Below are 287,259 nucleotides of genomic sequence, written 5' to 3' on the forward strand. Positions count from 1 at the left end.
CCAAGTTCCGGGCGCGGGTGGCGCGTCCTCCGCCCGAGGGCTCCGCGCCCCGGGCCGCGCCCAGGCCCGCTTCCTCGGGGTCCCCAGACCCGAGTCTGCCCGCAGGCCCCAGGTTTTCAGGAATTCCAGGAGGACTTGCGTTGTGCACTTCAGCCACAGCCTGACCTGGCAAGGTCCCGCCCGTTTCCCCGGATCCTTTGCCTGCAAAGCTGGGGTCCCCCCGGCTGTGTTCTCTTGCGAAACCCCAGTGGACAGGACTCTCCCGAGGCTGGTCCGGAGGCCGAGATCGGAGGCTCACTGCCTGTTCAGCCCGAAAAGACCTCGAGGCGCTCAGGCCCAATTAAACAGGAAGAATCCCAAGCGGAGCTGCGGCTCCAGAGGCAGAGGGTAGTCTTGAACAACAACAAAGAATGTGAAACCTTGCGTTCAAGCCCCAGTACTAGTACAAAAGAAGGAAAAAATAAAACATGGATGAGGGGCCAGGAGTTTGGCCTAGTGGTTAAAGTGCTTGCCTAGCATGCACAAAGACCCGGGTTCGATTCCTTGGTACCACATATATAGAAAAAGCTGGAAGTGGTGCTGAGGCTCAAGTGGTAGAGCTCTAGCCTTGAGAAAGTCCAAGGACAGGGCTCAGGCCCTGAGCTCAAGCCCAGGACTGGCAAAAAAAAAAAACAAAAAAAAACAAACAAAAAAAACACATGGGTGAGTCCACTTGCAGGCTCATTCAATTCGTTGACAAAATTTGACTCTTGTCCTAAGGCTGGGTTCCTGGGACTTTAAAAAAAATTTACACTTGCAGTTTCTAGAGACCATCAGAGTTCTTAATGTGGAAACCCCTTCATGAAACTCATAAGGGAAATCTCTAGGCCCAGGCTGCTAAAACACAGGTCTTTTGTGTTTGCATTTTTGTTTGGTGGTGCTAAGGATCAAAAGCAGAATCTTGTGTGCTAGGCAAGCATGTTTCCACTGAGCTTGCCCTCAGTCCTAACAGAACTTTATATAACTTACCATGTGTGAGACAGAAACGGCACCTTAGCTCTATTTTATTTTGTTTAATTGTGCTAGTACCAGGGCTTGAATCCAGAGCCTTTTCTTGTTCTTTTTGTTTCAGGCTGGCACTCTCCAACTGTACCACATCTTCATTTATGCCTTGTTGCTAGCTAATTGAAATAAAAGTCTTATGGACATTTCCTTTTGGGCTGTCTTTGAACCACAATCCTCAGATCTCAGACCCCTGATCCTAGCTACTCAGGAGGCTGAGATCTGAGGATCAAGGTTCAAAGCCAGCCCAGGCACAAAAGGAACTAAGACTTTTCAATTAAACTCTAGAAAACGGGAAGTGGAGCTTGGCTCCAGGTTAGGGTGGTAGCCTGGAGCTGAAGAGCTCAGGAACAGCACCCAGTCTGAGTTCAAGCCCCATGACCAACAACAACAACAACAACAAAAAAAAAAAAAACTTGAGAAAATGTGAGAAACCTGAGCAATCCCATTTTATTTGAGACTTCTTTCTGAAACTAAATCCCTGACCCACTGCAGTGTTTGAAGTATGTCAGTCCCTTGATTTAAAGATTTGCTACAAGACGCTATGATGTATGCAAAGTCCCTGCATTCCTCAAAGAAGTGCATGAAACGTGCCATAACCCTGGGCTCCAGCGTCACCGGTTCAGCCGTGTACGGAGATCGAGTTTGAGCTTGCAATAAAGACTCCTTTGCTTTTACATTGGTTCCGTCTCTGGTGGTCTTGGGTAAGGATTCTGAACTCGAGCATAACAAATGTATAGGAAAAGAGAAAGCTAGGGACTAGTTTTGAAGAGACTAGGGTAGGAAGTAAAACACAAAGAGGAAGCCAACAGTGAAGCAAGCATCACTAAATGCTACACTACTAGCTGCCTAGCTCGAGGCTCTGGATTTGATGAGCCACACCTTAGAGTCAACCTCGTGGTGAGCTCCCTCCCTTTTGCTCCTCAGCTGGAAAATAGTTATGAGACTGGTTAAAAAAAAGGGAGGGGCAAGGAGCATGGCCTAGTGGTAGAGTGCGCACTTAGCATGCACAAAGCCCTCCATACCACATACTCAGAAAAACAATCAGAAGTAGAGCTGTGGCTCAAGTGGTAGAGTGCTAGGCTTGAGAAAAAATGTCCAAGGACAGTGCCCAGGCCCTGAGTTCAAGCCCTATAACTGGCAAATTATCCTCCTACTTAATCTTCAGTTTCTCTCTTGTCTCCCAATGTCCATTTGGTTTTTTTTTTTTGCCAGTCCTGGGCTTGAGCTCAGGGCCTGAGCACTGTCCTTGGACTTTCTCAAGGCTAGAGCTCTATCACTTGAGCCTCAGCACCATTTCCGGCTTTTTTCTATGTATGTGGTACCGAGGAATCGAACCCGGGTCTTCATGCATGCTAGGCAAGCATACTACCACTAGGACAAACTCCCGGCCCCCAATGTCCATTTGTATCTGTCCTCACCTCTTCCTTTCATAGATCTGGGGTTGACACAGAGCACTAGTCGAGCACAGACAGCCCCAGTACTGCTAGCCCCAGTACTGCAAAGAACAAAATGAAAGCTTCCTTCTGCCCATGTCCTCCATGTGGCTCTCTCAACCTGTCCTCCCCTCCTTTCCCTTGAGACTGTTAACATATGCTCAATTCTGTCCATGGGAAAGCAAACTAGAGCCAGGTACTGGTGGCTCACACCTGTAATCCTAGCTACTCTGGAGGTTGAGATCTGAGGGTGAGGGTCTGTGAGACTCTTATCTCCAATGCAGCACCAGAAGATGGCAAGTGTTGCTGTGCCTCAAAGTGACAGAGTTCTAGTCTTGAATGAAAAGAGCTCAGACCCAGTGCCTAGGCCCTCAGTTCAAGCCACAGGACTGACAGGAAGAAAAGAAGAACAGTCCGGGCATGGTAACTCACACCTATAATCCTAGCTACCCCGGAGGCCGAGGATTGCAGTTCAAAGCCAGTCTGGACACTGAAGACTGAGAGACTCTAATCTCCAATTAACCTCTATTAATAGGCTTGTCTCTAGAGTAGAGTGGTAGCTGCAGAGTTCAGGGACAACACCCAGGCCTAGGGTTAGGGCAGTAGCCTTGAACTGAAGAGCTCAGGGACAGCACCCAGGTGGAGATCAAGTCCCATGATCCACAAAAAGAAGATGATGAAGAAGAAGAAGGAGGAGGAGGAGTGAGGGGGAGAGGGAGAGGGAGAAGAAACAGCAGCAGCACCTACTACTTTCTTGTCACTTATGATGTTTTTTTTTTGTGTGTGTGTGGGGGGGGAGGTCACTGGGCTTGAACTCTGGGCCTGGATGCTGTCCCTGAGCTCTTCAGCTCAAGGCTACCACCCTACCCCTGAGCCAAGCCCCACTTTCTGTTTTCTAGAGGTTAATTGGAGATAAGAGTCTCAGGTCCTTTTGTGCCTGAGCTGGCTTTGAACCACAATCCTCAGATCTCAGCCTCCTGAGTACTGAGTACCTAGGATTACAGGCGTGAACCACCACACCGCGCCCGGCTTGTAAAGAATTTTTAACCCAGACAAAAAGTTATTACCTAAGTAACTGGAAGGGTATGGAATTACAGAGGTAGCAACAGCAGGAAGAAATGACTAAACTTTGCAACAAAGAACAAAAAAGGGTCTAGAATTATTTTGACTTAGGAGGTCCGAGCCAGAGCCTATCTGAGGAAGTAGTGCCTAGCTGGCTGATGTCTGTGTCTTTGAGGTGGGGCGTGATAATAAGGAAATACTACAGGCAGAATGAAAGGCCATTCATTGCTCCCTTTCACTGTCACTGGAATAGGAAGGACTACGATGTGAAATCTACCTTCCCTTTCTGAAGTCTCCCTCTAGCGCCCCCTATTGGCTTAACCAGCTATAGGTCCAGGGGCTAAGCAGAACACAATTCAAAAAGTCCCTGTGTCAGAAAGTATGGGTTAGAGATGAAAGATACTACCACAGAACCAGACATGGAGCCAGGCCTGGTGGGTCACGTCTGTAATCCTAGCTACTCAGGAGGCTGAGATCTGAGGATCCCTTTCAAAGCCAGCCTGGAGAATCTTATCTCCAATTAATCACTAGAAAACTGGAAGTTTCTTGAGCTGTGGCTCAAGGGGTAGAGGGCAAGCCTTGAGCTGAAGAGGTCAGGGACAGGGCCCAGGCACAAAGTTCAAGTCCCATCACTCCCCCCGCAAAAAAAGAACCAGACATAGTCCACCTCTTGAGCTACGCTTCTTCCCTATGCATTTGTGTCCACAGGAACTTTTGTTCCTGTTTTGTCCACTTTTTTTTTTTTTTGCCAGCCCTGGGGCTTGAACTCAGGGCCTGCGCACTGTCTTTCAACACTTTTTGCTCAAGGTTAGCGCTCTGCCACTTGAACCACAGCACCACTTCTGGCTTTTTCTGAGTATATGGTACTGAGGAATTGAACGCAGGGCTTTATACATGCTAGGTGAGCACTCTACCACTAGGCTACGCTCCCAGCCTTTTTTCCACTTTAAAAAGTGTAACGGGGGCTGGGAGTTTGGCCTAGTGGTTATAGTGTTTGCCTAGCATGCACGAAGACCCGGGTTCGATTCCTTGGTACCACATATATAGAAAAAGCCAGAAGTGGTGCTGAGGCTCAAGTGGTAGAGTTCTAGCCTTGAGAAAGTCCAAGGACAGTGCTCAGGCCCTGAGCTCAAGCCCCAGGACTAGCAAAAAAAGAAAAAAGAATTTAAAAAAAGTGTAACGGGGGGGGGGGTTGGGAGTCTGGCCTAGTGGTAGACTGCTTGCCTAGCATGCACGAAGACCCAGGTTTGATTCCTCGGTACCACATACATAGGGGGAAAAAAAAACAGAAGTGGTGCTGTGGCTCAAGTGGTAGAGCTCTAGCCTTGAGGAAGCCCAAGGACAGTGTTCAGGCCCTGAGTTCAAGACCCAGGACTGGCAAAAATAAAACAAAAAACAAAAAAGTGTAGCTTGGGGATGGGAGTTTGATCTAGTGGTAGAGTGCTTGCCTAGCATTCACGAGGACCCAGGTTCGATTCCTTAGTACCACATACATAGAAAAAAGCCGGAAATGGTGCTGTGGCTCAAATGGTAGAGCTCTAGCTTTGAGAAAGCCCAAGGACAGTGCTTAAGCCCCAAGTTCAAGCCCCAGGACTACCAAAAAAAGTGTAATTGTCAGCTGGGTGCAGTTGCTCATGCCTGTAATCCTAGCTACTCAAGAGGCTGAGATCTGAAGATCAAGGTTCAAAGCCAGCCCAGGCACTAAAGGCCAGAAACTCTTATCTCCAATTATTCACTAGAAAAGGGGAAGTGGTGCTGTGGCTCAAGGAATAGGGTGGTAGCCTTAAGCTGAACTGCTCCTCAGGGACAGTGCCCAGGCCCAGGGTCCAAGCCCAACAACCAAAAAAAAAAAAAAGTGTAACTGCTGGGCGCCTAGTACTCATACCTGTAATCCTAGCTATTCAGGAGGCTGAGATCTGAGGATCATGGTTCAAAACCAGCCTGGGCACAAAAGTCTGTGAGACTTTTTTTGGGGGGGGTCATGGGGCTTGAACTCAGCCTGGGTACTGTCCCTGAGCTCTTCAGCTCAAGGCTACCACCCTACCCCTGGAGCCAAGCCCCACTTCCTGGTTTCTAGAGGTTAATTGGAGATAAGAGTCTCCGGTCCGGGGCTGGGAGTTTGGCCTAGTGGTTAAAGTGCTTGCCTAGCATGCATGAAGACCCGGGTTCGATTCCTCGGTACCACATACATAGAAAAAAGCTGGAAGTGGCGCTGAGGCTCAAGTGGTAGAGCTCTAGCCTTGAGAAAGTCCAAGGACAGTGCTCAGGCCCTGAACTCAAGCCCAGGACTGGCAAAAAAAAAAAAAAAAAAAGAGTCTCCGGTCCTTTTATGCCCCGGCTTGCTTAGAACCTTGATCCTCATATCTCAGCTTCCTGACTAGCTAGGATTACAGGCAGGAACCTGGCCTAACTCTGTGAGACTCTTTTCTCTAACCACCAGAAAACTGGAAGTGGCGCTGTGACTCAAGTGATAGAGCACTAGCTTTGAGCCCAAGCATTCAGTACCTATGCCCAGAGTTCAGCACACACAGACAAAAAGTGTAACTTTCTTTTAGAAATACTTGTTTCATCTACATCCCAAAATAAGATGTACAGTCCTAATAGTTATTGATTTCTCTCTGGGATATGTTAATAATTCATCAAAACCAGAGCTTAGAGTTGGCTCAAATGCTAGGGCAAGGCTGAGAATTCAAAACTTAAGTAGCCAAAAAAAAAAAATTGTTAAAACCAGTCACACTCATATCTGAAAAGTTTATTAATTAAAAACGGAACTGTAAACTTTGAAGGGAAATTGAATTCAATAATAGAAAGGAAAAGAGCAAATCACAAAGTCACACACATACTTGTTATCCTGGGAATTGAACACAGGGCCTTGCACCTGCTAGGCAACTACTACTTGAGCTTACCCTAGGCCTTATTATTTACATAGTTGCATAATGATTCTGTTCTCATTTCTGTAACTGATCACAAAGTGGTAGACGCTCTTCAGAGCTTCATTTTCCTACTGGTCATTCCATCTTCCCTTGGTTCCCAGCTGTGTATAGATTTCTTGCCCAGGTAGGATGATCCGACTGCTTTTCACTGAAGGATTTGCCTCTTGAAAGCAGCATGCCACTGTCTCTCCAGATCATTGCTGATGGGGACATCTTCTCCTGCGGGGTCAGCATGTGGGGCAGAGCCATCTAGAACCAGGCTGCAGACATAAGGCATTCCCCACAGAGTAGTACATCAGAAGTGGGGGCCAAAGAAAATTACCTGCTCAGGTAACCTACTCATTCTCATCCTCTCCCCTCCATGGTTGAGCTCCTTGCTGATTTTTCATATACTCTACCATTTGAGCCAGACCGCAAGCCTCTTGTCTTACTGTGTTAATGAGGCAGGTCAGACTAATCTCAAAGTCCACCTGTAGCTCCGGTCTTTCTGCCTCTGCCCATCAAGTATGGAGATTATAAGCAGGTGCTTCTATTTTTGGCTGAGTCTCTTCTTCTTCCACTTCCTCTCCTCTTCTCCTCCCTTTTTTTTTTTTTTTTTTTTGGTGGGTTATGGGGTTTGAACTCTGGGCTGGGCACTGAGCTCTTCTGCTCAGGGCTACCACCATACCCCTTGAGTCACAGCCCCACTTCCCATTTTCTAGTGGTTAATTGGAGTTAAGAGTCTCACAGTCTTGAGTGTGTGGGCTGGCTTTGAACCACGATCCTCAGATCTCAGCCTCCTGAGTAACTACGATTACAAGCATGAACCACCACCCAGCCTCCTCCTCTCTACCTCTTCCTCTTCTTCTTCTTCTTCTTCATTGCCAGTCCTGGGTCCAGAACTCAGGGCCTGGGCACTTCCTTGGACTTTCTTAAGGCTAGTGCTCTACCACTTAATCCACAGCATCACTTCCAGCTTTTCTATGTATGTGGTACTGAGGAATCGAACCTGGGTCTTCTTGCATGCTAGGCAAGCACTCTACCACTAGGTCAAACTCCTGGCCCAATTCCTCTTCTCCTTCTTGTGCCAGATTTTGAATTCAGGACCTCACAGTTGGCTTACTTGCTCACTTACACAATACTCTTTTTTTTTTTTTGCCAGTCCTGGAGCTTGATCTCAGGGCCTGAGCACTGTCCATGGGCTTTCTCAAGCGTAGAGTCCTACTTCCAGCTTTTTTCTATGTATGTGGTACCAAGAAATCAAACCTGGGTCTTCATGCATGCTAGGCAAGCACTCTACCACTAGGCCAAACTCCTGGCACAACACTATATTATTTGAGTCATGCCTCCAGCCCAGCTTTTTACTAATTATTTTTAGAAAAAAAGTCCTGTGAACATTTCTCCTTAGGCTGGCTTTGATCCTTGATCCTTCAGATCTCAGCCTGAGTACGAGTACAGGAGTGAGCTACAGCAGCCTCATATACACCACTTTCACCTAAAGAGATTGCTGCATGGCTTGGTGGTCAAGATGCTACCTGACTCATGTTGAGAAGCTCAGGTCATATGGTTACTTCATATCCTGTGGTTAGGCTTTCAACGTCTTCCCCCCCCCCCACTCCTGAGCTTGAGTTTAGGGCCTGAGCATTGTCCTTGGGCTTTTTCAAGGCTAGAGCTCTTAGATCTCTACCCCTTTAGCCACAGTACCACTTCCGGCTTTTTCTGTGTATTGGGTATTGAGGAATAGAACCCGGGTCTTTGTGAATGCTAGGCAAGCACTCTACCACTAGGCCACACTTTTGGCCCCCCTTTTTTAAAAAAAAAAAATCTGTAAGCAGTATTGGGGCTTGAATTTAGTGCAAGCTTGCTAGGCAGGCTTTCACCAGGGATCAAAAGCAAGAAGAAAGGATTTACTCAAAATCCTAGAGACCTGTGCTGTGATTTACCTGTGCGTGTTGGCGTCTGTAGAAGCTGTGTGGCACAAACACTCGGAATAGCCTTCAGTGAGCTGACTGACTCCAAGTGGAGAACACCTGAGTACAGCCAGCACATTCAGGGCTTTGCACATTCACATGCATTCTCATGGGGTTTCTTCCCACTCTTAATTGGGCATGTTTCCTCATGGCATCTAAAATACTTTCCATTTCTGGTTTGCAAGAGATCATTAGCATAAAAACAATCAATCTACCAGCCAACCAACCAACTAGCCAACCAACCCATCAATCAGCCAACAACCAACCTACCAGCCAATTATCCAACCAGCCCACCAACCCACCAACCAACCAACAGGCAACCAACCAACCAATCAACCAACCATCCAACCTGCCACGCAACCAGTCAACCAGCCAGCCAACCAACCAACCAACTAAATAACAAATCAACCAACAAACCAGCCAACTAATCAAATAATAAATAAACAAATCACATGGGGGAAAGCAGTAACATACCAAGTAAACAGCTGATCATGAAACACCACCATCACTACTACAATCAGAAGTCAAAATTGGAGTCATTATTTGATTAAATTTATTTTTTTAATAACTTTTTTTTTCCAGTCCTGGGTTTGAGCTCAGGGCCTGTGCATGTCCCTGGACTTTCTCAAGGCTAGAGCTCTACCATTTGAGCCTCAGCACCACTTCTGATTTTTTTTTCTATGTATGTGGTACCAAGGAATTGAACCCGGGTCTTCATGCATGCTAGGCAAGCACTCTACCACTAGGCCAAACTCCCTGCCACTTGATTAAATTTATTATAATCCACTCTCAACTTTCTCCAAGATCCAGTTGCCTTATCTACAGAAAGAACCCATGGCTTAAATAGGAATGTGAAGCCAGGCAGGTGGCTCACACCTGTAATCCTAGCTACTCAGGAGGCTGAGATCTGAGGATCACGGTTCAAAGCCAGCCCAGGCACTAAACTGTGAGAGACTCTTATCTCCAATTAACCACCAGAAAACAGGACGTGGTGGCACTGGTCCTCAAGGGGGAGGATGGTAGCCTTGAGCTGAAGAGCTCGGGGTACAGCACCCAGGCCCAGAGTTCATACACAGAAAAAGCTGGAAGTGATGCTGTGGCTCAAGTGGTAGAGTGCTAGCCTTGAAGAAAGCTCAAGGCCAGTGCTCAGGCCCAGAGTTCAAGCCCCACTACTGGCCAAAAACAAAACAAACAAAAACCACAGCAGAGACTAGGGAAACAAAAGATAGGGCTTGTAATTACTAAAACTAGGAAACCCAAACAGGCCTTGCAGAACTCACACTCAGTCCCTAAGTTTGAGTATCTTTAAGCTTGCAAGAGAAACGTAGACTTCTAAGAGAGACCAGATGGTTTCTGGTCTCTCTGAGGTAGGCATTGTGACCAATTTTGCAATTAATGGGGAAAAAAAGAAAAGGACAAAAAAAAAAAAATTCCTGGTGGCAGCTCAGAAAGAACCTACCTAGTCAGGGTAAAGCCTTGCTACTAGGTGCCCTCACAGGAAGCCAGCTGGAGGAGCAAGTACCTTCTGCTTCCTCTGGCCTCACTATCGCCCTCTTCTGGCCCATATTGGCAGAGCCAAACTCAGTTACATTTCTACAGGCATTTGGATGTGCTGCTGGTGCTCCCACTGGTAGAAGCCATAAGGATGAACCTTGGGGACATGCTAAGTGCAATGAACCAATCAGTAAGCACAGATACTGCATGAGGCCCCTTGGATGTGTACCTAGTCACATTCATGGAGACAAAGCAGCAGGATGGTTGCCAGAGGTCAGAGCAAGCAGGGGGTAGAAGTCATTGTTGAAAGCACATGGAGTTTCAGTTTGGAAAGTCGAAAAGTTTGGGGACAGATAGTGCTGATGGTCGCACAACTTTAATACTACAAAAACTACATTTAAGGGCCGGGAGTTTGGCCTAGTGGTTAAAGTGCTTGCCTAGCATGCATGAAGACCCGGGTTCGATTCCTTGGTACCACATACATAGAAAAAAAAAAAGCTAGAAGTGGTGCTGAGGCTCAAGTGGTAGAGCTCTAGCCTTGAGAAAGTCCAAGGACAGTGCTCAGGCCCTGAGCTCAAGCCCAGGACTGGCAAAAAAAAAAAAAACTACATTTAAAATCAGTCAGTGGGGGGTAGGGGATGGTAGTTTGGCCTAGTGGTAAAGTGCTTGCCTAGCATGCACGAAGGGCCGGGTTCAATTCCTCAGTACCACATACACAGGAAAAACCAAAAGTGGTGCTGAGGCTCAAGTGGTAGAGCTCTAACCTTGAGAAAGTCCATGGACAGTGCTCAGGCCCTGAGCTCAAGCCCAGGACTGGCAAAAAAAGAAAAAATGAATTCAGTCAGCGGGGCAGGGAGTGTGGCCTAGTAGTACAGTGCTTGCCTAGCATCCACAAAGACCTCAGTTCAATTCCTTGGTATCACATTCAGTAGTGGTGCTGTGACTCAAGTGGTAGAACTCTAGCCTTGAGAAAACCCAAGGACAGTGCTCAGGCTCTGAGCTCAAACCCAGCACTGCTTTCTGATTTCTTTTTTTGCCGGTCCTAGGGCTTGAACTTGGCCCCAGCACTGTCCTTGGGTTTTCTCAAGGCTAGAGCTCTACCACTTGAGCCATAGTACCACTTCCTGCTTTTTTCTATGTACATGGTACCGAGGAATCGAACCCGGGTCTTCATGCATGCTAGACAAGCACTCCACCACTAGGCCAAATTCTCAGCCTCCACTTTCTGGCTTTTTTGTTGTTAAGAGACTCAGGGACTTTCCTGCTAGGCTGGGTTTGAACCATGATCCTCAGATCTCAGTCACCTAGGTATTTCAGATTACAGGCTTGAGCCACCAGTGCTGCTGCTGCTTCTCCTTCTTCTTTCCTTCTCTCCTTCTTCTTCCTCTTCCTCCTCCTCTTCTTCTTTTCTTCTTTTTTGCCATTCCTAGGGCTTGAACTCAGAACCTGAGCACTGTCCTTGGGCTTTCTCAAGGATAGTACTCTACCACTTGAGCCACAGCACCACTTCCAGCTTTTCCTTTTTTCTTTTTTTTGGTCGGTTGTAGGGCTGGTCACTGTACCTGAGCTCTTCAGCTCAAGCTACCACCCTATCCCTTGAGCCACTTCTGCTTTTCTAGTGGTTAATTGGAGATAAGAGTCTCATGGACTTTGTGCCTGAGCTGGCTTTGAACTGCAGTCCTCAGATCTTAGCCTCCTGAGTAGGTAGGATTACAGTCAAGCACCACTGTGCTGGGATCTTTTTCTATAATTTTCATACCAATATATATTAGGTGTGTTTGTAAAATGCAAATAATTTTTTAAGTACATAAATCACCACAAAGAACTATTTCTGGCCAGGCACCATTGGCTCATGCCTATAATCCTAGCTGCTAAGGAGGCTGAGATTTGAGGATCTCTGAAGCCAGCCTGGGAAGGTAAGGTCCAGTAGCTTCTGATCTCCAATTAAATTACCAAAAATCCAGAAGTAGAGTAGTGGTTCAGATGGTAGTGCACTTGCCTTGAGCACAAAAAAAAAAAAAAAAAAATCAACCGTGCCTGAGACCTGAGTTCAAACCCCATAACTGGCACCAAAAAAATTCCCAAACCTATTTCTGAAGTTGGTTGAGACACTGAGCTGAATGCAACAACTAAATGAGATTTGAGGTATTTTCCTCTGGGAAAGAAAAATACATATTTGGTTCAGATAAGCAGACAGTGACGTACAATTATCTATGATCTTTTGTTTTCCTGCACCATGGCCAAGCTTCCTTTCCCTTCCAGTGGGGTTGCCAGATTTAAGAAATAAAAATACAGGATGCTTAGTTACATCTGAATTCCAGATAAGCTACAAATAACTTCTTAGCATAAGTACATCCTGTGAAATATTTGCAGTATAGTTAACACTGAAAAATAATTTTGCCATAACTCTATTTTCCCCTCTCTTGCAGTAGAGGTGGCCACTGGATTGCATTCTGAGCCAGAGGAGGGTAAGGAAAGTATAGTAGTATGAGTCTCCAACCTCCAGGTGGTCCCTTATGCCCTTTGGAAGCAGAGGATACGGAGGAGCTGAAGAGGGCTAGTCACAAAGTGGACAGGAGGCTACAGGATAGGCAATTATCCCCAAACCTGCATAGACTATAATAGAAACAAGAAGGGACCTTTTGTGATTAACCCACTGAGTTTAGGAAGTGCTGTTACAGTTGTCAGCTTATTATATCCCTAAATTCAACCTCTTCTCCCTCCTCCTTCTCTATTTTCCTCTTCCTCTTACAGCTTGGCAGTAAAGCACCAGCAAGTCTAGAATTCCAACGGGGGATGGGGTGGGGAGTGGGGGGAGGAGGGTTTAGAGGGGAGGGGCGTAAACAGGAAGCTCACCAGTTAGTTCAGGGATAGTTTGGGCTACGTAGTGACATGGTGTCCGACAAATCCTTTTGTTGGTGCTGGGTCCAGCTGGTTGCATCCACAGATGTGGACGCATAGACAGGGAGGGCTGAAAGCATTGTCAACTAGGGCGCAGAAGAGTAAAGTGAGCTTTAGAAATTCAGTATCTGCTTCAAGTTTACCAAGGAAATCTGGGCTTGGGCCAGTTTTAAAAGCTAGATCTCAACAACTCCACTCAAATGGAGCTCTCCTTTTCTGTTCTATTTCCTGTCATCTACACACCTCTACCTTTAGTTTTCAAATCCCACCCATTTACTTTTTTTGTTGTTAGCCCTTGGCCTGGACGCTGTCCTTGGGCTTTCTCAAGGCTAGTGCTCCACCAGTTGGGTCACAGCACCACTTCTGGCTTTTTCTGTGTATGTGGTACCGAAGAATTGAACCAGGGTCTTCATGCATGCTAGGCAAGCACTCTACCACCAAAGCCACACTCCCAGTTCATCTATACTTTTCTAAATATTCAATTAAAACTGCAATTTGTCCTTATCACAGGAGCTTAAAATGTTATTTACCAGTCCTGAGGTTTGAACTCAGTGAGTGAGCTAGTCCTGGGACTTGAACTCAGGGCTTGGGCACTGTCCTTGGATTTTATTTTGCTCAAGGATAGCACTCTGCTACTTGAGCCACAGCACCACTTCTGGCTTTTTCTATGTATGTGGTACTGGGAATTGAGCTCAGAGCTTTATGCATGCTAGGCGAGCACTCTCCTCACTAGGCCAAACTCCCGGCCTCTCCGTGAGCTTTTGCTTAAGGCCTGTATTCTACCCTTGAGCCACAGCTGCACTTCTGAGTTCTTTTGTAGTTTAGGAGCTAAGACTCTCACCCTTTCTTGCCTGGGCTTGCTTTGAACCGTGATCCTCAGATCTCAGCCTCCTGAGCAGCTTGGGATATAGGTGTAAGCCACTGGCTAAGAGTTCCTTTATTCCCCAGAATTTATACTTTATATCTTAATGCTTCTCTGTATCTGCTAGGAACTTGAGGAGACATAGCTGAGTACTTAGTTCTCTAAAATAGATAATAAACTATTGCCAGAAGGACCCAAGGATTTACAATCTCTTCAGCCCGCACATTACATTTTTAGATGGAGAGGGTCTGCCTGTTAATAAGTGGCTCCCCCCAACCACCACAGGGGCCTGGTAAAGACATGTCAGACCCTCCCTCTCCTCCCACCTTCATTAAAGAACAAAGAGCCATGTACTTCTAGGTACAAGAAGTGTCTGGTTTCTGTTTTAGCAGGGTCTCAGAAGGAAATGACTTTTCTCTGAAATCGTAGCCGCCCAACCCAGCTGCGGCATTGTTAGACCTCGGGGTAAACAGGAAGCTTCCTGTCTTCATGTCCCTCTCCCAGACTATTAAAGACTGTTAATAGGATGATAAAAGGACAGCTGCTGGCCATAAAGTAGGCCCACTCCTTAGATCCTTAGAGAACAGAAACTAGACCTCCTTCCAAGGTCAGAGAAAAACTGGTCCTTCTCCAGGTCACACTAGGTGTGTCCACCTACCTGAGTCCTCAGGTGTAGGGTTTCTGGGGGAGAAGGGAGGACGAGTAGAGAGATCTCAAATAACAACTAGGCTGAGACGACCAGAGCAGTGGAATCACACTGAAGCTGAGATGAGTCATCTCTTCTAATAGGGGAACAGCCAGTCCTGATCACTCCGAAAAGGAGGCAAAGAGAAGCGGAGAAAAAAGAACCTACAGCTCCTAGTTTGGCAATAGAGAACTAAGTAGGAAGGGACCCCAGCTCCTCCCACTCAGGCTGGGAGTCCCTGGATGTGCAGCTGTTGGCGGAGAGAGGACATAGTTTCTGCCAGCTGGAGGGACCCAGGGAAGGATGATCATCTTTTGCCAAGAAGGGCACGCAGTGTCTTGGCAGAAGGCAGAGGGCTGCCCCAATCTGTGTGTACATTTTCAGAAGCATTTGACTCTGGACCAAATGCTTGGCTGTGTTAGGGCTGTGGCGGCGGCAGTGGGTTGGAGTATTCATTGGCCAGGCTGGCCGGAGGCTCCCACAGACAGCACTGGGTCTGTGCCAGGAGCTTTCCTTCAGCTGGCAAGTTGAGCTTTCTGTCACGGTTGGAGGGAATGTGTCCAAAATTCCAACTCTCAGGCTCTCCAGAAGCTGCTGCCGATTACCCATCTGTTTTGAAGAGTATCCTTACTGGAATGTTTGGCTCAAATGGGGACTAAGATCCGAAGCCAAACTCCTACCTGGCTCAGTGATCCTATCACCATTCTTGGTAGGCTTGCTACCAACTGTGGGGGCCAGGAAGCAGGATGGTGAGCATTCAGCTTGCATTCCAGGTTGCTATGTCACCTCCCTCTGACCTTATTCTCCGGGTGGTCACTGCTTCCCCTCACCAGTTACTTCCTCAGAGTTGCACCCAGGGTGTAAGGGTTACTTCTAATTGCTAAAAGGAGAAATAAGGGATACTGTCCTCTGAAATCATGTTTGCGCTTCCACATAAGTGTTTTATTTTTTCCCAGTCCTGGGACTTGAACTCAAGGGCTGAGAACTGTCCTTGGGCCTTTTCAAGGCTAGAGCCTTGTCACCTGAGCCACAGCCCCACTTCCAGCTTTTTCTATGTATGTGGTACCAAGGAATCGAACCCAGGTCTCCGTGCATGTGAGGCAAGCACTCTATGACTAAACTCCCAGCCCCACTGGGATATTTAGATGGGGATAATTCTATGTGTAGGGCAGCTGTCAAGATCTTGAATCTACAACAACCTGCCAGGAATAACAGCACTTCCCTAGTTTCACAGGATGCAACTATGGCTTTGAGATCGACCAAGCTGATTACAGGTAAATTCAGTTTTACTGAGAGGATCTGAATGTAGGCCTCCTGCTACATTTTTAGCTTAACTTTTTTTCAAGTTACTTTTATGGCTATCAGATTTTTTTTTTTTAAATGTGTGTGCTGATCCTGAGGCTTGAACTCAGGGCCTAGGTACTGTCCCTGAGGTTTCTTTTTGCTCAAGGCTAGTGTTGTACCACTTGCACCACAGCTCCACTTGCAGCTTAAAAAAAAAAAAAAAAAATTGGAGATAATTTCCAACGGATCTTCCTATCAGGACAGGCTTCTGAGTAGCTTACAGATCTGAGCTACCAACTATTATCAAGTTTTTTCATGCTGGAGATAAATGCCCAGAACTTTACACTCTCTCCCACTAGACTTTATCATTCCTTTCTATTACTTGTAAACTATAATTCAATGCAAATGTAACTAAGAATTGTCTAATTTGTTGAAAAAAACAAAACAACCCCCCTCCAAAACCTCAGAAACAATGTCCCATTTAGAGAAGACAGCCGTATTTTTCCTACTGCCACCACACAGCCCAGGCCTGCACCATCCTGTAAGGACTATCACCAGCCTTTCAGACAGAGCCTTTGATGCAGCCAACTTTAAACTAATTTGGGTCACTGGTAGGTTTGGCTGTCTGCTCTGTGGTCAGCTAGACCAATATTTGAGAGGTGGAATAAGATTCACTTACAGTGAAAATAGTTACTATTCTGTAGCTTGCCCTAGCCAGACCAGAAGGGGTTCTGTAGGGGCTCAGGCTTCTTTTATTCTTAAAGAACCTACACAGAGAAAGAGAGAGAAACAGACAGACAAGACAGACAGACAGACACAAAGAAACAGAGAGATTAAAAGAATAGGCAGAGACAACAGATACTGACTCTAAAAGACAAAACAAAGACCCTAAGGGTACAGGTAGTCCCAGTGTGTCTTAACTTGTAAACCCTGAGTTAACTCAGCTTCCAGCTTGTCCCTTGGGATTCCAGGTCATGTCCAAGGCAGGAAGTTGCAGTGGAGGAGCAGTCCCAGGAGCCAGTAAGTCAGGAAGTATTGTAAAATGTATCGTGTAACTGCAGAACAGGTTTTCCAGTTGCAAAAGAGTACCATGATAGAATTTCTAGGGACTCTTTGTCCTGGTGGGCAGTCTTCGGAACTGGGCTTTGCAGGCGCTGTCTCTAGGGATCTCAATAGTGGCTCTTTATCCTGAAGTAAGTGAGCTGCGAACCAGTACACAACAGGAGTGGAGGAGCCCAAAAACCTGGTGAGAACCTGGAAATCATAAGAAGGAAAAGCCCACATGTTTATTGGAAGGTCGAACTGGAGAAGCCTGTGAGCCTCTTTGAAGCTGGTTGCTCTATGGCCCCATGAATAGAAATGTTCTGCCAGAAAAATAATTTAGCAGAGCAAAGGAACTGTCTTTTAACGATGTGTGTGACAATAACCAAGTCTGCCACTTGAGCCACTTCACCACTTCCAGCTTTTTTCTATGTATGTGGTACCGAGGAATTGAACCTGGGTCTTTGTGAATGCTAGGCAAGCACTCTACCATTACATCAAACTCCCGGCCTGGCCCTGAGACTCTTATCTCCAATTAACCTCTAGAAAAGGGGAAGTGGGGTTTGGCTCAAGGGTAGGGTAGCCTTGAGCTGCAGAGCTGAGGGACAGCGCCCAGGCCGAGTTCAAGCACCATGACCCACAAAAAAATAAAAATAAAATCAACAACAAACAATGCGAAGTCAAACTCCTAATTCTTTTGACTGTCATTATTCAACCCTTCTCCCCACAGTACTAGATAAGGAGCTCCTCTGAAAATACCACCTGTCTAGCTCAGAGTACTTCTAGATGCTAACCTGGGTAGACCTGTGTGTCCGGGAAGGTCTCCAGGTGTCCTCAGTGCTGCTGCCCTGCAGTCCAGCAGAGGCTGTCAGTCCCTTTCCTCATGTCTCTGCATGTGCCCACACGCATGCACTACCTAGAACGTTCCTTTTTTCTGGTTTTGAGAGGTGGTGGTACTGGGGTATCTTCTCAGGCCCTCATGATTGCTAGACAGGTGCTGAGTGTGTGTGCTGGTACCAAGTCTTGAACTCCTAGACTCATGCTAGGCCTTCTTCGCTCACAGCTGGTGCTCTACTACTTGGACCATGCCACCAGTTTGGCTTTTTTGTGTGTGTTTTTGGTGCCAGTCCTGGGGCTTGTGAGCCAGACCCTAGTATTCTACCTAGTATTCTTCCATTTCTAGCTTTTTTGGTAGTTCACTGAAGGTAACTCTCGTGGACATTCCTGGCAAGACTGATTTTCACTTAGATCTTCAGGTCTCAGCACCCTGCTTATTTAAAATTATAGGCATCAGCCACTGGCAGTCCACATCTTTTTTTTTTTTTGCCAGTCCTGGGCTTGAGCTCAGGGCCTGAGCACTGTCCTTGGACTTTCTCAAGGCTGGTGCTCTACCACTTGAGCCTCAGCACGACTTACGGCTTTTTTCTATGTATGTGGTACCGAGGAATCGAACCCGGGTCTTCGTACATGCTAGGCAAGCACTCTACCACTAGGCCAAACTCCCGCCCCCCCCCTTTTTTTAATAATCTCAAATCAGCTAGCCTTCTATCCACTGTATCATAATTATATTTGTTCAATGTATATTTCCCCACTTACACCTCAAAGCACACCAAGGCAATAATTTTATTACCAGTGCTTCATTCTCAGAGTTCTGACTCAGGGTCTGAAAGTAAGTCCAGATCTCTGTCCTGGGACTTTTATCTGTGTTCCCAACCTTATCCCAAGTAGGAGCCCACCTTACCTGAACGTGCATGCACAGTCCTCCAAAGAGCAGCAGCACTGCAGCATGGACCAGGTACACAAACACCTGTGGACTGAGGAAGCCAGGATGGGGCGTCTTGTCCCTGCTCCTCTGTAGCCCAAGTGTAAGGCAGAGCCAAGGATGGGTAGTCACGTATGTCCAGATTGCCGAGGCCACCAGTATAGCCATAGGTGCAGCCAGTAAAAAATTAGGCACCTGTTTGAGCTCAAAGTATCTCAGAAAGCCGACATTCCAGTAGACATCCTGGATGTAGCTGTATATGAGAGGAAGGTCCCAGGAGCACCACGGCGGCAGATTTCCCTCTGTGGTCCGGTAGCCCTTGTCTACAGCTAATTGCACCAAGGGCTCAGGAATGGAGCGAGGGGAGCCTGGTAGACAGAACTGGGTGTAGGCATAATACTGAAAGAGGGCAAAGGGAAGGCTAAGTGCAAGCACTGACAGGCACACAGAGGCCATCAGCTTAACCAACTGTCTCGTGGGGCTCAGCACCATGAAAGAAGAAAAAAAGCCTCGGCACTGAGAATGCAGAAGAAAGCCGACATTGACAAGCCCATTGGCGCGCACCCCAGAAGCAAGAGTAAAGAGGAGTCCGCTAGCCCAGCCTCGGCCCCTCTCCAGCTGCCCCATGGCGCAGAAGGTCAGGAGAGCAAACAAAGCTTCTGAATAGCCGGCTGCTAGAAACACATTGGCGGGGGTAAGGCAGAAGAGCAGTGCCGAGTAAAAAGCTTGGCGGGGACAGTGCAAAACCAGACAGCCCAGGTCGTAAAGGGTGACGGCAGCCAGCACAGAGAATAGGGAGTTAAGCAATGCTACTGCAATCAGCAGGCAACTCCGCTGGCTCAGGAGGCCCCTCAAGGGTCTCAACAGTTCAGATCCCACCAGAAGGGCCACAGGGAAGCCAGGGAAGAAGGCAAAGTTGTGCTCATAGAGGTAGCCATGCTCAGCAATGAACAGGAAGTGTTCTGCATCCCAGCGAGAGAGGCCACCCAGAAGCCCTTCCACAAGTTTGTCCACGGAACCGGAGGGTGCCAGCCGGGGAGGAGAGAAGGCCTCTGCTTGGTGATCTGGGATGACGACATTGAAGAGGGCCTGTGGAGGCAAGGAAAAGCAGGGTTTTAGTTGAGTAACCAAAGGAAAAGTATTGCCACATAATAAAAGAACAGATCTGGTGTGGTAGCTCACAGCTATAATCCTAGCTGCTCAGGAGGCTTAGATAGGAGGATCACTGTTCAAAGTCAACCTGGGTGTGAAAATCCGTGAGACTTTTTTTTTTTTTTTTTTGCCAGTCTTGGGGCTTGAACTCAGGGCCTGAGCACTGTCCTTGGCTTTTTCCTAAAGACTAGCAATCTGCCACTTTAGCTACAGCACCACTTTCAGCTTTTCTATGTAAGTAGTACCCGGGTCTTCCTGCATGCCAGGCAAACACCCTACCACTAGGCCAAACTCCCTGGTTCTGTGAGACTCTTATCTCCAATTAACCATCAGAAAACTGCAAGTGGCCTTGTGGCTCAACGTGGTAAAGCACTAGCTTTGAGCTAGATCACTAGCCCTATGCAGAAAAGCTCAGGGACAGCTCCAGGCCAGAGTTCAAGCCCCATGAATAAAAGAAGAAGAAGAAGAAGAAGAAGAAGAAGAAGAAGAAGAAGAAGAAGAAGAAGAAGAAGAAGAAGAAGAAGAAGAAGAAGAAGAAGAAGAAGGAGGAGGAGGAGGAAGAGGGGGAGGAGGAGGAGGAGGAAGAGGAGCAGGAGGGGGGATGAGGAGCAATAACAACAACAACAACAGATGTGTTAGGGTAGTATCTGAAGCTCACTTTTTGATGCTCTAGTGTCAGATGAGGGACAGTGAAGTGGATGCAATCAAGCAATTACAAATCCAGGTATGCAAAGCATGGGAAGAGAGATCTGGCTGGAGAGTGATCTAGAGATGGAAGGGCGAGTAAAAGGGAAGGGCAGGCAGAGGAACAAGACCTCAGGAAGGAGCCCTGGATAGGCAAAAGGAGGCGAGTAAAGATAACGAAGGTGGAAACCCATAAGAGCATAGTGTCTTAGAACCAGATGAAGAATGAGAGCGAACAACTCTGTTAAATGCTACTGACCAATGTGATTCAATGTGAGCAACTGATTCAATGTGAAGGTCACTGGTGATTTTGACTCGACTTATTTCACTGTAAAGAAGATTAACCTCTCAGACTGGGTTCAATAGAGAGTAAGAAAAGGAAAATGGAAGATAGTAGACATATATGATCTTATAGATGCTCAATGCTGGGGGTCAAACCTAAGGCTTTCAGCGTATTAGGTGATGTATTCTAAATCCTCAAACACGGATTTTGAATTCCACCACAAAGGGGAGCAGAGAAGCAGGGTAGAATGTCTACAGTAATGTGGGATGAGAATTTTTACTTTTTGGTCAGTTGTGAGTCTTCAATGCAGGACCCGGAAGCTGAGCCTGAGCTTTTCTGCATAGGGCTAGTGATCTACCTCTTTGTACCATGGTTCTACTTCTGGTGGTTAGTTGGGGGTAAGAATCTCATAGACTTTCCTGACCAGGGTGGCTTTGAACCCTGCTTCTTAGATCTCAGCTCATGAGTAGCTAGGATTATAGGTATGAGCCACCAGCATCCAGCAAGAATGTTTCATTTCTTTGTACCAATGTTGGGATTTGAACTTAGGGCTTTGTGCTCTTGCTTGTCATTTTTGTTTATGACTGATGCTCTCACTTTAAGCCAAACTTCCAGTTCAATTTTTGCTGGTTAACTGGAGACAAGTTTTGCAGACTTTTCTGCCCTACGAGGCTTCAAACTATGATTCTTCTTGAGTAATTAGTTAGGATTACAGTCGTGAGCCACCACTGCTTGTTGACACAATTTATTTGAGGTGGGCAATGAATGTGTGTATGCTTCTTGGAATAATCTAGTGAAAAGGAAAGAAAAGAATGGCTAGGCAGGCAGAGGACCTGGACCTAGCCTCAGAGGATAGTTCATCCACATCCAGTCATGCAGGGTTATAGATGACAGTATAATGCAGATGATGCATGTGGCAGTGGCTACTTGAAGAGCTAGGTTTACAGATATGAGTCCCCAAACCTGGCCTTTGGGTTTACACTTATTTATTTTGTGCCAGATCTGTAGCTTGGCCTCAGGGCCTGGGAGCTATCGCTGAGCTTCTTTTGTTCAAGGCTAGAGCTCTATCACTGAGCCCCATCTCCACTTCCAGCTTTTTGGGGGCCAGTTTTATTTATTTTGGAGACAGGCCTCATGCACACTAAGCACATATACTACTGCTGGGTACATTTTCAGCCCTGAATTTTTTGTTGTGCAGAATTTTATTTTACTTATTTTATTATTATTATTATTATTTTTTTTTTTTTTTTGCCACTCCTGCGGCTTGAATTCAGGGGGCCTGAGAACTGTCCTTGGGCTTTTTCCTCAAGGCTTGCGCTCTGCCACTTGAGCCACAGTACCACTTCTGTTTTTTCTATGTATGTGGTACCAAGGAATAGAACCCCAGTCTTCCTGCATGTTAGGCAAGCACTGTACCACTAGGCCACACTCCTGGCCCCTGTGCAGAAACTTCTGAGAGAATGGGAGAGTGCACAGGAGAGTGCACAGGCTAGGGAAATGCACCAAAATTTCCAGATAGCACTAGTGACTCACAGCACGTTAGTTAGTAGTGTTGATCATTTTTTCTGGGTAACTGAAGTATGGGTGAGGCAGAGAGCTGGATTTAACCAATGTTGGGCTTTTGTCTAGGGAATAAAATAGGTAGTGAGAAAGCGGTGCATGTGTACACCTGGGATTTTGATTATTACCATAATCTAAATAGATGATGGAATCTTGGCTGGGTAAGAAAGGCTGTGGAAATCATAAGGCAAATGAGCAACAGTGAAACTGATGGGATCCATGGACTCCAAATCCTGAGCAGAACCAGGTGCCAAGAAACCCTAGCTTCTCAGGAGGCTGAGATCTGACGACTGTGGTTCCAAGCCAGCCTGGGCAGGAAGGCTGTGAGACTCTAATCTCTAGTTAACCGCAAAATGCTGGAAATGGAGCTGTGGCTCAAGAGGGAAAGCACTAGTCTTCAGCAAAAGAACTCAGGGACAGAACCCAGGCCCAGAGTTCAAGATTCATTACTGACACCAATCAAAACAAAAACCTGAGTAGATGAAGAATTGTCAGAGCTGGGGTAATTCAGGTTTCCTACAAAGATAGGAACTACTGAGCAGAGAATAGAATGTTTAAAATTTCGATGACTGGGTGGGAGTTGGAGGTAATGAGAATGATCATAAATTATTAGAGAAGGAAGTAGATCAGACTATAGATGTAACTTTTTTGTTGTTTTTATTTTTTTTTTTTGTGCTGATCCTGAGGCTTGAACCCAGGATCTGGGTGCTGTCCCTTAGCTTTATCACTCAAGCCTGGTGCTCTACCACTTGAGCCACAGCTCCATTTCTAGCTTTTTAGTGGTTAATTGGAAATAAGAGTCTCATGGACTTTCCTGCTCAATGCTGGCTTCCAACCAAGACTCTCAGATCTTAGCCTCCTCAATATATAGGATTACAGCCCAGCTGTGTATTAATATTGAAACTACAAAGACGTCATCACAAGTAGTGCTGAAAGAGCCTACCAGGGAAACTTCAAGGAATAACTGTCACTGATGGAGATGATGGAGATGAAGCATGATGTGGATAAAACCTGATGACATAAGCTGGAAGGCTGGGAGTAGTGGGGAGGAAAGATAATGAGACAGCATTTATTGATCCATGTTAAACGTTTTAGTGCCCCATTAGATTGACAGCCACTTAAAAATGTGGGGAATGCTGGGAATGTGGCTTAGTGGTAGAGTGATTACCTAGCACGCATGAAGCCCTGAGTTTCACTCGTCAGTACCACAAACAGAAAAAGCTGGTAGTGGTACTATAGCTCAAGTGGTAGCCTGCTAGCCTTGAGCAAAAGAAGCTCAGGGACAGTGCCCAAGTCCTGAGTTCAAGTCCCCAGACAAGCCGAAAAACAAACAAACAAAAACAACCAAAGCCGCCTGGCTCCAGGGTGGACGGTAGCCTGGAACCAAGAGCTCCTGGACAACACCCAGGTCCAGGGGTAGGGTGGTAGCCTCGAGCTGAAGAGCTCAGGGACAGTGCCCAGGCGGAGTTCAAGCCCCATGACCCACAAAAAACAACCAACCAACCAACCAAAACATGCCCTATCTAAAGCAGTTCTTGGAACCGAAACTTAGAACACTTCTGGTGGATGAATGAACTTCAGAAACTTGAGGAAATATACTATTTCCAAATTCACTCACTGACTTAGAACCTAGCTCGCCTGGCTCCCTATCGCAGACACATCTGCAGCAGTGCTCCTTTGTCCACCAGTAACTCCACTGATGTTGGTTCAGAGCCGTTGCTCATCAACATGGGCAGTCACTTCTGGTTTTTGTGTTTTGTTTTGTTTTGTTGTTTTGGCGGTCCTGGGATTTGAACTCATACTTGTGAGGTATTCTACCATTTGAGCTATACCCCTAGCTTGTTTTTCCATTAGTTATTTTTCAAGTAGGGTCTCTCAAGTTTTGGCCTGGAACTGGCCAGTATTCCTATGTATAACCATTTAGGTAGCTAGGACCACAGGTCTATACCACTATGCCTAACTTATTTGTTGAGATGGAGTCTTTTAACTGTTGTTGGTACTGACTGGCTTCTAACCATGATCCTGTTGATCTTTATGTCCCCAGATTACAGGTGTGCCACTGTACCAGGGCAGCTCAGCCCCATACTAAAAGCTCTCTGGTTACTTTTCTCAGGCCGCTTCCAACAGTAAAAAGGAATGAGACAGGGGTGACAGTCACAGATAACAATCCAGGCCTCCAAGTTGAAGACACTTTAATATTGAAACCCACAGAGCCTGATATGCTTTGAATGGTGGGGGAAAAGAGGAAAAATGGCTTCCACCTCAGATAATATGATGTTAGTGATAAAAAGGCACACATAATTTTTTTAAAGCCAATTCTGGGACTTGAACTCAGGGCCTAGGCACTGTTCCTGAGCTTCATTTGCTCAAGGCTAGACTCTTAACACTTGAGCCATAGTGCCACTTGTTTATGTGTGCTTTCTTGTTCATGTAGTACCCAAGGCTTCATGCATGCTAGGCAACTACTCAACCACTAACCCATATTCCCAATCTAATATACATCTTTAGATGTTGAAATATATTCTAAAACACTCACTCATTTATAATGAGAACTTACTAAGCAACTAGGTCCTGTGCTAGGCACTGAGATATGTGTGTATGTGCAGGAAATTTGATTAAGATATGTATCAAGCCAGGTGCTGGTGGTCATGCCTGTAATCCTAGCTACTCAGGAGGCTGAGATCTGAGGATTGTGGTTTGAACCAGCCCAGTAAGAAAATCTGTGAGACTCTTTTTTTTAGGTTAGTCGGGGTTGGACTCTGGGCCTGGACACTGTTCCTGAGCTCTTCAGCTCAAAGCTACTGTAGTATCCTTGGAGCCATAGCACTACTTCCTGTTTTCTAATAGTTAATTGGAAATAAGAGTCTCTCAAACTTTAGTGCCTGGGTTGGCTTCCTCTTTCTTTTCTTGCCAGTCTGGGGCTTGAACTCAGGGCCTGAGTGCTGTCCTTGGGCTTTCTCAAGGCTAGAGCTCTACCACTTGGGCCACAGCACCATTTCTGGCCTTTTTTTCTGTATATGGTACTGAGGAATCGAACCTGGGTCTTTGTGCATGCTAGGCAAGCACTCTACCACTAGGCCAAACTCCTGGCTCCCAGGGTTGGCTTTGAACCACAATCCTTGGATCTCAGCCTCCTGAGTAATTAGAATTACAACATGAGCCACCACACTCTGCTTGTGAGACACTTATCTCCAATAAATCACCAGAAAAATCACAAGTGGAGTTGTAGCTTAAAATGGTAGAACGCTAGCCCCAGAGCAAAAAGAGCTCAGGGAAAGTGCTCAGACCTTTAGTTCAAGCCCCATGACTGAAAAAAAATTTTTTTTTTTTTTTATCAAGCCTTAGGGGAAAGGGAGTTGCAAAGGGTAGGGCAGAGAGAGTGGGGAGGCAGCAAGCAGAGAGGGCTGGGACAAAGAAAGACGCTATTACTGATGAATGAAAGCACCGGCCAGCCTCAGGACTTACATATTCTCTCTCACTCAACTAACAGTGATCAATCTCCTGCCGAGGGGGCCCAGGCTATCATCCCTGAAAGCATCTGTGTACTAGAAATACCAGCAGACAATTCTAACTACTAGCTTATAAAGTAGGAAAACAGGGATCTAATTCTGACCCTTCTTTGTTTTGTTTTTTGTTTTTTGCCAATCCTGAGGCTTGAACTCAGGGCCTGAGCACTAACCTTGGGCTTTCCTCAAGGTTAGAGTTTCTATCACTTGAGCCATTTCTGTTTTTTCTATATACGTGGTACCAAGGAATGCATGCTAGGCAAGCACTCTACCACTAGGCCAAACTCCCGGCTTCTCTGGCCCTTCTTTAACTTGCTATTTAGCTTTGGGGAAACCCATTTAACCTTTCTGGCTTCTGCTGCATCATGTGTAAAACAAGGGAATAATACTAAGATTCCTGCCCATGAGTTAGCTATAAAATTTATGCCCCTAAGGTTCTAATCACATAGCACGGCATGTCTGATAGGTGGAAAGAGATAGTCTTCCTGCCTTGCTCAGGGAGGTAATAACTGCATGTTCACAACAAAAGATGAGCCACTGACCTGCAGCACCAGAGTCAGAACACGACAGCTGACTGCAAACTTCAGAATGACTTTCCGGGATGGGTCTGAGAGCCAACGGGAACCAAGTATGTGGCTACCAGAACAGGGCTTCCTCAGGCTTCTAGGTCTAAAATACAACGCAGAACATGTCAGACATGGATCAAAAGTAGGTTATTGCAAACTTTCTTCATAGGAAACCCCACCCGTTCAGCATTACTACAGCGAAGGTAACCCCTACTTTACAACAGAAAGGTTTTGACATGTGGGACCGCTAGGTTGTCACTCTGAAGCATTCTTGTAGACAAGTTTCAAATAGCCAAGCATGAAGGAAAGCTAATCTCACTGAAAACTTTTAACAGCACACCAAGCACTCCTCTTACGTAGGAACTGAAGGCGTGGGTTCAAGGCCTGACTGAATGACAAGCTCCTATACAAATGGGACCAATCTCTTTTGCCTATCTTACAAACTTGTCACGATGGTGAAACAGAATAACGTGTGAAGTATTACAGATGTCTACATTGTGGTTGCTTTTATTTGGTGTGTGCCCTTTCCCTCTTGCCCAGAATAATAAACTAGCTCCCAAACCAGAGTCCCAAAAGTGGGGCACAGCACCATACTAGAAGCCCATAATGACTCCACAGGCCAGCTGAGCTCTCTGATGTGTGTCCAGCCCGCCTGTTAAATTAAGTGGCGAAGGAAAAGAAAACCGCCACTCAGCACAACTTCCGCCAGCTCCCCATGCTAAAATAAATGTAGGGGGAAGGCAGAGTCTATTACAAGGGATAGAGAAAACTTATTTCTTATGTGTTTGTCTGAGTGGCAGCAAAATATGAAAAATCAAAAGCCATTCAGAGGTAAAGAATGTACTTTAAAGTATTATTGTACTTTTTTTTTCTTGGTGCCGGTCCTGGGGCTTCAACTCAGGGCCTGGTTGCTGTCTCTGAGCTTTTTTTGGTTCAGGATTAGTGCTCTTACTACTTGAACCCCAACTCCATTTCGGCCTCTCCGTTGATAACAGTCCCATGGCCTTTCTTGCATGTGATGGTTTCGAACATGAATCCTCAGGTCTCAGTCTCCTGAATAGCTAGGGTTAAGTGTGTAGACACCAGCACCTGGCTATTTTACAATTTTTTTCTTTCTTTTTTTAAATTTAGGGCCAGCACTCTACCCTTTGAGCCACAGTATCATTACCAGCATTTTGTGATTAATTGGAGGTAAGAGTCTCACAGATTTTCCTGCCTGGGCTGACTGTGAACTGCAGTCCTCAGATATCAGCCTCCCGAGTAGCTACGATTGCAGGTATATGCCATTGGTGCCTAGCTTTTTGTATTGTTATTATTATTGTTGTTGTTGGTTATGGGCTTGGACTCTGGGCCTGGGCACTGTCCCTGAGCTCTTCAGCTCAAGGCTATCGCCCTACACTTTGAGGTACAGCTCCACTTCCCCTTTTCTAGTGATTAGAGATAAGAGTCTCATGGTCTTTAGTGCCTGGGCTAGCTTTGAACCATGATCCTTAGATCTCAGCCTCCTGAGAAGCTAGGATTATAGGCATGAGCTACCATGCCTGGCTTCTGGCATTTTATTTTGACAATTCCTTTTTTTTTTTTTTTTTTGCCAGTCCTGGGCCTTGAACTCAGGGCCTGGGCACTGTCCTCAGGCTTTCTCAAGGCTAGAGCTCTACCACTTGAACCTCAGCACCACTTCTGGCTTTTTTTAATGTATATGGTACTGAGGAATTGAACTCAAAGCTTCATGCATGATAAGCAAGCACTCTGCACTAGGCCACACTCTTGGCCCCTATTTTGACAATTCTTAAGGTTAAAAGTTAGCAGTTGTGGGGTCGGGAATTTGACCTAGTGGTAGAGTTCCTACCTAGCAAACATGAAGACCCAGGTTTGATTCCTTGGTAGGAAAAGGAATAGAAAAAGCCAAAAATGGTGCTTCGGCTCAAGAGGTAGAGCTCTAGCCTTGAGAAAGCCCAAGGACAGTGCTTAGACCCTGGGCTCAAGTCCCAGAACTGGCAAAAAAACAAAAAAGCTGAGTGTAGTGGCTCACACCATGAATCCTAGCTACTCAGGAGCCTGAGACCTGAGGATTAATATTTGGGGTTTAAGTGGTAAGAGCACTAATCCTAAACAACAACAACAAAAAGCTCAGAGGTCGCAACCAGGCCCTGAGTTGAAGCCTCAGGACCAGAAAAAAAAAAAGAAAGAAAAAAGAGCCAAGTGCTGGTAGCTCACACCCTTAATCCTAGCTTCTCATGAGCCTGAGACCTAAGGATCTCCATTCAAAGCCAGCCCTGGCACTAAAGTCAGTGAGACTCATCTCCAATTAAGCACTAGAAAACCTGAAGTGACGCTGTGGCTCCAGGGGTAAGGCAGTAGCCTTGAGCGGACGAGCTCAGGGACAGCACCCAGGCCGAGTTCAAGCCAAAAAAATAAAAATAAAAAATTAGCATTTGTACCTGGGAAATCAAAAAGGGAAAGGTAAGAGCATTAGAAGTGGCTCACTGTTTTGGGTGGACTATGCCTGATAGAAAAATAGAATTTAGGCTGTGACCCCTATTTAAGAAGAGCTAAAAAATTTTTAAATGAAAATTTTTATAACCTATCAAGGTGCTAGTAGCTTGTTACTGGAACTCTTGATTTTTCACTAGACTGTGTGCTATGTCAATACTTTGCTGTCTTCATCGCTTTTGCTTTAGGTTGCTTTTAAGAAAAGGGACTTTATGTAACACTTAGCATATTAAGCAGGCACCTTACAGGACTCATCTGTGTCCTAAATTACCGGGAATGGTAGGGGTAGGAAACAGCATTACTAGCTTGCTGAGCCCAGATACACAATCTTCGCTCCAAGAATCCTGCCTCCATCCTAAAAGCATGATTACAAATCACAGAAGCCATAGGGTGGGGGAGCAGAATGGGAACCAGGTCGACTAAGTGACAGTACTGTGTTCTTGGCACAAGGGGGCGCCCGCTGCTAATCCCATCATTAGGAAGCCAGGCGGAAGGGAGGGGCCCTCAACTCCCACGTGGGCTTGCTCTTGACAATTCAGTTTAAAGGCAAGCGACAGGGGGAAAAAAAGAAAGCCTGAAAGCTGTGAGACTTTATGAATCTACCCATTATATCCAACATCTGACTCGGTAAATCGAGAAACGTCAAAAAAAGAAAAACCAAACCACGCACACCCGGCTCCATTCTGGGGTGAATGTACTGTTTTTCCTTTCCTGGACTTCCCTTCCCACATGCAGAAAAGAAGCATGGAACCCACCTCTGCAAATCCAACAGCCTTGCATTCTTCTATCTAGAGTCAAGCTCTGGCCTCGGCCTCACCGACTGGTGGCCCACACTTGTTTATAGGGAAACCAAGGCAAATCAAAAGAAGAAAGCCAGACAAGTTCTCCATCTACGTGCCAACCTCACTTCTCAACAAGCCCCCCCGCCAAATCGCAGACTCTCAACTGCTAAGAGGCTCGTGGAACCCGACTCATGTCACTCCTGCTTCCCGTGAGCTACACAGGCTCCGGAGATCTCATCAGACACCGTGAGGCCAGTATAATTACCATCGCCATTTTATGGCGGTGAGAACGGAGGCTCACTGAGGCCGAGTGACACACCCAAGACTACTTAGAGACTCGACGCCTCTGAAACCTCATCACCAGGCAGGATGATCGCTAGGTCTCCGAGGCCTGGCCCAGTACTTCCTCCCCACGGTGCCAGCGCGCTCTTCTGCCTAGGCCTAGGGTAACGGGGCCTTGAGCACCGGGGAACGCCCGCGTCGGAGTAACATCTCCGACCGGGAGGCAGTCGCTCTGACCCAGAGTCCCGAGGGCCCGAGGCCGCGGGGGCCACCCCGACCCTGGGCGGCCCCCAATCGGCCCCACCGTGCCCCGGACCGCGTGCAGGGCCGTTCGTTTCAGACTCAGTCCCTACCGAGGCCAGGGCATCGTCGACCCTCAAGCCGAGGGCGCCACGGCCCCGAGGACGGTCCCGAGGGAGCCGGCGGGGCCGAGACCGGCAACAGGGCCGGAAGAGGGAGAGGGCGGGAGGCCGTAAAGGAAGAGGCGGCGCCGGAGGCCGCCATGGCGGAGGGGCGGGGCTCCGGCGTCTTCGCAGCCCCCACCTCATTTCCCTCGACCTCCGTCTCACAGCTTTCCTCTAGACCCACAACGCCAAGGCTTCCGAGTTTGGGGAGGGGGCTGTCCTCCGATCTCCCCTTACAGGGTCCGAACTTCGGCGCCTCCATCCGGGACCCGAGTGCTCTACGCCTGCGCACTGGTTCCTCCGACGGCGGCTCCGCCCCTCTCCTGCCCGACTCGGAGCCGGGAGCCCCGCCTCCCCGCGCGGCGGCCATGTTGACTCCGGGCGAGTGGGGGGCGGGGATGACGGCCCGGCGCGCCGTGCGCTCCGTGTCGCGCCTTCCCGCCTCGGTGACACCTGAGGAGTCCGAATCCTCCGGGGTGACACCTGAGGAGTCCGCCCGGCGGGCGCACGTCGCCCCCCTCCCAGGCGCCTCCCGGAGGCGCCGCCGGTGAGGAGGCCGGGCTGCCTCCGACGCGGAGCGGACTCGGGGCTCCGGCCCCAGTTCCGTGCAGTCCCCCGGGAAGGCCGAGGCTCGTCGTTCGGGGTCGGGGTGGGGGGCCCTTCGGCGAACCCAGAGCCCCGCTTTTCCTGCAGCCAGGCAACCACACCGGCCCGGCACGGGGCTGGGCGCCCGCTGGGCATCCCGGGAATGACGGACGGGGCGTCCGCGGCCGGCGGCGCCGCCCCGACGGCCCCCGCCCTGGCCCCCGGGGGCTGCCCGGGCCGGGGAGGCCTCAGCCCGCCCGCACCCGCACCCCCCTCCTGAGCCACTCAGCAGTGTCTGGTGGGGGAAGTGGAGCAGAAGCAACAACAAAAAAGGAAGTTAACTTAGCACAACGGCCGGGAGGGAGGCGCGGCCGCGGCTCCCCTGCAACGGAAACGGTTCGAACGGCCTCGACGCTCCTCCTCCGGGGAAGCCGATAACGAGGGGCGCCGGGGCGCGGTCGGGTCTCGGGCTCCCCGGCCTGCGGCGGCGTCGTTTACCGGCCGTCCCAGGGCAGCCGGGTCTGGCCGGCCGCCGGTTATCGGCTCGCGACAGTCTCTCAAGTGGGTGGACACAAAGACATGGTTGCTATCTTGGCCAAGCAAAGAAAACTAGCCCGCCCGGGTTGGTGGAGTCGAGGGGAGGTGTGCGGCGGGGCTGGGGGGAGAAACCGGCGTCCTGCCGATTGTTCGTGACTCGATGCAGGCCCTGAGACCTGCACTGCCTCTCCATCTCGGTGGTGTGTAAGGTAGATAAAGTACCAGGCACAGTCAGTGGTTCTGTGGTGAAGGGGGGCTGGTCCCCCTGGTGCCTCTCCATCTCGGTGGTGTGTAAGGTAGATAAAGTACCAGGCACAGTCAGTGGTTCTGTGGTGAAGGGGGGCTGGTCCCCCTGGTTGGTTTTTTGTGTGTTTTTTTTTTCAGCTCCAGAAACCTGTGAGAGATAGGGCAAAGATCAGGCCACACTTGTGACTGGGCCCAAGTCTGTGACTTGAATCTCTGGAAGCATACGAAGCTCCAAGCAAAGACAAAACAGAAAACCAACTGTCCTTGCTCTGTGAATTCACAAGAGGTGGGGGTTGGGGGGAGATGGATGTTCTCAGAGTTCTGTCTGTCCTTACGGAATTCTCTCAAGAATCTTTGTTAAAAAGGCCGGGAGGTAGAACTTTGTCCAGATCTTAAACTCCGCTTTCCTGAAATTTCCCCTTCCTTTCCTTCCCTGCTACCCAACCCCCCTCCTCTTCTGCTGTTTCCTGTTTCATTTTCTGGCTCCAGCTCCAACAGGAAAACCGGGAAGCTGAATCTTAGGTTCTCAAAGTCCTCACACCCTGCCTCTTCAGACTGGAGGGTGGCAGGAGGGCATGGTGGGTTTCTAGGGCTACAAGGCTGAGTGAGTGGTGAGAGAGACAGCTCTCCACACATGCAGTAGGTAGAGTCTGCAGCTAAAATGGTGCCTGCATCAACACAGGGAACTAGGCTGAGCTACTAGAACCGTGGAAAGCAAGGGAACCAGCCGGAATCCCAGCCTTGGATCCAGAGAGACTACACTTCCCAGTTGCTTCTGCTAAAAGCAAATAAATATATCACACCACTGTTTAACAGTACAAATCACTAATCTGAAAAATAGAAAGCAGTTCCTTACGATTTCTAAAATCTTAAAATTCAAGAGAATTACAGTATTTCTGTTCCTGGAATTTGCCTGGCTGTACTCTATTTCCTCTACCTGAAACACTATGATCACATTATCTTTTGGCCAGTCTCAGTATGGATTTCTTTTTTTTTTTTGGTTGGTTGTGGGGTTTGAACTCTGGGCCTGAGCTCATCAGCTCAAAGCTAGCTAGCACTTTACCACTATGAGCCACAGTGCCACTTCTGTGTTTCTGGTTAATTAGAGGTAAGAGTCTCTCAGACTTTAATGCCCAAGCTGGCTTTGAACCACAATCCAGAGCTCAACCTTCTCAGTAGCTAGGAGTAGCTAGGATTACAGATGTAAGCCACCAGGGCCCTTCTAGGGATGTTATTTTCACAGAAAGGTTTTCCTATCTGGGGGACAGGAGTTTGGCCTAGCAGAGTGCTTGCCTAGCATGTACGAAGACCCGGGTTCGATTCCTCGGTACCACATACATAGAAAAAAGCCAGAAATGGTGCTGAGGCTCAAGTGATAGAGTGCTAGCCTTGAGAAAACCCAAGGGCAGTGCTCAATCCCTGAGCCCAAGCCCAGGACTGGGGGAAAAAAAAAAAGAGGGCCGGGAGTTTGGCCTAGTGGTAGAGTGCTTGCCTAGCATGCACGAAGACCTGGGTTCAATTCCTCGGTCTCATATACACAGAAAAAAGCCAGAAATGGTGCTGAGGCTCAAGTGGTAGAGCTCTAGCCTTGAGAAAGTCCAAGGACAGTGCTCAGGCCCTGAGCTCAAGCCCAGGACTGGCAAAAAAAAAAAAAAAAAAAAAAAAAAGGTTTTCCTATCTGATTATCCAGACTACTCTGCCATAACTTCCACCTGGTACTTTCCCATTTCCCTAGTGTTTTTTTTGCCAGTCCTGGTACTTGAAGTCAGGGCCTGATCACTGTCCTTGGGCTTTCCTCAAGGCTAGTGCTTGACCATTTGAGCTAAGCACTACTTCTAGCTTTTTCTGTGTATGTGGTACTGAGGAATCGAACCCAGGGCTTCATGCATACTAGGCAAGCACTCTACCACTAGGCCACACTCCTGGCCCCGATTTCCCTAGTTTTCTTCACCAGAGTATTCTCAACTAGAAATAGTGCCTTAGGAAGGGGGTGTGACTCTGATAGAGCCCAGGGGTTGATCCTAGCTCCACAAAACAAATAACCCACTGTTTTTCACATTGCGTCTCTTCAAAAGAGATCAGGCAAGGGTCTGATATGTAGCCTAGTGCTAGAGTGTGTGCCTTGCCTGCACAAAGCCCTGGACTCGATTCTTCGGTACCATATACAAAGAAAATCTGGAAGTGGTGCTGTGGTTCAAGTAGCAGGGTGCTAGAGCAAAAAGTGTCCAAGGACAGTGCCCAGGCCATGAGTTCAAGTTCCACGACTGGTGGAAAAAAAAAAAAAAGTCAAAGTCAATTTAGGCCTGATCCTTCTATATTATAGGCTCACAAAGGGGAAGTGACTGGCCTGAAGTCAAGATGGTGGTGAGACTTGCTGTCAAGTTTTCAGCCTGCCTTCGCGGTTGCTTCTATAACTACATGCTTTTTTTTTTTTTTTCTTTTTTGTGGGCCATGGGCTTGAACTCAGCCTGGGCCCTGTCCCTGAGCTCTTCAGCTCAAGGCTGCTGCCCTACCCCTGGGCCTGGGCATTGTCCTAAGCTCTACAGCTCAAGGCTACCACCCTACCCTTGAGCAAGCCCCACTTCTTGTTTTCTTAGAAGTTAATTGGAGATAATCTCAGGTCTTTTTGTGCCCGGGCTGGCTTTGAACCTTGATCTCAGCCTACTGAGTAGCTAGGATTAAAGGCATGAGCCACCTCACCTGACTAACTACATGCTGTTTTTAACAATTCCCAGGCATACTCTTTTCCTTCTCTTCTTTTTTCGCCCCTCTACCTAACCAAGAGTCTTTTCAGGCTAAGAATATTTGGGGTATACCAGATTGTAACAGCTCTTACCTAACCTTCTCTCCATCAGATTCCAATCTTGTTTGACTTATTCAACAATATAAGAATGCCTACTAGGGGCCGGGAGTTTGGCCTAGTGGTAGAGTGCTTGCCTAGCATGCATGAAGACCTGGGTTCGATTCCTCGGTACCACTTACATAGCAAAAAGCCAGAAGTGGTGCTGAGGCTCAAGTGGTAGAGCTCTAGCCTTGAGAAAACCCAAGGACAGTGCTCAAGCACTGAGCCCAAGCCCGACTGGCAAAAAAAAAAAAAAAAAAAGAATGCCTACTATATGACAGAAAATATGGATGGAAGCTGGGCGCGGTGGCTCATGCCTGTAATCCTAGCTACTCAGGAGGCTGAGATCTGAAGATTGTGGTTCAAAACCAGCCGGCACTGAAGACTGAGACTCTTATCTCCAATAACTATTAGAAAACCAGAAGTAGCACTGTGGCTTAAGGTAGGGCGGTAGCCTTGAGCCAAAGAGCTCAGGGACAGTGCCCATGCCCAGAGTTCAAGCCCCATCATAGACAAAAAAAAATTAAAAGAAAAAGAAAATATGGACGTACTTCTGAGCAAGATAGTCTTCGCCCTCAAGATTTTGGTCCTTGGCATAAAGACTCAATAAAGATGTGCTGTTTTGCTGGGAACTCTGGGCCTGGGCACCATCTCTGAGCTTCTTTTGCATTCTACCACTTGAGTCACCGTGTTACTTCTGGCTTTTTCTTTTTCTTTTTTTTTTTTGCCAGTCCTAGGCTTGAGCTCAGGGCCTGAGCACTGTCCTTGGACTTTCTCAAGGCTAGAGCTCTACCACTTGAGCCTCAGCACCACTTCCAGCTTTTTTCTTTTTTTTTTTTTTTTTGCCAGTCCTGGGCTTGAGCTCAGGGCATGAGCACTGTCCTTGGACTTTCTCAAGGCTAGAGCTCTACCACTTGAGCCTCAGCACCATTTCTGGCTTTTTTCTATGTATGTGGTACCGAGGAATTGAACCTGGGTCTTCGTGCATGCTAGGCAAGCACTCTACCACTAGGCCAAACTCCTGGCCCTTCAGCTTTTTTCTATGTATGTGGTACCGGGGAATTGAACCTGGGTCTTCATGCATGCTAGGCAAGGACTCTACCACTAGGCCAAACTCCTGGCCCTGGTTTTTTCTTTTTATGTGGTACTGAGGAATTGAACCCAGAGGGCTTCATGCATGGTAGGCAAGCACTCTACCACTAGGCCACATTCCCAGTCCGAAGCCATGCTCTTGTGAGCCAAAAGTAATCACAATAGTTTATGATTGTATCTATTAGCAGGCTAGACTTACACCAAGATGGTGGGCAGCTGTGCTTTACCAATGCTTTATGTTACCTCTTTTCACTGCAGATGAAAATAAGTAATTCTCAGAGACACTAGGTAACATATCCTTTCCTGATACCTAGAGCAACACCAATTTTAGGTCTTCAACATTTAGCAAAAAAGCATCCATGCTTGATCTGTGCAGGATCCTAGATGTTATCTGCCCCAGGTTAAATGCTGTTCCCTGTTACCAAGAGCAAGAATCAATCACTGGTGATTCAAAGGCTATGGACACTCCTCACCCATCTTCTAGTATTTTCCTTCCAGTAGTTAGAAGTCCTTCGGCTCCATCGACAGGCCTGGTGGGGAGGTCTGAGCTACTCAGGGGTGGCAGTGGCTGTAAGTAAAAGAGCCAATGAGGGTGAATGTATTGTTTAGGCTAGACTTGGCTGCAGTCCAGCTAGGAAAGAAAGTTAAGGTCATTTGTGGGTTGGAGAGGGAGGAGCCTGGGAAAAGAACTACTGGACACACCCCTGGGTTCTCTACTGGCAAGGTTCTATTTACTTCTCAAAGGCAAATTACTCACAGCTCAGTGGTTAGCAGTTCTTTTGCCCTTGGTAACTCCAGTTAGAAACTGGAGACTAGGCTTAGACTCCTCTGAATTGCAAGGGAGCAGATGAAAGGAACCAAGGAAACCAAACTCCTAGGTAATGCTTCACACACAGCCCAGAAATGCACTTTCTAGATTAGAAAATGGGAGCTCAAGAGGCCCACAGCAAAATTACCAGTCAGTAATATTGCTTACCAAAATGTATATAAGAGAGGTTTCCCATTTGATCTTTTTCTAGAAAAGGCCTAGGAAGTCATATTGGATGACAAAGGGCTTCCCCTCTTAGTAGAGAAATACTAATTATTCATTCCAGTACCTGACCAAAATGTTAACAGCCATGTGTAGTTTGATGAGCCACATGGTTGAAATTCTTTACCTTGGATGCTGAGTACCAAAAAATAAAATCTTTCCATCTAGTCAGGACAAGTAGTATGCTGTATTGGGGAAAGCATGGAATTTGCTTGGCATAAAAATTTAAGACAAACCTATGGGGCCAGGAATTTGGCCTAGTGGTTAAAGTGCTTGCCTAGCATGCATGAAGACCAGGGTTCGATTCCTCGGTACCACATATGTAGAAAAAAAAAGCTGGAAGTGGTGCTGAGGCTCAAGTGGTAGAGCTCTAGCCTTGAGAAAGTCCAAGGACAGTGCTCAGGCCCTGAGCTCAAGCCCAGGACTGGCAAAAAAAAAAAAAAAAAAAAAATTAAGACAAACCTATTACGTCCCTCAGCTTATTCCATTATAAACTGACCTCACACAGGGTTGTTACAGGATTGCTTTGTCCTGCAGGATATAAGTACTCAACAGAAAAACATCTCAGTCAGGTACTATAGTTCGAAAGCAGCCCAGGCAAAGAAAATCCTCATTAGACTCCCCTTCCCCTGTCATGGAACTTGAACTTTGGGCCTAGGGCATTATCCCTGAGCTCTTCAGCTCAAAGCTACCACCCTACCAGTTGAGCCACAGCCAAACTTCCAGTTTTTAAGTGGTTAATTGGAGATGAGTCTCATGGACTTTCGTGCCCAGGCTGGCTTTGAGCCAACCGTGATCCTCAAATCTCAGCCTCCTGAGTAGCTAGGATTACAGGCCTGAGCTACCGAACCTGGCTCCCTTTAGACACTTATCTTCAATTAATCACTCAAAAACTGGAAGTGGGAGCTGGGAGTGCTTGCCTAGCATGCACAAAGCCTTGGGTTCAATTCCTTGGTACCACATACAACCGGAAGTGGTGCTGTGGCTCATGTGGTAGTGTGCTAGCTTTGAAAAAGCCCAAGGCCACTTCCCAGGCAAACAAGTTCAAACCCTAGGACCACCCTAAACAAACAAAAATCCCTGGAAGTGGGTCAAAGTAGTAGAGTGCTAGCTAGCCTTGTGAAAAGAGCTCAAGGTCAATGCACAGGCCCTAGCTTAGCTTCAAGCCCCACAACCAACAAAAAAGGAAAACAAACAAAAATTTCAGAGGCCGGGGCTGTGAGTTTGGCCTAGTGGTAGAGGGCTTGCCTAGCATGCATGAAGACCCGGATTTAATCCCTTGGTACCACATACATAGAAAAAAGCCAGAAGTGGTGCTGTGGCTCAAATGGTAGAGCTCTAGCCTTGAGAAAGCCCAAGGACAGTGCTCAGGCCCTGAGCTCAAGCCCAGGACTGGCCAAAAAAAAAAAAAAAGAAAGTCTCAGAAGTACTTCACTGTAATTCTAGCTACTCAGGAGGCTGGGATCTGAGGATCAAGGTACAAAGCCAGAAAGGCAGAAAAGTACATGTCTTCTACTTCCAGTTAATCAGTAAAAGGCCACAAGTTGAATGGTAAAGTGCCAGTCTTGAGCAAAAAAGCCAAGCTAGAGCACAAGCTCTTGTACTGACACCAGAACAAAAAACAGTGTTCACAATCACATTTTATATTGCTGATTTTTCTTGAGAAACCTGAGTTTAAATTTTCTATTATTTCCTTATGACCGGGCACGAACAGGGCTGGGGTAATTAATTGCTCAATGGTAGAATGCTTGTATACAGGAACCCTAGAACCCTCAGAACTGCAAGAAAATTTAAAAGTGTATGCATGTGTGTCCCTATATATTATGCTATTAACCTAAAAATAACTGCATTTGGGAACATCTGGTCTACTCTACTTATTAAGTAGGTACTTAGTGATAAGATGATGCATTAGGACAAGCCTATAGACAGTTCCCCCTTCACCCTTCTATATTCATAGTTCCAGTGGAAAATGACAGGTAAGTATAAAACACAAAAATCCAGAAGCTAACTCTAAGGTAGAAAGCAGATTGCTATGCCCTTTATCTTTGCCTTGAACTCAAAGGCCTGGGCACTGTCCCTGAGCTTTTGCTTAAGGCTACCCTTCTACTACTTGAGTCACAGCACCATTTCTGGCTTTTTTCTGTTTATGTGGTACTGAGGAATCAAATCCATTTTCAAAGGAAACCTGAAACCTGCAGATACAGGACTTGAGCACTTCAGAGGCCGGGGCTGTGAGTTTGGCCTAGTGGTTAAAGTGCTTGCCTAGCATGCACGAAGACCCGGGTTCAATTCCTCGGTACCACATACATAGAAAAAAGCCAGAAGTGGTGCTGAGGCTCAAGTGGTAGAGCTCTAGCCTTGAGAAAGTCCAAGGACAGTGCTCAGGCCCTGAGCTCAAGCCCAGGACTGGCAAAAAACAAACCAAACAAAAAAGAGTATTCCACGTAGAGGGAACTGTAAGTAAAAAGACACAAGGTAGAAACAGCTCTTGTATAGTAGAGAAAGCAATGGGGGGGAGGGGGGAACGGTGCTAGGAGGGTAGCAGCCAGTTAACTGAGGGCCTAGTATACCTTTTTGTTGTTGTTGGTTGTGGAACTTTAACTCTGGGCCTGGGTGTTGTCTCTGAGGTCTTCAGCACAAGGTTTCCTCCCTACGCCTTGAGCCACAGCTCCACTTCAGGTTTTCTGGTGGTTAACTGGAGATAAGAGTCTGAAATTTTAGTGCCTGTGCTGGCTTTGAACTGTGATCCTCAGATTTCAGCTTCCAGAGTAGCTAGGATTACAAGCGTGAGACACACTGTGCCTGGCTCCTAGGAAACCATTATAAGGCACTGGACTTTGTCCTGACGGAAGAACTGATAATGTCATCGTGGTTGCTTTGTCAAGAATAGGTTCAATCGGGCAAAGAAAAGCAGAAAGTCCAGTCTGGAACATATGCCTCAAACTATATTGTGTGTGTGGGTGCTTGAAGATTTTCTGAATCTGATATGGAAATGAATCAAGGATTTTTATTTATTTTTATTATTGCCAAGCAATGGAAGATTGGACTTTCTTTAAATTGCTAATAAAGATACTTTAGCCTATACATGTTCAAATTTCCAATGGTAATGTCAATAGCAGCTGAACCCAAAACAGCCAGTCTGGAGATAGAAGGGATGGAGATGGACGCTACCTCTAGGTTATTCATTAATTTTTTTGCTGGTCCTAGGGCTTGAACTCTTGAGCCTGGCTGCTATCTCTTAAGCTTTGTATTCAAGGCTTTCTACCACTTGAGCCACAGTACCACTTGCAGCTTTTTTTCTGAGTTGTTTATTAGAGATATGTCTCATGGATTTTCTTGACAGGGCTGGCTTCAAACCAGGATACTCAGATCTCAGCCTCCTGAGTAGTTAGGATTATAGGTCTGGGCCACCAGTGCCTGGAAACTTTACTGTTAATAATTACAAAGGAAATTAAGAGCCTACCTTTACCATTCCCAAAAGTTCCCCTCCCCCCACTATCAATTATTTCATTATATTTTTAATTGCAGAATTTACTTTCAAAGTTTCATAAGCTTACACTGTGAAGATTAAAAGTGGAGTATGGCTGGGCACTAGCAGCTCACACTTGTGATTCTAGCTACCCAGGTGGCTGACATTAGAAGGCTTAAGATTTGAAACTAGCCTAGACAAAAAAAAAAAAAAAAAAAAAAGAAAGTCCCCGAGACTCAATGACAAGAGGCATGGCTCAAGTAATAGAGCATCAGTTAAGCAAACAAGAAAACCCTAGGAACTGAACTGGGGGGCAGGGATTGGGGGATCGTGGAAAAGAAATACCAGGGTTGAGGTGGCCCCTACGCAGGAGAGAGCACCAGGCTCACCACGCCCTCACCATCAAGCTTTTAAACAATATGAAGACAATAAAAAGCCTCACGAAAGTCTTACCAAGATTTAATGTACATTTATTCTTAACACGTGGAACATATAGTATAAAGATTTCATACTGAATAAATGATATTCATTAAGCCAAAAAAGGAAAAAAAGGAGGAATTTACATCAAGTTTTAGCTACATTGTTGAAATACAAATATGCAGATTTTATCACTGAAAAAATCTCAATTGTGTTTCTTCATCAGGAACTTCAACTGAACCTAGAACTTTTTCACACCTCGATTAGAAAGAAAAACAAAACAAAACAAAAACCCAGAAAAAAATAAACTATAAGTTGATTGGCTGCTGAGACAGCAAGGACTTTTTACAGAGACCTGTACAGCATCGCACCAAGAAGGGCGATGTCTGGCAAGAGATTAAATAGCTGTGTCTCGCTTTGTGCAGGTCACCAACTTGTTAACTCGTCATACTATAAAGGGGTGGCTGGGAGAGGGACCAAACTGTGGGGATCCAAGGGTATGTGCAATGTACAACATCATATATATACACAAGTGGCAGCGCAGCCGCTGCAGCTAAAGGTTAAAACCAGTTCTAAGAGGTGATCTCAGGGTTATTCATACAATCAAGGAGGAGAGAAAGAGGTCAGGGTGTTGTAGGTTCACACATGATACTTTGGGGGAAAAGCCTTTTTTTTTTTTTTTCTCCTCAACATTTAACTAAAAACATTTTTAAAAACTACAGCTTGCTGCTGACCCAGCATCTTCTCTCGTTTCCATGTGAGACGTTATTATTACAGTATGTTTACAGTATCAGGTGTACAGTACAGTACATGAAAGGGTCTACACTCTACTGCACAGGCCTCTCCAGTGAACAGGGTATGCTCACAACTGCGAACTTCTTGGCTCCTGCGAGATTGTGAATGTACAACACACAGTTCAGCAGTCACCTTTTTGTCTTTCAGGTTTTTTTTGTATTTTTTTTTCCTTTTTTTTTTTAACCATTAAAAACAGTTATGAAATGTGGCATCCCGTTGATGCAAGGACCGGGAAAGCCATTTTTATTTTTTATATTTTTTTTTCCCCAAACTCACTGTAAACAACAGCAACTTTGGTTAAAATAAAAAAGTCTTCTATGTAGGCAGAGCTTTGTCTTTTCAAATAGGGTAGGGTCCTGAGGGGTGGAGGGGAACAAGGTGAGGATGAGGAAAAGAAAGGTGTGAGGGGGAGAGGGGAAGGGGAAAGAGAAACAGGAGAGACGTTTTCCCAAGGGAGAAGCTGGACAGCATAGGGTAAACTGGATTCTGAGGTGGTTTTGCATAAATAAAGGGCAACAGTCAGTTTCTAAGTTCTCCACACACGCACACACACACAGGGAGGGGAGATGTCCCACGGCTGTCATGACTGGCCAATTAAAAACAGTACATCACAAATGACTTGTGAAACCAGCGAGTTCATCAGTGGTGACACTGAGATGTCCAACAGCCTCGACTCATACAGAGTGAACTCTGAGTGGTTCTCATCCACCTTGGCCAAGGCTAGCAGCGCACGCGCAGCACGCCGCATCATGTCCACACTAGTTGGCTCAAAGGGTGGGTTCTGCATGTGGAGGAGGCTGGCTTGGCTCTGCTGAAACTGGGTGGCAGCAAGGCTATCCTCCAGGAAGCCTAGGAGGTTGCCGATGCTGCCCTTCTGCACTGCGATGGCACGGGCTGCCAGGCTGTCCCCCTGTGCCAGGTTGGCCAGCAGTACCACAGCCATCTCTCGGCACACTGGGTTCTTTCGGTCACTGAGGAAGCGCACCATGGTACTGTACAACTTCTCCAGACGGCTGAAGGGGGGCGTGGCCAGGATCAGGTCCACATTGTTGTCCTGGATGCTGAGTTTGCTGAGGGTTTCTAAGACCAGTCTCTGGGGGGAGAGGACGGCATTGGGGCCCAGGGTGGAGAAAGGGTCCTGGGCTTCAGCTGAAGGGCAAACTGCCCAGTGTAGGAGTCCGTCCAGGACAGGCAGGCAAATGCTTTCGGGGTATGGGGATAAGTCCAACTGCCCCGAGATGTTGGCGAGAGTGACCAAAGTATTTTCCCGGAGCATCTCCAAACAGTCCCACCACCACTCAACTTTGTTACAGCTCACCCCTTGGTCCTGTTCCTCCTCTTTCTCATAAGTTAGTGGTGCCTGCTTCCGTTCTGGGTGCTTGTGGTGCAGCAGTATTAGCTTGCCCAGGATAAGCAGCAGCCCTGGGTGTTTAGACATCTCAAAGTCGTTGCCTGGCACAAACGACAGGCTTCGGATGGTATTGGAGACACACACACAGCGCTTGGCAAGGGAATCCTGCCAGTCCAGAAGGGTACACAGTGGGGTCTCGTCCTTACTGTGAGGCTCGTCCTCTAGGATCTTGATGTTGCGGTGGCTCTGTGCTGGACTGATGCCAAATGGAAATTTGCTGCTTTCCTTGCTGGCCTCTGCACTCTTCCCTCCCTCCTCGTTCAACGTGCTAGAGCGGGTGGACAACATGTCATCCATAGTGGCTGTGATCCGTTTTTCTGGTGGGCCATCAGGTGGGGGCCCCTCCTGCTCTGTCGTCCCTGCTGTGCCCTCTGCTGTGACATGTTTCCGGGAGGCTGTGGGACATGGCACGTGAGGCCGGGAAGGCAGCAGTTCTGTTTTGCTCTCGAAGTGGGTCTGGATATGCTCCGTGGTGTCCCCGCCACCAATTCGCCAGTGTAGCAAGCCACTGTCAAACTCCTGCACTCGCCCCAGCTTATCGGAGCAGTCCACCACAAATGGATCATTCTTTTGGACAATCTTTACTGGAAGCTTGTCAAACTTACTGACTAGCTTCTCCTCACTATTCTCTGAAGTGGGCTTGTCTTTACTCAAAAAGGCCATCTCTTCATCATTTTCAACTACTTCTTCCTCCTCTAGTTTCAGATCTAGAAGTTCTTCTTCCTCCTCTCCCTCCGTGGGGGCTGGACTAGACACCTTACTGAATCTCCCAGGGTCCAGTAGTGTTCTCTGTCCTGGGTCACCCACCTCATATTCCTTTAAAATGCCAAAAATTTCAATCAGGCATCGACGAAAGTACTCCACAAGGAGCTCTAGCAACCCTGGGAGCTGAAAGACAAATAGGAAATAAATTAAGAAAGGAATGGCTTAAGGACTCCCACCCCAGTTCTATTCATCTCCTCTTTCCTTGTAGGGGGACATCTGTCTCAGGAGAGGCAGGGTTGCTCCTTTCTCAAATGCTTCCACAAAGCATTTTTATCTCTTACTCTTTTTTCTTTTCGTAAAAATAAACATCAAGCTCTTTCTTCTGCCCAAATAACTTACGACATAAACCTGCCCCAGCAGCATGAAAACATGCACGGCTTTCCATTTTCCAATTTCTGAATCCAAGTTCTTTGCCTTAATCCCTCTAAGACACCTCTACACCTGTCAGCCACATAGAGCCAATGAGATATGTGACTGAGATGACTCCTTTAACGTGAGCTTGGCGGAGGAAATGCAATGTGGACAGATGCTCATTTGCTCTCTCTCTCTTTTTTTCAGTTGTGAGGCTTGAACTCTGGTCTTGGACGCCGTCCCTAAGCTCTTCAGCTCCAGGCTACAGCCCTACCACTTGAGCCAAAGGGTCCAGGCTGGCTTTGAACTGAGATCCTCAGGTCTCAGCCTCCTGAGAGGATTACAAGTGTGATTAAAGTCCATGAGACTTCAACTAACCACCAAAAAACTGGAAGTGGCACTGTGGCTCATGGGGTAGGGTTGTAGCCTTGAGCTGAAGAGCTCAGAGACAACACCTAGACCCAGAGTTCAAGCCCTACAACCAACCAAACAAAAACAAAGCAACAAGAAATGAAATGATGAAAACTCCTAAACTTGTCAGTGTTGTTTTAAAGTCTGAACAGAATGTATCAAAAGCCTGTCATATGGAAAATTCTCAAAATTTTTTCTTCCCTTTACTTTCTCATGGGAGGCAATACCATACAATGAAATAAATAAAGTAAAAAAGTAAAATAAAGCAAGAAAGTAAAAAGTAGAATAAAGTAGAAAGCTGGGTGTTGGTAGCTACCCTTGTAATCCTGACTACTCAAGAGACTAGATTTGAGGATGTAGTTTGAAGCCAGCCTGGGCAATAAAGTCCCCGAGAGACTCATCTCTGATAAACAACCAGAAAACTGGAAGGGGCGCTGTGGCTCAAAGTGGTAGAACAAAAATCTTGGGCAAAAGAGCTCAGTGACAGTGCCCAGACCCTGAGAGGCAGAAAGATTCTGCTGGCAGCAGAGTGAATGAACATGGACAAAGAGAAACTTTGAGCCTATTTCCTCATTTTTAAATGGACACATCTCCAGTCTCTGAAGGTTGCTGTGAAGAGGACATGAGATAAAACATGAAGGTTCTGGTAAAAAGTAAAAGCACCATAAAGTTCCGTTAGTCAGCTCTCTCATTAATAGGTTGGTAGATTCCAAGAAGGATGAACCCCTGAGATGGGTCAGATATTGTGGCATTAATGTGCAATCCTGGCACTTGGGAAGTTGGGGTAGGATTTTGATTTGCAGGTCCCTGTGGACTATCAGAGATGGAGGGGATAGAGAGAGAGAGAGAGGGGTGGGGGGGGGAGAAGAAAGGTGAGGAGGAAGAGACAGAAAAGGAGAAGAGGAAAAGAAAATGAAAAGGACAAAAAAGGAAAGCAAAAAAGACCTGTGCGTGAAGCTTGGTGGTACAAAACCCCAAAATCAATGGTCTAGGAGTATGGCCTAGTGGCAGAGCATTTGCCAAGCATGCATGAACCAACCCTTGGGTTTGATTCCTTGGTACTGGAAGTGGTGCTGTGGCTCACATTAGCTTTGAGAAAGCCCAAGGACAGTGCCCAGGTCCTGAGTTCAAGCTACAAGAATGGCAAAACAACAACAACCAACAACAGTTTTTTGTTTTTTGTTTTTAAAGTAAAATGGTATAGCCTCGAAGTCCAGCTACTGGGGGGAACTCGGGTTATCTATCTTACAGAAGAGCAGGGAGCTCTAAAAATCAGGTTTGTAAAAACAATAAACATGAAAACAGCGATCTGAAGACCACAGCCTAAAGTCAGCCTGGGCAGAAAGTCCATTAGACTCATCTCCAATTACCACCAAAATGCTGAGAGTGCTTGAGCTCTGGCTCAAGTGGTAGAGTAGTAGCCTTGAGCAAAAACAAAACAAAACAAAACAAAGGACCCTCAGGGGTAGCACAAAAGGCCAGGAGTTCAACCCCTAGGACTGGCACAATCCCCCTTCACCCCTGCCAACTCAAAGTAACAAGCCCAAAACACCCAACCCTCAAACCAAAAACTGCTGCTGGAAACACTAATAAAAAGTGCTGACCTCAGCACTTTGGAGGCTGAGGCAGGAAAATCTTAAATTTGTGGCCAGCCTGGGCTACACAGTAAGATCCCATGTCTTAAAAAACTAAAATACCAGGGCCAGGAGTTTGGCCTAGTGGTAGAGTGCTTGCCTAGCCTGAACAAAGACCCGGGGGTTCGATTCCTCAGTACCACAGCAAAAAAGCTGGAAGTGGAGCTGAGGCTCAAGCAATAGAGCTCTAGCCTTGAGAAAGTCCAAGGACAGTGCTCAGGCTCTGAGCTCAAGCCCAGGACTGGCCAACAAAACAAACAAAACAAAACAAAAAAACCTAAAACAAATTCAAAAAGAAAACCTCCACCTATTCCATATGAAAGTAAACTGAAATCAACAAGGACTATTTTTGTATATGGGTCATGGGCTTGAACTCAGCCTTGGCCCTGTCCCTGAGCTCTTCAGCTCAAGACTATGGCCCTACCCTTGAGCCAAGCCCCACTTCCCCTTTTTTAGAGGTTAATTGGAGATAAGAATCTCAGGTCCTTTTGTGCTTTTTGAACCTTGATCCTCAGATCTCAGCCTCCGAGTAGCTAGAATTACAGGCATGAGCCACCACTCCACTACAAGGACTTCTTGAACTGGGCACTGTCCTTGGGCACTTCTGGTGGCACTGGTGGTTATCTGTAGATAAGATTCTCACAGGCTTTGGTGCCTGGGCTGGCTTTGAACTGAGATCTTCAGATCTCAGCCTCCTGAGTAGCTAGGATTACAGGCGTTGAGCTATCAGCACCTGGCCTGCACATCTTACCAAGACTAGAAGTGTTTCCAAAACAAAATTCCCTTTGAAGTCAATCTTGCATCAACATGCTCCCTTGCACAGTGCAACACTGTTCTCAGTGCCTTGGTTCATATGCCTAGTGTTCAAGACATGCCAAGGACTGGCAGGGACGACATCCAATCCAAGAGGAGGGAGAAAACAATGCTGCATCAAAATGACTAAATTCTATACGATACTTAGCAATATCATGGTGGTGAGGAGCCCAGGCTCGCCCAGTTCCCCTGGAAACCTGTACTCACCTGACTGAGGTTGAAGGTCATGATGCTGTTGTCATCGTACAGCAGGATGTTAATGGTGTCTAGTGCCCATGTGCTCTCTGCCAGGAGCCCAGACTTGAGGGACATCATTACCCGCCATGCCTCCGGGGTTCCTGCAATAAAGTGCTGTGTTGTCCATCCACCAAGCTCAACTCGTCCAGACGACCCGCAGGGATCCCCTATCAGGCTGATTTGAAGGTCATACAAGGTAGGAGGCAGTCCCATCAGGCATCAGCGATGCCTCAGGGATGGGACACAAGTTTGCCTGAACCTCATGGCTTCTCAGCTCTCTAGAACACCATCATAAGACAAAGCCTTAAAGGAAAACCTCCCCAGAATTCTTGGGCTCTATTTTAGCTCCATTGCACCTGTCCTCACTCAATTCAGAGTATTAGGCTAGAGAGAATAATGAACATGATGGAAAGGGTAGATGAAGAAACCTAGCTGGGAAGAGCTCCTTACCAATGTCTTTCATTGTGAGCCGCCTCCTCTGCTTCAACACAGGCTGTGTAGCTTCAACAGAGCCAGGCGGAAAGGTGATATCCCGCCGAATCATGGGGGGCTGCACAGGGGTTGGTGCTATGTGCGAGGCAGGCACTGGTGGACCTGCCTTCTGCATTTTCATCCCAGAGTGCAGGAATGGAGATTTGCTAGGAGAGGTGCGGTTCTCCATTGGCCGGGGCAGGGGAGCAGGGCTGGATACCTGAGGAATGTGATTCTGCATGCTTGGTGGGGGCTGATAGTTAGATGGAGGGGGTCTTGTCATGGGAGGCACGGGGGCAGAGGGACCATACGGAGGCTGGCGTGTGCCATGGGAAGGCCATGGGCCTTCATGGTTGGCCCTCTGATCCGTGTGCAGCATTTCATCTGTTCGGTTCACACCATGATATGCCGGACCCTGGGGAGCAGAGCCCGTGCTCTGCCTATTGGCATAATTATAGGTCATGTCATTACGCCCCTGCCACATGGTGCCTTGCTGAGCAACCTCAGCTGATGCCTGTATAGGACCACCCATCATTTGTGGTGGCATGTTCTGCTGGGCATTGGAGCCAGGGGGTGCAGAGACACGGTCTCGGCCAAACTGGAATGGAAATTGGTTCTGGGGGCCGCCTGCTGGTCGGCGCTCAGTAGCAGCGGTGGCAGTAGCAGGATAGGCATTGCTATACTGGTTGTACACATCTTGCTGAGGGGAAGGCTGGGCAGCTTGCTGCTGGCTGGCAGATTGGGACTGGGCCGGGGGCAACTGCTGCTGCTGAGGCTGCCCCTGCCCAGTGCTGTACGGCACACTGTACATCTCCCCTTCATGCCGCTTAGCAGGAGGACCATATGTGCCATCCATTGGCCGCTTATAATTCTAAGACAGAAAACAGAAGGAAAAGGTAATACTCTGCACTCAGTGACACAAAGTCTAGACACCAAGATGGCAACAAGCAGACATTACTTCTAGTCCTCTGAAAGAGAAGACACACACGTAAGAAAACTTAAGAAAGGAGTCGACTTTACAAATAATTTTTGGAAGTTATTTCTGAGGGTAACCATTATTTTGCTTTTTTTGTCTCTCCCTTGCTCCAAGAAGAAAAATATAAAATTTCAAAAACCAACAGGACCATTTCTTACCCTTTTGGAGAACCAGGGAGATCTAATGGGGAAGAGATTGAGGACTGGGTGAACGCCAGGTACGGTGGTTCACACCTGAAATCCTAGCTACTCAGGAGGCTGAAATCTGAGGATCTCGATTCAAACCCGTAAGACTCCTATCTTGCCCAGAGTTCAAGCCCCATGACTGACCCAAAAAATCTGAGTGAGCAATAAAATGCTAGCCTAAGCAAGCTTCTTAGACTCGTAGATTTTATGTTTTGGTTACTCATTCATTTTGTACGTGTATATGCTAGTACAAGGGCTTGAATTTAGGGCCCCCAAGATCTCAGTCAAGGCTGGAGCTCTACCACCTGAACCATGTTTCCAGTTCCATTGATGACTTAATTTTCAAGGGTACTAGTAGGTCAGACCATTTGTTTACCTGCTGTTGCTGCTGCTGATACATTGTGGTCTGCTGGCTGGGGAAAGGGCTGCCAGAAGGGGTGCCTTGGGTGGAGAACTGATTGCCATAGGAATCATGTCTGTAGGAAGAGAGAAAGAGGATCAGAGAGGGGAAAGGCCAAGCCTGAGCATACTGGTGCTGAGATCAGACTTCACTCACCTTTGCTGTTGCTGCTGCTGCTGCTGTGGGGGGTAGCGGCTAGGAGAATACATCCCCGAGTCTGGGGTGGAAGGCATGAGATTTGGCTGGGGGGCTCCAGTGCCCATATTTCCCTCAGGCCCTATTCCAGGCTCAGTCCTAACCAAAATTGAAAAAGCAAACTAAGCATATCACAGCAGTGGGGCACCAAGGGTGGGACAGATTCAGGAGCTGTGCTTACCTCACTCTGTCATAAGGACCTCCATAGGGGTAGTGCTGTCGTGGTCCCATAGCCACATTTCCCAGCCCAGGGCCAGTAGCACGGCTGTAAGGGTCACCCATCCCTCCGTTGGGGCCCTGCCCTGAGGACATGAAGGGATCACTCCCAGGAGCTGAGAAGAAAGGAAGGCAGTGAGAAAACCAGTGTGTTGGCAGGTCAGGCAATCTGTACCTTGCCTTACAAACTGAGTTTTCTTCTCATTGTTTTCCTGATTCAAATAAAGATCTAAAGAAGCTTCTATGAACAAAACGCATGTAAGGGTTGTTAGAGGAGGCTAGGAATTAAGTCAGAGATTAGAAAGGAGGTGGGACTAGGGATGTAGCTGAGTGGTAGATCATTTGCCTAGCATGTATGCTGGGTTCTAACACCACAGAGAAAGAAGAAAAAAAGAAGAGAAGCAAAGCTGAAGGGAGTGATTAGGTCAGGGTATCTGTCAGGAATGTATTATTTCAGAAGCTATCTGGAGATCTTCCTCCCGCCCCCTGCACAAGGTCAACAGTAACTGGTCACCTTTTCTCATGCTGCCATAAGGATCCTTATTTGGCTCATAGGACATGCGCCCCATCATGTCAGAGGTATTCATACTGGGCTGGTACCCAGGGTTTGGAGTCATGGAATTCCGCTTCTGGAATGTGGGGTCACTTCCATCAGGAAAGGCATCCTGGATCCCGACAGAATTGCTCCTGCTCCAAAGTGAAGAAAAGAAATTAAACCTCAAACAGATAAAATCGTATGATACAAGGCAAAATTCATCAAAGACCCTGGCTGAGCAGGTAGAGGGCAGGGACCATGCTTGGGCTACTTAGGGTTTCCCATACACTTGTCCCCAAATCTGCCCCTGCTCCTGACCTTACCTCATGCCTGGCAAAGGGGGAATCTGACTGTGTGGTGTGGATGCTGGAGTTGGTGGCTTCAGGTCTCCTCCCTCTGCCATGGAACTGCTGGTTGACTGAGGAGTCTGTGGCCCCTGCATAGACCCTGATCCCGCTGTCAACAAAGACACAAGTGAGCAGCTTGCTTGCCAGGTGTTTTAACTCTCCCAGAAACGTACAAATTCCCCAGTACTGGTCTTTCTTTCCATTCTGGCTTGATCTCAGAACCTAAGCATTCTCCTATCTTTGAGCCACAGCACAACTTCCGGCTTTTTCCCCCCTATGTCTTGGGTCTTCATGCATGCTAGGCAAGTACTCTACCACTAGGCCAAACTCCCAACCCTGGTATAAAGTTTTAACTCAGTACCTTGAGCTTGCTATGCAGGTTGCAGGTGCTCCACCGAGCTATACCTGCAAATCCTGTGCGTGATTATTATTATTTTTTCGGTGGGTCATGGGCCTGGGAGTTAGCCTTGAGCTGAAGAGCTCAGGGACACCACCCTACCCCTGAGCCTCAGCCCCACTTACACTAGGACTCGATGACTTTCTATCTGGGCTGGGCTCAGATCAGGATCCCCCCGAAGCTCATTTCCAAATAACTAGGATTATAGTAGTAGCGAGCTGTGGGTGCTTTTTTTTTTTTTTTTTTAATTTTCCCCCTTTGCTGGTACTGGGGTTTGATCTCAGAGCCTCATGCTTACTTGCTCACAGCTGGCACTCTACCACTCTGCCTAGCTTCTGGCTGGTGCTTTAGAGTTTGGCTGACTTTTCTATCTAGATTGGCTTTGGACCTCGACTATCCAGATCCCAAGCCTCCTGACTAACAAATACAGGTGTGAACCAATGGCTCTTTTCTTTTTCTTTTTTGGGACAAGGTCTCAACTATGTAGCACAGGCTGGTCTTGAACTCATAATCCTCTCATGCTTCAGTCATGTTTATAGGATCTCTTGGTAAATTATTTTCCTAAGGCTATTAAAGCATAGGACACTCTTTTCAAAAGAGGGGATCTACAAGGCCAAGTCATAAAAGAGGAAATGTATTTTGATGCTCCTTGCTTTTAACATTTAGGGCAACATGACCATGAAATCACCATAACTATGCTGCTTATTTTTTTTCATATATATATATTTTAAAGATGCTTTATTATTTATTTATTTATTTATTTGCCAGTCCTGGGCTTGAGCTCAGGGCCTGAGCACTGTCCTTGGACTTTCTCAAGGCTACAGCTCTACCACTTGAGCCTCAGCACCACTTCTGGCTTTTTTTTTTTTCTATGTATGTGGTACCGAGGAATTGAACCCGGGTCTTCATGCATGCTAGGCAAGCACTTTAACCACTAGGCCAAACTCCCGGCCCCTTTTTTCATATATTTTTATTGTAATTAATAGAAGGGTTATATTCACCAGATAGAAGGTATATTACTTCACAAATATTGATACCCTTTCTCATGTCATGGTCCCCATTTCCCTCCCCCCATTCCCCATCTCATCTTGATTTGCTCCCTCCCTATCCTCTTTCAGATACCCAATTAAGCATATATAAAATATATTAGATAACAAGGTGAAATATTGTAACAATATGAGATAACCAAGGGACAGCAAATGAGATGAGAGATAATGCTGCTTATTTCTAGCACATTGCCAGATTCCCAGGCACCCCCCCCCTCTAATTCTCTAAGGACTTGTCTAACCTATTAAGGTAATGTATGAAAGGTAATGCTCCTCTTCAGAGCCTCCAAAATCCATGGTGGGGAGGTCTACCTGGCCTCTAACCTGTGTGCAGGTAAGAAGCCTATGGTAGTCCAGCTCAAGAATGCAGCACAATGCCATTCTTAGGTTGTGAACACACAACTCTCACTATTTAATGTTCCCAGTAGTTACCATTCGTTCCTAGCAAAAGATATCCCACTGCTGAGGCCTCTCCAGCTGAGTCACTTCAGGCACTTCTTACATCCTCAGAGCAGAGCACATGTGTTTACACACACCTTCTAGGACCCTGGCCTTTTCCCTTTACATGTTAGCCTAAGCCCTAGCCTTCCCTCCAGAAAGGAGGATGGGCAAAATAGTCATAGTGAGGAAGTTCCATTCATGACCCTTCCTTTCCATTCATTACCATCTCAACTCCCCGGGGAACTTAGGGCTATAGTCTGAGCTGCATTCTAAGGCGCTGACATCAGCCTGCCAAAGTTCCCAGAAGGCTCTGGCCTTACTGGGATTTGTCAGGCTTCCCTCACTACTGTCCCTCCCACTCACTGGTTTACAAACATTTGGCAAGAGGCCAGGTGTACAATGAAAATTAAAACTTAAGGGCTGTACTACATACAGTACCTCCCAAGAGAGTTGGCACTACTTGCTGTTCTGTCTGCAAACCTGCTAAGCCTTAGAGTAGGGTTATGCAAGGACGAAGGTCCTGGCATCTGTTCCGTTCTGAAGGTAGGCACCACTGAATAAGGAGCTAGGCCCTTAGCTTTCGAGTTGCTAACCACGTCCTTACCAGGAGAGGGAGGCTGGATCTTGGGCTGGGACTTCTTGGAATCAGCAGCTGCAAAGATGTCTGGGGGAGGGTCTTCTCCCCGTTCAATCTTGCACTCAAAGGCATAGAGACATTGGATATACTGCTTTTTTAAGGAGCTGGCAGCACTGCTTGATGTGCCTACATTGAGGTTGGTCGCAAGTTCCCGCCATTTTTTGTTTTTATTGACCTGTGGAATCCACAAGTAGAGTTAGAATACATTTTCCACCTTGTCTTCCTTCCCATAGGCACCAAGTCAAAAGTTGCAATATACGTTGATTTCTTCTCATAGAATCAATTAGAGACAACTGAAAAAAAATGTTAACACTTCGCTGGAGTAGTTGTGTTTGGCTTTGTTTTACACTCCTCATCAAATTCCATTAATAATAATAATAATTATTATTATTATGTTGGTCATGGGGCTTGAACTCTGGGTCTAGGCATTGTCCTTGAGCTCTTCAGCTCAAGGACACTACTTCCTACCCTTGGAGCCACAACTCCATTTCCCCTTTTCTATTGATCAATTGGAGATAAAAGTCCCCCATTCTCTCAGATGGCTTTGAACCTTGATCCTTAGATCTCAGCCTTCTGAGTAGCTAGGATTAAAGGCGTGAGCCACCGGTCCAGGGCTTGCAAGTATTTTTTTTGGGGGGGGGGGAAGGGGGGAGGTGGGCGGTAGTGTTAGGGGGCATGCCAATCATGGGGCTTGAACTCAGGGTCTGAGCACTGTCCTTAGGCTTTCTCAATGCTAGAGGTCTGCCACTTGAGCCACATCACAACTTCCACTTTTTCTATGTATGTGGTACCGAGGAATTGAACCTAGGTCTTTGTGCATGCTAGGCAAGCACTCTACCACTAGGCCAAACTCCAGGCCCCTAGCGATTATTCTTATAATCATCCATGATCTATATGGTAAGCTTGTTCCTTAAGTGTTTGGAAAACTGGTCTTCTAGGAGTGGTTCACAAAAGTTCAATACCTTTGATTTGATACCTGTGGTAAAATTTTTCTTTTATTTTTTAGGTGCCCAGCACATGGTTTGAACTTAGAGCCCCTGGCTCTTGCTTGGCTTTTTCACTCTTTTGGTGTTTTACTACTTAAGCCACATCTCCATTTCTAGCTTTCTGCTGGTTAACTGTAAGTAATAATCTCTGAGCTTGTCTTGTCCAGGATGGCTTTAAACCATGACCCTTAGATCTCAGCCTCTAACAGGCTGAGACACTGTGATACCAGTCTTGTTTTTTTTCTGTTTTTTTCTTGGTTGTGAGGATTGAAATCTGGGCCAAAGTGAGCTTTTGTACTCAAAGCTAGTGCTCTACCATTTTGAGCTGTAACATCACTTCCAGCTTTCTGGTGGGTAACTGGAGAGAAGAGTAGAATCTCACTGACTTCCCTGCCCAAGGTGGCTTCAAACAATGATCCTTAGATCAAAACGTCCTAAGTAGCTAGAATTACTGGTGTGAATCACTGTGATCTGGTTATGCTGGATTTCTTTTTTTTTTTTTTTTTTGTTAGTCCTGGGTTTTCCTTAAGGCTAGTGCTCTATCACTGGAACCACAGTACCACTTCTGCCTTTTTTATATATGTGGTATTGAGGAACGGAACCTGGGTCTTCACACATGCTAGGCAAGCATTCTACCACTAGGCCAAACTCCCAGCCCTATACCAGGATTGTTTTTTTCTTTTTGGTCGGTCATGGGGCCTGAATTTTGGTCCTGCACGCTGTCCCCGAGCTCTTTAGCACAAGGCTAGCACTCTACCACTTTGAGCCGCAACACAACTTCTGGTTATCTGGTTGTTCATTACAGATGAGAGTCTTACAGACTTTTCTGCCTGGGCTGGCTTTGGTCTGTGATCCTCAGATATCAGCCTCCATAGTAGCTAGGATTATAGATGTGAGCCACTGGTGTCTGGCTATACCAAGTGGGTGTTTTTTAGTTTTGCCAGTTCTGAGGCTTGGACTTGGAGCCTGAGCACTTTCTTTGGACTTTCCTCAAGGCCAGCCCTCTACCAGCTGAGCCACAAAACCACCTGGCCTTTTCTGTGTATGTGGTACCGAGGAATTGAACCAGGGCTTCCTGCATGCTAGGCAAGAACTCTACCACTAGGCACGCTCCCGGTCTTATAACAGAGTTCTTAAGGGTGAACACACAGCAATGAAGGACAAGATCATTACTCTATCATTAAAGCCACAGCGCTATTTCTAGCCTTTTCTGTTTATGTGGTACTGAGGAACTGAATCCAGAGCTTCACGCATACCAGGCAAGCATTCTACCACACTAAACCACATTCCCAGCTCCTTCTTGGAGTCTTTAAAAAGTAACAAGCCAGGATCTGGTAGCTCATCGTTGTAATCCTAGCTACTCAGGAAGCTGAGAGCTGAGAATTATGGTTCAAAGATGGCCCAGGCAGAAAACTCCATGAGGGTCTTACCTCCAATTAACCAAAGCTGTGGCTCAAAGCAGTAGAGTGCTAGCCTTGAGTTGAAGCCCCATAACTGACCAAAAATACCAAACACACACACACACACACACACACACACACACCCACCACACCCAAACTAACATAATAATTTTCCGTAAATTCTCATTTTTTTGAGAATTCAATTAAATGACAGAATCTAAATGAAAACTGGAAGATAGGCTTAAACTCGGGATTATTTCCATGCCCACTACTCTGTGCTCCCAATGCCCTCTCCCTATAGGCAGGGCTTAAGAATTCAAAAGTGGGAGGAGGGCATATACACAGAAAGAGCCAGAAATGGCGCTGTGGCTCAAGTGGCAGAGTATTAGCCTTGAGCAAAAAGTATCCAAGGGCAGTGCCCTCAGAACTGGCAATAAATAAACAAATAAATAGAACAGAAGGATGAAAAGCAAATAATACACCCAGGGTAACCTTAGAAATCTTTATGGAAAGCCAGGTGTGGTGGTTCACACCTGTAATCCTAGCTACTCAGGAGGCTCAGATCTGAGGATTGCAATTCAAAGCCAGTCCAGGCACAAAGGACCTGATACTCTTATCACCAATTAACCTCTAGAAAACTGGAAGTGGGGCTTGGCTCAAGGGAAGAGTGGAAACCTTCAACTAAAGAACTCAGGGACAATGCCCAAGATGGGAGTAGCAGGGGAAAAAAGATATGTTCACATGATTGGCTTCCCACACCAATTACATGGCAGTGTGCACGTGCCCTGTTTTGTTTTGTTTTCCTTTGTGGGGGAGGGGAATAAAGCCTGATGGAAGAAGAAATTTATAGCTAACTGTTGGTTGGCTTTGTTCCAACTACTTTCCTTTCTGCTGGTGACAGCTGTTTTCCTCTTCTGATGTAGAAAGTCTGAAGTAATTCTCTCCCTACTAAGTCTTCTCCCACTCCAAGTAACCAGAGAGGTCTGGTACTACAAAACATACACAGGAGCAAAGTCTACAAGGCAGATGACTGCCAATGTGACCTCACCTGTTTGTCTTCAAGCTGAGCCTAAAACAAACTGTATGGTACCAGGTCAGCAAGGGTTAGTTTAGATTTTTCTTTTTCTTTTTAGTCTACTTACTTCCTCCAATAAGAGAGGAATGAGATGTATCTACCCAAACTCTGTTCTTGCTACTACATGACAAAAATGCACCAAGGAATTAAGAGAAAATAAGGTATATAGTCATTATATTTGTAATACAGTAGGATCACAGATACATAGTAAGTTTACTTCTAGTAACTTATACTATAAAGGAAATCTTAGCTTTCTGCCTTTGACTTATCTACTAGAAGTCATATGCTTCTGATCTGTCAATAGTATGTGATCCAAGAACTGAGAGTGCTATATGATGCATGATACCACAGGAAGGCAATAGTCAGGTACTCACCTGAGTCAATCCACCAATCTCTTTCACAGACACATAGAGGCGGTAGAGGTCCAGAGGTTTTCTACCCACAGCAGGTAGATTTGTCATGCCCATCGCCTTTTCCTCCGTGAAGGCCAGATACCGGTCCACCCACATTTTCCTCTCAGGTTCACCACCTAGCTCATACAACTTGGTGATCTTCTCATTGGTTGTAGTAGAAGAACTGGATTTCTGAAAAGGCCAGGTGATAAAGCATAGACTATATCAAATTCAAAGCCTATGCTAGGGGGTCTCATACATCCTTGATAAAGGCAATGATATAGATTCTTGGCCTAGTGGTAGAGTGCTTTCCTAGCATGCACAAAGACCGGGGTTTGATTCCTTGGTACCATATACACAGAAAAAAGCAGGAAGTGGTACTGAGGCTCAAGTAGTAGAGCTCTAGCCTTGAGAAAGTCCAAAGACAGGGGTCAGGCCCTGAGCTCAAGCGTAGGACTGGCAAAGAAAAAAAAAAAAAGATTCGTGCTTGATAGTGGTTCCACAAGGTAGCTAGGCCTTCTTATAGTGAAGGAAGGAAGGTACTACTGAGCTGGGCTACACGTTTTTTCTCTGGGGTGGGATGGGGTTGGGGTTGGGGGTGGGGACTGAACTCAGAAGCTAACTAAGCACTGCCCTTGGGCTTTCTCAAGTTTAGAATTCTACCACTTGAGCCTCAGCACCACTGAATCAAACCAGGGTCTTCGAACATGCTAGGCAAGCACTCTATCACTAGACAAAATTCCTGGCCCCTGAGCTACATGCCTATTTGTCCTTAGTTTCCCTCCCCCACTTTTTTTGTCAGTTGTGGGCCTTGAACTCTGGGACTGGGTGCTATCCTTGAGCTCTTCAACTCAAGGTGAGAATTCTACCACTTAAGCCACAGCACAACTACTGGTTTCATGGTGGTTAATTGGTACCTGGCTAGTTTCTTATATTTAAAAGTAAAAGGCACAGGAGCCAGTGGCTCATGCCTATAATTCTCGCTACTCAAGAGGCCGAAATCTGAGGATCATGGTTCAAAGCTAGTCTGGGCACAAAAGTCTGTGAGATTCTTATCTCCAATTAACCACAATGCTGTGGTACAACAAAATGGTAGAGCTAGCCTTGAGGTTAAGAGCTCAGGGACGTTACTCAGGCTCAGTGTTCAAGCCCCACGACCGGACAAAAAGGGAAAGAAAGAAAGAAAGAAAGAAAGAGAAAGAGAGAGAGAGAGAGAGAGAGAGAGAGAGAGAGAGAGAGAGAGAGAGAGAGAGAGAGGGAGGGAGGGAGGGAGAGGGAGGGAGGGAGAGGGAGGGAGAGAGAGGGAGGGAGGGGGGAAGGGGGAGGGGAGGGGAGGGGAAGGAAAGGGAAGGAAAGGGAAGGGAAGGGAAGGGAAGGGAAGGGAAGGGAAGGGAAGGGAAGGGAAGGGAAGGGAAGGGAAGGGAAGGGAAGGGAAAAAAGCTCAAAGTGCTAGAGCTCTAACATATAATCCTAGCTACTCAGGAGGCTAAAATCTAGGGAACAGGGTTCAAAAACCAACCCAGGAATGAAAGTCTGTGAGACTTATATCCAATTAACAACCAGAAAAACAGAAGTGGTACTATGGCTCAAAGTGTTAGAGCTCTAGCCCCAATCCCCTTTTTTTCCCCCCGTTGTCCTTCAAAGAGCTTGAAATCTGAGACTGCACTGGAACACAACTAGTTTCTTAAAGCACATGTTATTTATCAGTGTATGAATACAGAAGGCTCACTATCACAGAAGCACCAAACAGAACAGAGAATACCTTTCTTTTTGACAGTAATGGGTCTGAACTCATGAGTTTTGTGTTTTAGCAGGTGCTCTGCTGATGAGCCATATCTCTAGCCCTGTTGTGGCTGGGATGATAGGCCCATGTCACTGAGCCCAGCTATGGATGAGGAGTCTCATGAACTGGAACCTCCCACTGCCAAACTCCCAAGCAACTAAGATTATAGGCATGAGCTACCAGTGGTAGACACGACAATGAACTTTATACTGTAGGGTATGGTGTTTTCTCTATAACATACGGCTGTAAACAATGTTATTTACATCAAGATCCATTATGCTAATTCAAGTCTAATTCTATGAGATATTCTTGCCCATTCACTGTGAGATGGCAACGAAAGCTTTTTTCAGAGATTAATGTCATAAAAGCCTAAAATTTTATCATTCTGTTTTCTTTTCTCATCATATCATTGAAGGGGACAGGATACCAAGTTGAAAGGAATCAAGTCAAGATCATTACCTTGGATTTGGACTCTGTCTTGGGTGTGCCATCTGCCTTGTTGTTCATCTTGGCAGCTGGAGTTAACTTGACATCCCCAAGGCCCATCATCTCCGGGCTGGCTGCCATTCCTATCAATGAGGAAAAAAAACAAAAACCCAATCAAATCCAAGCTGCAACTTTAAAGACCATTCTTGAAAAACAGCCTGAGTTAAGCAATGACTTGAATTACCTGCTGAGTTGTTGGCCATAGTTCCACCCATGGGATACGGGGGTCCCTGAGGGTTGATCATGCCAGCCATACTATTAATCCCTTGTCCATAGGGAGGTCCAGTTCCCATCATGCTCCCTTGATTCATATTGGGGTAGCCGGGTGGCCTGGGGAAGAAGATGGAAATTAAGAAAAAAGGGTTAGAGAAACTGAGTTTTCTTTCAGATTTGAATTTGAGCTAAAAGTGACTCCTTTAATTAGATTTATGGGTCTCTCAAACGAAAAGTGAGCACAGCACCTAGATAATCCTATGTTCTTTCACTCTCACAAAACATTCTATTTATGATATGAACTCTTATAGCAAACACTCGTAAATTTTAGGGACATATTCTTTGAAGAATAGAGCTCTATTATTTGTTTCTTAAGGACAATCTTCCTCCAAAATCAAATTATATTTCCATTTAAAAGCCCAATCTGGAGCTGAGAGTTTGGCCTAGTGGTAGAGTGGTTGCCTAGCCCAAACACAGACCTGGATTTTATTCCTTAGTACCACATATACAGAAAAAGCCAGAAGTGGTTCTATGCCTCAAGTGATAGAGCGCAGCCTTGAGAAAGCCCAAGGATAGTGCTTAGGCCCTGAGTTCAAGTCTCAGGACTAGCAAAAAAAAAAGAAAAAAGCCCAATCTAAATAAAACTCAACTGTATTATTTTAAGTTTATAGTATATTTAGTCTGTAAATTACTTATCTGTTGAAGAATCAACACCCACTGGTTCTTATTTTTTATACGAGAAGATAGCTTCTCAAGGACTATCAATAGTTACAAATATAGCCTACAACACTCTGGTTTAGGCCCAGAAGCATCACAACTTTAACAGTTCCATAACATTTCATTTCCCAGGCCTTACCTGTTTTGGATAGAATTGGCAGCAACATGCATGGCAACGGCAGATTCTTGAGTTTTCCGGTTCATGCCCCCTGGTGGGGGACACATCCCAGACCCAACCTGAGGTGGCATATTGGCCATATTAGGACCGTAAGGCCTGTTACCCATGGAGGCATGACTCATTCTCCCTGGAGGGAGAGTGCCATAAGGTGGGATACCAGGCTGCCCATGCATTTGACCTCCAGCACTCATGGGATTCATGCTTCCAGCCATGCCTGCATTAGGGTAGTTGGCATTGGGCAAGGCATTATAGTTTGGCTGCCTGGGGTAGCCTCCTGGAAAGGGAGGGAGAGAGGATACAAGACTTGGTTAGTGACTCACTACCAACTCACTAATAGCTCCCACCTCTAAAACTCCAAATAATGAGAATCAGTCAATATTGTGGTTAGGAAAGAACAGCTTTATGAATGAATGAGAGACTAGTGGTATGTTACAGCAGGTCTCTGTTATCCATTCATCCACTTTATTTTGCATTCTATGGGGGAAATAAGCCTAGAGCTTGTACATGCTAGGAAAATGCTATACTTCTGAGCCACAATTCCATCCCTGTTATTCATCTTGTATTCTATCCTATGTTCTGTGTAAGATATTCCACCTCATATCTACTGCAGCTGATTTTAAGATAAATAAGACACACACACACACACACACACACACACGAACGAGAAAAATAATGTGTATTGGATGCTGGTGGCTCATGCCTATAATCCTAGCTACTTAGGAGGCTGAGACCTAAGGAGTGAAGTTGAGAACCAACCAGGGAGACAAATTCCAGAGACTTTTATCTTCAATTAACCAGAAGGGAAGGGAGAAAAAAAAAATGCTAGAAGTGGAGGTGTGGCACAAGTAACAGGGTGCCAGCCTTGAGCATCTATGTGCTAAGTTTATGCTTCAGTACCTACACACAAAAAAAGTAATTATCTACTATCTATTAAGGATCTATACTCAGTTGTACTTTGAAGATGAAACAGGAACTCAATGGAATCCTTTCCTTGTTTGCTATTGTGACTTTTTTTTTGTGGATCATGGGACGCTCTCTCTCCTCTCTGTCTCTCCATTCCTCTGTTCGACCATATCATCAGCCAATAAGTAAAAAAAGATATAATTCTTATACTTTCTCATCTGATAAATGTTTGGCCCCACTTGGTCATGGGGCTTGAATACAGGGGTTGGGAGCTATCCCTGAGCAAGTTGTTTTTTTTTTTTCTTTCTTATTTTTGGTAATTGGGCTTGAACTCTGGTCTTGGGCGCTGTCCCTGAGCTCTTCAGCTCAAGGCTACTGACCTACCCCTGAGCCAAGCCCTACTTCCTGTTTTCTAGAGGTTAATTGGAGATAAGAATCTCAGGTCCTTTTGTGCCTGGGCTGGCTTTGAACCTTGATCTTCAGATCTCAGACTCCTGAGTAGGTAGGATTATAAGTGTGAGCCACTGCATCCAGCTTTGTGACTCTACCACTAAGCCACATTCCCAGGCCCTGCCATCATGACAAAATTAAGTGAAGACAAGATGGCACCACTATGACCTATCCTAATTTAGGGTACAGAATGAAGTACTTGAACTCACTCAGGGCCTTGATGCTGTCTTTGATGTTTTTTACTCTAGGATGGTGCTCTACCCTTTGAACCACAGCTCTATTTGTGCGCATGTATATATGTGTGTGTGTGTTTAATGGGAGATAAGAGTCCTGCCTAAGCTGGCTTCAAACCACAATTCTGATATCAGTCTCTTAAGTAGCTAGAATTACAGGTCTGTGCCACTAACACATGACTTAGTTCTACATTTATAATGTAGATGTTAGTACACCACCAGGAACTGTTTTATTTCCTTACCTCTATCTTCTATTCCTAGTTGGGTACGTACTCACCTTGTGGGCCATACTGACCCCCCTGGGGACCGTAGCTCCCCATGGAGTTCTGCTGGTAGGAGCCCATGCCTGTGTGCATCTGTCCTCCAGAAGGCTGACGTGGAGATAAGGCCGAGCCGGGCTGGGGGGAACTGTACTGGGGCATCTGGGGGTTCCTCTGCATATAACCTATTAGTGGGCAATGTCCATTTAGTTATTTACTCAGTTCAATGGGAACAAATGCTCTCCCACCTTCAATAAGACTTAATTTTCTATATTTTCAAGGGTCTGCTTTAGTCCTCTGCTCCAAACCCCCAAACCCAGGTTCTCACCTCGATCTTGGGCAATGCTTGATTGGTTCATGGAAGGATGCATGATGCTGTCTGACTGGCCACTGGGTGGCCGAGGTGGCATCTGGTTGCCTGTTCCAGAAAGAGAGTAAGCAAGCCATGGCCCTTGAGAGGTTAGGCATTTCCCACATATACTGAGAAATCCAGCCAGGGGGTCCCCACCTCTTCCATGCTATAGGGAACCAATGCAGACACAAACTAGGGCTCATTGATATCACTGGGACAAGTCAACTTTTCCTCTACCCAAAGACCAGCACTTGAAGGTACCTGGCACTGCAGCAGGCGAGAGTGGTCCTGAGCGAGACTGAGCAACACTGGCGGGAGAGCCAACAGGGGAAGGGGAGGGGCCTCGGATGCCAGGTAGGTGAGGGGAGGTATGAGGCGAGAAAGGAGACTGAGCTGGATTGCTCTGCTCTCCTTGGCTGCTGGAAATCCCTGATGTGCTCACTCCAGGACTCAGAGCTCCTTCTGTCCCCATGGGGAGATCATCTATTGAACCAGATAGATCCTGAAACACATAAGAATACAGATTAGTAATATGACAGACCCTTTGAAATCCTATTATGTACTTAAATTTTTCCTTACGTAACCAGAAGCACACCACACAAGTTTAGTCATAAAACTGTAAGGGACTACAAAGTAATTTAGTTTGTGGAACTTGTCTGTGTCAAAACTATTGAATTCTGTTGAGATCGAAGCAGAAGGAGCCCAAGTTGAGGCCAATTTGGACTATATAGCAAGGCCTCTTTTAAAAAAGGTCAACTATGGGGCCAGGAGTTTGGCCTAGTGGTGGAGTGCTTGCCTTGCATGCACGAAGACCCAGGTTTGATTCCTTGGTACCATATACATAGAAAAAAGCTGGAAGTGGTGCTGACACTTAAGTGGTAGAGCTCTAGCCTTGAGAAAGTCCAAGGATAGTGCTCAGGCCCTGAGCTCAAGCCCGGGACTGGCCAAAAAAAAAAGTCAACTAATCAACAACAACAAAATCTACTTGTAGTGCTAAAATAGCTACAAACTATGTTTTTGTTGTTGTTTTCAGGGCTTGAACTCAGAACCTGGGCACTGTCCTTGAGCCTCTTTATGCTCAAGACTAGTGTTCTACCACTTGAGTGCTACTTCCACATTTTTGCCTCCCTCTGTATGTGGTACCAAGAAATTGAACCGGGGGTCTTCATGCATGCTAGGCAAGCACTCTACACTCTACCACTAGGCCAAATTCCCTGCCTCTAATAACTTTTTGTAAAAACAGATAGCTGGTCCCATAACCCAGTAAGAACTGGTAAAGATCAAGAGCTTTCATCTATCCTAGTCCTAACTTTGTTATAATCATAAAAGAGGAACTACTTCAGTGATATTTTCTTTGTTTCTTTCTTTTTTTTTTTTTTTTTTTTTTTTTTTGCCAGTCCTGGGCTTGAGCTCAGGGCCTGAGCACTGTCCTTGGACTTTCTCAAGGATAGAGCTCTACCACTTGAGCCTCAGCACCACTTCCGGCTTTTTTCTATGTATGTGGTACCGAGGAATCGAACCCGGGTCTTCATGCATGCTAGGCAAGCATTTTAACCACTAGGCCAAACTCCCGGTCCTGATATTTTATTTCTTTCTCAATGCAGATAATACAAACGTGCCACAGATTGGTACCTAAAGCAGTAAGAAAGTGTTAACAAGCTTGTGTAACATTTGAAGAAGCCCCCTTCCTCATTATCTATACCTCCAACTTACTGAACATCCTTCCTTCTAAGTATTTGCAACATAAGGGGGGAGGAGGCAAAGACATGCTCTGGTGGCTCATGCTTGTATCTTTAGCTACTCAAGAGGCAAAGATCTAAAGGTTGTGGTTCAAACCTATCATGGGCAGGAAAGTCCATTAGACTCTTATCTCCAATTAACACCAAAAAGCCAGAAGAGAGGATGTGATTCAAATTGCACAGGGCAAGCCCCCAAGATACGGCCAAGGCCCCAAGTTCAAGCCCAGTACTGGCATAAAAAATGAGAGGGTTTTTTTTTTTTTTAAATAAAATGATACAATTAATCACTAAGGCTGTTCCTGCTTAGTTAACCCCAGGATTAGCAATCAGACTGAAACGTACTCTATGAAAAATATTCAACATGAGGGGTACATATCTGTAATACCACCCACTCAGGAAGGTAAGGCATGAGGATTCCAAGCCTGAATTACATAGTTAGCATCTTGTTTCAGGGGATACGGAAAAGAGAAAAAAATAGTCACTTCAGGAAATATACTTCCCCAAATACCTCCTGCCTCATGTTTTTTTCTCTAGAGTCTGAGAACTATACACTGAATAAAGGATGAAAACCCTGATTTGCAAATAGTTAAGATTAGTTTTCTTAGCAAGCACTGGTGTCTCACACCTGTAATCTGAGCTACTCAGGACATTGAGTTCTGAGAATCTTCTTTCAAAGCCAGCTGCTGGGACAGGAAAGTTTGTGCTTTTTCTCTTTCTTTCTTTTTTTGCTGGTCCTGGGGCTTGAGCTGAGGGACTGGGGGCTGTCTCTGAGCCTCTTTGTGTTTAAGGCTAGCACTCTAGGACTTGAGCCACAAGGTCACTTCCACCTTTTTCTGAGTAGTTTATTGGAGGAGTCTTACAGACTTTTGTGTCCCAGATGGCTTTGGACCAGTGATCCTCAGATCTCAGCCTCCTGAGTAGCTAGGATTACAGGCAATTGGTGCCCAATCCTGATATTCTTATCTTCAATTAACAATTAGAAAATCAGTAATGGTGCTGTGGCTCAAAGTGGTAGAATTCTAGTCGTGAGCAAAAGAGCTCAGGGGCAGCACCCAGACCCTGAGTTCAAATCTCATGTCCAACCAAAAAAACAACAGAAACAAAAAAAGTTTTCTTAAATTTGTTACGATAAAGAGACAAATGTAAAAGAAGATCCAAATCTATTCCTGCATACAAAATGAACTTTCTTTGGAAAGATCAGTTCAAAATAAACCTGCCTGCCAATAATAATTGACCTCAAGGAGGTCAATAGACCCAATTTTAGGTACTTCATCATTTGGTTACTTACCTAGGCTAGAAGCATTCTGCTGAGTTATTGATTGATTTTTGGCAAGTACTGGTCCTTGAACTCAGAGCCTGAGTACTGTCCCTGAGCTTTTGTTCCTCAAGTATAGCATTTGACCACTTGAACCACAGTGCCACTTGCAGTTTTTTTCTGTTTATGTGGTTCTGAGGAATCAAGCCCAGGGCTTCATGTAAGCAGTCTATCACTAAGCCACATTCCTAGCCCCATTCTGCTGAGTTCTATGGGGGGAAAAACTTGCTCTAAACGCAGGGCAGGCAGACAGTACATAGGTATTCTAGTACCAGTTTTCAATGTTAGGTGAAAAAATGAGAATGCTAGCTTTCTTGCTGATATAGCAGAAGTTGTTTAACTAAACAAATGCAACTAAAACATGGCAAGACTAAAGGAAGACATTCTTAGGAGAGGAACAGAAAGGCACAATGCCTATGTGTACCTAATCATACAAAATAATATTCACTGAATTCCATGAAATGAAAAAAGATTTTTTTCTTTTTTGCTGTTTTTCTTTTTTGTTCTGTTTGTTCATTTGTGTCCTTGGGAGTGTAAGGAGAGGCACCCAAATGGAGGGACAAAGGTAACAAATGCAGCAATACTACTCACTAAGCACAACGTTGAAAATGATCTATACAACTTGTGGGTAGGGGACAAGAGGGGAAAAAAAAATGGAAGAGCGAAAGGAGTGTCACTGACCAAAAAAGAAATGTACACTAGCTGGGTGCAGTGGCTCACATCTGTAATCCTAGCTACTCTGGAGGCTGAGATCTGAGGATCAAAGCACAAAAGGACCTGACACTCTTATCTCCAATTAACCTATAGAAAACAGGAAGTGGGGGTTGGCTGAAGAGCTCAGAGATAACTCCCAGGCCAAGATCAAGCTCCATGACCCACAATAAAATAAAATAAAACAAAAATTTCTGAGGATCCTGGTTCAAAGCCAGCCCAGGGCATGAGACTCTTACCTCCAATTAATCTCTAGAAACCTGGAAGTGGGACTGTGGCTCAAGGGTAGGGTAGTAGCCTTGAGCTCAAGAACAGTGCCTAGGCCCAGAGTTCAAGCCCCATGACCCCTCCAAAATAAGAGAATTAGCAGAAAAGGGAACCAAGGTAGCCCACCTCTAGGTAATACCAAAGGATGGATTTCTTTCCTGTCAAATGAGAGCAGATTCAAAAGAGATAGCAAAATGACAAGAGGAAAAGCTATGTAGGTCCCAAAAGGCCTCAAAGGTATTTGTCAGACCCCTATAATAGATAGAACCCAAAGCTCTGTGCCTTGTCTTTGTACCAGTAGCTTCCCCCTTGTGCACTCCTCCCTACCATATCTGTTCTTGTTAAATTGTTAGCTTCTGGTAAAAAGAACATTGTGTGTTTTGGAGCAGAGTAGGAATCAAGAATCCATCCACAAGACTTCAAATAGCTTTGAAAAATTAAAGATAATTTAGGTAAAGCCAAAATTCCTCTAGATTCTCTTTATGTTGACCTTAATAGTGGGACTACTGTTCAATGGAGTGTATATTCTCAGAGGCTTTATGAAAAAAAAATGAGGAAATAAAACTAGATAGATAAAAAATAAAACAAAATGCCCAAACCACCAGTCACTTCTGTAGAGTCAAAGGCAATGAGGGAGAAGATGGCTTCAGTCACACTGGTGAACTGGGTTCACCATAGATTTGAGTTAATGCCAGCAACTGGCAAAGTATCCTTAGCTCCGGGGGGTGGGGGGGTGGGGGTAGGGATGTGAAATTAGCTACTGTTAATATATTATGCACGCAAGGCAAGCACTCTACCACTAGGCCACATTCCAGCTCCTTTTGTTAAAAATAGGCATTGAGGCTTAAAGTCAAGGCCTGGATGCTATCCCCGAGTTCCCCCACCCCCCTCAAAGCTAGCACTCTACTACTTGAGTCACAGCTTCACTTCTGGCTTCTTTTGCTGCTTAGGTGGAGGTAAGAGTCCCACAGACTTTACTGCCTAGGCTGACTTTAAACTATGATCCTCCAAACTCAGCCTCCTGAATAGCTAGGATTACAAGTGTAAACCACCAGCATCCAGCTAAATGGTTAGTAATTCCTTGTCTAGGTGATCTGAGACTGGAATTCAAACTCTTAATCTGACACTTATGCGCACTGGCTGATGCTCTACCATCTACGCCTTGCCTCCAGCCCTGCTTGAAATAGTTTTTATTTTTTGTTGGTCGTGGCACTTGAACTCTGGGCCTGGGCATTGTCCCTGAGCTCTTTAGCTCAAGGCTACCACCCTACCCCTTGAGCCACAGCACCACTCTGGTTTTCTGGTGATTAATTGGAGTCTCATGGACTTTAATGCATGGGCTGGCTTTGAACCACAATCCTCAGATCTCAGCCTCCTGAGTAACTAGGATTAGTGGCATGAGCCACTGTACCCAGCTTGAAATAGTTTTAGGAACCAAAATGCTGCACAAGAAGGGAAAAGTATCAACAATTACTATTTCAACATTTACTGTGTGATTTTCTGTAACTGTTTATTTTCTACAATTCTTAGTTATATTGCTCTGCTACCCAGAGATTGGGTCATGTGCTCAAGCTATACACAGCAGCTAAGTAGTAGTCCAGATCCATATGTGCTAGATTTCAAACCCTATATTCATGCTCTAATATAACATGTAGAAAATATCATCACACCCTTCAGTTAGGAGAACAGAGCCAACTTTGGATATTTATTGTTGTGACCTTGGGAAAGTGAGAGGAAAAGCTGGGTTTTAGTTTTCTCACTTGTAACAATGGAAGAGCTGGAAAAATCTGAATCTATAATATCTGTGGAATATGTTCATGAAACTAGTACTATATAACTACCCTAACCAGGGTCAAAAGACCTGCTGCAATAATCTGAAGTAAGATAAAAATGTTATTGTTACTATTAAGGTGTTTTAAGTCAGGAAATGAGTATATTTTCTTTTGAAAATGCCACCCCTTCCTTTAATCCTCTTCCTTGCCTGTAAGTTGCACAATTCATTTTCTACAGTATATACCGAATAGTACAATTGCACATTTGTTCATGCTCCTGAAGGGAGGAAAAACAAACACAAAAACAAAAAACCAAATCAAATACCACCACCAAAGATAACAATACTAAAACAGACCGTGTTTCCATTCCCTAGAGTTTGTTTCAATACTAAATTTTTGCTACTCCTCTAAGTGTAACCTCCTTTAGTCTGACTGTGAGAATGTCTTAGTCCTATATAGGTTATCATATTCAGTTATAGTTTAGATCTAGCTTCCATACATAAGAGGAAACGTGCACCATTTGTCTCTTTTAGCTTGGCTTACCATATTTTGTGTGTGTGTGTGTGTGTGTGTGTGTGTGTGTGTGTGTTCCTAGGGCTTGAATTCTGGGTCTGGGGACTGTTCTGAGCTTTTGTGCACAAGGCTTTTTTGTAGTTAATGAGAATTTCCTGCTAAGGCTAGCTTTGAACCTCAATTTTCCTGGATCAATCTCCTGTGTAGTTGGGATTACAGGCGTGAGCCATCTACACCTAGCCTGGCTTTTTTTGTTTTGGTGTCAGTATCGGGGCTAGAACTTAAACCTGAGTTCTGTCCCTTATCTCCTCCCCGCCCCCCAGGGCTAGCACTCTTAATATTTAAGCCATAGCTTTACTTCAGCTTTTTGCTGGTTCACTGAAGAGCCTCACAGGCTTAGGCTGGCTTTCAACTGCAGATCTCCACTTCCCTGAGTAGCTATGATTACAGATGTGAGCCACCAGTGACCAAAATAAAAGTTTTTATTGGAAAATGAGAGGGAATGTCAAGAACAGAAGTCTCAAAAAATGTTTCTATTACACATAAACAGATAATTGCTTCTAACTTTTTTTTTTGGGGGGGGGGGCAGTCCTGGGGCTTGAACTCAGGGCCTGAGCACTCAGTCCTTGGGCTTTCTCTATGCTACAGCCCTATCACTTGAGCCACAGTACCACTTCCAGCTTTTTCTATGTATGTGGTACTGAGGAACTGAACTCCGGTTTTCATTCATGCTAGGCAAGCACTCTACCACTAGGCCAAACTCCCAGCCCCTGCTCTGAACTATTAGTCTTGTCCTCTTCTTGCTTCTCCCCACTCTGAGGTTTGAACTCAGAGCCTGGATGCTATCTGAGCTTTTTTGATCTAGGCTAGTGCTCTACCACTTGAGCTATGCTCCATTTCTGGTTTTTTGATGGTTAATCAGAAGTAAGAATTTCATGGACTTTTGAATTGCAATCCTTAGATTTCAGCCTCCTGAACCACCAACACCAGTGGCTTCCTTGCCCCTTTATAGCACAGGATACACCTCTGTTTTCTATCCTACACACAAAAAAGCCAGTTTTTCAGGTCTTTTGTTCTATAAAAAAGCTAGATTGAGTTAAAGCTCAATGGGCCTAATAAGTTTTCTACAATACTTATAAATCGGAAGTCTAATCAACCTAAAACTCTCCTCAGTAGAAGCTGCCTTTGGTGTTTAGGATTCCAGGTTCTTAACACTACAAAAACGGTCCCCACCTAGTCAGTATCTGGTGGATAAAACTGTGCTAATGTCTTCCTCTAGTGGAGAGCTCTCTTTTCCTGGGTTTACTCTTCTCTGAGTACCATCCTGCTGAGATGGGCGGTGATGATCAGCCCACTGAGTGCCCTGCCAGTTCCAAGGAAGCAGCAGGGCCACAAGAATTTCCTCACGTGTTTCCAATGTGTTTCATGCATTTTACTGCTGATCTACCATGCAGATCAAAAGTGCTGGAGCAGGTCCAACTATTTCGCACAGAATCTCACGCTCCAGGCTGGCTACAGCCCCGAAAGCCTTCATTTCTTCAGTTGAAATACTTCCCAATGTTATTTTGGGATGTGACCTGATAGAGAAAGCCCATAGGGACTCCATGACGATAACTGTTCCAGCTGTGATTGGTTGCCCAACCTCAGTGAGTGCCAGCATGAGTTTGTCAGGCTCTGCTGACAAACAGAACTCAGCAGCTAACACCTTCTCTTCACACCACAACAAAACCATGCCTGAAATCACAGTCCACACCTCAGTTGAGGGTGGGGGAGGGCATATGCTAGTGCTCTCAAAGGAAGAACCACAAGCTCTAACATGAACTGGCTGCTTGGTGAAGCACGTTTTCAATCAGGAAGATAACAGATGTGTATGTGTGTTTGTGTTTTGTTATAAGATCTCCCAAGAGAGATGGCATTGGTTCATTCTGCTGAGCAGATTAAATAACACTGATAGACAAGTCTAAAGAATGGGTTTATGATAGAGCTTATTTGCATGTATGAAAATAGAATAATGAAACCTGCTGAAGTTGTTTTAAGAAGGGAGATTAGGAAGAGGGAGAGTGATAAGATTATTAAACATCCAAATATCTATGGAAATATGCCCTTATCCAACTAATAATAAAAGAATGAATTAATGGTAAGCTCACATTTAGAGTTTTCCCATAAATTTGGCTGAATTTTTTTTGTGGTTGGTTGTAGGGATTAAACTCTGGACCTGAGTGCTGTCCCTGAGCTCTTCAGCTCAAGGCTACTGCCACAGGGCTGCTTTCCATTTTGGGGGGTTAATTGGAGATGAGTTTCACAGACTTTTGTGCCTGGACTAGCATTGAACCATGATCCTCAGATCCCAGTTTCCTGAGGAGCTAGAGATACAGAAGTAAGTCACCAGTGTCCCGCTGGCAAAATTCTTTTGTGTGTGCATGTGTGTCGTGGGGCTTGAAGTCAGCCTGGGAGCTGTCTCTGAGCTCTTCAGCTCAAGGCTACCAATCTACCCTTGAGCCAAGCCCCACTTCCCATTTTCTAGAGGTTAATTGGAGATAAGAGTCTCAGGTCCTTTTGTGCCCAGGCTGGCCTTGAACATTGACCCTCAGATCTCAGCCTCCTGAGTAGATAGGATTACAGGTGTGAGCCACCACATCGCTGGCTGAATTCTTGTAGGGTTTCCTGATGAGGTTTTTGCATCCACTTAATTATAGTAAGTTTTTGCCTCATTGTACAGATTTAAGAAAATCATTCATCAAGATAACCAGGTAGGGCCTGGGCATGTAGCCTAAGTTGATGACATCTCTACTAGCAATTTGTCAAGTTCTTCCATACCAGCCTAGTCTTACAGATTATGACTTGCTCCTATGCTAAGGAATGGGAAGAAATCCTGAAGGCCAGGAGACTGGCAAATTTTAACCCTTTGAAAGACAAGTTAGCAAAGCCAATAGCTTAAAAAAAAAAAAAAAAAACTCCAAGGAAGAAGGGCTGAGACAAGGCAGAGAATAAGCACACACACACGCGCGCACACACACACGCGCACACGTATGTATATATATATATATATATATATATATATTTTTTTTTTTTTGGGGGGGGTTGAAGGAACATCTTTTTATTAGGTTATTTAGGCAACGTATTTGTTAAGGGTAATAGAGGAACATCTCTATCAAGCACTTCTAAAACATTTCAGTACAGTAATATTTCAGTTATAGGGTTTGCTGCTTCTCACTCCTGGTAGTACACTAGCAGGCCAGGGAGGTGGTAAAGAAGAAAACTGCACAAATTTGGCACTACCTTCTGCCTGAATGTCACTGTTTGGAACAGCAGAAATTACTTCAGCAAAATCTCAGAGATCTCTTCTTTCCTACTTGCCTCACCACTCAAAAACTTGGGTTTGTATCCAGGAAACCACCAAGTAACATAAGGACCACCCTCCAAATCAGTCTCCCTCTTTTCTTTTTTCTATAATAGGCTATTATTCATACATAACAGAGAAGGGTCAGACACATTTTGTTTTACTGGGACCAACCTCCAGGATGAAATCCTCTGTATATGTATAAGAATTCATAGAGAAGGTCTTGGGAGATTAAATCTCCAAATTCAAAGGATGTTAAAAAGTAATAGTTTTTCTCTCTCTCCCTTTTGTAAGAAAACAAAACTGACTATATTTAACTGTAAGATGATTCTTTATTCTCATTTAATTTTCAAAATTATCTTCTGATTTAATTTATCAATCTTTTCACATCTGATATCCCTATGCAGCCCAGGATAGCCTCAAACATATTATATAACCCAGAGTGCCTCTGCCTCCCAAGTGATGAGATTTCAGTCATGTGCCACAATGTCCAGCTTCACCCAACATTTTAACAAAGATCAGAAGTTAAATGACTTGCTCAACATACATTATCCCACATCTTTTCATATGCTAAAGGGTATAGTGGTTTTTCTCTTTTTTTTTCCCCCCTCTCCTTCCTTTTTTCTTTTCTTCTCCCACCCCCTCTTTTCTTCTTTTTGAGCAATGTCCTTGGGCTTTCTCAAAGGTAGAGCTCTACCACTTGAGCCACAGCACAACTTCTGTCTTTCTATGTATGTGGTACCAAAGAATCAAACCTAGGTCTTCGTGGATGCTAGGCAAACACTCTTACCACTAGGCCAACCTCGCTACCCCTCACCTTAATTTTTAATTTTTTTTTGCTGGTCCTGGGATTTGAACTCAGGTCCTGGGCCCTGTCTTTGAAATTTCTCAAAGCTAGAGCTCCACTAGTTGAGCCACAGCTTCCGGACTTTTCTGTGTATGTGGTACCAAGGAATCAAATCTAGGGCTTTGTACATGCCTAGGCAATCACTGCTAGGCCTAACTCCCAGCCCTCATTTTTGGAATTTCAAGAGTTAGGGAAAAAAATGATGTGGAATTTAGGGAGTAAATGAAAAGTTAATTTCTATTAAAAAAGGGGTCCTATCTCTACTGGGGATTAAAACCCAGTATTAGCCGGGCAGGTGCAGTGGTTCATGTCTGTAATCCTAGCTATTTGATCCAAGGATCAAGGTTCAAAGTCAGCCCAGCACTAAAGTCCGAGAGACTCTTATCTCCAACTTCAATTAACTACTAGAAAATTGGAAGTGGTGCTGTGGTTTAAGGGGTAGGACGGTAGCCTTGAGCTAAAGAGCTCAGGGACAGTGAACATGCCCAGAGTCCAAGCCTGAGAATGACACAAACAAACAACACCTGTAATCCTAGCCGGTCAAGAGGTGAAATATGAGGATCATAGTTCAAAGTCAGCCTAGGCATTGAAAAAATCCATGAAACTCTTATTTCCAATTAATCACCAGAAAATTGGAAGCAGCACTGTGGCTCCATAGGTAAGCCTTGAGCTGAAGAGCTCAGGGGCAGTGCCCAGGCTGAGTTCAAGCCCTATGAGCCACCAAAAAAAAAAAGTCTGATAAATATTCAATGAATAATCTACCAAGAGAATTGTCTTTAGGTCTAATATGCCCTTCTCTTTCCTTTCATCTCCATCCCTAGCCTACCCAGCACCTGAACTCTAGACCTCTAGACTGAGATCTGACTCGAGTGCTGCCATTTTGGAAAATAACTCCAATCTAGTCAGAAATACAACCTTGAACTTGTGTTGGCAACTTGAGTAAGGCTGTTGTTAGAACTGCAGCAGTGCAGAGAAGCAATGTTCAGAAAAGAGATTACAAAGAGGTGGGCCTCTGTGTGGCTGAAGAAATTTAAGTCTAATTGCAAGAAAACAAGAACTTGCTATTCTAATCTATCTCAGCACAATCTCTTGAGATAGGTCTGACTCTTAGGGTAAAGGCTAAGGGCATAGCTGAGGTGAAAAGGAGGGAGAAAAAGACTGCAGAGGCTGAGAGTCTGGCATAGTGGTAAAGTGCTTGCCTAGCATGCATGAAGACCTGGGTTTGCTTCCTAGGTACCACATATATAGAAAATGCCAGAAGTGGTGCTGTGGCTCAAGTGGTATAGCCCTAGCCTTGAGAAAGCCAAAGGACAGTGCTCAGGCCCTAAGTTCAAGGCCCGGGATAGCTGCCCCCCCCCCCCCCAGACTGCAGAGCTGCTTACATTTCTCCTGCAAACAGTGTGTGTCTTGGCCACTGCAGCAGACATTGATTTTCCAGGGGTCGATATCCTGTTCCCACAGACCTTCTCCATTGGGGGTTTAATCACATAGAATGATCCTGCTCACCATCTTCCCTATGCAACGCCTTTCCCCCACACTGCCACACACAAATAAATAAATAAAAGAAACATTGAACAGATTGACAGATGGGAAAGGAGAGATGAAATGTTACTCCCCAGTAACCCTGAACTCAAGAGAAATTCGAGGAACCAGTTCAAAGGAAGTAAAAACCAGAGAGAAGCCAAAGTTACATGAGGCAGTTCACAAGAAATTACAAGGACAGTTTTATAGGTCCCAAAGAACGTTTTAATGGGTATTTTAATTTGGCATTGCCTAATAACTATAGAGGCTGTTGCAAAGTTGGGACATTATATATATTAAAAAAAAATCTAGGTTTCTAACTTCCCAAAACTATACAGAATGTCCTATAACTCCTGTGAGGCATGAATGGAAACATTGCTCTCCAGCTTGTGCAATCCCCCATGTTACCTGACCATTTCCTGGTCCCCTTCAATGTTTCTCACTTGGGTCAGGTGGAATGAATGTATTTTCCAGTCAATAACTATCTTTTGGCCAAAAATGAACAGAATGTGTTCTAGGGTCACTAGTTAATAGATTAAAATGTGAAAAACTGAAACTGGGTCAGTGCCGGGCCTGAGTTAGAACAGTGCTTATTTATGGAAAGGGGCTATTCTAATCTCAGCAGGAAATAAAGAGCATTGAAAAGTTAGAGAAGGTAAGGAGGAACCACTAATTTTTCAAAGTCAAGCACTCCTTGCTATAATTCTATGATGAAGACCATCTGCTATGTTAGGAACTTTAGCTAGGAAGGAAGAAAAAGAGAAAAGAAAGACTTCTGGGGGGAAAAAGTAAGTTGGGTTCTAGGTATGAGAAGTGAACTAGGGAAAGGGTGCTTGTTGCCTTCCTTAAGTTTCCATATCTATTGGCTTTCCTCTTTACAGCAAACTGAGCTGCTCCTTAGAATTGTAGCAAACAGAAAACAAGCAAGGTCACCTAGGGAAGACAAAGGTGGCATTGAGCTAAACAGTTCTCTAAAGCTCTAAATTTATATTAGCTAGTGGTACTAACAAATAGATCTGACAATCCAAATGGTTAAAATCTGAAAGCAGAAAAGATCACCACTACACTCAAAGAGATGTAAAAGCAAAAGAACTCAGTAAGATTCTCCAAGAAGGCTGGGTACTGGTGGCTCATACCAGGAACCCTACTCAGGAGCCAGTTCAGCCAGGAAAGTCATGAGTCTCCTATGTCTAAATAACCACTCAAAAATCAGAAGTGGTGCTGTGGCCCAAAGTGGTAGCTAACCTTGCGCAGAAGAGCTCAGAGAGAGTATCCAGGCCCTGAGTTCAAGCCCCACAGCTGACCAAAAAAACAGATTCTACAAGAAGGCATGGAAAACACGTAGGGGGAGAATCTACCTCCTCTCCACCTTTTCTTTTTCTTCAGTATTAAGAGTTTGAACTTGGGGCCTTGTGCTTTCTACGCAGACATTTTACCATTTCAGTCATACTCCTAGCCCAAGTGGGTACTCAGGCTTGAATTCAAGGGCATCTATCCTTTAGCTTTTTCTACTCAAGCTGGGGTTCTAGCACATGAGTCACACCTCTATTTTGGACTTTTGCTTGCTAACTGGGAGATAAGTCTTGAAGTATTATCTCCTTGGGGCTGTCTTGAGGTCTCAGCTTGTTAAGTATCTAGGATTACAGGTATAAGCCAACCTCATACCAGCTCCACACTAATTTTTTTTTTGAGGAGAGGGGGAAAAGGGGAGTTTTGGGGTATGAACTCAGGCTCTAGGTACCCTCCTTGAGCTTCTCAAGGCTATCGCTTGAGCCATAGTGCCAGTTCAAGCTTTCCTTGTGTATGTGGTATCAAGGAATCGAATGCAGGGCTTTGTACATGCTAGGCAAGCACTCTACCACTAGGACACACTCCAGATCCTTAAACACATTTTTTTCAGTCATGGGGCTTGAATCTGGGCCTGGGCTCTATTCCTGAGCTGTTCAGCTCAAGGCTATCAAGGCTAGTGCTTTACCACTTGAGCCTCAGTGTCACTTCCGTTTTTTTTTTTTTTTTTTGGGGGGGGGGGGTGGTTAATTGGAGTTAAGAGGTCTCATAGGCTTTAGTGCCCAGGCTGGCATTGAATAGTGATCCACAGAATTCAGCCTTCTTAGTAGCTGGGATTACAGGTTTGCTGAGTTTCTCAAACACTCTTAATAATATTTTTGTTGAACTTTGATCCCTCCTTCTTATTCAAACTTGTCTTCCTTTTCTTTGTGTGTGCCAGTCCTAGGGCTTGAGCTTTAGGGCCTTTCTCAAGGCTATGTATGTGGTACTGAGGAATCGAACCCAGGTGTTCATGCATGCTAGGCAAGCATCTACCACTAGGCCAAACTCCCTGCCCCTTCCCTTTTTCCAGAGAGGAATAAGGAAAGCAAACTTTATTATTTATTCATTCTGGGGCTTTAACTTGGGGGGCCTGGGACCTGTCCTCAGTTATTTTTGCTTAAGGCTAGCGTGCTCTACCATTTTAAGCCAAAAAGCCACTTCTGGTTCTCTGGTGGTTAGTTGGTGACAGGAGTATTATGGACTTCTTACTCTGATGACTTCTGAACTGCTTTCCTCAGATCTCAGCCTCCTGAGTAACTAGTATTGTAGGCATGAGCCACCTGGATCTGGCCAAAGTATTTTTTTTGAATGTGGTATTTTTCATCTTCTGTTGTCTCCCTTCCTTCCTTTTTCTTGTCTTCTGTTTTTTTCAGTGGTAGAGAATGGAACTTAGGACCTCCAATACATTGAACACATACACTATCAAATTAGTACATCTACAATCTCTACCTTAAGATCTTTCTGTAGATCCTTTATATTCTTTTTTTTTTTTTTTTTGCCAGTCCTGGGCTTGAGTTCAGGGCCTGAGCACTGTCCTTGGATTTTCTCAAGGCTAGAGCTCTACCACTTGAGCCTCAACACCACTTCCGGCTTTTTTTTTTCTATGTATGTGGTACCGAGGAATTGAACCTGGGTCTTCATGCAAGCTAGGCAAGCACTTTAACCACTAGGCCAAACTCCTGGCCCTCTGTAGCTCCTTTTAATGAATTGGTCCTAGCAAAATCCATTAGAAGTTAGAGAATCCAGTGTTTTAATTTATAAAAGAACTTGGCTAAGGCCCTTTCATACCTTATGCATATCAGGTACCTTTATGTACCTTAATTTCCTCATGTAAAGTGGGACATGGAAGGTGTGTTGTGGTTGTGTTAGTATGGTAAATATTCTGTTGGATTAGCTCATGTTGTCTCCCTTTTCCCCTTTCCCTAATTGGAGAAGTAAAAAAAAAAAAAAAAAAAAAAAACGAAAAGAAAAAGTACATTTGCAAGATACCCTTGCAGATGAATTTTGGATACAATACAGATTCTGCTAATTAGAAAGCAGACTCATGAGATAAAAGTTTGATGCAGACCATATCTTCTCTCCTTCACTGTTTCTACAGGAGCTTGTAAGTTCTACTTAACTGAACTGGGTACTAGTTGTGGCAGCAACCACTGCTGCTTATTTATTTGTACTGTGGCTAATACTGGGGCTTAAACACTGTTTTCTCAGCTTTTTTGCACTCTACCATTTGAGCCACACCTCTAGATCTGACTTTTTGGCCATTAGTAAGACTCCAATGAACTTTCCTATCTGAACTGGCTTTGAATTGTGATGCTCAGATCTCAGCTAGGAGTATAGTCATGAGCATACTGCCTATTGCTGTTTTTTGGTATCAGTTTACTGAATCTAGAAAAAAAATTGTTGATTTAGTGTACTGTTTGGAGAACAGTCATTCCACAGTGGCTTACTAATGTAGGAATACTAATATGGGTCAAAATGGGTTCTGGTCCTTAAGCCTAAGCCTAGAACATGTCCCCTTTTAAGGATCTTTCCTCTGTAAACTTGGGTTTCTTAGCTCAAACTCTTCTCTAGGCCACGGATCAGTAAAAAAGCACCTCTATCTGATCTAATATTGTTAGATGATCCCAAAAGTAGTTGTGAAAAGATTTACTCACATTCTCTTCTAAGTAGAATACCTTCATTGGAGGAAACTGGTGAGGTGTGAGGCAGGAAGAGGTAAGTATGATGTGTGTGTGTGTGTGTGTGTGTGTGTGTGTGTGTGTGTGTGTGTGTTAGACCTTTAAATGTCTTTGCCCAGGACAGCGGGCTTTATTTCTTCTTCTTCTTCTTTTTTTTTTTCTGACAGTCCTGGGACTTGAACTCAGGCCCTGACCACTGTCCTTGGGCTTTCTCAAGGCTAGAGCTCCACCCGTTGAGCTACAGCACCACTCCTAGCCTTTTCAATGTATATGGTACCAACAAATTGAATCTAGGTCTTCATGTATTCTAGGCAAGCACTCTACCACTAGGCCAAGCTATTTCTTCTTTTCTACAACCTCCATGTACTTTCTCCATTCAGCTACAGAAAAGGAAGGGGGCATGGGAGTTGAATTGTTCACATAAGATGTAAAGCTGAGTCTGTATATACTTTGGCATTTCATTTTCATGTCCTCTTAGGCTATTGTTTTAATGAAAATGGAGCTACCTGCCCAACTCAAAATAAGTATCATCAGAAAGTTGGAGACCAGTGGTTCATGGATGTAATCCTAACCACTTAGAAGGCAAGGATTTGAGAACTGAGATTGAAAGCAATCCTGAGAAGGAAAGTCTATGTGATTTTTATCTTCAGTTAACCACTTAAAGAAGAGAAGTGAAGCTGTGACTCAGGTATTAGAGCTCTTGCCTTGAGCATAAAACCTAAGGGATGGACGGCACTCAGGCTCTGAGCTCAAACCCAGTATCAGCACCAAAAAAGTAAAGGTACCATCTAGATTTTAGGGATGCTTGAGCTAGGTAGGAACCAAATGTCTTTTTTCCATATTAGAAAATGTATTTATATGCTTCAAATAAAAAGAACCAGGGTGGTCAGGAGTGTGGCTTAGCATGCATGAAAGGGTTGGGTTTGATTCCTCAGAACCATAGACATACAAAATGTGGTGCTGTGGCTCTCAAGTGGTAAAATGCTAGCCTCGAGAAAGCTCAAGGACAGTGCTCAGGCCCCTGAGTTCAAGTCTCCAGGGCTAGAAAGAGAGGAAAAGACAGAGAGAGGGAGAAAGGGGGAGAGAGGGAGGGGGCGGGAAGGAGAGGAAGGAGGAAGAGGAGGGGGAGGAAGGAAGGGAGGAAGGAAGGGAGGAAGGAAGGAAGGAAGGAAAGAAGGAAGCAACCAACCAACCAACCAACCAACCAGGGTACATCAGTTCTGACAAGTTTGTGTGAGTTTGGACCAATATATCTTCTTATACAATTTCTGGTCTATAGTTTCCTGCATCAGACTAGAGACAAAAAACATTATAAGTTGGGCAATGGCGGCTCATGTCTGTAATCCTAGCTACTCAGGAGGCAGAGATCTGAGGATCAAGGTTCAAAGCCAGCCTGGGCACTAAAAAGTCCATGTGACTCATCTCCAATTAACCACCAGAAAATTGGAAGTGGCATTATGGTTTTAAGTGGTAAAACACTAGCCTTGAGCTGAAGAACTCAGTAATAGCACCAAGGCCCAGAGTTCAAGCCTCATGATGGAGGTGGGGGGGGGGGGACGACAAGATTAAATTCAAGTGTAGAGATTGGTGGGGAACTGATATTTCTCTAGCGATCGTATTCTAAGGTTCAGCTTCTTAGAGTGAGGTTATTCAGACGAAAACAAAAGGTTCAAGCAAGAGGAATCTGTGTGAGACACACACAGGCAGGAAGCGTAGCTGAGCCACCAGTGTAAGAATAGAAACAGGAAATGGGCCCAGGAACAAGCATGCAGTAATGTGTGGCAAGCAGCACAGGCTCAAGCAGGCACCAGGCAGTATCAGAGCTGAAGTACTATGAGTAACATGAAGAAATGGATTGGTCAGCCTTGCTAGAGACTAAGATTTCTAGAGAAAGATGGCTACATACAAAAGACACTGCTCTGAAAAGTTAGGACAGATGTGGCTGGGAGTAATGAGGGAGGGGGAAGGGTGTGAGAGATTTCCTTCTCAAGATTTTGAGAACATCTGGGCTACAAATCAAGGGAAACAAGCATAGAAAAAGTTGCGTGTACTAACCTCAGTACATTTAACTTCATTGGTTATCAAAATTGTGAGTGGCACTGAGCCACTGGTGGCTTGTGTTTATAATCTTAGTAATCTGGGGATCCCAAGTGAAGTCAACCTGGGTAGAAAAGTCTGTGAGAATCTTATCTCCAATTAACCACCAAAAAGCCAGAAGTGGTACTGTTGCTGTTGCTCAAGTGGCAGACTGCTAGCCTTGAGCACAAAAAACAAACAAACACCAAAACCCCAAAAAACAGGACTTAAGCTCAACACTGACCACTCTCCCCATCAAAACCATAGGCAACAGTTGTCTTTCTCTCTCATCACGAAATAGACAAAAGGAAACAAAAGCTAGTATAGATAATATTAACATCTTTCAGATCTTCTGATTTATTAAGCATTAAAGGATTTGTTGATCCTCCAAAAAAAACCCTAGACAACTAACAGTTAGTCCTGGGATTGAGCTCAGGGCCTGAGCACTGTCCTTGGACTTTCTCAAGGCTAGAGCTCTACCACTTGAGCCTCAGCACCACTTCTGGCTTTTTTTCTATGTATATGGTACTGAGGAATCGAACCTGGGTCTCCGTGCATGCTAAGCAAGCACTCTACCACTAGGCCAAACTCTTGGCCATGGCTTCTTTTTTTTTGATATAAGTTCTCATTATTACTGTTGTTGTTGCTATTATTACCAGTCCTGTGGCTTGAACTCAGGGCCTGGATACTGTCCCTCTCAAGTACTGGGACCATATACTTAAGCTATCAGATATACTTTTGTGTACTCTCAAATAGAAGTACTAAACCAGCCTGGGCAGCAAAGTCCGTGACACTCTTATCTTCAATTAATCATGCAAAGGCTCAGGAATGCTGGGTGCTAGTGGCTCACACTTATAATCCTAGCTACTCAGGAGGCTAACAGCTAAGGATCACGATTTGAAGCCAGCCTGGGGAGTAATGTCTATGAGACTATTATCTTCAATTAATAGACAAAAAACTGGAAGGGGGTGAGGATTGTGGCTCAAGTAGTAGAGTAATAACCTTGAGCACAAAAGCTAAGGGACAGTTTCCAGGCCCCTAGTTCAAACCCAAGGAGAAAAAAAAAACAAAACCAACCAAACAAAAACTGTAAGTAGTGCTGTGGCTCCAAGTGGTAGAATGTTAGCCTTGAACAAAAAGAGTTCAGGGACTGTGCCCAGGCTCTGAGTTCAAGCCCCAGGATTGACAGGAAAAAAAAGGCCCAGGAACAATGCCCAGGCCCAGAATTCAAAAACAGCAACAAAAATAAACAAAACACCAGAGGAATGGTTCAAGTGACAGTAATTGCCTAGCAAATGCAAGGCACCAAGTTCAGGGATACAAATTGAATCTCTACCTTCAAACAAACATAAACTGGAAAGAGATACATACATTACATGGATAATGACAGGTAGACCTAGAAGTTGTGAGGGGCTTAAGGTATAGTCAAGCAATGAGTAATAAGGCTGAGAGAGGCATGCTGAGTTGATTCACCTTAGACTCTGACTACAGATATAAGAAAATCAGTATCCCAAAGACACCCACAAAACTAGTGGTGGTCTTTTACAACCAGAAATTTCAGTAGCAAGAAGCTGATTAAAATTAACACTAGGTAAGACATCGTGCTCTAAGCAGAAAGGCCTATAGAACCATACTTGCTCTCATCCAACACAGGGATACCAAAGAACCAAATGCCAGTCTACATTCAACTTTTTGAGGCTACTCCCTAGTTGGTTCCTCCAAGCAAATGCTATAGGCTTAGACATGGTAAGATAGTTGCCTGTAGGCACCTTTTTCACTTCTCATTTGTGTCTCCACTACAACAGACTCTGAAAAACTAAAATGGAAATCTATCCATTCTTTCCTTTGAGACAAGTCTAGTAAATGTTAAATGGCAAAAAAGATGAGGTTTTTGTCATGGATACAAGGCAAATCATCTATTACTTTGCTATACTAGATAGCATGGTAAAAGCTGGGAATATGGCTTAGTGGTACAGTACTTGTTTAGCATTCATGAAGCCCTCAGTTTGATTCCTCAGTATCACATAAACAGAAAATATTGGAAGTGGTGCTATGACTCAAGTTGCAGAGTGCAAAGCCTTGAGCAAAAGAAGCTCAAGGACAGTCCCCAGGCCTTGAGTTCAAGCCCCTGAACTGGCAAAAAAAAAAAAAAAAAAAGAAAGAAAGGAAGGAAGAAGAGGATGAGGAAGAAGAAGAAGAAAAGAAAGGGAAGGGGAGAGAAAGGGAATACTTCACCTGAAATATCAGAGCTGGATTCAAACCCTAATTTTTTAACTTTTTTTTTTCATATGTATCTAAAACAAGAAAGGGTATTCAGTATATTTAAATCTTGTTCTTCCAGAATTACTTATGTTAACTGAAGCTGTTGTTTTCCTGGCCTTATAGAAACCGCATGACTCTTTTCTATTTCCTCTTTCCAGACCACTGCAATGTAAGCTGTTGCTTAAAGAACATCACATAAGTAAAGACTGAGTGCAAATAGTATAAAGATTGGTTTGAAAACCCAAGATACAAGAGTGTCTATGATTAATTTAAATGGACATTAAAAAACTTGTTCCTACTGTGTGCTGGTAGCTCACAGCTGTAATCCTAGCTACTCAGAAGGCTGAGAGGTATTAAGAGTACAGTTTGAAGCCACATCAGTACCAGGAAAAGTATCTGTAAGACTCTTATCTCCAATTAACCACACACACACACACACACACACACACACACACACACACACACACACACACACACACACACACACACACACACACACACACACACACACACACGGTGTTGTGGCTTAAGCTGTAGAGCACTGGCCTTGAGCACAGACAGATTCACAGACAGTGCCCAGGCCTTGAGTTCAAGTCCCACAATGGACAAGACAAAAAGAAAAAGAAGAAAGAAAGAGTGAAAGAAAGAACGAAAGAGAGAGAAAGAGAGAGAGAGAGAGAGAGAGAGAGAGAGAGAGAGAGAGAGAGAGAGAAAAGAATCGTGTTCCTGTTTAACAACTCATTCCCAGAATTAGTAACAGCCATTCCAGCCAGGCACCAGTGGCTCATGCCTGTAATCCTAGGCAGAGAGATTTTAAGATTAAGGTTTGAAGCCAGCACCAGCAGAATAATATGTGAAACTTTTTTATCTCTGGTTAGCAGTAAAGACCTGGGAGTAGAGTTGTGGTACAAGTGGTGGAGCACAGCCTTGAGCAGAAAAAGCTAAGAAATAGTACCCAGACCCCAAATTCAAGTCCCAGCACTAGCAAATTAAAAAAAAAAAAAAAATACCCCATTTCCTATATGTAGCCAGAAAAAACACAGAACTTCAACTGTAACCTCTTCAGATTGTTTCTAGTCAAGCCTCAATCCTGGGGCTTGAACTCAGGCCTAGATACTGTCCCTAAGCTTTTTTATTTTTTATTTTTATTTTTTGCCAGACCTGGGGGCTAGAGATCAGGGCTTGAGCTCTACCATTTGAGCCTCAGCACCATTTCTGGTTTTTTCTATGTATGTGGTACCGAGGAACTGAACCCAGGTCTTTGTGTATGCTAGGCAAGCACTCAACCACTAGGCCAAACTCCTGGGACTATCCCTGAACTTTTATGCTCCAGACTTTTTGGAAATAAGCCTGAGTTTTGAACAATGATCCCTGATCTCAACATCCAAGTAACTAGTATAACAGGTATAAGCTAATTCTTTTTTCATAACTCCAGAAAAGACATTCCTCTCCCTCCCTCCCTCCCTTCTCTCAGTGCAAGTCCTGGGGCTTGAACTCAGGGCGTGGGCACTGTCCTTGGACACTCTTTGCTCAAGGCAAACACTCTACCACTTGAGCCACAGTGCCACTTCCAGCTTTTTCTGTGTATGTGGCTCCAAGGAATCGAACCCAGGGCTTTGTACATGGTAGGTGAGCATGCTACAAGTAGGCCATGTTCCTAGCACAATGTGTCTCTATTCTCATATAATTTTGATACTCTTTAACTTTGTTTCCTTTCCTTTTTCTTTTTTTTTTTTTTTGTTGGGTGTGGGACTTGAACTCTGGGCCTGGGTGTTGTCCCTGAGCTCTTGATCTCAAGGCTACCGCCCTACCCAACTATTTTAAGCTGGGTGGCTCACACTGCTAATCTTAGTTACTCAGGAGGCTGAGATCTGAGGATTGTGGTTCAAAGCCAGCCCATGCATTAAAGTCCATGAGACTCCAATTAATCATCGCCAGAAAACCAGAAGTGGCACTGTGGCTCCACGGGGAGGGTGGAAGTTGGGATGTGGTTCAAAGTGGTAGAGCACTAGCTTTGAATTGAAGAGCTCAGGGACAGTGCTGAGGCCCAATGTTCAAGCCCCATGCCCTCCCACCCCCCCCCAAAAAAGGATGAAGGCCTAAATTTAATCCCCAGTACAAAACACATAAACCATCCAACAAATATGCACACCAGGTGTAACCCAAGCATTTGAGAGATTTAGGTGAAGCTGGAAGATCATGAAATGAGAAGAGTCTGAGAGCAGCCGAGGCTACACAATGACAGCCTGTCTGTACTTAAACCTATAGACTAGCTGGAGGATTTTAAAATAGGCATATAACTTATCTGTTTTGTTTTTGTCCTCTAGAGATAATGGAATGGGATTTGGAAAGGAAAGTAGAGGAAAAGAAAAAATAGTTAAGAGTCTGTGGGGAGATACCATGTAAGAGAAGAGTCTGTGGTGAGAGACCATGTAAGAGGTAATGGGGGATTTAGGGGAGGGAGGAGTGGGGAAGGACAAAGGTAACCAGACCCAAATGACATTTATGAGATAGACTTGCATTGGGGTTCAGCTGTGTTAATGGAAACAATCCAGTGAACTGCATGGCAGAGCAGAGGAGAGCTCTCAGTGATCCTAACAGTGCAATGCTGCTTCAACCCAGGAATAATCTGCTTTGAGCTCTCCACTGCAAGGAAGTCTCTTAAAGACTTCCTTCCCATAATGTGTAGAAACAAAAATCTCTTCTACCCAGTGTGCTTGAGATCACCAATAGTACCACACCTTGAATTACCAATGCAGCTTCCTAGTCTAGTACTTTTATGCACTTTCATAGGTCCAGGCACTGAATGTTATTAAAATCATTTTCTATATATATATATACACACGAGTGTGCATACTGCTCCTGGAGCTTGAACTGCGGAGCCTGAGTCTCTGAGCATTTCTGCTCAAGGTCAAACACTGTACCCGTTGACTCACAACTCCACTTCCTGCGCTTTTTGGTGATAAACTGGAGATGTCTCACACACTTTCCAGCCTGGTCTGGCTTTAAATTGCAATCCTCAGATCTCAGCCTTCCATGTAATGATGTGTGAAGCTGGGTGTTAGTGGCTCACGTCTATAATCCTAGTTACTCAGGAGGCCAAGATCTGAGGATAGCAGACAAAAGCCAGCCCATGCACTTAAGTCCACGAGACTCTTACCTCTGATTAACCACCAGAAAACCAGAAATAGTGTTGTGCTCAAGGGGTAGAGCATTAGCCTGAAGAGCTTAGGGACAGTGCCCAGGTAAATAGGCGTTAGCCACTAGTACCTAGCTCTATGTAATTTTTAATTTAAGCTAACTATCTAAGAAGCACTATTTAACTCTCCATATTTGGGCTTTTAACTCCTGTATCCTTCATCATTCAATCACAGGCACATTTCCAATATTGCATGTTTTGTGCGTGTATGTATAAAATATATACTTACATATATGTTTTTGTTTGATTGTTTTGGCCAGTCCTGGTACTTGAACGGAGGATCTGGGCACTGTTCTTGGGCTTTCTCAAGGCTAATGTTCTTAACACTTAAGCCACAGTACCACTTCCAGCTTTTTCTGTATATGTGCTACTGAGGAATTGAACCCAGGGCTTCGTGCATTCCAGGCAAGCACTCTACCCTAAGGCCATACTCCCATCCCTTTCTATGCTACTTTATACACACATACACACACACACACACTATATATATATATATATATATATATATATGCTAGCAATGAGAGTTGAACTCAAGTCCTGGGTGCTATCCTTTAGCTTTTTTGCTCAAGGCTGGTGCTCTACCACTTCAGCCACAGTTTCACTTCTTTTATATTTTAGGGGAAAAGTTTGTGTGGGAGTAGTTGGGGAAAGGGAATAAACAATAAAAGAGAGGGGAACAAAGAGAAGATGGGCCCACTGATATAGTATTTTGTATGCATGTATAAAAAGCCATAATGAAAACCATTTTTAATTGAAACTGCTTTGTATAACTAAAGGTAATTTAAAAAATAAAAGACAAAATGTAAATTCCTAAAATGTTACTTAATAAGAAAAATCAGGGTCTATGTATTATTTTAGGAAAACCACATAGACTGGAATAAATAGAAGCACTTTTTTCTTTCTCAGGATTGAGTAGAGGTGGCTTATTTTGTAATTCTCACTACCTGGGAGCCTGGCATCAGGAGGATTACAGTTCATGGTCAATACAAGAAGACTCAGATACCTTCTCAACCAATAGCTGGATGTAGTGGTACCTGCCTGCATCCCCAAGCTACCTCAGAAGCTTAGAACAGGACGATAGCTATTCTAGGGCCATCTTAGGCTAAAGAAGACTCCCCCCTCCACAGGAGGAGGGTTGGACACAGTGGTGCTTTCTAAAAACTAATCTTTCTAAAAACTAATACAGACAAAAAAGCAAAGCATTTTTTCTTTCTTTCTTTTTTTTTAAATGATAGGGAGTTGTTTTGTAGCCCAGTCTATCCTCAAACTCAAGATCATCCTACATCTTTATACATAAACCTCTCCAATACTGGAATTACAGTTCTATACCACCATACCCAGCCAAGTAGGCACAACTCCATGTTATTCTCAAAAATTACTATCATGCTTGGTGTGGCAGCTCACACCTGTAATCCTAGGGATTCAGGAGGCTGAGATCTGAGGATCCTAGTTCTAAGATAGTCTGGGCATTAAAAAAAAAAAAAGTCCCATGAGACTCTTATCTCCAATTAATCACTGGAAAACAGGAAGTGGCATTGTGGCTCAAGGAGTAGGGCATTGCCTTGAGCTAAAGAACTCAGGGACAACACCCAGGCCCAGAGTTCAAGTCTGACTGACAAAAAAACAAACAAAAAAAAAAACAACAAAAAACTATCATTGGATTGGATCGGGAGTATGGCCTAGTGGTACAGTACCTGCCCAGCATGCACAAAGCCCTGGGTTCAATTCCTCAGTACCATATACACAGAAAAAGCCAGACGTGGTGGTGTGGCTCAAGTCTGAAGAGTGTTGGCCTTGAGAAAGCTCAAGAACAGTGCCCAGACCCTGAGTTCAGTTCCCAGGACTGGCAAAAGAAAAAAATCATCTTCAGGAAGTTATCAATATTCAAATCAGTCCCTTAAATGAAGAAAATTAAAGAGAAATCCAGAGGACTGGCTCACTTGCCCTTTGCTTGGCACAATTTTCTGGCAAGGGACAATCATATATTTATAGCTTCATTTGTGAGCCATACAAAAGTATGAAACAGCTGGGCATGGTGGCTCAAGCCTGTAATCCTAGCTACTCAGGAGACTGAGATCTGAGGATCAAGGTTCAAAGACAGCCCGGGCACAAAAGGACATGAGACTCTTGTTTCCAATTAACCTCCAGAAAATGGGAAGTGAGGCTTGGCTCGAGGGTACGGAGGTAGCCTTGAGATGAAGAGCTCAGGGACAGCGCCCAGGCGGAGTTCAAGCCTCATGACCCATCCAAAAAAAAAAAAAAAAAAAGTATGGATACAAACAGACAGGCTACAGGAACCAAGCAAGAATCATTCAAGAAATGATTCTGAGGGTCTTATACGCCCCCGGGCTAGACTAGACAATCATCTTTCCTGCCCTCCAGGAACACATTCAACACTGAACTGTTCTCTGTGTGTGCATAAAAGTGCACACCTGAGTGGTCGTTGGGCTTCAACTCTACCTGGGGTGCTATCCCACATCATTTTTGCACAAGGCTTGAGCTCTACCAATGAACCGCAGTTCCTGTTCCACTTTTTTGGTGGTTAACAGATCAAGGTCTCATGGACTTTTCTGCCCCAGTTAGCTTTGAATTAGTTCCTCAGATCTCAAGCCTCCTGAGTAACTGATATTATAAGCACAAGTTATTAGCACCTAACATGCACTTTTTAAAAATGATAAAAAAGGGCCAGGAGTTTGGCCCAGTGGTAGAATGCTTGCCTAACATGCACGAAGACCCAGGTTCAATTCCTCAGTACCACATACATAGAAAAAAGGCAGAAACGGTGCTGAAGCTCAAGTGGTAGACCTCTAGCCTTGAGAAAAAGAACCCGAAGACAGTGCTCAGGCCCTGAGTCCATGACCAGGACTGGCAATAAACAAACAAACAAATAAATATCACCTTTAATAAATGAAATCAGAATAGAATTTATTTAAGCTGAGTCCTGAAGCTTGACTAGGAGTTTTTTGAGGAAATGATCTTTACTATGTAAATGGACATAAAGGGATCAATATGAGAATAATGTGATTCAAAGGGAGGAGTAGGGTTGGGAATGTGGCTTAGTGCTTCCTTAGTATACATAAAGCCCTGAGTACCACAGAAACAGAAAAGCCAGAAGTGGCACTATGGCTCAAGTGGTAGATTGCTAGCCTGGAGTAAAGGAAGCTCAGAGACGGTACCCAGGCTCTGAGTTCATCAAGCCCTAGGACTGCCCCCCAAAAAAAGAAAAAAGAAAGATAGATAGGGAGGTAAGTAGAGGGAAGGTGGGGGAATAGCCAGGTACTGGTAGCTTATGCATGTAATCCTAGATACTCAGGAGAGTGAGATCTGAAGATCCTGGTTCAAGGTCAGCACAGGCAAGGAAGTCCAGAGACTCTTATCTCCAATTAATTACATAAAAAGCTCGAAGTGGCTATGTGACTCAAGCAGTAAGAGTGCTAGCCTTGAGCAAAAGGAGCCTAGGTACAGTTCCCAGGTGCAGAGTTCAAGCCTGAGGACCATGGGGAAAATATGTATACCCAAAGTTATGAAAGTATAAAATACACAAGAGGATTCAGAGACATGGACAGAAATTTGAGAGCCAGACAAGATAAAAGCAGATTAAAGCACAAGTTTTCAAAGTGCCATTTCTGGTCCTGCAGCAGCAGAATCAGCAAGAAACCTGATGTTCATTCTCAAGCTCTGCTTTGGATCTAGTGGATCAGAAAACTGGTAGAGAGTGAAATAATCTGTGGTTTTGACATGCAGGATTTGGGATTTTATTCTATAATTAATGAAAAGAGTCTTAAATATTGGGAGAACATGATCAGTGTAATAGCAGCTAAATGGTTTAACAATAGCTGAGCAAAAATTCTTCAGAATATTAATGAGGGTCAAAATCCTAATATCTTTAGATAGAGGCAGGTAAGGTGAGCGACATAAAACTAAAAGTATGTAATCCTAGCTACTTAAGAGGTTGAAACTTAAGGATTGTGGTTTGAAGTCAGCCCTAGCAGAGAAGTCCAAGAGACTCTTACCACCAATTAACCACCAAAACCAACCAAACAAATAAAAAACAAAACCAACCAAACAAAAAGCAGGATGTGAAGCTGTGGCAAGTGATAAGAGTAGTAGTAGCTTTGAGCAATAAAGCTGAGATACAGCACCCGGGCCATGAGTTCAAGGCCCAGGACTAGAACCAAAAGTAAAACAAGGGGCTGGGAGTTTGGCCTAGTGGTAGAGTGCCTGCCTAGCATGCCCAAGACCCGTGTTCGATTCCCCAGTACCACATACACAGAAAAAGCCAGAAATGGTGCGGTAGCTCAGAGTAGAACACGAGCCTTGAGGAAAGCCCAAGGACAGTGCTCAGGCCCTGAGCTGAAGCCCAGGATTGGCAAAAAAAAAAAAAAAAAGTAAAACAAAACAAAACAAACAACAACAGCAATAAACCTTGAAACTAAAAGCGCTGCTATCTAGTGAGGACAGAATCCACTCTGGAACACTTAAGTATCATATAAATCCTTTAGTGAAGGAATGTATTGGCAAGCTTGGTGGTACTTTTTTTTTTTTTTTTTTGGGGGGGGGGTCGGTTATGGGGCTTGAATTCAGGGCCTGGACATTGTCCCAAAGCTCTTTTTCTCACAGTGGAGCCACATCTCCACTTCCAGTTTTTAAGTGGTTAATTGGAGATAAGAGTGTCACTGGGACTTTTCTACCCAGGCTGACATGGAACCATGATCTTCAGATCTTAGCCTCTTGAGTAGCTAGGATTGCCAGTGTGAAGCACTGGCACCCAGCAGTGGTGGTTCTTTAACACAAGTGGTCAGTAGGGAAAAGGTTCTCGTAGGAAATGTAACATGAATCCAAAATTTATGAAAATAACTTTGGTTCCTTGGCTCAAAAGAAGATGAAAAGCAGTTCAAAAACTAAGATGTTATTAGTTTAGTTAGTTATCTTCTACACAAAGCTTCTACCACAGAGAAAATGAAACTTCTGGATGATTTCCTAGCAAAAACTTAAGCTTGAGAGTAGTTTTTGTTTTGGAATTCCCAAGAACAACATTCTGTAGGCCTACAAGGTTATAGAAGGTCAAATCAAGAGCTCTTGGATTCCAAGTCCTTAGGAAACACATGACATGTCTGCTTATGTACATTCTTAAAACTGAAAAAATATGCTGGGCGCGGTGGCTGTAATCCTAGCTGCTCAGGAGGTTGAGATCTGAGGACCATGTTCAAAGCCAGCCTATGCACTAAAGGTTCAAGAGGGCTGGGAGTTTAGCCTAGTTAGTGGTAGTGTTTGCCTAGCATGCACGAAGACTCGGGTTTGATTCCATTGTACCACATACATAGAAAAAGCCAGAAATGATGCTGTGGCTCAAGTGGTATAGCTCTGCCCTTGACAAAGCCCAAGGATAGTGCCCAGGCCCTAACTTAAAGGCCCAGGACTGGCAAAAAATTAATAAAAAATCAAGAGACTCATCTCAATTAATCACCAGAAAAGTAGAAGTGGCACTGTGGCTCAAGGCATAGGGCAATAGCCTCGAGCTGAAGAGCTCAGGGACAATGCCCATGCCCCCGACAAAAAAAAAAAAAAAAAAAAAAAAATCAAAAACTGAAAAATACTATATATATATTTATCAAAAAATGTCATCATGTAAGTACTGGTGGCTCATGCCTATAATCCTAGCTACTCAGGAAGATGAGATCTGAGAACTGTAGTTCAAAGCTAGCCCAAGCAAGAAAGTCTGTGAGATTTTTATCTGCAATTAGCCACCAGAAAATTGAAAGTGGTTCCAAGTGGTTAGGGGCTAGTCTTGAGTAAAAAAGAGCTGGTGGAAGGAGGGAAGGAGTTTGGTCTAATGGTAGAGTGCTTGCCTAGCATGCACGAAGACCCAGGTTTGATTTCTCCATACCACATACATACATAGAAAAGCTGGAAGTGATGCTGTAGCTCAAGTGGTAGAGCTCTAGCTTTAGAAAGCCAAGGACCGTGCCCAGGCCCTGAGTTCAAGCCCCAGGACTGGCAAAAAAAAAAAAAAGGGGGGGAAAAAACCCTATATAAAGTGAATTGAGGATGCAGAAAAAGACTGTAATACATTAATGAGAAGGGAATAAAGAAAGACTGCTTTATTTTATGACATCATTTCCTCCTAATTGCAGTCTCTAAAAGGCACAGCCTGATAGAGGCTAGATCTTGGGCTCAGAAGCCTATAATCCTAGCCTGAGATTTGAGGATTACAATTCAAAGCCAACCTGTACAGAAAAGTTCTTTAAATTTTAAAGGATTTAAAAATTAAATTTAAATTCTTTAGACTCTTAACTTAAACTCTTTGTTTAAATCAGCAAAAGGCCACAAGGCAGGGAATGCCAAGCAATCAAGCCCCAGTATTGGCACAAAACAAGAAAATAAAGTTCTGTCAAGTATGGCTCAAGAGGTAGAGCACCAGCCTTGAGCTTGGCAGCCAGGAAATTAATTTTTTTTAATGATCAAACTGTAATTTTATAACCAAAATGGGATTTAAAACAGAGGGTAGACTATCTAGGAATGCATCAAACTATATTATTTATGTATTTATTTAATCAGTCATGGGGGTTGAACTTAGGATTTGGGAGCTATCCCTGAGCTTTTTCACTCAAGGCTAGTGCTTTGTCCCTATGAACTACAGTGTCACTTCCAGTTTTTCTGGTAGTTAATTGGAGATAAGAGTCTTGTGGATTTTCCTGACAGGGCTTGCTTCAAATCACAGTCCTCAGATCTCAGCCTCCTGAGTAGCTAGGATTTACTCTCCAGTGCTCAGCCACCAAATTTTACAGTATTTATGTGTCTTAATAGATTAACTTTTGAGATCCTGAGATATAAGCCAAGAATTGAACAATTGGTATTAACTACCTTTCAGCCTATCAAGCAGTTCCTGTGTCCTGTGTGATGATGAATGTAAAGGGTCTATCATCAAGCTTTCTTCTATTAACCTCCTTAATGTTAATGATCACAAATGAAGTAAAGTTCACTTTTACAGATATACAAACTAAGCTATAGGGAAACTGATTTGTCCAAGCTACAAAGCTAGTAGCAAAAACAAAATGCAGACTCAAGACTAAGCTTTTTTTCTTTCCTTTTTTTTTTTGTTTTCTTTCTTTTTTGGCACTGACTTGAGCCTAAACTTTTCTTTTCTTGGGTGGGGGTTGGGGGGCCGGGGGTCCAAGACTTAGTACCTCAACTCAACCTCACTGGATAACTAGTGTTCTACCAACAGGGCCATGCCTCTAGCCAAACTCTAGTCCAAACTTTGAATTACCAGACTATACAGCTTTTATTAGAATATGATCAATTCATCCCATAAACACAAAAGAACCTATTCACATAAAAGCACCACTAGAAAAACTGCTTTTATTCCATCCTACATTCACTGTAACAACACTAACTTGTATTTATCCAAGGATCATACCTCTAAAGTCTTCAGGTATAAAACAGACCTTTGGGAATAATGTCAAAAGATAAAGACAATCCTTCACAAGATTAAAGGAAAAAAACAAAAACAAAATTGAAACCAATAACCAAACAAAAATGGAGACATACTTCTAACATCTTCATCTTTGTGAATCCATGCCTAAAAAGCCCAAGGTTTTAAAATTCTTTCATCATATTTATTGCAGAAAAATAATATACAAAGATATTTACAAAACAATCATAAAAATATGAATGCATCTAGATACTGAATCTATTTGCATTTTACCATGGGTTATCAATAACTAAACAGAATGTCCCTCTTTTCTTTTTTTTGTAGTTTAGTCCTCCCGCCCCTGGAAGAACAAAAAAAGGGAATTTAACTATGATTTTGCAGGCGGCAATGATACCAGCGATTTTATTTTTCAAAGTGTTTTATAAGCCCTCCCTTTGTTGCCATGTTAAAATAAAGGAAGTCTGCTTTTCCGTTCAGTGCAAAGTCCAGGATTCTAAAAGAAAAGGGGCAAAAACCTAAAAACAAAACTCCAAACAGGTCCAAACCTATTCTTTAAGGAGGTAAAAAGACTGGACATTCTACAAAGTCTAGGAATTATATTTAAAATTTGAACATGAGGGGAAAAGGAAAGTGGGAGAAAAACATGGGAAGGGGTAACAATGTTCCAGAAGTAATATACCCACTACCTGATGAATGTAACTGTAACCCCTTGGTACATCACCCCACAATAAAATAATAAAATTTGTGGGGCCAGGAGTTTGGTCTAGTGGTAGAGTGCTTGCCTAGCATACACAAGACCCAGGTTCAATTCTTCAGTACAACATACATAGAAAAAGAGCCAGAAGTGGTGCTATGGCTCAAGTGGTAGAAAACCCAAGGACAGTGCTCAGGCCCTGACAACAAGCCTAGGACTGGCCAAAAAAAAGTTTTTTTTTGAACATGAAATCAAGGAATAGATTATTCATCCAAAAAACATACACAAACACGGGAAAACCCCCCCAAAGATTTTGTTTCCTTACTGTCCAATCCATCTTTAGAGTGTCAAAAATACTCACAGGCAAGCTGGAGGGTCTTGACTGAAGGCTCAAGTTCATATCTTCTTGCCCTCCTTTACTAGAGGTCATTGAGGGGGCTGAGGATGCCTGAGACCCAAATGAATCTTGAGAAAGCTCCTAAAAAAAGAAAAATAAAAACAATCAATGTCAGGACTCCTTCACTTTAGAGTTCTGATACCTGACGTGAGAAAATACCCAATTGTGAACAGTGTCCAAATAAATGATAAAGTCTAGCTAACTGCAAGTTATATTTGCCAAGGAATAAGACCAATTTTTAGAACAACTTATGATAGAATCTGCTTACTTCAAAGATACTGCCTTGGAATGAGTAATTTAAACAAGATGCCACCAATGAACTTGGCATCACTCACTCATATGGCTCAGTTGAATGCGAGAGGTTCACACCTATAATCCTAACTACTTGAAAGGATGAGTGAGATATAGAAGATTAAAGTTTTAAAAGTTGGGGCTGGGAGTTTGGCCTAGTGGTAGAGTGCTTGCCTAGCACACACAAAGACCCAGGTTCAATTCCTCGGTACCACATACATAGAAAAAAGCTGGAAGTGGTGCTGCGGCTCAAGTGGTAGAGCTCTAGCCTTGAGAAAGCCTAAAAACAGTGCTGAGGCCCTGTGCTCAAACCCAGGACTGGCAAAAAAAAAAAAAAAAAAAAAAAAAGTTTATGGGGACATCTCCCAAATGGGCAGTAGCAGACGAGGCTGGAGGCCTGGTATATCACCAACCAAGCAACTGCTGATTCCCTGAGTTGAAATCCCAGTATGGCGAAGAGGAAAAAAGAAAACAAGCTAACAAAAAGCCCAAATTACAATTTTTTAGGTTTCATTATCTACATCTTGCTCACCAAATAGGGGCCCAAAGTTAATTTTTGCTTTATCCATTACTATTTTTAGGCTTCATTATCTATGTCTTGCTCACTAGGTATAACCCCAAGGAAATTTTCACTTCTTCCTAAAATAAAATTCAGGAGCTAGATACAGGTGGCTCAGGTCTATAATCCTAGCTACTCAGAAGGCTAACACTTGAGGATCAGATTTGAAGCCAATACATAAGATTCTTATCTCCAATTAACCACCAAAATATCTGGGTGTAAAAATGTGGCTCATGTAGTGGAGCACCAACCTAGAAGGAAAAAGCCAAGAGCAGTGAGTATAAGGCCCTTAGTTCAAGCCCCAGTATCAGCACAAAAACAAACAAAAAATTATTTATTTACTGTACCAGTACTAGGGCTTGAACTCAAGCCCTGGATAGTGTTCCTTTATCAGGTTTCAAACTTATTTTTTAAAAAGTAAGATGATGGGCCCAGGAGTTTGGCCTAGTGGTAGATTGCTTGCCTATCATGCACAAACACCCCAGATTCAATTCCTCGGTACCACATAGCATAGAAAAAGCTGGAAGTGGTGTTGTGGCTCAAGTAGTAGAGCTCTAACCTTGAGAAGCCCAATGACAGTGCTCAGGCCCTGAGTTTAAGCCCTGGCACTGGCCACCAAAAAAAAAAAAAAAAAAAAGTATAACGGAAGTTGGAAATATGGCTTAATCACAGAGTGCTTGCCTAGCATGGATGAAGCCCTGGGTTCCACTCCCCCATACCACCCATACAAAAAAATCTGGAAATGGAACTGTGGCTCAAGCATAGAGTGTTAGCCTTGAGCAAAAAAAAAAAAAAAAAAAAAAAAAATGCAAGAAGACCTGAGATTGATTCCTCAGCACCACATATATAGAAAAGCCAGAACTGATGCAATGGCTCAAGTAGTAGAGCTCTAGCCTTGAGGAAAGCCTAAGGACCCTGAGTTCAAGCCCCAAAAAAGCTTAAGGACAGTGTTCAGACTCTGAGTTCAAACCCTAGGACTGGCCATACTACAACAACAACAACAATAATGATACCAAGTGACAGTAGCTCACACCTGTAATCCTAGCTACTCAGGAGGCTGAGATCTGAGGCTCCTGCTTCAAAGCCAACCCGGGCAGGTAAGTCCATGTGATTCTTATCTCCAATAAACTACTCAGAAGAGGCTGGAAAAGGCACTGTGGCTCAAATGGTAGAGCACTAGGCCTTAAGCAAAAAGAAACGCAACCCTTTGGGGCCGGGAGTTTGGCCTAGTGGTTAAAGTGCTTGCCTAGCATGCATGAAGACCCGGGTTCGATTCCTCGGTACCACATACATAGAAAAAAGCCCGAAGTGGTGCTGAGGCTCAAGTGGTAGAGCTCTAGCCTTGAAAAAGTCCAAGGACAGTGCTCAAGCCCAGGACTGGCAAAAAAAAAAAAAAAAAAGAAACTCAACTCAGACCCTGAGTTTAGGCATCAGGTGAGGGGAAAAAAACAAAAAACATATTGCTGAGCACCAGTGGCTCACACCTGTAATTCTAGTTGCTCAAGAGGATGAAATCTGAGGAGGAAAGTCTGTGAGACTATTATCTCCAATTAATGACCAAAAAAGCTGGAAGAAAGAGCACTGTGGCTCATACCTGTAAGCCCAGCTACTTAGGAGGCTGAGATCTGAGGATCTCGGTTCAACAAACCAGCCGAGACACTAAAGAACATGGGACTCTTATTTCCAATTAATTGCTAGAAAAGGGGAAGTGGTGCTGTGGCTGAAGTGGTATGGTGATAGCCTTGAGCTGAAGAGCTCAGGGATAGCCCCATAACCCACAAAAAAAAAAAAAAAAAAAAAAGCTGGAAGCAGCGCTGTTACTCAAGTAACAGACTAATAGCTTTGAGCAAAAACAGCTCAGGGAAGCATCCAGGCTGGGGAGTTCAAGCCTTGTGTACACTCACACACACACAAAGGCACAATTTGCCACATATGATAATTTTAATGAAGGGCTCCAGAATATTTTTAACTAACAGGAGAACAGAATAGCAGCTGGAATTAAGTATACGATATCCTACCAAAATGACTAGTTGAGAAAAGACTAATGTCACTTGGGTACTCGAGTACTGACATTACTTTAAAGAGCTTCATGGACTCCTTCCTGGGCTGGCTTCCAACTACAAATCCTCAGATCTCAGCCACCTCAGTAGCTAGGACTATAGGTATGAGTCCCTGGTATTCAACTAAGATTATTCCCTCAATAGTTCAAACCAATCCAGTTAGCATGTCCACCCTCCACCACACACACAGTTTAATTGGTTTTTAAGTGAGCTCTGGAGAATGAAAGTGTATGGCAAAATTCTGGCAACACCAATTTACATGGTGTCTGTAGTTAGATATAGGTTAGAGAAAGAAGCAGAAGGATCTTACCTGTGGTGGAGGGAAGCGCTGTTGGGAATAGGCAGTTTGCTGGGACTGCTGAGACTGAGGCTGAGGATATGCAGCCTGCTGGGAGAGCGTTGAGGATGCTGGCTGCTGAGGTTGCTGCTGCTGGTAGGGAGACTGTGCCTGTGGCTGTGAGTAAGGGGGCTGGCTCTGGGGATGCTGCTGCGTTGTGGACTGCTGAGAAGGGTATGGAGTTGGGGATTGCTGATGTGAAGGCTGGGATGGCTGCTGGGAATATGGAGGTTGAGAAGACTGAAGCTGTGGTGGTTGAGACTGTGGCTGCTGCTGATATGAAGGTTGGGCATGAGGAGTCTGGGATGGTGGTTGTTGGGAATAAGGTGGCTGCTGCTGCTGGGGGTGGGGACTTTGCTGGTTGTAATATGGAGTCTGGCCCTGCTGACCATACCCGCTGGGGCCTTGCTGTCCATAAGGAGGAATCTGTAGAAAAGAATAAAGATTCTTTTAGATCTGTCTCTCCTAAATTAAGAAAGGTGATCTAACCTATTAGAAACTGGGTCTTTAGGATTTGTATAGAATGCAAGCAATCATGCACATTGACAATTGTGAATTTTAACTTGTATAATTTGTTTATTAAAGAGCTTCTGCAAGACAAACCTATTTAATTTGAGGTTGGTGTTCTGATGCCTAGAGATGGTAGCATGATTTTTAATACATTGACTGGTTTCTTTTTCTTTTCTTTTTTTGGGAGGATGGGGTGGGGTGGGTGGAGTCATGGGACTTAAACTTGGCCTGGGTGCTGTCCCTGAGCTCCTCAGCTCAAGGCTACCCGCCCTAGCCTCAAGCCAAGTCCCCTAAGCCCTGCTTCCCCATTTTCTAGAGGCTAATTGGAGATAAGAGTCTCCTTTTATGCTAGGGCTGGCTTTGAACCTTGATCCTCAGATCTCACCCTCCTGAGTAGCTAGGATTACAGGCATGAGCCACCGGCTGGTGTTTTTTTTTTTTAATTCTTTATTCTTTTATCATTCCATCAAGATTTTTCTAGCATGTTTCTAGGAGTTTGAAATGAAATAAATGTCTCATGGGGAAAAAAATAGAGAAAAGCAAGCAGGCAGACAGGCCAACCCTCACGTTAAGAAAGTCCAGTGTTCTGGGCTCCGAGTTTGGCCTAGTGGTAGAGTGCTAACCTAGCAGGCATGAAGATAAAAGTCCTGAGATAAAGCCCAGGACTGGCAAAAAGAAAAAAAAAAAAGCTATTCAAAATTGGTTAACTAGTTGGTTTACAAGTGAACTATAGTCATTCATTAAAAATTATTTAGTATTTGAGCGACTGACATGAATTCAAGAATGCCAGTTTTGCCAACGAGCTTAATCTTTTTTATCATGGCTTTTTTTTTGAAGGGGGGCAGTCCTGGAGTTTGAACTCAGGGCTTGAGCACTGTCCTTGGGCTTTCTCAAGGCTTGGACTCTATCACCTGAGTCACAGCACCACTTCTGGCTATGTATGTGGTACCAAGGAACTGAACCCAGGTCTTTGTGCATGCTATGCAATCACTCTTACCACTAGCCAAACTCCTGTCCCATGGCTTTTTTTTTTTTTTTTTAAAGGGTTAAGAATTTGTATCGAAACCACAATGGTCAATACCAGCCTGGCTTAGCTAACAGAAAACCTTGAATTTTAGTAATCCAGATAAGGTACAAATCACTAAGTTAATTTGATTTCTTCTTTAATTGAATCTTCACCTGTAATCCTAGCTACTCAGAATGCTGAGATCTGAGGATCGAGGTTCAAAGTCCATGAGACTCCAATTAACCACTAAAAAATCAGGAAGTGGAGCTGTGGCTCAAGGAGTAGGGCCTTGAGCTGAAGAGCTCAGGAACAATGCCAGGTCCAAGGGTGGGACAGTAGCCTTGACCTGAAGAGCTCAGAGGCCCAGAGTTCAAGCCCCAGGAGCAACAAAATAAGTAAATAAATTATAAATAACATAGATTAAAAAATTTAAGATCCTGTCGGCTAATGTATACTATCTCAAGCAATGAGGATTTATCTGATAAGGAGTACCCCTCCTGAGGTTCCCTGGAAAAAAAGAAGGAAACTAGGAGAAGAGAATAGAAAGGAGAAAGGGAGAACAGAAAAGAAAGGAGGTTAAAAAATCTACTCTATATCACTGTATCAGGGACACAGTTTGCTTTAAGGTCTTAAAAGTATTGTTTTTATACTTTATGCCCTCATCATTTTCAATTAATAGAAAAATGACACTTGGAAGACAATGGTTGCAGCCAGGAGTTTGGCCTAGTGGTAGAGTGCTTGCCTAGTCTATTAGGGAATTTCCGCCTCTCCACCAAAAGGTTAATTTCATTGACCTGAAGATTGGGGTTTGATTCCTCAGTACTACATCCATAGAAAAAAGCCAGAAGGGATGTTCTTGCTCAAGTGGTAGAGCTCTAGCCTTGAGAAAATCCCAAGAACAGTGCTGAGGCCCTGAGCCCAAGCCCAGGACTGGCAAACAAACAAAAAAAAGACAATGGAGATTATCGGATGTGAGTATGACTAAACTGGCAGGGTTCTACTCCTGTGCAAAAAAAACCCAAAAACAAAAACAAAAAAACCAACCAAACAAACAAAAAACCCAGGTGTCAGTGACTCACGCATAATCTTAGTTTCTCAAGAGGCTGAGATCTGAGAATCACCGTTCAAAGCCAGCCTAAAGCAGGAAAGTGAGATCTTATTTCTACTAAACTACCAACCCCCCCCCCCAGAAATGGAACTGTGGTTTAAGTGGTAGAGCACTAACCTTGAGCAAAAGCAGCTCAGGGACAGGGTAAGTTCAATAGTTCAAGCCCAGGAGTAGTGCGCGCGCGCGCGCACACACACACACACACACACACACACACACACACACACACACACACACACACACACACACACACACACACGATGAGCAAAAACATGTCTGGAGTTCAAGGCCCAATACTGACAGCTGTATACACATACATATATTTTAACCAGTATGGTTATGCATGCCTATAATCCTAGCACTTGAGAGGTTGAGGAAGGAGGCTATTCCTTTTTTTTGTGAAGCTACTCAACTTAAGGAAGGGAGGGAGGGAGGGAAATCCGAAAGCTAACTAAAAAAATGAAGCAAGAGCATGAGGCTCTGAATTCAAGACGTAGTATCAGCACAAAAAGAAAAGACAATGGTATGGAGTTAGGAGTGCACTTCAGTGTCAAACACTGCCTAAGCCGGCATGGTGGCTCTCACCTGTAATCCTAGCTACTCAGGAGTCTGAGATCTGAGGATCAAGGTTCAAAGCCAGCTGCAGGCACAAAAGGACCTGAGACTCTTTATCTCCAATTAACCTCGAGAAAATGGGAAGAGGGGCTTGGCTTGAGGGTAGGGCAGGTGGCCTTGAGCTGAAAAGCTCAGGAACAATGCCCAAGTTCAAGACCCATGACCCACAAAAAACAAACAAAAAGCAAACAAACAAAACACTGCCTAGCATATTGAAAGCTGTGGGTTTTATTCCCATGTTCCCATCCCTGCCATCACACACACACACACACACACACACACACACACACACACACACACACACACAGAGGTAATGTAGTACAAATGGCCAAACAGAGATGAGAAGATACTTTAACATTTATAACAAATTGATAGCTTCTCTAATGTTCAATATTACCCTTTTTGTTCAAGTCTCTCTTAAACAATTTTGGACCCTGATAATATCTATTGAAGGACCTAAAAACATGAAGAACCTCTTCCATCCACAAGGCAGCTGGTATGATTTTTTCCATTGTAGCAGCAGTGATAGATACTGAGCTAATGTCTTACTTGTCTCATATCCTTCAGAGACCACCAGTCAGGTGGATATAGGTAGGCCAACCAGGTCAAAAGATGGGCTAGGGTATATAGCTTGGCAGTAACTGGATTCACTCCTAAGGATAAGTTACACAAAGACAGACACACAGAACATGCAGCACACAATCTTGGTAAGTACTACATTTTAACTACTTGAGCTACCTGGCCTGTGCTCACACCAAGATAAGGAAACATTTTATACCTGAGACCAGACCCCGAATACCAATAAGGGTCATAGTAATTAGTTGCCATCTACCTGCTGTGCATAAGAGAGGCCTCCCATGGCACTCTGCGTCCGACCTTGCATGGTTATTGGGTACCGCTGTGGTGTTTGGGACCCATATGGCTGCCCTGGGTACCCATGTCCTTGCTGTGGTCCTGACAGAGGTCCCTGTTGTTGTGAGTATGGGTTAGTCCCGCCATATGGCTGAGGTCTCATCTTGCCCATCTGATCCATTGGACTGGATGGCTACAAAATAAAGAGCATTTCATTAACCTCACGCTTTGATAGCCTCTGGCTAACATGAACATACAACCCAAGCTTCTATGCAACATAGGAAACAGTTAATATGAAAAAACAACAGACCCAATAACCTTTACGTAAATTATTTAACCCTCCTAAGGATCTTGCTTTTGTCATATGTAAAAGGAAAATACCACCTGTTTGTATAAGTTCTTGTAAAAGTCACTTTGTAAATATGGTATTACTAAAGATTCAAGGGAAAAGTCGGGTGTAGAGAAATTAGTAAATATACTCTTTGGGGGGAAGGCAACAGGGTTGGGGGGGTGGGGGTGTGGCAGTCCTGGGGCTTGAACTCAAGGCCTGAGCACTGACCCTGAGCTTATTGTTACTCAAGAGTACCACTGTACCACTTGAGTCAGCACCACTTCCGGCTTTTTGTGTTTATGTGCTACTGATGAATTGAACCCAGGGCTTCATGTATGCTAGGCTACCACTCTACCACCTTCCCAGCCCCATTCACACGCTTTATCTTATAGAAATCAGGCATAGATCTTTCCAGTATACATTACTATAACCTTGTTGAACAATGTCAAACCAGTGCTTCAATATTACGGTTTAGTGTGGATTTGTAGCTTTTTTGCACTACGGCACAAACTGCTGAATGTATGTTTTCTCCAATGAGCAAGATGGCCAAGTAATAGTAACTGAGGGAAAAGTAAATTAATTTTAGAGCTTTGTACGTCTCAAGTGAAAAGGTGGTTTCTTTTAATACTTAAGAACTTGAGCTGAGTGTTGGTGGCTCATGCCTGTAATCCTGGTTATTCACGAGGCTGAAATCCTATGATTGTGGTCCGAAGCCAGCCCAGGCAAAAAAAGTCTCTGTGAGACTCTTATCTCCAACTAACAAGTCAAAAACAAGAAGTTGTGCTATGGCTAAAGTACAGAGACCAGGCCCTGAGTTCAAGCCCTATAAATAACCAAAAATTAAAAAAAAAAAGAAGAAGACTTTTGAGTATATAAAAAAAGACCAAATCTTCTCCTTCTCCTCTTCTTTTTTTTTGGTGGGGGGGGGGAGGGAGGAGTTCCATGGTGGAACCTGAACTCTGGGCCTGGGCATTGTCCTGAGCTCTTCAGCTCAGTTTGCCTGGCCCTGCAAACTTTTGTTTCTTTAAATCATAGGTTACAGAAAAGCAATCAAGAAGAGGGTTAGTCTGAGGAAATATATAACATACACAGGTCTGAAATATGTTTAACCTCCTTGGTTCAATAAATACGTATTTTTTTAAATAACAGGAGAAGGGCCAGGAGTTTGGTCTAGTGCTTGCCTAGCATGCACGAAGACCCAGGTTTGATTTCTCCATACCACATGCTTACACAGAAAAGCCAGAAGTGGTGCTGTGGCTCAAGTAGTAAAGAGAGCCCAAGGATAGTGCCCAAGCCCCAGGACTAGCAAAAAGAAAAAAGAAAAAATATGACAGGAAAGTACAAGAGGCTCTCCTGGGAAGAGAAATTGCAGGAAGGTTAAGGAAGAGAGTAACAATAAAGATGAATATATTCAAAGCAGTTCGGTGGGCAAGTGTGTGTGTACATGAAATATTTCAAAAAGGACAGTGACAGAAGCAGTGAGGCTGAGAGGCTGATCAGGATATATTATACATACATATGGAATGTTATAATGACATTTTCCTTCTAAAACCTTATGTTGAAAAGATAGTATCTAACCAAGCACTGGTGGCTCACACCTGTAATCCTAACTACTCAGGAGGCTGAGATCTGAGGATTGCAGTTCAAAGACAACCCAGGCACTAACATCCAGCAAACTCATTTCCAATTAACCACCAGAGAACAGGAAGTGGTGCTATACTCAAGTGGTACAGCACTAGTCTTGAGCTGAAGAGCTCTGGAGTGCCCAGGCTCAGAGTTCAAGCCCTACCACCAACAAAAAGAGAGAAGAGGAAGAGGGGAAGGAAAGATAGCACCAACACAGATTTCCATTCATGGGTATTTTTCTACAACTATGAGTTTCCTTCTAGTTTTTTTTTTTTTCTTTCAAATTGTAAATGCAGGGGCTGGAGTTTGGCCTAGTGGTAGAGTGCTTGCCTAGCATGCACGAAGACCCAGGTTCGATTCCTCGGTACCACATACCTAGAAAAAAAGCCAGAAATGGTGCTGAGGCTCAAGTGGTAGAACTCTAGCCTTGAGAAAGTCCCAAGGACAGTGCTCAGGCCCTGAGTTCTGTCCCCGGGTTGTTGAGTCACAGCCCCATTTCTGGCTTCTTGCTGGTTAATGTCAGATAGAAGTCTCTTAAGGGAGACTTTCCTACCCAGACCAGCTTTGAACTGTGATCCTCAGATCTCAGCCTCCTGTTTAACTAGGAATTCAGGCATGAGCCACCTACAGCTGACATACCTGTCTTAAAAAGCTGGACCCACGTGGCTCATGCCCGTAAATCCTAGCTACTCAGGAGGCTGAAATATGAGGATTGCAGTGCAAAGCCAGTTCAGGCAGCAAAGTCTGTGAGACTTTATCGCCACTAAACTACAAAAAAAAATGGGGGGGGGGAGAGATATGGAGCTGTGGCTCAAGTGGTAGTGGGCTAGCTTTGAGCACCACCAAGCCCTGAGTTCAAGACCGACAAATAGCACACATGCTCATGAAAGAACACTGATAATAAAGGAAAGAAAATAGAGCTTTCATGAAGGGAAAATCAACAAGATGATAATCTATAAGGGCTGTTCTAAATATCAAGAACAAAAAAGTAGAAGCAGAGTTCTTTCAAGCTAATTTGAAATTTCAGCTAAAAAGTAATGATGGGAGTATTCCCCTCCCAGACTGTAGAGAATCACAATAAAGCTATGTCCCAAATTACTACTAAATGTTAAGTGTTATTAAAGGGCTGTTTCCAACAATCCTACCAATATCTATCTAAATCCTGCATCTATGTTAGGAAATCTAATAACATTCCCAATCATAATTTTGGAGTTTACTTGGATTCTTTTGGGACTATTTAGGAACTTCAAAATTAACAACAACAGACTAGTAAGTAATAAATATCATGTGTTCTTCTCCACTACAGCTGGCAATGGAACGAAAACACCACCATTCTCTTCTGTAAAGAGCCATACCATGCCACATATCCCACTGAGGTCCTCATCTCAGCTGTCATCTATGCTGTCCCCAAATGAAGGGACATTTGCTGGACAGATATCAACTTACTTTGAGTATTTGTCAATTCAGTTCTCCCACAACCTGAATGGTGGTAAGTACCATGGCTACCTTGGAGCTTCTAGAAAAGCAATGAGGCAGATTGAAAATTTTTGTGAAGCTTAAACACATGCTTAAGTCTCTCACTACAGATTCCAATTTAATGTGTCTGGAAGAATTTGGACAACTCTCTGGATCATCTTTTAAGATCTTTCATGTGCTATTAGCTAGAAGTCAGTGATACAGCACTTTATTGAGGCAAATTCAATAAAACTTTTCTGCAATATGTGACTATTAAATATTTACAATAAATATGAAGTATAACTAAGGAACTGATTTTTTTTTTTAATTTGCCCTGTGTGCATGCACACACGCACAGGCTCATCCTGAGGCTTGAACTCAGGGACTAGGCACTGCCCCTGAGCTTTATCACTCTAGGTGGTACTCTCCACTTGAACTACAGTCCCACTTGCTGGTCAACTGGAGATAAGAGGAGATAAGAATCTCTTGGACTTCCCTGCCCAGGCTGGCTTTGAATCTTAATCCTCAAATCTCAACCTTCTAAGTATCTGGGATTACAAGTATGAGCCACCAACACCTGGCCTCTCCCCCCCACCTCCAAAGCATGGTCTTACTATGTAGTCAAGCTGTCTGACCCTAAACTCCTGACACCCTTGTTTCAGCCTCCCAAGCACAGACCAATATAAACTGACAGACAAGACAGACAGAGATCAGACAGACAGACTGACTGTACTTGGGCTTAAGTTCAGAACTTTGTGCTCTTTGCTAGGCTTTTTCATTCAGAGCTGGTGCTTCTACCACTTGAGACATCTGAGATACACTACCATTCTGCTGGTTAATTGGAGAAAAGTCTCCTAGACTTTACTGATTAATCTGGCTTTGACCCTTGATCCTCAGATCCGAACCTTTTGAGTAATTTATAGATGTGAAATACCCACCCAGGTTTACTTTTGTAATTTAAATTTACAAAATAAACTAGGACTCTTTAACATGTAGCTAGTCATTATATTGCATAGTGTAGTTCTAGAGTAATATACGAATATTTTCCATCATTCTCAGCTCAATAACAGCACCAAATTTCCAGTTTATTCAATACTGAAACCAGTGCTATGAGTGTGGCCTAGTGCTGGAGTGCTTCCTTAGCATGCATGAAGCCCCGAGTTCGATTCCTTAGTACTATATACACAGAAAAGGCCAGAAGTGGCACTGTGGCTCAAGTGGTAGAGCACTAACCTTGAGAAAGCTCAAGGATAGTGCCCAGGCCCTAAATTCAAGCGCCAGGACACTAGCAATCGATCAATCAATCAATCTTGAAGCCAGACACTAGTGGCTTACACCTGTAATCCTAGCTGCTCAGAAGGCTAAGATGAGGACTGCAGTTCAAATAAGTAATATATTACCAGTAATACAAAGTGCTTCTACATTAACTCTATGTTATGGTACAGGTCTACACATTTTTAAGTTTTATCCCATAGTTTCCCCAATATTGTATACTCCCAATGAATGCAATTCATGTCCTATTCCTCTGCCCTCTTGTCCACATGGCTTGCTCAAGTAGCTTGCCTACCTCCAACCTCCATGCTGGGGATCAAACCCAGGGCTTTGCACATGGTAGGCAAGCCGTCTACCATCAAGTTAAGTCTCTATTCCCACAGTGGGTGGGGGAGAAACAGCCTCAATCTTTCTGCATGAATCCACTTCCCACATTTTTTTGTGTACTTTGATTTTCTCTCATTTCTAATATCCCTCTTACCGTCAGCAGGTCATAAGTTCTGATAATTAAACCTAACTATTCCAGCTGATTACACTTTTTTTTTTTTAATTTTGCTGGTACAAGTTTGAACTCAGCACCTCACCTCAAGTTTGTTAAGCTTGCTTGCTCAGCTGGTATTCTTCCATTTGAGCTATGCCTCCAGCCCAACTTTCTGAGAACAATTTTTTGGGATGAGTCAGTCCTGGGGCTTGAACTCAGGACCTGGGCACTGTTCCTTGGACTTTTTTTTTGTTCAAGGTTAGCATTCTGCCACTTGAGCCATAGTGCCACTTATGGCTTTTTCTGTGTATGTGGTACCAAGGAATAGAACCCAGGGCTTTGTGCATGCTGGGTAAGCACTCTACCACTAGACCAGACTCCCAGCCCATCTGAGGGCAATTTTTAGAGATGGGTGTTCACAAATTTTTGTGCTCAGGATGGGTTCAAAACACAATCCTTGGGACCAGGAGTGTGGGCCCAGTGGTAAGTGCCTAGTATGAATGAGGCCCTGGGTTGGTACAGTGCTACCCTTGTTGAAAGCTCAAGGACATGCTCAGGCCCTGATTCCAGGGCCCACATCTGGTTCTAAGAAGCCAGAGTTTAGGTGGTCTATCTTCACAGTTCCCTCAAATACCCACATGCTCAGTAGGACTCAGTAGCTGTTCAGTTGCAAAGGTGCCTACTACAAGAAATGGATAAAGAATAATGTAGTCATTGACACAATCTTGGAGATACAAATATAACTACGTAGACATAAAAATCTATGATGGGATACTCTATAGACATGTTATATAATATAGATTGATATGTATCTATAACATACAAATTATTGGCTTAACTTTAATTTTGTTTTTAAATCTATGTGCCAGTGATTGCATATAGAGATGCCATTCTTGAATACTTATTTGTTAAAAGTGACATTTGAAATGATGTAAAAAAAAAATCAATGTTAATAAAATCAGAAGAAGAGGAGGAAGACAATGAGGGAGGAGGAGGAGACAACGACGACGGTGGCAACCAGGCACTGGTGGTTCACATCTGTAATCCTAGCTACTCAGGAGGCTGAGATCTGAGGCTCATGGTTCAAAGCCAGCCAGGCACAAAAGTCTGTGAGACTCTTATTTCTAATTAATCACCAGAGAACCGGAAGTGGTGCTGTGGCTCCAGGGATAGGGCAGTAGTCTTGAGCTGAAGAGTTCAGGGACAGCACCCAGGCCCAGAGCCTCAGGACCAACCCTCACCCCCCTCACCCCCCAAAAAAGAAAAGGAAAAATAAGAAAAATCACTTTTCACACAATGGGCCAGAATGTAGCTTTAAGTATCTATAAAATGACTGCTGAAATCTGTCATCTCAAATTTAGGAAATTTTTCTTGAGGGGGCCAGTCCTGGGCTTGTGCTCAAGGACCTGAGCACTGTCTTGGGACTTTCTCAAGGCTAGCGCTCTACCACTTAAACCACAGCACCACTTCTAGTTTCTTTTCTATGTATGTGGTACCAAGGAATTGAACTAGGGCCTTCGTGCATGCTAGGCAAGCACTTTACCACTAGGCCAAACTCCCAGCCCTCAAATTTAGGAAATTTTTGCAGACCCTTATTTTGGGACAGTCAACAAAATTTTTTTTTTTCCTAAGACTGAAATTAAATTTCCTTTTTCTGGTCATCAGATTTTTTTTACTATTCTCACCAAGAGCTTATAATCAACAGACCACACAGCTTATTTGGTAAACAAAGATTTCTCTGATTTCACACCAGTTAATTATCTGCTCATATCAGAAGAGGAGGTAGGTATAAATCTAATTCATACTTCTGACATTTAAAACCATTGAGAAGCCAGGAACTTGTGGCTCATGCCTATAATCTCCGGATGTTAAGATCTGAGAACAGCAGTTCAAATTCAATCCAGGCAGGAAAGCCTGTGAAGATTATTCTCTCTGATAACTACCAAAAAAGCCAAACATAGAGCTATGTTTTAAGTAATAGAGCACTTAAGTAAAAAGGCTCAGGAAAAGGAGTCAGGCCGTGAGTTCAGACCCCATAACCAGCACTTAAAAAAACAAAAACAAACAAAAAAAAATCACATCACTGTGAAGGATTTGTGATTTACAGTTACAGAATGGCATGACCCCATTCAATCCCTTGTAATAAAGAACCTTAAATCTTCATTAATTGGTTTTATTGGAAAATTGCAATTTAAGAGCAGAAAAACCCCTACTACATGTAAAATAGAAGAGCGAGTATCAGCAGTCTGTAAGCACAAGGAAGAAGGTAGGAAATGGCTAGTAAGAGCCAGAGATTCTATGCGGAAAAACAGAGGAAATCCTTTCAATGGGAAACCATAGGAGTAGATTACTGTGATTACACTTCAAAAGCAAAGGGTCTGTGAAAAAGACACATAATTGAGAGGAAATGCTGCCCCTTGACCAAGGAAGTCAGTGGCCCCCTGCTATACTTTCTTGCATTCATAAAAAATAAAAATAAAAAAGTGGAAAAAAGCCAGAAGAAACTCTTCATCTCAATCTACCACTTATCTCCTTCCAGATCACTGACCGTGTTATAAACTGCCTGCCAAATGAAATGCATCAAAGATGCAGTTTAGGGCCATCAAAGGCACGGATGTTAGTACACTTGTCCTTCTAATATATTCAGAAATAGCTTGCAGACTAATCATTTGCACAGTTTCCTTGCTCTGAGAAAATAGAGCTACAAATCCCCCCAGACCATTTGGTTACTAGAATCCTTAACAACTTCTTACTGTACCAAATGAAGCCACAATGGCTCTTCAAGGTTGCTAAATGTAACAGATTGAATTTAAGGTGCTACTGGGATAAGTGTCAGATAACCAAAAGTAACTCATAGATAACTCACAGATTAAACAGTTACAAATTCTCAATTTGAGCATGAATTATTTACATAGAAGACAGGTCTAAGCACTCAAGGTCTAAGAACTTAAATACTACGGACTAAAATCCATCACATTATAAAATAGGCAGAAGGAAAGACTAATTCTGAAATGGAAATGCATGGAAATGCAACAGAATAAAACTCTCTTCCCTACCCAAAGATCTAGAAAGGAAGTGACCGGGGAACGGCCCAAAAGAACAGATTTAGCCACGCACCAGTGGCTCATGCCTGTAACCTAGCTATTCAGGAGGCTGAGGTCTGAGGTTCACCTTTTGAAGTCGACCCAGGCAGGCAGAAAAGTCTGAGACTCTTATCTGTAACTACTCAAAAACCGGAAGTGGGGCTGTAGTTCAAAATGGTAGAATACTAGCCTTAAGCTCAGGGACAGGGCCCATGCCAAATTCAAGGCCCACAACCAATCCCCCAAAAGAAAGTAAAAAAACAGATTTAACACTTAACAGTGCCAACCAAGGAAAAAGAGTAAAAGTGGATAGGATTGGGCCAACGATTGCTCCCCCCCAAAAGTTCCTCAGAAAAGAAATCTTGACCATCATTCATTTGTTCTAGTTCCCTAAATGCCAACTTATTAGGGCCAGCATAAAACTAGAGCCAAAATCTAGGATTTAGGATATTTAAAAAGTATTTCTTACTCATACCTTCAATTTATTCCTGGCCAGATTTCTTGTATGACTTTTAATAATAACAATAAAAAATGCATCCCTGGCTCTTTAACCGAAAGAACCCCCTAATTGATTCCCACAGTAATTAACCTGCATTTTACCTCAGAGAGCGGTAGTTAAGGAAGTCGGCACTGCTATTTATAACTCATCTCAAATTGAGGGCAGACTGCCTAAAATCTAACACATCCCAGCTGTACTCCTGTTTGAACTGGGGCCAAGGGAATTTTTTAAAGCAATCTTGGCACCGAATGAATGACACCAACAGTATGAGAGCGCTAGTGGTTGTGTTGTGGTGACGTAGCACTGGAGGTGGAATGGGAGAGGGGGGCCAGTGTACTGTGATCCCTCTCATGCATGCCTGCTGCTTGCTGAGTCCCAGTACAGTAAGCTGGGAACCGCCCACTGAGAGCCAAACACAGGAAAAGGCTTTTCCTGTGGAACGCCTTAAAGTGAGAAACACATGGCTAATCTGCATAAACTCGAAGCCACGCCGCCCCTGCCAGGAAGGTTAGTGCTCGTAATCTCTGGCCATGAAGCTGGCTGCCTGGGAGGACTTGGACTGGCGCCTGATAACCCAGAAAGAGCTGAGAGAACAGATGGGTAAGGACCCCAGCAGAAAACAGCCCTGGGTCACATGACTTGCCACATGGCCCTGCCAGCACAAAAGTATTGTCTGGCTGCACAGCTCCTATACAAAGGCACCAGGCCTTGGCTTCCTGTGATTCCAGAGACTGGCGGCAGCTGTTGATCCAGTTCTTCCCTATTAAGAGGCATTTTAGGCAGAGGTAAGTATACGTTACCCAACAGACTTTTTACATTCCAACAACTACATGGGCTCATTTAGATCCCAGAAGACTAAGATCAGATCTTTGTCCACGGACAGGCTTAAGATGGGGTAAAAATTCAACACCTTCTGTACCTGATACACATGATATGACGAGCCGAAGTTATTCCCATCGTTTCTTCTCTTAAAGACATTGGTGGTCTCTACTGCAGGCTTGCTTAACTTGCTTCCTTCCTTTGCTCCTTTCCTGTTTTTTTTTTTTTTTTAAGCAATTCTTGGCTTTGAAGACTAGTCAAAGACCTCTATCCCCTAACTGAAAAAGAACTGTCTAAAGACCTATTTATTTTAGTTCTTCACTGAGACCCTGCTTCCCAAAGTTGCCCAAGCTGGTCTCACTCCACAGTTCAAGTGGTCCTCCTACCTCAGACTTCAGTGGTGAGAATACAGACATGGGCTAATTACCATGCATAGCTATTTCGCTTTTGGCAGTAGAGAGTTTGAACTCAGGGTTTTTTCTTCTTGCCTGGCAGGCTTGGACTATGATCATCCTATTTATGCCTCTTAAGTAGTTAAAGCCAGTATGCCCTGCCTTGCACAATAGGGACATGGTAACCCTAGGACAATAAGAGATCCAGAACCTTCTATTTGATCCCCCTAATTAGCCCACTGCCAAGACATCAACTAGTGCACCAGTGCAAAGAAACATCCACAAAGGGCTGCAACCAGACCTGACTCGGAACCTTCCAAACTCACACTATTTCAAAATGCCAGGAATAAATCCTGAGTTCCAATGTATGTACCAAAATAAGCAAATAAGAAAAATAGATAAGATATAGAACAATTGCTCTATACTTCCAAACCAAAAGATGAGAGAAAATTTATTACAGTTAGTAGAACAAAGGGGAACAGCAACTGAATCATGTAGCAAACTTTTTTTTTTTTTTTTTTTGCCAGTCCTGGGCTTGGGCTCAGGGCCTGAGCACTGTCCTTGGACTTTCTCAAGGCTAGCACTCTATCACTTGAGCCTCAGCACCACTTCCAGCTTTTTGCTATGTATGTGGTACCAAGGAATCGAACCCGGGTCTTCGTGCCTGCTAGGCAAACACGCAAACTTTTTTTTTTTTGGTCAGTCATGGGACTTGAACTCTGGGCCTGGGTGTTGACCCTGAGCTCTTCAGCTCAAGACTATGGCTCTACCACTTGAGCCACAGCACCACTTCCAAAATTCTTAAAAGATTACGAGTCAACTGTAATAACCACTTCACAGCTGTCTACCTAAAGGAAGCATGCCATAAAAGCCACAACCAAATGACCCCAGAAAAAGGTCTTCAAATAAAGTAGCTAATACATCTAAACAAGCAATCTCCCAACAAATGTTTAAGTCCTTTTCTTGGTTAAGTGATAAAGATCATTTTGGGGGGAAAGGGGGAGAAGCAGTCCTGGGGCTTGAACTCAGGGCCTAGGCACTGTCCTGAGACACTTTCTAATCAGGGCTAGTGCTCTGAAACTTGAGCCACAATGCCACTTCTGGCTTTTTCTATGTATGTGGTACCAAGGAATGGAACCCAGGCTTCATGCATGCTAGGTGAGCACTCTACCACTAGGCTATCACTTTTTTGTATATACATAGCAAATTTCTTCCTATCTTCAACTAAGTATCATAGCCTTTAAGAAAGCCAAGCAATGTCTTTGTTGTGTGGTCAGGGTGGGGAGGGTGCTCTTATGATACTGATCCAAAACCCGGTCAGTGCTAGGGGATGAGTATAGTGGTAAAACACAGAATTCATTAAGTACCCGAGTTCAATTCCTAAGAAGAAAAATACAAAATAAAAACCCCAGGGCTACTAGGAACAATTATTAAGGCAACCAAGAAGATTAAGCAAGAATAAAAATACCTAGCATCAAAATTTGAACATCCTGTCCAGCCAATGAGCATCAAATACCAAATTCAACTCGTCTCAAGAAATTAAAAAGAGAAAAGAAAAAAGAAAAAAAGGAAAGTAAATAACCAAAATAAAGCAGGTAACAACAGTAGTATGAGTAGAATAGTTAAGAGTACTGAACTGAGAAGCAGAACACTCAAGTTCCTATTCCAGTTCACAGACCAACTTTCTGAGAGCAGGCAAGGCACTGAATCAAGTTGTAACCCAACCTCTTCAGCTACATAATCCAATCCTACTCTACAGATTCTGAATAAGCAGCTCTAAAATGGGGCCACCAATCTTTGTTTTTAATCTCAGGAGATTCTTGGGAGTGTTTGGCTACAAATCCTTCTTCCAAAGCCCCTCCCATCACCAGCACAGGGTGACTCTGGAATTCAGATACAAAATTTCCTTGGTCTAACAGTAGTCTGAAGAGAATGGCTGGCCAACAAAGAAAAATAATGACATGGACTCAGATTCCCAGATTTTCAATTAGCATCATCCCCAAAGCCAAACTTTATCTGATTTCAATACCTAGTTTGATGTGTTCATCTGAACATGTATCGCTAACACAGTATTTTACTATTACTATCTGCACTGACCACAATATAAATTCTAAAAGACATTCGTATACAAACTTTCATACTTTTTCTTTTTTAAACTTTCCTACTTCAAAGAAGGAAAGAAGAGCCGGACATGGTGGCTCAAGCCTCTCAGGAGGCTGAGATTTAAGGATCGAAGTTCAAAGCCAGCCTAGGCACTGAAGTCCATGAGACTCTTATTTCCAATTAACCACCAGAAAACCAGAAGTTGCACTGTGGCTCCAGGGGTAGGATGGAAGCCTTGAGCTGAAAACAGGGACAATGCACAGGCCCTGAGTTCAAGTCCCACGACCAACAGTAAGGAGGAAAAGGAAATAGTTCAGGCCTTATAGTTCTTATCCTTATTAATGCTGACAGCAAATGCTTTAGGGACCTACATGGCCATTCCTGTGCAGTACAGTTAGGAGCCCTGTCCCCCCAGTGCCTTTGACTTCTCTGCTTCCTTCTCAAGAAAGCAGACATATTAAGCTGGGCACCAGAGACTCATGCCTGTCACCCTAGCTACTCAGAAGGCTGAGATCTGAGGATCTCGGTTCAAAGCCAGCTGAGGCACTAAAGACCTTGAGACTCTTTATCTCCAATTAATCACTGGAAAATGGGAAGCAGGGCTTTGGGTCAAGGATTAGGATGGTAACCTAGAGCTGAAGAGATCAGGGCAATGCCCAGGCCAGTTCAAACCATATGACCCACCCCACCCCACCCCCTCCAAAAAAATACCAACTTACTGAACTAGAGGCTACCTAGTAATTAAACACATTAAGGAGAGACTCTTAAAAGGAGGGGGGGTAAAACATGCATAGACTTTGACACCTCTTTATCAAGTTATGTCATCCCTTGGCATTATAGTTATCCATAAAAACAAGAATTAAAAACAGCTTTAAGTTGGGCACTGTGGCCACTGTGGCTCACGCCTGTAATCCTAGCTATTCAGGAGGCTAAGATCTGAGGATCAAGGTTCAAAGCCAGCCTGGGCACAAAAGGACCTGGGACTCTTGTCTCCAATTAACCTCCAGAAAACTGGAAGTAGTGATGTGGCTCAAGGGGTAGGGCAGTAGCCCTGAGTTGAAGAGTTCAGGGACAACACCCAGGCCCAGGGTAGGGCAATAGCCTTGAGCTGAAGAGCTCAGACACAGTGCCCAGGCAGGGTTCAAGCCCCATGGTCCACCAAAAAAAAAATTCAGATATAGTAGTGTATGCCAGTAAATAGTTGCTCAAGAGGCTCAGGCTTCAAAACTAGTCAGTGCAATATCAGGACTCCCTCTCAAAAACTAAAAAACTTACATTTAACAAAGATATGAGTGTTTAAATGATAAGTACATTATAGGAAATGACCGTTATAGTTCCAGTCTATGAAGAACTCAGAACAGACTTTACTTTCTATTTTATTTTTTTTTTGGTCAGTTCTAGGCCAGGAACTCAGGGCCTAGGCACTGTCCTTGGCTTTCTCAAGGCTAAAGCTCTACCACTTGAGCCTCAGCACCATTTCTGGCTTTTTTCCATGTATATGGTACTGAGGAATAGAATCTGGGTCTTCGTGCATGCTAAGTAAGCACTCTACCACTAGACTAAACTCCAGGCCACTCCTTGTCTACTCTTAATAGGCTGAAAGCACTTTCAAAATTCCTACTTCTTTCTCTCATATTCTCTCTTGCTCTCTAATTCACACACACACACACACACACACACACACACACACACACACACACTACGAATGTGGCATAGTGGTAGCGTGCTTGCTGAGATCCTGGGTTTAATTGCTTAGTATCACATAAACAGAAAGGACTGGAGGTGGTGCTGTGACTCAAGTGGTAGAGGGCTAGCCTTGCACAAAAAGAACAGGGACAGTCTTTAAGCCTAAGTTCAAGGCCCAGGGACTGGCTGGCTAGCTAGCTAGCAAGCAAACACACACACACACACACACACACACACACACACACGACCCACACGACCCCAAAAGTGATGGCTACTCCAAGTCTCAAGCACCACCTACTTTCAATGTGTTCTCTCGGGGAAATTTGTTCAATAATTCCTTCCAAGAGTTCTGATATTACAGCCGATAGTTTTCAACCAGGGCAATATCAGCCACTGAGATGCTTTTGGAAATAAATACATGAAAAAAAATTTTTTGGCCGTTGCTAGTATAGTCACAGCAACTCTGTAATGATACTGGCATTTATTGCCTGGGGAGTAAGATGCCAATGTGCAGCTCCACACAAAGAGACTTGGTAAAAAACAAAACAAAACAAAACAAAAACAAAAACAAAAAAACAACAGACTCAGATTATTTCCCGTATCAGTGAAGGGAAAAGAATCAAACATACCCATTCAAGAACCGAACAGTACAAAGTCACCTACAGTCTGGGTGAATATGAATTTTTAAACAGTAGCTGGAAGATATTTCAGTGAAACATTTCATTAATTATAGTAAGTTATATAATAGTTATAGATTATTTGCTTACTTATTTCTTCTCACTAGAAAGTACGCCAAGAGGAGCCAGAAGTTTGGCCTAGTGGTAGAGTGCTTGCCTAGCATGCACAAAGACACAGGTTTGATTCCTTGGTCCCACATACATAGAAAAAGCCAGAAGTAGTGCTATGGCTCAAATGGTAGAGCTCTAGCCTTGATAAAGTCCAAGGACAGTGGCTCAGCCCGAGTTCAAGGCCCGGGACTGGCAAAAAAAAAGAAAAGAAAAGAAAAGAAAAGAAAGAGTATCAAAAAGAAACAAGAAATCCATGGGAGCCTAAAGCCAGTGCTCACACCTGTAATCCTAGCTAATCAAGAGGCTGAGATCTGAGGATCAAAGCCAGACTGGGCAGAAAAGTCCCTGTAAGATTCTTATCTCAAAAACCAGAAGTGGAAGTGTGACTCAAAGTGGTAGAGTACTAGCCTTAAGCAAAAGAACTCAGCAACAGCACCTGAGAGTTCAAACACCACAACGAACAAAGGAAAAATGAAAAAAAAAAAAAAAAAAGTACTCCACAGATACAGGAAATATGACTGCTATGTTCACCACATACATGCTGCTTGACAGCCTGCAGCCCACTGCATACGTGTTAGATAGTAATGGAAGCAAGTAGCAATTATTCAGACTGTCACAGATTTGTTAAAATTAATGGTTATTTTTCCTTTTATTCATTTTGTTTATTGTATATGTGATATCAAGAAATTGAACTCAGGGCTTCATACATGCCAAGTAAGCATTCATTCTACCACAATGTCACATTCCCTGCCCTGCCATAACTTTTTACATTAGTAAGTCCCCAACTGCTTTATACTTCAAAACACTTCAACAACCAGCCTGGACAATTATGTGAGTATTTAAAATGTTATCATCCTAAAAATTCTTGGGAACTGATGAATTTGGTCAATGACTGGAGAAAAGAAAAGCCCTCCCCCCTCCTGGCTTGAACTCAGGCCCTGAGCACTATCCTTGGGTTTTCTCAAGGCTAGAGCTCTACCACTTGAGCCACAGAACAACTTCATCTTTTTTCTATGTATGTGGTACCAAGGAATCAAACCCGGGTCTACATGCATGCTAAGCAAAGCACTCTACCACTAGGCCAAACTCCTGGCTCCAATGACTAGAAAATTTTGGTGGTATCTACAAATTATAATGTATCCCAACACATTCAAAAATCAAGAACTTGGCAGGTGCCAGTGGCTCATGTCTGTAATCCTAGCTACTCAGGAGACTGAGATCTGAGGATCACTGTTCAAAGCCAGTCCTGGCACCAAAGACCTTGAGAGTCTTGTCTTCAATTAACCTCTAGAAAACCATTAGTGGTGCTGTGGCTCAAGGGGTAGGGCGGTAGCCTGGAGCTGAAGAGCACAGGCCCAGGGGTAAGGGTAGGGTGGTAGCCTTGAGCTGAAGAGCTCAGGGACAACGCCCAGTCCCAGAGTTCAAGACCCCCCCCCCTCCACACACACACACAAGAACTTGAAAATACAGACCTTTTTACCCATATAAGATAACATGGATCTCCCTCTCCCATACACATACACAAATGGACAGACAGACAGACAGACAGACAGACACACACACACACACACACACACACACTCACTCCCGCCCCCCCCCCTTTACTCCCACACTCACCCTTATCCCTTATGTTCTTTGATTGGAGAAAAGACTTTCAAGTGGGTAGACCAAGCTTGGATGAATGGGGTAGTTCTTTTGCCCTTTTATATTTATCATTAAGTGATACAGTAAACTTAAGAAATACATAGTGAAAGAAGTTTCATCCAGGAGTATATATATTCTAGCTTTTCAGCAGGCAACTGTTTTGATTTGCCCCTAGCTCCTCTGATTTAATCCCCCATGTTGCATATTAAATTGATTTGCAGGCAGTGTTCAAACCAAACAAACAAAGGCAAAAACTGGCCCTGGAAAGGCTTCATGTGCTTTCTCTTTAAAAGCTCACACTTCTAGGGCCAGGAGTTTGGCCTAGTGGTTGAGTGCTTGCCTAGCATGCACGAAGACCGGGTTCGATTCCTCGGTACCACATACATAGAAAAAAGCCAGAAGTGATGCTGAGGCTCAAGTGGTAGAGCTCTAGCCTTGAGAAAGTTCAAGGACAGTGCTCAGGCCCTGAGCTCAAACCCAGGACTGGCAAAAAAAAAAAAAAAAAAAAGCTCACATTTCTGCTGGGCTACAGTGTCATGAGGGGAGATGGGAGGCAGGAGGGTCACAATTTTGAAGCCAGCCTGGGCTACTTAGTGAGAAGCTGTCTCCAATAAAAACAAAATTTCTCCCATGCTTTTTGTCTATAATTCTAAACTTAGGCTGGTCCTGCATGAGTTATATAAAAACATATACCAAATATCTTTTAAGTCTGCAGCTCTATTTCCTACCAAAGCTTTTTCTTCCATGTTAAAAAGGGGTATTGGTGACATTACTGAGATTTAGAACTTAATTTACATGCATTCAGGGATTCTTTTCTCAACTTGCATATATAATCTCTAATTATATAATTTATAATTATATAATTTATAATTAAAGCTAATCTCTATTTTGGGTAAAGATATCAAGAAGCAGTACCAATACAATGTGCTTACCTTATTGATTCCTAGGGCTCCCTTGGACCACTTCCTTAAAATACCAATCTTTGAACCAAAATATGCTAATCCTACTTTGACTATTCAGTTACTAAATGCGTAAGGAAGCCCTTAGGATCTGAGATCACCAATTTGTAGACTAGAAAACTGGTTAGGCATTTTTTTTTCTTTTTTCCAGTCCTGGGCTTAAGCTCAGGGCCTAAGCACTGTCCTTGAACTTTTCTCAAGGCTAGAGCTCTACCACTTGAGCCCTAGTACCACATCTGACTTGTTTTCTATGTATGTGATACCAAGGAATTGAACCTGGGTCTTTGTAAATGCTAGGCAAACACTCTTACTACCAAGCCTAACTCCCAGGCCTGAGTTAGGCAAATTTTCCATCTCATTTCAAGCTTCAAAAGTTGCTGTGTCGGGCCAGGAGTTTGGCCTAGTGGTTAAAGTGCTTGCCTAGCATGCACGAAGACCCGGGTTCGATTCCTTGGTACCACATACTTAGAAAAAAGCTGGAAGTGGTGCTGAGGCTCAAGTGGTAGAGCTCTAGCCTTGAGAAAGTCCAAGGACAGTGCTCAGGCCCTGAGCTCAAGCCCAGGACTGGCCAAAAAAAAAAAAAAAAGTTGCTGTATGTGGGGCCGGGAGCTTGGCCTAGTGGTAGAGTGCTTGGTTAGCATGCACGAAGACCTGGGTTCGATTCCTTGGTACCACATACATAGAAAAAAACCAAAAGTGGTAATGAGGCTCACGTGGTAGAGCTCTAGCCTTCAGAAAGCCCAAGGACAGTACTCTGGCCCTGAGCCCAAGCCTAACCAAAACACACACACACACACACACACACACACACACACACACACACACACACACACACAAAACACACACACTGCTGTGTGCTGGCAGCTCACACCTGTAATTCTCACCGCTCAAGAGGCTGAGATCTGAGAATCAAGGCCATCAAATTTCAAAGGCATCCACAGCAGAAAAGCCCGTGAGACTCTTAACTCCAATTACCTACCAAAAAGATGGAAGTAGAGCTGTGGCTCAAAGTGGCAGAGTGGTTTGAGGAAAAAAACAATTCAAGGACAGCAACTAGGCCTGAGTTCAAGCCCCAGGCCTGATGTGTACCACATACACAAAGTATGTTGTTACCAACAACATAATTACTGTCCAGACAAGTTCACATAGGAGCCCTTGACTTCATAATACCACAGAAATACATGGGACAAGACAAAAGTTAACAGCCATCTTTTCAGAAGTTCACTGTCTCTCTTCTTTATGTGCACTCTGGCCAGCATAATCACATTAGTATGGATATTTAGCATATCCGACTATGAAAATCTAGCAACATCTAACCTTCCTTTCCCTTCTTCAACTCCTTCTTCAGTCTACTTTGGCTCACACTCTCAAGATTCTCTTCCTCGGGCCAGGAGTATAGCCTAGCGGTAGAGTGCTTGACTAACATGCATGAATCTCTGGGTTCGATTCCTTGGTACCACATACACAGAAAAAGCTGGAAGTAGTGCTGTGGCTCACATGGCAGAGTGCTACCCTTCAGCAAAAAATGTTCAAGGACAGTGCCCAGGCCCTGAATTTAAGCCCCAGGACTGGCCAAAAAAAAAAAAAATATTCCTCAAGTGCAAAGACTTTCCCTTTGTGTTTCTGAGTAGAGAAGCCCAACTTGATCTTAACCCTAAATCATGTAATTAAACCACTATTGGTCATTTGCAGTGTTGTATAAGAGTTTTCCTTTTTGTTTTTCTTCAGTACTGGGACTTGAATTCAGGATCTTACTTGGCTTTTTCTGCTTATAACTGGTGCTTATCACTTAAACCAGGCCTCTAGTTCCTGTGTTGGGGTTTAAAGAAGTCTATTCAAACCCAAAACCAAGGATTCAAACCACAAACTGAAAAGAAAAACAAGAACACTATAAATTTGTCCAAGCCCAACAGAACCCTAAAAATAGATTGAGAGCTAAGAATCTGTCTCTAGACTAAAGGCAATAAAACAAGAACAAAGACCATTCAGATACTTTGATTTACTAGTTAATTAGAAAAATGTACTTCCTGCCTTTCTAACTTAAGATACTAGGACTCTTCATTGAAATGATGTTCTAAAAGTAGTGTAAGAATTATTTCCAGAGGCCAGGAGTTGGGTCTAGTGGTAGAATGCTTGCCTAACATTCACAAAGACCAGGATTCAATTCCTCAGTACCATATACATAGAAAAGCCAGAAGTGGCCAGGCACAATGACTCACACCTATAATCTTAGCTACTCAGGAGGCTGAGATCTAAGGATCAAGGTTCAAAGCCAGCTAGGGCACCAAAGTCCTTGAGACTCTTATTTCCAATTAAGCACCAGAAGAGCAGAAGTGGTTCAGTGGCTCAAGTGGTAGAGAGGTAGCCTTAAAGCCCGGTGTGGTGGCTCATGCCTGTAATCCTAGCTACTGGGGATGCAGAAATCTGAGGATCACGGTTCAAAGTCAGCCTGGGCACAAAGGGACCTGAGATTCTTATCTCCAATTAACCTCTAGAAAATGGGAAGAAGGGCTTGGTTTAAGGGTAGGGCTGTAGCCTAGAGCTGAAGAACTCAGAGACACTGCCCAAGCCCAGGGGTAAGACAGTAGCCTTGAGCTGAAGAGCTCAGAGACAGAGCCCAGGCCGAGTTTAAGCCCCATGACCCACCAAAAAAAAAAAAAAAGGAAGGAAGGAAGGAAAGCTGGAAGTGGTGCTGTGGCTCAAAAGTAGAATTGCTCTAGCCGTGAGGGAAAAGCCCAAGGACAATGCTTAGGCCCTGAATTCAAGCCCCAGGACCAAAAAAAAAAACACAAAGAAAAAGAAAAGAAAAGGAGGAGGAGGGGAGGGGGAGAAAAAGAAGAAAAATATATATGGCAAAGAATGTGGCTTAGAGGTAGAGTGCTTACCAAGCATCCATGAGGCAGTGGGTTTGATTATAAATTCAAAAAATAAAAATAAAAAAAAAATTTTAACTTTCTCTAGGGGCCAGGAGTTTGGCCTACTGGTAGAGCACTTGCTTAGCATGCACGAAGACCCAGGTTCCATTCCTTGGTACCACATATGTAGAAAAAGAAAAAAGAAAAAAGCCAGATGTGGTGCTGTGGCTCAAGTGGTAGAGCTCTAGTCTTAACAAAGTACAAAAACCGTGCTCAGGCCCTGAGTTCAAGGCCCAGGACTGGCAAACAACAACAACAAAAATCTCTAGATCTCTTACGATCTCTGCATTGCAGAGGTCTGCATATGCTCTGCAGTCTAAACCTGAGTTAGATACCAAATGAAAGACTTAAAAAAAAGAAGGGGAGGGGAGGAGAAAAACTAAAAGCAAAAGAATTATTTTTTAAAATGAGTTTATTAGCTGGGTGCTGGTGGTTCATACCTATAATCCCACCTATTTAGGAAAACTGAGATCTTAGGGTCACGGTTCAAAGTTACACTGGGCTAGAAAGTCTGTGAGACTCTTATCTCCAACTAACCAGCAAAAAAGCTGGTGATAGACCTGTGGCTCAGGGACAGAACACTAGCCTTGAGCAAAGAAGCCCAGTGTGAAAGTTCCAGCTCCAGGACCAAGACCAACACACACACACACACACACACACACACACACACACACACACACACACACACACACACACACACACACACACACACACACACACACACACACACACACACACACACACACACACACACACACACACACACACACACACACACACACACACACACACACACACACACGGTGGGGAGAAAGTTGAGAAAAATGAGAAAACAGATGATACTGTATAAAAGGAAATGAAGCTGGGCATGATGGCTCACACCTGTAATCCCAGCTAGTCAGGAGGCTGAGACCTGAGGATCAAGGTTCAAAGTCAGCAAGAGCACAAAAGTAGATCCAGAGACTCTTATCTCCAATTAACCTCTAGAAAAACAGGAAGCAGGGCTTGGCTCAAGGGTGGGGTGGTAGCCCTAAACTGAAGAGCTCAGGGACAGCAGCACCCAGGCCTAGTTCAAGCCCCACCACACACAAAATGCACTCATTACCTGACACATGTAAATATAACCCCTCTGTATATCACCTGCATAGTAACGATAAAAAATTTTTAAAGGTCAGATTGAGGGGGCATTTAACACAGATGCACATGCACGTACACAAGACAACTAACATACTAATTTGTACATAAAATATCAATTCACAGGTCAAACTATCAGCATACTGCTTCCTAAAAATCAGTGCATTCATTCAGTATAGCCAGGTTCAGTAATAACAGTTATTATTCTCGGGCACAAGGAAAAAAGAAGCCTGGTAGTAGAATACTTGCTTCTCTTTTTCATGGGAAAGATAGAGAAACTACAGATTTTTAGAAAGCTCCAGTGAACAAAAACACTTCCACTTGGTCTTTGGATTGTTAATGTTTACTAATTGACCATTTCTATAACTTCTACTTCTATACAAAACATGAAGTTATTTAAATAAAGAACAGGATTTGGCTCAAATGTCTATACCTCAGAGAATTCTTAACCACTTCTGAGGTGAGGTGACTTGTTAGGATTCCACTTAGGCTTATTTGCCAGAATTGCACAAAGAAAGGAATATACAACAAAATTCAGGCTGCTGGCCCCTGGAGAGTTGGAAGGGAAGTTACTGAAAATAATCACCACCAGATCACTAAAAACCCTGTTCTCAGATCATCTGTTCACCACAAGAGACATCAGGGCCTGAGCACTGATCTTGGGCTTTCCTCAAGGCTAGAGCTCTATCACTTGAGCCACAGCACCACTTCCAGCTTTTCTATGTACGTGGTACCAAGAAATCGAACCTGGGTGTTTGTGCATGTTAGGCAAGCACACTACTCCTAGGCCTAACACCCAACCCCTCTAAAACTGGTTTACAGGTAGCATTCTCAGGAAACATTCCTTAGGCAAAGCTTATTGAATTGTTCATAGTCAGAAATGGGTCATAGCCGTTGGTCAGTGACTCATGTGTATAATCCTAGCTATTCAAGAAGTTGAGATCTGAGGATCACAGCTCAAAGGCAGCTCAAGCCAAAAAGTCCTCATGGGACGCCCTTATCTCCAATTAACCACTCAAATCAAAGTGGAGCTGTGGCTCCACTGTGGTAGAGCTTTAGCCTTGAACAAAATAAAATTGCTCAGTGAGCCAGGAGCAGTGGCTTACGCCTGTAATCTACTAGCTACTCAGGATGCTGAGACCTGAGGATCACAGTTCAAAGCTAGCCCAGGCACTAAAGACCTTAAGACTCTTGTCTCCAGTTAACCTCTAGAAAACCAGAAGTGTTGCTGTGGCTCAAGGGGTAGGGTAGTAGCCTTGAGCTCAATCAAGAGCTCAGGGATAACACCCAGGCCTAGAGTCCAAACCCAATGACCAAAAAAAAAGACCTTGCTCAGGGATAGCTCCCAACCCCTGTGTTCAGAAGGAGAGGGAGAGACAGATCTCATTAGTCAGCATCCTATGGTCCAAGTACCATAGATCCAAACTATTCTCATGCCATCTTTTTTTTTTTCTTTTTGCCAATCCTAGGGCTTGAACTCAGGGCCGGATCACTGTTCTTGGGCTTTCTCAAGGCTAGAGCTCTACCACTTGAGCCACAGCACCACTTGTGGCTTTTTCTGTATATGTGGTGGCAAGCACTCTACGACTAGGCCAAACTCCCAGCCCTCTCATGCCATCTCATCAAATTAGGAGAAAGAAAACAAAGCGGGGGAGCCCCCTAAATTGTATAAACAAACATGTTTGCCACTGTATCATAACTGCACAAAAGATTCATAAGTATTATCTTTCTTCTTATTATGGACTGAATCAGTATCCCTAAAATGTTGCGTTAAAGCCCCAACCCCCTAATATAATATTAGGAAGTGGGGTTTTGGGAAATAATTGAGATTAATTCACAAGGGTAGCTCATAACAGCTTATAAAGAAGAAAGCAAAGGGTCAGGAGTATGACCTAATGGTCGAGTGCTTGTCTGGCATTCACGAAGCCCTGAGTTTGATACCTCAGTACCACATACACAGAAAAAAGCTGAAAGTAGTGCTGTGGCTCAAGTGGTAAAACAGTAGCCTTGAGCTTGAACTGGAGAGTACAGGGACAGTGCCCAAGCCCAGAGTTCAAGCCCCATAGCAGGCAAGAAAGAAAGGAAGAAAGAGAGAGAGAGAGAGAGAGAGAGAGAGAGAGAGAGAGAGAGAGAGAGAGAGAGAGAGAGAGAGAAAGGAGGGAGGAAGGGAGGGAGAGAAAAAAGAGAGCAAGACCAGTGCTGGTGGCTGATACCTGTACTCAGGAGGCTGAGATCTGAAAATCAAGCCAGCCCAGGCAGGAAATTCCATGACTCTTATCTCCAATTAATCACCAGAAAATGAGAAGTGGAACTATGGCTCAAAGTGGTAGAGCTCTAGCCTTGAGGAAAACAATTCAGGGATGGGCAGTACCCAGGCCCAGAGTTCAAGCCCTATGACCTTCTTCTTTGTTTAAGAAGGGGGATAGATGGGGGTGGGGGACAGGGAGAGGGAGGAGGAGGGGTGAGGGTAAGGAACAGGGAAAGGAGGAGGAAGAGAACAAGCGAAGGATATAAGAAGATTCTCTTCTTAGGGTGAGATTAACATTTTAGCACATGAGAAAATGTCAAGACCACTGTCTACAAACCAAGGAAGGGGCCCTCACAAGGAATTTATCTGCTAATGCCTTAATTTTTCTTTTTTTTCCCCCCCTTTGGCCAGTCATGGGGCTTGAGCTCAGGGCCTGAGCATTGTCCTTGGGCTTTCTCAAGGCTAGATTTCTACCACTTGAGCTATAGCACCATTTCCAGCACCACTTCTATGTATGTGGTACTGAGGATTCAAACCCTGGTCTTCGTACATGGCAGGCAAGTACTCTACCACTAGACCAAACTCCCAGCTCCTAATGCCTTAATCTTTCTTTCATTTCCTACCAAACTGTGAAAACAATAAAATGTCAGTTGTTTAAGACAAATAGTATAGGGGATTTTGTTACAGCAACCCAAGCAGACTAATACAACCACAAACACTTTTAGCCTTTTCTCTATTTGATAATACTTTCATCAAAGAAAGGGTATATATCTGAATCACTAATCTGTATATAATTGGAAGAAGCCTCTCAAGCAATTCAGATACACTCTTCAGCCTAGTTTAGTTCAAATGTGTAAACCTGGTCATTTTCAAGCTTAGGTGTGCATCAGCATGGCCTGAATAACTTGTTAAGACTTACAGCCAGAGTTCTAGATTCAGTAGGTTTGGGCCTAAGTTTTTTTTTTCTTTGTTATTATAAAGGTGACATACAGAGGGTAAAAACCAGTTGTATAAGTAAAATAATGAGTACATTTCTTTTTGAACCATGTCACTCCTTTCCTGTTCTCTCCCAGGTTTTCCCTCCCATCCCCACCCGCTGGAGCTAAAATTTATATTTCTGAACAGCACCCAAGTATTCTAGAACCATTGTACTAACAATTTCTAACACTAGAACAACTGGTGTTTAACAAAATTTATTTTCATAAAATCTGCAGACATGCTGGTAAAGACATGTAATCACAGCACTGAGGATACTGCTGAGGCAAAAGGACAAATTTGAAGCTAGTCTGTGCTACACAGCAAAACCATGCCTCAAAAAAAGATGTTAGGACGTGGCTGTTCCATGGTATCTCCGGGGTATCAGGGTAAGGGCAAGGGCAGAGATTGGGCAGAAACTGCAGGCACATAGTGGAGTTGACTACCTGAGCTGCTCCCAAGCCATTGGGGGCGGTGGTCACTGGAATGATGGCATCCTGGACCATGGCGTTTATCAGCATTGTTTCTTTGGAGTCCATGTGACAGAATGTATTTTTCAAATGCTGAAATCTGCATTTTCTGTAACCCTTCCTTATAATGAGGTAAAATTGTGCAAAAAAAAAAAGTATTTTATAAACTGCCAGTTATCAGTAGCTAGAGCCAGCACAAGAATCCTAGCTGCTCAGGTGACTGAGAGCTGAATATCACAGTTCAAAGCCAGCTTGGGCAGGAAAGATCATTTAAATCTTATCTCCAATAGTTGGACACTGGTGGCTCACGCCTGCTATTCTAGCTACTTGGGATAATGAGGTTTGAAGATCCTGGGTCCGAAGCCAGTCAGAGGAGGAAAGTTCATGTAACTCTTATCTTCAAGTAAGCACCAGAAAACCAGAAATGGGGCTGGGCTCAAAGTGGTAGAGCACCGGTCTTGAGCAAAAAAACTCAGGGGCAGCACCCAGACCCAGAATTCAAGTCCCCTGACAAAAAAAGGAAAGAAAAAAAAAAAGCCCAAAGTGGAGGTGTGGCTCAAGTGCTAGAAGTGAGTGAAAAAACTAAGCGACAGCTCCTATATCCTCAGTTCTCGGTTCAGGCCTCAGTACAAGCATCTCCTTCCAAAAATTACTTGATTACCTAATTGTACTTTCATGTCTTGTTTAATATTAACCAGAACCTGTAAAGTAAACAATTTTTCCTATTATGTAATTAGGAATACAGATTCAGAGAAGTGACTGGTCTAAAGTCACACAGCCTAATTAATGGAAGTTTAAACCTATGTTTTAGAGCTAGCTCTAAACTTTACATTGTACTTAATCTTGTGTGTTCAACAATACCTTCCTCTCCAGAAAGTATGATTAGTAAAATTATTTTATAAGCATTTTCAAAATACAAGACACTCAGACCAAAGTAACTCCTACAGCCTAAATAAATCTAATCCACAATCCTAAAGATCTCTCCAGAGAGTTGGGAGTTTAGCCTAGTGGTAGAGTGTTTGCCTAGCATGCACAAAGACCCAGGTTTGATTCCTCAGTACCACATACATAGAAAATGCCAGAAGTGGTGGAACGGAGACTCTTATCTCCAATTAACCCCTAGAAAAAGGGAAGTGAGGCCTAGAGCTGAAAAGCTCAGGGACCATGCCCAGGCCCAAAAGTAGGGTGGTAGCCTTGAGCTGAAGAGCTCAGGAACAGAGCCCAGGCGAGTTCAAGCTCCATGACAGGAAAGGACAGGACAGGAAAAAGGACAGGAAAAAGAACAGGAAAGGACAGGAAAGGAAAAAGGAAAGGAAAAAGGAAAGGAAAAAAGAAAGGAAAGGAAAGCAAAGGACAGGACAAACTTAAGTTCAAATTCTAGAAATGTTCTTCATTGGAATCAATCACAAAGCTAATATATACCAAGTGTTACTGGCAACCATCAGACATCCAGAATAATAAAACCATAAATGGCAGGAGCAGACAAGAACAAGATCTAGGCATATTTAATTGTAATTAAATGTTTGTCAGCCTTTCACTTCATTTAAGAGCTCTAAAGAGAGTAGGATATCAGTGGCTCACACCAATAATCCTAACTATTCAGAAGGTTAAGACCAAGGTTCAAAGCCAGAGCAGAAAAGTCCATGAGACTCTTATCTCCAACAAAATTATCCAAAAGCTGGAAGTGGAGTTGTGACTTAAGTGGTAGTGCAAAAGAAAAAAAAACTCAGGTCCTGAGTTCATGGCCTAGGAGTCACACACACACACACACACACACACACACACACACACACACACAGCTCAGGCGGGTGCAGGGGTGCAGTGGCTCACGCCCATAATCCTAGCTATTGTGGAGGATGAGATCTGAGGATCAGGGTTCAAAGGCAGCAGGGGCATAAAAGGTCCAGAGACTCTTATCTCCAATTAAGCTCTAGAAAAGGAGAACTGCTACTTAACTCAAGGGTAAGGTGGTAGCCTTGAGCTGAAAAGCTCAGGGACAACACCCAGGCAGAGCTCAAACCCCATGCACACACACACACACACACAGCTCTAGGAGCTGGGCACCAGTAGGTTTGCTACTCAGATCTGAAAACTGTGGTTTGAAGCCAGCCAGGGCAGAAAAGTCCTAGTAAGACTTTCATTAACCACTCAAAAACCAGAACTAGCGCTGTGGTTCAAGTGGAAGAGTACTAATCTTGAGCACAAAGAGACAAAGAGGTTCAGGGACAGTGCCCAGGCCCTGAGTTCAAGCCTAACAATGCGGGGGAGAGAGACACGTAAGATATAAGCCATCTAAAAAATAATGTATCAATCAGTCTTGGTTCTTAAATAATTTATTTTGAAGAAGCAAAATTAGTATTTTATGTAGTGGTATAGCATCTGCCTGTATCAATAAGCCCTGGATCTCAACACTGCAAAACAAAATAAGTATTTTAGTGTTACAATTCTGGAAAATCAGATAAACCATGATTCAAATCCCAATTCTAAACTATTTCCCCTAGAGCCTACTTTTTATTTTATTTCCTTAACTGTAAAGGAGAGAAAAATAATAGAACCTACCCTCCTAAAATTTTAGAGATTAAATGAGGAAAACTGAAAAGAAAACTAAATATAGTGGTTAACACAAAGTAAGAACTCAACATATGGTTGTTATAATGAATACTCACCCCAGCAGGCTATCATTTCAAAGTCAAAATCTCAGTGAGGATTCTTGCCCCAGGACAATGTTTTAGATAAACTACCTACAGAATTGTTCCCCAAATCCTTTATAATATAGTTTAATTGGGTAGTCTAGAATCCTAAACAAGTAAAAGAAATCTGAAGACAAAAGACAAGTTATCTAAACTTGAATTACAAAGTTTTAGACTACTAAACTAGTCCTGGCCCAGGCAATGAATTCTACGATGTCAGGAGCAAAACAAAATGTTGTCCAAATGGCAAGAACAAAAACCATCTCTATTTGCAGAGAAAACATGGTAACACACAGCAACTAATTCCCAGGATTTCTGCCCAGGTAACTTGATCTTTAAGGACAGGAGAGAGCTACAGTATCTATCCCAGAGATAGGGAAATCTCTAGAGCCCCAAAATGACTATTTCCTTCTTCAAGAGGGTGTACATAAAACATTGTAGTCTTTAATACTCTTACCACATGGTTTATATTTTATCTTTAAGGGCTGCGTAAAATATCAGGCTTGAGTCAGATGAGAGTAAATATCTGGGCCCAAATGCATTCTTACCCAGCAAACAAGCTGTGAGCTCAAAAAAAATAGGAGCAAAATAAAAACCAAGCCCACATCAGAAGAGTTTTAAACATGATTGATATTACATGATCCCCACATTTGCTTGTTACCATCACACTGCTGCTACCTTTTGGGGACAGAAGGAAGATTCCTTATAAGAGATATATAAGCAAGCTGAAAGCTAATAAATTTAAGAGCAAAAAGCATATAAAACTTGCCTGTCGGTGATGAGCCACAAAAAATTATAAATGCGCTATATTGCCAAGGGAAAACAAACTCTAATATCTTAACATTGCAGAGTTGAACATAGAAACAACAAGACTTTAGAAGGAAACCCAAACGCAAATGAGAAGGGGCTGAAAAAAAAGCACATGGCACATTTCCTCTCCATATGGGTGGCAAATCAAAGCAGTGCTCTGGGCCTACAGAGCACATAGCCCAGTCACTACCCAAAGCTTCTTAGTAGTTAATACCAATGGAACTTCCCACAGGGTGACAAAAATCTGTCCTGGATTACTGGGTAATTTCTAATATGTACCATAACCAACACTAAATCAACATTTTAAGGATCAAATTTCCTACGCTACAGTATGTTGGAATGCATTCTTGGCATTAGACTTCTCATTTCAGTCTACCCTTAGAAAACACAGAAGCCACCGGGAAATAACGGCTCAATCTGTCCCAAGACAATCTTTCAGTTACGCACAAGTGACTAACAAAAACAAATTCACTTAGATGTCTCTTCCTTCACATTCAATAAAAAAAAACTAATTTCATTCACTTAAATGGGGGAGGGGCAATTTCAGGGAAGAGTAGTCAAAGTCATTAAATGTTCATCCTAACCTGGATTCTCTACAATTTAAGACTGCATAAGAAACTCATCTCAAGACACTACGAAATTTCTGTCCAGGGCAATGAATGATGGCCCCCAATTTTGAGTTACTAAAAACTTGCTTTGTCAAAGAAGAATCTGTTTTATTTTGTTTTTTTTTTTTTTTGGCCAGTCCTGGGCTTGAGCTCAGGGCCTGAGCACTGTCCTTGGACTTTCTCAAGGCTAGAGCTCTACCACTTGAGCCTCAGCACCACTTCTGGCTTTTTTCTATATGTGTTACCGAGGATTCGAACCTGGGTCTTCATGCATGCTAGGCAAGCACTTTAACCACTAGGCCAAACTCCCGGCCCCAGAAGAATCTGTTTTGAATATTTGGGGGGGGGCGGGGTGGGGGGTTACAGAGGGCAAAAGAGTATTGAGTACCTAGGCTTAAACTCGGCCTAGATACTCTACGATTTTTTGTTGGTTTTTCTTTTTTTTTTTGCCAGTCGTGGGGCTTGAACTCAGGGCCTGAGCACTGTCCTTGGACTTTTCTCAAGGCTAGTGTTCTACCACTTGAGCCACAGTACCACTTCCAACTTTTCCAGCTTTTTTCTATGTATGGTGGTACAGAGGAATTGAACCCAGGTTTTCATGCATGCTAGGCAAGCACTCTATCACTAGGCCAAATTCCTGGCCTGGTACTGTTTTTTGTTGTTGTTGTTTTTGCTCTGCCACTTGAGCCACAGCTTCTAGCCTTTTGGTAATTAACGGAGAGGAGTCTCACAGACTTTTCTGGCCCAGGCTGGTTTGAACCTCAAATCTCAACCTTCTGATTGACTAGAATTGCAAGCATGCAGACACGCACACATATACGTGTCTATATATATATATATATATTTTTTTTGGGGGGGGGGTGTTGGTTGTGGGGCTTGAACTCTGGGCCTAGGCGCTGTCTGAGTTCTTCAGCTCAAGGTTACCACTCTACCCCTTGAGCCCACAGCCCCATTTCCAGTTTTCTGGTGATTAATTGGAGATAAGAGTCAAATTCTTTAGCGCTCGGGCTAGCTTTGAACTGTGCTCCTCAGAGCTCAGCCTCATGAGGAGCTAGTATTATAGACATGAGCCACCACACCCAGCTCAGACATGCTTATATTTCCAACTTGGTGAAACAGAAACCGTTCTCCTCTTCCAGGTGAAAGCAATCTGGTGACACATCATTTACTTACAGCCATTAAGTATCAGCTAATTGATCTTGATGAGCGCCAGGCAACTACACAAAGATTAGTGGGTAATGAGAAATCAAAATCACTACTTCTCCCAGGCTCTATAGGAATAAGCAAGTGTTTACAGACTATGAGTTCCATCAACTACTACTAGCCAACTTCATCAAATACAGTATCTAGTATCAAGGGCTATTTCTACCAGGCACCTGTAGTCCAAGCTATTCAGGAGGCTGAGGTCTTAGGATCATGGTTCAAGGTTAGCCTGGACAGAAAAGTCTACAAGGCTTTTTTGGGGGGTTTTCTTGTTGTTGTTGCTTTTTGTGTGTCCTAGGGCTTGAACTCAAGATCCTGGGCACTGTCCCTGAGCTTCTTCTGCTCAAGGATAGCACTCTACCAGGTGAGCTACAGTACCACTTCTGGCTTTTTCAGTGCATGTGGTACTGAGGAATTAAACTCAGGGCTTCAAGCATGTTAGGCAAGCACTCTATCCCTAAGCTACATTCCCAGCCCTCCAATAGCCAGAAGTGTAACTGTGTGTAACTGTGACTCAAGTGGTCGAGAACTAGCCTTGGGGGGAAGCTGAGGACATACCTAGGCCCCAGCACATATACAGACAAAAAGAGCTAAACCTGTGTATGTGCAGGTTTATCCAACCTATCAACTCTTTATATGACATCTAACCCAGTTTAAGCACAACTTACAGCTCTTTACAAATAGAAGTATAAAAGTTGAAAACAGGAACTTCCATGACTTATTTTGTTGAAGGATGTTCAAATAACTCTGCCAGGAAAGAAGCCCAGGCTCACCAACCAAAGCTGAATGAACCATTACTGTAGAATTGTCCAGAGTATACAACTTTGAAAGTAACTGCTAAACTCAGAATCAGGGGAAAAAAAAAAAAAAGTCCATGAACTGACCCCAAAATCTTAGCAGGTTATACCAACAATCCTACATAGCTAATAGGAACCACTCTTTCTCAGGGAATTTTGTGGTTAGTCCATAAACTGTCAATTACAGGAACAGGAACACTGAGATAACTATAGGTATGAGTATTGCTATACAGTTTGATTCTAATTAAGAATAAGATTATGAGGCGGGGGGGGGCTGGGAGTTTGGCCTAGTGGTAGAGTGCTTGCCATACATAGCAAAAAGCCGGAAGTGGTGCTGAGGCTCAAGTGGTAGAGTGCTAGCCTTGAGAAAATCCAAGGACCGTGCTCAAGCCCTGATCTTAAGCCCAGGACTGGCAAAAAAAAAAAAAGATTATGAGGCCGGGAGTTTGGCCCAGTTATAGAGTCCTTTGCCTAGCATGCACGAAGACCTGGGTTCGATTCCTCGGTACCACATACATAGAAAAAAGCCAGAAGTGGTGCTGAGGCTCAAGTGGTCGAGCTCTAGCCCTGAGAAAAGTCAAGGACAGTGCTCAGGCTCTGAACTCAAGCTCAGGACTGGCAAAATTAATTAATTAATTAATTTTTAAAAATAAGATTATGAGGTGGGCGTGGTAGCTCATGCCTGTAATCCTAGCTACTCAGGAGATTGAGATTTGAGGAGCAAGGTTCAAAGCCAGCCCTGTCACAAAAGGACCTGGGATTGTTATCTCCAATTAACCTCTAGAAAATGGGAAGTGGGGCTTGGCCCAAGGGTAGGGTGGTAGCCTTGAGCTGAAGAGCTCAGGGCCAGCACCCAGGCCAAGTTGAAGCCCATGACCCACCAAAAAAAAAAAAAGAAAATGAAATTACTTTTTTTAAACTTTGCTTTGCCACAAGTGTGTACATAAACTTTCCCAAGACTAAATTCTCTGAAACAGTTTAGCCTCTAAATTCCTTTTCAATACCTACTCAGACAATGGTATAGAGCTATTTTCCTACCCCACTGGAATCCTCAGATCTCCCCGACCTAGAAATGATGCTTTCATCAATAAAGAATGAAGTTGTAAGACCAGAATTGGTAGCTCACGCCTGTAATCCTAGCTCCTTAGAAGGCTGAGATCTGGGAGTCATGGTTTGAAGCCAGCCTGGGCAGGAAAGTCCATGAAACTCTCATGTCTAATTAACTACCAAAAAACCAGATATGCAGCTATGGCTCAAGTGATAGAGCACTCGCCTCGAGCACAAAATCTGAGGGACAGTGCCCAGGCCTTCAGTTCAAATCCCGCGCGCGCACACACACACACACACAAATTGTATTTTAATACCTTTAAATATCACATGACTAGGAAAGACCTTGACAATATTAGATAACACAGGTGCTGACCTAAGTTTATCTATTTTGTTTTAAAACAAGGTGATAGGCTTTGATGAAACAGGTGAATAATAGTCAGGGCCATATTTAAATTCATATTTTCTGCTACTATCTAACTAAGTCAAAAAGGCATTTCGAAGGTTTTGCCTTAAAAAACACTTTTTGTGAAAAAAAATTGGCATTATAAGAGAGCCAGTGAATTTAGTTCGAAGAGACAGAGAAGGTTATTTTGGTCATCTCAGAAGGCTTCCAAAGTGTATTACAGGCAGACAACTAAAATATTCACATTTTCCTTTTCTTTTTTATGTTTTTATGCCAGCCCTGGGGCTTGAACTCAGGGCCTGAGCACCGTCCTTCGGCGTTCTCAAGGCTAGCGCTCTACCACTTGACCCTAGCCCCTCTCCTAGCCTTTTCTATGTATGTGGTACCAAGGAATTGAACCCAGGGCTTTGTGTATGCTAGGCAAGCACTCTACCTCTAGGCCAAACTCCTGGCCCCTCGAATTTTCTTTCTCAAAAAAAGAATGTGTGAACTAGGCATTGGTGGCTGATACCTGTAATCCTAGCTACTTAGGAGACTGAGAGCTGAAGATTGAAGTTCAAAGCCAGACTGTAGCTAAAGTGCCAGCCTTGGGGGGGTAGGGGAGGGGTACCTCAGGGACAGAATTCAGGTCTGAATTCAAGCCCTGTGGCGAATAACAACAAAAAGAAGTGTGTGACTGAAAGAACCCAGAAATGTCCATCTGAAAATGTCAGTTTCAAAACCAAAAACTAAATCTACCCATATATTCCTTCAAACAGGTTCTAGCTGAGCACTGGTGGCTCATTCTTGTAATCTTAGCTACTCAATAGTCTGGGATCTTAGAATCCAATCTTCAAAGCCAGCCTTGGCAGAAGAGTCCACTAGACTCTTGTCTCTAAACAACTAGCAAAACGCCAGAAGTAAACAAGGCACTGATAGCTCAGGTCTGTAATCTTAACTACTCAAGAGGCTCAGATCTGAGGGTCATAGTTCAAAGCCTGACATGGAAAGTCCATGAGACTTTTTTTTCTTTTTAGGGGGCCATGGGATTTGAACTGTGGGCCTGGGAGCTGTCCCTGAGCTCTTCAGCTCAAGGCTATTGACCTACCCTTGAGCCAAGCCCCACTTCTAGTGGTTACTTGGAAATAAGAGTCTCAGGTCCTTTTGTGCCTGGGCTGGCTTTTAATCTTGATCCTCAGATCTGAGCCTCCTGAGTAGCTAGGGTTACAGGCATGAGCCATGGACACCCAGCCAGTAAGACTTTTATCTTCAAGTAACCACTAGATAACTAGAAATGGTGCTATGGCTCAAAGTGGTAGTAGATTAGCCTTGAACAGAAAAAACTCAAGGACAGCACCCAGGCCGTGAGTTCAAGCTCTATGGCAGATAAAATTTTGCTTTGTGTAAAAATGTCAGATGATGGGGCCAGGTGTTTGACCTAGTGGTAGAGTGCTTGCCTAGCAAGCACGAATACCCGGGTTCGATTCCTTGGTACCACATCCATAGAAAAAAATGCCAGAAGTGGTACTGTGACTCAAGTGGTAGAGCCCTAGCCTTGAGAAAGCCCAAGGACCATGCTCAGGCCCTAAGTTCATGCCCCAAGACTGGCCAAAAAAAAAGTTAGATGAGACCTTGAAGCCCTAAATTCAAGTCCCAGTACACACACAAACAAGCAAAAAAATAAAAAAAATTCTAGGGGCCAGGAATGTGGCTTAGTATGGTGCCTGCCTAGCATGTACAAAGCCCTGAGTTTAATTCCTCAGTACCACATAAACAGGAAAAGCCAGAAGTGGTGCTGTGGCTCAAGTGGTGGAGCAACAGTCTTGAGCTGATGAGCTCAGGGACAGCCCAGGGCCCACAGTTCAAGCCCCACAATCAAAAAAAAAAAAAAAAAAATGGTGGTGGGGGATGCGAGTTTTTCGCCTAGTGCTTACATAGAATGCACAATGGCCCAGGTTCAATTCCTCAGTACCGCATACACAGAAAAAGCCAGATGTGGCACTGTGGCTTAAATGGTAGAGCACTAGCCTTGAGAAAAATCCAAGGACAGTGAGTCTAAGGTCCTGAGTTCAAGCCCCTGTACTGGCAAAAAAAAAAAAAAAAAAAAAAACTAGTGAATCCCCAGTATTTGAGTTTTGACCCAGGGACCAGAGAGGTCCTGTATGTATCCTCAACTTGCAAGGTTCTTTTTGGTATTTCAAAAATGCAAATCCAACCCTCCCCCACCCCCCATCCCCTGCCAAAAAAAAAAATCTTAGCAAACTATCAAATCTTTCCTTAACAACTAGTTTTAAAACACGAAATCTCATAAAATAAGCTTTTGGAGCACATTTACTATACTCTGAAACTTTAGGTTAACTTCTTTCCAAACTCCTCTTGATTTTCACTATGACTGCAACAGATAAAATTCACATACCCTGAACTTAGCACAGAACTAAAACCACAGAGATTTACTTCTACTGAAGCATCTACTTCCAATCTCCTTTAGATCACCTTGACTTAAGGTCCCTATCCTCCAGCACTATCCTTCTCCCTATCCCTATGTCATTTTGGGGGATGTTATTTTATTCTACTACTTGAGGTGACTAGCATTATCTTTGCTTGCAAATTCTGTTTATTAACTTCCCGTCAAACATTCTATAGAGCCGTTTACATCTCGCTACAAAAACCTCCTGGGTACATATTGACAGCTCAGCAAGTATTTACACAAAGCTCTGAAACATTTGGTTCCTTCAGAGAGGAAGAAGCTGCTATGTCAAGAAAAGAATTATCAAATACCTTTCTTTCTATCTTTCCCCTGTTTTATGGAAGCAAAGTTCCCTCTACCATAGCATCCATATGTCTAAATTATACTTCTAAACTACTAAGCCAGAATGGAAAAGAATGAAATTCAGGTGTGCTGGAGAAAAGAATGAACATCATTTCTAAGACCATAAGCAAACCACACCACATAGCTTCTTAACACAAAAGTATGGGAAAAGACAATAGGCCTATAGAATGAGCTTGGAGCAGTTAAGTTTTTTCTGTTCAAGGTTCAAGAACTTTGCTCTTTTCTTAGCAAAATTTAGAGGACAAGTCCACACATTCAGATTACAGCTAATTGCCCAAGCCAGACCCAGACCTGCTCAAATAGAGTCTGAGGAGCTAAATGTTACCTCTCTCCACACACTATTGCATTTTGTTTTTGTTTTTTGCCAGTCCTGGGCTTGAGCTCAGGGCCTGAGCACTATCCTTGGACTTTCTCAAGGCTAGAGCTCTACCACTTGAGCCTTAGCACCACTTCTGGCTTTTTCCTATGTATGTGGTACCAAGGAATTGAACCCGGGTCTTCGTGCATGCTAGGCAAGCACTCCACCACTAGGCCAAACTCCCGGCCCCAACACACTAGTGTTTTTAATGTTCAATTCTATAACGATCTACTCCCTATTCTACTCCCAAGTGAGAAGCCTCCGGGATATCTGGAAGCAACTATTTTTCAAGTCTTGATTTATTAAGTCTACTAAATTTTTCAAGTACAGCTCAGTGTTTTAAAACCACCAGACAAGCCAGGCATGGTGGCTCATGCCTATAATTCTAGCTATCAGGAGGCTGAGATCTGAGGATCAAGGTTCAAAGCCAGCCTGGACAGAAAAAGTCCATGAGATTCTTAACTCCAATTAGCCACCAGAAAACAGGAAGTGGCACTGGGGCTGAAAGTGGTTAGGGCACCAACCTTGAGCAAAAAGAACCTAGAGACAGAGCCCAGGCCTGGAGTTCAAACCCAATGACCAACAAATAAAATAAAATGATTAGCCAGGTGGAATGACTAATGACAAACAGATTAACAATTTTGAGACAACAGTCTGGAAGAGCTTTTTCTGTAAAGGTGCACAGACTGCTGTAGCACCCAACTGTTAAACACTTGTTCCTGAAACTATTTGAGGAATAATGCCTTAAGGAAATAAATGGTCTTGAGGGGTTTTTTTGGTTTTGTTTTTATGCCAGGGTCTTGATCAAGATCCAAACTGAAGTACATGAAGAAGCTTCTTCAAGAACAGATATATAAGGGGATTGGGAATATAGTTTAGTGGTAGAGTGTTTGCCTAGTGCTTACCTAGCATGCAGGCAGCCCTGGATTCAATTCCATAGTACCACATACATAGAAAAAGCCAGAAATGGTGCTATGGCTCAAGTGGGTGAGAGCTAGCCTTGAGCAAAAGAAGCTCAGGGACAGTGCCTAGGCTCTGAGTTCAAGCCTCAGACTTGGGCAGAGAGGGGGGGAGGGGTAGAGAACAGATATATAATGTCAGAGAATAAAAAGGTCTTACAACCTACCAGCTTCATTTTCCCTAAGAAAATAATGAGAAAGCAAATGACTTGCCCCTTGTTGTGCAGCTTATTCTGGAACTGCAAACAAATTAAATTGCCACCCTCCTCCTTCTGAGACTGTCTAACTCTTCACTACTATGCAACACGTAACTTAGTGTGCATCAATAATAATAATGACCAATCTGAACAAACAAAAGGCAAAAGATAAAAGCAAGGGGAATCCTGGCTGTTTCAGAGCCCCATGTATCACAGGTCATTGGCAGGAAAGAACTATTCAAATGACAATTTATTCTGATTCTCATATTTTAACCATAATCTGTAGGCTTCCATTTCTTATAGAATTTTGAGATTTGAAGCCAATCAATAAAGCCTATTAATAGTAATAGGAAGGGGCCCAGTTCATCCTTTGTTAGCCTATTGTCATGTTTTTAAAAAGTTTACAAAAGCCAGGCTCATCCCTATACTGCCTATTGAGAAGGTTGAGATCTGAGGATTATAGTTCAAATCCAGCCTGGGTAGGAAAGACTATGAGACTCTTTTTTTCTTTTTTTTTTTTTTTTTGGGGGGGGGGGGGCTGCTTGAGCTCAGGGCCTGAGCACTGTCCTTGGGCTTTTTCAAGGCTAGAACTCTACACTTGAGCCTCAGCACTATTTCCGTTTTTTTTCTATGTATGTGATACCGAGGAATCGAACCCAGGTCTTCGTGCATGCTAGGCAAGCACTCTACCACTAGGCCAAACTCCCGGGCCCTCCATGAGACCCCTCTCTCTAATAAATCAACAAAAAACTGGAGGTAGAGTTAAGGCTCAAGTGGTAGAGTACAAACCAGCCTGTGCAAAAAAGCTCAGGGACAGTACCCAGGCCCTAAATTCTGGCCCCAGAACTGGCACATTAAACAACAACTATCACACTAACTTTGTGAAAGGCTTCTTGTAGTGCACGAGTCCATCTAACATATGAATGTTTAATATAATAAATCGAAGACATCCTGATATAATAGGTACTGCTTGTCATAGCTATGTTGTATCATATATAAAGGAAGGAACCTAAAAAAGACCTGAAAGATGAATTTACAATAAACTAATATGGCTGCTTTCTTTCTTCTCACATCACCATTCCAACTCCTATCACTTCAGTTCTCTCATGAACAGGAGAAATATGAAGCCCCCAAAATTAAAGTGTTACTACAGTGAAGTTTTTCTAGTCCCTCCTACTTGAGAGAGATCCAAGAGTCCTGTATTTCAGCCAGCTCAGAATCTGTGCCAGTAGGCATTCCCATAATAAATCCAGAATTCCTGTGTATGTTTCCCAGGGACTGAGAACATCATTTGATATTTCCACAGCAGAAACTAACAGCCAAGCTTCTACAATCAAACTCAACTCAATTCTGAACTATTTTCATCTTTTACCATCATCAACTAGTGTTCCTCTTCCAAGTATAATTGCTGAAAGGATCACAAGAAGTTCAAGTGACCAGACTAACCCAAAAGGACTTCATCAGTACCAGGATTCACACCCTGTTCTAATATGCACTACTTGTCATGGTTACTTGGTTATTACACAAGGAAAGGAACCTACAAAAGTCTGAAAAATCAGTTCACAAGGCACTTAAGTCTACTCAGATCGTCCTGGCTCCCATGAAAACATGCTTAGTCTTTATTTCATAAAGACCAATGATCCCTCAAACTGCGATAACCATGTGTCTGAAACATATGTCTGAAAACTATTCATCTAAGACTGGATTAGAAAAAAAGGAATCAGGGCTGGGAGTTTAGCCTAGTGGTAGAGTGCTTGCCTAGCATACACAAAGACGAGTTTGATTCCTCAGTACCACATACATAGGAAAAAGCCAGAAGTGGTGCTGTGGCACAAGTGGTAGAGAACAGTGCTCAGGCCCAAAGTTTAAGCCCTGGGACTAGCGAAGGAAGGAAGGAAGGAAGGAAGGAAGGAAGGAAGGAAGGAAGGAAGGAAGGAAGGAAGGAAGGAAGGAAGGAAGAAGGGAGGGAGGGAGGGAGGGAGGGAGGGAGGGAGGAAGAGGGAGGGAGGGAGGGAGGGAGGGAGGGAGGGAGGGGGGAGAGAGAGAGAGAGAGAGAGAGAGAGAGAGAGAGAGAGAGAGAGAATAGAAAGACTTCTTAAAAATACTTAGAAGTAATTATAATCTGACAGGTAGGTAGAGGATCTCAGAACCAATTCTAGACTAATGTCATACAGCTGAAGAAATTCATAAAACTTTAAAGTATTGTCTCTTCCACAGGTGTGTATGTGTGTGTGTTTATGCACCTATGTACAAAACATTTTCCTACCCAGGAATTGGTGTCTCATACCTATACTCTCATTCAGGAGGCTGAGATCTGAGGATCACCAGATCACCATTTGAAGCCAGACTGAGCAGGAAAGCCACTAAAACTACCAAAGAACTCTGAAGTGGAGCTGTGGCTCAACTGGTAAAATGCCAGCCTTCAGCAAAAGAAACTCAGGCAGCGCTCAAACACTGAGTTCAAAAGCATCAAGACTGGCACAAAAATAAAGAAGAAAAAACATTTATCCAAATATGCCCATACCAATAGACTTCAGATATTCTGTTTTTAATTGGGCCCTGACATATCCCCATATCATTTCCTCTAACAGTTTTTAAGAAAGGTAAATTTTGCCAGAGGCTGGTGGCATATCCTTATGATCTTAAGATACTCAGGAGGCTGAGATCTGAAGATCACAGTATAATTCAAGAAGTAGAGCTATGGCTCAAATGGCAGAACGTAACTCTGGAGTGAAAAAAGCTAAGGAACAGCACTCTTCTTCAAACAACTATGTGGACAGACAGACAGACACACACACACACACACACACACACAGATAAGGTAAATGTTTTAGCCAAAACAGAAGAGATGAGGCAAAACATATATACATTATAGATGGATCAGAGATCTCTGGTTCTCTAACACAAAACATCCTCTAGGCAGCAAAAATGAATAAGTAAATAGCATTTCCCTATTTTTCATCCAGATTAGATGTGGTGTCTAAGGTACAGAGCTTTATGCCCACTAGCAGTTATTCTCAAAATTCCCAGATCAGTAGAAATATAGAAATGTACAGTAGAAATGTAACTTTGGAATTGAGAAAGAATATAGCTAATTAATTAATTATAAGAGAACAAAATCTCAGTAGAGACACAACTGCTGGGAGTGGTGGCCCACAGGAGCTTTTTGTCCCCACTTTGAAAAGATCCATGATTCTATGGAATAACCAATCAATATTTCCGACTAAAGCACTGATGAAGAAGATAGGGATAAAAAAAAGTTGCAAGCCTATATAGTATCACTGTAGGTCATCTTTTTATCTTGGGGGCGGGGGAGAGAAAGGAAAAGAAACATAAAACACAGAGGGGGGAAAAAAACAGCCAATCTGTATTTGCTGGCTTTAAAATGATTGGTGAGAAAACAAAACTAGATTTTTTTTTTTTGGCATTCCAGGAACAAATAATAAATTCCACCAAAGCAAGCCTTTAAGAGATAAGCCAAAATTCCTCCCTGAAGATCAAAAAAGACATCAAGCTTCATTTTAAATTGAGCTGCTCTCCCAAAGTTCACTTAACAAAAGAGTTAACAAGATTCTACATGTAAACAAAGAATGAGGCCAAAAGAGAACATCTGAACCTAATATGAAATTGTCAAAAAGGTCTCCATTCTGCACAAAAATATTAACAGAAATACATTCTTCCCCTATACAGATCTCACATTTGCCACTCAATTTTAAAAGTCAGTAGAATAATTTCAGTTCTGCTAAGTGAGCAGTGTCAAAATTACTCAAGACAAATGCATCTTCAGAGCCATCAAAGAAGTCATTTATATCATCAGGAAAGTCACGAAACCAAAACAAACAGCAAACCCATTGTAGAGAAAAACTCAGCTACTGTTCCAACAACACAGAATCTATTTCAGGCTGCATAAAACGTAACAAGCAAAATAAATCCAAGGTACAAGCAAAATGCCACTGCCTCCTCTTTTGTTTCGGGCACAATGTAACAAGGGCAGCCAGTCTGGGGCTCTGCTCCTGCTGATACAGTATTGCTGCTTAAAACCTCCCTCCTCAAGGTCACAGCCAATTTCAGCTCTAAAATAAAAGGCAGATAGTGGCAGCAATGGTTTGGGTTATCACTGGCAGAAAAGCAGAGTGTAAAAGTTTATGAGCTCATCAGGATTGTTGTACCATTACATCAGAGGCAATTATAAATGGCCAAGAGCAGGAGATGGGGAGCCAATCAGATCACAGATAGGATGTCAACCTAAGACCAACTGTCTCCTGGCTTTGACAGAAGGATTTTACCTCCATAATTCAAATCCCAAACCAAAGCAATCTGCACTTACTACTCCAATCACTCAGCTGTTTACCAGCACTTCCAGAGAGGAGCCCAGGCCACTGGACCGGCAGAGACTAAGACGGGAGAGGCCCGGGGCGGCCCTGGGTGAACCGCAGCCGGCCTCTAGCTGCCCCCGAGCAGGCCCCTACCCTCCCCCGAGGTCCCCCCGAGCCTCGGGGGCCCCTCTTTGAGAGCACCCGGGGGGGGGGACAGCTTAGAAGAAGGCCAGCGGGACAGAGAAACGCCGAGCCAGCAGAGCACCGTTCGGTCACCTCCCGGCCTCCCAGCACTGCCTACCACCCCAATCTGAACCCCCAACGCCCTCCTGATGGACCGGGCCCTTCCGGACCCACTTTACCTCGCACCGCCCCCCGAAGACCCCAGGACTCCGAAGGGACCCAGGGAGGGGGAGAAGCAGCGCACACACCTCGGGAAAAGCCCCACACAAAGGCTGAAACGAGGGAAGGAGAGGAAGGCAGGCAGGCAGCCATTTTAAGAGAGAAGAGCCAGACAATGGCAGCTCCCCAGCCGTGGGGGCCCGGGCCCGAGGGGACCCCACGGCTTGTGGCCCGGGCCCCGCGGCCGCCACCCACCCACCCAGCCCCGGCCCGCTGGCCCCCCGGCCCCCCTCCCGGCCCCGCTGTGTACCTGAGGGGTCCGGGCGAGTGGCTGCCCCCCGCCGCCGCTGCTGCTCCCGGGGCTCATGGGCGCGTGGTGGCTCCTTTGTTGGGCCCCTCCCGAGGCGGCCGCCGCCGCCGCGGCCGCCGCCGCCGCGGCCCCCCAGCACTGCGAGGCCATGTCCGCCGGGCCCTTGCCCGCGCCCCCGTCCTGGGGCCCGCCGCCGTAGTCGCCCCCGGGGTAGCCCTGGTAGCCCCGGGCCGAGCTGGGCGACGTGAGCAGTTGGTTGAGGGTGGGGGTGGCGGTGGGCTGGGGAGTTCCCCCGCCGGCCGCTGCGGGGCCGCCTCCCCCCATGGCCCCGAAGCGCTGCTGAGCGAAGGACGACGACGACGAGGAGACCGAGGCGCTGGAGGAGGGAGGCGGCTTGGAGCCGGCGGCCGCCGCGCCGGAGCCCGGAGTGCCACCTCTCGGGGAGCTCAGCGCGTAGGCCTGGGGGGGCGGGGGGTAGGCGCTGCGGTTGGGGTAGTAGGAGTTGTACTGGTGGTTGGGGAAGCCGTGGTCGTGCGAGTTCTGCTGGGGCCCCGCGTAGGGCTCCAGGCCCCCGCCGCCGCCGCCGCCGCTCTGCAGCGCTGCCAGGCCAGGGCTTTGTTGTCCGCCATGTTGTTGGTGGAAGACGGCGGCCGCCGCGGCGGCGACGGCAGACGGGCTCCGGCCGTAGGGCTGCCCGAAGCCGTAGGCTGGGGGCGGCAAGGCGGCCGCGGCCGAGTGAGGAGGCGCCCCCACTCCGTCGCTGCTGCCGCCGCCGCCGCCGCCGCCGGGCGGCTCCGGGAGGTTATTGTTCAGGGCGGGCCTAGGGCCCGCGTTCCCGTTCGAGTTCTTGAGGTCCGGCTCCGCGCCGGGCCCGCTGCCGCCGCCGGCTCCGCCGCCGCCTCCGCCGCCGCCACCCCCATTGCTCTCGGCCGCGTCCTGCAGCTCCTTTCCCAGCGGCTGCGGCGGCCCCACGGCGGGGCCCTCGCTCTCCGGGCCGGCGGCTGCCTTCATCTCCCCGCGCTCGGCCGCCGCCGCCGCCTCGCCCCCCGCCTCCTCCCGCTGCTGCTGCTCGGCTTTCTTCAGCTCCGAGGGCGGCGGCGGCGGGTTGCCCAGGCTGCTGGCGGCGGCGGGGGCGACCTGCGCGGCCATGATCCCCGCTGTCTCGTCCGCGGAGAGACCCGGCCCTGTCTTCGTCTTCTCCCCCCTCCCACCCCACCCCGGGGCCGAGTCCCCCCGGGCTGCCCTCCCCACCCGCCCGGGCGGGCCTCGCGGGGCTCCGCTGCTGCGCTGCGCTCGCTCGCTCGCTCCTCTCCCCCCCGCCCCGCCGGCTCAGGCTCCGGGCTGGCGGCGGCGGAGGAGGAGGAGGCGGCGGCGGCGGCGGCCGAGGCGCCGGCGGCTCAGCTGCTCCCGGCTCTGTGGGCTCGGGACCCGGCTCTCCCGGCTCATTCCCCCCAAGCCCTTGCCTGGGAATGAGGGGGGCGGTGGAGGCTCCGCTCCCCAGGGCCTGGCCCCGCTGTGACTCTCCGCTTTCTGCTGCCGGAGAAAGGAGGAGGGAGGGAGGGAGGCGAGGGGGAGGGGGCGGAGGGAGGGAGCGGGGGGAGGGGGGCCCGGGACGGGCGGGCTGGAGGGCGCGCGGCGGCAGCCGGGGCGCCGGGAGGCAGCGTCGGAGCGCGCGGGGCCGGGCCGGCGCCCTGCCTCCCCTCCCCGGCCGCAGCGCGGGCCGAGGCTGCTGCGCGGCCGCGGGCGGACGGGCGGGCGGGCGAGCGGGCGGGCGGTCGGACTGAGCGGCTAGAGCGCCCCGCTCTCCTCCGAGTCCCCCTCACTCCGACACGAGGCTCAGCACTGCCATTTTACCCAGCGCCGTCGCGGCCGCCTGGAAAACCCGGAGTGGAGCGCGGAGCGGGCGCCGGCCGTGGAATGGACTCGCTGCTTTCCCCTTCACAAAGGAGGAGGGGAAGAGACCGAGCCGCGGCGGCGGCGGCAGGCCTCCTGCCTCTTTCGCTCGGCAGCGCCGCCGCCGATGGCTTCGGGGAAAACCTGGCCCGGAACCCGCGCCTCTCCGGAGCCTGCGCCCGCTCCCCTGCGGCCGGCCCGGCCTGGCCTCTCCCCGCCGCCGCCGCCGCCGCCGCCGCCCCGGCGAGGGGAGCGGGCAGCGTGAACTTTACCCGTGCCTGCAAACCTGGCCTCACCTCCAGGCCGCGGCCGCCGGCCCAAGCCTGACCCCTGGCACCGGGTCTGGGCCCTCGGCTGCTGCCGAGCCACCCGTACCGCACTGTTCTTCAAAGACTTTCACAGACCTGTTCCAAACACCCAGCTGAGCGAGCCCTGCCTTTCGCGCCGGTGTCTAGGACCGGTCATTGTTCAGACTATCCGTTTTTCCCACTGCCCTGCCCTCATTAGCCAACCCTGACAAGGCCCTGAGAGCATGAGGTCCGGATTAGCCCCATTTTACAGAAAGGCGGGAGCGGACTGCCCTGGTCACTTAAAAGTCAGAGGGCAGAGGCGAGTGGCTATGAAAACAAGTGAAGTACCCAAAGCTGCCTCCTGACTACTTATACTTTAAAAAAAAAAGTTGTGAACAAATCCAACAATGGGATTGGAGTGTCGGGTCTGAAATCAAAACTGGTCCCCACACACCACTGACTTAAAATGGTGGCCATGGAATCTGCTTTGGGCACTTGGGACGAGTTCTCTGCTGGACCCAGGCCCTTCCTAAGGGAACTTGGCCCACAGTGACCAATAACGCCAGTCTCCAAGGACAGCACCTTGTAAGATGAAAACAGTCCACAAAAGAGGCTCCAGAGACTGGCCAGAACCTGAGTGTTCAAACAAACCACTCCATAAGAGGGATGCCATTTTCTGTTTAAAGAAAGAAAAGGCTCTAACAGGTCAGTAAGAAAAGGGATGCTACTCAGGTTTGTTTTCAATCCTTCAGTGTAAAGATTCTTTGAAGTTTACCCTTCCATTCAGACACACACACACATACCCCACAGTTGTCCCAACTCCAAACCCCACCAGCCAGAGACCTTTTCTCCTCAGGCTGACTCTCAGTGTTCTAACATAACCAATTTGGGAAATCAGGATTCCAGATTTTCATCAGGCCAGCATCACTAAACACCAGTGCCAGTGCCCCTCTCAGGTTTTAAAAATGAAGACTTCATGGCCTCAGACCATGATCTTAGAACTTCTAGATTCTGCAGGTCCTTGGAGTTCTGACCAGTTCACCAGTCACTGTAAATAATTCCAAAAGCCTGAATTCATTTGTACCCACAAGAAAACTGAGAACATCCTACTCACAAAGGCAAATCTTCTTGAAAACCTAGAGTTGTGAGATTAAAAAAATAAATAAATAAATAAAAAACCTTCCCAATCCCCTCAGCCAAGAAGCAAATCAGTTTACGAAGTAGTTGGGACGGACTAGTATGGGCCAGTTCCCTCTTTTCTCGCTCTATCCTCTGGGGCAACAACTCTCCTGGTGAATTAGGTCCTAGAAACCAAATTATAGGCTGCTTTATAAATGGAGCTTTGCTATTTAATCAACTGCCTCGGAGCTGGCAAACAGTTCTGAGTCCTGCACACAAATGAGGAATTTTTTACATGCAATTACCCTGCCATTTTCTTCAGAGCTGGGGTGTAATGGGAAACCTGGAGCCCAATGAAAATCTGGAAGCTACAATGGATTTGTCTGCAAAGAAAGCCCTAATTCCTTTCCTTCCATGGTGGTGAGATACGGGAAGCGCCAAAAACCCTCGTTTCTACACGTGGGCACACTGTTTTCAAAACAGTCACCATTTTAATCAAGCAATAAGTGCACAAAAGAAAAAAAAAACTCTTCGCCGGTTCCTCACTTTTCCCCTCCTCTCCAGGTCTCAACTCCTTCAGGGTCCCTTCCAGTCCCATCTTTAGAAAGCCAAGCCCCTGGGCGAGGGCTGGAGCGCGGAGGCACTTTCTCAGAGGCCCCGGGCCGCCGGGCCGGGGGAGGGGCGCGCGGGCACGTGGCTGGCCCGAGCGGCGGGCCGGGACCGGGGCCGCGGGGCTCCCCTCCGCGGACTTTTCTCCCCCACGGCCCCTGCCTTTTAACCCCACACCCGGGCAGCTCAGGAATCCCGGCGCAGATTAGGGAACTGGGACCAGGACCGCGCGCCCCTCGCGAAAGCGCCCGGGCCACCGACAGCCCGATGGCAAATACGGACTGAATCGTTGACATGGAAACCGGACTAAAGTCTCGCTAGTTCTCCCTCACCGGAGTTCTTATCGCTGGGCCCGGCGGCCCGGCATTCCGCAAACGCGGGCTGGATCCGCGGCCCTACGGATCGGACGGAGTTTCGGGGCGCAGGAACTTCAGCGGCTGTGGCAGCCGGGGCGGGCGGGCGGGCGGGGGGGGGGGGGGGAGGGGGGGGGCAGGGCTGCCAGAACCAAGCGGCTGAAAATGGCAGAGGATTTGCTCTCGCTCACTCCGGCTGCACAGCGCGCGTGGATTGGGCTCGAGAACGAAGGCACCAACCTAGGAAAACCCAACACAGTCAACTGCAAAATGTGGAAGTGGGGCCTGGAGGCCTTGCTCAGAGGAGGAAGCGTTTGCGGGGAGGGCAAGCCTACCTCTCTCTTCGATCTCTCCCTCCCTCCCTCCCTCCCTCCCTCCCTCCCTCCTCTCTCGCCTTCCCCCCCCCCCGCAGAGTGCTTCCCTCAATGTCTGAAATTCAAAACTCTACAAACAAAAGATCGGACTTGGCCTCCCCTGAGAGCCCCCTTCCCTGCCTCCACTTGGGGAATCGCGTGGTTCGGGTCGCGGCCGGGGCGCACCCGGCGGGCCGTGGCCCCCGCGCCCCGCGGCCCCCGCGCCTCGCCTCGCCTCGCCTCGCCCGCGGAGGCCGCGCGGCGGAGCCCAGCCGGGCGCTCCGGCGTGCGTGCGAACCGGAGCTGCGAGTTTGAGCAAAAGGGCAACTGTGTCAGTTGACGGAAGCCAGAAGCGGAGTTCAAAGCCTGGCGTGGATTTCCGTCTGGAGCTGTCTGTTTCTTAAAGTTTTCAACTCCGCGGGAAGAAACGGCCCCGGCGAGGCTGCGGGAGCGGCGTGCAAGTCTAGCACTGCCATCTGACAGCGAGCCGCAAAACTTTGGGCTGCATATTAAGCGAGGAAAGTGGATTGAAGCGAGAGTCAAGGCAATTCATTATGTTCCCGGCTTCCAGGCGGGAGCGCTAAGATGTGAACTGGATCCTCACCGGGAACCGTGGAACTGAACCCGAATGGCGCTGCACGGCAGCCAGTCTTCCAGGGATGCCGTCCAGAGCGAGGACTCCACAGAGAACCCAGAGGCCTCTAGCTGGGTGGGCGCTCAACAGCCCATCTTCTAGATTCCCTTTCCACTCTGAAGTCGTAATTTGGAAAAATGTACATTTCACAATCATAACAGACACATTTTGAGAAATGTTCTTTCTTTTCTTTCCTTTTTCTTCCTTGAATTCAGGGACTCGGTCCCTTAAGGCTTCAGCACTACCAGTTGAAATACACCTCCAATTCCGGGTTTTTGCTGGTTAATTGAAGTCTCCTGGACTTTTCTGCCCCAACTTGGCTTCAAACCACAATCCTCAGATATCAGCCTCCTGAGTAGCTAGGATTACAAGCATGATCCACCCGAGCCCCATCTGGAGAAATGTTCATTTCTAATTGGTCATAAATCAACTAGCTTATCTTGTTCTTTTTTCTTTTCTTTTCTTTCTTTTCTTTCTTTCTTTTTTTTTTTTTTTTGCCAGTCCTGGGGCTATGTATGTGGGGTACTGAGGAATTGAACCCGGGTCTTTGTGCATGCTAGGCAAGCACTCTACCACTAGGCCAAACTCCCGGCCCCCTCTCTTCACCTTTTTTGCTTAAAGCTGGCATTCTACCATCTAAAACACATCTCCACTTCTGGCTTTTTGCCAGAAGAGTCTCATGTAGGACTAGGAATGTGGCTTAGTGGTAGAGTGCTGCTTTGCATGCATGAAGCCCTGGGTTTGACTCTTCAGTACCACATGAACAGAAAAAGCCAGAAGTAGTGCTATGGCTCAAGTAGTAGAGCACTACCCTTGAGCACAGACTAGCCCTGAGTTCAAACCCCAGTACTGGCAAAAAAAAAAAAAAAAAAAAAAGTCTCATGGACTTGTCTGCCCAGGCTGGCTTGGAATCCTGATACTCAAAATACCACCTGAGTAAGGAGTGAGTCCTTGGAACAGTGTTCTCTAAGTGAAGACTGATATTCAAGAACGGACACAAAAAGAGTTTTTGAAAACCCTACTTGGCAAAGAGCTTGATAACCACTTCATCACCATCAAAAGAGAAACATCAGTTTTGTACTTGGTACTTATGACACTAAACTGCTTTTAGATGTGGAGGGCTAAGCACTAACAATATCACCCAGGAAAAGGTAAGGTCACCAATCTTAATACAGAAAAGAGATGGATGCTCAGAATAGAAGAAGTCTGTTGTTTTTGACTTCTGGAGTAGATTGCTTTTGTTTTGTATCTTTCTTTAAAGCTAACCTAGGAAGGGGTGGGGGTGGAGGGGAGGAAATGGGGACCAAGACATGTGAAAGGGTATCAATGTATGGGAATTAATGCACCATCTATCTGGCAAATATCTTGTAACCCTTCTATTAATTACAATAAAAATATATGGAAAAAAAGCTAACCTAGGAAATGTTCACATATACAATGTATTGAAGAACATGGTGCTGGCATTTTATGCCAGTATTCGTAGCTACTCAGGAGGCTGAGATCTGAGGATCACAGTTTAAAGCCAGCCTGGGAAGGAAGGTCCATGAAACACTTACCTTCAATTAAGCACCAAAAATCTGGAAGTAGAGACGTGACTTAAGTGATAGAGCCTTGAGCAAAAAAGCTAAAGGATAGTGCCCAGGCTCTGAGTTCAATGCCTAGAACTGGCACATACACACCCAAAAATGTGTGTAAGACATTTTTATTTTGTTTTGTTTTGAAATTTGAGCAGAGAGAAGGGAAATAAAATATTCTAGATGGGTCTTTTCACCCTTGCTTATATAAAACTTTTTCTTAGTTGGATGTGGAGCTTGAACTCAGGGTTGGGCAGCTGTCCCTGAGCTTTTCTGCTCAAGGCTACTTCCAGTTTGCTTACGTTCAATTGTTCAATTGGAAATAAGCATTACACTTTCCTGCCCAGACTAGCTTTAAACTGTGATTCTCAGATCTCAGCATCCTGAATAGCTAGAATTATAGGCATGAGTCACTAGCACCTTGCTATAAAGCTTTTTCTTTTTCTTCGCCAGTCTTGGGGCTTGAACTCAGGGCCTGGGCACTGTCCTTGAGCTTTCTCAAGGCTAGTGCTCTACCACTTGAGCCACAGCACCACTTCTGGCTTTTTCTGTGTATATAGTACTGAGGAATCAAACCCAGGGCTTCCTGTGTGCTAAGCCACACTCCTGGCCCCTATAAAGCATTTTTTATAGTGCCATTTTACTGAGATAGGGAAAAGTCAGAGTGAAGAAGTTCTCTGACAACTCTGGAATGGATCTGGAATGGAGTCTTTTATTCCATCACAAATCCTGTAGGAAAGAGTTGGAAAATGAAGCAAAAACACATTGAGGTCACAGACAAATCAGAGGAAGACAGGCATGTAGTACTATGAGATAGGACAAGTGATTACAAAAGCAAATGTGAGCCAAGTCACTGATGGCTCATTACTGTAATCCAAGTTACTCAGGAGGCTAAGATTAGAGGATCCCCTCATTTGAAATCAGCCCAGGTAGATAAATCTGAGAGACTCTTACTTCCAATTAACCACCAAAAGGCTGGAAGTGGAAATGCTGTTCAAAAGTAAGCAGAATAAAGCTATGGGACAGTACTTAGGCCCTGAGTTCAAGCCCAAGTACCTTCAAAAGGAAGGGAGGGAAGGAAAGAGTAAAGGAAAAAAGAAGAGGGAAGGGAAGAAAGAAGGCAGGAAGGGAAGGAGGGAGGGAGGGAAGGAAAGAAATAAGGAAGAAAGGGCCGGGAGTTTGGCCTAGTGGTTAAAGTGCTTGCCTAGCATGCATGAAGACCCAGGTTCGATTCCTCAGTACCACATATATAAAAAAGCCAGAAGTGGTGCTGAGGCCCAAGTGGTAGAGCTCTAGCCTTGAGAGAAAGTCCAAGGACAGTGCTCAGGCCCTGAGCTCAAGCCCAGGACTGGCAAAAAAAAAAAAAAAAGAAATAAGGAAGAAAAATGTATAAATATTCCAGAGAGAAGCTGAAAGTTTGGCCTAGTGGTAGAGTGCTTGCCTAGCATGCATGAAGTCCTTCCTGGGTTCAATTCCTCGGTATCACATACACAGAAAAGGTTGGAAGTGGTGCTGTGGCTCAAGTGGTAGAGCTCTAGCCTTGAGAAAGCCCAAGGACAGTGCTCAAGCCCAGAGTTCAAGCCTCAGGACAGGCAAAAAAAATTAATAAATATATATATATATATATATATATATATATATATATACTAGAGAACACTTCAGTGTGACCAACCTAGTCTTTTATGGTAGAAGCAAAAATATCCAAAGCAACCTACTATCAAGCATTAAGACAAGAAGGGAATGGCCTCAGGGAAAGCATTCTGATTAGAGCTGACCAAGGTTCAAACCCATCTATCCCTGCAGAAAACAGATTCTTTCAGAAATAAAGTGGACCCAATTTTCTGAATAGTCAGTCCTGATCGCTATAGTAAGCAGTGTTGGTAGTATGGCACTACACTCCAGAGAAAGAGCTAAGCAGTGACACCAGGGAAAGCTGCCAGGAAATTACAGAGCATTCTGGCACTTTTCCACATTATCATTTTCTTTCCTGAAATTTAACAATATTGAAACTGGAATCAGAAGCCACTAGAGGGGTTTGGGCATAAGAGCAAAAGGTTGGCTCTATAGAAATATGTTGTTGCCCTTCTAGCCTTACTGTGGGAGGGATAGAACAAGAGGCAAAGGAGGAAATAACTTGACATAATTCATCTAGCTTAACCAACAGCCCGTTTAAAAAAAAAATCAAGACGGTCACCGGTGGCTCATACCTGTAATCCTAGCTACTCTGGAGCTGAGATCTGAGAATCACCGTTCAAAGCCAGCCTGGGCAGGAAAGTTAGTGAGACTCTTATCACCAATTAACCACCAGAAAATCAGAAGTGGCGTTGTGGCTCAAATGGTAGAGGGTAGTACTACCCTTGAGCTGGAGAGCTCAGGGACAGTGCCCAGGCCCAGAGTTCAAGCCCCATGACTGACAAAAAGAAAAAAGCAAGAATCACTGACATGTACACATACTCCATCATTCACAACTGAAACTTTTATTCTTTTTTTGTTTTTGAGTTTCTTTTTGTTTTTGTTTTGGCCAGTACAGTAGCTTGAACTCAAGACTTCCTACTTTTGCTTATTTCAATGGCTGGTGCTCTGTTACTGAGCTACCCCTCCACTTCCAACCTCTATTTCCAGCTTTTTCCTGGTTAATTAGAGATAGTATCAAGCAGATTTGTCTGCCCATGCTGGCTCTGAACCTCGATTCTCAGATATCAGCCTCCTGCACACAAGTAACTCTTAAACAAGAGTATACAATGCCATGTAATATTGAACACTTTTTGCCCAAACCCAAATACAGATTTGCACATTTTTTAAGTGGGCCTTTGACCACAGAACAAAGATCAAGAGTTCAAGCAATCATAGCTACCTAAAATTATGGACACTTTCTAACAGATGTGTTTATTTATTTTTATGTGTTTATTATTATTATTATTATTATTATTATTATTATTATTATTTTGTCGATCGTGGAGCTGAACTGTGGGCCTGGGTTCTGTCCTTGAGCTCTTCAGCTCAAGGCTACAACCCTACCCCTTGAGCCACAGCACCATTTCTGGTTTTCTAGTGGTTAGTTGGAGATAAGAGTCTCATAGTCTTTAGTGCCTGGGCTGGCTTTGAACCTCGATCCTCAGATTTCAGCCTCCTGAGTAGGTAGAATTACAGATGTGAGCCACCATCTGATGTGTTTAGAAAATGGAATTCTGAAGTAGTTGAGGTACCACCTGGCCTTCTTAAAGAAAATACTCCCTAGGAAGAGACGCCTTGGGAAGAAGCTTAGAGTTAAGAAGATTGCGACCTAATTGGCTACTGAGGAATTTTACTAATTCATCATTAGAAGAGTTTGTCACTGTATAAAATGGAAATCATTTTATACCTGGGCTTTGGTGGCTACTCAGAAGGCTAAGACCAGACTATTGTGGTTCAAAACAAGCCTGAGCTTCAATAAAAGACTTACCTCCAATTAATCAGCAAATTGTCAGATTGAAGTTATGGCTCAAATGATAGAGCATCAGTCTTGAGTGAAAAAGCTAAGTAACAACTCATGCTTTGAGTTAAGCCCCAGTAACTACACACACACACACACACACAGAAAAAAAGAAAACCATTTTATACCCATAACCAAGTACTGTAGATCAAGGGTGTGTGGTCTCCTCCCTGAACACTTCTCTTTCATGATGAAGCAACTTTACCTTACACACCTGTGCATCTTCAGCAATCCTTGACTTACACATAGGCTCTGACCCAGTTTTCCACCTAAATCTGTCTTCTAGAGGCTCAAAGATCTTGCAATCCTGTTATTCTTTCAACTAGAAATTAATCGTATGTCTATTACTAGTGATAAAAAATCATACCAAAGCCATATTTATAAACTGTGAAGTACCTACCTTATTCTTTGCTTTAACTCTCTTCTGGAATTTTGTAAATACTGTAGAAATTGCACTTTTCTTTTTTTTTTCATTTTTACTATTTCTTGCCAGGAGAAATTTATGAAGTCCCATGTGAAATTCACTGGAAAACTCTGTAGTACAATGGTGGCAGGACTAAAGGCAATAGGAAGGAGAACAGCCATCCTGAGCCGCATCCATTCACTGATGTCCCTTTGACTATGATTCATATCCTTAGTAGTCTGCTAACTGAAGACAAATTAATTTAGGAAGTTCTTCACCATTGCACATACCAGGCTCCCCTGCATTTTTTTGCCAGTCCTGGGGCTTGAACTCAGGGCCTGAACACTGTCCTTGGGCTTTCTCAAGGCTAGAGCTCTATCTCTTGAGCCACAGCACTGGTATCCAGTCAACTTTTATACTTTTTTTCATATATTTTTTATTGTAATTAATAGAAGGGTTATATTATATTCACCAGATAGAAGGTACATTACTTCACAAATACTGATACCCTTTCTCATGTCATGGTCTCCATTTCCCTCCCCCCCCCAACTTTTATACAAACACACACACACACACACACACACACACACACACACACACACACACTGCATAACACTATACTTAAAAAAAAGCATCACAGGGCTGGAGTTTGGCCTAGTGGTTAAAGTGCTTGCCTAGCATGCATGAAGACCCGGGTTCGATTCCTTGGTACCACATATGTAGAAAAAAGCCGGAAGTGGTGCTGAGGCTCAAGTGGTAGAGCTCTAGCCTTGAGAAAGTCCAAGAACATTGCTCAGGCCCTGAGCTCAAGCCCAGGACTGGCAAAAAAAAAAAAAAAAAAAAGCATCACAGTTCATCACATTTCACAATTACTAGCCTGGATTAGGTTATACAAAAATATTCTGCACTGCCATTTTCTAAATCTAAGAAGCAGAACAAAGATATGGAAAGGAATTTACAAGACTGGACAGTGTAGACCAAAAAAAATATTTTTTTTTCCTTTGTCAGTTGTGGGACTTGAACTCGGCCTGGTCGCCATCCTTGAGCTCTTCAGCTCAAGGCTATCACCCATGAGCGCCATTTCTGGTTTTCTGGTGGTTAATTGTAGATAAGAGTCTCAGGGACTTTCTTTCTGGGGCTGACTTTGGACTACAATTCTCAAATCTCAGCCTCCTGAGTAGCTAGGATTACAGGTGTCAACCATCAACACCCAGTCTACACACCAAAATTCTATGAAGTAGCTGGGAGTTTGGTCTAGAGGTAGAGTGCTTGCCTAGCAAGCACAAAGACCAGGGTTCCATTCCTTGGTACCACATACACTGAAAAAGCGGGAAGTGGTGCTGTGGCTCAAGTGGAAGAGCCCTAGCTTTGAGAAAGCCCAAAGACAGTGCTCAGGTCCTGAATTCAAGCCCCAGGACTGACAAAAAAAAAAAAAAAGAATCTGAGACAAATGGCTCAACTTCCATTCTAAAGTTTCCAAATGGCAATATCCACTTACATACTATAATGATCAAGACTTGGAATAGACTCACAAAATCTCATCATGAAGAGAAAACAAGGAAGAAGAGAAAACATGGCAATTTTTGCTCTGAGACCTTAAGGAGACTTTGATGAGTACTTTGGGGTTGATACTATAAATATCAAGGGTGGTATTAATGGTTTTGCTACATTTATACTCTTGTTTATACTAAACTTTCCATTTCTCCTCCGGGAGAAGAGGACTAAGGTAATTTCTCCATTTCTAACACATGCACACACACACAAATAACTTTTCCCCATGATGTGTCAATCTGCCACATTCGTTTCTCTTTTTTTTTTTTTTTTGTCCCTGGGCCACTAAAACTTTCACATTGGGTTCTACTTGGAATAAGTGGCACAAAAATGTCTACCATATGCAATTCCCACCACAGTGGCTGTTATTTAAGCTCAGACTCCTGCACAGAGTTGTGTTTATGCCTAGGATTCCTACATGGCTTGACACCCACTGCTCCTAAGGCAGATACATAGAATTATGAGACATTTGTTCTACCTATTTAGCTGACTGTGGGTTTATAATGGTCTTTGGTCTTTGTAACAAGAGAAACAACTGTCCACCAGAATGAATGGCTAAGATGCACCAAATCAAATCATGCCCTTAATTGGACAGACAAGAAAAGCAAAAGCAAGCCTGACTTGGGAGTCCATTTAATTGCATCCCTTTGAAAGAATCCTGGTGCTGGAGGAAGAAACAGAATGTAATCTTCCAACCTTTTGATCTTTGCTATTGAAAAGACTAGAATTTGATATTTAGATCAGTGTTGGGTGGATTTCAAAATCAGTGGCCTGGGAAGTCCCAGAGCCACAGGCAGCACTTCCTCACTCCATCATCGTGCGACTGTCCTCTCTCAGCACAACACAAAGCAGAACAGTTTACCCAAGAAATCCTAGATACTTTAAGCTGTGAAAAATACATAGATCCCACCAGGCGAGGTGGCTCATGCCTGTAATCCTAGCTACTCAGGAGGCTGAGATCTGAGGGACTTGGTTCAAAGCCAGCCCAGGCACTAAAGAACCTGAGACTCTTATCTCCAATTAATCTCTAGTAAAGGGGAAGTGGTGCTGTGGTAGTGCATTAACCTTGAGCTAAAGAGCTCAGGGACAATGCCCAAGCCCAGGGGTAGGGTGGCAGCCCTGAGTAGAAGAGTTCAGGGACAGTGCCCAGGCTCAGAGTTCAAGCCCGATGACCCCCACACATACAAAAAGAAGAAAAAAAAAAGCCAGGTGCTGGTAGCTCATGCTTGCAATCTTAGTAACTTAGAAGGCTAAAACCTGAAGATCATGGTTCAAAGCCAGCCTGAGCAAAAGCGTCCTCTTAAGACTCTTATCTCCAACTAACCACTCAAAAATTGAAAGTGGTACTGTGGTTCAAGTAATAGTAGACTTCTAGCCTTGAGCACAATGAGGCTCAGGGCCAGCACCCAGGTCCTAAGTTCAAGCCCCACAACAGACCAGAAAAAAGAAAAGAAAACAACAACAAAAATAGTTTGGGCAGAAAAACTTCATAGGACTCTTATCTCTAACAAACAAAAAAAGCCAGAAGTATCAGAGTGGCAGTGTGAGCCTAAGTAGAAAAGTAGAAAGCCAGGAATGAAACTTGCCTATGACAACATATGCTACGTCTTTCAGAGTCCAGGAAAACCCAGAGATGAATTTGGCCTAAAAGTCAAACTAAAAATGAAAATAAGACAGGTGCCTGTTGCTCACCTAGCTACTCAGGAGGTTGAAAGTAGGAGGACATAATCTTTAAGCCACTATAGGCACAAAAGTCTAGGAGATTCTATCTCCAAAAATAACCAGCAAAAAGTCTGATGGAAGGTATGGCTCAAATGGTAGAGGACAAGCCCAACAAGCCAACCAAGTGACATAAGGTCCCAAGAAGGAAAAGAAGAGAAGAGGAGGAGAATAATCCATGAAAATATTCCAGACAGAACAAGACACCTGGGTACAGTTGGTGTAGTTCATGGTCCCAGGTCAGCTGACCTCAGTTAAGACGCCCCATTCATTACTTGGGCCATTCAGTATACCTGTGATGTTATTCCCTTTGCAGCATTAGGAATCTCTCTTCTATTGGATGCTACTGAAGAGCAACAAGATTTTCTAAATTGCCTCACTCTACAGGCTTCTCCCAAGGCCCAGGCATTAGGGGAACTTCACTACATGCCTCTAAAGGCAAAATAAATAGAGGCCTTAAACAGTGTGAGAAAGAATTTTCTTTTCTTTTTTTTTAATTAAAATATTTTATTAACATTGATTTTTTACATCATATTTCAAATCTCAAATTTAACAAATTCAAGAACAGGATCTCTGTATGTAATTACTGGCTCATAAATTTAAGAACAAAATTAAAATTAAGCTGAGAGTTTGTATGTCATAGATACAAGAAAGAATTTTCAACAAAAATAATAATCACCCAGGTGCAATGGCTCATGTCTACAATCCTAGCTACTCAGGAAGTTGAGATCTATGGATTGCAGTTCCAAGCCAGCCAGGGCAGGAAAGTCCATGAGACACTCATCTTCCTATTAACTATCAGAAAACTAGAAGCACTGTGGTAGAGCACTGGCTTGAACATAAAAGCTCAGGGATGGTTACCAGGCCCTGAATTCAAACCCTACAACTGACCAAAAAAAAAAGGAATCACTTTTGATGAATTATTTCAACTTTACACAAAATCAAGGAGGCTGTAAGGCCTCACTGAATATCCTGAACTATTATTTTGAATTTCTTACTCCCATTTTTCTTTTTCCAGAGCTGAGGACTGAACTCAGGGCCTTGCACTTGCCAGGCAAGGTCTCTTCCCCTGGGCTAAATCCCGACCCCTCTTACTCCCATTTCTTGCCTGAGGAACAGAAAATATTTTCTCTTTTCCCATTTCTCTCTACTTTAATCCTATTTTACTAACCTAGATTCTTGCTCTCTTCCACTCCCATCCCTTCCCCTTACCTCTCCTCCCCTCATTTGTCCTCCATTCTCCCCCTTTCTCTTCCATATTTTAAAAGAAAACTAGTCCTCCCTTTTCCCCTGTCTCTTCCATATCTTAAAAATGTTAGCTGGGTGCCAGTGGCTCAAGCCTGTAATCCTAGCTACTCAGGAAGCTGAGATCTGAGGATCAGGGTTCAGAGACAGTCCAGGCACGAAAGTCCATGAGACTCTTATCTCCAATTAACCACCAGAAAACCAGTAGTGGTGCTGTGGTAGAGTGCTAGCCTTGAGCTGAAGAGCTCAGGGACAGTGCCCAGGCCCACAGTCCCACGATGGACCAAAAAAAAATGTTTTTTGGAGGTAGTCTGGCTATGTAGTCCAGATCAGCCTTGAATCACGATGTAGCACAGGTTCGCCCTGAACTCAGGATCCTCCTAGTCGCTAATGTGCTAAGATTACAGGCATATGCCACACCAAGCTTGAAATGTAATGTCTATGTTTCTCATATAGCCTCTCGATTTAAATGGTGATCTTAGGTCTAGTAGCTTCACCTTACACCTTCTTAGAAAAACACAATTTCAGACCCCACCTTTTGAAATAGAGTCCAAATTTGGACAAAGTCTCATGTGATTTGTGTGTAAATTAGTTTTCAACACACTATGAGGCTGGAAATGTAGCTTTGTGGTAGAGCACGTGCCTGCAGCATACATGCAGCCCTGGATTGGATTCTTCAGTACTATACAAACAGAAAAAACTGGCTGTGCCCCAAGTGGTAGAATGCTAGCCTTAAGCAAAAAAAGCTCAGGGACAAGCTGGACAAGGTGGCTCATGCCTGTAATCCTAGCTACTCAGGAGGCTGAGATCTGAGGATTGCAGTTCAAAGCCAGCTTTGAACTAAAGAATAAGAGACTCTTATCTCCAATTAATCTCTATAAAACAGGAAGTGGGGCTGTTTTTCAAAGGATAGGTTGATAGGCTTGAGCCAAAGAGCTCAGGGACAGCACCCAGGCACAGAGTTCAAGCCCCAGGACTGGCATACAACAAAACACAAAAAGAGAGAGGCCTCTCATTGCTGTTGAAGCTACCCATGTTTTCAGGACCAGAAAGGCAAAAAAGCATTCATTTTAGAACCTTTCCTCTGGTCTTTTTTTTGCTAGTCCTGGGATTTGAATTCGGTGTCTATGCACTGTCCCTGAGCTTCTTTGTGTTCAAAGCTAGCTCTCTACCACTTGAGCCAACAGCATTTTACTTCTAGCATTTTCTGGAAGCCAGCCCCTGCTGGCTTCCAACTATAATCCTCAAATCTCAACCTCTTGTATAGCTAGTATTACAGGCATGAGCCATTGGTGCCTAGCTTTCCTTTTGTCCTTGACTAAATGTTCATTAGTTATTCTTTTTTTATTATGGAATTAGCTTTTACAGTACTAGAAATGAAAACCACAATCTGGTGCATGCTGGGCAAATGCTCTATCACTGAGTTACCTCCCTAGTGCTTTTATTTTTTAGTAATATAGGAGTTTGAACTCAGGGCCTTGCCCTTGCTAAGCAGGCCCTCTACCTCCAGCCATCTTTTTTTTTCTTTTTGTACTGGTTATTTTTGAGATAAGGTCTCTGGTCTCACTTCCTGCCCAGGTGCACATTTAGACCACAGTTTGCCTGTTTTAGGTTTCTCATCATAGCTGGGATGAAAGGCACATGCAACCAAGCTCAGCTTCTTCCATTGAGATAGGTTCTCATGGACCTTGCTGACCAAGCTGTCCGGGATAAGATCTTCTCAAACTCAGCCTCTCACACAGCTTGAGTGACCAGTGCAAATCACCGCATCAACCAACTATTGACTGAAATGACTCTCAAACTTTTTATGCTTAGACTGGCCTTGTGCTGTGATTCTCCCAATCTCAGCCTCCCAAGTTGCTAGGATTGCAGGTACGAGCCACCAGTGCCAAGTTTTACCTATTCTCTGGTCTTGAGGCTTAAACTCAAAGCCTGGGCATTGTCCTTGAGCTTTTTTGCTCTGGACTAGCAGTCTATGGCTTAAGCTACAGCTCTACTTCCAGCTTTGTGAGGTAATTAGAGATAAGAGTCTCATGGACTTTCTTGCCCTGGAAGGTTTTGAACCATGATCATCAAATCCCAGCCTCTTGAGTAACTAGGACTACAAGCATGAGCCATTAGCACCCAGCTTTTTTATTTAGTACCAACTTTGATGTATAAATACAATTCAACCCTGAAAGTATACAACTTAATTTTTTTTGCCAGTCCTTAGGCTTTCTCAAGGCTAGAGCTCAATCACTTGAGCCACAGTACCACTTCTGGCTTTTTCAATGTTTGTGGTACAGAGGAACTGAACCTGGGTCTTTGTGCATACTAGGCAAGCACTCTACCACTAGGCCAAACTCTTGACCCAATTCAATGATTTTTAAAGTATATTCAGAATTGAGTATGCATCATCACCATCAATATTAGAAACTTTCATCTAAAAAAAAAAAGCAAACAAAAATCACCCCCTTTCTACCCAGCCTCAAGCCCAGGTCAACCATTAATCTACTTCTGTCTTAATAGATTTGCCTAGTCTAGACATTTCATACTAATGGAATCATATGATGTGTGTCAGAGAAGTCTGTTTTTCTCGCATTTCTAACTTCCCTAATAAAGAGTCCTTCAGTGGAATTCTTTTTTTTTTTTTTTCCATCTTCTCCCTAGGACTTAGCAGCTCAAGAGCTGCTGGCCCTTGGCCAAGCTTCCTCTCCAAGACACCTGCAGGCACACCCAGTGCTGCCACCTTATGCCCATTTCTTGAAATAGTGGACACTGGGTCAGGCCCTGTCTTCCTCCCAGAGAGCCCTGATCTTTGCTATTTTCTCAGCAATCAACATCATGACTCATGACAGAGTGTGACCAGGAGAGGTCGAGGAAGTGCTGTGTAGGAACTAATGCATGGTACCTGCAAACAACCAAGAGGCAGAGAAAGAAGCGCCTACCACTGTTTGTGAAGAGGCACACACCTGCCAGTATCTTTTGTTTTACTCCAATGTTTCTGCCGTGGCACATATCTGCCTCTCCTGGGTTTACTCAATTTTCCCTATGTTGTTATTATTCACAAAACATTCTTCCTGTTCAAATCTACCTGCATTATCCTCTCTTCTCATTTCCTAGGGGCACAACCATTGTGTATTTGTTGAGTATTTTTGAGTTACTTGTATTAAAAAAAATAAACAAGCATAAAAACAATGTCAGCCATGCAATGGTGGCTCACACATCTATGCCTCTAATACTATCTACTCAGGAAGCTGAGATCTGAGGATTGTGGTTCAAAGTCAGCTGGGACAGAGAAAAGTCTGTGAGATTCTTTAAAAAAAAAATTGTAGGGGGCCGGGAGTTGGCCTAGTGGTAGAGTGCTTGCCTAACATGCACAAAGACCCAGGTTTGATTACTCGGTACCACATACATAGAAAAAAAGCTGGAAGTAGTAATAGGGCTCAAATAGTAGAGCGCTAGCCTTGAGAAAGTCCAAGGACAGTGCCCAAGCCCTGAGTTCAAGGCCCAGGACTGGCAAAAAAAAAAAAAATGTCCTTGTGGGGCTCGAATTCATGTCCTGGAAGCTCTTTTGCTCGAAGCATGCACTCTACCACTCTGAGCCACAGTGCGATTTCTGGGTTTTGAGTGGTGATTTAGAGATGAGTCTCATGGGGTCTTTTCCGCCTGGGTGACTTTGAACTGTGATCCTCAGATCTCAGCCTACTGAGTAGCTAGGATTACAGGTATGAGCCACAAGCACCTAGCTCCATAAGATTCTCCAATAAACTACTCAAAAAAAGCTGGAAGTGGTGCTATGACACAAGTGGTATAGTGCTAGCCCTGAGCACAGAGCAGCTCAGGGACAGCACCCAGGCCCTGAGTTCAAGCCCACAAACAATAGCAACAACAAAGACACTACCTAAAGCTAAATCTGTGTTGGGGTTTTTTTTAATTGGTGCCATTCCTGGGGCTTAAATTCAGGATCTGGGCAATGTTCCTAAGCTTCACCTCACTCAATTCTAGCACTCTAACACTTGAGCCAGAGCTATATGTTCAGCTTTTTCTGAATAGTTTATTGGAGATAAAAGTCTCACAGAATTTCCTGCCCAGGCTGGATTCAAGCTATGATCCTCACACCTCAGCTTCCTGAGTTGCTAGGATTACAGGCATGAGCCACCAGTGCCTGCTTAAACTCATTTTGGGGGGGGGGGGGTCATGAAACATGCTTTATCAGTTCCAAAGAAAAACTATCATAGAAACAAAAATATTTTTCTATCAGGCACTAATGGCTCAGATTTATAATCCTAGTTACTCAGGAGGCTGAGAACTGAGGAACACAATAAATATAATGTCAGCCCACACAGCAAAGTCCTTGAACCTCCTATGTTCAATTAATCAGCAAAAGCCAGAAGTGGAGGTATGGCTCAAGCGATAAAGCACCAGTCTTGAGCAAAAATGCTAAGCAAGAATGCAAGGCCCTAAATTCAAGCCCCAGTACCAATACATAAGTATGTGCCCATGCATGCCTGCTTACACACACATGCACATACACACAAGGCTTTCCTTAAATGCTCACATGTGGATTTGACACCTTATCTAAGGTCATTTGAGTGCAAAGAGTTCCATAGGGATTATCACCTGGTGTCCTGTACTCCATAAATAGCTCTTGTATGCCCATACCATGCCCTTATTCCTGGTAAAGGCTTTCCATATTACAGTTCCATAAACCTATTTCACCTCAAATCCATTTTGAGTCTGTCATATTTATTCAAGAAATGTTTGACTATTAGCTGGGCAGGATGGTGCATACCAGTAATCTCAGCACCTGATAGACTAAAGCAAGAGGGAGCAGATAAATTCAAAGCCAGAAGCATATTCTACATAGTGAGAGTTTGTCAAAGGGAGGGAGGGAAAGAGGACAGGCGGTAGGGAAAGAAAAATAGAAAGAGAAAGAAAGGAAGAAAAGGAAAGGAAGGAAGGATAGAAAGGAAAATGGGAGAGGAGGAAAGGAGGGAGGAAGAAGAAAAAAAAGAAGATGATGATGGAGGAGGAGGAAAGAAAAAGGAGAAAGGAAAAAGGAAAAAAGGAAGGAAAGTCAAGCACAACAGTGTACACAACTATATCCTAACTGAGAGCCTAAAACAGGATTATCACATGAGGCTAGGAGTTTGAGGTCAGCTTAACACCACAGTAGGACCCTGTTCAAATAAAACAAAACACTTTTTTTTTTCTTTTGCCAGTCCTGGGCTTGAGCTCAGGGTCTGAGCACTGTCCCTGGACTTTCTCAAGGCTGGAGCTCTACCACTTGAACCTCAGCACCACTTCCGGCTTTTTTTCTACGTATGTGGTACTGAGGAATCAAACCTGGGTCTTCGTACATGCTAGTCAAGCATTCTACCACTAGGCCAAACTCCCGGCCCACAAAACACATTTTTAAAGATTGCACAATATTGGCCTAGTGGTAGAGTACTTGCTTAGCATGCAAGAAGATTCGGTTTGATTCCTCTGTACCACAAACATTGAAAAAAACAGAAGTGGTGCTGCGGCTCAAATGGTTGAGCTCTAGCCTTGAGAAAGCCCAAGGACAGTGCTTAGGCCCTGAGTTAAAGCCCCAGGACTGGCAAAAAACAAAAAAAGGCACAATATTTTCAAATGGGCAAAGAATTTTAACAGACATTTCTAAAACAAACAAGATATATAAATGGTCAATAAGTGGCCAGGAATGTTGCCTAGTGTAGTGTAGAGTGCTTGCTAGCATGCACAAAGATCTGGGTTTGGTTCCTCAGTACCACAAACATAGAAAAAGCCAGAAGTGTTGCTGTGGTTCACGTGGTAGAGTGCTAGCATTGAGAAAGCCCAGGGACAGTGTCCAGGCCCTGAGTTCAAGTCCCAGGACTGGCAAAAAGAAACAACAAAAACTGCTTCATGTATACTAGCCTGCCACTAAGCTACATTCCCAGCCCTATTATATACTTTAAATGAGTAAAATTCATAGCATAATTATTTCCCAATTTTTATTTATTTATTTATTTGCCAGTGGTGGGCTTGAGCTCAGGGCCTGAGCACTGTCCTTGGACTTTCTCAAGGTTAGAGCTCTACCACTTGAACCTTAGCACCATTTCTGGCTTTTTTTCTATGTATGTGGTATTGAGGAATGGAACCCGGGTCTTGGTGCATGCTAGGCAAGCACTCTACCATTAGGCCAAACTCCCGGCCCCTATTTCCCAATTTTTAAAAAAGCATTACATAGCAAATGACTTAAGGAACAGGGAAGTAAGACTCTAGAAGATATTTATTAAACATCACCATTTAGGAGTCAATTCTAAGTGAGTCTGACTTTGAAGTGTGTGTGTGCATGTGCACACAGGCCCATTCAATTTTTTTTTTTTTTGCCAGTCCTGAGGTTTGAACTCAAGGCCTGAGCACTGTCCTTGGGCTTTCTCAAGGCTAGAGCTCTGCCACTTAAGTCACAGCCCCACTTCTGGCTTCTTCTGTGTATGTGGTACTGAAGAATTAAACCCAGGGCTTCGTGAATGCTAGGTAGGCACACTACTACTAGGCTAAATTCCAGGCCCTCCATTTTTTTTTTTTTTTTTTTTGGTCAATCATGGTGCTTCAATTCAGGGCCTGGGCACTGTCCCTAAGTTTTTTTTTTTTGGGGGGGAGGCATTGGGCTTGAACTCTGGGCCTAGGCACTGTCCCAGAACTCTTCTGCTCAGGGCTACCACCCTACCCCTGGGCTTGGGTATTGTCCCTGAGCTCTACAGCTCATAGCTACCACCCTACCCTTGAGCCATAGCCCCACTTCCCATTTTCTAGTGATTAATTGGAGATAAGAGTCTCACAGCTTTGTATTGTCCGGGCTGGCTTTGAACAGGGATCCTCAGATCTCAGCCTTAGGAGTGATAGTGTAACTAGGATTACTGTGCTCACTTGGCATGCCTGAGCTTTTGCACTCAAGGCTACTTCGGATTTTCTGTTGGTTAAGTAGGATTAGAGTCTCATGGAATTGTCTGCCTAGGCTAGCTTTGAACTAGGATCCTCAACTCTCAGCCTCCTGAGTAGCTAGGATCACAGGCATGAGCCAGCAGTGCCTGGCTGACATTGTTGGATATTTGGATGGATATTTTGGTAATACTAGAGTTTGAACTCAGAGTTTTGTGCTTGCTAGGCAAGCACTCTACTGCTGAGCCACACCTCCAGCCATTTTTGCATTGATTTTTTTTTTATTGTTGTTGGTTGTGGGGCTTGAACTCTGGGTCTGCCTGTTGTCTCTGAGCTCTTCATTGCTCAAAGCTACCACCCTACCCCTTATACCACAACACCACTTCCACACTGATTATTTTGAACTAGGATCTTGTTTTGTCCATGTAGGGACCTGGACTGCAATCCACTTATTTTAGGGTTCCCATGGTGGTTGTTATGACAAGCACTTGCCACCACACTCAGCTTTTTTCACTGAGATTTGATCCTGTAGACTTTCTTGCCATAAATAGTCTGAACCATAATCCTTACAACTTCAGCCTCTCAAAATAGCTAGATTACAAGTGTGAACCACCAGGACCCAGCAATATGTGTGTTCTTAAGTACTCTATTATGACAATTACATAGGTTAGATTCCCAATAATATCAGAGACAAAGAATATAAACAATTGACTGGAGTGGTTCATGTCCATGGAGCCATACAGATTCATTAGTTATACAGCACCTTTCTAGGCAAAGTGACCAAACAATTCTTTCTTGCTCTAGTTCTATGACTCACCTCTGCCTTGTTTAATTATTTTGGTTTCTTTTATTTATTGTGATCCTTTGGATTAAACTCAGGGCCTTTAAGATTGAGAGCCTCAGATCTCAGCCTCCTGAGTAGCTAGGATTTCAGGTATAAGCCTCCAGGACCTGGCTACAACTAGTTCTAAATGGAACAGACTTACTATTATCACATCTGATGATCCAATAACTTTAACACAGCTCCAAAGCAACTGTATACAGGCTGGTCTTACTGTGGCAGTAGCTTAGTGCTCAAAAGCAGCGCTCAATATGGAATAATGGCAAATCAATCCAATCAAATTATCTCTTTCAGGACATATAAATGCCAGGTGAACAAAGAGAAGGCAAGTAACTCAAGCTCAAGTTGTCCAGGTTTTAGCAGCTGTGTGGTAAGTATAGAAAATGCATTATTTAAAAGTGTGTACCCAGACACCTTTTGAAAACAGGCTCTGGCATTAGGAACCTGTGTATAGTACATTGAAGCCAAATAATTGAAACTATTAGAAATTAATAATAATATGAAGCATTCAAAAGGATACAGAAATTTTCAAAGGAAAACTGCACCATTCCAGCAGAGGAAATCATTATACCAACAAAAACTTTAGGTACCTTATCTTTTGTTCCAAGGTAAAAGAAATGAAGTTGTATCAGTAATCCAACATGGCCTCGAAGTTTGTATCTCTCCTTAACCCTTAAAAAAAACCCACTTTCGGGCTGGGAGTTTGGCCTAATGGTAGAGGGCTTGCCTAGCATGCACGAAGACCCAGGTTCGATTCCTCAGAACCACATATGTAGCAAAAAAGCCAGAAGCGGTGCTGTGGCTCAAGTGGTAGAGCTCTAGCTTTGATAAAATCCAGGGACAGTGCTCAGCCCCTGAGCCCAAGCCCAGAACTGGCAAAAAACAAAAACAAAAAACCACTTTCCTGAATGAGTGCAAATTGCTCATAATCTTAGCTTCTAAGGAGACTGAGATCTAAGGATCCCATTATTTGAGTTCAAAGCCAGCCAGACAAAATGAAGTCAGTAAGATGCCAGGCCAAGCAATGGCTAAAGTATGATGGTATGTACCTGTCACCTCCAGAAACCCAGGAAGCATAAGTAGGAGGATTATAAGCTAGACTAACCCAAGCATAAAGTGAGATACTACCATGAAAATAACAAATACAAAAGGGGGTTGGGGCCGAGAGTTTGGCCTAGTGGTTGAAGTGCTTGCCTAGCATGCATGAAGACCCGGGTTCGATTCCTTGGTACCACATATGTAGAAAAAAGCCGGAAGTGGTGCTGAGGCTCAAGTGGTAGAGCTCTAGCCTTGAGAAAGTCCAAGGACAGTGCTCAGGCCCTGAGCTCAAGCCCAGGACTGGTAAAAAAAAAAAAAAAAAGGGGGGGGGTTGGAAAGCTGGGTTGCCCATTGCTCATATTTGTAATCCTATCTACTTAGGAGGCTGAGATATGAGAATCGTGGATCAAATTCATTCCAAGCAGGAAAGTCTGTGTGACTCTTATCTACAATTAACCACCAGAAAACTGCAAGTAGCACTGTGGCTCAAAGTGGTAGAGCTTCAGTCTTGAGCAAAACAGCTTAGGTATAGCACCCAGATAACATCCAGACACTGAGTTCAAGTCCCATGAGTCACAAAAAAAAGTGGGGAGAGGCTGGGGAGATTTGGTACAGCACATGCACATGGCTAGCAAATGCTCAAACTCTACATTCAATTCCCAGCACTGAAAAAAAAAACAAAAAACAAAAAACCACAAAACTGAGTGGGAGAAAGGTTATATTTTTCCTTTTTTTTTTTTGCCAGTCCTGGGGCTTGAACTCAAGAGCCTGAGCCCTGAGCACTGTCCTTGGGCTTTCTCAAGGCTAGAGCTCTACCACTTGAGCCATAGCACCACTTTCGCCTTATTTTTTTTTTTGGGGGGGGGGTCAGTTGTGGGTGGCATGAGCCACCTCGAGGCTCCACCTCCTGTTTTCTAGAGGTTAATTGGAGATAAGTATCTCAGGTCCTTTTGTGCTGGCTTTGAACCTTGATCCTCAGATCTCTGCCTCCAGAGTAGCTAGGATTACAGGCGTGAGCCACCTCACCCAGCTTCCAGCTTTTCCTATGTATGTGGTACCAAGAAATCAAAGCTGGGTCTTCATGCATATTAGGCGAGTATTCTACCACTAGGCCAAACTCTGGGCCAAGATAGTTTTTGTGACTATGTGTGTTTTGTTTTCTTATGTGCTGGTACTGGGGCTTGAGCACAAGGTCTCTCAACCTCACTTATTTAGCATTTTCACTGAAGACTATGGTTCCACTACTTGAGCCATATATCTCTTTCCAGATTTTTGCTAGTTAACCTGAGAGATAACAATCACACAGATTTGTCTACCTCAAATTTCAAATTATTAAATTTCAGCCTCCTGATTAGCAAGGATTACAGGCATGGACCACTAATACCCAGCTAAATGACATGCTTGGAGAACAAGCCATAATCTGAAGTTGATATTCTTAATATCAGCATGGTACAGAGATGGGTCCTATAGCTCCAAATAAGAACGTTGGGGCAGGGAATGTGGCTTAGTGGTAGAGTGCCGGGGCCTACCGGCAGCAAATTGGGGTTCCTGAAATAGGGGGCAGGGACTGGAAAAAATAGGAGAGACAAACACATGGGGTCCGGGAGGTCTGCAGCCCAGGTAAAAACTGCAGCCCCGTTTATTCTCAACTCAAGGCTTATATCCCTTCTTGAAACCAGGGAACTTCCAGGTGTTACATTCATATGGTAAATCTCAGGTCATTTAAACAGAATAAGGCCAGAAAACAATAAGACAATAAAGCAATTGTCTGATGCAAATCAAGGTACAGTTTGATTCCACTCTGGCTCCCAACAGTAGAGTGCTTGCCTAGCATGCATGAAGCCCTGGGTTCAATTCCTTAGTATCACATAAACAGAAAAAGCTGAAAGTGGCACTGTGGCTCAAGTGATAGCTAACTAGCCTTGAGCAAAAGAAGCTCAGGGATAGTGCCCAGGCCCTGAGTTCACGTCCCAGGACTGGCAAAAATAAATGCTTTCAGCAAAAAAGAGCTCAGGGACAGTGCCCAGGCAATGAGTTACTGAGTTCAAGCCCCACCATTGAGAAGGAGGAGGAGAGAGAGGGGAGGAGGAGGAAGAGGAGCAGGAGGAGGAGGAAGAGACAGAGGCAGCGGCTAAGAATTGGGTGCTGGTGGCTCATGCCTGTAATCCTAGCTACTCAAGAGACTGAGATCTGATTTGAAGTTAGCCAGCATGGGAAAATCCATGAAACTTATTTCCAATAAACTACTGAGAAAAAGCTGAAGGTAGCGCTGTGGCTGAAGTGGTAGAGTGCTAGCCTTGAACTCAAAGAGGCTAGGACAGCACTCAGACCCTGAGTTCAGGCTCCAGGACCGGGAGGTTGGGGGGGAATAGAGGTGGTAAAGTTAGAGACAGGTTCCAGAGTATGGCAGTTCCTTCCATGTGGTACAAGGAAGTCATTAGTACGTCAGAAAGGCTACCAATGGAACGTATATTCTCATTTAGATGATGGAACTGGTTAAATCTGAGTCACTGAAATAGAAAGTGGAAGTTAACAGGAGAAAATGAACTGATTCAACTCTAAGTCATCACTAACTCAATTGATACCCTTGCCAGTTTTAATGACTATGTATACTTACTATATAATTTGTATAATGTAGCTTTGGTTGAGGTCAGAACAGATCATGTTTGATATGTTCTAACATAATAGGATGCTTTACACATACATTGCCCTCCTGTGAGAATGATTATATCAGCTCTTCATATATTTGCAAAGTAACAGAAAGTAAAAATCAATTTTAAAACAAGTATATGTTGGTAAAGCACCAGCCTTGAGGATAAAGGCCAAGGGATAGCACCTAGGCCTTGAGTTTAAACCTCCAATATCAGCCCATAGACACACACACACACCAGCTGATTCCTTGACATTGTAAAAATGGTAGTTGTACTCATACCTATTTATGGGTATTACTGTAAATAGTCTAGTCTTGAGGCTAGCTCTATGCTTTACTATTCTATCATGACTCATTCCAAATCATCTGCCATCTCCTGGGTTTTCTATATATTTTGAATGGCATTTTCTCTCAAGGGAGCCTTTCTAACTTGCAGGTTCTGTACCAGTGATCTTTGGATTTGCTGAATCCGTGGATCTGAATCAATACATGCTTCCTGTGCGCTCAAGAGCCACTACCTACCTTCCTTCTCTGATTTACTGTATCTAATTTGGTTGGGTTTTGTTTGTTTGCTTTTGTGGGTCATGGGGCTTGAACACACGCATGGGGTGTGGGTACTGTTCCAGAGCTCTTCATCTCAAGGCCCTACCTCTTCAGCCACAGTGCCGTTTCTGCTTTCTGGTGGTTAATTGAAGAGTCTCATGGACTTATTGCCCCAGCTGGCTTTGAACCATGATCCTCAGATCTCAGCCTTCTGAGTAGCTAGGATTACAGGCATGAGCCATCATGCCCCTGTTTTGTTTTTTTGAGATAGTGTTTTGCTATGTAACCCAAGCTATTCTAAAACTTCTCAATTCTCTTACCTTAGCCTCTCAAACATGTGGTATTACAGATATGTACAATTCATTACCCACACATGCATGCATGTATACACTTTATTTTCATTTGGCAATGCTGGGGTTTGAATTCAAGGTCTCATTCTTGCTAAGCAGGTATTATTACTTAAGCTATGAGTCCAGTCAGATGGCTTCATCATCAAACTACAGTATTTACTTAGATGACATTATTTATGCATTGGCATAAATAAGTTGAGTAGTTTCATGGAAAGTACTTCTTTTAGTTATTCCACACACTGATTGTCCCCCTCCCCCCAACAGGTCCAGGGACTTGAACTGGTTTTTTGTTGTTGTTTTGTTTTTTGCCAGTCCTAGGCTTGAGACTCAGGGCCTGAACACTACCCTTGGGCTTTCTCAAGACTAGAACTCTACCACTTAAGCCACAGAACCACTTCTGACATTTTTGTATGTATGACAAACTGCAGTCTTCGTGCATGCTAGGCAAGCACTCCAACACTAGGCCAAACTGTTTGTTTTTTTAATTGTTGGTTTTTGTTTGTTTGTTTATGCTCAAGGCTAGTGCTCTACCACTTTGAATCACAATACTACTTATAGTTTTCTAATGAATAAATTGAGGTAAGAGTCTCATGGACTTTTATACCCTGGCTTAGAAACACAATCCTCAGAGTACTTAGGATTATAAGCATAGGCCACCAGCACTTGGTTTTGCCTCTCTTATAATTTTTTTTTGCCAGTCCTGGGCTTGAGCTCAGGGCCTGAGCACTTTCCTTGGACTTTCTCAAGGTTAGAGCTCTACCACTTGAGCCTCAGCACCACTTCCAGCTTTTTTCTATGCATGTGTTACCAAGGAATCGAACCCGGGTCTTCATGCATGCTAGGCAAGCGCTCTACCACTAGGCCAAACTCCCGGCCCTCTCTTCTTATCATTTAATAAGCATTGAACACCTTTTTTTTTTTTGCCAGTCCTGGGGCTTGAACTCAAGGCCAAAACTCTCTGACCTTCATTTGCTCAAGGCTAGCACTCTACCACTTAATCCACAGCACCACTTCTAGCTCTTTCTGTTTATGTGGAACTGAGGAATTGAATCCAGGGCTTCATGCATGCTAGACAAACACTTTACCACTAAGCCACATTTCTATCCCTACATCTTCCCAGTTCCAAGACAACTTTTTTGTTGTTCTTGGTCTTGGGCTTGAACTCAGGGCTTAGGTGCTGACCTTGAGCTCCATTTTGGCTTTTTGGTGATTAGTTGAAGATGAGGATCTCATGACTTTCTTCCAGAGCTGGTTTCAAACCTCAATCCTCAGGTCTCATCCTCAGGTCTCACATGCACCTATTTATGTCAAGTCTTCTCCCCTCACTCTTACCCATGGTTGTGGGGGACTGAACTTTGGGCCTAGGTGCTTTCCTTGAACTCTTTTGCTCAAGGTAAGTACTCTACACTTTGAGCCACAGGGTTACTTCTGGTTTTCTGGAGGTTAACTAGAGATGAGTCTCCAGGACTTCATTGCCCTGATTGGTTTTGTACATCCTGACTAGCTAGGATTACAGGAGTGAGCCACCAGTGCCCAGCTTCCATGTAAACACTTAAAAGTCAGCATCACAATTGTTTCACAAAACTTCTTTGGAGTCCTAAGAACAATTCAAAGCCAGAAGGATTTGCTGCTACTACAGACAACCCAGCAGCCTTCAGGATGGAGAGACTATGAAAACAACATTGAATGCAAGGCTGAACATGCTCCTTGTCTTACAAGGGAAAATAGGAAATATTAAAAAAGAAAAAAAAGTTTGAAAACACTTAGGAGATAAATTTATCTCTGGTTTTCCCCTTCTTCAGACTCATGATTATTTGCATCACCGGTAATTTTACCTACATGGAGAGGTTTCTCCATATTCTTCTAAGAACAGAGAACATTAATTCAAATGGTGCTAATTTGATTCAATCCTTTGTGGGAGGAACTATAAATCCAAGGTTATAGTCTTTAAAAATAATGCAACTTGGGGTCTGGAGTTTGGCCTACTGGTAGAATGTTTGCCATAGCATACACAAAGGCCTGGGTTCGATTCTTCAGTACCACATACATAGAAAAAGCTAGAAGTGGTGCTATGACTCAAGGGGTAGAGCTCTAGCCCTAAGAAAGCCCAAGTGCTCAGGCCCTGAGTTCAAGCCCTAGGACTGGCAAAAGAAAAAAGCAACTATTGTAAGAAGTAATCAGACAAAAATTCAAATTCCAGTTAAAATCTGCTCAAAATTAATAATCAAATGAAAGCAATTTTTACAAAGTAAAATAAGTAAATACTGTGGATGAGGAAAACATGGATTGACCAGCACTTTCCTGTTATGATATGCAGGCAAATGGTATCTGTGTATGTGATAAGTTCCAAAGTAACTTAACCAATGCAAAGAGTAATCTCTGAAGCCAGGGGATGGAATGTGTGCCTGTGATCCCAGCTACTTGAGAGCCTGAGGCAGGATGACTGCTTCAGCCCAGAAACAGTACCAGCTTGTGAAACGGTACCTATAATCATCATTAACATCATCTTTGAGTTTAAACTGGACTTTCAGTTGTAAAGATGTGACTCAGCAGCTATATGTGTTGCTAATTAAAGAGAGACATTAGACCAAGCACGAATTGTTCACATGAGTAACCCTAGCTACTTAAAGGCTGAGATCCAGAGGATCAGGTTTTGAAGTTAGCTTGGGCAAAAAAGTCTATGAGTCTCTTTTTCCAAGATAACTAGCAAGAAGCTGGGCTTGAGCGGGGCTGGTGGCTCACACCTGTAATCATAGCTTCTCAAGAGGCTGAGATCTGAGGATGGTGGTTTAAAGCCAGCCCAGACAATAAAAAGTCCGTGAGACTCTTATCTCCAATTAACCATCAAAAAACTGAAAGTAGTGCTGTGGCTCAAGGGATAGGGTGGTATCCTTGAGTTGAAGAGTCAGGGAACGTGCCCAGTCCAAGGAGGGGGAGAAGGTGTTTAAACTCAAGGCCTAGGAGCTATCCCTTAGTATTTTGCTGATGGCTGAACTTCTGGTATTTTGGTGGTTAACTGGCCAGAGGAATCTCGTGGAACCAGGCAGAGTAGCTTATGCCTGTAATCCTAGCTACTCAGGAGGCTAAGATCTGAGGATCAACAAAACCAGCCTGGGCAAGAAGAGGGTTTATTGTGTGAGGAAAGAGCGGACTCCTGACACTCAAGATGGAGTCAAGCAAGCAAGAGAGCTTATGGTGGGAAGTGAGAGATTATTATGGGGGAGGGGTATAGTCACAGCCAACATGGATGTGACCTCAGACTAGGGGACCTCCCACTGACCCAGGCATGCCAGTTGCCAGGGTTACAGGTGCTGGATGGGGATTTCCAGGGTGCAGGGGGAGAGAACCAAGGGAAGAAGTCATTTCTTCCAGGTGGACCTAACATAACCAAATTCCCTTATTGGTTTCAGGCAGTTTGAGGTGGTTTTCTGTCGCTTGAAATCAAAATAATATATAGTAATACTAACAGAAACTAACATTTAGTGGCTCTTCTATTTAAATCAAAGCTGTACACAAATTTAATGGTAGATACACTAGATTATGCCTAAGGAAATTATGAACAGCATCATGTGGAAAATGACACTTGAATTGCAACCATCCATTGCCAAACGATTGATTACAATGGGTTAGAACAAAAAAATTACAAATTTTGCCTTTTCCTTTTGACCTTTTTAGACTATTTAATATACTAATGTGCCTTATGAATATATCCAAGTGAGGAATTTATTTTTATTTATATTTCTTTCCATCCTGGTGCTTGAACTCTGGGCCTGGGCACTGTCTCTGAGCTTTTCAGCTCAAGGCTACTGCCCTATCCCTAGAGCCACAGCACCACTTCTGGTTTTCTGGTAATTAATTGGAGATAAGAGTCTCATAGACTTTAGTGCTCAAGCTGGCTTTGAACCTTGATCCTCAGATCTCAGCCTCCGGAGTAGCTAGGATTACAGGCATAAGCCACAATGTCCAGCAAGAGAAGAATTTAATATATAGTGTTTACTAAATTTTACATATAGTATTATCTCAAAGAATCTAGTTGCATGTATGTTAATGAACAGATAGAAGAACAGATCATTGGGATAACATATTAGGAAGTTTTTATAAGAGTTGAGAGCATTAGCTCACAACTGTAATCCTAGCTACTCAGGAGGCTGAGATCTGAGTACTGAGGTTCAAAGCCATCCTCTCCACAAAAGGACCTGACACTCTTATCTCCAATTAACCTCTAGAAAAAAGGGAAGTGGGGCTTGGCTCAAGCTCAAGGGTAGGGTAGTAGCCTTGAGCTGAAGAACACAGGGACAGTGCCCAGGCCCAGAGTTTAAGCCCCATGATCCACAAAAAAAGGGGGGGGGGGAATTTACAACAATTACTAGTATTATTTTGAGGGAGATGCTACTGGGTTTGTACTTGGTGCAAGATTTGTGCTTGCCAGGCACAGTGACTCATGCCTGTAGTCCTAGCTACTCAGGAGGCTGAGATCTGAAGATCGTGATTCAAAGCCAGCCCAACCACTAAACAACGTGAGTCTCAAGCTGGGCACAGTGGCTCACATCTGTAATCCTAGCTACTCAGGAAGCTGAGATCAGAGGATCAAGGTTCAAAGCCAGCCTGGGCACAAAAGGACTTGAGACTCTTATCACAATTAATCACTAGAAAAGGGGAAATGGGGCTTGGCTCCAGGGTGGGACTGCAGCCTTGAGCTGAAGAGCACAGGGACAACTCCCTGGGTAAGGTCAAGCCCCAGGACCCACAAAAAAAAAAAAAAGAGGGGCCAGGAGTTTGGCCTAGTGGTAGAGTGCTTGCCTACCATGAACAAAGCCATAGGTTCTATTCCTCAGTACCATATACACAGAAAAAAGTGCTGTGGCTCAGGTGGCAGAGTGCTGGCCTTGAGTCAAGTGTCCAAGGACTGTATTCAGGCCTTGAGTTCAAGGGCCAGGACTGGCAAAATAAATAAATAGAAAGAAAGAAAGAAAAAAGAAAAAAAAAAGAAAGTAGGACTCTTATCTCCAATTAATCACTATCAAAGGGGAAGTGGGGCTGTGGCTCAGGAGTAGGGAAGTAGCCTTGAGCAGAAGAGCTCAGGGACAGTACCCAGGCTCAGAGTTCAAATCCGGACCCACAGAAAAAAAAAAGACTTGTACTTTACTGCTTAAGCCATGCCTCCAGTACATTTTCATTTAGTTATTTTGGGACTAAGGTCTCATAATTATGCTCAGGTCGGCTAATTCTCCTATTTATGCTTCCCATTTAAATGGAATGTCTGACATATTTTGCCATACTCAACTTTTGCTTAGGTTGGCCTTGAACCACCTAAATAGCTGGAAATACAAGTATGAGCTACCATGCATTGCCAAAAATATTCATTAAAAATTAGTGTCTAGGGGCCCGGAGTTGGGTTTAGTGGTTGCGTGCTTGCCTAGCACGCATGATGACCTGGGTTTGATTCCTCGGTACCACATACATAGAAAAAAGCCGGGAATGGTGCTGAGGCTCAAGTGGTAGAGCTCTAGCCCTGAGGAAAATCCAAGTGCTCAGGCCCTGAGCTCAAACCCCAGGACTTGCAAAAAAAAAAAAAAAGCTAACAAAAAGTTGGAAGAAAAAAAAAAGATTAATAAAGAAAATCCAGTGGGGGGCATGGTGGTTCACGTTTGTAATCCTAGCTACTCAGGGGGCTGAGATCTAAGGATTGCAGTTAAAGCCAGCCCAGGCACTAAAGAACCTGACACTCCAATTAATCACTAGAAAATGGGAAGTCAGGCTGTAGCTTCAGGGGATAGGGCCTTAGCCTGGATTTGAAGAGCTCTGGGACAATACCCAGGCCCCAGGGTAGGTTGGTAGCCTTGAGCTGAAGAACTCAGGACACCAACCAGGCCCAGAGTTCAAGCCCCATGATCAAGCCTGTGAGCTTCTTTTTCTCAAGACTAGTACTCTATCACTTGAACCATAGAGCCATTTCCAGCATCACTGTGTATGTGGTACTGAGGAATTGAACCCATGCATCCTAGGCAAGCACTTTACCACTAAGCCATATTTCCAGCCCTGTGAGACTTTTATTTCTAATTAACCACTAGAAAACAGGAAGTAGCGCTGTGGCTTAAAGTGGTAGCATGCCAGTCTTGAGCTGAAGAGCTCAGGACAGTGCCCAGGTCCTGAGTTCAAGCCCTACTACAAACAACAAAAAGGGGGGGGGTGAATCCAATTATTATTCAGATAAAGAAGTATAAATCTTTACATGGTTATATATTCTGTAATTTCAGCGATTTATAGAATCATGGTTTGAGAACAGACAAGTAATAAAGCAAAACACAAAACAACTCTATCTCAAAATAAAATAAAACAATGCAGGGCACTAGTGGCTCATACCTGCAATATTAGCTACTCAGAAAACTGAGACCTGAACTTGTCGTTTGAAGCTAGCTGGGGGGCAGGAACCCTTGCGATTCTTATGTCCAAAAAATCACTTAGAAACTGGAAATGATGCTGCAGCTCAAAGTGATGAGTACTAGCCTTGAGCAAAAGGGGTCTCAGATAGTGCCTTGGCCCTGAGTTCAAGCCTCAGGAACCACCAAAAAAAAAAAAAAAAAAGTGGAGGGGGGGAGGAGAGGGAAAGGGAGGTAGTAGGCTGGGAAGGTGGCTAAGTAGTAGTAGAGTGCTTGCCTAGCATGCATGAAGCCCTGGGCTTAATTCCTCAGTACCACATAAACAGAAAAAGCTGGATATTGTCCAGTGCTAGGTTGGAGCAAAAGAAGCTCAGGGACAGTTCCCAGGCCCTGAGTTTAAGCCCCAGGACTGGCAAAACTAAAAACAAACAACAAAAAAAACCCCAACAAGATAGGTAAGATGGTATATACCAGTAATCTCAGCTACTTGCTGCCTAGGAAGTAGGATGTTGGTCCAGCCCTAGGCAAAAGTGTGAGATTTTTCTCAAATTAATCTAAATATAAAGGATACAGTTGTAAGTCAGTTATAGAGCAATGGCCTAGCAGGTGCAAGGTTCTGAGTTCAAACCTCAGTGCTTTCCCCTCCCCTACAACAAAAGTATATATGAAGCACACATCTATATTCTCAGACCTGGGAAGGTTGAGGAGAGGGGAAGATTGGAAATTTGAGGACAGCAAAGCAAGGCCCTATCTTCAAAACAAACAAACCAAAATGCCTTTCTTGACTTATATCCATTCATCCATCCACCCTCTTTGTTTCAGTGCTAGAAGTCAAATCCATCACTTCACATGTGCTAGGCAAATGCTCTGTCACCAAGCTACATTTCTAGTCCTGGATTTTTTTTTTTTTTTTGCCAGTTCTGGGGCTTGAACTCAGGGCCTGAGTACTATCCTTGGGCTTTTTCCTCAAGGTTAGCAGTCTGCCACTTAAGCCACAGCACCATTTCTGGACTTTTTCTACATATGTGGTACCAAGGAATTGAACCCGGGTCTTCGTGCATGCTAGGCAAGCACTCTACCAGTAGGCCAAACTCCTGGCCCCTAGACCTGGATATCTTAAAAATAAATTTATTCAACTATCCCTAACCTTGATTATTTTACTCTAGGAAGTAAAAATCAAGGCAGACAGGCCTCCCGCAACTTTCACCAATGGCAAAGATGAAAGAGAAAGACCATAAAACTAACATTACTTTTCTTTTTCTTTTTTTTTTTTTTTTCTGATCCTAGGGCTTGAACTCAGCCTGGACATTGTTCCTAAGCAACTTTTGTTCAAGGCAAGCACTCTATCACTTGTACCACAGCACCACTGCCAGCCTTTTTGAGTAGTTCATTTGGAGATGAGTCTCATGGACTTTCCTGCACAGGTTGGCTTTGAACCATGATCCTTGGATCTCAGCCTCCAGAGTAGCTAGAATCACAGGTGTGAACCACCAGCCTCTGACTAAGGCTGCTCTTGAATGGGGAAATGAGCCTAAGGAAATAAGGACTATGATCCAGGAAACTGAAAGAATTGAAAGCTAAGAAAAAGATAAGAGAAGGAGAATAACAGGTAGTCGTCCGTCCCTATAATTGGGCTGACAGAATGAATGCTAGGAAAGACCACTGTACTGGAAGTCAGAATATGGAATTTGTACCATCCTTCTTTGTGTCATCAGCTTTGAGAGGCTATCCAGGTCTTTCTCTCTAAGCCTTTGTTTCCTCATCTGAGGAGCAGACTGAACACTCAAACTCTGATATGCTATCTCTAGCTTTCTAAGATTCCCTAGAAGGCTTCAAAACAGAAGAAGCTAATACAAGATAAGATGGATTCAGAGGAATGTGAAGCTTACCAAGAATCTCTCAGAGATCACCAGGATAGAACAGGGTAGGAAAAGGAAACTGACAAGTGGGAGAATCTAGCCTGGGGCCAAGTGATCTATGCAGTCAGAGAAGAAGAAAAACAATGCACCACTATCTTGCAACATACTGACTGATACTAGTATGAACCACATAAATCTGTTGCTATTCAAGTTTACAGAATGACTTATTTCAACTTAATTTTTTTTTTCTGGTCCTGAGCTTGAACTCTGGGTCTAGATGCTGCCTCTGAGCTTCTGCTCAAGGCTAGCACTCTGCCACTTGAGCCATAGCCATACTTCTGGCTTATTCTGTGATTAATTAAAAATACCCATCTCTGGCTGGAATGTAGCTCTGTGGCAAAGCGCTTGCCTAGTAAGTGCAAGGTCCTGATCCCCAGCCCAGTACCCCCCCCAAAAAAAATACAGTTAAAAAAATAAATAAATCTCTCCTGGACTTTCCTGCCCAAACTGGCTTCAAACCTTGTTGTTTCCATCTCGACCTCTTAAATAGCTACGATAGCAGGTATGACGACCTAGACTTACTCTCCCTTTAAAAACCTATGGGATCAGGAGCCTAGAGGTAGAGTGCTTGCCTAGCATGAACAAGACCCCTGTTCGATTCCTTGGTACCACATACATAGAAAAACCTGGAAATGAGGCTATGACTCAAAGTGGTAGAGCTCTACCCTTGAGAAAGCCCAAGGATAGCACTCAGGCCTTGAGTTCACACCCTAGGACTGGCCAAAAAAAATTTTTTAACTATATTACAATAATTATATAGAACAGGATAAACAAGACTCTAGGCATTCATACACAGTGAGACTGAAGGACAATACTCTTTTTTTTTTTTTTTTTGGCCAGTCCTGGGCTTGATCTCAGGGCCTGAGCACTGTCCTTGGACTTTCTCAAGGCTAGAGCTCTACCACTTGAGCCTCAGCACCACTTCCAGCTGTTTTCTATGTATGTGGTAGCAAGGAATCGAACCCGGGTCTTCGTGCATGCTAGGCAAGCACTTTAACCACTAGGCCAAACTCCCGGCCCCTGAAGGACAATACTCTTAAGGGAGGAAAATAAAGGTGCATGCTTCTGTCCCTCTGATCATATAAAATAATATTCACTGATTGGGCCAGGAGTTTGGCCTAGTGGTTAAAGTGCTTGCCTAGCATGCATGAAGACCTGGGTTCGATTACTCGGTACCACATACATAGAAAAAAGCCGGAAATGGTGCTGAGGCTCAAGTGGTAGAGCTCTAGCCTTGAGAAAGTCCAAGGACAGTGCTCAGGCCCTGAGCTCAAGCCCAGGACTGGCAAAAAAAAAAATAATAATAATATTCACTGAAACTAACCCCAAGAGGAGCCGGGTATGAAACCTAGTAGTAGAGTGCTTGCCTAGTATGCACTAAGCCCTGGGTTCAATTTCTTGATATCACATACACAGAAAAAAGCCAGGAGTGGCGCAGTGGCTCAAGTGGTAGAGCGCTAACCTTGAGCAAAAAAGTGTCCAAGGAACAGTGCCCAGGCTATGAGTTCAAGCCTCAGGACTGCCAAAAAAAAAAAAAGAGAAGAAAGAAACTAATACCCCAAGAAATGGAAACAAAAGGATTTTTTTCTTTTCCTTTTTTGCTTTATTTATTTATCCATCTTTGGAAAGGTAAGGGGGACAAAGCATAAAGAAATGCAGCAGTGGGGGGGGAGGGTAAAGGGTACCAAGACATGTGAAAGGGTATCAATGTATGTGAATTAATGCACCCTCTATATGGCAAATATCATGTAACCCTTTTATTAATTACAATAAAAAAGTTAAAAAATAAATAAATTTAAAAAAAAAAGAAATGCAGCAGTGGAATTCCCTAGACACTATTTCAAAAATGAACTACACAATTTGTGAGTGGAGAGAGGAGGGAAAAACTGGGAGAACTTGTCCAAAAAGAAATGTACCCAAGCTGGGCATGGTGACTCATACCAGTAATCCTAGCTACTCAGGAGGCTGAGATCTGAGGATCACATTTAAAATCAGCCTGGGCACTAAAGTCCTTGAGACTCTTATATCCAATTAACCAATAGAAAACTGGAAGTGGAACTGTAGCTCAAGGCATAGGGTAGTACTTGAACTGAAGAGCAATGCCCAGGTCCAGGGTAGGGCTGTGGCTGAAGAGCGCTGGGACAGCTCCCAGGCCCAGAGTTCAAGCCCATGACACACACACACACACATAAAAAAAAGCTAGACATGTGTTTTTTGTTTGTTTTTTTCTATCAATTAAGGATAGTGCGTCATATAATCACAAAGATGGAATCACACAATTGTCTTTAGGTTAGCTAATATTAAAGAAGTCTTAAAAGGAAGTAGTCGGGGGCCGGGAGTTTGGTCTAGAGGTTAAAGTGCTTGTCTAGCATGCGTGAAGACCTGGGTTTGATTCCTCGGTACCACATACATAGAAAAAAGCCGGAAGTGGTGCTGAGGCTCAAGTGGTAGAGTTCTAGCTTTGAGAAAGTCTAAGGACAGTGCTCAGGCCCTGAACTCAAGCCCAGGACTGGCAAAAGAAAAAAAAAAAAAAGAATTATTTGATTGTGGCTGGGTGATTGGCCTAGTGGTTAAAGTGCTTGCCTAGCATGCACGAAGACCCGGGTTCGATTCCTCAGTACCACATACATAGAAAAAAGCCAGAAGTGGTGCTGAGGCTCAAGTGGTAGAGTTCTAGCCTTGAGAAAGTCCAAGGACAGTGCTCAGGCCCTGAGCCCAGGCCAGGACTGGCAAAAAAAAAAAAGAATTATTCGATTGATAGTTTTGCCTAGTGGTGAAAGTTCTTGCCTAGCAGGCAGGAAGGCCTGAGTTCCATTCCTTGGCAACACATACATAAAACAAGTCAGGCACAGGGAGTTTGGCCTCGTGGTAGAGTGCTTGCCTAGCATGCACGAAGAATCGGGTTTGATTCCTCAGTACCACATATATAGAAAAAGGCCCAGAGTGGTGCCAGGCTCAAGTGATAGATCTCTAGCCTTGAGAAAGCCCAAGGACAGTGCTCAGGCCCCAGTACTGACAAAAAAAAAAAAAAAAAAGTCAGGGGCCGGGAGTTTGGCCTAGTGGTAGAATGCTTGCCTAGCATGCACAAAGACCAGGGTTCAATTCCTTAGTACCACATACATAGAAAAAAGCTGGAACTGGTGCTGAAGCTCAAGTCGTAGAGTTCTAGCCTTGAGAAAGTCCAAGACAGTGCTCAGGCCCTGAGCTCAAGGCCAGGACTGGCAAAAAAAAAAAGTCAGAAGTGGTGCTGTGGCTCAAGTGGTAGAGCTGTAGCCTTGAGAAAGTCCAAGGACAGTAGGACAGTGCTCAGGCCCTGAGCTCAAGCCCAAGACTGACAAAAGAAAAAAAAAATTGAAATGTACTTACTACCTGGCACATGTAAATGTAACCCCTCTATAATAACAATAAAGCAAATTTTAGAAGTTAAAAAAAAGATTCTGGGCTGGGAGTTTGGCCTAGTGGTAGAGTGCTTGCCTAGCATGCACGAAGACCCGGGTTCGATTCCTTGGTACCACATACATAGAAAAAAGCTGGAAGTGGTGCTGAGGCTCAAGTGGTACAGCTCCAGCCTTGAGAAAGTCCAAGGACAGAGCTCAGGCCCTGAGCTCAAGCCCAGGACTGGCAATAAATAAATAAATAAATAAATAAATAAATAAATAAATAAATAAATAAAATTCTGAGCTGTGTTGGTACCTCATGCCTGTACCTGGCTACTGGGGAGGCTGAGATCTGAGGATCAGGGTTTGAAGCAGCCCTGGTAGAAAAATCCTGTGAGACTTATTTCTAACTAACCACTCAAAAACTGAAAGAGGCTCAAAGTGATAAAGCGCTAACCTTGAGCAAAAGAGCTCAAGGACAACACCCACACCTTGAGTTCAAGACTATGACTGAACAAAAAACCAAAACAAAACAGATTATTCTGAACCTACAAGAGGAAAGGCATATCCTAACTGTACTGTTCAAAACTTTAATCCTTGCCTAATCATAAAGGAACTGAAAGAAATGTAACTACCTTACTCTGGTTCTCTGGTAGAAGGAACTAATTCTAAGGAACTACAAGACTGAAAAAGAGAAGTAAAACAAGTGGCTAAATACCAACACCAATGAATTCAGTTGGTGTAAAGAGATTTGATGGTAGGGGATCTGACATTTGACCCTAAGTTTTCCACTAACTTGTGTTCCATTAAGCATGATTGCATGTTTCAGAATCTGAACTGAGGCCCTGTATTCAATCCTCAGAACCACCAAAACCAAAAATTCCAGTTGGACATTGCCAGCCTATACTTGTAATCATAGCTACTCAAGAGTCTGATATGTGAGGATAAAGGTTCAAAGTTAACCCAGACAGACAAATCCATACTGGCACATACAAACCACACTGAAATTTCATCTCTTCAAAGAAAGGTAATTTCAAACTTACAGGAAAAAGTTCAAGAATCATAAAAGAAACACTTTTTTTTTTTTTTTGGCCAGTACCAGGATTGAATTCAGGGCCTGAGCACTGTCCTTGGGCTTTCTCAAAGCTAGAGCTCTATTTTTTAAGCCACAGCATTAATTCCGGCTTTTTTTAAAATCTACATGATACCAAGTAATTGAACCCAGTTCTTTCTGTATGCTAGGCAATCATTTGACCATTAGGCCAGACTTCCAGCCCAAAGAAACTCTTGTATAGTCCATCTCTCTTTTTTTTTCCCTTGGTGCCAGTTCTAGGTCTTGAACTCAGGGCCTGGATGCTCTCACCTGAGTTTTTCTGCTCAAGGCTAGCACTCTACCAGTTGAGCCATAACTCTAATTATGGCTTTTTGGTAATTAATTGGAGATAAAAGTCTCATGGACTTTCCTGCATAGGCTGGCTCTGAATTAAGTACTCAAATAGCCTCCTGAGTAGCTAAGATTCCAGGTATAAGACACTGGCACCTGGCTCCTGTACATTCTTTATTCAAATCATAAATTACTTTTTTGTTGTTGTTGGTGGTGGTCCTGGGGCTTGGTCTCTGGGCCTGGAATTGTCCCTGAGCTCTTCAGGTCAAGGCTATCACCCTACCCCAGGGCCAGAGCACTGTTCCTCTACCCTTGAAATCACTTCCTGAGACAAGAGTCTCAGGTCCTTTTGTGCCTGGGCTGGCTTTGAACCCTGATCCTCAGATCTCAGCCTCCTAAGTAGTTAGGATTACAGGTGTGAGCCACTGCTGCCAGTCCTGGTCTTGAGCTCAAGACCTGAGCACTGTCCTTGGACTTTCTCAAGGTTAGAGCTCTACCACTTGAGCCTCAGCATACTTCCGACTTTTTTCTATGTGTGTGATACTGAGGAATTGAACCTGGATCTTCGTGCATGCTAGGCAAGCATTCTACCACTAGGCCAAACTCCCAGCCCGAACATAGTATATTTTTAACTGTATTTCTTATCGTCAAGATCATTTTCTCATGTAACTACAGCATAGATATAATAGAGACATTTAACACATATATTATCTAATCCACAGTTCATATTAAATTCTGTCAGTTATCCTAAAAACATTACGGAGGTAACTTTTCCAAAATCAAATCCAAGATCATACATTACATTTAGTTGACATGTCTCTTTTGTCTCTTTAATCTTGAATAGTTGGTTCCCCAGCCTTTTCTTTTTGTTTCCTGACCTTGACATTTTTGAACAGTACAGGTCAGTTATTTTATAAAATGGCCCTCAATATGGGTTTATCTGACTTTTGCTAGTGATTAGATGTCATGTGTGCATTTCTGGAAGGATTATCACTAAGGCAATATTGTATCTTCACCACTTCTAATTAGAAGATAAAGTCAGAATGTTTCAATATGGGGGTTGGCTTGATTAAGGTGGGTAATGAGGTTTCAACTGTAATTATTTCAGTAAGTTTTGGAAAGATACATTGCTATATATTTACTTTGCCAAATTTTTGCCTGCTTAATTTAACATCTATACATGAGTTTCTTCATCATTCTATCTATATTTATTAGTGCTCAAGCCCTGAGTTCAAGCGCCAGACTAACCAAAAAAGAAAAGGGGGGCACAGGGAGTTTAGCCTAGCAGTAGAGTGCTTGCTGAGCATGCCTGATTCCTCAGTACCACATATATAGAAAAACCAGAACTGGTGCTATGGCTCAAGTGGTAGAGGTCTAGCCTTGAGGAAAGCCCAAGGACAGCTCTCAGGCCCTGACTTCAGTACCCAGGACTGGCACACACGCACACACACACACACACACACACACACACACACACACACACACACACAAACAAATGAGGGGGGGTCCTAGGAGTGTGGCATAGTGGTAGCTTGTCTTTAATGCACAAAACCGTAGGTTTGATTACCAGGTACCACATACACACCAAAAGCCAGAAATGGTGCTATGGCTCAAGTGGCAAAATGGTATCCTTGAGCAAAAACATGTCCAAAGACAATGCCCAGGCCCCGAGTTCGGATCCCAGGACTGACCAAAAAAAAAAAAAAAGGATGGGCCTGGAGTTTAGCCTTTAGCCTAAGTGGTAGAGTGTTTGACTAGCATGTATGAAGACTCAGGTTCGAATCCTTGGTACCACATACATAGAAAAAAGCCGAAGTGGTGCAAAGTTCCGCCTTGAGAAAGTCGAAGGACAGTGCTCAGGCCCTGAATTCAAGGCCAGGACTGGCAAAAAAAAAAAAAAGGTCTGTGTGTAGAGGTTTGTAGCTTATAGCTTATTAGTAGTGTGTATATCTAGCATGCACGAAGTCCCGGCTTCAATTCTTCAGTACTACATAAACATAAAAAGCCAGAAGTGACACTGTGGCTCAAGTTGCAGAGTGCTAGCCTTGAGCAAAAGAAGCTCAGAGATAGTGCGTAGGCCTGAGTTCAAGCCCTAGAAATGGTGAAAAAAAAAATTCTTACTTTTTGTTCTGTTCCATACTAAAAGTTATCAAAATATTAAATATATGAAAAGTATGTTAACACATTAAATACAAGATCCACTAGTGAGGAAAGTAAGCCATATTTGTAAGAACTATAATATGATAGGAAATGATCTGATTTCTCTTAGTGACAGTCATATTACTATTGCTAATACTGTCTTGCATCTCATTCATATTACAAGGAAATGATAAATGTCACAAATTAGTAAAAATATGTACTTTTCCTTCCATTCATTCTTGTGGAATAAAATTAACTTACCCCACCCTCACCTGGATGGCTGAACTCCTGATATAGCTTTTTCTTTGTTTCTGTTTTTTTTTTTTGGGGGGGGGGGTCATAGGGCTTGAACTAGGCCTGGATGCTGTCCCTGAGCTCTTCTGCTCAAGGCTACTACCCTACCCTTGAGCCAAGCCCCACTTCTCATTTTCTAGAAGTTAATTAGAGATAAAGAGTTTCAGGTCCTTTTGTGTCCCAGCTTGCTTTGAACCTTGATCCTCAGAGCTCAGCCTCCAGAGTCGCTAGGATTACAGGCGTGACTCACCACACCCGGCTTCCTTTGTTCCTGTTCTGTATGTGCTAATCCTGCTACTTAAACTCAGGGACTGGGCTGTCTGCTCATACCTGTAATCCTAACTTTGCAGGAGGTTGTGATCTGAGGATCATGGTTCAAAGCCAGGCAGAAAAGTCCCCAGGAAACTCTTATCTCCAATTAACCACTGAAAAACTAGTAATGGAACTATGACTCAAAGTGATAGAACCAAAGAGCTAAGGATACTGCCCAGGCCATAAGTTCAAGCTCTACAATTGACAAAAAAAAAAAAAAAAGTAAAGTTCTGCTATATGATAGCTTGATGATAAAGGAAAGGTCTGGATACCTTTTATTTATTTTTATTTATTTATTTATTTTGTGGGTCTTGGGGCTTGAAATGAGCCTGGGCATTGAGCGTAAGCTCTTCAGCTCAAGGTTACTGCCCTACCCTTGAGCTAAGCCCCACTTCCCCATTTTCTAGAGGTTAATTGGAGATAAGTCTCAGGTCCTTTTGTGCCTGGGCTGGTTTTGAACTCTGATCCTCAGATCTCAGCCTCTTTAGTAGCTAGGATTACAGGCGGGAACCACCTTGCCTGGCTCCTTTTTTGACTTTTTTTTTTTTTTTTTTTTTTTGGCCAGTCCTGGGCTTAAGCTCAGGGCCTGAGCACTGTCCTTGGATTTTTCTCAAGGCTAGAACTCTATCACTTGAGCCTCACCACCACTTCTGGCTTTTTCTAAGTATGTGGTACCAAGGAATCGAACCCAGGTCTTCGTGCAGTGCACGATAGGCAAGCACTCTACCAGTAGGCCAAACTCCCAGCCCTCCTTTTTTGACTTTTAAAGACAGTCTCCTGTCATAGTCTAGGCTGGACTCAAACTTGTGATTGTAATGTCTCAGCCTCCAGAGTACTGGAATTACAGGTACATCCATCTTGTATCACTTCTAAGGGTTTAGTTTTTTGCGATTTTTCCTCAAGAAGTCAGATAGTAGCACTGTACTCCCAGTTAAATGATATATAAACTATAACAGTTGGACTCAAATATCTATGACATACCCACTATAGGTTATGAAGAGCACCTTGGATTTAATAAGAAGTAATACATTTTCATGTTTTGGGTTTTTTTTTTCATTTTACTTATGAAAGACAATATTCTTGGGGTTCTTCCAATTTAACTCCTGAATTTAAATGTTAGATATAAAATAGCATTGAGCTGAAAACAATTATCTTATAGCAGCCACCCTAGGAGAGGCATCAGTTTACAAACTAGGATGTGTAGGAAGAAGGTTGAAGTTGAGGGAACTCTGGAAGCTGAGACAAAGCCCAGCAAAAACATTTAGAGGAGTTGAGCTTGTAAGATCACAGTAAGAGGGTAAATTTGGTCATACAATTTAAATACTAAGTTTTTCTGTGTGTGTATGTGTGCTGGGTACTGGTAATGGGCTTGAACTTAGGGCCTTGATACTGTTCTTTAACATTCTGTTTTGTGCCAGTCCTGGGGCTTGAATTCAGAGTCTAGTTATAGAAAAAGGAGAGAGAGCTGGGTGCCATTAGCTCATGACTGTAATCCTAACTACTCAGGAAGCTGAGATCTGAGGATCATGGCTCAAAGCCAGGCAGTGCATGAAAGTCCATGATACGCTTATCTCCAATTTACCACCAGAAAAGTGCCACCTGAAGAGCTCAGGAGCAATGCCCAGGGCCAGAGTTCAAATCCCATGACCCACACATATATATACACACACAAAAAAAAAAAAAGAGAAAAGGACAGTGATGGGATAAGATTGAGTGTAATATTAATTTATACATGTGTGGAATTAACGTTAGTTTTTTTGTTTTGTTTTTAAAAACTGTCTTGGCTAACTCAAAATACTTATACATAATGAAAAGTGATTAACTGAATAACATTCCATCCACTTAACAAAAATTGGCTAGTATCAAATCTTTAGACTCCCTTGTCAAAATATGCAGCTGACCAAAGCTATGGACATGGTAATGGAAATACAAACATAACTATATAGACATAAAAACCTATGACTCTATAGACATGTTTTATTTCATAAATTAATGTTTCTATGAAATACAAACCCTTAGCCTAATTTTGACTGAGTTCTAAATACTAAGTCCCAGTGATTGTAATTAGAGATTCCCTCCTTGAACACTTGTTTGTTAAACTTGTCATTTAAAATACGATGTAAACATAAGCCATATAATGAATGATTGTTGTTCTTAAGGTACTATGTTATCTCTCATCACTTTTGCTGTCCCTTGGTTATCTCATATTGTTACACTATCTCACTTTGTTACCTGATATATCGGATATATTTGTATTTGGTTATTTGAAATTGGATAGGGAAGGGGGGGGAACAAGATGAGAGGAAGGGGTGGGGGGGAGGGAAAAGGGGACCAAGACATGTGAAAGGGTATCAATGTATGGGAATTAATGCACCATCTATCTGGCAAATATCATGTAACCCTTCTATTAATTACAATAAAAAATATATGAAAAAGAAAATATGCAGCTGAACACCTGTGGCTCATGCATGTAATCCTGGCTGCTCAGGAGGATGTGATTTCAGAATAGTGGTTTGAAGCCAGCCTAGGTAGAGAAGTCTGTGAGAATTTTTTTTTTTTTGGCCTGTCCTGGGCTTGAACTCAAGGCCTGGGCACTGTCCTTGGGCTTTCTCAAGGCTAGCACTCTACCACTTGAGCCACACAACCACTTCCAGCTTTTGTATGTGTATGTGGTACTAGGAATTGAACCCAGGGCTTTGTGCATGCTAGACCAGCACTCTACCACTAGGCCACATTCCAGGCCCAAGTCTAAGAGAATCTTGTCTCCAATGAACTACTCAGAAAAAGCTGGGGCAGCACTATGGCGCTGGTGGGAGACTGCTAGCCTTCAGCAAAAAGCAGCTCGTGAATAGTGTCCAAGCCCTAGCGCCAGCACCAAAACAAATACAATTTAGTAATCATTTTCTGAAAATCATGATAAACCCAGATTCTCATGTGCAATGTTTGGAATGAGACCATCAAGAACACTTAACTCTGAAACAATGAATGTCTAAATATACATGACACTTTCTGTAAAAGCTTGAATTCTGGCAAGAGCTTTTAAAATTTATGGTGCATAGAAGGTTGACATTGGAGGGGCTAAGAGTTTGACCTAGTGGTAGAGTGCTTGCCTAGCATGCAGGAAGATCCGGGTTCTATTTCTCCTTAACACACGTTTAAGAAAAAAAAAAAAGACGGAAGTGGTGCTGTGGCTCAAGTGGTATGGTTCTAGCCAAGCCTCACCTGGATTCTAGGTAACTATCATCAGCACCAAAGCTGAGGGAAGAACTGACATGGGGGAGGGTTAAAAATGTTACCAATTGGGGGAAAAGAGTCTTACAAAAAAGTTATTTTGTAAGACAGAATGCAACCAGGCATAGTGGTACAATCAACAATTAGAGGCTGAGGCAGCAAGATCTCCAGTTGGAGTTCAAGGCCAAATAGAGGCCAAAGCGGACTACATAGTGAAACAATGTCTCAAAAAACTAAAAAGGCCAGACCCAGGTGGCTGATGCCTATAAATCCTCGTAGGACTCTAAGATTTGAGGATCATGGTTAGAAGTCTTGAGACACTTTTATCTTCAATTAAGCACCAAAAAGCTGTTAAGTAGGGCTGTGGATCCAGTGATATCCTTGAGCAAAAACAGGGGAGAGAAAAAAAGACCTAGAACAGTGGTTTGCACTAGTAATCCTAGCTAGTCTGGAGGAGGAATCTGAGGATCAGGAAGTCAGCCTGGGCAGGAAAGTCAGGAGATTCATATCTGTAATATATAACCAAAAAAGCCAGAAGTGGAGCTGTGGCACGAGTGGTAGTAAGAGTGCTAGCCTTGAACAAATACAGCTCAGAGATAGCATCCAGGCCTTGAGTTCAAGCCCCTGGATCGGCACCAAAAAAGAAAAAGAAAAAAGGAAAGAGAAAAAAGCAGCTCAAGGCCAGTGCAAGCCCTGTGTACATGCTGCTTGTTTTGGGGAACATGCTTTCAAAACCAAAAAAGAATGGTCGGGAGTGGGAATAATGAATGAGCACAAGATCTAAAACACCATTCGTGATGCTTATTACTTTAGGAAAATGGAGCCGACACTCAAGTTGGTAGAGAACTAGCCCAGAGCTTTTGGCCCTGAGTTTAAACCCCAATACAAGTTGAAAATACAAGTGAAGGCGCGGGGAGTTTGGCCGAGTGGTGGAGTGTTTGCCGACGATGCACCAAAGACCAAGGTTCGATTCCTTGGTACCACATCCATAGAAAAAAGCCGGAAGTGGTGCTGTGGCTCAAGTGGTAGAGCTCTAGCCTTGAGAAAGTCCAAGGACAGTGCTCAGGCCCTGAGCCCAAACCCAGGACTGGCAAGAATAAAAAAACTAAATACAAGTGAAGGGCTGAGAATGTGAGGCTCGCTTAGCATGCGTGAAGTCTTGGGGTTCCACTCCTCTGCACCGCGGGAACAGGAAAAGCTGGAAGTGAGATTGTGGCTCAAGTGGTAACAAGAGCCTTGAACACAGAACGAGGCCCAGGGCAATACCAATGCCCAGAATTCAAACCCCCAAATCGGACGGTACAGGCAAACCTAAAACAGACGAAACTACAGAAGACTAACATGGGTTTAAATTAATTGTAAATTACAATAACAAAAGAAAGGTTCTAAGGTCAACTACTGGTGAAGAAGTGAAAACAAAAAACACCAAAAAAAACCCCTGCCTGAAGTGTGGAAGCCTGAGCGCCCACTACAACTTCCTGGCGCCCCTCGCCCAGCCGGGCTGCGCCCCGGGGCAGGGCGTCCGAGGGGCAGTGGCTGGTGTGCCCGGCGTGTGTGCGCACGTGCGCGTGGGGCCGGGCCCTGGGCCCCGACGCGCTTCAACTGCCGGAAGTCCTCACTTTACCCCCAGTTAGACCAACTCGCCGACTCTAGATCCGCTTCCCGCCGCGGGAGACCCGGGGAGGACTCCCCAGAGCAGGAGGAGGAGCCGCGGGCCGGCCACCCGCACCCCGGCCGCGGCCGCCGCCCGCTGGCCGGAGCCTGCAGCCCCGCGGGCGCGGCCCGGCCTCGCCTCCGGCAGGAAGTGCCGCGGGGTTGGGAGGCGAGGCGGCGGGCGGAGGCGGGAACCAGAAAGCCGAGCTCGAACTGCGGAGTTTGTACTTGGCTCCCAGGAGGCGGGGCGACGGCGGGGTGAAGGGGGGGGAGGATCGGCCGGGCCCGGGCGGCCTCACGCGCCGCCCCCCTCCCCCTCCCGCCTCGCGATCCGGAGAGCGCTGGGTGCGGGGGAGGCTCTGAGGTGGCGGCTGAGGAACGTGGGGGGAGGGGAAGGAAAAGGAGGGGCGGACGCGCTCAGGAAAGGGGCGGGAAGCGCGCGCCCCCCGCACGCATGCGCGCGCCCCGGGGCGCGCCTCGGGTCTGTGGGCCTAGGCGGCTGCCGATTGCGCGCCCAGCACCGACGGTGCGCACGTTAGGACCCGAGCAGCCACAAAACCCTCTCCGCCACGGCCAGACCCTGAGAGTTCCGCCGCGCCCGCAGATCCCTCGAAGGGGCGGGCGGACACCTGTTCCTCCAGTGGGCCGTGGAGGGTGCGGGGGGAGGGCGGGCGCTGCTCTCCCGGGGCTCCCCTCCCCCACGGGGAGCGGGGCGGGCGGTCCTGGGCGTGGCCCTCGGAGAGAGTCCGCTCCGGGTTTTCCCGCCCACTTTAACTCTGTGAGCGCTTCGACCGCGCGGCGCTTCCCTCCACGGGGTGCGCCCGAGCCCTCCGCCGGAACTCGTTCCGCCTCCCCCACACGGCCTTCGGCAGGAAGGGCCGATGGGCGCTCGCTCCCGCCTCGCTCGGGCGCCACCGGCCAGACGGCCACTCTCGGTCCCCTCCGAACTCCAACTCGGGCGGCCCCCAGGGGTCCCGAACTCCTTCCTAATGAGGTCGCGGGTAGGGACTACTTGACGTCTCCGTGCGCCCGGTGGTGCGGCCGCGCTCCGCGCTCTTCCTGGAAACTCCCGCCTCGGAGCGCGGAGCGGCCGGGGGAGGGGCGCGGAGGGGACGCGCACGCCCCCCGTCCCGGGGGAGGGCCCGGCGCCCGCCCGCTCCCCCGCCGAGGGCGGGGGGGGGCCACAGCGGGGGAGGGGAAGCGGCGGGGCTCGAAAGCCGCCCGCCCCCGCTTCCCGCTCCACCCCGCCCCTCCCGAACAACAGACTCCCGCTGCTGCCCCCTGCCGCCCGCAGCGCCCTGCGCCCGGCCCGGCCCGGCCGGGGCGTCGGGGGCGCCGCGGGCCGCCGTGGGAACGCCAGCCGGGACGTGCGAGAGCGAGCGGCTCCCGGTCACCAAACTTGCCCTGACGGGAGAAAGCGCCGGGCCCGCGTGGTCCCCCGCCCGCCGAAGTTGGGCCGCTCTCCGCGGCCGCAGTGCCCTCCCTCCCGCTCCGCACCCCGCGGGGCTCGTGGGGACCAGGAGGAAGCGGCCGGCCGGCGCGGGGCGCGCGGACTCGAAGGCGATCCCACACAACCCTGGCCGTGGGGGATGTTAAAGGGATGGCCCACCCCACCCCACCCGGGAGCACAGAGCTGTAAGTCACGAGTTCTCGACAGCAGGACGTTTGCTCGCGGGCTCCCTCGAGCTTGTGGTTTAAAAAAGCCTGGTGAACTTTTCTTCCCCCCCAAAGAGGTGTTTGTTTTTTAATCCAACAGGGGGAGAAGGGACTTTTTTTTTTTTTCAAAGAGTCTGAAAATGTTCCATTAGCCTAGCAGCCACATTTCAACATTTCCCAGATTTTGCAATATTAAACTGGGAGGACTTGTGCCAGAAAAACGATCTCTGTGTACACACACACACACACACACACACACACACACACACACACATATATGGCAAGATCCTTACAGCCAAATCACAAATTTCTCAAAATGAGGGGTGTTCAACCAAATTGCTGCCAGACCCCATAAGCAGGCACTCTCAGCACTGCCTTAATTACACCTTATTATCTTCCTCACACCCTAGTTTAATTCATCACTGCAGGATAAAGTCCTCAAGCCTTGTGTCACTAACTGGCTTTTTTTTTTCCCCCTAAAGCTGAACCATCACACACCTCCCTAACCTTAGCTCAAGGAATTGTATAACTCACCAACTTCAATTCTGTAGTGGATGGCTTCCTAAAATGCAGTCCAGTCGGATAAGTTCTTTCCACCCTCGAGCTTCCCTAAAAAGGGAAAAACGAAATAGAAGAAAACAAACTTATCAGAATTGCAAGAATAATTTCCTCTTTGAAAAGAAAAAGATGTAGGCCAAGAAACTAAATTTGTTGTTTAACGTGAGCTCCTTAAGGGGATTTAGCATCGTGGGCCTGAATGCCGTTAAACCAGCTTAATCAGTTTCTTTGTTCTGGGTCTTTGCATTTATTTAATGTGTTTTAACACGATTTGACACAAACTAAACCAATTTCTTCTGTGTTAGGGTAGTCTACAAGTGAACCATAAAAGGTAACCAGACATCAATGTCTATGGAACCTTTGCTTATATGACCAAGTATTAAATAAGATTTTGGAAGGAGGGATGGGGAAAAAAGAGGAGGCAGTTTTTTTTTTTCTTTTTCTTCTTTTTTTTCCCCCCCTTTGGTCCATCGTGGGACCTGAACTGTGAGCCTGGGCCCTGTCCCTGAGCGCTTCAGCTAAAGGTGACGGTCATACCCCTGGAACCATAGTGCCACTTCCGGTTTTCTAGTGGTTAATCGGAGATAAGAGTCTCTCGGACTTTAGTACCCAGTCTGGCTTTGAACTTCGATCCTCAGATCTCAGCCTCCTGAGTAGCTGGGATTACAGGCGTAAGCCGCCATGACCATGCCCAGCTGAAGCAGTGTTTTCAAAAATAAAAAAAACTTGGGGCCAGGAGTTTGGCCTAATGGTAGATTGCCAGGGTTTGATTCCTCAGTACCACATACATAGAAAAGCCAGAAATGATGCTGTGACTCAAATGGTAGGGTTCTATTCTTGAGAAAACCAAAGGATAGTGCTCAGGTCCTGAGTTCAAGCCCCAGGACTGGCAAAAAAAAAAATCTTGAGGTTTTTTAAAGCACAAAGGTTTGGCCACGTAGACCACTTAATTCTTTTAGCAAGAACAGCTATAGCCACATTTATTACATGATAACTTATACAGGACTCTAGGCACTCCCACAGTGAGCCCAAATAAGGTACTGCTCAGGGAGGAACACAAAACACAGTCTATGTGCCACTGATCATACAAAATAATATTTATTGCAATGAATTCCAGAAAAGGGAAACAAGAAAAAGTGCTTGGTGCTGTGGTTCAAATGATAGAGTTCTAGCCTTGAATAAAAGAAGCTCAGGGGCAGTACCCAAACCCTGAGTTCAAGCCCCAGGACTGGCAAAAAAAAAAAAAAATTCAGTATTACCTAGCCTGGAAGTTGCAGATTTAGGATTTGAGCCCTGTGCTATTTCCAGTTGATTCTCATCATTCACACCATTATCAGTTAATAGTCCTTGGTGAAGTACCACTATGATTTAACTACCTTTGCATTTACAATGTCACATAATATGTGACCCAAGTCCTAACCTGCTTTTTCCCTCTCTCGAGCTCCAGTAAAGTGAAATTTGTTGAGATCTGCTTAGGGAAAGCATCCTCCAAATCATATTACTGTTTTGGAAGCCAGCCTCAGATTGTCAGCATATGTAGTGTAAGTATTAAGCAGGAGAGACATATCCAAACTCACTGGATAATATGAGAACATGCCTCCTTCACATTATAAAGAACAAGGTGGGTTGGCTCCACCACCAATCTAAAAAAAAGAAAAAGAAATTAAGCTGGACGAAGTAGCTCTCCTGTAATCCTAGCTATTCAGAAGGCTGAGATCTGAGGATCTTGGTTCAAAGCCAAAACCAGTGCAGGCACTAAAGTCTGTGAAGACTCATCTCCAGTTAACTACCATAAGACTGGAAGTGTTGGTGTGGCTCAAGAGGTAGGCAGTAGTCTTGAGCTGAAGAGCTCAGGCACAACGCCCAGGCCCAGAGTTCAAGTCCCACAACCAAAAGGAAAAAAAAAAAAAAAGAACTATAAAGAACTATAAAGAGCAAGATGGTTAGAAAGCAGTTCAGATTCTCTGATGTTGGACAAAGTAAAAACCCGAAGTGACAGTGGGAGGGGAGAATATGATGGAAACTGAGATAAAATAAATGTAACATATATGTGCATAGAGAGATCAATACCACACTACAAAGGATGAGAATCAGGGTCATGCAAAGGGAAGTATGTGGAAATGTTAACACAGAACCAGAGGGGCCAGCTGGGAGTGTGTCCTAGTAGTAGAGTACTTGCTTAACATGCACAACGACCTGGATTGGATTCCTCAGTACCACATACATAGGAAAAAAAAAAAAAAAAAGCTAGAAGTGGCTCAAGTGATAGAGCTCGAGCCTTGAGAAAGCCCAAGGATAGTGCCCTGAGTTCAAGCCCCAGGTCTGGCAAAAAAATATAGAAATAAATAAAGACAGAACCAGAAAATGAGTACATGGCAAGGAAAGGTGGTTGAGAATCAGGTTAATTTGTGGGTATGGGTGTGTGTTTCTCTCCAGGTAATAGCTGGATTAATAGAAATACATTATAACAAGAAAAGAAAGAGTTCTCCTTTGGTCTCTGTTAGACCACACATAAGTAACATGTTCTCCTTTTGAGGGATATCTAGCCAGGAAAATCAACTAAAGTGGTGAGAGGACTTAAAACCCTGGCTTAAAAAGGAGAGTTGATGGGCTGGAGGGAAGGTTCAATTGATAGAGAAGCTAACTAGCAAGTGCAGGGCATTGTGTTCAGTTCCCAGTACTGCAAGAAGAGACTTTCTGTCCTGAGGTTGGCTTTGCACCATGATCCTCAGATCTCAGCCCCCAGAGTAGTTAGGATGACAGATATAAGTCATCAACACCCAGCTGATAGCTGACATTTTTTTTGCCAGTCCTGGGCTTAAGCTCAGGGCCTGAGCACTGTCCTTGGACTTTCTCAAGGCTAGAGCTCTACCACTTGAGCCTCAGCACCATTTTCGGCTTTTTTTTCTATGTATGTGGTACCGAGGAATCGAACCCGGGTCTTCGTGCATGCTAGGCAAGCACGCTACCACTAGGCTAACCTCCCGGCCCCGATAGCTGACATTTTAAATGTAAAAGATACTTAACACAAGCTGGGCCTAGTGGCTCTCACCTGTAATCGTAACTACTCAGGAACTCAGGAGGCTGAGATCTGAGGATCAAGGTTCAAAGCCAGCCCAGGCACAAAAGGACCTGAGACTCTTATCTCCAATTGAGCTCTAGAAAATGGGAAGTGGGGCTTGGCTTCAGGGTAGGGCAGTAGCCTTGAGCTGAAGAGCTCAGGGACTTTGCCCAGGCCATGTGTAAGCCCCATGACTCACACATACACAAAAAAGGATACTTAACACTATGTAACTAGTGTAATATATAGCCAAGCTAAAGATTATTTGCAAAGAAGTGTTTGATACTAGCTCTGCCTTAGATGGTGATGTTCTAGAAGGGGAATGGGGAACCATGACTGCCACATAACTCTCCCTATCTTCTGGCTCAAGGGCCTAAAACCCAGAATTAATTTCTTTCTTTCTTTTTTTTTTTTTTTTGGCAGTCCTGGGGCTTGAACTCAGGGCCAGAGCACTGTCCTTGGGTTTTCTCAAGGCTAGAGCTCTACCACTTGAGCCACAGCACCACTTCTGGCTTTTACTATGTATGTGGTACTGAGGAATCAAACCCAGGTCTTCATGCATGCATGCATGCAAGCACTCTACCACTACGCCAAACTCCTGGCCCCTAAAACCCAGAATTTCTGTAACATACATGACAAAGTCAGCTGAAGTGTAGAATCCCATATGTCCCTGTTTCTAATACAAGGTAAAAGATTTTACTTCTCCCTCCTTTACTTCTGTTTTTGTTTTCATGCTTTAATCATTTTAACACCAGGCTGTACAAAAGTAATTTAAAATTAACATGTCTGACACTTAGTAGCTGGCAGAACCTGATTCTGAACCTGGTTGCCTCTCCAGGGCAGTTGAAGTCATCTTTCATTGGTCCTGCTGATGAAGGGCCCAGGAAAACACAGCCAACAATTAATTTGCTAATTTAGTTTTTGTTTAATTTGAAACCAGAAAATCCTCAACCATCTAGGAGCATGGGTTTCTGGCTCAAACAGTGTTTTCTGAAACTTCTTATTTAATCATGAGCACAGAAACAGAGGAGAAGGGGGAAAAGTTTACCTAGTTCAGTTCAAGCTATAACTCAGTATCCTCTTGTCTTCCAAATGGCTTTCTATGTCACAAAAACACAGGTCACTGTCCTAGGAGAAATGGAGCAATACATAAACATAAAATGTTCAATACAGACAAACTGTCTTCTTGAGTTATGGAGAATTTACAGGCCAATATGTCCTCAGAATTTAGAAAACGGTCTTAGAGAGGCCCAGGTAAGTTTTTAGGGTTAGATGTAGCATCTTTTTTTTTTTTTTTTTTTTTGGGGGGGGGGGCGTGGGCCTTGAACTGTGGGCCTGAGTGCTGTTCTTGAGTTCTTCAAGCTCAAGGCTACCACCCTGCCCCTTGAGCTCAGCGCCATTTCCAGTTTTCTGGTGGCTAATTGGAGATAAGAGTCTCATGGTCTTTAATGCCTGGGCTGGCTTTGGACCGTGGTACTCAGATCTCAGCTTCCTGAGTAGCTAGGATTACAGGCATGAGCCACTGTGCCTGGCTTAGATGTAGCATCTTTGTGAAACAATTTTCAGCTTCTCTGGAAACTTTTTCTGGCTCATTTCAATAGGATGAGCCAAAGGGAATTTGTGAGAGATTTGTAGTAAAGTTGGGTAAGACATCCTTCCCCACAGTATTAGTTCCTCTAATAATGTTCCCTTGCGGTGAGTCTCCACCAAGAGGAGGCTGGAGACATAATTTTTTTTTTTTTTTTTTTTTTTTTTAGCCAGTCCTGGAGCCTCTACCACTTGAGTCACAGCACCACTTCCTGGCCAAGATATAACTTTTTGTTGTTATTTATTGTGGGGTCTTTCATGGGACTTGAACTCTGGACCTGGATGTTGTCCCTCAGCTCTTCAGCTCAAGGCTACTGCCCTACCTTTGAGCCACAGCACCACTTCGGGTTTTCTGGTGGTTAATTGGAAATAAGAGTCTTATGGGCTTCAGTGCCTGGGCTGGCTTTGAACTATGATCCTCAGATCTCAGCCTCCTGAGTAGCTAGGATTACAAATGAGAGCCATGGTGCCTGGCTATGAGACATGACTTTTAAAAGTGCAAAGAGGTGCTGGGAATGTGGCTTAGTGGTATAGTGCTTGACTAGTATGCATGAAGCCAAGAGTTTGATTCCTCAATACCACATAAACAGAAAAACCTGGATGTGGTGCTGTGGCTCAAGTGCTAGCCTTAAGCAAAAGAAGCTCAGGGACAATACCTAGGCCCTGAGTTCAAGCCCCAGGACTGGCAAAATAACAACAGCACCAGAGCAGGCAAGCTGAAGGTTGAAGCTTCATCTTGTTCTCTGCTATACCACATGTAACCAGCCCATGGTTTGCCTCATTGTAGTATTTAGATAATTATGGTTACAATAAAGAGTTTGCTCAAAAAAAAATAAATAACAGGGTCGGGAGTTTGGCCTAGTGGTAGAGTGCTTGCCTAGCATGCACGAAGACCTGGGTTCAATTCCTCAGTACCACATACATAGAAAAAAGCCAGAAGTGGTGCTGAGGTTCAAGTGGTAGAGCTCTAGCCTTGAGAAAGCCCAAGAACAGTGCTCAGGCCCTGAGCTCAAGGCCAGGACTGGGGAAAAACAAAACAAAACAAAACAAAACAAAAACCCAGCAGCAGCAACAACAACAATAACAAAATAAAAGTACACAAGAAGGCTAGGCACTGGTGGTTCACACCTTTAATCCTAGCTACTCAGGAGTCTGAGATCTGAGGATCTCAGTTCAAAGTCAGCCCAAGCAGGAAAGTCTGAAAGTTCGTGACACTCATCTCCAATTACACACCAGAAAACCCAGAAGTGGTCCTGTGGCTCAAGGGGTAGGGTAGTAGCCTTGAGCTGAAGAGCTCAAAGACATCGCCCAGGCCCCGAGTTCAAGCCCCATGACTAACAACAACCAAAAAAGTGCACAAGAAAAAGGCACTGGGGGCTCATACCTGTAATTTTAGCTACTCAGAAGTCTGATATCTGAGGATTCGGTTCAAGGCCAAACCAGGTAGGAAAGTCCATGAGACTTTTTTTGTTGTTGATCATGGGACTTAAACTCAGCTCTTTTGCTCAAAGATAGCGCTCTACTACTTTGAGCCATAGAGCCAGAGCCACTTGTGGTTTTCTGGTGGTTAATTAGAGATAGTTTCATGGACTTTCCTGTGTGGGCTGGCTTTGAACCACAATTCTCAGATCCCAGCCTCTTGACTACCTAGGATTACAGGTGTAAGGCAACAGTCCCTGGTCCATGAGACTCTTATCTCCAATTAACTACCCAAAAAGCTGGAAATGAAATTGTGGTTCCAGTGGTAGGGTACCAGCCTTGGGCAGAATTGCTCAGGAACAGCACCTAGGTCCTAAATTCAAGCCCTAGGACCAGTAAATACACACAAACACACAAACACTCACACACACACACACACACACACACACAAATCCAGACTAGCAAATAGTCCCTTCCTTGAGGTATAAGATTGGGCCCAGGAATCTGTACTTTTACATAGTCTCCAAAAATGTTCAGTCCCACATAGATGCTGAGAAAATCACTTGGCATAGGAGACCCTTGAGTATGACCATTTGGGCATAAACTACACATGTGTACATGCATGTGTATATCTATGTTGTATGTATGTAACATACATATATACATATGTGTATATGCATACACGCACATTATATCAATGGGCTGGTAGCCTATGCGAAGAGGCACTGGTTTCCATCCCTAGCACAGAAAGCAAAGAGAGGAGGAGGAGTTTATGGATATCACATAGTGACCTCATAGATAGGCCCTGCACAACCAAAGCTCTGCCTTAAGGCACATTGGAAGGGAGATAATCTGGTTTACCCTCTGTGGCACTAGCTGGTATATGTGCAAACAGAATTTCCTCCTGGTCTTATTATTTCTTGGTAATTATAGATGCAGAGGAGGTCAGGCTGATAGAATTATAGTCAGTTTATGTAGAATTATTTCCTATCCTACTCCATCAGTTGCAGTCTACAGCATTTGTGGAATGATATTTAGGAGGCTCAGGAGTCTGGCATGTGAAAGAGTTGGTCAGATTCTATCCCCAAACACAACTACAAAATTAGTCAAATGCTTCCTCCTGCCCACTCCTCAGTCCATAACCTAAATCTAGCTCAGATGTTAGATGATGGAGAATTAAACTGTGACCTCTTCTGCGGTACTTGTGTTTCAAAATGAATCCTCTGGATAGGAGAGGAGAGGATTACCTTAATGACTCCCACCCTTCCTTGACAGGAAGACTGCCCAGAGTCCAAGACTGAGGAAAGTAGTCAGATAAGCCTGTGTACACAGCTCTGCCTCTGCCCCTACACTACCATTTGGCGAAGTAAACACAAGTCCCACTGTTCCCCGAGCTGGGAGAGTAGGAGCCTTTCAGCTAAGATGGAATGTGTTTGTCTCCCAACATTCTTAGCAGTAGTATTGTATGGTAGATCCAGAACTGAGAAGCCACCATTTAAAAGGCCAAATTTGGAGTCTTTATTGGAGCGCTAGCGGGCGGCAGTGGGGGTGCCAGTCACAAGGCCCGGCTGCTGCCCTGAATACAACTAACACATGGCTTATGTGGCTAAAAACCACACAAGGTGCACAAAATAAATCTTAACAAAGTAGAAAGAAAATCAGATGTGAACACAAAGTAAATACCCAGTGATCACTGAAATCTAAATAAGCACTGAAATCTAAAGATGTTAAATATATGCCAAAACAAATCAAATGTGGGCACAATCTAGGGAAATCAGGAACCAATCATTGGAGGAGAGTAAGACTTCTGGAAGTTACCAACACAAAACACATTATTAAACTAAAGACTGTCCTCTATTATTAAGGCCTTTTGCTTAGATCCAGTCTCCTTCCTTCAGAAGTAGCTGAAGTATAGAATCTGATGTTCTGCCAAAGCATCAGAGTCGAGATTCTCTTTTTCGTTGTTCTTAGTCAAGTCTCTTTTGTTGTTTTTGGTCACTGGGCTTGAACTCAGAGCCTGGGAGCTGTGTCTGAGCTCTTTCATTCAGGGTTACTGATCTGTCACTTTGAGCCACACTTCCACTTCCAGTTTTCTGGTGGCTAATTGAAGATAAGAGTCTCATAAACCTTCCAGTATGGGGAGGCATTGAACTGAGATCATGAGATCTCAGCTTCCTCAGTAGCAAGGATTACAGATGCAAGCTACTGATGCCTGGCGTCTACTTCGGTTGTTTTGGTAATTGCAGATAATTCTCCTGGACTTTCCTGTGCTGGCTGCCTTTGAATCATGATCCTCAGATCTCAGCCTTCTGAGGAGCTAGGCTTACAGACACAAGTCATCAGTGCCCAACCCTCTGTTTTTTGTTGTAGTTGTTATTTGTTTGTTTAGAGGAATGGCCCTAGCCTGGAATTCTATGTAAACCTGGCTGGCCTCAAATTTGTAATTCTCCCTCTTAGCCTTCTAACACCCTCCTCCCAGCCCCCCACCCGACTTTCCACCCCCGATATTAGGCCCAGAATTCAAGTTCCTCAAAAAAAAAAAAAAAAAGTCTCACGTGGACTTTTCTGCCTGGGTTGGCTTTGAGAGTCGCAATCCTCAGATCTCAGCCTCCTAAGAGGTTAGGGTTGTAGCTACCACTACCTGGCCTGCCTCAGCCTTCTCAGTGCTGAGATTACAGGCTTCTAGCGCCATGCCTGGCATGTGTAAGGTCCTAGGTTCAAATTGCTTTCTTCCTACTACTATTGCTGGCCTTTCTGGTACATGCTTGTACTCCTAGCACTCAGGAGGCTGAAATGGGAAAGTTACAAAGACAGCTACACAGACTCTCCACAAACAACAAACAAAGCAGCTAGGTATTTGTAGCTCATACCTATAATCCTAGCTCAGGTCTCAGGAGGCTGAGACCTGAGGATCACAGTTTAAAGCCAGCCCTGGAAGAAAAGTCTGTGAAACAGTATCTCTAATTAATGACCAAAAAGCTGGAAGTGAAGCTGTGTTTCAAGTGGTAGAGCACCAGTTTTAAGCAAAAAAAGCAGAGATGGTACCTAGGCTCTGGATTCAAGCCCTAGTACTGATACACACACATATACACACACACACACACACACACACACACACACACACACACACAAACACACACAAAATTGCAATTCTCTGATGACAGACTCTCATTTATGCTAATTAATTTGCCTCAAAACAGACACAGGAATAATTAGATATTGAATTTTTAAGTAGATTATTTGTTTTTAAGAAATTAAAAACTTTCTCATGAGGGAGAGAATGGGAGGGAGGAATTGGAGAGAACAATGGGAGGGTGACATTGTTAGAGATACATTTGTACTTATTTCTCTCTCTCTCTCTCTCTCTCTCTCTCTCTCTCTCTCTCTCTCTCTCTCTCTCTCTCTCTTTTGTTGGTCTTAGGGCTTGAACTCAGAGCCTGAGCACTTTCAGCTTTTTCTGTTTCCGTGGTGCTAAGGAATGGAACCCCAAGACTTCATGCATGCTAAGCAAGCAGTCTACCTCTAAGCCACACATTCTCAGCCCTTCACTTGTATTTATTTATTTTTTTATTCTTGCCAGTCCTGGGCTTGAGCTCAGGGCCTGAGCACTGTCCTTGCGTTTTCTCAAGGCTAGAGCTCTACCACTTGAGCCACAGCACCACTCTGGCTTTGTTCTGTGTATATGGTACTGAGGAATTGAGCCCAGAGTTTCATGCATGCTAGGTAAGCACTCTATCACTAGGCCATGCTCCCGGCCCCGAATGGAATTGCAACCTCTTTCTACAACTACTACTTCACAATAACTTTTTTATTCTGATTGTTGGTCATGGGGCTTAAACCCAAGGCCTGGTTGCTGTCCTGAACCTCTTTATTCTCAAGTCTAGCACTGTGCCACTTGAGCCACAGCACCACTTCCAACTTCTTAGAGTAGTTTATTAGAGATAAGAGTTTCATGGGGCCGTTTTTGCCCAGGCTGGCTTTGAACTGCATTCCTCAGATCTCAGCCTCCCGAGTAGCTAGGATTACAGACATGAGCCACCAGTGCCTTGCTAATAACTTTTTTCTCCTCTGGTCCTGGATCTTGAACTCGGGGCCTACACATTCCCTGAGCTTCTTTTGCTCAAGGCTAATATTCTCACATTGCCAACCCAGGATACTTTTTTTTTTCCCCAGCCCTAGTGTGTGAACTCAGGGCCTGAACACTGTCCTTGTTTTTTGTTGTTTTTTGCCAGTCCTGGGCTTGAGATCAGGGTCTGAGCACTGTCCTTGGACTTTCTCAAGGCTAGAGCTCTACCACTTGAGCCTCAGCACCACTTCTGGCTTTTTTCTATGTATGTGGTAATGAAGAATCAAACCCGGGTCTTTGTGCATAATAGGCAAGCACTCGACCACTATGCCAAACTCCTGGCCCTGTCCTTGGGTTTTTTCAAGGCTAGAGCTCCACAACTTTAGCCACAGTATCATTTCCAGCTTTTTCTATATATGTGGTACCAAGGAATTGATCCTGGGTCTTTGTGCATGCTAGGTAAGTCTACCACTAGGCCAGAGTCCTGACCACCAGGATACTTAAAAATAAAAAAAAGAAAAGAAATTAAAAAGTTTCTCCCAGGACCAGAAGTTTGGCCTAGTGGTAGAATGCTTGCTTAACATGCACAAAGACCCAGGTTCGATTCCTTGGTACCACATATAGAAAAAGCTGGAAGTGATACTAGGGGTAAAGTGGTAGATCTCTAGCCTTGAAAACGCCCAAGGACAGTGTTCAGGTCCCGAATTCCAGGCCTAAGACTGGCAAGAAAAAAAATAGTTTCTCCCATTTGGTTCTCAGCACCATACTGTGAAATATGCAAGAGTGTTATTTTGCTAGTTTACACACAAGGAAGCTAGTTCTCAGAGAGATTAAATGTCTTGCCTTAGGTCACACAGCTAGTTAGAACCAAAAGCATTTAAGCCAAGTGTTAAAACTCAGATCTTTTGACTCCAAGCCCCATGTTTCACCTCTCTGTCAGAGTTGTCTTTTCAGTTCCCCATTTGGGAAAACAGCTATGCCACAGTATTTACTTACAGAATTTAAGCAACCCCTCAATGCCCTGTGAAACCACATCTGGCATATAACAAAGAGAAAAATCAACAGTGTATTGGAAAAGCTAGTGATGAAGTTAAACTTAAAACTGAAAGCACAGACAGTTGGCACTGGTTCCTAGGCGCAGGTCTCAAAGGCTGGAAGTCTAAGTCATGGCAGAAATGTGATCCCTTTCTCCACCACTGGGCTCTGGTACAAGGAATGCTTTCCAGCTTGGGCTGAGCACAGTAGATGCTGAAAAGCAGTCCCGCGATCCATTAAGTACTAAAATTTATGACTAACCTAATTCAGACAAAAGGAGATAGAAAGAAGTGGTTATGTTTCTTGAATTTGATTCTTTGCCCTATTTCAAACCCCTGGATATTCTTCCTCACATTTCTCTAAAATGCTATCTGGTTCTTCTGCTAATGTTTCTCTTTTTGCCCCAATCTTTTTCTTAAACCTTTATTGTCCATTCTGCTAATGAGGCCTTCTTTTTTTTTTTTTCCCCAGTCCTGGGCTTGAGCTCAGGGCCTGAGCACTGTCCTCGGACTTTGTCAAGGCTAGAGGGTCTCTACCACTTGAGCCTTAGCTTTTTTCTATTTATGTGGTACTGAGGAATCGAACCCGGGTCTTCATGCATGCTAGGCAAGCACTCTACCACTAGGCCAAACTCCCGGCCCCTACTGAGGCCTTTTTAAAGTACTGTTACTCTTTGACAGAAAAGTCTTATTTAATGGGTCAGAAGAATACTTATTTTAAGAAAATAAGATTCATTCCTATGTTGGCAGGGAGTTTGGCCTAGTGGTTAAAGTGCTTGCCTAGCATGCATGAAGACCCAGGTTCGAATCCTCGGTAACACATATAGAAAAAAGCCGGGGGCCGGGAGATTGGCCTAGCGGTTAAAGTGCTTGCCTAGCATGCATGAAGACCCAGGTTCGATTCCTCGGTACCACATACATAGAAAAAAGCCAGAAGTGGTGCTGAGGCTCAAGTGGTAGAGCTCTAGCCTTGAGAAAGTCCAAGGACAGTGCTCAGGCCCTGAGCTCAAGCCCAGGACTGGCAAAAAAAAAAAAAAGATTCATTCCTATGTAGATGATATATGCCTGCCTGGTCCTTAAGTAGACTGTGCATATGGCAGTTCATTTGCAAAGTATACAGTATGGAAAGGGGCATGAAATTGTAACTTTATATAGAGAAAGCTGACACACAAGTACTACCCCGGTCAAGATAATCAAGGTAAACACAGCCATCATGCTATTATACCCTTGATTGTGATGAATTATTACTGAAGCTTTATTAGTCCTGAGCCCAAGCCCAGGACTGGCCAAAAATAAATAAATAGGAAACTTGAATTGGAACTAGGTATGGTAGACTCTTGATCCTGCCTGTTATTTCAGCTATTCAAAAGGCAGATGCAAAAGGATAGACATTTAAGGTCAGATTGGGAAACATTGTGGAGACTCTATCTCAAGAACAAAATAAAAACAAAAAGGGCCGGGAGTTTGGCCTAGTGGTAGAGTGCCTGCCTAGCATGCACAAAGACCCAGGTTCGATTCCTCGGTACCACACACCTAGAAAAAGCCAGAAGTGGTGCGGTGGCCCAGGACAGAACACTAGCCTTGAGGAAAGTCCAAGGACAGTGCTCAGGCCCTGAACTCAAGCCCAGGACTGGCAAAAAAAAAAAAAAAAAAAAAGGAAGCTGGGCGTGGTGGCTTGTGCCTGTAATCTTAGTTACTCAGGAGGCAGAGATCTGAGGATTACAGTTCCAAGCCAGCCTGGGCATTATTTAAAGACTGTGAGACTCTTATTAACCACTAGAAAACCAGAAGTGGCACTGTGGCTCAAGGGGTAGGGCTATAGCCTTGAGCTGAAGAGCTCTGGGACAGTGCCCAGGTCCTAGAGTTAAGCCCCAGGACCAACAAAAACAAAAAAGAAAGGAAGGAAGGAAGGAAGGAAGGAAGGAAGGAAGGAAGGAAGGAAGGAAGGAAGGAAGGAAGGAAAGAAAATAGAGAAAGAGGAGACTTTTTTTTCTTTTTTTTGCGGGGTGGGGGGGGTGGTTCATGGGACTTGAACTCCGGCCTGGGCACTGTCCCTGAGCTCTTCAGCCCTATCCTGGAGCCACAGCCCCGCAATGGGGCCTCCTGTTTTCTAGTGATTAATTGGAGATAAGAGTCTCTCAGCTTTGTACTGCCCAGACTGGCTTTGAACCATGATCCTCAGATCTTAGCCTTCTGAGTAGCTAGGATTACAGGCATGAGCTATCATGCTCTGCTTAAGAGGAGACATTTTCAACACATTCTACCTTCTCTACCATCCAGACTTGGCCACCCTTCCTGTAACCACAAAATAAATCCACGTGTGTCTCTTAGCTATCACACACACAGCAGGCCCTATGTCTTTTTTTCTTTCCTGGAAGGTCTTCCCTACTTCTTTTGCCTGTACAGACTTTTTGCATGGATAATTCTGGCTGGGAGGCTGGCTTAGTGGTAGAGTGCTTTCCTAGAATGCACAAAGTCCTAGATTTGGTTTTCTTGTACCACATACACAGAAAAAGCCAGAAGTGGTACTATGGCTTAAGTGGTAGAGCACTAGCCTTGAGGGAACTCAAAGACATTGCCCAGGCCCTGAGTTCAAGCCCCAGGACTGGCACAAAAAAAAAAAAAATCAAAGAACAGAAATTCTTAGCTGATCTAAGGCTCAGGTCCTCAGCTTTTGTCTGCTGTCTCTAAAGACAAGTACAACCTTGAGAAAAGAACAACTCAGTGTTAGTACTGTACACAGAAATGAAGCTCAATGTACACAAAGGAGGCAAGGGTTTTTCTGATTCAATATAGACAAGTGTTTCTATTAAACAGTGTAATAGAACGTGGAACTGTGCAAGACATAAAGTGACAGCACTGGGGTTTGAACTCAGGATCTTGTCCTTGCTAAGCAGATGCTCTATAGTTGAGCAATGCCCTAAGCACTTTCTTTTTGCCAGTTGCTTGAGTTCAGGGTGTGAGCACTGTCCTTGGACTTTTTCCTCAAGGTCAGTGCTCTACCACTTGAGCCACGGCACCACTTCCAGTATTTTCTGTTTATGTGGAATGGAATCCAGATCTTCATGCCTATTAGGCAAGCATTCTACCACTAGGCCGCATTCCCCCCCCTCCCCCTCCCCGCGCCCCCCCCCCCACCCCAGCATTTTCAACGTAGTTAATTTTAGATAGAGTCTCAAGTTTTTCTTCAGGCTAGCCTGGCCATGAGTGCCCTATTTGTTTTCTGTGTAGTTGGGATGATAGACATGTACCACCATGCCTAGCTTCTTGGTTGTTTTTTGTTGTTGTTTTTTTGCCAGTCCTGGGACTTAAAATCAGGGCCTGGACACTCTCTTTGGTCTTTCACAAGGCCAGAGCACGACCACTTGAGCCACAGTACCACTTCCAGCTGTGTATGTGGTACTAAGGAATCAAACCCAGTACTTCGTTCATGCTAGGCAAGCATTCTACCACTAGGCCACATTTGGGGTCTCAGCTATCTTTCTTTCCCTTGGTATCTTTCTCTGGCAAAGCTAGCTAGGGACTCCTTGCTCTTGACTTAAAGCAGTTTTCCTTGCATCTTTTGTTTGTTTGCTTGCTTGCTTGTTTTTAGAGTTTTTATTCTGGGCAATGAGAGTGATGGTTATTCCCCTGTATGGCTAGGGTTTTGTTCAGGGAAAGTCATTTGATTAAATCAAGCAGTAGTAAGTTCTTAATTGACACAAATGAGACAAACAGACAGCTGTAGGACTGGGGGAGGGATAGGGTGCAGGTGCCCTGATGAATGGAGAAAGGAGAAACAGGGCAGATTAAAATTCAAATTGATGGTGGAAAAAAATCACTTGTGGGTCTAGATTTTGCGCTACCATAAAGGTAATTTTACAGGGGCAAAGAGGCCACAGTGGTGTCTTTGCAAGGATAAGCCACAGGTTCCCCATGTTTGTGGAGCAACTGGTGTTGTCTGCATTGGTGGAAAAAGCCTCTGTTTCGGTAGTGAGAATCACTCAAAGTCTCATTTTGGGCTTTTCTAGATTAAGTTTATGAGATACTGATTTTTTTTTCTTTTTTTGCCAGTCCTGGGGCTTAAACTGAGGACCTGAGCATTGTCCTTGAGCTTTCTCAAGGCTATGGCTCTACTACTTTAGCCACAGCACCATTTCCAGCTTTTTCTGTGTATGTGGTACTGAAGAATCGAAACTAGGGCTTTGTGCATGCTAGGCAAGCACTCTACCATTGGATCACACTCCTGGCCCTTGCTGATTCATTTACAAAAATCACTTTTAAAGCCAGGTACCAGTGGCTCATGCCAGTAATCTTAGCTACACAAGAGGCTGAAATCTGAGGATTGCAGGTCAAACCAGCATGATAGTGTGACTCTTATCTCCAATTAACCACCAGAAAACTGGAAGTGGCTCAACATGGTAGAGCACTAGCCTTGAACTGAAGAGCTCAGGAACAACACCTAGACCCATGATGGACAAACAACAACAAAACAAAACAAAAACCCTTTTAAAATTGTATTTCTCAAGCAAAAGGATTCTTGTTTATTTTGGTTTTGAGACAGATTCTCACTATAATTCTCCTACCTCAGCATCTGGATTGCTAGGAAAGTGATGGGAAACATCTTGCAGATCTTCAAATGCCAGAGAGACAAGGAACCTTCACAACCCTGGAACTTCCTCTGACTAGCTTCCTTCAGAGCTTTTGACTCTCCAGTGCTGACAATTCTCTGTATCCATGCAAATTGCTCCCATATTAGCAGTGAACATTCAGACAACCAAATGTTCAAACCTGGCAGCTGATTCTGGGAAGTCAAGCTGAGATCATCTCTAACTTTTTTATTTCTCTGTCTGTCTGTCTTGCTTCCTTCCTGCTTTCCTTTCTTTCCATCAGTCATAGGGCTTGAACTAAGGGCCTGGGCACTGTCCCTGAGCCTCTTTGTGCTCACGACTAGTACTCTACCACTTGAGCCACAGTGCTACTTTTGGTTTTTGAGTGGTTAATTGGAGATGAGAGTCTCATAGGGATTTTTCTACCTGGGCTGACTTTGAACCTCAATCCTCCAGTCTCAGCCTCCTGAGTAGCTAGGGTTACAGGTGTGATCCTTGGTGCCTGGCTTAGTGCTCTACTACTTTGAGCTACAGCATCATTCCTGGTGGTTAATTGGAGATAAAAGTTCCACAGGCCAGGCTCAGTGGCTCACACCTGTAATCCTAGCTACTCAGGAGGCTGAGATCCTCAGATCTCAGCTCAAAGCCAGCCCCAGCATGGGTACTAAAGAATGTGAGGCTCTTTTTTTTTTTTTTTTTCCCCAGTCCTGGGCTTGGGCTCAGGGCATGAGCACTATGCTTGGGGTTTCTCAAGGCTAGAGCTCTACCACTTGAGCCTCACCGCTTCTGGTTTTTTTCTATGTAGGCGGTACTAGGAATTGAACCCGTGTCTTCTTGCATGCTAGGCAAGCACTCAACCACTGGGTCAAACTCCAGGCCCCAGAATGTGAGACTCTTATCTCCAATTAACCACTAGAAAAAAAGAAGAGGGGCTGTGGCTCAAAGGGTAGGGCAGTAGCCTTGAGCTGAAGAGCTCAGGGTCAGCACCAAGGAGCAGAGTTCAAGCCCCATGACCCACAAAAACAAACAAAACAAACAAAAATTTCTACAAACTTTCTTGTTCAGGCAGGCTTGAACTGCTATTTTCAGATCTCAGCCTCCTGAGTAGCTAAGATTATAGGCATGAGCCATCAGCATTCAGCTCATCTTTCTGATTGGAATGTGGCACCTACATCCTCTACCTTAGGCTTATCTGAAGGAAGCATTTCACCCAAAACTACATCAACCAAAGATCCTCATATGTGTGTGTATTTGTGTGTGTGTGTGTGTGAATGTATGTTAGTACTAGGAGCTCTGGGCCTAGGCCCTTTTTAGCTTTTTCCACTCAAGGATGGTACTCTACCACTTGAGCCACAGCTCTATTTTCAGCTTTTTTGGTGGTTAGTTTGGGATAAGAGTCTCCTAGACATACCTGCCTAGGCTGGCTTTGAACTGTGCTTTATAAATCTCAGCCTCCTGAGTAGCTAAGATTACAGGTGTAAATCACTCTCTCTTCCTCTCTAAGATCCTAATGTCTTGGGATACATTTAATCTTAAAAGGAGTCTACTGATTTTCTAAGTCATATGATTTAGGAGAACTCGCAGGCCTTCTCTCCTAGTTCCTCTCAAGTAAATACAGCCCAGTGTTCGGGATGATAAATGCTTGAACAGCACAGATATCAGCAAATGCCTGGAGACAGGGAAGGGCTTTAGAAATAAAAGCTCACAACAACACAAAGTCCACATAAGTGTTAACTATAAACAGAAGAGTAAAGAGCAGGCAACTTAATTCTTTAGTAAGAATGATGGAGTCCCACAGTGACTACTCTGTGTTATTTCAGTCCAGGAAGGTTTGTTTTGGTTTTTCTTTTTTTTTCTCTGAGCCTGCATGCATTCTTATCTGGATAGAGTTAGGATTATGAACTACCATTCAAACACATTGAGGAGAGACAATATCCATTTTCCTTCTGACATCAAGGCAGTCTTTTAAGTTTATCCAAACTTATTTTGGTTTGTGGAAGAAAAAAAAAAAAAAGCAAGGTTGGAGGACTATGTCTAACAAAAACACAGCCAGTGTGTGCTGCAAGCTCCCCATGGAAAGCAGCTTTTAAAGCACTTTGCTTCATCATCTCCGGCCAGTCACCTCAGCAATCTTTGCATTCAGGCAGGTAGTCTGGGAACAAAGCAAATTTGCTTCACATGTAAACAGCCCCAAACCCGCCACTGGCAGGACAAAAGTCTTCCTTAGCAATGTTTTCTACATGGTTCTGGCTAAGGGCCATTCACTTCCCTCCCACCCTCTTTCTCCTGGGAGACAAAGGTACCATTGGGTTGAAGTGACAGGGGAGAGTTAGAATCAGATTTGTTATCAACATTACAGCCTTCAATTTCAACAAGAAGCTAAATCTGTCCCGGGCTGGCCTGACTACAGGAAAGCAGCCTTTCTAACCCTTGGATCACTTGGCCAATTATGCACCTGCAAATATACCATACAAGACATTTCAGGTTCCTAAGCACTTTGAAAACCGATACTTAAACAGTCTCAAGGGATCCCTCTCTCCCCCACCTCAGATAATAGCTGCTTTGGAATCTGTTATTGGCACCAGAAAGAGTCCTCTGAAGTCATTGGAAAGCCATTTTTATTGTGCATTTTCAAACAAAGAACCTCACCAAAAGAACTTCTGTTACAAAATCAGGGTAGCGAGTTAAACTCATCTAAGAGTCAATTACCCTGGCATTTTGTGACGGGATGGGAAATGAGTGCTGGCTGGAAGAGTGAGGTGGCTGGGGGGGTGGGGGAGAAGAGCTGGGCTTTTAAAATCCCCTGGGCGAGAAGGGTGTTCCCACTGACTCTAAAGCCCTAACAAATTCCAACAGAAGGGCCTTTGTGACTTTCTGGCTATAAAATTTTTTATGATTATTAACTGAGGAAATCTAGAATATGTGGAATTTTAACAATTGGCTTTATTTTGTTTGTGTTGGTACTGGGGTTTGAACTTTGGGACTTAGGCGCTGTCTCTGAGCTTTTTCTTTTTTTCTTTTCTTTTCTTTTTTTTTTTTTTTGTGCCAGTCATGGGGCTTGAAGGGCTTGGGTGCAGTCATTGAGCTCTTCAGCTCCCCTTTTCTAGTGATTAATTGGAGAAAAGAGTCTCAGGTTCAGTGCCAGGGCTGGCTTTGAACAGTGATCCTCAGATCTTAGCCTCCTGAGTAGCTAGGATTATAGGCGTGAGCCACTGTACTGGACTCTGAGCTTTTTTGCTCAAGGCTGGTGGCTCTATGACCTGAGCCAGTTCCTGGCTTGGCTTTTTTTGGTGATTAACTGGATAAAAGAGTGTCACAGACTTTTCTACCCTAGCTGACTTTGAAGTACAGTCTTCAGATCTCAGCTTTAGAATTGCAAGCACAAGCCACTGGTGCCCAGCTAACAACTGGCATTCAACCTCTATTTGCTTCTTTCTTTCTTTTTTTTTTCTTTTTTGCCAGTCCTGGGCTTGACCTCAGGGCCTGAGCACTGTCCTTGGACTTTCTCAAGGCTAGAGCTCTACCACTTGAGCCTCAGCACCACTTCCGGCTTTTTTGTACCTATGTGGTACCAAGGAATTGAACCCGGGTCTTCATGCATGCTAGGCAAGCACTTTAACCACTAGGCCAAACTCCCGGCCCTATTTGCTTCTTTTTTAAAAAGTTGTTTTTTGTACAAAAACTTGTGTTTGTAAAACCAAGGTTCAGAATTTCTGCTGGCTACCTTGGCATTTCTTGCTAAAAACCCACCTTCTTAAATATCTTACTTCCAATAAAGAGACAGATACTCTGTGTGCTGTTTATCTCAGAAAAGATATACATGTGGGAAAAACAATTTTCTTCTCATTGCAATTAAATCATGTCCACCTGTTGTGGGATTAGTCTGCCATCTGCTGTTCAAGAGAGGAACAACAGCAGGGAAAACTGGATGGAAGTTCCCAGATGTTCTTCCATTGAAGAAAGGTTTTTATATAGTTGAAATGGAATCTGAAGGATTTTTTCATTCCAGGCTGTCTTTAAACAGTGGTCCTTGGGGCCAGGAGTTTGGCCTAGTGGTAGAGTGCTTGCCTAGCATGCACGACGACTCAGGTTCGATTCCTTGGTACCACATACATAGAAAAAAGCCGAAAGTGATGCTGTGGCTCAAGCAGTAGAGCTCTAGCCTTGAGAAAGTCCAAGGACAGTGCTCAGTCCCTGAGCTAAAGCCTAGGACTGGCAAAAAAAAAAAAACAAAAAACAGTGGTCCTGTGGATTTCAGCCTCTTGAAGCCTGACTTTTAATTCTATTTTCTTTTTTCCCATTCCTGGGTCTTGAACTTAGGGTCTGAGCACTGTCTTTGGCTTTCTCAAGGCTAGCACTCTACCAGTTGAGTCATATCACTATTTCTGGCTTTTTCTATGCAAGTGGTACCAAGGAATCGAACCCCAGTCTTGGTGCATACTAGGCAAGCACTCTATGGCTAGGCCAAACTCCCAGCCCCTTTTAATTCTTTTTGTTTTTGGTGTGTGTGTGAGTCCTGGGGCCTGAACTCAAGGACGACCTGAACACTGACCCTTAGATTACTGCTCAAGGCTAGCGCTCTACCACTTGAACTACAACTTCACTTCCCAAGTTTTGGTGATTAATTGGTGATAGGAGTGTCACAAACTTTCTTGCCTAGGTTGGCTTCTAATCTTGATCCTCAGATCTCAGCCTCCTGAATAGCTTGGATTACTACTAATGCCTAGCTTCATTTATTTTTTTGAGATGGCAGTCTCACAATACAACCTAGGTTGGCTTTGAATTCCTCTTGAATAGCTGAGGCTACAGACAAATACTACTACTCCAGATACACACACACACACACTCTTACTCTCTCTCTCTCTCTCTTTCATTCTTTCCTTTCCTTTCTCTATGCTAAATGTGTGCTCTGCCAGTGAACTCTACCCCAGGAGGTCCAAATTGCCTTTAATGAGCATATATTAACTACAGAGTGAGGGCAAAACTTAGTACCCTTCAAAGCTTCTAATTCTGTAGTTTAATGAAAAACAAAAACTTCTGGGTAACCCTGAGAAAGTTTCTTTGGCACTCTAGAGCTCACATCTTCCCATCTGCCACTCATCTCCTTGTCTTTCCAGTATAGATCATGGCCAGTCCAGTAATGGACGCAAACAAATCTTGAAGAATATAATATCTTACGTGATTTCCTTTCAATAACTCCTTTTTTCCCCATGGGTTCTTCCCAACTTAGCCACATTCCTGGTTTCTTCCATGACATCAGGAAAAAACAAACAAACAACAACTTCATGAAAAACTTCCAGTGGAAGTGGTGGTGTGACTCAAAGTGGTAGAGTGCCAACAATGAGCTAAAGAGCTAGCTCAGGGACAGCACCCAAGCACAGAGTTCAAGCCCCATGACTGACAAATAACAACATTAAAACAAATGTTAACTGATATCATAAAGAACTTCAATTTCCTTTCACTCTTAGCAAAATAATATTTGAATATATTATGTTTTTTATTTTTATTTCTTGCCAGTCCTGAGACTTGAACTCAGGGCCTGAGCACTTTTCCTAAGCCTGTGTGCAAGGCTAGCATTCTACTACTTAAGCCACAGTATTCCTTCTGACTTTTTCTGTTTCTGTGGTACTAAGGAATCGAACCCAGGGCTAAGCGAGCCCTCTACCACTAAGCCACATTCCAGGCCTGAATATATTATTAAAAGGCACACCTGGGATTGGGCATATGGTTCAAGTAGAATACCTACTAAAAAAAAAAAAAAAAAAAAAAGGCTGGGCTGGGAGGTTTGGCCTAGTAGTAGAGTGTTTGCCTAGCATGCACAAAGACCCAGGTTCAATTACTTGGTACCACATACATAGAAAAAGCCAGAAGTGGTGCTGAGGCTCAAGAGGTAGAGCTCTAGCCTTGAGAAAGTCCAAGAACAATGCTCAGCCCTGAGCTCAAGCCCAGGACTGGCAAAAAAAAAAAAAAAAAAAAAAAAAAAGCTAGGCATAGGTGGCTCATGCCTGTACTATAATCCTAATCCTAGCTACTAATGATGCTGAGCCCTGAGGATCATGGTTCAAAGCCATCCCAGGTAGGAAAGTCCGTCAGACTTTTTTTTTAAACCAGTCCTAGGGCTTGAACTCAGGGCCGGGGCACTATCCCTGAGCTTCTTTTTGCGGCTTTTTCCTGTTTATGTGGTATTAAGGAATCAAACCCCAGAATTCATGCATCTTCATGCTTGCTAAGCAAGCAGTTTACCACTAAGCCTCATTTCCATGCCTTGTGAGATTCTTATCTCCAATGAACCACCAGCAATGGAACTGTGGCTCTAAGTGGTGGAGCACTCTCTTTGGGCAAGAGAGCTCAGAGACAGCACCCAGGCCCTGAGTTCAAGCCTCATAATTGACAAAAAGGGAAAAAAAAAAGTCCATCCTGGGGCCGGGAGTTTGGCCTAGTGGTTAAAGTGCTTGCCTAGCATGCATGAAGACCCGGGTTCGATTCCTCGGTACCACATACATAGAAAAAAGCCGGAAGTGGTGCTGAGGCTCAAGTGGTACAGCTCTAGCCTTGAGAAAGTCCAAGAACAGTGCTCCGGCCCTGAGGTCAAGCCCAGCACTGGCAAAAAAAAAAAAAAAAAAAAGTCCATCCTCCACTCAATAATTCAAGTCCTAGTGGATATTAGCCCAGAGCTCGGATAGTTTACCACCTTGAATTGTCTCCAATGTCTTCTGTCTGGTGGGTTTCCCTTCCTGTAGTACACTGCTTATACCAGCGTTTGAGCTGCTCCTCCAGCTTCAAAGTTACCGAAGTTAAACCCCAGATCAGAATCATTCAGTAGCTCAAAATACCACTTTGGCATTCAATGCCTCAGTGTTGAATTTAAGTCCTCTGAGGTGCCAAACTATTTCCCATTTCTTTGATTTGCTTTTGTTGTTCCCACCACCATATATATATATATATATATATATGTTTACAAAACTATGTATACAAACATATGTACATATGTGTATACATATATGCATGCATGTATTTTTGGCTAATCTGCCTGACAAACTCCTGCCCATTTGGGGGGGACTCAGTATAAATGTGAACTCCTCTTGGCCTTGGACTCCCTGGTCTTGGAGTCCCTGGTCTTGTGGAACTGCCCAATTATCCGGTATACCACTTTTGTGTAAAGAGAAAAAGAAAAAAAGCCAACCTTTTAGCATAGGCTACTGGTCCTCATGCTCTCATTTTTCTGTCCCCCACCCTTTTATCCCCCACCCCTGCTCATGGCTGACAAGCTGAGCTACACCACCCATCTAGCATTGTGCTGGTTAATTGAAGATAAGAATCTCACAGACTTTTCTGCCCTTGCTGGCTTCAGAGATCCTCAGATCTCAACCTTCTGAGTAGCTCGGATTACAGGCAGGAGCCTCTGGCGCCTGGCTCTGTCTGATTTTACCAGTCTTCTGCCCCTTCCTTAACCACTTTTGGCTTTGGCTTCTAATAACCCTAGAGACCTGAGGAGGAGGTCCTCAAGTTACTGGAATGGCTTTGATCCTACCCTTCCCTCAGTCTCTGGCAATTGACTGATTCGATGCGGGAGCTTGAAAGCTCAGCATTCCTGCTTCCGGATAGAATTTACACTCCAGAGTTCCCTTTAGGATTAAGTTCCTTTAGGGATTAAACTCCCCTCTCTGGGTCTTTGCCTGAAATCTTATCTTTGCTTATTTTTTCCCCCTGTTCCCAATGCTACTTCCCCTGTGCTCCTTCCAGCTTCTCCTTGGTGCATGCATGTCCTTAATAAATCTCCTACCTAAGAAACCTAGGCTCAGAATCTGCTCCTGAGAATCCCCAGTGTTCAACTAATCCGTGAGGCCCTTTATAAAGGCTGTTTTGTTTTTCATTGTTTCTGTGTTGTGTGTGTGCTTGCTTGGGATTTAAACTCGGGGCCTGAGCTTTTTCACTCAAGGCTAGTGCTCTACCACTTGAGCCACAGCTTCATTTGTGGCTTTTTGCTAGGTAACTGAAGATAGAGTCTAAGGGACATTCCTATCTGGGCTGGCTTTGAACCATGATCCTTAGAATTCAGCCTCCTAGCTACCAGCACCTGGTTTACAATTTTTTCTTTCTTTTTTTTTTTTTTGGTCAGTCCTGGGCCTGAGCTCAGGGCCTGAGCACTGTCCTGGGGTTTTTTTTTCTCAAGGCTAGAACTCTACCAGTAGAACTTCAGCAACACTTCCGGCTTTTTCTACGTATGTGGTACCAAAGAATCAAACCCAGGTATTTGTGCATGTTAGGCAAGCACTCTACCACTGGGCCAAACTCCCGGCTCCTGGTTTACAAATTTTTCTTGCTAACAAAGTCCAAAACAGATGTCTCCAATTGACAAATGGCCTTCTAAGTGTGATTCAACAACTCAGAATTCTTCCATTCTTCCTCTCTATGGCTTTGCCCATATCTGCATGACTGGCTTAGCGTGCCTGCCTGCCTGCCTGCCTTCCTTCGCTGGTACTGTGGTTTTAATGCATACTCAGCTTGCTTCATTACACCTAGCAGTCTACCTTGAGCCACACCTCTAGCCAGGCATTTTGCCGGTTAACTGGAGATGGAGTATTGAAGAGATTTCTCTCTGGTTGACTTTGAACTGATCTTCTCTGAATTTTATTTTTTTGTTGATCATGGGGCTTGAACTCTGGGCCTGAACATTGTCCACTCGTAGAGCTCTAACGCCACTTCCCATTTTCTAAAGGTTAATTGGAGATAAGAGTCTCCGGTCCTTTAGTGCCTGTGCTGGCTTTGAACCATGATCCTCAGATCTCAGCCTCCTGGGTAACTAGGATTACAGGCGTGAGTCAACGCGCCAGCTTCCTCTGGATTTTAACTCTTACATAGCTAGGGTTACAGGCATCTGCAATCCTAACTGGCATCTGGCCAGCCCTTAAATCTTTTGATTCATTTAAGTTCTCTGATATTCCTTTTATTTTTTTTCTGTGTGAATGGAAGTAATGAATGCTTAGTTAGCTCCATCTGATAATTAAGTTAGCTAGAAAAGTGCTAAGGCACCATAGCTGGGAGGAGGAACAGAGATTGCCTTTTGACAAGCACCAAGTGAAAGTCATGCTGGGTAAGTGCCCAGGAAGTGTTTGTTGACTGACAGATGAGCAGATGCCAACATCACTACAAAGTAAGATGCAGTAAACATAGCCAATCTTTCCAAGACATATTGCTTTTTAGGAAAATGAAACACTCACCTGTTTTCCTTGGCTTTCTAGTTTCTCAGAAGCAGATCAGTAAATTATTTTCTTTTGCCTGTGTGTCTCTTCAAAGGCCCTGGAAATGGGGGTGGGGGGTGGGAAATGGGGACCAAGACATGAGAAAGGGTATAAATGTATGTGAAGTAATGCGCCTTCTACTTGGCGAATATAATGTAACCCTTCTATTAATTACAATAAAAATTATATGGAAAAAAAAGGCCCTGAGAATAAAGTAAGACTCGCCCTTGAGCCCTCAAGGGAGGAAAGCGGCAGCAGGGTGCTGGTGGCTCTCCCCTGCAATCCTAGCTATTCAGGAGGCTGAGATGTGAGGCTCACACTTCTAAGGCAGCCTCAGCAGACAAACCCAAGAGCTTCCTGTCTCCCATTATCCAGCAAAAAGTTGGAAATGGCTATGTGGCTCAAGAGGTAGAGTGCTAGCCTTGAGTGAAAAACAAGCCCCTGAGTTCAAATCCTAGTACAGGCTCAAAAACATACAAAATTTCCAGACTAACTGTAACCTGACTTAAATATAAAGAATGTAAACAAGGCTAGGCTCAGAGTACTAGATAAGACACACCTGGGCTGAATCCCAGCTCCGTCCCTTATTAGCTGCCTTTCTAGATCTGAACCTCCTGAGGAGCTAGGACTGTAGGTGTAAAGCATTGGCACCCAGCTCACTAAATCTGCCTCCCTTCCCGGTCTTGGGCTGAACTCAAGGCCTGGGTGCTCTGCTGAATTTCTTTTGTTCAAGGCTAATGCTCTACCATTTGAGTCACAGATCTATTTCCAAGGGTTTTTTGTTTTTTGTTTTTTTGGGAAGTCCTGGGCTTGAGCTCAGGGCCTAAGCACTGTCCTTGGGCTTTCTCAAGGCTAGAGCTCTACCACTTGAGCCACAGCACCACTTCTGGCTTTTTCTATGTATGTGGTACCAAGGAATTGAACCTGTGTCCTTGTCTATGCTAGGCAAGCACTCTACCACTAGGCCAAACTCCTGTCCCCACTTCCAGGTTTTTAATGGTTGATTGAAGATAGAGTCTCATGGACTTTCCTTCCCTGGGCTGGCTTTGAACCATGATCTTCAGATCTCAGCTTCCTAAGTAGCTAGGATCACAGGCGTGAAGTCCCTTCATAACCCGATGAGGATAATTTGCAGATGTGGGAAATAAAGCTTAAAGAAGCCAGGGGACTTGCTTGAGAACACACTGGAAGTGAACATTGGTGTTGAGATCTGATCTCATCTGTAACCACCCCCCTTTCACCCAGGTGAATTCCCCCACTCACCGGTGACCCCTGACTCACCCATTCATTCCTCCATATGAGACTCTTATCCCTGTCAAATACCCTCTAAAGCCCACGCCAAGGGTCCCATACCCAAAGCTCCAGGATAACAGCAAGAGTGACTTGGTCCAGATCTAACCTTGGAAAGAAGATGCTTTAAGGATGAACAACCACCTCAAGCCTGTCCCAGGGACAGGCCTCATGCCCAGGTCAGATCTGTGTCACCCGCCCCGGGGTTTCTCAGTGCAGCCCCACAGCCTGGCAGGTAGAGGCAGAGCCCCAGGAGGGAAGAGAAAGAGAGGAAATGACTTATAAAAAGAAGTCTCACATTGAGTCACAAGTTATAATTCAGAGAAAAGGCTGTGTGTGGGGAGGGAGGGGAGGTCTTGGTGTGCAAGATCCCTCAAAGGGGCTGAATTCTCTCGCCATACTCTCCTCAGCCAGGGCAGGGAAGAGCACTGGCAGGGAAGGTGGAAGTCATTCTCTGACTGGGACGAAGAAGGGATGGATACTATCAAGCATGTGTTCTAAGCACTTACTGGGCATCAGACCTGGAGCTAGGTGCTTTACCTTCCCTTGTGTTAACTGTGCCACAAAGTAGCTACTATTATTAACTCCTACTGAAAAGTGGGGGAAATTAAGGCAGAGAGGTTAAGTGGCTTGTGCAAGGTCCACAAGTAAATAGCTAAAGCTGGGCTATCAACCAGGACTGTGTATCGTTCAAGATAAAAAGTTAAACCACAAAGTCTGGACAGCCAGACACTGGTGGCTCATGCCTGTAATCCTGGCTACTCAGAAGGTTGAGATCTGAGGATTGTGGTTTGAAGCCAGTATGGGCAGGAAGGTACGTGAGACTCCTATCTCCAGTTAACCACCAGAAAACTGGAAGTGGAGATTTGGCTCAAGTGGTAGAGCGTCAGCCATGAGTGAAAAAGCCAAGCAAGTGTTTGAGGTCCTGAGTTCAAGCACCACAAGCACCAGTATCAGCACACACATGCAAAAGTCAGGACAGCCTGACTTGGTTTGTGTAGAGGCACCACTCCCGCCTGCTGCCCCCCCATCCTGGCTGATGCTCTTTTGGTTCCTGTCCACATTGTGTCTGCCCACCAGTGCTTTCACTGTGAGCTGTCAAAAGGGGAGGCGGAGAGAATGGCAGAGGCCACTGCAGAGACCTGAGGGTAATAAGCCTGCTCTCTTTTCCCCTATAGGCCACCCCTCTGCCTGCCACAGTGGGGTGCACGGAGATTTCCCTCCAGCTACTGTTGAGTCATTTCTTCCTAGAGCTCCCTAGTTAGTGGGAACCCCGCCCACACAGGAAGCTACCCGGAAGACCTCAAAGGGGAGGAACTTTCCACTTGAGTGGGGACTCCCTAGTGATGTGTGAGTTCTCCCTTGCTGGGGATATTCAAGTACACAGATTACCAGCACAGCAGGCACCGGGCTTTTGATAGAGGACAGAGATGGGCAGTAGGCTTTGAAGGCTCTTCTGACTGAGAGATTTTGGTGCCCTTGAGAGATGACATTTAGCCTGTGCCTGAAGGTGGACTAGTGGAATATACAGAAGCTTTGGGGCCACATTAACCTGCGTTCACAACCTAACTCACAGAACCCAGTTGCAGTGGCACACGCTTATACTCCACTGGGATTCCAATTTGTTTGGGAAGTTGAGGCAGGAGGATAGTGAGTTGAGATCAAGCTTGGAATACATAGGGAGACCATGTACAAGTGCCTGTGGCTCACGCCTGTAATCCTACTACTACGTTACTCAGGAGGCTGAGATGAGATCTGAGGATTGAGGTTCAAAGCCACCCTGGGCCCAATAGTCCGTGAGACTCTTAACTCCAATTAACCACCAGAAACCCGGAAGTGGTCAAGTGGTAGAGCGCTGATGTTGAGGTGAAGAGCTCAGGGACAACACCGAGTCTCAAAGTTTAAGTCCCATGACTGACCAAAAAAACACAAGCCAGGTGTTGATGACTTATACTTGTAATCCAAGCTACTTAGCAGGCTGAGACCTAAGGACTGCAGATCAGAGCCAGCCTGGGTAGAAAATTCTGTGAAAGTCTTACCTCCAATTAACCACCAAAAAAGCTGCAAGTGGAGCTGTGGCTCAACTGGTAGAGCACTAGTCTTCAGCAGAAGAGCTCAGGAACAGCATGGATGCCCCGAGTTCAATCCTCATGACTGACAAAATTAAAACACAAACATAAAAGACACAGTTGTAGACACCTATAGTCCTGCTGAGGCCAGAAGTGGAAACCAGTTTGAGTGATATAGCAAGATCCCCTTTTAATATGAAAAGAAATTAAAAACCAAAGCTAACCACCTCCTTGTTTGGGGACTGTAGCATGTTTCTTCCTTCAGTTTTTAATTCCCTTATAAAAAGGAAACTATGGTAGGCTAGACACTAATGGCCCACGCCTGGAAACTGAGCTACTGAGGAGGCTGAGATCTGAGGATCATGGTTCAAAGCCAGCCCAGGGAGGAAAGTCTGTGACTCTTATTTCCAATTAACTACCAGAAAACCAGAAGTGAGCTGTGGCTCGAAGTGGTAGAGCACAGGCTCTGCCTGTGTAAACAGGAACCCAGTAAATTCTGCCTACAGCTAGTCATCTACCAGGGCACAGGTGACCTTTCATGAGAGAGGGGTGGAAGGGTTACAACCACGTGTGTTAATCACAAGGGACTGAATGGATGGCCACTTAACCAGAGCAGGAAACTATTTCTGTGGATGTCTGTCTCTGAAAACCATGATACAGTGTGGGTAAAATGCAAAAATAAACAAATTTAAAAATACACCATCAGGGACTGATGTCTGGGTCAACCATTGATGAAAAGGGAATATGTCTTGCACGTGCCTGTAATCCTAGTTATTCAGGAGGCTGAGATCTGAGGATTGAGGTTCAAGGCCAACTGGGGCAGAAAAGTCCCCGTGAGACTCTTATCTCTAATAAAGTACTAAAAACTAGAAGTGGCACTGTGGCTCAAATGGCAGAGAGCTAGCCTTGAGCACAAAAAGGCTCAGGGACAGCACCCAGGCCCTGAGTTCAAGTTCAAACCCCACAACTGACAAAAAGAGGGGGGCTATGTCTATACATCTGAATACTCACCTGGAGAATTAGAATCTTCTTGAAGACCTTGAGTTGGCATTAGTTTGCCATGCATTCAGGCGATGGGGAACCCACAACTTTCTAAGGTGATTGGTAGGAAATTCCCCAATCTGTTTTCTAGTTTACCCAGCTAGGAACAAGAACTTTCTAACCACTGTGTACTGTAATTGACCTCAATAATGTAGGAACTTTATGATCACATGGCTAACAGGAAAGGTGGTAGCCAATTCTTTGGAACATATAAGTAAGTCTTGGGTATTCTCAGAGCAGAGTTTCAGAATCACAGATCCTTAGTGTGAGTTCTGCTTGCCATTTAGCTGTGTCCTTGGTGCAAGGCAGTCTCCGAGTCTCAAGTTTCTTGTGTGGGAAATATGATTGATCCGATCTTGCTCACGTGAGGATCGAATGAAACAGAGCAGGGGAAGTGCTTCTGGCTGAGCATCTGACAAAATGAGAAAATGCTTGCCTAGAGGGTACTCTACAGGCGCTCAGGAATGATCGGAGCATTACAAAGAAGTGTGAAGCTATGGTGTATCTCGGTGGCAGAGCACTTGCCTAGCATGTTGCCCTGGGTTCAAATCAGCACAGTAATGGTTCCCCCAGACGTTCATGCTCTAGAAACTTAGCCCCTAAATGTATATGTGAATAGGATTGGGAGGTGGGGAGTTGAGAAGGTAACTAGGATCAGATGAAGAGAGACAAAAACTAGCATCTCCATTGATGACGTCTGCCACATTGTGCTATAGCTGAGTCTTTCACCAGATCTTGCCTCTTGGGCTTTTCAGCCTCCAGAACCGTGAGCCAGATAAACTTCTATACATATATAAATTACTTGGACTCAGCGATTTTATTATGGCTACAGGAAAAGAAGGCATCTTGGCTGCTGTTTCCCTAGGCTGGGCCATTGCTTGTGGGGGTGGGAGTTTGGTCCAGGGAGAGGCTGCGCGCAGAGGAAAATTGGTGTCAGAGATACTGGGGCCTTTGAGCTGTTTATGGAGCTTATAAAAACGAGAATAAGCTTAATTGGACCAACTTGGTGTTTTCCTCAATATGTTCATCTTCACACAATCATTTGATGCCGTGAGATAATCGGTGGTGGTCTCCATTTAGCAAGCAGGGAACTAAAGCCTGGAGCATTGGAGTATGTGGGTTGGGGTTTAACTGCTGTGCTTCCCCTTGCACCTTCACACACTGTTCACAGTTCTTTCACAGTCAGTACTGGGACCTGTGTTCAGGGCCAAGTCTTGTTGTTTTCAGTCACAGGGCTTGAACTCAGGGCCTGGGTGCTATCCTTGAGCTTTTTGCTCAAGGCTAGCGCTCTACCACTTTGAGCCACAGCACTACTTCCAGTGCTTGTTTTTTTGGTGGGTCTTGGGCTTGAACTCTGAGCCTGGGCACTATCCCTGACCTCTTTAGCTCAAGGCTACTGCCCTACCCCTAAGGCTCAGCCCTACTTCCTGTTTTCTAGTGATTAATTGGAGATGAGTCTCACGGTCTTTTGTGCCCAGGCTGGCTTTGAACTGATCCTCAGATCTCAGCCTCCTGAGTAGCTAGGATTATAGGCGTGAGCCACCACGCCTGTCGGCTTACTTCCAGTTTTATGGTTGTTAACTGGAGATAAGAGTCTTATGAACTTTCCTGTCTGGGCTGGCTTTGAACCGAGATCCTCAGATCTCAGCCGCCTGAGGAGTTAATTACACCTGTGCCCAGCAATTGCTTGTCTTCTTCACTGAAGGTTAGTACTCTACCTCTTGAGCCTTATCTTCACTTCTGGCTTTTTGGTGATTAATAGGAGATGAAGGGTTTTATAGACTTTTCTGCCTGGGCTAGCTTTGAATTGTGATCCTCAGATCTCAGCTTCTGGGTAGCTAGGGTCACAGGGATGAGCCGCTGGTACTTGGTGCACAGTGCCTTCTCTTTCACTTATTCATTCAACAACTGCTAGCTGAGGGCCATGATACTGTGTTCTAGGTGCAGGGCCTTAGGAAGTAAGCGAAGTGCAGCCCTGAGATTCAAAGTCTGGTGGGGAGAGAGCATCCTTAGTTCCTTCCAGAAGAGCATGGACTGCAAAGAGCCAGAGGCCTCGCCCACACAGCCTGAGCTATCTCAGCGCACTTCTTGGCAGTGGCATTAGAATCTTTCTAAGGGAAGAGATGCTGGCTGGGTCATGTGACAGGAGCTCCAGCAGCAGCAGGAGCATGGCAGGGTCAGGTCTTATGGACAGTTTGGAGGCAGCTGGAGGTGCTGACAGTGGAGGCTCAGCAGGATCCAGTGACACAGGACCCAGGGAGCAGGCCGGGGTACATCCTCATTATTTGATGGACAGCGAGGGGTCCCATCAGAGCTAGTGCTGGTTCAGTTATGGTCTTAAAAAGAGGATGCTAGGAGAGAAGCTGGTGAGCACCGGTAGATCATGGAAAAGAGGGCGGAGAGGACGGAGAGGTAGTGACAGATGTGCTAAACACACCGCAAACAGGAAGTAGAGTTGTAGCTCACGTGGTACAGCACCAGCCTCGAGCAAAAAAACCAAAACCATGGGGCAGGGAGCCTAACCTAGAGGTACAGTGCTTGCCCAGCATGCACAAAGTCCTGGGTTCAATTCCCTGGTACCACATACACAGAAAAAGCCGGAACTGGAGCTGTGGCAGAGCACTAGTCTTGAGCAAAAAGTATCCAAGGACAGTGCTCAGGCCCTGAGTTCAAGCCCCAAAACTGGCAAAAACAAAAACAAAAAACCCACCACCACCACTTCCAAAACAACCAATTACAGTGTGAAGTCCTGAATTCAAGTCGTAGTCTCAACACAGAGAAATAGCAGAAATAAATACATAGCAAACAGAATTGATGGGACTGGGATGCAGACTGGATGTGGTAAATGAGCAGATGGAACCAGGAGGTTTGAAATTCCAGCTGGCCTGGTCTTCCAGCTGCCTCTGGAGTGGGCAAGCTCGGAGGGTGTTAGAACAGGATATGTTGGTTTCAGTGACAGATGGAGAAAGTGAGCCTGAGGTATCCATGACATGGGTTAGGGGCTCAGGACGGTTCCTGAGCCCGAGGGGCCCCCACACAACCCTCCCTGTACCCACGCTGCCTCTGCTTCTCCAGACAGGGGCCAGACAGGTTGGTTCTTCTCTGCTTAGCATCCAGACCAGTACTTCTCCTGCCAAATCTAGAGGAGACTCTTGAAACACACACACACACACACACACACACACACACACACACACACACACACACACATAATATATATATATATATAATATATATAATTTTTTAAATTTACTTTTATTTTTGCCAGTCCTGGGCTTGAGCTCAGGGCCTGAGCACTGTCCTTGGGCTTTTTCCTCAAGGCTAGAGCTCTAACTTGAGCCTCAGCACCACTTCTGGCTTTTTTCTATGTATGTGGTACCAAGGAATCAAACCTAGGTCTTCATGCATGCTAGGCAAGCACTCTACCACTAGGCCAAACTCCCAGCCCATGTCCTTGGACACTTTTTGCTCAGGGCTAGTACTCTGCCACTTGAGCCACAGCACCACTTCTGGCCTTTTCTGTGTCTGTGGTTCCAGGGAATTGAACACAAGGCTTTATGCATACTAGGCAAGCACACTAGCACTAAGCCATGCTCCAGGCCCCTCATGTTCTTTAGTGCCCAGGCTGGCTTTGAACTGCAATCCTCAGATCTCAGCTTCCCGAGTAGCTAGAATACAGGTGTGAGCCACTGAGCCAGGAAACTTCTGACTTTTTCTATTATGTGGTACTGAGGAATCAAACCCAAGTCTTCATGAATGCTAGGCAAGCCTCTACCACTAGGCAAAACTCCCGGCCCACTATCTTAACTTTTAAAAGGTATTAGATTGAACCAGGGCCTCCTGGCCCTGGCACATGCTCTACCACTGAACTACAAGCACAGCCCTAAATCTTAGCTTGTATTAAGCCCAGCATGACTGGACTCTGCTTCCTTTCCACCTGCATCCTGGGCAACCCGTGGCTGAGAGACCACAGCAACCTCAGCCTCTACTCTGGTCCCTGAGTATTCCCCACCTGCTTCCCTTTCAGGGCCTTTGCTATAATCCTGCCTCTACCTTCTCCTCTTGCCTGGCTCCTTCTTACCACTCCGTTTTAGCTTTAGTTACTACTCCTCAGAGTGGTCTTCCCCAACCCAACTCTCTGCAAGTGACTTATTCACAGGTTGTTAATTTTCTATTTCCTTTATAAGGAGGTAAGACCCATAGCCCTGTTTCCTATCCAATTCACCAGTGTCTGGCCAGGGCTCTGTCAGGGGTTCAGAAAGTATTATTGCCTGGGAAAACATCATTCCCCTAACTCTCTGAACCTGTTTCTCCATCCAAAAGATGGAGATTACAACATATTATTTCATAAAGTTGTTAAAGATTAAAAAAGATAGTCTGGGTGTTGCTGGTGGCTCATGCCTGTAATCCTAGCTACTCAGGAGGTTGAGATCTGAGGATCATGATTGGAAGCCAGCCCAAATAGAAAAGTCCATGAGACTCTTATCTCCAGCTAATCAGCAAAAAAGCAGATATGGAGCTGTGGCTCAAAGTGGTATCCCCACTTAAGCGAAAAGGTACACTGCCAAGGCCCTGAGTTCTGACACCAATATGGACACACAAAAAATTTAATAAACACAATGAGACAGGTGCCTGGGGTAGAGCTCAACTGGCAGAGCCACACAGGTGAAGCCCTCAATTGGATTCTCAGAACTACAAAAAAAATGAAATAAAGTCAGTGTGAGGCCAGGCACAGCCTTGGCACCTGTCATGACTGTTATCAATGCCATAATGGAATGCCCTGGCAGGAAGGAATGGGCAGGGCCAGCAGGATTCCCGCATGCTCGCTAGCAGCTGGGCTAGTTGGCCGGGACCCACTTCCTGTGGCTACCCAAATCTTCTACACTCAGTGGCAGAGACGGCAAGCAAATTCAAGGGCATTTGTACAAGTGGAGAAGAGTGTGCGTCGACTCGACTGTAAGTTTATTAGAAAGGCCATGGACAGATAAACCCTGAGTTTCCAGCTGAGGAAGAAATGACAACAGCCTCTGCCTCTCATGACCTGTCCCCCTGGCGTGTGAACTGTTGGGCGGTAGACACAACACAATCTACCAAAAAGTTCTTTGGGTGTCCACCTCTCTGGGCTGCCTGACCCTCAGTGCAGGGGCACAGTGGCGGGCGACGTGAATGCTGGTGCCTGGAGCGGGGAGCCGGCAGGCACAGAGTCCTATGCTCTAGCAGGAAGTGGTTCTAGACCCCCAGTGGAACAGAACGGAAAAGGAGCTGGACAGAGTGAGGTCTGCTAAATTGCCTGTGGCTCTGCAAGGCGACGGCTACGCTGCTTGGAGAGATGTGTGCGGATGGCGCCAAAGGGCCAATTGTGGGGGTTCCCAGGGCAGGCCTCAAAGCTGCTAGAGGGAGTCTTGGCCACTGGGAGCCCCAGTGTGACTCAGTGTCCCTCCTGGGGTTGCACTGGCTAGTTCCACTCCCAGAAAGGCAAATGGATCTTGTAAAAATCCACTGATGGTTGATGCCATTTTGTTTTTCTTAAAAAAAGAGAAGAGTTTGTACAGTGACTGTCATCCCGCAGAGCCTGAGCCAGGCAGAGTCGCTTTGGGGAAGGAGAAGGCACTTCACACCCTTGCTGGGGTGATCTGGGCTGGCTGCTTCCAGGGGCCTCTCAGGGCTCACGCTCACTCTGGCCCTGGGACTCAGGCTTGCCCCTTCTGGGAAAGGCGCTTCCTCCATGGAGCTGGCACCACCCTGCAGCTCACAGAGTGGTAGATGGCAGCTTCCTCACCCGCCGCTGGGCCAGGATCGATGACTCAATGGGCTTTAGCTGGGGGGTGGGCTTGGAGCTGTTGAGTGCAGAGTACGTGGCGGCCATGGCTCCCTGAGAGAGAAGATGAAGGTCTGAGCACACTCGTGTGGAGGATGGAAAGGGCTTGACGCACACCCAGTCTGCTGTGTGCAGCCTCTGTGGTCCTTCACTCCCTGTTTCTGCCCCCCCCCCACTAGACTGGAGGCTCCAGAGGTGAGCAGCTGTGTCTCCCAGGGGACTCAGGGAGGCCTATGATGCAGCAGGTAGTCAGGGGCTCCTTGAAGGCAGGACTGTGGTTTCTGTCCTTTACTGACCTCCTGGGTTCCGTCATAGTCATAGCATCTTCTGCTCTGCCTCCCCCAGGCCCTGCCCACAGCGTCCGAGCCTGCCCCTCCCTCCTTTCTGGTGCCCACCTTTACGAGCTGCAGGTCCTGATGGGACAGCTGGCTCTGGGGTAGCTTGTCTTTCTGGGTGATCCATGGGTGCTGCAGGACCTGCTTGGCTGTGAGGCGCTGATGAGGGTCTACGTGTAGCATCTTGGACACCAAATCCTAGAGGCACAGTGGGCAAGGAGGGAAGGAAAGGGCAGCAGGGTAGTGGTGGACACTGATGGGTATGAGCAGTTGCTTTGTGGGCCTCTGTCTCCAAAGAGTGGGAGACTGTCCCCCACAAGCTGGTGGAGTGACCACCAAGCCACCTAAAACAAATGACAGGTGTCTAACATGGGAGAAATATTGCCATAGGGATTGTGGAATATGTCACGGTTCCGGAAACGTGTGGGAAGCGCAGAGGCCCTGTCCAGCTCCTGCAGGACTCGCACACTCACCTTGGCTGTTTCAGAAACTGTATTCCAGTTCCCCCCACTGAGGGTGAACTTCCCAGTGCCGATTCGGGTCAGGATCTCCTCTGGTGTATCGCTGGGCCCATTGGCAAATGGAGTGTATCTAGAAAACAAAACAAACGGAAGCCATACAGTCAGTACCCTCTTGGTCTCCATCCTGAGCTAAGGATGGGTGGCGGCAGGGCCGGGTCGTAGAGCAGGGATGAGTCTCTGCCATCAGGCAAGAACCAGCCCCTCCCCACTTCCTTGTTCACCTCCCGGAAGGACGCTAGAGCAAGCCTGCTAACGTGACTGCTAGGACGGGAGGAGGGGCCGGGCCTCACTCACCCGGCCAGCATGGTGTACAGCAGGATGCCCAGGCTCCAGACGTCACAGCCTTCATCGTAGCCCTGGCGTTTCAGCACCTGGCAGGAAGGCGGGGTGGGTGCTCGCTCTGAGCCAACGAAACAGGCCGCAGGCTCCCCCCAGAAGAAGTTGTGCATGATGGCAGCTCTGGGGGAGATCTTTCCCGGGCACCCAGGTCAAGCTCACAGACACGGCAGTCGTGGACAGTGAAGGACCCCTACGAGTAGGCCCAAATCCTCCCCGTGTCCCCACTCACCTCGGGAGCCACGAAGTTGGCTGTGTAGCAAGGCGTCATGAGGAGCCCGTTCTCAGCCCTCAGCTGCTTGGCGAAGCCGAAGTCACAGATGCGCAGGCACTCGGGGTTTCCAGACTCGTCCACGTACAGGATGTTGCTGGGCTTCAGGTCCCTGTGCACAACCTAGGGCCAGAGAACTGGGGTCAGGCCTTGGGGAGTGAGAACCGGGCGGCTGCTCATGACCCAGGTCCACTGACGGCCGGCCGGGGATGAGAAAGTTACACAGAAGGCCCCGAGAGAAGGAAAGCCCTGGAATCCCAGAGGAGAAAGGGCTCAAATGGGGGTTGGGCAGCTGGGAACAGAGCACTCTTGAAATTTCTATGCAGATGTGTACTGAGTAGCTCCAACTGACTCTGCCCGACACTGAACTCCCAATTTCTCCCTCAGTCCCTTCATTACATCTAAATAACTACATCTTTCTTAGGTCTATTTTTCCTGTTTTCTCCTCTCTCCCTCCCTCCCTCCACTCTGACCTGGGGCTTGAATTTAGGGCCTGTATGCTATCCTTGTCTACTCAAGGCTGGTGCTCCACCACTTGAGCCACAAGCTCCACTTCTAGCTTTTTTGCTGGTTAACAATCTCACAGACTTTTCTGCTTGGGCTTGCTTTAAATTAGGATTACAGGCATAAACCATTGGTGTTTTCTTCCTTTCTTTCTTCCTTTTTTTTTTTTTTGCGGGGGGGGGGGGAGGGTCAGAGGGCTTGAACTCGGCCTGGGCACTGTCTCTGAGCTCTTCAGATCAAGGCTACCTCCAGGCTTTTTGTGCCCAGGCTGGCTTTGAGCCTTGATCCTCAGATCTCAGCTTTCTAAGTAGCTAGGATTACAAGCATGAGCCACCCTGCCTGCCTGCCTGCCTGCCTTTCTTCCTTCCTTCCTTCCTTTCTTCCTCCCTCCCTTCCTTTCTTTCCTTTGTTGGTCATGAGACTTGAACGCTGGGGCTAGGCATTGTCCCTGAGCTCTTCAGCTCAAGGCCTACCCCTTGAGCCACAGTACCACTTCCAGTTTTCTGGTGGTTAATTAGAGATAGATAAGAGTCTCACACACTTTGGTGCGTGGGCTGTCTTTGAACCAGGATCCTCAGTCTCAGTCTCCTGAGTAGCTAGGATTACAGGAGTGAGCCACCACACCCAGCTCTGGCCCACTTTCTTATTCTCTTTTTCCTTAATCCATCAACAACCTCTCTCGCCTCTACTATTAAAATATATCCAGAGTCCAACCCTTGGGTCCCCATTATCCTCACTCGTCTTCCCCTCTCACCTCCAGTAGCCTGTTTAAACAAACGCCAGAGCAAGCCTGTTTGAAATCAGGTCACCTTGTCCAAGCTTAAAACCCTCCAAGGTTTCTCCTCTTCGGAGAGAAAGTTCTAATCAGGAGTGGTGGTTAGTGTGCATCTGTAGTCCCAGCTACCTGGGTGGCTAAGACGGGAGATCAGCTGAGCCCAGAAGCTCTAAGGCCAGCCTGGGCAACAGGCAACTCCATCTCAAAAAGAAAAAACAAAGTGGGGCCTGAGAAAGGTAAAGTCCAGTCAAGGAGGATGAATGCATTCAGATTTTTTCCTATAGTAGGATAACTGCTGGTTAAAAGAGTCTATGAGGCCGGGAGTTTGGCCTAGTGGTAGAGTGCTTACCTAGCATGCACGAAGGCCCAGGTTTGATTCCTCAGCATCACATACATAAAAGAAAAAAAAGCTGGAAGTGGTGCTGTGGCTCAAGTGGTAGAGCCTTGAGAAAAGTCCAAGGACCGTGCTCAGGCCCTGAGTTCAAGGCCCAGGATTGGCGAAAAAAAAAAAACAGGAAGTGGGGCTTGGTTAAAGGTGGTAGCCTTGAGCTGAAGAGCTCAGGGACAATGCCAAGGCCCAGAGGTAGGGTGATATCCTTGAGCTAAAGAGCTCAGGAACAGTGCCCAAGCCCAGTTCAAGCCCCATGACCCACAAAAAGAAAAAAAATGCCTAGAAAGGTTAAGAAATTCCCAACACATAAAAATGATTAATTTCAGTGCTAGTGAGTGACTCATGCCTAAAACCCCAGCTACTCAGGAGGCTGAGATCTGAGGATCCTAGTTCAAAGCCAGCCTAGGCATGAAAGTCCATGAGCCTCTATCTCTAATTAACCACCAGAAAACCAGAAGTGGCGCTGTGGGTCAAAGTGGTAGAGTGTTAGCCTTGAAGAAAAGAGCTGAGGTTCAGACCCAGGCCCCAAGTTCAAGCCCCATAACTGACCAAAAATAAATAAACAAACAATTAATTAAAACCATTGATCAATCATAATTCTATAATGATTCATATGGAAATGCGTATTACTCTGAGTTCATTATTATACACTAAATACAATGTATCAATTTATTAGAATAGTAATTCTTCACATTTTGCTGAGGCCCAGGTAGGCATTTGCAGGAAGCAGGGACACAGCAGGTGGTAATCTTACACTGCACAGAGAAAGGTCAAATGGTGAAGGGAACAGGGACCACTGAGACGGGGAAGGGCACCGCTTAGGAAAGCTGCACAGGGATGGTGCTGCCTGACCCTGAGATGTGTTTATGGGGATGGGATGTCACATCTGTCACACTCACTGAGTGGAAAGTCACAGCAGGTTGGCCACATGTGAGCGAAGCCAGGCTGGGTGGGAACCATGGCAGCCAATCTGAAAGGGGCAGTGACTCCTGGGAGCCAGCCACCAGGCTGAAACACAACAGCCCCGAATTACCAAACCTTTATTAAACAAACTCAACATGGCAAAAAAACCACCTCACTTCTCACAGGAAAACAAAATAGATGTTCAGGCCAAATGCAACCGCAGAGACACCAACCTGTGCCCTCTGACTCCGCTGTGACGGCTGCATCAGGAGACAGGCGACCAAACTAGAGCATGTGCCTGCCTTTACCTCCATACCTGTGCTTTGACTTTCCAACCCTCTGTCTTCCTACCTGAAAAATGGGCTCATACCTGTGTCCAATGCTCAGGTTTATAAGAAAGAGCCAAAATATGACAGGGCTTGGGAAATGGCAACTGTTGCCTCAGCAACTGCCTGGACTGAACCCATGTAACGCTGCGTGCTGAGGAACAGTGACCTGCCAGCACTAGTGATCACATCCTAGTGCAAGCTTCTCAGAAGGCTGAGAGCTGAAGATCATGGTCCAATGCCAATCCTGGCGTTAGAAAAGTCCATGCAACTCCTTCAATTAACCACCATAAAGAAAAAAGTGGAGCTGTGGTTCAAAGTGGTAGAGCACTAGCCTTGAGCTGAAGAGACTCAGGCTCTGAGTTCAAGTCCTACAACCAATAAAAGAAAAAAAGAAAAGAGAGAGAGAGAAAGAAATGAAAGAAGGAAGGAAGGAAGGAAGGAAGGAAGGGAGGGAGGGAAGGAAGGAAAGGAAAAAAGCTTCTATTGGCTGTCCTGACAGAGGAAATTTGGGGAGCTGAAAACACTACATTACCGATTTGGGAGTGATGTTATTGAAACAAATGGGGGGTCCAGGGATCTGGTTCTTAGCTTCTACTAGATCCCTAGCTTACAGAGAACAGCTATGTGTGACCCACAAGCCCAGAGCATCTTTCTAGATGCCTCCGCAAGCACCTCCCATGTCCTCCTCACTGACCCTGATATTTGGAAAGATTAGTGACTCATGAATTCCTGGTTTCCTCCAAGCAAATGGCTGTCTGCATCTGAGCCTGTACAACCTTGTGGAGGGGGCTCACTACTGTTGCAGACAGCTCCAGTTCTAGAAAGTTCCTCCTTGATCTGAGCCTTGAGTGACCCAAGTCACTCAGTGACTCTGTTCTGTCTTCCCAGCTTTCTTATTTATGCTTCAGTCTCCCTCCCTCTCTCTCTCTCTCTCCCTCCCTCTCTCTCTCTGGGCCTGGGCCCTGTCCATGAGCCATTTAGTTCAAAGCTACCACCCTACCTTGAAGCCACAACCCCACTTCCCATTTTCTAGTGATTAACTGGAGATAAGAGTCTCACGTTCTTTAATGCCGAGACTGGCTTTGAACCGAGATCCTCAGATCTCAGCCTCCTGAATAACTAGGATTACAAGCTTGAGCCACCGGCCCCCGCCTGGGGGCTTGAACTCAGAGTGTGAGCACTGTCCTTAGGCTTTCCTCAAGGTTAGTGCCCTACCACATGAGACACAGCACCACTGCTGGCTTTTCTATGTATGTTGTACTAAGGAACTGAACCCAGGTCTTCGTGCATGCTAGGCAAGCACTCTACCACAAGGCCAAACTCCCAGCCCCTTCAGTCTCTTTAGGACTGGCATTATATGTATTATAAGTATTAGAGATGGACCTCACGGCCTCTTAGATTTTGGACAAATAGAACATCTCTTTAAAAGTAACTTTAACTAGTATTCACTGGAGTACAAAACAGGAAAAGAAAACACATTTACTCTCTGATCTGACATGCTTAAATATTAGTCTGTTTTCATGCCACTTCAGAAACCTAAGGCACTTGAAACACAACCATTAAAAACACATGTACTAGGGCCGGGAGTTTGGCCTAGTGGTTAAAGTGCTTGCTTAGCATGCATGAAGACCCGGGTTCGATTCCTCGGTACCACATACATAGAAAAAAGCCGGAAGTGGTGCTGAGGCTCAAGTGGTAGAGTGCTAGCCTTGAGAAAGTCCAAGGACAGTGCTCAGGCCCTGAGCTCAAGCCCAGGACTGGCAAAAAAAAAAAACACATGTACTAGGGCCGGGAGTTTGGCCTAGTGGTAGAGTGCTGGCCTAGCATGCACAAAGACCCAGGTTCAATTCTTTGGTACCACATATATAGAAAAAAAGCCAGAAGTGGTGCTAAGGCTCAAGTGGTAGAGCTGTAGCTTTGAGAAAGTCCAAATACAGTGCTCAGACCCTGAGCTCAAACCCAGGACTGGCAAGCAACAACAACAACAGAAAACAACACATGTACTAACCAAAGTGAACCTGAAGCTAGGAGGTAAAGTTCTTCTCAATAAAAGAATAATCCCTCATAAATTAGATGATATCAGACTTGCCATTTTGCAACCTTTAATGAAACAGGTTACAAATCCTGACAGGATGAAATTAATTAGATGACGGTCTTTCTTTTCTTTTTCTTTTTTCTTTTCTTTTCTTTTCTTTGGTGCCAGTACTGGAGCTTCAATTTAGGGCCTCATCTTTTGCTTGGCTTTTTCATTGAGGCTTTTTCACTTAAGCTACAGCTCTCCTTCTGGCTTTTGGTGGTTTATTAGAGATACGAGCCATGGATTTTTCTTTTGCTGGCTGGCTTTAAACCACAATTCTCAGATTTCAGCCTCCAGAGTAGCTAGGATTACAGGAATTAGCACAGTGCCCAGCTAGATAAAAGTCTTCATTCAGGTCAGGTGGCTCATGCCTGTAATCCTAGCTACTCAGGATGCTGAGATCTGAGGATCACAGTTCAAAGCCAGCCTGGGCATTAAAGTCCATGAGATGTTTATTTCCAAATAATCACTAAAAATCAGAAGTAAGACTGTGGGAAGACCCACAAAAAAAAAAAAAAGTCTTCAAAATAAGGAGATGTGCCTAACATGGCTAACCTAGAAGTAACAGGAAGCAGTGTTTATGCTGTGGGCAGGAAATGCCATCATGATTCCCCCTCCTCCCTAGTTATCAATACACTGAATAAGGTGCCAGCGATGAGACAGCGATGAGACAGGGTGACAATGAGCTAACCTCCCCCCTTCCCTCTTTGTGCTGGTGTACGAGGGCTGAAACTCAATGCCTGGGCACTGCCTTTTAGGGGTTTTTTTGTCCGTAGTAGGGCTTGGACTCTGGGCTTGGGTGCTGTTCCTGAGCTCTTCAGCTCAAAGCTACTGCCCTATGCCTTGAGCCTCAGTGCCATTTCCGATTTTCTAGTGGTTAATTGGAGTCTCACAGTCTTAAGTGCCTGGATTGGCTTTGAACCGAAATCCTTAGATCTCAGCAAATCATGTCACCAGGAAGCCTAAAGACAAATTTAGAATGTGGGACATTTCACAGAACAAATGACCATTTCCCCAAGGCGGGAACGGGGAGGGGGCTCACTGTGGAGGTGACTTGGTATACACAGAATATTTCTATGCAAATTTTATTTCAGGTGAAAAAGAAAAAGCTCAGTGTGGTCATCCTTATAATCCCAGTACTTGGGAGGTAGACAGAGCAGGATATGAGACTGAGGCCAGCCTAAGCTACATAGTGAGTTCCAGGCCAATCTGGACTACCATTCTAACACCTCCAAAAACCACTACCACCAACACCAACAGATTTAATTAAGCCAGGCCTATATGCATGCAGTCTCAGATACTCAAAAGCCTAAGGTAGGAGAATCAAGAGAATTCATAAGCTCAAGACCAATTTGAGAAACAGCATGATTTGGTCTCAACAACAGCAGCAAGAGCAACAACTCTGACACATAACAATGGATTGAAATAAATGTGTGGATTTTGCAGAAATCATGTTTCTAATAAATCAGTTATAAAAATACATTTGTGTTGGGTGGAGAATGTGGCTTACTGGTAGAGTGCGTGCTTGACATGCATGAAGCCCTGGGCTTGATTCCTCAGTACCACGTACACAGAAAAAGCTGGAAGGGGTGCTGTGGCTTAAATGGTAAGTGCTAGACTTGAGCAAAAAGGAGCTCAGGGACAGTGTCGGAGTCAAGGTTTTAGCCCCAGGACTGGCAAAAAAAAAATCGTGGATGCCAGTGGCTCATGCCTGTAATGTTATATACTCAGGAGACTGAGATATGGGGATCATGGTTTGAAGCAGGAAGCTGGGCAGGAAAGTCTTTAAGACTCCAATTAATCACCAGAAAACCAGAAGTGGCTCAAAGTAGTAGAACACTAGGAGAACACACACACACAAATTGTCTCAGGGATTTTTCTGCCTGTACTGACTTTGAACCATGATATTCATATCTCAGCCTCCTGAGTAGTTAGGATTACAGGCAAGAACCATTTGTTCCAGCTAACGTTAGTTCCTTAACAGTTCTGGGATGCTTACCAGTAGCCCTCACTGTCCAGAGGTTCCCTTTATCCCATGAATGCCCTGTGGGGGCGCCCTCTGCTGTGTCCAGAGCCTGCAGATGGTGTCGAGGCTGCTTTCCAGCCCTACATCTAGACATAGCTTGTTGGGTTTCAGAGCCTGTATTTTTTATTTTTTATTTTTATTATTTTTTTTTTTTGCCAGTCCTGGTCTTGAGCTCAGGGCCTGAGCACTGTCCTTGGACTTTCTCAAGGCTAGAGCTCTACCACTTGAGCCACAGCATCACTTCCGGCTTTTTCTATATATGTGGTACCAAGGAATCAAACCTGGGTCTTCGTGCATGCTAGGCAAGCACTTTAACCACTAGGCCAAACACAGTTCTTTTTGGGACAGGGCCACCCCTACCTTGGCACCAGAGCCTGCATTATTAACCCCGACAGCATGATTAGAAACACTCCAAAATATTACCTTCCCCAGAGAGAAGCACAGACTAACTCATGCCCATTAGGAATTTTGCTTTCTTTCTGCTCGGTGGCCTCAGCCACTCAGCATCTAGCGCTCACCTGCCATATGCAACCAAACAGGACAAGTTCTGTTCTTTGGCTCTCTCCTCTTCTGCAGCACCTTTGGTGTTTCCAGTATTTCCCTGCTGCCTCCACTTCCCTGGTCTTAGTGACTGGCTCCTTTCCACACACTTGATACAAAACTTGCTCTTCTCCTTGCAGCTGCCAGGCCAAGTTCTTCAGTCTGACATCCTAGCTCCATTCTTTCCTGGCTGTGTGACTTTGGACAAATGATCTTATGTCCCCGAGTTCTTTTTTTTTTTTCCAGTCCTGGGGCTTGAACTCTGCGCCTGGGCACTGTCCTTGGACACTTTTTACTCAAAGGCTAGTGTCCTGCCACTTGAACCACAGCACCACTTCCTGCGTTTTCTTAGTATGTGATACTGAGGAATCGAACCCAGGGTTTTGTGCATGCTAGGTGAGCACTCACTCACTAGGCTACACTCGGGGCCCCAGTCCGAGTTCTTTTTGTTCTTGTTTCTTCTTCCTCCTCCTCCTCCTCCTCTTGTTCTTTTTTCTTTTTTTTTGGTCATGGGCTTGAACTCAGGCCCTGAGCATTGTTCCTGAACTCTTTTGCCCAAAGCTATCACTCTACCACTTGAGTCACAGTGCCACTTCCGGTTTTCTAGTTAACTGGAGATGAGTCTCACATGGGCTGGGAATGTGGTTTAGTGGTTGAGTGGTTGCATAGCATGCATGAAGCCCTGGGTTTGATTCCTCAGTATCACATAAACAGAAATAGCCAGAAGTGGTGCTGTGGTTCAAGTGGTAGAATGCTAAGCCTTGAGCAAAAAGAAGCTCAGGGATGGTGCCTGGGCCCTAGTTCAAGCCCCAGAACTAACAACAACAACGAAAAAGTCTCAAAGACTTGCCTGCTCGGGCTGGCTTCAACTATATGCTCAGATCTTAGCCTCCTGAGTAGCTAAGATTATAGGGGTGAGCTACCAGCTCCTAGCAGTTTTATCCTTCTTACCTACAAAGTAGGCCTTCTCACAGCAGCCAGCGCAGGCTGATGTGAAACTCAATTGAGATAATGTAAGGAGCAGGCATGGGCTGGGTGCTGGTAACTCACATTTATGATCTAGCTGCTCAGGAAGTTGGGATGCCAGCCTGGGCAGAAAAGTCTGAGACTTATCTCCATTAACCAGCAAAAAGCCAAAACTGGACCTGGGGCTCAAGTAGCAGAGTACTAGCCTTGAGGGGAAAAAAAATATATATATAAAATGCACATAGCCCTGTGTGCAAGCCCTAGTACTGGCACTAAGTAAACAAACCTGGCACACAGTAGGCACAGTAGGCCTCACCTCTTCCTTCCTCCTTCTCTTCTTTACCTCCATGTCCGTCACTTCATCCACCCTTTCCACTCGATCCGGCCCTAGTGCTTCTTTTCTGTCTGGTTAGAGGTCATTGTACCTGGGCTGGCCCATGGTTCTCGCACTGGGAAGATGGCATGACCTTGGGCACATCCTGCCCCTTCTCCAAGCACTGACTTACCCCCTGTGAATGCAGATACTCCACAGTCTTGCTGATGGTGTGCAGGACGAAGCTGGCCTCCCGCTCGGAGAAGAACTTCTGCCGCAGGATCTTGTCCAGCAGCTCCCCTCCGCGCATCAGCTCTGTCACCAGGTACACGTGTTTGCCATCATCGTATACCTGCCGGCAACCTCACTGTCAGGCCTGGACCTCAGTCACCACCTCTCCATGAGCCTGAGGCCTACTTCCTCAGGTCTAGGCCATCACCCAGTCGGGCTCTTGTGTTCCTGACCAAGGGAGCTGCCATGGTGCCTCGTGCAGAGGAGCCCTCACAGAAGGCCTGAGTCTATGCCCCGGGCAGAGGCCAGAGTCCACATCCCTCCCTCCGCAAACAGCAGTTAAAGACCGGGCTAGAGGGCTGGGAGTTTGGCCTAGTGGTAAAGTGCTTGCCTAGCATGCATGAAGACCTGGGTTCGATTCCTTGGTACCACATACATAGAAAAAAGCAGCTGGAAATGGTGCTATATGGCTCAAGTGGTAGAGCTCTAGCCTTGAGAAAGTCCAAGGACAGTGTTAAGGCCCGGAGTTCAAACCCGGGACAGGCAAAAAAAAAAAAGACAGGGGTAAAGTTGGGAGCGCCGGCCCTGCCCTGGTCTCCAGGACCCTCCCAACTCACATCTTTCAGGGTGATGATATTGGGGTGCTGCCCGTACCGCAGAAGAATCTCAATCTCTTCTGAAGGATCCCGCTTGCTCTTGTCGATGACCTGTGGAAAATGGGTGCATGGAGCAGTGTTGGGGACACATCCTGTTCAGCATCCAGAGCCTCAGCCTTCCCCACCAAAGGACCACACTACATCAGCCTCACCCACGGCTCAACAGGATCTGCCCAGAAACGGTTGGGGGCCCACCTTGACAGCGTACTCCATGTTGGTGGCCTTGTGAACACAGCGCTTGCACACAGAGTAGGAGCCAACACCGATCGTCTCCTTTACCACGTAGCCATCACTAAACACCAGGTTCTTCCCATGGAGTTGCTACAGGAGACCAAGGAATGGGGTTCACGGTGGGCACCCAAGTGCCAGCTGTCAGCCCCAGCACCAGAACCTTGACTTAACAGAGATGATGCTGGGGAAGTGTCAGGAGGACTGGGCAATGATGACTGTGTGACCGTAGGCAAGAACCAGCCCCTCTCTGGACTTGAACTCTGGGCCTGAGCACTGTCCCTGAGCTCTTCAGCTCAAGGCTACTGCTCTACCACTTTGAGCCACAGCGCCACTTCAGGTTTTCTGGTGGTTAGTTGGAGATTAGAATCCCACAGCTGGCACAGTGGCTCATGCCTGTAATCCTAGCTACTCAGGAGGCTGAGATCTGAGGATCAAGGTTCAAAGCCAGCCTGGGCACAAAAGGACCGGAGATTCCACTTGGCTCAAGGGAAGTGCGGTAGCCTTGAGCTGAAGAGCTCAGGGACAATGCCCAGGCCCAGGAGTAGGGGCAGTAGCCTTGAGCTGAAGCGCTCAGGGACAGTGCTCAGGCCAAGTTCAAGCCCCATGACCCACCAAAAAAAAAAAAAAATCTCACAGACTTTGGTGCTTGGGCTGGCTTTGAACCATGATCCTCAGATCTCAGCTTCCTGAGTAGCTAGGATTACAGGTCTGAGCCACAAACGCCTGGCTCATATCCTGACTTTCTACTCATTGGAACCTTCACTGGTTCCCTGCTGGTCTGGGCTGCAATCTGTCAGTCATAGGGTGTGTTACTTTTTTTTTTTTTTTTTGTGGGGCATGGGGCTTAAAGTTGGAGCCTGGGGGCTGCTCCTGAGCTCTTCAGTTCAAGGCTACTGCCCTACCCCTAGAACCACAGCCCCACTTTCCCTTTTCTAGTGATTAATTGGAAATAAGAGTCCCAGAGTCTTTAGAGCCCAGGCTGGCTTTGAATCTTAGATCTCATCCTCCTGAGTAGCTAGGATTATAGGTGTGAGCTACCACCAGGCTTAGTCTGGTTTCTTAACATTTGTTCTGGACAAAGATGACCCAGTTGGGACAATAAATCACACAGTCAACTGTAATCACAGTAGTTAAGATAACCCTCACAACTCTATAGAGGAGGGCTTATCATGATCTTAATTTACAGATGAGTAAACTGAGGTACGAGAAACGTGCCTCATCCAAAGTCACTATTATTCTGTGAGCTCTGAAGTCTGTATTCATACCTCTCCTCTCTAAACTTTTCCTTGGAGCAGGGCAGTATACAAATGAGGGATGAATGTGAGAACTCGGTCATCTGCTGCCCACTCCTGACAGGCACTGGGCAGCCACTCCCTCACACCTCCTCCTGAGCATTCACTGGCTTTTACACACACACACACACACACACACACACACACACACACACACACACACACTGGCTCTGTGCTAGGGAGCTTACACCTTTGGGATCATCTAGACATCAGGGACAGGTGTGAGACAGGCAAGGCTCTAGGAGCTTGGGCTCCTTCAAGATTTGTCCCAGGCCCATCAGGCTTCAGAGTGTGTGTTCTTCATTTTGCCTTGAGGCTTCCGGGTGGAACAGGGTAAGTGAGCAGCAGTGCCCTGCCTGGCTCACCTGTACCACTGAGTGCAGGGGCGCCTGTGTGGCCCGAGGCTTCCCGTCATCCTCCATCAGGCCAGTGGCCACAAAGCTGAAGCCACGGAATAGCTGATGGGCTCCAGCGCTGGGGGGGATGCCTGGGGAATCTGTAGGGGGCAAGAGGTGATGTGAGCCTGAAGAGGTCTCTTGACCCCCAGACAGCCCAACCACGAGGACCCAGGAGGTCCTTGCCTGCCTCAGCATTTGACCATAGTGGGAGACTGTGGGCTCTTCATTCTAGGCCTTGCCTCTCTGTTCCCACATGCTAAGACCAGCCCGACCCTGCCACATGAAGAACATGTGATTCCCACATTTGGTTTCCAGTCCAGGTTCCATTCAGACTAAGTGTCCTGGTTACTTTCTCTCAAGGGTGACTATTCAGGTCTTTTTTTTTTTTTTTTCAGTCATGGGGCTTGAACTCAGGGTCTGGGCACTGTCACTAAGCTTTTTTACTCAAGGCTTTCATTTTACTTCTTTGAGCCATAGCACCACTTTCAGTTTTCTGGCAGTTAATTAGAGTTAAGAGTCTCATGGATTTTGCCTGGGATGGCTTTAAATTGCAATTCTCAGCTCTCAGCCTCCTGAGTAGCAAGGATTATAGGTGTGAGCCATCAGTGTCCAGCTCAAGTCCTTCTTTTACACTCTCCCAGTTACCCCAAATCTGCTGCCATACTCGCACACTTCTCACATTCCCCTCTGCCCCTAGGAGAAAAAGTCCAACTCTAGTCTGGCCACTGAAGTCCTTGTAGTCTTAGTTTCCTTGCTTCCTTCTGAAGCTTAGCCATGCAGGACTTCCCAAGATTCTTAGGGAGGCCTCTGAGCAGTTACCAGATGTGCTGTTCCCTCTGGAAAGTCCAGTTCTTGTTCACCCTTCAAATTCAGTTCACCTTTCTCTTCTCTCATCCTGTTCCTCTGGCCCTTTGTCCTCAACAGCTTCTTTTCCAGCAACAGCCTGAGCTAACCAAGGGACCATCTTATGAACCATTATTGCACCTTATGGCTAGGCTACAACAAGAACCTGATATGTCCTTAACTGATAAATAATAAGCAGACAGGTTGTTCACAAAGTGCTTAGCTTGGGGCCTGGGAGTGTGGCTAGTGGTAGAGTGCTTGCCTAGAATGCAGGAAGCCCTGGGTTTGATTCCTAGGTACTACATACACAGAAAAAGCCGGAAGTGGTGCTGTGGCTCAAGTGGTAGAGCGCTTACCTTGAGAAAGCCTAAGGACAGGGTCCAAGCCCTGAGTTCAAACCTCAGAACCAGCAAAAAAAAAAAAGTGCTGAGCTCTCAGTCTCCAGCAGTGTACAAGCTCCAGTGAGATAAGCATGTGCTCTGCTAAAACATGCTCCATGAGAGGCACCTCAGTCCTAACATCCAATTTGCCATTCACAGGCAGACACCTGGCCAAAGTGTTTGGCCCCCTTGTTGGCTTCTTGAAGCGATTCCTACGAATCGCTACTACAAGACGGTGATTAGACCCATGTTCCGGATGAGTACCCTGACAGCCAAGCAGTTAGAAAGCCCAAATTCCCAAAGCCAGATTCCCACGTTTGCTCTTGACCTATAAATACTGTCAACCCTGCTCTACCAGACTGTCTCCACCACAGTTTTGCTGGGTCAGATTCCTTAGCCCTGACCCAAGTGCACGTCTGATGTGTTTAGTCTTCCCAGTGGGCTGGATGACGCCCACAGCAAGGGTCCCGACTCTCCCATTATGGCCTGAACCACCCACACACGTCACCCTCTCACCCAGACACAAAGAAGCCCACAGAACCCCAGAGTAAGAGTCAAGCGGCATGAGACAGGCCAGACACTAACTGCCTGTCTACCCACACACCCAGGCCTGGCCTGCCAGAGTCCCTGACCATCCTTGCGTCCCCAGGTGCCCTGGCCTCCCTGCTTTGCCCCTGGTACCAGCCCTGGACAGACAAATCAGACAAGGGACATACCTCTTGGTGTGCGAGATGTAAACTCAGTGTCAAAGTAGAAGGTGTCATCAGGCTGAGCTACCGCGGGCTTGAAGGGTGGCTTGATCTCGCGACGGTAGAGTTTCTACAAGGTGGGGTGGGCTTTCGGATCACTACGGTACTCCCAGAGCCCGCCAGGAGCCCCTGCTGGAAGCAGAGGCCACACTGCCCAGCAGGACTGCTTGCCTGAGGGAGGCCAGTCCTGCTTTCAAGACTGGTCATCACCTTCCACTGCTACTTGCTCGGTCATCGTCGGGAGAGACCCCTCTCGCTACCCTTTCTATGGCCCACCCTGTGGGAGTTAGGAATGGATGCCACTCACGTTCCAGTCAATGGTGGAGTAGAAGATGTGCCGCTTGATTTCCTCTGCCCCATCGGGGCCAGAACCTAAAAGAACCCACATGAAAACCCTAGGCAACCACCCTACCAGCCAAGGAGCTGCACAGAGCTCTGGGACCAGCTCTAGGACAGGGAGCAGGATAAGCTCACCCTGCCCTGAATGAATGTGGCCAGACATTATCCTAAGACCTGTTGCCCACTTGGTATTATCTACTTTTATGGAGTTTTGTTCCCCCCCACCCCCCAACCCAGTCCTGGGTCTGAGCACTGTCCTCAGGCTTTCTCAAGGCTAGAGCTCTCCCACTTGAGCCACAGCACTACTTCCGACTTTTTCCACATATGTAATACCAAAGAATTGAACTGGGGTCTTTGTGCATGCTAGGCAAGCACTCTACCACTAGGCCAAACTCCCAGGCCTTTTATGGAGTTTTTGTTGATCAAACTGCAATGTATGCATAGGAGGAGGAGACCCAGCAATGTCAGGGACCTTGTCAAGGTCAGGACAGAGCTGGACTTATTCTGAGAAGGACAGAGGCCCCTTACACCCTCCAGCCTCAGGCTCTATCTGCTCCTCTTATCCTAGTGCCTTCTCAGCATAGACTGCACCTTCTGAAGCTGGCCATGGTTCAGGTGAACCCAGAAGCCAAGGAAACAAACACATATTGAACATGTACTACGTGTCAGACATGTCCGTACAACTTCACTCAATCCGCAGAGCCCTGTGCCAGCTTGGGATCCTCAGCTCCACCGAGACAAGAAACCCAGAGCTTGGAGAGGTGATGTCACCTGCCTAGGTCACATGGCTCCTACGTGGTACTTATTCACTCAACAAATATTTACGAAGGACTGCAGTGAGCCAGGCAGTTGGGGACTGACACCACTGGGGCTGGGACTTGAATCCTGTCACCCCTGAGCTCATGGGCCTTCTCTTGAGCCAGCAACCTTGGCAGGGAGACTATGTGGGAGCCTCTGTCCTTGTCCTCAGAGGGAGTGGAGATGACTCAGTTCCTGTCTTCCCCCTACACACAGGTCACCCACCCCCTCCAACATCACACATGGAGCCAGAAAGCAGAGTGGCCCTCAGCATTGTCTGCTCACACAAAGGACAACGGTCCCTTTCAGCTCCAGATGTGGCCCCATGGCCTAAGTTGCAGCTGCACCCTGCTCTCCACCGCCAAGCCCCCTCCCCTGAGCTGTGGCTGCTTACCGAGCCGGTTGGCAGGGTTCCTCTTGAACAGGGCCCGAAGGAGGCTCTGGGCTTCCGTGCTCAGAAACTGGGGCATGCCCAGCTTCGCCCTGAAACAGCCCCCAGATCTCATCAAGGTTGAATCCCACCCTGGGAGCCCAGGCTCTCCTCCCCCTCTGTCCAAGCCTTGTTCCCAGCTCAATCAAGACAAGCTGGCCACTACCTCACCTCCCAAGGACTTCAAGGATCCCTCCCACAAGCCCTGGAAGAAAAGAAAAGGGATGATGGAGGTAGGAAGGGGATAACTGACAGGCCTCCAAACCCAGGTGGTGTTGGGGAGTTCTTGAGGGGCCAGTATGGGACTGGTACTTACTTCAAAATCAAGGTCATGGTTTCCTTTCGGTCCTTCCCCTGGAAGGGCAGGGAGCCTGTGAGCATCTCGAACTGCAGAGGAAAAGTTCATTTAGGCTTTGTTCCATCTCTCATGCCTCCTTCCTCCTCCTACTCAAGCCACCCTGCTCCAACTCCAGAAGTCTAGCTCCAAGTCCACCTCTCCCCTTTGCCAACGCAAACCTCCAGAAACAACATTAGGTGCCAGAACCCAAGGAAAGGGCTTAAGCCAGGATCAGGGGAAGGGGAGGGGGGTGGCTCAGGTGGGAGTCAATCCTGGGCTCTTTCCATGGAAGGAAATTGTGACAGAACGCAGGGTAAGGTGAGCTTGGCTGGGAGAAGACAAGAGGAGAGATTTGGAGCTCACCCAACCCTCTTGCTGTCCAGATGGAGACACCGGTGAGAGTCCAAGGATCCTTTCCCCCTTCCTGGGCACTCACCATTAACACCCCATAGGACCACCAATCTGCACTGTGAGTGTGGCCCTGGCGATTGACAACCTCCGGAGCCATGTATTCCACTGTCCCGCAGAATGAGTAGGCTTTCTTCTCATGATCGATGGCCTCCTTGCTCAGGCCAAAGTCTGCAGCAAGGGCCGAGGTCACATCTTTAGAACCCCTGATTTCCTTGCTGCCACCCCTTGCATACTCAGCTCTCCACTCTAGAGGCCTGAGGGCATCACTTCCATGTGATGCGGAAGGAAGCTACAGCCTAGAGACCTACCCAAGGTTACACTCTGGGGAGCAGGGATTCCAAGACTAGAATGTTTCCAGTCTGGAGCCTGCCTGGAGTCTGACCCCTTCTGAATAACTGGTACCATCTCTTAGGAAGAATGAGCCCCCAGACCTCAGCTGAGACTTATCGGGAGTGCCTCCTATCCTCCCCTGGGGACCTAGGGGCTGGTCTCAGCCACTCACCTGTGAGCTTGATGTGGCCCTCCTCATCCAGAAGGATGCTGCAGCAAAGAAACAGGAGTCAGGGGCCCTCAGTGGCAGGCACCGAGGCAAAACTGTGCATTCTGCTGGCACCATGGGGCAGAGGACTTTGTGCTGGCCCAGATGAGGTGCTGCACCCAGAGTGGAGAAATGGGTGGTGGAGCGGAGTCCCAACAATGCCACGCGGGCAGGTCTACCTTTTCTGCTAATTCTTACAACAGCTGTGAGGAAGGTCCTATTATGGCTCCATTTCTTTAATGTCCTGAAGCTACAGTTCAGGAAAGTTAAGCATCTCTTGATAGTCCCAAAGCTAGGAGCTGATGGAGACAGAATTTAAACTCAGATGTACCTATTTATTTATTTATGTTGGTTCTGGGGTTTGAACTCTGGGTCTGAGCACTGTCCCTGAGCTCCTTTTGCTCAAGGCTAGCCCTCTACCACTTTAGCCACAGCACCATTTCTGGCCTTTAATGTGATTAATTGGAGGTAAGAGTCTCACAAGCTGGGCACTAGTGGTTCACACCTGTAATCCTAGCTGCTCAGGAGGCTGAGATCTGAGGATCAAGGTTCCAAGCCAGCCTGGGCACTCAAGTTCATGAGACTTTTATCTCCAATTAACCACTAAAAAATTGGAAGTGGCTCAAATAGTAAAGCGCTAGCCTTGAGCTGAAGAGCTCAGGGACAATGCCCAGGCCCAGAGTTCCAACTGCATGAGGGACTGGGGAAAAAAAAAAAAAAAAGGTCTCAGACTTTTCTGCCTGGGCTGGCTTCAAACCACAATCCTCAGATCTCAGCCTCCTGAGTAGCTAGGATTATAGGCATGAGCCACCGGTGCCAGGCTCACTTCTCCTTTAAAACATAGGTTCTAATTGACCATTGGTGGTTCACATCTGTAATCCTCCATATACAGAAGGCTGAGATTTGAGGGTTGCAGTTCAAAGCCAGCCCAGGTAGCTACGAAAGTCCATGAGACTCTTATCTCCAATTTGGTGCCAGAACTGGCACCAAAGAAGGGGAAAAAAGGTTCTGATGTATTTTTGGAGGTTTAGTTTAAGTGGTAAAGTGTCACTTTGTACAGGTGTAAAAATGTAAATAAATAAAAAAACAAAATACAGTTCTCATTATATGGCCCAGACTGACTTTGAATTACTTAAGTGATGGCTTAAGCGATGATCCTCTTGCCTCAGCTTTCCAAGGAGCTAGGACTGTAGGTGCACCATTACTCTAGCCTTGTCCCTGAGTCCTTGTCCTCTTACTTGTCCCTGAGTCCCAAGGTATTATTTAGATATTAAGGGAATTTTCAGAGAAGAACATATCAAGAAATGATCCTTTTTGTTGTTTTTTTAATGTCAGTTATGGGGTTTGAACTCAGGGCCTAGGCACTGTCCCTAAGTTTTTTTTTACTCAAGGATAGCTCTCTATGACTTACACCATAGTTCTACTTCCAGCTTTTTGAAGGCTAATTGGAGATAAAAGTTTCACAGACTTTCTTGCCCAGAGGTGGGTTTGAACTGTAATCCTTAGATCTCTCATCAGGAAGAGCCAAGATAACAGGTAAGAGCACCTAGCTCAAAGAATGATCGTACTGGCAGCATGTGAGGTGTCATGTTGGCTTAGCAATCAAAGATGGACAACACAGCTGCCTGGAGGGTATCAGGCCTTCGTAATGTCAGCAAGGTAATTAGGTGGCCCCTAATTACTAAAGGTAGCCTGCTGTCACCCTATTCTATCCCACCCGGTTTTCAGAGAGCCCCAGAGGGGACAGTTCTTGGAAAGAGCAGCACCCACATCCATCAGGGAGCTGGTTCTAGAAGAGGCCTGTGGTACTTAGTTCACTAGAGAGGCCAGTGTGTGGTGGTGAGGCGGGGGAGGAGGGGCCTGGGGGAGGGGCAGGGAGGGCGGAGCTCTACTTACTTCTCAGGCTTGAGGTCTCTGTAAATGATGCCGAGGCTGTGCAAGTGGTCCAGGCCCAGAGCCAGCTCTGCCAGGTAAAACTTCACATCCTCTTCTGTGAACATAACCTGCAATGGACCAGGGGCCAGAGGTGGGGAGGCGCCTCTAGCTGGAATCCCCTTCTCTGGAGCTGGGCCACTGTAGTCAGCAGCTTCCAGAGATCCTTTCTAGGTACCATATACCAAAGGGGTTTGAAGGAGGAAATGGCTAACATCCAAGCCACTTACTGTGGCACTGTTTGGCAATAACAAAAAGTTTAAGGGCCTGGAGTTTGGCCTAGTGGTAGAGTGCTTGCCTAGCATGCACGAAGACCCGGGTTCAATTCCTCGGTACCACATACTTAGAAAAAAGCTGGAAGTGGTGCTAAGGTTCAAGTGGTAGAGCTCTAGCCTTGAGAAAGTCCAAGGACAGTAAGCAAAAATAAAAATAAAAGTTTAACCGATAAGGATCTAAGGAGTAGAGAACTGGAAAAAAGCAGATTCTCCTTATATAAGTTTATGTCTACAGACATGAACTAGAATAAATTTAGTGATCTATGATAGTCTTAAAAGGGCAGGGGATGTTGGGACTTCTCCCCTGTGCTCATGGTTCTAGTCAGCATAGCACCTGGCAGCATGGATGTGGTAAGAGGCACCCTTAGCTCTATAAAACCAAGCAGGCATCAGATCCAGAGGCTTTCCAGGGGTGGCCTCTGTATAGGGCAGGTGACATTTCCAGGGACAGAGGCTACCAGGATGGGCTGGACAGTTAGTTATAGTGCCAGGCCACATCAGATACACGCTTCACAATGCCGGGATTGAAGACCTTGTGTGTGTCCCCAGCTCCATCCTTGGGCCCTCTGGCCGATGAATGGTAGCTCACCTCTTTTGAGAGCCGAGTGAAGAGGTCACCACCACGCAGGAAGTCCAGAATGAGATAGAGCTTGCCCTCGGTCTGGAAGGCTGAGAAAGGGGAAGAGCCATGCTGGAGTCATCAGGGCCGAGAGCTGTCTCCTCCAGCCCTGGCCCCTTGGCCTGGCCAGGTGGGAGGTGGACAAGGTACAGAGAAGGCAGCAGCCAGGACTGAAACTGAGAGGGATGGGAACTTGGGTGGGATCTGGTGTCTTACCATAGTGTAGCTTCACCACAAAAGGATGGTTGACATCAGCCAGGATGTCTCTCTCCATCTTAGTCCGAACACGGTCGCGTACTGGCCAGAAGAGAAAGGAAGTCACCAAGAGCCTATACACCCAACACTGCCATTCTCCCAGCCCTACTACAGGCTCGCTTTTCATTTATTTCTCCAAGTGTGTGCTTCTGATATTCCCTTATCCACACCCTGAGGAAATCCATTTCCTTCTTCCTCCCCACACCATTCTGGCTCTCTGAGTTCTGGGCCTGACCCCTATTTCTGCCTCTGAAGGCAATACCCAACAGGGGACTCAGTACTTCACCCAGAACTCCAGCCCTGTCTCCCACCATATCCCATATGGAGAGCCACTGAGCAACTAGTACTCCACTGAGCTATATTTTCTGAGGTCCTTAGGCTTTGACTATGTACCTTTAACACCTCCTCCTGAGCAGACATAAAAATTCCCTAGTCTGTGCACAACACCTTAATAACAATAATAAAATTAGTATTTAAAAAAAATTCCCTATTCTGGGCCTAGAGTGGGGCCTATTGGTAGAGTTTTCGCCTAGTATGCATGAAGCCCTGATTCGATTCCTCGGTACCACATATATATACAAAAGTCAGAATTGGGGGCCAGGAGTTTGGCCTAGAGGTTAAAGTGCTTGCCTAGCATGCATGAAGACCCGGGTTCGATTCCTTGGTACCACATATATAGAAAAAAAAGCCGGAAGTGGTGCTGAGGCTCAAGTGGTAGAGCTCTAGCCTTGAGAAAGTCCAAGGCCAGTGCTCAGTTCCTGAGTTCAAGCCCCAGGACTGGCAAAAAGAAAATGTATTGCCTGGTAATTCTATCAGCAAGCTCTTGGATGACTTGATCCAGGTCTGGCTTCCTTCCCTGCTGGAAACAACTTTGCCCTTGAATCTTTGGATGGGGATTTCTGGGCTCCCAGTGCTTGCGCTTCGCTTCCTACTCCGGAGCATTTTTTTTTCTCTGTCTTTTCTTCTATCCCCTTATCAGCTGCAGCAGGTGCTATGAAGTAATTAACCACCCCAGGCAAAGAGCTTCTCTTTCCCAGATACCTTTTTTTTGGTATGTGTGTGTCAGTACTGGGGCTTGAACTCAGGGCCTGGGCACCGTCCTTGAGCTTTCTCCATGTTATAGCTCTACCACTTGAGCCACAGCACCCCTTCCAGCTTTTTTTTGGCCAGTCTTGGGCTTGAGCTCAGGGCCTGAGTACTATCCTTAGGTTTTTCTCAAGGATAGAACCCTACCACTTGAGCCATAGCACCACATCCGGATTTTTCTACATATGTGGTACCGAGGAATTGAACCCTGATCTTTGTGCATGCTATGCAAGCACTGTACCACTAGGCCACACTTTCAGCCCTATACGTGGCTTTTTTTTTTTTTTTTTGTCTTTTCTCTTTTGGTTATAGGGATCAAACCCAGGAAGTTGCACTTGCTAGGTAAGCTCAATGCCACTGAGCTACATCCTGCCCTTCCAGATGCCTTTTCTTTATCACCCTGGTCAAGAGAACTTCCAATTCATTCCTTAAGGCATATCTCACACTTTAGGTATCCCCTAACCTCTCAGCAGTCTCTGTACAGCCCACTATGCTCCACAGTCTTATACAGCCATACACAAGGATCACAGGACCATTGCACCACATTTGCAAGGCATGTATATATAGCCTCTTATATCCAGACTGTGAGTCCTGGTCATAACTGAGATTTGCTTTCATCATCCTCTATGGCTCTGGGGAGTGACTCTTATCCATCAAGGTGCAAAAAACAAATAAACAACAGTAACAACAACAACAACAACACTACCATCGTCCAAGAGTGTGGCCTAGTGGTAGAGTGCTTGCCCAGCATGCACGAAGCCCTGGGTTCAATTCCTTGGTACCACATACACAGAAAAAGCTGGAAGTGGTGTTGTGGCTCAGGTGGTAGAGCACTAGTCTTGAGAAAGCCCAAGGACAGTGTCCAGCCCGAGTTTAAGCCCCAGGACTGGCAAAAAAAAAAAAAAAAAAAAAAGAGGGGTTGGGAGCGTGGCCTAGTGGTAATGGCTTGTCTAGCATGCATGCATGAAGTCTTGGGTTGGATTCCCCAGAACCATATACACAGAAAAAGCTGGAAGTGGCGCTGTGGCTCAAGTGACATATCTCTAGCCTTGGACAAAAAGTGTCCAACGACAGTGCCCAGGCCCTGAGTTCAAGCCCCAGAACTGGCCAAAAAAAAAGAAAGAAAGAAAACCTACCATCACCCTTCACCCTGCAGATGGGCCACAAAAAACATCCATTCTTAAGGCTGAACTTTCCTACTTCCCCCATCACACCAATCAAGGCTTGGCTTACACATGATCAATGGACACACTGATTTCACAGGCCACTCCTAGTCAACATCTGACCCTGAATCCACTACCTTCACATCCTTTTTAAGGTCCCAGAAATTTAGACCTTGGCTTAGGGCTTCCTTCTGAACCTCTCTGCCACTCGTCTCTGGGGGCCCGCTCCACCTACCTCTCTTATGAACCATGCTATCCACACTGGGCTCCACTTCTTTTTTTTTTTTTTTTTTTGGCCCCCTTCTCTCTTTCTGGCCCCGCTCGCTCCGGCCCCGCTCGCTCCGACCCCGCTCGCTCCGGCCACCACTCGGTTGGGCTCCGCTTGCTTGCTTTCGCTCTCTGTCGCTTGTTGCAGTCTCGTCTCTGCCACTTCCGGCTTGGTTGTGTATGTGGGATACCGAGGAATCGAACCCGGGTCTTTGTGCATGCTAGGCAAGCACTTTAACCGCTAGGCCAAACTCCCGGGCCCTCCACTTCTTTTTTCAGATTCTTCTAGCATCACAAAACAACTGTGCTGACCAGACACCTCTGCCTGACCAGTCTGTCTTTTATTTTTTTCTTCAGTACTACGGTTTGAACTCGGGGCCTCATGCTTGCTCAACAGGCGCTCTACCACACGAGCCAGTCAGTCCCTTTCTTTGTAGGTTACTTTCAAGACAGGATCTCACTTTATGTATGCATGGATCACAAGGAACTGCAATTCTGTGTTTCCTTCTGTCACTGAAATGACACGTATATGCCACTGTGTCCCATAGGTGCTTGGGATGACAGGTGCCCAGCCACTGATGAAGTAGAGTCTTGCAACATTTATACCCAGTCTAGCCTTGAACTCCTATCTTCTGATCTTTGCTAGGATTACTGGCTTGAACTCCTATGCTAAGCACACTGCATTCACCCCGCTACTTCATTCCAAATATTTGCCTTCAGTCAGTCATGGCCAGCCTCTTAGTTTGAGAATGAGTAAGGGGAGAGGGGTAACTGGGTGCAGGTCTGCTTTCTACCTCCATACTGGGTGCTCCTGAAGACAGAGCTACTTCCTTTACCAGTCCCAAGACCTGTGAGACCTGGGCTTCTTCTTTACCCCTGGGCCCAGGTGGGTTTTGCCTTGGAAGGTGCCCAGACTCACCTTTCAGTGTTGCCTTCTTCAGCACCTTCATGGCATACAGATGTCCATTGTCAGGCCGGGTGACCTTCCGCACCAGAAAGACCTAAGAAAGTAGAGGCAGAAAAGTCCAGAGAGGAACTGGGAGGAAGCTGAGCCGACTGGCTCTCATCTTCCATGCTCTATGTTCTATGTTGATTCTAGCTTCCAAGAGCCCCAAGATGAACTTCAGTTTTCCCTGGGTAACAAGGTGACCTCTCACCTTTGCCCTCTGACTCTTTGGTCAAGACCCCTAGGCCCCACCTTGGACATAACTGGTGCAAGCCTCCAGCAGGGACTCATCACTCACTTTGCCAAAGGATCCTTGGCCCAGAACCTTGAGGAGCTCGAAATGAGATGGATCTGCTTTCTCGGAGCCTGCCTTGACGTGGTGCGTGATGGAGATCTCCTTGAGGACGCCCTCATCCTGGACAAAGGGACAGAGCTGGCGGTCGGCACAGGGCCCTGCTCAGACAGCAGGGGATGTTCCATCCAAGCTGTGCCACCAGACCCTAACAGACCCAACAAGCCATGGTCTCCTGATGGGGCTTCAAAGGCTGGGATGCCAAATCACCAAGGTGCAGTTTCAGGTAAGGCCCTGCTCTGGGCACCCTGAGGGCTCTGATCTGGTCAGACCCAAGGGTTGGCCCAGCATAGCTAGGAGGGAGCTGACCCCAGACTCTGGCTGAGGTACAGGGACCTGTGAGATCTGCTGTGGGGCTCCCCGCCCCCTGCTGTTTTGGTTTTGCCACAATAGGAAGTAACATTTGAGCTCACAATGGGGAGGTAGACCGGGCCTTTGTTGCTGGTAAGAATGAGATGAGGGGATTACTTTGGCTATATGGAGAGGGCTAAGTTACACAGTGGCCTAAATATCACCAAGACAACGCCCCCACTCCTTTAACCCATTAAGTATTAGTCTGGGCTGGGTGAAAGTGACCACCAGAAACTCCACGCCTCACTTATCTAAACTTCCCTTGGAAGCCCTGTGAGGGTCCAACTGTTCTAGGGCCCTTCTGTCCCTCTAATTGCTGTCAGTCTTGCCCTGACACCTTGAGGTGCCTCCTCATTTCCCCAGGAAGCAAGTCTGGGCAGGGTCCAACCACCCAGCGGGGCCAGTCTTGGGCTAGGAGGGTCTAAAGGCAGATTAAGCCACAGTGGTTACTCAGGCACCTGTTCCAAGGGCTATGCCAGACTAGGACCAGACATCCGGGCACACTCACCGAGTCCTGCCGGGGGCCAGAACTAGGGCCGGGGGCAGGCAGCGAGGTCTGAACGATCCTGGGTCGTTGCTTCCTGGGTAGCCAGGGGAGCAGGGCCCAGAGCCGCAGACGGGGCAGCTTGGGATCCTGCTCCATCCGCCCAGCAGGGCCAGCACCATGGCAGGAGCAGGCAGTATCAGAGGCTGCTGCGGAGGTGGCCAGGCTCAAGGCGGATGTGCAGGGTGAGGGCGCAGGGGCTGGGCCCAGCCCAGGGCAACCAATCATTCAGGGCCTGCGGTTTGCTAGCTTCAGGCCTCCACCCTCACCCAGCTCCCTTCTCTCCACCCCACCTCTCCTGAGGGCTTCCCTCTGGCCCACCCCCAGCCTCCTGTGGGCTTACAGAGGAAAAGCCTCAGGCTGACCCAGCTGTTAAGCGGTTTGGTACCCAGCAGGCAGAAACAGGTGCCTATCGGCAGATAAGGAGACACCAACAGGCAGAGGTAGGCATCCAACAGATAGAGATATATAAAGACAAGCATCCAACAGGCAGGACTAGGAAGGTACACATCACATGCAAATACATATACATGTACATATACAAATACATATGCACACAGGGAAGTAAAACTTATGCCCAACAGGCAGAGCTAGATGGAGATCTCTACCCAACAGCAGGGAGAAGTGGAAACTCAGGTCCAAGAGAGGTAGACAAGACCTTTGTACCAACATGCAGACAGAAGGGGATATGAACATATCAGGAAGAAACAGACAGGAATACCAATCCAACAGGCAAAGACAGAAAGGACCGAAACCCAGTGGATACCTAACATATGGCATATCATCAATCAATGACAACAGGCACTCATCAAATGGAGACAGAACCTGAAAACCAACAACAGAGACAAGAGGGCAGCAACACAACTAGAGTAAATGAGGCCATGTAGACTGACAGATGCCCGGGGGCAGACAGAAGCAGGTGATAGCGCAGAGATCACCAGGAAAAGAATGAAGGGCAGAGCTGTGCATTCTTGTTGGTATAGCTAGGGTTGTGGAGAGCAACAAGGGAACGCAGCTGCCGGCACTCAGAACTCCAATGTTTGTGGCCAACACATCTCTAAGGTCTTGCTTCCCTAGGATTTACCTGAACAGAGTCTAGGGTTGTCTGGTTGAAGGGACCATGTCTGATTACATATTGATGATTCTGACTCTGATCAGAAACGGTTAACTCCTTTGGGGAACAGGAAACTGAGGCACAGAAAATAGCAACATCCAAAGCAAATAAGTCAATGAAATGACTTGAGCCAACTCTGCCTTCTGGGCCCTTCCTGGCTATAGCCAGGGAAAGGTGAGCAGGTAAGTCCCCTCCTCCCTGCCCATCCAAGTTATCCTTTCCCTAAATCCTAGGACCAGTACGGAGTTTCCCACTCCAGATCTTGACCCTCAGAGACAACTAACTTCAGGAGACGCTCTGTGACAAAAGGGGATAGGTTTAACAGCCCTACAAAATTACCAAAAAGCAGGCAAATTAGCCCTTTTGTCGAATGCATAATTTTTGAGACTGACGAAATTATGACTCAGAGAGACTGAGATAGCTTAAAGCCACAAAACAATCTCTGCTCATCCTACCCTAAGATCTGCGTCTCCACTTGTCTTGTTCGCCTCTGACAGAAAATTCTCTGGAGACAGACACAGGCACCCAGAAACCCCAGAGGACAGAACCACCCTTCCCCCGCCCCCTCATCTATAATTCACCCAGTCTTGATGACAGACGTTGCTGGAGGCAGGTCACTCTTCGGCTCACCTTTCTGAGACAGGAGACTGGATCTCTCTCAACTCTGGGGAACTCTGCTGGGGTCTGCATAGTGGGGCTCACGCTAGTGGCCAGAAGGCCCTGTTACTCCTCATACTTCTGCTTTTTTTTTTAGCGTTGTTGGCCCAGAAGGCAGGGTCGGGTCCCTGGCCCCCCTCCTCTCACTTCCCCCTTGGCAGGGAGGAGGGACTGAGATGGTACAGGAGGCCTTGCTGAAGAGGGAATACCAACAGACCCTAAGCCTATGATCCAGGGAGATCATAGAGGAACAGCTCCCTCCCTGCCCACCCTGTCTCCAGACCCTAAGGAAGAAAGCCAGTCCCGTGATGATGAAGTGGTGACCCAGCAGGCATCAGGCATCCACCTGGGAGCCCGGAGAGCAGTGGGAGAGTGGAGCTTAGCCACTGTTTCCCTGTCAGTATCCCTGCCATGGCTCCCAAGAATGGCAGTCAAGTGAACAAATCCAGTCCTGCCCCCTCTCAAGGTCTTCCCTGAAGAAGCCAGTCTCAGTCCCTGGGGGTGGGGGAGGGGGAGAGTGCAAGAGGAGGCGTGGCTGCAGAAGGGAGAGGTTAGCAGCAGGCTCTGCCCTCTTCCATGTGGGATCATTCCCCCCCCCCCCCCCCCGCCAGCACACCCACAGGAACTGACATGAGCTTTGATCATCGGAAACCCTTTCCTTAGACAATCCTGTACAGAAACACATGCCTCTATGTACACAGGACTTCCCCTTCCCTTGCAGGGCCTATAACAGCAATGGGCAGCGTGGCCTGGAAGGGCTGTGAAAAATGTCTCCCATACATAGAGGCTCCTGTGGCTTTCTCAGGCCCGGGTAGCTGCCCCAGAAGCCCTCTGCCAAGCGCTCTGGGCAAGCACCAGTCCCAGCTCTCTCCCTAACCCCCTTATACCTCAGAAGCAGGGGAAGAATGACTGTGGCTAGCAGGTTACCAGAAGTGACAAGAGGAAGGAAACAGTCTCAGAACTGCCTTCACTGAAGCAGGGGGGCGGGGGATGAAACTCTGGTAGCAGGAGGGGGAAGGACAGCCACCAGGCCACCCACATCCCTGAGTCCTGCCCAGTTCACCCCACAGACACTTCCTCTTTGTTTACTTCCTCCCACAGCACAGCTGGGACAGAAGCCCAGAGTCCTACGATATTACTCCCCGAGAGTCGATCCCCCCTTCCAGCTGTGGTCAAGCCCACCTGATAGTCTCTGGCCCTAATGGACACCAGCAGTCCCTTTCCCAGCTGGCAGCATCTGGGCCCTCCCAAGGATTGTCTCTAAGTATATCTCCCAGCATGCCTCTGAGCAGTGAGGCCTGATTGACAGTTCCTAGGTCAGGCCTGGCATGGAGCAATAATGAGAACAGTACCTGGCGCTGAATGGGCATTCAGTGCACACAGTCATTCTCTGCTTCAACCTCTGCTGCTGTGGGGTCCACTAGGCCTGTGTTTGGCACTGGGATGAGCAGCCTGTGTCTCACCTCCAAGGGGAGGTGTCACAATCCCCCTATCAGAGATGAGAAATCTCGCCTCAGAGACAAAGTGACTTCCTCAAGAACACAAGTAGCAAAGGGGAGCAAAGCCTGAGTCTGACTGCTTCCCATGCCATCACTCATCTAGTTCATCATGGTTCCCTGCAAGGCCTCTCTGCAGGTATGAAACACCAGCATTGTGCCTTTCCATTGGATAGCACTGACAGCTCCTGCCCTGCTATGGCCAGGCCAAAGCAGGACTTGACGTCACACAGCACGGAAAAGAAATACTCGATAACACAACTATGCTGTATCAAGGTGCTGTGGCTGCCCAGAAGTGGTAACTATCTAGTAAGAGAGACCTTGAGGGAGCCGGACAGGGGGAAGTCAGCTGAGTCCTAAGAATGAACAAAAGTAGCCAGGAGGAAATGGGAAAAACAAAGACAACCAGTGTGAGCTAGGGGCTTGAGGCCTGTGTGCCTGGTCTTTACCAGCTGGATGCTTCTGGGAAAATTTGAACCTTAATTTCCTTCTCAGTAAAATGAAGGTTCAAACTATATGCTCCACCTTCAGATGGTTGTTTCTAGGAGCAGACTGGGCCATGGAGACAAAGAGGCATTGTATACAAAATTTCTCTCTGCCACGGGGTCTCCCCTGGACAGGCTGAAGGGCCAGAGCACCGGCAAAGGTCCCAGGTGCTGGAAGGGTAGGCTGCCCCACTCCAGCCATTCAAGGGAAGTTCCTCCTAATACCTGAGGCTCCCCAAAGTCCACAGTCACATCCTGCCTGAGCTCCGGCCAGGGGAGCTAAGGGATCTGAGAGGGATCAGGGTTTCATAAACAGGAAGGGAAGAGGGGAGGGGGGAAACGCTCTGCTCTCAAAATAGACCTGAAGGTGCTTCAGAGGGGTCCAGCTCCGGAGATAACTGGAAGAGGGGGCCCGGGATGCCCAGTCCACTCCCAGGAAGGGAGGGAGGGAGGCCACGTGGAGCTTCAGTGTGCCTGGGGTAGTAGCAGTGTGGATGGCATTCCAAGAGCGACCTGTACTAGTTGTCCACACTATAGCTGCTAAAACCCCAATCCCACTTTTGCCTGAAATGGACAAAATAAACAAGCATGAAGCAACACTATGCCATAAGCCTTCTTCCAGGTGGCTGTAAGAGGTAAGTTCTAGTTTTCTTTAATAAGAAAGGAGTCTAAGCCTTGGAGACACAAATTACAAGCAAATGAGACAAAAAGGAAGCCCAGGATGCTGGGCTCTCCATCCCCTCCACCTGAAAGGCTAACTTCTTTTTATCCTGCTACTCAAATGAGACCATCCAAATGCCAGCCAACTAGCTCTGCAGGGTAGATAGTCAGGGACCCAATGGCTACTGCCACATACAGCAGTGACCATCTGTCTGGTCCATGCTCAGCCGGGAGCTCAGATGCCACCAGCTGGGGCTTGGATGTGCCCATCTCATTATGCCACCAAGAGAAGTGTGGGTACCTGGTTGGTATGTGTCTGCCCAGAATGGAGGTTCTATATGGCCAGGACTATGTTCTTCCCTTACCATAATATCTGCCACGTGGGCTTCCCTATGGCCACCTGCCCTCTAAGACTGATTGTTCCCTATTGCTAGGAAATATTAGCTTCATTTTAGGGTCCCTGAGTGCCACAACCAGGTGCACTGAACGTCTAATGAAGGGTAAAATGTCAGCTCATTTCAATACACACTGATGAGGTCCTGAGCGCCCCCTGGTGTATGAAGCCCAGAAGGGAGCACTGAGGGATACTGGTGTCTGTCTGGAGCAACAGATGAATGAGCAGGTTGGTGCCTGGGGCTAGAACTTCAAGTCATAGATGGCCATGCTCTTCCTTCTACGGGCTCTGTAGAGCACTGGAGAACTACATGCAAAGCTTGTGATGTGGTGCTAGGTGAGGGTTCCCTTCTTTCTCTCCCTTCATGGCAGAGATTGTTTCTGGCTGCCTTATCATCTCTAGCCTTATCCCCCTTCCTACCCAAGAATCTTCTGCTCCAGGACAGGAGCCATGAACTGGAGAGTGAGTGGAGATTCCCACGCTGAGCCCCTGCCCTCTCCCAGGAACTAGAAAGCCTCTCTGAGGCTGGTAGTGAGTGAGAAGTTGCACTCACCACCAACTCCTCAAAAGCAATCAACTATTCTACAACTTCCAAAACCTCAGCCCAAAGATCTGAACCCCTGGTTCTTTACCAGGATCCACAACCTCTTCACTTTCTTACTAGAAAACCTAGGGGAACTACTTTGGGGAACAATTCTTCAGACAGAGACAAGAAATAAACCAAGAGGTCCAGGCTACATGGTTTACTGACCCCATGCCCACGGCACTGTTGCCAAGGTAACCAACAGAAGGGGGTTAGGAACCTATATTTCCTACCTTGCCCCACCCCACTCAGCTCAGTTTCCTTATCTTAAGAAGCTGAGTCAAGATAAACAACATGACCAACCCTGATTCCATCTCAAAGGTCGAGCTTATCATAGGTTTGGGCTCGGCAGGCTGGCAGGCCTAGGTGGAGAGGTGGGGCTATTAGCAGGAAGTTAAGCTGAGCAATGTATTGTGCATGCATTCTCACTCCTGGTACTAAAGCTACTGTGTGCCAAGGAGTTATCATCTCATTTGTCCTTCACCCCTCTGGACTATCTTTTCCCAACTGACAGAAAAGGATACAAAAACTAGAAAGAAGAAAAGTTTGGAGATGGAGCCAGGACTTGAACCCAGGTTTGCCCATGCTTGGCTTCTGCCCAGTGGTTTCCAATTACAGAGATGAGAAAGCCAAGGCATAGAGAGGACAGGGGATTCACCTACGGTCATACAACTATCACCTAGCCTCTGGTGTGTCTGACTATAGGAAAGACCCATGATAAGCAGAAAGAGAAGCAAAAGGGGTTGCTTATCATTCTAGCAGCCACTTGCCAGGCACTGGGCCTGGTCGGACTACAGAGGCTGTCGGTTCCTCTAGTATTACCACCCCAGCTCATGGGCCCAGATGTTTCTAGGCCCTTGTCAGGCCCAATCCTACAAGAAGCTTAAGAGCTGTCTTAAGAGCTACCCAAACCCCATGAGTAAATAAATCTAGAAGTATCTATACTGGTATGAGTGACAAATAGCTAGAGTTCCAGCGAGAGTTCCTGCTCCTAACCCCTGGCCTATGAAATAGGAAGAATGGAACACTTGGATTCTATGCCCACAGCTGCCACTAGAATTAGGTGGAATTGGAGCAGGAAGGCTGAGCTGCACACAGGATGAAAGGCCAGGGCCTTTGTGTCCAAGTGGAGCAAGGACAGGTCTCTCTCCTCCAAGGTCATACAAACAGTACCTCCACGATCTCAAGGCCTGGCCTTGGTCCTCACCTTGGATGGTTGAAGTCCAGATTCTTCTCCTGATGCCTGTCCATTCTGGAAGAGAAAAGAAATTGGGCAGCACTGTTCCCCCAACATGAGGGAAAGCTGTGCACCTGGGATACCCTGACTTGATGGTTCCCAAGGTGGACATGGAGACAATCACGAGTTCCAGCTGGGCCCCCTCTCCCGACTTCTGCTTTCACAGTGAGGGTACAGATGAGGCAGGAAAGTCTGTGAGACTCTTTATTTCCAATTAATCACCATCATTATCAAAAAGAAAAGAAAAAGAAAGGGACAGTGCTTAGGCTCTGAGTTCAAGTCCTAGGACCCACACCAAAAAAAAAATCAATACACACTGGACTTCATAGAGTTTCTACAAAGGTATATAATGATTCAAAGTCTTGGTGTGTCCAGTCCAGAAACAATGGCTGTCCTGGACTTGCCTCACTCTGGGACCTCTTCTCTCACTTTGTCCAGCAGTAATGGTGGCTCTACTGGGTCCCAGGGTTGTTTTACTGTACTGCTTACCTTACTACAGGAACTGTTTACACACAATTCTACCCTTCCCAATAAATAGAGAATCCTAGGAAGGAAGAGATGAGGGCTTGGTGCTAAGAGCTGCTCTTCTGAGCTTCTGTTGCATACCAAGTTGGGCTCTCACACCTGTGGCATTATTAAATCCTTGTATCAACCCTGGGGTTGGGGGGGTAGTCTTGGCAGAGAAGGAAACTAAGACTCAGAGGTGAGCAGTGATGGTACATAAGATTCCACAACTAAAAAGCAGGAATTCAAAGTGTTCCAAAATCTAAGCAGTGCTCATTAAAGCTCTGCTTATAAACATCCCGCATCTCAGCCCAGGGAGCTCTCTGCAGGGAGAGGCAGGCATTGGAGCCCCTCTCTCAGAAATCCTGTTTCTTCCAGATTCCAATCCAGATAGTAATGAAAACCCAGAAGTGTACCAAACCTATCTTGTTTCAGAATGATGAGTAGATATCACAACCCCTCACGGCACGAAGACTGTGATGAGAAAAAGAGGTCTCCAATAGCTAAGAACACCCAGCCCGGGGCAGGTGGGGACTTTGGAGCCAGGAGCTGTGTCTACAGGGCAGCTGTGGCCTTGCTTGGCAGCAGTAGGCACAGCTGTGCTCTGCCTATTACATAATCTCCCTGCTCCTGGAGCAGCTCTCCATTGTCACTCTAGAACATCCTTCCTGTCCCCTTCATCCCTTCAGCGTCACTGATTCTGCCCAGGAGCCAAGTCTTCTACAGGCCTCTACACAGACAGACAGACAGACAGACAGACAGACACACACACACACACACACACACACACACACACACACACACATAGCTATTATGCCTCAGCAGCCTGGGGAGAACAGATAGGTTGGTCAGGAATGCTTTTGTAAACCGAGTTCTAGTCCACCTAGCATTCTAGACTCTTGACATGGGAATTGATCCACATATGATCACAGACTACCCATTAGCCCACTTTAAGCCGCCATCCTTCCCCCAAATTGAAAGTGTCTGTTATAATCTGCTCAATCACTCAATATTTATTAAGGGCCTCTATGGAGCCAGGGCACCAGTGGCTCACACCTGTAATGCCAGCTACTCAGGAAGCTTAAGGACTGCAGTTCAAAATCAGCCTAGTTAATCAGGAAAAAGCTACAAGTCAATGTGTGACTCAGATGGTAGAGTACCAACTAACCTTGAGTGAAAAAGCTAGGCAAAAGGCCAGGATTGCGGCTTAGTGATAGAGTGCTTGACTAGCATGCACGAAGCACGAAGCCCAGGGTTCCATTCCTTGGTATCACATACACAGAAAACGCTGAAGGTGGTGCTGTGACTCAAGGGGTAGAGCACTAGCCTTGAAAAAGCTCAAGAGCAGTGCCCAGGCCCTGAGTTCAAGCCCCAGGACTGATGGGGATGGGAACTGTAAAATAAATAAATAAATAATATATATATATAATATATATATATATATGAAGATTGTAACTGGTCTACAAATAATAGTCATTGTTGTTACTGGGTTCTGGTTTTAGCTAAACCTAATGACCTGAAGCCTTGATTAGAACCATTTTTTTCACACACCAAAGTGACTTGAACAGAGACTTGGCCACTTTGGCAAAAAGTGACACAGGGTCCAAGTCAAATGGCACCTATCTGTCCACCTAGTCTCAAGCTCTTCCCACACTCTTCTGGGTCCCGCAGCACAAACACACAAGTACACTCAGAAGGAGATCTCTCTTGTCCATCAGCAGCTCCTTGGCACTGAGCAAGGATCCAGCAAACAGTCTGTCCAATAAAAAGTCAACCCAGCAAAGACAGCCAGAAGGACAGAGCACATTCTATTACTCCCATTTTCAGTTAAGGAATTCACCTAAGGTCCCTCAGCTAGCAGGTGGCAGCCGCAGGAGCATGACCAGTCATGTGGCTGCAAGTCGAGATCCCTGGTGAGGGAAGGAAAGAGGTGTGCATACCTTGAGGTGCCTGTTCCCTGAGCCTGGATGATTCGGGGGACCCTGCCCCAGTTCCTGGTTGGCAGGGTCACTGGCCTGGGTGCCATCTTTACAGAGCCCCACACCTCTAACAGCTGGTGCACCAGCTCTCTTAGGAGGAGAGTGGACAGCATGGAAAAAGGACTGAAGGGAGCAGAGAGAACTACAGAACAGCCTGAGTACCAAGGGGTGAAAGGTTGTCTTCCCTTGAAGTTTAATGGAAAGAAAAACCCAGCCCATGCTCACACTTGATGGTGCAACCACAAAGACACAGACACTGACCTAGGCTCTGCCAGGCATTTACTTTGGCCTTGGTTCCGTCACATTACATTGCAGAGCCTCCATTTCCTCCCTTGAACTATAAGGGCAAGACTGTCTTCCTAGCAGCTGCACTCTACTGCTTAGAACAGTACTCATCACATAAGTGCTGAATGAATGAATGCCCAGCAATAATGACCTTGCAGAATGAAGTCCTTGTCTGAAAATGCTTAGGACATAACTCAGGACATAGCTTAGGATATAGTTCAGAGGTAGAGTACAAGCCCCTGGGTTCAATCCCTAGGATGGGGAAAAAAAAAATCCGGAAGTGGTCTATGAACTCAGAGAATAGGGAGATCACATCACATATTTCCCCCTCTCCTCAAAGTACTACTCATGAGGACAAGCTGCCCAGACTACTGTAGCCCCTTCTCAGGGGTTAGCTCCTTGTTGAGAAGAGGGGTCCAGGGCAGTGGCTGTAGAAGCTGAGCAGCAGAGCAGATGGAGAAAGGCAGCACGTGTCCCACAGACAGGAAGGAGCCCCAGGAACTGGGTTCTAAGCCCAGCCCTGGCAGCCCTGCGCACGGCCGGAGGCTGGGGGCCAGGTGCCAGGACACTGCCAGCCCTCAGCAAAGGCTGGACAAGGGCCCTGTGAGATGAAGAGTCTGCCAACATCCGGAGCTGCTCTTGGAGTACCTTCCACCTGGACCAATTTGAAGCTAGTCTATACTCATCCAGGAGCCTCCTTGTTTGGACATAAGACAGTGAGAAATCTGAGTTCCAATCCTGGCTCTGACATGAATGCACAGGCCAGGTCTCTAAGCTGAATTTTCCCATTTGAGAATGAGAGTAATAACCCCTATCTTTAGAAGTTAGTGTAAGAATTAAAGTAACAGAGCCAGGTGCTGGTGGCTCACTTCCGTCCGTAATCCTAGCTTCTACCCAGGAGACTGAGATCTCAGGACTGAGGTTTGAAGCAAGCCTGGGCAGACAAATTTGAGATTCTCTTATTTCCACAGAACCACCAAAAAGCCAGAAATGGAGCTATGGCTCAAGTGGTAGAGTGCCAGCCTTGAGCAAAAAAAAAAATTAAGGAATAGTGCCCAGGCCCTGAGTTCAAATGCCAGCACCAAAAAAATAAACAAACAAATAAAAAAGACAAAAGATATAGGGAAGTGCAGTAAGGTGGATGGCAGACAGTAGAGCTGTGTGGAAGGAACAGACGTGGGGAGAAGGCCAGGGAAGGCCTAGGCAGAAGCAGAATCTTCACCCACACTAGCAATGGGTTTACTTCACCTGGGCCACACCCTGGACCAGGCCCTGCCTCCCAGCAGCCTATTTTCAGTATCATTCCAATACAGATCCCAGGCCTCTGCCAAGTGGCCTTGCCAGTACCTCACCAGCCTCTTTCCTAGCCAGGAGCCTCTGGCAATGGCGCCCGGTACCTGTGGGTCAAGCTGCTATATCATTTACATGTCACCTGGGCTAAGAACAGCGAAGCCCTGTTCTCCAGTGAGAACGGCCCAACCTGAACCCCGGCTGCCCCAAGTCTCCTGTTACCCAAACAATACCACCCAGTCCCTGGCACCTCCACAGAAGGGAGGAGGGGACAGCAGGAGTTCAGCACCCTCCCAGGCCCAAGGAACAGAACTAGAATTTAGCTCGTGTCACTGGAGAAACACAGGCCCAGACAGGCTGAGAACTGCCCGAGGGTCACACAGCACTTCCAAAGTGAAGCTCCTAGAAAAATCTTCCCCCTACTCTGAAACTCACCAGTCTCCTCTTACAGAAGTCAGGTGCAGTGTACTCAAAATGGAATGAGTAACCTGGCCCCTGCCTCAGGAGTTCCCAAAGGGAAGCAGGAAGTAGTGTCCCAGAGAATGGAGGAGCTTTGGGGTGTGCATCTACTCTTGTTACTAGTGAAACCAAGGGGAAAAGCAGAGCTGAATCCCTCCCTAGACATTCTCATCCCAGCTCTACCTCTTCTGGAAGCCTAGGTCACAGGAGCATGCCTGGGCAAAGGAAGACACTTCTGAGTCTCCTCGTGCCACCCGCAGCCTTGTACCCAGTCTTGGTGTATATGTATTGGGGAGGGGCGTGAGTAGGGGCTGCAGAGGGCAGTGTTCCTCACCTAAAAGGGTGAGTCAGCGAGAGAACCTCTGAGCAGCCATGTAGGGCCCATAAAAACCCCATGGCAAGAATCCCAGAGCAATTTACTCCAAATTGCGCCTTCAGGTTGGTTACCTAATCCTGCCGCGCCCACCCTCCAATAGCCAGTGTTGGCCATCCCTTTAAAGGAGCAGCACCTTCGACTGCTGGCAAACTAGGCGTTCGTGCCACCAGTCTCCACCTGTGGCAGAACAGAAGAGAGGGCAGAGGCAAAAGACAGGAGAAACATCACCTAGGCACCAGGGTCATCGAGGTGCCCACCCTTGTCTGCTCCCCTTGCCCCCCAAAAGCTTCTCTTAGGGACAGTTTCACTAGCTGCCTTTGCAGTATGAGGCCAGGGGAAAGTTTTCAACCTGCCAATACAGGGCTTGACCTTGACCCTGGGGTCACAGGGCACTGGAAAGCCGACTTGCTGAATGCTCAGAGCCTTTCACTACAGAACCCTAAGAGGAAGACAGGAGAACCGAGGTGGCAGAGGCCACACTCCCCAAGGGCCCAGCCCTCACCACGGGAGGGGAAACATGGAGGAAGGCAGACACAAGGTGTCTGCCCACCAGAATTAATCAAAAGTTCTAAGGGCTTTTGGCCACTCTCTTCAGCACAGCCAGGAGCAGGGGACACTAGGTGTCCTCTGGCCCTAGCCTTAAGGGCAAAGGAAACTAGGAGTTTCGGCTCCACAGGGGTGGTGTCATCTCACATTCCACAACTGCCAGGGACTCAGAGGGGCAGCTCCCGCTAAGGGTCAGCAGTGAGGAGGAGAGAAGGGAATGTCCTGGGGGGTGGGGGGCCGCTGGCAGAGTGTGGGTGGGTGTCCTATGATCCTTGTCCCTACTAGAATTCCAGACATCTGAGCCAAGCCCTGCCTCTCTGCACAAATGGAGGATCTATGACAGCTCCCAAAAGATGCCAGGCGAGGCAGGTCCTAAAGGTGTGGATAGAGGGGGCCGGATTTCAGCGTCCCACGGGGTCCCCTCTCCCAGCACCGGCGCGGAGGTACTCAGCGATGGGCGGAACCGTCCCGTGCACACGCACACCCGGAGCACAGGGGGTGGATCCCGGCAGTGTGGCGGCAGGAGAACCGAGGGCACCCGCCGGGCTGCACAGGCGAACTGCGCCGCCCCGCCCCTGTGCGGATCTCGGCTCGCCGGCCGCAGGCGCCCGTCCCCCCCACGCCCCGCTCCCTCACCTCCGGGTCCAGCGGCACCAGCTCCATATGCGGCCAGGGCTCCTTGAGCTGGGCGAGCGGCATCGCGCCGCCGCCCCCAGGCCGCCCGCGCTCCTCCGGCGGCCCCGGCTGCGCGTCCTCCGGGCTCGAGGGACTCCTAGGCTCTGCACGCCGACCCCCACGCGCCCCCGAGCCCCCGGCGCTCAAGCTGGGCCGTCCACTGCCGCAGCCGCCGCGGCACTCGCACTCCGGCTCCTTCCGTCACCCCGCGCCGCCGCGCCCATTGGCTACCTGGGCTGGGGGCGGGGCCGCCGAAGCCCCGCCCCCAGCCCCCGCGGCGCGGCATTCCCGGCGCGGACCCCCGCCCCCGCGGCGTCCGGAGTCCCGCCCGGCCTCCACTGCGAGGCCCCCCTCCCCGCTGGACCCCAGCCCACTGGCTGGGTCTCAGGGCGGGTCACCCCGGAGGCCACCCGTCTCCAGTCCTAAGGTCCTTTGGAATTTCAACCCTAAGGTTGCTTCTTCCTCCCGCGGGAGAGGCTTCGCGACCCGCCTGCAGGCACGCGGGGTGTCCCGGGCTAGATCCCAGGGCAGGCTTGGGAGTACCCCGCGCCCCGCGGTCCTCACGTCCTCCCGGCTTCTGCCCTCCGCGCAGCCCGCAGTGGCATCTCCAGGGATCCGTCAGCACCCCCAGTGCCCCCGGGGTGATTTCTCAGTGCACATTCCGGTCATTGGAGGACCCTGGTTTCAAGCCAGGTCTGGTATCGCTGGAGCGACAGGCCCAGTACTTTACCGTCGTGAGGAGGGCAGGCTGCAGGCTTCACGGCGCTCGCTGGCATTTGGAATGAACGGCCACGGAGAGGGATTCCCCCGGACGACCTTCAGCCTCCACCTAAAGAGGTCTCGGGGTCCAGGGTGGTGTGATTGAGTCCCAGGTGAGGGCTTCAGAGGGGGAGCTTGCTGGTTTCACATGACTGGGCAGCTCTAGGAGGGGGATGGGAAGGAATACATTTATCAAAAGCCTCCTGTAGGCTGGGCTCCACCAACATGCATGCGGATTTCCTTTTTTTGTTGTTTGTTTTGATGCTAGGCATAGAATCTTTGCTTCCTAAGAATCCTTTGCAGCACTGTGCTACACCTCTGCCCACATGGGAGTTCCTTGAATTCTTACCACCACCTAATTTACAAATCATGAAACCAGCTCATAAAGATAAATGACTTCTCCAAGGTCACACAGCAGGACTTTAAAAAAAAAATCATAGTGGGAGGAAGTGGTACTGTGGCTCAAGGGGTAAGGCCTTGAGCTGAAGAGCTCAGTGACAGTGCCCAGGACCAGAGTTCAAGCCCCATGACTGACAAAAAAAATACATTGCTTATTGGGGGAGGAGGGAGGGAAATGGGAAACAGGACATGAGAAAGGGTGTCAATATTTGTGAAGTAATGCACCTTCTATCTGATGAATAAAATGTAACCCTTCTATTAAAAAATGTATCATGATAAGTTTTTCATTAATGAAAAAAGCAGAGTGATTAAAACAGATTTAGAGAGCTCAAATATAATCTAAAAATACAAAGACTCAGCTTAATTTTAATTATATTCTAAACTCTATGTGCCAGTGATTGTATGTAGAAATTCCCTTCTTGAATACGTGTTTGTTAAACATGACATTTGAAATATGATGTAAAAATCAATGTCAATAAAATATAAAAAATATAAAAATAATTTTAAAAAATCATAGTGGGAACTTAATTAAGCTTGGGAGCTTAAGCTCAATGAATGAGCACCTACTTAGCATGTGTGGAGTCCTTGGTTTAATCCCCAATGCCAATAAATAAATAAATGCAAATAAAAATGGATTTAATGAGGCCTGGAGTTTGATTTAGTGGTAGAGTACTCACCTAGCATACACAAAAACCCATGTTCTATTCCTCCTTACCACATACAGAGAAAACCCTGACGTGGTGCTGTGGTTCAAGTGGCAGAACACTAGCTTTGCGGGAAAAGCTCAAGGTCGTTGCCCAGGTCCTGAGTTCAAGCTGCAGGACTGGCAAAAACAAAACAACAACAACAACAAAAAAAAAAAACCCCATAAAATGGATTTAAGAGGGGGGAGGGAAACAGGGACAAACACATGAGAAGGGGTATCAATGTTTGAGAAGTAATGCACCTACTACCTGACGAATGTATAACCCCTCTATACATTATCCCAACAATAAAAATTAAAAAAAAAAATAAAGGATTTAAGGGCTGGGAGTATGGCCTAGTAGAGCGCTTGCTAAGCATGCATGAAGACCCAGGTTTGATTCCTTGGTACCACGTACATAGAAAAAGCTGGAAGTGGTGCTATAGCTCAAGAGGTAGAGCTCTAGTCTTAAGAAAGCTCAAGGACAGTGCTTAGTCCCTGAGTTCAAGCCTCAGAACTGGCACACACACACACACACACACACACACACACACACACACACACACACAAAAGGATTTAACTCAGGAGTCCAAGAGTTTGCAGCCAGCCTGGGATACATATACCAAAACCTTTTCTCAGGAAAAAATAAAATAAAATATTTTTACTTATTTGTGGTGTCCTCAGGGCTGGGTGCAGTCTCTGGAGTGTTTGTGCACCAAGGCCAGTCCTCTACCACTTGAGCCACAACTCCTCTTCTGGCTTTTTGGTGCTTAACTGGAAATAAAGAGTGTCAGAGAAATTTAGTGGTAGAGTGCTTGCCTAGCATTCATGAAGCCATGAGTTTGATTCCTCAGTACCACATAAACAGAAAAAGCTGGAAGTGAAGCTGTGGCTCAAATGGTAGAGTGCTAGCATTAAACACAGAAAGGCTCAGGGGACAGATCCCAGATCCCAGCAAAAAAAAAAAAAAAGAAGAAGAAGAAAAGATAAAGAGGGCAGGGGCCTCTCCTCCCTGGGCTGATATCAAACTGTGATCCTCAGATCTCAGCCTCTTGAGTAGCTAAGATTATGGGTGTGAGCCACCAGTGCCCAACAAAAATTTTTTAATAAAAAAAATTAATCAAGGGATTTGAGTGCTGGGTGCCCCCTAGCTACTCACGAGGCTGAAATCTAAGGATTGCAGTTCAAAGCCAGCCCTGGCCGGAAAGTCTGTGAGATTCTTCTCTGCAATAAAACTACCAAAGAAAAAGCCAGAAATGAAGCTGTGGCTCAACTGGTAAAGTGCTTGCACTGAGCAAAAGAAGCTCAAGGCCAATGTCTAGGCACTGAATTCAAGCCCCAGGACTGGCACATACACTACACACACACACTCACAGACATATATACAGATCAAAGGAGACATGATCTCTGAATCCACATGCTCACTGGTTCCTTGAATTCCCCAAGGAAGGACTCTAACTGTAACCTGAGCAGGGTGTTTTGCTTTTGCAGTTCTAGGAATTGAACTCAGGTCCTTACACTTGGCAGGCAAAGGCAAGGATTCTACCACACCCACAGACCCTGAATTGAGTTTTGAATGGCAAGAACTTTGGAATGCAACTAATCCAGATATGGATCCCAGCTTTGCTGCCTCCTTAACACTAAATGACTCAAGTCTTTAAGTTCAGTTACTCGTCTTAAAATGGGAATTATTTCAATCTTGTGAGGACTAAATTCACGTAATTCAATAAAATATTTATGGTTATAAAGTACATACCAAACCAGGTGCTTGTAGCTCATGCCTGTAATCTAAGCTACTTAGAAGACTGAGATCTGAGGACCTCAGCAGAGTCTACGAGACTTACTTCCAGTGAACTATCAGAAAATCAGAAATGGAGTTGTGGCTCAAAGAGGTAGAGCACTAGCCTTGACTGAAAGAGATAGGGGCACCCAGGCCCCAAATTCAAGACCCATGACTTACACACACACACACACACACACACACACACACACACACACACACACACAAGCCCTTTTCCTTAACATATGTTCTAAAACCAGGTCTTTTGGACCTGGTGGTGCACACAATCTCAGGCACAGGGATCAAAGCTATCTGCACTACTACATGAAGACCCTGTCTCCAAAAACTAAATAAATTTGAAGACAAAAAGTAAATCAGAGCTGAGCACCGGTGGCTCATGCCTTTAATACCCTAGCTCCTTAGGATTCTGAGATCTGAGGACCTCAGTTTGAAGCCAGCCGGGGCAAGTACGTCCATTAAACTTTTAACTCCAATTAACTACCAATAAATCAGACAATTTGCTGCTGTTGCGCAAGTGGCAGAGCACCAACCTTGAGCAAAAAGGCTCAGAAACAGTGCGTAGGCCCCTGGGTTCAAGTCTTAGGGCAGGTGCAAAAAAAAAAAAAAAAGCCAGGCGTGGTGGCTCACACCAGTAGTTCTAGCAAATCAGGAGGCTGAGATTTGAGGATCACAGTTCAAAGCCAGCCCGGGCATGAAACTCTGTGAGACTCTTATCTCCAGTTAACCACCAGAAAAAGGGAACTGCGCTGTAGCTCAAAGAGTAGGGTAGTAGACTTAAGCTGAAGAGCTCAGGGACAGCACCCAGGTACAGAATTCAAGTTCCACCACCAAAAAGTAAAAAGGTAAAAGCAGGTCATGTCTTCTCTATACTAAGAATATAATCGTGGAACAATCAGGGTCCTTGCTCTTACGAGGTTTCCATGCAGTCTGACGTTATTAAATAATTATTCTCCAAGCACAGTGGCTCATGCCTGTAATCCTAGCTACTCAGGAGGCTGAGATCTGAGGATCACAGTTCAAAGCCAGCCCAGGCACTACAGTCTGTGAGACTCTTATCTCCAATTAACCACTCAAAAACCAGAGGTGGCACCTTGGCTCAAGGGTAGGGTGGTAGACTTCAGCTGAAGAGCTCAGGGACAGTGCCTAGGCCCAAAGTTCAAGCCCCATGACCAACAAAAATAATTATAGCTTAAGTTACTTGAACCAGACACTGTTCTAAGCACTTCTGCATCCACTATAATGTAATTCTCATAACAACTGAGGCAGGAGCTGGTATGGCCCCACTGTACAGATAAGATGTGAAGCCTTGCAGGGCTTGGTGGCTCATGTCTGTAATTGTAACTACTAAGGAGGTTGAGTTCTGAGGATTGCAGTTCAAAGCCAGCCTGGGCACTAAAGAACCTGAGACTTTTATCGCCAATTAACCACTAGAAAATGGGAAGTGGGGCTGTGAGTAAAGGGGTAAGATGGTAGCCTTGAGCTGAAGAGCTCAAGGACAGCACCCAGGCCCAGAATTCAAGCCCCAGGACCCACAAAAAAAAAAAAAAAAAAAAAAAAAGATGTGATACCTGGGAGGCTGTCTGGGAGTTTGGCCTAGTGGTGGAGTGCTTGTCCAGCATGCACAGAGACCAGGTTCAATTTCTCAGTACCATATACATAGAAAAAAGCCGGAAGTGGTGCTGAGGCTCAAGTGGTAGAGCTCTAGCCTTGAGAAAACCCAAGGACAGTGCTCAGGTCCTGAGCTCAAGCCCAGGACTGGCCAAAAAAAAAAAAAAAAAAGTGAAGCCTCTTATTTTCCAGTTCCCTCCAAGGCCACACCCACTCCCTCTTTCACCTGTCTCCAATAAGGACAGGTAAAAGCTGGTAAGAGGGCTTAGGAGGCTGAGATTTGAGGATCACTCAGCCAGTCTGGGCAAACAAATCTGTGAGACTCTTATCTTCAATTAACTAGCAGAACTGGAGGCACAGCCCAAGTGGCAGAGTACCAGCTTGAACAAAATAGATAAGAGCATAAAGATTCAAGGTCAAGTTCCTGTTCTGGGCATAAAAGTCTGAAGAAAGCCTGGACCCAATATAGCCGCCATTGTGAACATGAATGTCAGTGTTCCTCAGTTCAGTTGCTTGTGAACAGTTTGGGATGCTGAACCCCTGCTGCTCAGGGTTGGCACTATAACACTTGGGAATAGTTCCCTAAATAATTATCTGAACACCCAAGTTGAACTGGGTTCCTGTATTTTTATTTGTTTAATGTAGTCTTTCTACTCAGGGCTCCAAAGAGACTGCACACCGGTGCCAAAGGTTCAGCTTGCATCTAGCCACATTTCAGTGATGCTTAGGAAGGGATGTGAGACCCAGAGAATGAGGATGTGGGCAGTGCTGAAAGAATGAGAACAGGATGTAGGCAAGCTGGAACTCAGGGCCTGGCACTGACCTTGGGCTTTCTCAAGGCTAACACTCTACCACTTGAGCCACAGCGCCACTTCTGGCTTTTTCTGTGTTTATATGGTACCTGAGAATTGAACCCAGGGCTTCATTCATGCTAGGCAAGCACTCTACCGTACTCCTGGCCCTGTTTTTCAACTGCTTATGAATAGATTTTTTTTTTTGCCAGTCCTGGGATTGAACTCAGGGTCTGAGCACTGGCCTTGGACTTTCTCAAGGTTAGAGCTCTACCACTGGAAACTCAGCACCACTTCCAGCTTTTTTCTATGTATGTGGTACCAAGGAACCGAACCCTGGTCTTCCTGCATGCTAGGCAAGCACTCTACCACTAGGCCAAACTCCCAGCCCTATGAATATATTTTTATCTCTCATCTCTCCCCAAGGGTTTTGGAGAGGAAACAGACTATATGAGGGGGTGTTTGAGCAGGTCAACTTGCTGTTTTTTCTGTTCCTGGAGAAAGAATAGCATCACTCAGCAAAGAGCTATACCTGCAAACCATAGCCCTCAACGCACCAATGCAGCTGCAGCTTAGCTCAGCTCACATGTGAGTCTCCCTCTCCCTCTACATTTTCCTTCCTTTCTCTTATCACAGGTCTTTTGTACATGGTGCTCCTTGTTCTTTCCCTCTCTGAAGGCAGCTCAGCTCTGCAATCATTTCCTCTAGGATATCTTCCCTCATCTCTCTGTCTCTGTCTCTCTCTTTCTCTCTCTCTCTCTCTCTCTCTCTCTCTCTCTCTCTCTCTCTCTCTCTCTCTCTCTCTCTCTCACACACACACACACACACTATCCCACAGTGCTGTGCTTTAACTGTCATTTATGGGATTATTAACATCTAGCTCTTCAATTAGACAGAATTCTGAGAGGGCAGTAGTGGATCTTCCTGGCTTTCCATTGTGTCCCTGGCATATAGATATTCAAAGTGGCTGTTAGGGGCTGGGGAATGTATCTTAGTGGAAATTAGTGGAAGAGTGTGTGCTTAGTATGTACCATACCCTGGGGCTGGCACACACACACACACACACACACACACACACACACACACACACAATATCGTATGACCTATATCACCCAGCAGTGAAATTACACACCTGTGATTCAGACCTAGGCAGACTAAGTCCATAGTCTGAGATGCTCTCCTCAAAGTGCTGGATATTAATAATAATAATAACACTAGGGTTAGAACAGGCTGTTCTGGGTGGTTAATTGAGGTGTTTGTTAAATGAGTGACTCACGAAAGCAAAAGGTTTGCTGTTCCTTATTGAAGAAGTTGCTTTGGCAGGGATCAGAGGCTGAAGTAACAGACTGGCTGAAGCTGGTTCAGGTCTCTCTGTTGCAGCTGAGGATATGTTTACTGGATGGGCCCTGCTGGGGGGAGCCACTCTGACATGACTATTCTTTTTTGGTCCCTTAGAAGAGGAGGGCCTTGGTGTAAGCATCTCCTGGTAGCAAGTGGAACACAGTGAAGAATCGTGGTAACAGTTCTGCCAGTACTGGGGCTTGAATTCAGAACCTCGTGTCCTCTGCTGTCTTTTTCGATCAAGACAGTGGCAATTACCTCTAACAAGTGATTAAACACACCAGGAACAAGCTAAGCATTTATGTATTCATCACAATCATGAAGGGGTTTTTGTGGGAGGCGGGGAGTCCATGGGACTTGAACTCTGCCTAGGCACTGTCCCTGGGCTCTTCAGCTCAAGGCTACTGCCCTACTCTTGAGCCAAGCACCACTTCCCATTTTCAAGAGGTTAATTGGAGATAAGAGTCTCAAGTCCTGCCCAGGCTGGCTTTGAACCTTGATCCTCAGATCTCAGCCTCCTGCGTAGCTAGGATTACAGGTGTGAGCCACCACACCCAGCTTCATGAGGCCTTTTTGGGTTATAGGGAGGAGGGTGTGAGAGACAGAGAGACAGACAGACAGACACTAGAGAGCAAACCCAGGGCTTCATGCTTGCAAGGCAAATGCTCTAGCATCCTCAACCCCAGTGGCCAGCCAGAGCTATTTTCCAAGCTACAGCTCATCCAATGACTCTAACAAGAACATGAGGAAGAACTGGTTTTTGTTGTTGTTGTGCCTGTACTGAGGTTTGAACTCATGTCCTAGCTCTCTCTTGGCTTTTTCCATTCAAAGCTCGTGTTCTATCACCAAGCCACACCTCCACTTCAGGCTTTTTGCTTGTTAATTGGCAAAAAACAATCTCATAAACTTTTCTTCCTAAGCTGACTTCAAACACCAATCCTCAGACCTCAGCCTCCTGAGTAGCTAGAATTGCAAGTATGAGTCACTGATGCTCGGCATGAGACAGAAATTATTGTCATTTTCCAGGAGAGAAAAGAGGTTCCGAGATGGTGAGGGGGAAGAGAGGAGGGTCTCTGACCACCAATTCTAGCTCTGAGAAACAGGATAGTGTCCTTCCCTGGTTTGAAATCCTCTCCTGGCTTCATCATTATTCACTTCAAACAAAGCCCAAAGCCTCTGCCAAGCTGGTAAAGCCCCACAGGACTGGTCCCTGCTCCCTCTGCACCTCCTCTCCTGCCATTGGTCCTGGCTTGCTGCCCTCCTGCTTACTGCACATGCCAGGTAAGCTCTTACCTAGGCTTGCTCCTGTTGTGCCTGACACCCAGAATGTTCATCTTCCCCTCTCAGAGTTCTATCCCTTATGTCACCATGCCTCTGCTCCAATGTCACCTCCACAGATAAGACTTTCCTGAGTCTAAAACAGCTACTCAACAAGGGGACTACAAGGGTTGTTCTTTTTTTGTGGCCTACCTGTCCTCTAATGAGCTATCATACATCCATAGCTGTTTTCTTCCCAGTAAATTAAAACTCTAAGAGGCAGCACTGATTGATGTCTTTTGCTCACTGCTGTAGACCTGGATGTGCCTGATATATTACAGGTCTCCAAAATACACTTGTGAAAGGTGCTATACAAACTTGAGTTCTAATATTTTTGGGGGGCTCGAACTCAGGGCTTAAGTGCTATCCCTGAGTGTTTGTTTTTTCCTCTCAAGATTGGTACCTTACTACTTGAGCCACAGCTCTACTTCTTTTTGGTGCTTAATTAGAGATAAGAGTCTCAAGTGGGGCTGGGAGTTTAGCCTAGTGGTAGAGTACCTAGCATTCAAGAAGACCTGGGTTCGATCCCTCAGTATCACATACACAGAAAAAGCTGGAAGTGGTGCTGTGGCTCAGTGGTAGAGCTCTAGTCTTGAGAAAGTCCAAGGACAGTGCTCAGGCCCTGAGTTTAAGCCCCAGGATTGGTTAAAAAAAAAAAGGAATCTCACACTTTCCTGTCCAGACTGGCTTTGAACTGCAATTCTCAGAGCTCAGCCTCCTTAGTAGCTAGGATTACAAATATGAGGTACTGGTACCAGGCTGAACCTGAGTTCCAATACTGGCTTTGCTCCCTCCTAGCTCTCAGTATTTCAGTTTCTGCACCTTTTAACTAAGGGTGATTATGAGTATTAAATGAAATTAAAAAATAAAATGCTGTACTAGGCGCTGGTGGCTCATGTCTATAATCCTAGCTATTCAGGAAGCTGAGATCTGAGCATCAGGGTTTGAAGTCAGCTAGGCAGAAAAGTCTCCAAGAGACTCTCATCTCCAATTAACCATTCAAAAACTGGAAGTTAGGAGTGTGACTCAAGGGGTAGAGCAAGAGAATTCAGTTATAGCCCCTATGCCCTGAGTTCAAGGCACACAACTGACAAAAATAAATAAATAAAATACCTATGCAGTGCCTAGCATAAAACAGATGCCCAACAGCAGTGATGAGAGTCATCTAAGACTCTTTTTTTCTGAATTCTTCCTGCAGAGGACATGAACCTGGGGTGGGGCCCATGAGTGAGCCCCACACTAGCAAGTGTGGGATGAAGAGAGAAGAAACACTGGCTTGGAGGGACTGTGACTATGACCACAGATCTGATGAAGAATTTGGCCAAAGAAAAGATGAGAAGAGAGGAAGAGCAGGGCCAGGAGCCTGAAGGTAGGAAGGCCCATCACGACAGAGTCTGTTCAAGGAGAACAAAACAGTAAAGTTAGCCAACAGGCTCCTCCACTGGGCAGTACCACAGATTGGCAGTTTCGAGAAGACACAATCTCCTTGCTGCCATGAATTAAAGACAGGAGGTGGTTGGGAATGTGGCTTAGTGGTACAGTGCATGCCTAGCATTCGTAAAGCCCTGGGTTCAATTCCTCGGTACCACATACACAGAAAAAGCTGGGAGTGGCACTGAGGCTCAAGTGGTACCTTACTAGCCTTGAGCAAAAGAACCAGGCCTGGTAAAACACACACACACACACACACACACACACACACACACACACACACACACACACACAGAGTAATAGTCCAAATGACAAACTAACCAGACACTGGTGGTTCACCCCTGTAATCCGAGCTACTCAGGAGACTGACATCTAAGGATTACAGAAAGTCTCTGAGATTCTTATCTCTGGTTAACCAGGAAAAAGTCAGGACTAGAAACATACTTCAAGTGGAAGAAAGCAACCTGGAACAAAAAAGTCAAGCAAGAGAGTGAGGCGCCAACACTGTCATTTGCACACAGAAAGAGAGAGAAAAGAAGAGGGGGTGCGGGTGGGGAATAAAATTGGAAAACAGACAAAAGCTGGAGCAGGCGGTCATCAATGAATGCTGGGAACCAGCTATGCCCCAGACACCCATCCTAGGCACTGGGAACAGACCCCTGCCCTCTAGGTAAGGGTAAAAGGACAACAGGCCACAGCTAGACCACTATTCTGTAAAGAAGCAAGCTAAGAATGATTTTTACCTTCTTAAATAAGTTCAAAAATGAAGAGTATTTCATGACAGGGGAGAGCTATGTGAAATTCGGGTCCTGGTATCCATAAATAAAGTTTTACTGGAACCTGGCCATGCTCCGTTTACGTATCGTCTATGCTGCTTTCTCACCACAACAGCAGAATTGCATAGTTGCAACACAGACCATATGGCCTGCAAAAGCCTAAAATATTTGCTTGCTGGCTCTTTAGTAACAAAGTGTGTCTGTATCACCCCTGTTCTAGGAACTAGTGTTCTTACTGAGGGAGACAGACAAGTCAGATAAGCGGATGGGCTCACATCCCTGTGCTCAGCATTCTCTCCCGCCCTGCTTCTCCAGTACCTTTGCCTGGAAGGGAAATGGCCCTGGCTGCATGTTAGCACTCTACCACTTGAACCGCAGCATTGCTCGGAGCCTTTTGTGTTTAGGTGGTACTGAGGAATCAAACCCAGGGCTGCATACATGATACCACTAAGCCACATTCCCAACCACCTCGTGACTTTTATTAATGGCAGTGAGGAGAATGTGTCTCCTGCAGGCTTCACTCGTGCATCAGAGCAGCCCAGGTCACAGTGACCAGCCTCCTGCCTCTGGGGCAAGATGATCTAATCTTTTCCTAGAAGGAAAAGAATTGTACCTTCTTCTCCCCCACACCTTGAATCTGGGTGCAACTTCTGGGACTTCAGAAGAACATCCTTACCATCATCAAGCCCCATCCCCCCTACCTCCGTATCTGTCACCTGGGAAGTGTCTCCCTCTTTTTTTTTTTTTTTGTGGGTCCCATGACCTACAAAAAACTTAGCCTGGGCGCTGTCCCTGAGCTCTTCAGCTCAAGGCTACAATACTATCCTTGAGCCAAGACCCACTTCCCATGTTCTAGAGGTTAACTGGAGGTAAGAGTCTCAGGTCCTTTTGTGCTCAGGGCTGGCTTGGAACTTTGATCCTCAGATCTCAGTCATAAGTAGCTAGGATTACAGGCATGAGCCTCTTTGCTCAGCCAGTGTCTCCCTCTTTACAAAAAGAAGCCGGGGTATGGTGGCTCACATCTATAATCTTAGCTTCTTGGGAGGTGGAGATGGTGGATCATGCTTCAAAGTCAGCACAGACATCAAAGTTTGTGAGACTCCATCTGTGTATGAAGGTGAGCCCCTGTGCTCCAGGTAAGGAAGGGAAGCACAAATAGCAGGATCATGGACCAGGGAAAGAACCCATCTCAAAAATAAACAATATAGAGCTGAGTGGTGGTGGCTCGCGCCTCTTATCCTAGCTACTCAGGAGGCTGAGATCTGAGGATCACAGTTCAAAGCCAGCCCAGGCAGGAAAGTACCTGAGATTCTCATTTCCAGTTAACCACCTGAAAAACAGAAGTGGAGCTGTGGCTCAAAGTGGTAGAGCCCTTGCCGTAAGCAAAAATTAAAATGAAAAAATAAAACAAAATGTAAAAATAACCAAAATACATCAGGTGCTGATGGCTCACATCTATAATCCTATCTACTTAGAAGGCTAAGTAAGAGCTAAGGATTGAGGCTTGAAGGCAACCCTGCCACAGAAGGCCTAGCTCACCAATAAATGAGCAAAATCCCAGAGTGAAAGGGTGGCTCAAATGGTAGAGTACCAGAGTCAGTGAAAACAAAAGGAGAACATGAAGCAGTAAACTTAAGCCCTAATGCTGCCCCTCCTCTTCAAATAGCCAAAGCAAAAAGGGGCTGGCAGAAAGACTCAAGTGGTACCACATCTGCCTAGCAAGGATGAGGGCCTACGCTCAAAGCTAAATATCCCCCCAAAATTAAACCAGCCTTCACACATCTGCCTCCCAGAAACATCCTGGGTTAAGCTTGGCTATGATTCCATTTCCAAGGGACCCATACATCTGTGACTCAGAAAAATGACCTGACTTACTCAGGCCTTACCGTTGAAATAGCTTAGGGAGCTAGAACTGGAAAGTAGGAATGTTAGCTGTGGAAGGGACCTTTGGGTTTGTCTTAAACAGAGCTCCATTCAGAAACTGATGGCCTCTGGCAGAAGTGAATCACGTAGGGGCAAGGGCCATTTGGCTAAGGTGTGAGCCAGGCGCCAGCGGCTCATACCTATAAACCTAGCTACTCAGGATCTCAGTTCAAAGTTAGCCCAGGCAAAAAAGTTCCCATGAGACTCTTATCTCCATTTAACCACTCAAAACCCAGAAGTGGTGCTATGGCTCAAGTGATAGAGGACTAGCCTTAACAAAGAGGCTCAAGGACAATGCCTAGGCCCTGAGTTCAAGCCCTACAATCACCACCACTACCACCAACAAAAAAGGCAGGATTGGAATCAGCAATAACGAGGAGAGCAATAAAATAGAAGCATTTCACCTGACACATGACTGAGCCTTTATATGAAAATTTAAATAAAGACAAGATCTAGCTGGGCTGGGGTTAGAGTGAGGGAAGTAGAGCCCTATTACACAATTGTAAGGTCTAGGCTTTGTGCTTATACTAAATGTTGATATTATTGACATTATTCCTTTTGTTGTTTTGCTTTTTGGTATCAGAACTGGGGCTTGAACTCAGAGCCTGAGCATTGGCCTTGAGCTTTTTCTAAAAAAAATTATAGAAATATGTAAGAGGAGGCCATGTATGGTGGCATACAGTTCCAGGCCAGCTCGAGCTACAGACTGTAAGACGAGATCTGCCTCAGAAAGCAGGGAGGGAGAAGCCGGGTGCAGAGGCTCACGCCTGTAATCCTAGCAATCCAGGAGGCTGAGATCTTAGGGTCACGGTTCAAAGACAGCCTGGGCACTAAAGTCCATGAGACTCTTTTTTTAAAATTGTAATTAATAGAAGGGTTACATTATGATCACCAGACAGAAGGTGCATTACTTCACAAACATTGATACCTGTGAGACTCTTTTTTTTTTTTTTTTTTTGCCAGTCCTGGGCTTGGGCTCAGGGCCTGAGCACTGTCCTTGGACTTTCTCAAGGCTAGAGCTCTACCACTTGAGCCTCAGCACCACTTCCGGCTTTTTTCTATGTATGTGGTACCAAGGAATCAAACCCGGGTCTTCATGCATGCTAGGCAAGCACCTTAACTACTAGGCCAAACTCCCGGCCCGATACCTGTGAGACTCTTGTTTTTGCCAGTCCTGGGCCTGAGCACTGTCCTTGGGTTTTCTCAAGGCTAGAGCTCTACCACTTGAGCCTTAGCGCCACTTACAGCTTTTTTTTTTTTTTTTTTTCTATGTATGTGGTACCGAGGAATCGAACCCGGGTCTTCATGCATGCTAGGCAAGCACTTTAATCACTAGGCCAAACTCCCGGCCCACCTGTGAGACTCTTATCTCTGATTAACCACCAGGAAACCAGAAGTGGTGCTGTGGCTTTAGAGGTAGGGTGGTAGCCTTGAGCTGAAGAGCTGGGGGATAGCTCCCAGGCTGAGTTCAAGCCACAGGACCAAGACCAAAAAAAAAAAAAAAAAAAAAAAGAAGAAAAAAAAGGGAGGGGAGAGATGAAAGGAGTGGAAAGGGGGAGAGAAGAGAGGGAGAGAGCAGAAGAGCAGAATGAATCAATCTGGCTTATGTAAACTATATTTCAAGAGAATAATGAATGAAAAATGGTCCTTTGTGGAAGAATTCCAGGTAATGAATGTAAAGGGAATGATAAATTTAGAAAAACAACCATTTTAACTACCTAATAAGATAATGGCTTATCAGTGAAAATTAAAACTAATAGATTGGGGGTTGGAAAAGTGGCTCAAGTGGTAGAGCATTTGCCTAGCAAGTAAATCAATAAATGGAGCTGAAAGCTTGGCTCATATGGTAAAATGTTTGTCCAGCTAGAAGGACCTGAATTTAAATCTACATATTGAAAACAAAAACAAAACAGGTGAAAAGTTGTTGGGGAATTTTATAACAAAGAGAACATTAATCTCACTGATACACCAGTAAAAATATTTCAGCTAAGCCGGGCACTGGTGGCTCACACTTGTAATCCTAACTACTTAGGAGGCTGAGATCTAAGGATCGTGGTTCAAAGCCAGCCCAGAAAATATTTCAGCTAGGGGCTGGGAGTTTGGCCTAGTGATAGAGTGCTTGCCTAGCATGCACAAAGACCCGGGTTCGATTCCTCGGTACCACATACATAGAAAAAAGCTGGAAGTGGTGCTGAGGCTCAAGTGGTAGAGTGCTAAGCCTTGAGAAAGTCCAAGGACAGTGATTAGGCCCTGAGCCCAAGCCCAGGACTGGTAAAAAAAAAAAAAAAGCAACACATGTTTGATGTGGTAGAAGTGAAATAGAAAAAAAAATTTCAGGTAGACATGATGTGCCTTTAGATATGCTATACACACTAAGTACACATCACCATCACCAATAAGGTATCCTTGTAAAAGTCTAATCAGGTCTCTATATCGAACTTCATGTCTACTAGAAATAAAAGGAACAGAAGAGCAAGTTGAACTATACTACCAGGAAACAACCAGCTAATTCTTCCAGGATGCAGAAATTTTTGCAATTAAAATGGGGTGAAATGAATTTTATATATATGTGTGTGTGTGTGTGTGTGAGAGAGAGAGAGAGACAGAGAGACAGAGAGAGAGACAGAGAGACAGAGAGAGAAAGAGAAAGAGAGAGAGAGAACTGTTAAAATACGTTAAGAGCAAATAAAAAGTGTGAACCTTATTTCAATCCTAATTGTGTGTGGTGGTGGGGGAAACAAACTATTAAAGAAATTTGGCAGGCACTGGTAATCCTAGCTACTCAGGGGGCTGAGATCTAAGGATGGAGGTTCCAAACCAATACAGGCAGAAAAGTCCCCATGAAACTCTTATCTCCAATTTAACCACTCAAAAGCCAAAAGTGGCCCTGTGGTTTAAGTGGTAGATCACTAGCCCTGGCACAAAAAGGCTCAGCGACAGCACCCAGGCCCTAAGTTCAAGCCCTGCAACCAACAACAACAACAAAAAAAGAATTTTGGAACAAATAGGAAATACAGATCAAGAAAGAGAATAGTCCTGAGCTTCTTAGCAGCCCCCCCCAACCAAAAAGTAGGAAACAAGTTATCCTGGGCAAGAGATTTATAAAACCAATCAGCAGAGTTGCTTGTAATAAAAAGAATTTGGGGGCCGGGAGTTTGGCCTAGTGGTTAAAGTGTTTGCCTAGCATGCATGAAGACCCGGGTTTGATTCCTCCGTACCACATACATAGAAAAAAGCCGGAAGTGGTGCTGAGGCTCAAGTGGTAGAGCTCTAGCCTTGAGAAAGTCCAAGGACAGTGCTCAGGCTCTGAGCTCAAGCCCAGGACTGGCAAAAAAAAAAAAAAAAAAAAAAAAAAAAAGAATTTGGGGACCAGTAGTGTAGTGTAGTGGTAGAGTGCTCGCCTAGTATGCAAGAAGCTCTGGGTCCAATTCCTCTGTACCACATACACAGAAAAAGCTGGAAGTAGCCCGTAGCTCAAGTGGCAGAGCTAGCTTTGAGCAAAATGTGTCCAAGGACAGTGTCCAGAGCCTGAGTTCAAGCCCCAGGACTGGCAAAAAAAAAAAAAATAAGAATTCAGAAGCTGTGCAGCAGTGGCTCACATCTATAACCTTAGCTACTCAGGAGGCTGAGATCTGAGGATTTTTTTTTTGTGTGTGTGTGGGGGGGGTGAGTCATGGGGCTTGAACTCAGCCTGGGTGCTGTCCCTGAGCGCTTCAGCTCAACTATTGCCCTACTCCTGGGCCTGGGTGTTGTCCCTGAGCTCTTCAGCTCAAGGTTACTGCCCTACTTTAGAGCCAGGCCACACTCCCTGTTTTTTAGAGGTTACTTGGAGATAAGAGTCTCTCAGTCTTTAGTACTTGGGCTGATTTTGAACTTCGATCCTCAGATCTAAGCCTCCTGAGTAGCTAGAATTACAGGTGTGAGCCACCGTGCCCAGCTGAGACCATGAGACTCTTAACTCCAATAAGAGCAGCTACCTGGGAGTTTGGCCTAGTGGTAGAGTGCTCACCTAGCATGCACAAAGACCTGGGTTCAATTCCTCAGTACCACATACATAAAAAAAAGGTGTAAGTGGTGCTGTGGTTCAAGTGGTAGAGCCTTGGGGAAACACAAGAACAGTGTTCAGGCCCTGAGTTCAAGGCTCAGGACTGGCAAAAATTATGATGGTGATAATAATAATAATAATAAGCTGGTGCAGTGGCTCACAGCAGGGGCTCACACCTCTAATCCTAGCTACTCGGGAGGCTGAGATCTGAGGATCAAGGTTCAAAGCCTGCCGAGGCACTATGAAGCCGGAGAGACTCCTATCTCCAATTAATCACTAGAAAAGGGGAGGTGGGGCTGGTGGCTTCAGGGGTAGGGCGGACTGAGCTGGCTTCCACATCTCGAGTATTCCGGGATACTTCTGCGATCCTGGAAGCTGATCTCTAGGCCTTCCCGGCGGGCAGGTGCGAGGTCGTCAGTCACAGGCCGGCGGGCGGGCGCGGGGGCGGGCGCAGCGCCCCCGGTGCCAGCGGCCCGGCGCCCTCCAGGCGCGCTGTGTGTGGAGGGCAACCGGGGCAGCAGGGGAACAGCCTGGCGCCGGCGGCTCAGGACCCCCGAGGCCCAACCCCGAGGCGACGCCTGGCCGTCGGCGCCCAAGAGGCTGCGAAGCTCGGCTCTGCGCTGCCACCGTGTGGCCAGAGAGAGCAGCGCCCGCCTGGCGCGCGGACTCTTCCAGACTGGGCTGGACGCAGGCACGCGCGGGCCTCGGGCCTGGCGGCTCTGGAGACCACGCCCCTTCCCGGGGGGGGGGGGCGCTGGAGTTGCCATGGCGACGGTGGAGGCGCGGAGGCGCTGTCCCCTGCCCCCCCCCCCCCCCCAGCATCCTGCTGGACCGCGAGAGGACACCCAGCATGGCTTTAGACCCACCGCAGGGATCCGATGGGCGCCTCAGGAGGCTGAGGTCTGAGGATCGCGGTTCCAAGCCAGCTCGGACACTCAAGTCCTTGAGCCTCTTAACGGGAAGTGAGGCTGAGGCTCCAGGGGTAGGGCGGTGGCCTTGAACTGAAGAGCGCCAGGACAGCGCCCAGGCCCAGAGTTCAAGCCCCGGTACCCCCCCCACACACAAATCTAAGGTGTGAAGGAGAATGAAACTTCTCAAAAGCAGCAAGGACTGCCGCAACCAGTGTGTGTGCTTTTATTCCACACCCAGTGTGGAAGACACATTTGAAGAAGGCATTCAAAGATGCTTCGTGAAAATACATAACATTTAGAGACTTAACTCTAAGCTAGACACTGGTTTTGTATACATGGGTGCTATTCCCGTGGAATGGTTAAGGAAACAGATTCAAAGAGGTTAACTAACTGGTTCAAAGTAACACAGCAAGTAGCTAAGGATGGGGGGAGTGGGGGGAAGAAAAGGGGGACAAAAACATGAGAAGGGGTATCTAGTTTTCTTCATATTTTTATTGTAATTAATAGAGGGGTTACAGTTATATTTGTCAGATAGAAGGAGCATTATTATTATTATTATTATTATTATTATTATTTTGCCAGTCCTGGGCTTGAGCTCAGGGCCTGAGCACTGTCCTTGGACTTTCTCAAGGCTAGAGCTCTACCACTTGAGCCTCAGCACCACTTCCGGCTTTTTTCTATGTATGTGGTACCGAAGAATTGAACCCCAGGTCTTCATGCATGCTAGGCAAGCATGGTCCAGAAGGAGCATTATTTCACACACATTGATACCCCTTCTCATGTTTGTGTCCCCATTTCCCTCCCCCACCCCTCCCCTTGTTTCCCCCCTTCCTTTTCCTATTTCAAATAAACATATATACAATGTACTAGAAAACAATATGAGAATAACCAAGGGACAACAAAAGAGATGAGAAAGAACATAGTACATTAAGAACAACATTCACTCATTATATAGCTCTTGTTTCCATATCCTGGAAGTCTTTTTATTTAGCCTCATCCTATATGGCCTTATGTATCTAGGTTTTGAGCTATTACAATCCTCTGCTAGGAGAGTCCAAGTTTTGTACTAATTATTACAAATGAGGGAAACCATTGAGCCTATGTTCCTTTGGGTCTGGCTTACTTCACTTAATATGATTTTTTCTAAGACTTTTCCATTTCCTTACAAATGGGGTAATTGTCATTCTTTCTGATGGCAAAATAGAATTATATTGTGTATAAATAGCACATCTTGTTGATCTAGTCATCTACTGAAGGGCATCTGGGTTGGTTCCATAGCTTTGCTATGGTAAATAGTGCTGCAATGAACATCATTGTGCTAGTGGTTTTAGTATGTACCAGTCTGCTACATACTAGAGGACTGGTCTGTCTCTAGCCTTGAGAAAGACCAAGAACAGTGCTCAGCAGTGCTCAGGCCTTGCGTTCAAGTCAGGACTAGCAAAAAAAAAAATAGTTCTGTATGTCCTCTAGTTCTGGGAATTTTTTTTGGGGGGGGAAGGGGGGTGGACTCTGGCTTGGGTACTATCCCTGAGCTCTTCAGTTCAAGGCTATTGCCCTACCCCTTGAGCCACAGCCCCACTTCCTGTTTTCTAGAGATTAATTGGAGATAAGAGTCTCTCAGCTGGGGCCGGGAGTTTGGCCTAGTGGTTAAAGTGCTTGCCTAGCATGCGTGAAGACCCGGGTTCGATTCCTCGGTACCACATACATAGAAAAAAAGCCGGAAGTGGGGCTGAGGCTCAAGTGGTAGAGCTCTAGCCTTGAGAAGATCCAAGGACAGTGCTCAGGCCCTGAGCTCAAGCCCAGGACTGGCAAAAAAAAAAAAAAAGTCTCTCAGCTTTGTATTACCTGGGTTGGCTTTGAACTACAATCCTCAGATCTCACTCAGCCTTCTGAGTAGCTAGGATTACAGGCATGAGCCACTGAGCCCGGCTTAGTCCTGGGAATTTTATTTATTTTTTGTCAAGTCGTAGAACTTGAACTCTGGACCTGGGCGCCGTCTCTGAGCTCAAGACTATCACCCTACCCCTAGAGCCAGAGGGCCACTTCTGGTTTTCTAGTGGTTGATTGGAAATAAGAGTCTCTCAAAATTGGGTGGGGAGTTTGGCCTGGTGGTAGAGTGCTTGC

General features: G+C 45.6%; 3 protein-coding genes and 1 long non-coding RNA gene across 9 annotated transcripts; all 4 read right to left on the bottom strand.

The window, feature by feature from the left end:
- Positions 1-11,285: 11,285 nt before the first annotated feature.
- Positions 11,286-12,714, bottom strand: LOC150062270 (uncharacterized). The gene is made up of 2 exons (XR_016535873.1): positions 11,565-12,714; positions 11,286-11,510 (listed from the first exon to the last, which is right to left on the bottom strand). It is a non-coding gene; the product is annotated as an uncharacterized LOC150062270 (long non-coding RNA).
- Positions 12,715-16,414: 3,700 nt separating this feature from the next.
- Positions 16,415-30,438, bottom strand: Pigv (phosphatidylinositol glycan anchor biosynthesis class V). Of its 2 annotated transcripts, none has more exons than XM_090335490.1 (4): positions 30,302-30,438; positions 26,178-26,304; positions 18,430-19,539; positions 16,415-16,901 (listed from the first exon to the last, which is right to left on the bottom strand). In XM_090335490.1, the coding sequence occupies exons 1-4, from the start codon at positions 30,304-30,306 to the stop codon at positions 16,620-16,622; spliced, it is 1,524 nt and encodes a 507-aa protein (XP_090191616.1). In that variant the 5' UTR covers positions 30,307-30,438; the 3' UTR covers positions 16,415-16,619. The 2 variants fall into 2 exon arrangements, with proteins under 2 accessions (XP_090191616.1, XP_090191615.1); XM_090335489.1 differs by lacking the exon at positions 30,302-30,438 and adding an exon at positions 30,112-30,208.
- Positions 30,439-40,412: 9,974 nt separating this feature from the next.
- Arid1a (AT-rich interaction domain 1A) lies at positions 40,413-144,764 on the bottom strand. 2 transcript variants are annotated; one of them, XM_090335492.1, is made up of 20 exons: positions 143,237-144,764; positions 101,485-101,697; positions 97,387-97,839; positions 94,131-94,247; positions 62,333-62,573; positions 62,048-62,137; positions 61,737-61,904; positions 59,835-60,147; positions 58,950-59,095; positions 58,739-58,848; positions 56,479-56,688; positions 52,611-52,818; positions 50,099-50,231; positions 49,755-49,927; positions 49,206-49,356; positions 48,986-49,123; positions 48,806-48,905; positions 47,248-48,139; positions 46,768-46,898; positions 40,413-43,474 (listed from the first exon to the last, which is right to left on the bottom strand). In XM_090335492.1, the coding sequence occupies exons 1-20, from the start codon at positions 144,383-144,385 to the stop codon at positions 41,756-41,758; spliced, it is 6,855 nt and encodes a 2,284-aa protein (XP_090191618.1). In that variant the 5' UTR covers positions 144,386-144,764; the 3' UTR covers positions 40,413-41,755. The 2 variants fall into 2 exon arrangements, with proteins under 2 accessions (XP_090191618.1, XP_090191617.1); XM_090335491.1 differs by having other exon boundaries at positions 49,755-49,930.
- An 83,264-nt stretch (positions 144,765-228,028) lies between these two features.
- Positions 228,029-267,550, bottom strand: Rps6ka1 (ribosomal protein S6 kinase A1). Of its 4 annotated transcripts, XM_090335494.1 has the most exons (22): positions 267,313-267,550; positions 261,208-261,252; positions 253,663-253,779; positions 253,338-253,419; positions 249,864-249,944; positions 249,618-249,697; positions 248,718-248,824; positions 246,786-246,823; positions 246,309-246,451; positions 245,852-245,922; positions 245,500-245,588; positions 244,276-244,340; positions 243,936-244,038; positions 241,964-242,094; positions 240,271-240,396; positions 240,037-240,126; positions 239,382-239,540; positions 230,326-230,487; positions 230,052-230,128; positions 229,710-229,827; positions 229,297-229,434; positions 228,029-228,955 (listed from the first exon to the last, which is right to left on the bottom strand). In XM_090335494.1, the coding sequence occupies exons 1-22, from the start codon at positions 267,373-267,375 to the stop codon at positions 228,833-228,835; spliced, it is 2,208 nt and encodes a 735-aa protein (XP_090191620.1). In that variant the 5' UTR covers positions 267,376-267,550; the 3' UTR covers positions 228,029-228,832. The 4 variants fall into 4 exon arrangements, with proteins under 4 accessions (XP_090191620.1, XP_090191622.1, XP_090191621.1 ...); XM_090335496.1 differs by lacking the exons at positions 261,208-261,252; positions 267,313-267,550 and adding an exon at positions 257,735-257,819; XM_090335495.1 differs by lacking the exons at positions 261,208-261,252; positions 267,313-267,550 and adding an exon at positions 256,356-256,529.
- Between the last annotated feature and the right edge of the window lie 19,709 nt (positions 267,551-287,259).

The sequence above is a fragment of the Megascapheus bottae genome, chromosome 6 (assembly GCF_031878675.1).
Source record: "Megascapheus bottae isolate mThoBot1 chromosome 6, mThoBot2.hap1, whole genome shotgun sequence".
NCBI lineage: Eukaryota > Metazoa > Chordata > Mammalia > Rodentia > Geomyidae > Megascapheus > Megascapheus bottae.

Excerpts from the sequence above, each read along its gene's own strand:
- Arid1a (XM_090335491.1), bottom strand. The coding sequence starts at position 144,385 with ATGGCCGCGCAGGTCGCCCCCGCCGCCGCCAGCAGCCTGGGCAACCCG. Across the intron at positions 97,840-101,484 it reads GCCTCTCTTATGCACAGCAG|ATTCCTCCTTATGGACAGCA; the intron begins GTAGATGGCAAC and ends TCTTTTCTACAG. Across the intron at positions 62,138-62,332 it reads CTCGCCTGCTGCAGTGCCAG|GCAACCAGATGCCACCTCGG; the intron begins GTACCTTCAAGT and ends TTTCTGGAACAG.
- Pigv (XM_090335489.1), bottom strand. Across the intron at positions 19,540-26,177 it reads TTCTGACTCTGGTGCTGCAG|GCCCTCTTCAATGTCGTCAT; the intron begins GTCAGTGGCTCA and ends TTGCCTCCACAG. Across the intron at positions 16,902-18,429 it reads GACTGTGCATGCACGTTCAG|GTTCTCACCAGGTTTTTGGG; the intron begins GTAAGGTGGGCT and ends TATGATTTCCAG.
- Rps6ka1 (XM_090335493.1), bottom strand. The coding sequence starts at position 254,710 with ATGGAGCAGGATCCCAAGCTGCCCCGTCTGCGGCTCTGGGCCCTGCTC. Across the intron at positions 245,589-245,851 it reads ACCATGACCTTGATTTTGAA|GGCGAAGCTGGGCATGCCCC; the intron begins GTAAGTACCAGT and ends GGGCTGTTTCAG. Across the intron at positions 230,488-239,381 it reads AGTATCTGCATTCACAGGGG|GTTGTGCACAGGGACCTGAA; the intron begins GTAAGTCAGTGC and ends CTCTGGCCCTAG.